The sequence below is a fragment of the Ixodes scapularis genome, unplaced genomic scaffold (genome assembly GCF_016920785.2).
Source record: "Ixodes scapularis isolate PalLabHiFi unplaced genomic scaffold, ASM1692078v2 PGA_scaffold5__190_contigs__length_132052651, whole genome shotgun sequence".
NCBI lineage: Eukaryota > Metazoa > Arthropoda > Arachnida > Ixodida > Ixodidae > Ixodes > Ixodes scapularis.
In genome coordinates this window covers 50,489,532-50,767,732 of record NW_024609880.1, presented here as the reverse complement: position 1 = coordinate 50,767,732, position 278,201 = coordinate 50,489,532, and the positions used below count along the sequence as shown (strand labels likewise).

The window sequence follows — 278,201 nt, the reverse complement described above, 5'->3', positions numbered from 1 at the left end:
GGAGGAATACGTGGTTAGTTGAGAAATTGCGCTATTTGTTGTCCCCACACCTCGGTGTTTACCCAACACAAGGCCTGTGGACATCCCATGGGCCTTGTAGGCATGTTGGCGACTTCACGTAAAAATACTAACAATACACGAAGTGACGTTTATTGTTAGTGCGAGATCTCTCCCAAAACCAGTCTTCAGAGAACGTGAGCTTGACCCACTTCGGCTCTTGTGCTGAGCTGGGCATACGCACCGTGCATGCTGCACTCTACAGGCCGGCCGGAGTGGTAACAAAAGAGCCCCTGCTTCCCCTCGGGCGACCGGAGAACACGAACTCCAGCCGAACGTTGACGCGGCGTCCGGTTAAGTCGGCCCGGTCTATAAACCGACACGCTGTTTACAAACAAGCCCGCGCTTGCCCACACCAGGTGTGGGCACTGCGCATGCGCAGAAACCGAATTCGACTGAACTGAAGCTTTTGCGCACGCGCAGTACCATCGACAGCGCCACCGCAGCTGCGTGACGTCAGGGACGCGTGTTGGTCTATACTAAAGCTCCCTAATAGGGAGTTTCAGTAGACCGTGTTCTCCCCCTCCGCTAACCCTCGGCTACGAAGAAACCGCCACTGCGCCTGCGTGGCCTTGACTGTAGAGTTCCGGGTAGAGGAGGGGGAAACATGGTCTACTTAAACTCACTATTGTTATTTGTTGTCCCCATCTGTGTACTTCTAAAATTAGCCACTTGGGGCGCCACTTCGCGGGATGAGCTTAACCTGCTTTTCTTGACCATTGAATGGAGTCATTTACCCCTGTCTCACTTACATCCTCTGTTGACTGTGCTCTTCTCGTGGAAGCGTTGCAAACCATGTAATTCCCATTGTTCAACTGTTCTGTGTTTTCCATTGCTATCATGTTTGTTTTCGCACCACTCATCTCTGTAATGCCTCTAGCCCCGAGGGAAAAATAAATAAATACATTCACAATTTCTTCGCCCTGTATCACATGGCATATCATACCAATACCAAATGCTGCTCGTTAAAAAAAAATCCTTCAAATACAATTTTATTTTGATTGCAGTTAACAAAAACCAAGCGAATCCTCTTTTTTTTTTCCTAAAATATGTTTTGAGTTGAAAGTCGAGCGACTTCCTGTTCCTGTTCATTACTTCAAGCGAAAAAAGGATTACATTAGAGCTTCCGAGAAATTACGAACAGAGAGCCTCGCTAAAACGGGAGTGGCGGCGTGCATGTCGCAAAACCTCGCGCTAATGACTTTTCGCCCCGCACTATTTTTACCCCGACGATGGCATTGAGAAAGGCCGACCCTGTTCAGCAGCAGCAAGGAGTTATTCCGAGCGCTAGGTGGGGGCGGTGGTTCGGGAGCGGGGTATTAATTGTGCCTCCGCCGGGCATCAACCCATGCCGTTCAATCGACGACTGACGGAAGCTCTGATAACACTACGCAAACACCGTCGACGACATCGCAGCGTAATCTGCGGAACCCGGTTTTGGCCTTTAGTTTTGGCGGCCCGTTTTGGGACCGGAAGTTCGTTAGGCGGTAACATTCCCCGGCAAGCTTGAAGGGTCACACGAACTCAAAATAAGTTCCTTTTGTTTCCTGTGATTTTTGTTTTAATGATTCTCTATTATGCAAATATTCGTGTTTGTTTGTTTTATCCATATAAAAGCTTGTTACGACTACGTCGCGCGCGGTATGTAGATTACTGATTATGTGTGCTTTTTAAAAGTATGTCAAAAAATCTCTAGATCGTCGTTTTTTTAATGTTTAGATTTTTTTTTTTTTTTTTTTTTTTTTTTTTTTTTTTTAATATACACTTTGGGGAAAATAACACAGCTTTACGTCCGGGGACCGGTGCTCAAAGAGGAACCCAATGCCGGTCCCAGCGCGCGGCCGACGGCCGCTAGCAGCGAGGGCGGTCGCTGCGCCGGTTTCGCCAACGCCATGCCAACGACGATGATCCCGGTATCCAACAGCGCTTATCGGGAAGCAGGGGTCCCCAACAAGACACTGCGGCCAAGCGAGCCGTGGGCACACAGACTGAGAGCCAAAGGAGAATCGGGAGCGGAGTCATCTCCGCTCGGAGGAGGGAAGGCCCGACTGTCCCGCGTGATCTCGCCGTCTCGCTGGTTCCCGAAAACGGGAGACGCGCGGAGGAGTGCGAGAGGGAAGGCCAACATGGTGGCGTCAACCATTTCGTCGTTTACCCTGAGACTGGGGTTTTTTTTTGAAGAGCAGAAGTAACAGAAAAAACAGAGAGGTCGCAAACTCAGTTTGAGACCTGTCTGTTTTTTCTGTTACTTCTGCCGGGACGTCCGCGGCTTACGCCTTCTCGGGGCAGGAAAACCAGTGGCCACCACAACACTCAAACTAAGATAAAAAGAAAAAGTGCAAGGAAGTGGTTTTATTGACATTGTATCGACAGGTGAAGTCCAGTAACGTCAATAGAACCCCCCTTTCCCCCCCATCGTCAACACCTCTCCAAGTCCATGCATGGACATTTCCTATGCATACGTGGACATGGACATTATGTGGATATTCCCGTTAAATAGGACTACACATTTTTTGAAAAGCCAGAGACGGCGGACGAAAATGAGGGCAAACACAGAAAGTTAAGACGTTTTGTGTTTGTCGCCTTTCTCCGTCCGTCGTCTCCAGTTTTTCCAAATATGTGTAACATAAACCAACTCGCCTGTCTAATCACTCTTTTTTTTTAAATATGACTACTCACCAAGTTTCTCAGTTGCTTTGTATTATGCGTATAACGTTTAATGAGTTTGTATTCCTTGTTATGTCAAGTCGGTGTATTTCTTTTTCTTATTGTGGTTCTGAAGTTTTTTTGTTTGTTTTTTAAGTCTATTTCGCTCAACTAAAAATAGTCACTTCATAGTTATATAGGGGAGTTCCGGGTATATTTTTATAGTCACTGGTTTGCCTCAAAGTTGGTTCAAATCATTAATATACACATCTGAACTCGTAACCCAAATTGCAAGTCACAATAAGTGTTTTTCGCGAAAGTATTGGATCTTCAGATTTGGTATGAGCCACTAGGCAATCGCGTTATTGAAAAAAAAAAAAAAAAACGATTACAATCACAATCACGCTTGGTTAAAAAGTATTCAATTAGATTACTTGAGAGGAAAAAGGAATTGGCCTTTCGTACTGTCCATTATTGAATTATAATCGCCGAATGACAAGCTATATTATAGTGCACTGATCTTCTCAAACATATCGGTGCACGGTCAATGAAACTGGTCGGAAAAAAAAATACACGCGAACCGTATCACGTTGCACACAAGTAATTCGGGCGTTTCTCAAGAAGCTCGGAGATTTCGGTTCTTAGCACAACATTTAAACTCAATGGACTTCTGAGCGGCATCCACAACAGATAAGAGATGTATATAAACTGTCCAAAACTACCTTATATTCAGAGTATGTTAGAACCATGCTTGGCAACAAACGTTGACAATGTGTTTAGGCCTCGATTTATATTACAAAATGTGCGACGTGCGACGGATGGGAAGAACTTTAATTCCTCCTGTCAGGTGTGCACTCCGAAGAGTTGTGGGATAGCAAATATCACTGCGGCGGTGCTGCTTGGCGCATAGGTGCTTTGCGGTCTCGTCGAACTCACTGTGCTGCACACTCGTGGCCCCTCTGCGGCGTTGGGCGGGGTCTGTGGGGCCATCTCTCCATGACGGTCTCTCCTTGGTCGTTTTTCTTGAAATTTCCATTTAATCCAAATATACAATTCATTTATTTTTAATTGACCTTAAATCGGTAGTGCCTATACAGGCAATACCGTTCCAGGACCTTATATTTTTCATTTTTTTAACTTCCTCATCATAACTCATAGCTCATGTCAGGTGTGCTAAATAATCGATGCTACACGATTTCGCGGTGGATGCACATTTGAAGATATTCCAAATTGTTCTGATTTATCGTACAGAAACAACTTCCCAAGCTTAACGAGAAAACGGCGAGTGTGCAGGCGAGCTGGTGGATATGTTGATCATGTTGAAAATTACCCGAGACTGTGGTAAAAGATGGGACACGTCGTGGAAGAAAAAGGACACACAGGAAGAAGGACGTCTCAAAGTTTTACGAAGCTCTTTTACCACAGTCTTAGGTAATTGTCAACATTCCCAAGCTTCTTGCTGGTTGGGCTTTTCCTACACAGATTACCAATAATAAAGCCCACACTTGAAAGATGACGCCGAGAACACCTGTATTGAACCAATGATGTGATGCGTCTAGTGCGTACGTTGGAAAGAGACATCGGCAGACGAACCATAACGTCCAACGTCTCAGTTCACCCGCAGGATGGTGCCGCGCCGAACAAAGTCACTTAGGTCGTATATCAGTAGGTGACAGTAAATGGACGACCAGGTCTACAATATTATAAAGTGCGAAAAAAAATCATTTATTGCTAAAATAGTGGTTATTACTTTTAGGGGGGAAAAAAAAAGACAAAAAGCTCGCGATTTTGTTTGACCGTGCACCGAAACGCCCTACACCGAAACACCGATTACCAAAAAAGGTGCACTGAGAAGGGGATCCGGACATTTCGGTGTAGGACGAAACGTCCTACCCCGAAATGTCCGGATCTCCTTCTAAATCCAGCACTTTTGGTAATCCATCCCTCTGTTGGAAGCTTGGTTCGGCACGAAACTCTGGGACACAAAAGGCGTCTCTAGAAAGGGGAGGGCAAACATTTATTTGTACGAGCTTGAGGGCAAAAAATAAACCGCAATGACAAAAAAAAAAGCAAAAAAAAAAAAAAAAAAAGCGATGGAGCAAACCGGATTTAGCTACGTCGCTTCAAGGCACGTTCGCACTCGCTGGTTTCACGTCCACCCAATTTTCCACAGAAAATCACTCAAAACTTGAATTCAGACAATTTTTTTTTTTATTCTTGTGGAATGCCGGAAGGTAACTATCACAGCTTAGCTGCCTCATTATCTGGTATTGAATATCTCGGGGGGCACCAGAATGTAGAAATGCTTTCAACCGGAATAATATTTTTATTTATTTATTTATTTACTCCTTTTTTTTTTTTTTTTTTCAGCGGGGAGGAGAAACAGTTTGAAGGGTGAATAAAGACGTAAATGCAGCATGAACCATCAACCTTTGTACTGAAACCTCTGGGGAGAAGTCAGGCTTCACAGTGCCAGCTTTAAACCCAACGGACCACTTACAAAGAGACTGACCTCCTTTCGTACGGGTCGGTAACAGTCGTTTCATTTTTTGTTATTTTCAGGATTCAGATGCTGATAACGTGGGCACATCGCAGCTAGTTCCAACTGTGGTGGCATAGCCTGTGGTGGCCAACTAGTCGTAAACTCGGAAACCGAAGAGTAGTGGGGGGCGGGGGGGGGGGATTAGGAAAGGTTTCAAGTACTTTTACTACTTCTAATGAGTACCGTAAAAGTTTGGGCTCTACTGGCAACGTTCAAAACGTGACGTCAAATAAAGTATGGGAGCCATGGAGGTAGGCAGCTTCTGGAGACGACATGATGCCACCAGAGGTGAAGCCGGAAGTGTGGCCCCCGAGGGTGACCAAAACAGCTGTGGTTTTGGTCATCGTTCAGGGCGTGTCCATCCACACTTCCTGGTTTTTCCTCTGATGGCGTCATGCCACCTCCAGAAGCTTCTTACCTCCATGATGGGAAAAGTCCAGCTTGTTCTAAACGAATTGCAAGACGTTTTATGGTGGGAAATGAACGCCGAGGAAGCTCAGTGCAACCACTCATCTCAATTGTAGTAGGCTGGATCGCGGATCGGGAGCCCATCAGTGGCACCACTGGGGGTCATTGTTTGACACGAGGCAGTACACGCAAGTCTATGGGAGATACACACAAAAGTTGGAATATTGAAGCTTGAAGCACGCGGTGCTCGAAGGAGAGTATTTTATGATGTGCTGCGATCATTATGGGTGGCAGAGAAAAGCTCACCGGAGAAAAGCTCACTGCAAAACCGGCAGATGCGGAGAAAAGCTCACCGGCCTTTGAGCGGATGCGAAGAAAAGCTCACCAATTTGTTTTTAATTTTTTCTTAGCTTAGCGGATTGTAATCAGTAATTAGTAATCACCCATTCTGTATATTAATGGCGCCGCATGCATAAAAGCAGAACAACGAACACCCGTAAAAAAGACAACAATTTATTGGCAGCTTGACAGTGCGCCGTCAATAGCTCTGCCAGATAAAGACGTTTGTTTTTTGCGAGCTAATATGAATAGCGTTGTGTGAACCGTTTCAGCTCCGAAGACTGCGTGGTGCCTGATAGATAAGTAGATGATTGTTGATGTAATCAGTCTCGGCTATGCTCTTTTCTTTCTGTTACTTTTCACTAATAAAACTTTAGTTGCGAGAACATCTTCGTCCTGCCGTGGTTGTTGTCTACTCCGTCTTCGTCGTTCGAGCAGTTTTCATAATTTCTAACGTTTACCAGCTCCCCCAATTCGCTACCTTACTTACAGAAGACTAGTTTTTATATAGGTCACGAGTAACATCGGTAACAATGTGCAGCTCTGAAGCTCATTGGTGGCTCACCGTAGAAGGGCACTATCACACAAAGGCAACGCATGGAAACACCAGCACGAACGGCTAGAAAATGTACATGTCCGTGGAAGAAAGAAACCTCGATGTCCTGACAATTCTATCCTGATTTCAAAGGTGAATCAAACCTCCAAACAGATTTTCGGGCACCGCGTTGTTGCGCATGCACTTTCGGATTTTTAGCATTTACTTATTTTATTTATTTCATATACTGCCAACCCTTGCGGGTTATAGCAGGAGTGGATACAGTAATACATAACACAGAATACGGCTTACACAAGAAATTGCAGTTTACCTTTGTAGGTTTTAGGCAGATGCTTATTAAGTTTTCGAACTTTTTCCTATTCTTCAAGTTCATAAAGTTTTCAGTTAGGCTTTCGTTGGAGTTGCCCGCAATTAATAATTTGGGAGCAATATACCCAATAAGAATTTTTAACAAATATTACAAAAATTCTTTTTTACGAAGCTGACGATTTCTAATGATAATAAATTGATATATGTCGCACATGATCCAACAGCCTCCATATGAAAAGCAGAAGAAAAATATCGGTGAGGCTTTTCCCCGCATACACTCGATGGCCGGTAACCGGACAAAAGCTCATCGGACAAAAGCTCACCCGTTTTTTCACTGACCCGGACAAAAGCTCACCTCATTTTTTTTTTTTTTTTTTTTTTTGCTACTCCGGGTGAAACACGGGCTGGGATAAAGTACGGACGCGATGGACATTCCGCCATTTTTATGAGAACTGGCATCTCATCCCATGCAAAGGTGTCGACAGAGAAGTCATTACAGGCAGAGAAGCAACGATTTGGGACCAACATTTAGGTCACTGAAACTGAATGGAGCTGATAGGATCAAGCTTGCTTGACTCAAGGTATGTCGGAGCACCCGCGTGCCACGCCCAAGAAACTTCGTGAACCGAAATTTTTGAACCCGAAGTGTGACCGAAGAAACTAAGTCACCCTTTCTTGACCTCGCTTTTTCATTGCGCTTCTGCCACGCTAAACGCGCACATAAAGATTAGGCACAATGTCTCTTCATTACGAATCCATGGGTTTTCTTTAATTGAATATATCGTTGTATTTTAGTGTTGTACGCATGCACCTAAGTTGTCCGTACACGTGTTAAGACTAACATGAAATTTTCTCTTGGTGAGCTTTTGTCCTGGTCTGTGAAAAAATGGGTGAGCTTTTGTCCGGTGAGCTTTTGTCCGGGATTCCGATGGCCGGTGAGCTTTTCTCCGCATCCGCCGGTTTTGCGGTGAGCTTTTCTCCGGGATTCGATCATTATATCGGGTGTTTTGGAGATGAAATCCGTAATTGTTAAACGTTCGAACGCCGATAAAAAATGTGTTGGGCCATGACCGATTGTGCCAGCGTCGCTTGCTTCAGTTGCTAAATAAATGACCCATTCCACAAATAAACGACAGGCTCCGGTTTTAGTTCGCAACGGAAGCCCTCACTGCAGTTCAAAGCAAACGCTTACATCAGAAGTGCTCTACAAGCGCTTGAAACAATGCGAATGTCTCCAGTAAAGGCCTTCTAACTTAGCGTCTGCTAAGCTCTGATGACTTCGAGATCACGAAGGTCTCCACGTTGGCTTCGGCAACCCTTGTCTTATTAAACCGCATCACAATTTACGCCCAACAAAGTCGCAACCCTCGACCCTCAACCAAAAAATATTATATAAAAACAAGGGAGTTTCCTAACGCTTTTGATATTTGCACCTAGATATGAAGACACGATAAAAGTTTCATCGTCGTTGGAGCTTTCCCCGGCTGCCGGGGCCCGGTGGTGCCGCTCGACCCCCTGCAAGACAAGCATCGATCCGCGATCCAGCCTACTACAACAGCTATTTTGAATTTGGAGACAACAAATAGCATGCCAGGAAGAGTACAGCGTACGTATTCCGAAAACGCGCTCAAATTAAAATTAAAAAAAAAAAAAAAAAAAAAAACCTTCAAAAGCTTTTTTTTTTTTTTTGGCAGTGAAAATTATTATGCGATTCTGCTACGATGTGCTCAAGGACGTTGTAAGTATACTAACAGCGGGGCACACCAATAATTGTTTGCCTTATTAAAATAAAAAAAAATACAAAAGACTACTTCGTAAGAGGATCACCGTAAAACCAGCAGCCCCGAAAATACAGAAGAAAAAAAACACTCACTGGAGAAAAAAAAAAGCGTTTTTAGACCTTTCTTTATTTTATTTTTAGTAACCCTCCGCACGCGCCCCGAGGCTTGCCAAAGAGCACATAAACCTCGTGGACAACTTTCTGTGGCTATGCTGTCAAAGATTCAGGGGATTCAGCTCTCGCCGAAAATGCTAGCGCCATCCCGACCAGTGGAATGTCCACGCGCACGAACTGAAGCCATGTTCCCCGAACTCCAGGGACAGCTTAGAAACGCGTACCACAGGTCCGACTGGTTGCCTTCAAACCGCTAAGCACCCTGGCATACAACGCTTATCTCCCTCAATCTCTCGCACAAAGACTGTGTCAAGGACGGCCTCCCAACGACGAGTGTCAGTCGTGGACCGATAGCCCCTTACAACCACCCAGCCAGGCATCTATTTTTAACATGCTCCTTGCCCTAGGCAAGCCTCCACAGGTGCTGGACTCATATCGGGAGGCAGGGACGCAGGGACTGCTTCGTTCAATGCCCTCTCTCGGGGAGCTTTCAAGTACAAATGAGAACGGATGTCTGGTGGGTTATTGACTTAGCAGAAAGTGCTAAGATTATGACAGAGGTATTTCCTTTTGTCTGCATGAGGTGTGTCAGGCATTGGGCAAAGTTCAGGCCGGACACTACAGGGGAACACTTGCAACTTTCGACGATTAGATGATGCATCCAGGAGTACACATCAGCATGTACCAAAGGTAAAGAAAATAGTGGAATTAGTCTGCACTAGATTTAGGACATGCAATTTAATTGCTCTAGTTTACATGTTTGGCATACCTCAGCTAGCTACTCTGTTTTGTATGTGCAGTAAGCAACACACATACAGACTGTGTTTGTTTTGAAAGTAAAGAACCCATTGTGCAGCCATAAGGATAAGAAATGAAGAACAAAAGAAACGAAAAGTGAAGGTTATGCCTGCATCCATACAGCTTCCTAAAAGCGTAGTGTCCATACTTTTCCTGGCTTCGCCCCTCCTCTGTTCTTTGTATGGGTCATTTTAACCGAGTAGGTTGCGGTCTCTGCATGTTGGTGCGCTATCAGTCTCCTGTGAAACTACCTGTCAACGACATCGAATGTTCGAATATCCAGAGCTCACCGAGTCTCCAAAGAAAGTTTCCCCTGGATGTGACCTTCACAAAGGGTCGTCGGTACTTGGAGCATCATAAGATTGAAGGGCAGGTGCCCCTTTTTTTTCATAAAAGGGGACAGCAGAAAGTGCCAAGATCCCTGGGGAGCCATCAGCACTGACAAGGAACGGAACACAAGGTTGTTTTTCTGGCAATAAAGCTCTTTTTTAATAAATTTCAAGAAAACAGCACAAGTTTACCGCGGGTCATGTACACTAGAAACAACTCGCATAACAAAAACGTTTCATTTTTAGCAAAAAAAAAATCTGGAAAAACATTTTCGCGCTGTTATCATACATGCACATTCCATAAGAAAAAAAAAAATATTAACACGCGAAAAACCCGTGTTAGACTAAATTTGTTGGTTCTTAGTTTGTTGTTTACAGATCAGCCATCTCCGACAGCATTACGTATTTACACTATGTACAGCCTCCTCTGTCTACTTCTTTCACGATGTGCTTAAAACTCCATTTGGGATACCCTCAACTGATAGAAAAGAAGAGACGGTAGTACGATACACCCGTGGTGAGTATTTTCCGCGACACTGTTGTACAGCAACATGGAATGTTTGCGACTTTCCTTTAACGAAAAACCGGACATTTCAACTTCCTCCCCGCAAGCCACCTCAATACTAGGAGGAAAAAAACAAAAACACATACCACGCTATTACCGGAGAGACCGACCGGTAGCTCTAAATGCAAAAGTTACCGCTGAAGCTGAAGTTATGGGCCAACAATGGCGGACGACGCTCCTCCTCTTCTCTTACATAGACCGTTAGCTAACTGTTACGCCCGCCGGATTCGCAAAATGAGCAACGTAGCAATGGGGGAGATCTCCCCCCGAGGAACGAGATTAAAGAAAAAAGAAACAATTTGCTAAACTTGAGAGAGCAGAGAAAAAGCAATAAAATAAACGGCGGCAGGCGAAGCGAAATAACTTAGACACCACTGGCCCACATACGGGACCTTACGCAGCCATTTTAGCGGAGCAAGCCAGCCAGGTTCACCCGGAAAACGAAAACTTCCCGCTAGAAAGAAAATACGAAACTGCCGAAGTCTGGTGCGCCGCCGTAATCTTATATTCCCTCATAAAAAAACAACAAAAAAAAAACACCTCAGTTTTGGAGCGATCGGCGAAGCAGAGAATGAACAGGTAGAAGACCGAAAAAAATTACGCAGAATCACAACAACATAACCAACAGCTACGGCGTTTTGTTTGATTTTTTTCTTTGACTATAGTGATAGTTACAACCAAATGGGGGATGCGGCAAAAAACTTGTCTAAAAACAGTCCCTAGAAAATTGCGGGATATGATTTTGCAGCGCCTACAATAGCTCTCGCGATCACTGGCGGTAAGCAAATTTTTCGTTTCTCAATGATGACTCGCAGTTCTTACGGAGGGGAGGGGGGTCAGGTCGGTCACAGGCTGCATAGTTTTCTAGCAGGCGACAAAATCCGTTGCGGAGGAGAGCGAACAGCTGGTTTGCAGAGTCGATGACGAAAACAAACCATCCGCTGCCGTGTCAAAAACGCACCTCCTCTCGCGAAGACTTGCAAAGCAAAGAGGGAGGGTAGATGACCGACTGATGGAGCGGTGGCGGAAGCAGAGATGTCTAGCGTTGGAAATCCACGTCTCACGTATCGTAGTAGTAGAGAAAAAAGTCACACAGGGAGGAGAGTCCGGCAAGGCGACGAGGGGCGTTCGCTAGACAGCACTGGAAAAGTCCGGCGAGCGTCTGGGAGCGCTCTCAGAGCGACGACGCGTCCACTTCCTCCTGGTACCTGCACGCCAGGTAGTCGGCGGAGTCGGCTAGCTGGTGGAGGATGGCGTGGAGGCCCTGCAAATGGTGCCGAAAGGCTGCGGCCAGGTGTAGGCTGTGTTCGAGGCTGTCGGCTCCCCGATCTGTCACTACGCTGTCCACGTCGGAGTCAGTGTCCGACGTCGAACCCGTCGATCCCAGCGAGTCGTCCGACGGTTGCCGCGTGTGCTTGGGCGGCGGCCTCATGAGCGCTCCCGTGAGCGGGATCGCGGCCGACGTCGCCGCCGTGCTCGGTCCCCAGAGCAGTTCGTTCTTCACGTCGTTGAGCATGTTGTAGAAGGAGTAGAGGTCCGTGTGGGTGAGGTTGGCCGGGGGCGCCCGGCCCGCCTTGTCCGTCAGATCCATGTCGCGAAGTCGGGACGGCACCAGCACCGTGGCGTCCATGTTGTTCACGGACTTGACGAAGCGGTCCATGGCACTCAGGATGCTCTGCTGGGAGCATGTAAACGAGTCCTCGTTCCTGCTCGCACGGCGGCTGCTGCTGCCGCTCGTGCTCCGGTGGTTTACGTCTAGCCGATACATCTGTGGGCCGTCCAGCGCCGATACCGGACCGCTGACCGTAGGCACTCGCTTCAACTGACCCGTGCCGACGTCGAGGGACTGGGTGCCTGACTGACCTGCGTACGACTGTCGGCGCGACTTTTGACTCCCTCCAATGGCGGAAAGTCGCCGGGGGCTCAGGCTATTTGCACTCTCCATTCGACGAAGGGGGAATTCGTGGTCTCTCCCAAGAGGCGGGTCGGCCGATCTACGCTGCGTACGCCTCGATTGACCACTTTTTTTATGTCCCCACGCCAGCTCCGGCCGGAACAGGCACCGCGCCGCAGACGCAGACGGACCGGTACCACTCGCGCCGCCGGGGGGGTGGGCAGGCGCCGCGGAGGGGAGGCCTCTGACGTCGCCCGGCGACGCGTGGAGCCCCCGCGGGTCGTTCGGCAGTCGGGTCTCGTACGGGAAGCCGGCGCTTACGTGAGAGCCGATGACGACAGCGGGAATCACAGCTCACTCCAACGGCGGCCCTAGAGGAGCCGCGGCGCCTGCCTCCCCTCGTTCTCCCGGAGTGGGACAGGTCCAGTTCCGGCGAGATGTCGGGCCACTATCAGGTGATGGTTGCGGCTTCCCATTGGCTGGCGCGCTCGCCTCAGCGCGAGGCCCGCCCCGTCACGTGACTTCAAGTGTACACGTGCAAGCCGGCGCGCTCTGTGCGTGGATCGTGCGTTCGCGGTTTCCGATGGCACCCCTCTCTTTTGTCTTTTGTTTTTCCATCGTTTATTAGCTCAATTACGGTTTATTCCGAGGGAAAATTTCTTTGTGCTTTTGCCAGCATCTAAAATGGAAGGGAGGTTGAGATAAGCTGATCCGTTCTACGTTTGAGAAGACGTTGGAATTCGGAAAGAAGCGATGTGACGCGCGTCTTTTGACGTCTGCGCTTGCCTGCTTTCATACCTGCACTGTAGTTGTTTGACACACTCAGTCTCCCCCGAATTGCGTCCTGAGGTTGTCAAATGCATCGTTAATGTTGTTCCTATTTTTTTTTTTTTTTGTATTTGTTTTATTGACAGTATGTTTACGCACGCTAGAAGTTTGATGTACTGCAGACAGCACGAAAACCAAGTCAGTCAGAATACATTAATTAACAGGAATGTTTCACCAGTCATCCGACCAGGTGGGGGTAGGATATGGGTGAAGGGGTGGGTTTAAGAGTGTTAAAAGTGCTCTGACCTGCTCTCTCGGCTAAGAACGGGTCCAACCAAGCACCAAGCAGCGAAAGGGCTGAAATGGCGAGACCGTAGAGCCATCTGGTAGCTCTTTCGCGCAATAACTGAGACGCATCGCTCAGTGTTGTGGTCTGGCCATGAGTCCCGGCTACTTCGCGCTGTCGCTTTCTCACGAGTAATAAATAATGCATTACAAAAAAAGAAAAAAACTACATTTTTTTATAACAAAATATTTTTGCTGGTTGAAAATTTGAATTTATTTTCAAACAGTAATATGGACAGTTCTAAAACTTTCTGTTGATAAAATTGGACATCCGAAGGAATTCCCTGAAAGACTCTTTGCAGCCTTTGCAGCTTTCGCTGTACCGGCTGCAACCTTACGTCCGAGCGCGGACGATGTTATAAGCCGAAGGGCCAATCAAACAGCGCCAAAAGCGCTACGTCATGGCGTGCTCTTTGCGCTTGATAGGACTAGCCGGCGGAGGAGCACACACAGAGAGACGGCTAATACCAGCTAGTCCTATCAAATGAAAAGAGCACGCCATGACGTTGTGCCTCTTTCGCCGTTTGATTAGCCTAGAGCCACTAGATTAGCCCTTCGGCTCATAACATCGGCCGCGCTCAGACCTAAGCTTGAAGCCTAGTCATAAAAAGTTTGAACGATTTTGTGCCCAGCGTGACCGCAGATCTGTCTGGCGATTGGTGCGCGTGACATGTCACGTGCGAGATGGATGGTTGATTGTAGGAGGATTCCTTGCAGGCTTGGGCGCGCTCCGTCCGGTAGGTTTTATCAGATCGAAGGCTAGGCTGTGGTGTATTCTAGTACACCATAGCTAGACGAAGGCTAGCTACGATCACGTGATGTGGTGAGAGTAAGGAGGAAAATGCGAAAGAGGCGAGGCGTCAAGGGAGCATGGCTTGTGGAGGCTACGCGGCTGACGTCATGCCCTCTCTTACCCTTCCATTCTCCTTGACCGGCTGTACCTCACAAAGACAAAGCCTGTTAACGGTTTCCAACAATTAGCCAACCTGATAATGGTTTCTAACAACTAGCCAACCTGATAACGGTTTTTAACAGAATTCGGCGGAATTCTTCTTGATCTAGCAGCACTAATCTATCGGGACTGTCCAGCATCGAGGGCTCGTGTCCCGCGTCCCGCAAGTAATAACAAAATTTTCAATACATCCCGCATTTCACACTGCTGTAAAATTCACTACGCCCTGCTGAACAACGGGGCACAGGGAAGTGCGGAGGTCGCTGGCAATCGTGTGAATCGCGATGCTACAGCATTTTCTATCCAAGCATTGCGGGAAGCTGCCACCGTTCTCGCAGGAGAACTGACGCGCATGCGCCGTTGTGCCTCTCTTCCCTTGGTGGCAATATATTGCCAGAGAAAATTCCTCGCCAAAAGTTGAAAATGAATTATTGCAATTATTTTAAAATTGTGCTGTGTCAATGCAAAAAAATTGCTCTACTTTTTTTTTTTTTTTTTTTTTTTTTTTTTAGTGAAGGCAAGGCAAAAAGACTGCAACTCACAACTCTCAAAAACAACATCATAAGGTTCAAAATTTCTGTTGGAGCATGTTGGTAAAAATAAGAATCGACAGGAAACAAGAAGTTGAAAAAGATTTACTGTTTCTTCTTTCCTTTTGATCCATTGAGTTTTGCTGCAGTCGATTTGACGTTTTCAACTTAGACACATTTATGAACATATGTGGCATTAAAACTAAAAATATATCACTGGGAGTGAAAAGTATTTGAGGTTAACTGCCGCGATACAATTTGCAGCTGTACAATATGCTTTGAGACAAGACAGGATGAGAGTCACATTTTATGGCGCCTGTTAATAAATTTCTTAGAATAGTTTTTTTTTTTTTTTTTTTCATGATGCTTCTTTTTAATCTTAGACTGAGGCACAAGGAGGACAAAATGTTTCCTGCTTCTACCCAGTTTCGGGTTAAAAAGCATCATGGTAAACTTCCACGAGCTCGACTGCGCTCTAAGTTCATTTTTGCAGTTGCCACAGTCGAAATATAATACCGATCTTCTCTTACGACCCACTCCCCCCCCCCCCCCCCCCCACACACACACACACACACACACTCAACGTGTCCCGCATTTCGCTAGCAGGAAGGTGGCTACCCTAGTGGCGTAACCAGGAAGGTAGGTGGTTATGGGGCTTTAGCCCCCCTTCATCGAAATTCAGCCGACCTTATAATGCACATGCATTTTAGACCCCCCCCCCCCCCCGATAAAAATTCCTGGCTACGCCATGACCTAGTTTACTAGTGTTTTCAGACTGATGAGAACTTTCAGCGAAATCCCTATCATTCTGGCAACGCTGGTCTACACTCCATCCATCCAGCTTGCCTTAACTCCATTGCTTAGCTCAGTCAACCGATTACGTGTGAGCCGAAGCTCTTCCTATGGTGGGTCATTACTGTGTTTCTTTGGCCCGCATAAATTTGTTATGTTCATGGCCCCATAGGACACATATTCATCGTTCTTTTTTTTTTTTTCCTTCTTTCTTTTTCCCCAGAGTCACTAAATGGGCTACACTTTAGGGTAATGGCACTTCAGCGATCTTGCTGCTTGAAGTAATGGTTGCCAGTTGTCTGAAGGTTTATCTGAACTGGCCGGCCAATAGGCTTCTTGCACCTGACGTCACTTCCCGTTAGACTCGAAATCGCAACTAACACTGTCGTCTGCTATCAGTGCCTTGGCGCCATGTCGGAGGCATTCGGTGTCTTATTCAGGCAGCAGCAGTGCCGTAGAGTCATAGAGCCGTCTTTGTTCAACCACATTTCAGAATATTTTCTTGTCCGAGCCAATCGCAAAGAGCTTCCTTACCTGACACGAAGTGGAGACCACAAAGCCTTAGTTGGGGTACACGAAGTTTTTATGTAGAGATCATAGAGTTAATATAATAATCTAGAGTGAAAGGTCCTATGCACTTAGCCGCTTCGGAACGGTAGGGCACGGATATCGCCGGTTTCAGTTGGCGGTCCCGATGCGCCCATATCACCGGCGACGCCTTAAAATGCACAAAAAAAAAAAAAGCAGAAACACGTCACTTTTATCACTTAGAAGGTCTGTACCTTGTTATTTCCTCTCTTACTTTGCAAAAAAAAAAAAAAAAAAACACCAGAATCGCGCATTCATAAAGTCATAGAGTTATTATAATGTACGCTAGAGGTTCAACTGGCGCTAGTGTCTATGCGACTTCCGGGAGGCAAATTGAAGCAGACAGCAACCAGTCTACTTTTGCAGTGCTCCTGTGCATTCCTACGGGAAAACGCGCGTGAAATTTGCCTCTTCGCCGGAAAATAACACGAATGGCTTTTATTATTTCGGTTGTACCGGATATTATGTACACTTATTAATATTGTAAAAGTGTAATTGCTTTAATTACAGCATTTTTCTTTACCACTGAACAATGTTAAGCTTCGCTATATTTCAGGCCCAAACATATATGTTCCATGGCAGGTATGTAAAAACGAGCGACGATTCTAAGCAAACTAACGATCGAAAAGAATGTAGAGTGTGTTCAAGGTTCGCTAGCATTGCGGTGGCGCTTATATATGCAGAATAGACACTGCCCTTATATATTGCTAATATGCCCGTCCTGTCACTCTATGAATGACTCCGTCGTGCATCCTTACGACGGTTAAAAAACATTCAAATGTAAGAAATAAAGTACGTGGACTACGAAAGGTGTGCCTTTCTATTATTTCCTATGTCCGGCAGTTCTTATCGGGCCTCTGTTCTCTGACCTCTCCCTATTTGCAAAGATTTGGAGCGTGCGGTTGATGATTTGAACCCAGAACAAGCATCTTTGCACATATTCATGAGCAGAAAGAATAAATCAGTACTTATTTATTTCAAATCGGACTATATTATGTGGCTTTCAATTTATTTTGGTCGCCTGCATGCACAAGGAGTTACTTATCCAATGTTACTGCGTAGTTCTTGCCGTCTCTTGGTTTTCCACATGTCCTTCGTTCGTTTGACACGTATATCCCCATGGTGGAAAGCACCGATGCCGTGTTCGCGCTAACAGTGTCCGACAGTGCACATAAATACACGTACGAAGCCGTTTTAGCACCGTTTTTAATCCCATGAATTTGAAAGACAAAACGCCGTAACTGACCAATTATTTCGTCGGCCTGACTGAGAAATGTTCCAAGCTACCTAGTACGTACAAATTATTCGTGATATTTGCTCTTATATTCGAGCGCGGAGAGAAAATGTACTCGCTTTTTCCCATAGAAATGCATTACCGGAAGTCAATTTCCGACTGGTTGCTGTCTGCTTCAATTTGCAGCAGCACACTAGCGCCACTTGAACCTCTAGCGTACATTATAATAACTCTATGCATAAAGTTGACAAGCGCTCGAGCAACTTCAACTTGTCCCGGCAAAACGAACAGGCATAACCCTTCGTGTGCTTTCTTTTTCTGTTCTTTTGTCACTTTCTTTCTCGTCCTTTCTTTCGGGTCAGTTCCTGCACGAGACCACGATGCAACGCTTCTACCGGTTCGTAACCCGCCGGAATCCATGTTGGAGGCCTTCGTCACTGTTATGCCATGTTTTCTGTGCGTTGGCGCCGTGTTCGCACTGTACTTTGTCTGCTACTCGAGGTTTGAAATGGTCAGTTGCGCCGTGATTACTTGTTCCAGACATAATGGCTCCGACGTATACGACGGCTCAATCTCGACCAGGCGGGTAAAGACAGGAGCAGAACGCGGCAACTTCTGGGAGCTAACATCTCCGGTCCCAAAAGAAAGAAAAGCGACGAAAGAGCAGAGAAAGAAAGCAGACGGAGGGTTAGGCCTGTTCGTTTTGCCGCGATGCATGTTGAAGCTGCTGGAGCGCTTGTCCACTTTATGTAATTCTGTCAATGCACGATTCCGGTGTTTTTCTGCAAATAGAAAAGAACAAGGTACATACCTTACAAGTGATCTTTTGCTGCTTTTTTGTGCATATTAAGGCGTCAACAGCGATATACGGGCTCACCGGGAACGCTAACTGGGGTCGCCGATATCCGCGTCGCCACGTCGACCTTTCGCTCTAGAGTGTTGTGTTAACTCTATGACCTCGACAGAAAAGCTGCATACCTCATGTAAGTGTTTATGGACTGCACTCCGTGTCAGGTGAGGAACCTCTTTGCGATTGACTAAAACAAGAAAATATTCTGAAATGTGGTTATAAAAAGACGGCTCTATGAGGCACCAAATGCCTTATTGAGGCATTTGGTGCCTCAATAAGGCATTAAATGCCTCTAACATGGCGCCAAGGCACTAATAGCAGACGACAACTTTGGTGTCGTTTTCAAGTTTAACCGGAAGTGACGTCAGGCGCAAAGCGTACGTCGCTCATCTACTGGCTCATGGAAAATTTTATTTTTTTCATTGTGAATCTGTCATGAACGCGAATCTTCCAATTATTTGGTGCCTTCTCCTTACAAAATCTTGTGCGATTACTCTATGATTTAATCATCCCGTTGGCACCTAGCTCACTGACAGTATATATACTTGCGTCAAAAAATACTCGAGTGGTCTAGCGCACACCAGCTCGGAGCACGTGGAGCGAAAGCTCGCGCTGCAGAACCCAGGGATCCTGGGTTCGAGCCCCACCCCTGCCCGTTTCGATCTGGATGAGCATCGTACCGGCGTGCGGTCGTGTATCACTACTGCGTGATGCACGTTAAAGACCCCAGGCTAGCGGTTGTGCCGCACTGGCTAAATTGCTCATCTACAGCTGGGAGACTCGTCGCCCCTGCGAGGCGGATTAAGTTCTAGGCTGTATAAACACACACACAACCCAATTTTCAAAAAATACTGAACTCACCACTGCATGCCAGGATCAACCACACTGCACATGTCAATGAATATTGCGCAGTCATCGTTCTTAACCCTGTCCTACGTGATTTTATAATAAGGCAGTGGACAATATTTTATTGTGCTTTTCTAGCACTAAACCTGGCCGGAATTTATTTAATTAATTAATACAAGACGTGTTGCAGCCCTTAAAACACGCAAGAAATCAATTGGGCCAACTTATATGTTGTGAAAAAAACAGTAAGCGTGCAGGCGAGCTGGTGCAGGTTATCCATGATGAATTATACCCGAGACTGTGATAAGAAAAGGAAAACATCAAATAATTAAAAACAAAAAAACAACGTCGCATCAACTTTTTTTTTTAATTCTTTTTCCCTACACTTTTAGGAATAATTTGTCATGGTTATATGCTGTCTTCTAAAAAATTATATACTGTATATATTTTAACGTTAAAAATAGAAAATAAGTTTCTTTGGAAGAGCATTAACATTCTTTCCGAAGTATAAGTCATATAAGTCCTAAAGTTTTACAGTCATCCTTTATACGAAACATAAACAGAATTTACGCAGGCGGAACAAAGACATGGTCATTGGTGGTTCTAGTAAGAGGAATATAACGTGCCAAACAGAAAATAGAAGAAAATCACGGAAGTGAAGCTGAGCATTTCGCGGAAAATACAAATTCCTTGAAGTTCATTTTAACATGTAGAGTAATGTTCGCACGTACCTATGAACCGATTTTTAAAAACAGCGCGAATAACATACGGACAAGAAGGAGAGAACACACAGGACAAGGCGCTCTTTTTCTTGTCCATGTGTTATTCGCGCTGTTTTTCAAAATGGATTCATACCAACTCGCCCAACTTTCCATTCTTGTACCTATGAACCATTTTAAAGAGGCGAAAGAAAACTAGACATTGAGATTAAGGCTAATATAACAAAACAGAGTTAAGCAGTTAAGCTTCGGAATCTCGGATACCCGAAATGGCGAATGTTCGTGGAACTTTAAATAGAAAGTATGAAAAAGCAAACTAGGTAAGAAGGATTCCTCCGACACTCATCTCGAAAGCCTGCGGATACGCGCAAGCGATTAGTTATCAAACTCTTTATCATGAGCTCTTGACATCATACTTTCTTATTTGAATCGTCTACTGTCTGGCTCGCGTCTGCATTCGAGCCGCGTGCAGGGCGACTCAAACGCACAAAGAAGAATAACAAGGGGAAAAAAAGGAAGAAAGAAAAGATAAAAAGCAGATGCGAAACGAAACCAAAAAGCACAAATATGGCGCCCGGCTGCTCAAACGCTTTTTATTGGCCAGCAGAGTCGTCTGCTGACGCCGCTGGCCAATCACGCGCAAGCATGCAGGTCGCGCGGTGGCTCGTGCGATGATCGTCTTGGCAGGAGCCCCGCGCGTCGCAGCTGTTGCATGGGTACTGCGGCTGCTCTCGCTCTAAATTTTATTTTTGCGCCGACGCGTCCGTTCGTTCAGGAAGGGTTTGTGCACTATTATGTTTTAGAGTTACTTAGTTTTGTTTATACGTGCATAAAATATGAGACTCGGTGACTTGTTAGTGGTTATGTGGGAATTTTATGAAGGAACTTTCGGCATGGCAGGTGCACTTCGCGACACTGAAACATGAAACAGCACTAGCTGTTTCACGTTTTACTTCGAAAAGGTATGGGTGAGCACCAATATTTACCGTTTTGTTAGTGTCCACTGCCCAAATGAACATTTTCTACCTCACAAAAGCCTTTCAGTACAAAGGTTTATGGTTAATATAGCACTTGCGTTTTTCGTCACCGTTCAAACTTGTAGCCTTTCCTGCGGTACATCAAAAGGTGAAACTGAGTATAGCCTGTTTTTCCTTGTTATATCAGTATCGCGTGGTTTCTTTCGCAGCTATTAGGCGTGCAGCCCAAGAGGTAGCGTTGCTGAACGTCTTGTCAGTACTGGAAAAGGGGGGGAGTTCATATTAATCAAATGATCTATATCAAAACACGCGAATAATGAAAGTAGCACAGACTCGAGAGAGAGAGAGAGAGAGAATGACCTTTATTTGTACCCAGGAAACCCTGGTCCAGGTCTCCTAGGGGTGGGGGGATGTGGTCAGGACCTCGTACTCCTGAAGCACTTGTGCCGAGACAGTCTTGGCATGAGCCGCGAGGGCTGGAAGAGACTCGAGAGGCACTAGTCCAAAGGAGCTTCAGTTGGTAAGCAAGCTTTCTTCGTCAGCGCTTCGACGTCTCGCGCACCTCGAGCGAGCGCGTGCTGAAGCACGGCGAAGGCATAGCCTATGGGCGAAAGGAGCGCGCGCTGGAGACCGGGCACTCGAAAGACCCTTCTTTTTTAAGGTGCAACGCTGTCAAAGCTACTGGCGCGAGCGTGGGGATTGATCGCGTTGATCATTTGCACGCGTTCTCGCGCAAACAAAACCAAGCCACGCGCTCGCGCCAGCAGCTTTGACAGCGTCGCACTCTATTGGCGACGTGAGCTATCGAAAGCGTTGCTGTGGTCGGCCCACCACAATTGGACGAATGCTGACTATGACGTCAGCAGAGAATGTCTCATCGACGGAAATAAGAGGAATGTTAGAACTTCAGTTTTGACGGTTTTGGCTGTGTTGCTTTGAGAGCACTATAATTTCAGGCTTCCACCATGCCCCTTACAAACACCATCGAACTTGTTGTTCATCAGGTAATGATGTCACGAAAGGTAACCAAACGAGGGCGCCACCGAAACATCTCGCCGGAAACATAGTAGTTTTGATGACAACCCTTTAGACAAAAAAAAAAAAAAAAAAAAAACAGAGAAAAAAGAACACCGTCGATTGCTTGTTTGGGTTTACATTGTCACCGCAGTGAATTCATTGCTGCTTCGCAGTTAGGAGTTTACAAACGTTCACCGGCAAAATACGAAAATAACGAAAAGGTCGAGTGAAAACAATGAGGTATGAGTGCCTTAGAACGATAAACTGGCAGCTGAGAATGACCCCCAATGGGCCGCCACCATGCTGCACATTTTTGACCACTAGATACCAGGGGGTAAAGGTGGGTGAGGAGGAGTGGCAAATCCCGTGCGCCGACACCCGGGGTCCCGAGTGAAAGATCGCGAAAGAGAGCGACAGAACACGAGAGAAAGAAAGTAACGTTGCCAGCTGAAGGACGACAGTCGCAATGGTAAACGCGAAGCTTGAAAACTCTCAGCAATATAAACAGTGATAATTTAACGTTGTAAACTAAATTATGAGCTATTCTAACGCTTATAAAAAGCAATTAAGTCATTACGCTGCATTAACTTCCCTTCTGTCGAAATCTCGGAAATCTGGTGGTTGCGCAGTTTCGTATTCCTCAACCGCGCCCACCCGCGCCCCACCGGCGAAGCCGGGTATATGGTTTAGTTTAGCGTTAACGCGAGGCCGTACATCTGCGCGCTATGCAAAAAGAAAGCTTCGAAAGGAACGCGAATATCTTTCCACCGGTAAGTTCGTGAATTGTTGAAGTTCACGAAACTGCTCTGATGATGTAACCGTGTTTGGGACCCTGAGGGTCTGCCTGCATGCTCCGCCGCTTGCAACAGCCAGAATGTATGGGAAAATGGCGGACATTTTCCTCTAGAGTTAGTATTAGGGGTGTCGCGAACTTTTGTCGAACCAGATTTTTTGGTCGAACTTCCGGGGTTCGACTGAGTCGAACCGGTTCGACGAACCTTCGAACTTTTCACCAGATTCGACCGGTTCGACTTTATGGACAGTGTGGCCAGACCTTAATACAAGCATGTCTAGGTTTGGAGAATTTTTTTTTTATGCAAGGGGTTATTTTATTTTTTGAACAGCTGCAATTAAAAGAAACTCATTCTAATCACTGAATAAGTTAATAACTTAATGTTTAGTACTGTATTGACTAAAATAGACAATCAGCGCTGCACTTAATTCATCTTTTAGCCATTACCATCCAATCCGAAGCCAACTGGCCAGCCTGTCGCGCATGCGCACACGAGTCGAACCTCAATACAAGGTTCGTCGAACGTTCCACTAAAAGTTCGAAAAAGTCGAACCTGGTCGAACTCGAACCGCGGCCGGTTCGCGACACCCCTAGTTAGTATGTATGATCTCTATGCTAGATACACGACCTTATAGTTTTACGTCTAGATTTCAACAAAGTACCGCGCACAAATAATTGCTTATTGATCTTTAATAACAGTACCGACGAGATAAGTGATTTTCGTTTGTTTTAAGTCCAAAATGTGTTTTGACGACAAAAATAGGGCAGCTTCGCAATGCCTCCGCTAGATGCCGTCGGCCGCGGTGCTGTATTTGGGGGTTTTATCGTAGCTAGACACTAATATCCAAAACTAACAGCATTGAAAAAAAAAAAAAAAAGTTTATCATGTGTTTTACAGCGATCGCAGTAGAAATCTCGGCTCAGTTTTGCGTAGAAGACTAAGGATTTGGTACGGTCACGTGTCTATAGGGTCAAAATTGTACAACATGGCGGCAGCCAAGTGGCGGGTCACTTTTTCCTGGTGAACGGAATGCCAGTTTATCGGCCTAAGCTCCTCTACCCCGTTGATTGAAAGGTATAAGGGAGATGAGGATAGCGCCCGCGATATATGAACGGGGTACTCGCAGCACTATCAGAAGCGCCATATCTTTCACGTTGCGCTTGGGCGATTCTGGCCTCCTTACCGCAAGTGGTATTAAATTATTAATGGTTGGAGAGAAAAAAGAAAAAATTCTATATTTTACTTGTATACACGACGAGAGAAAAAGTGCTTGCAAGCGCCTCCTAGAGGTATAAAACTAATTAAAATGGTTATCGAATATTTCCAACTGAGCTATGTTCTGCTCTGGCTGCACCGAGTTAAAGCACTGGATATAATACACTGAGGGCCGGTTGCACCAACGTCGCTTAGCGCAAAGCGGAGCTTAGCCGGGAACTTAAGCTAAGTTTCGGTTTCGTTCGGTTACACCAAACTCGCTTATCGCTAAACCTAGCACTAAACTACGCTTAACTTAAGCGCTCAACATTGGGCGCTTTGCTTCTGGTTGTTTCTTAATCCTGGATTAAAAACATGGCGGCTGGTTTGTCACGGTCGACGCGGTGGACGAAATTGGTTGTGCAAAGTGTTTTAGGCTACATCAGCGTGAAAGTCTCGACAAAATGACTTTCGATTGTGACAAGGATGCAAAATATTGTCGTGTGAAGTGTTTATCGACCCCTGTTTTCAAGTTGGCTCTCCACTTTCAGGGCGTGTTAGCCCTAACCGAGAAACGTACGGAGCTGTGGGGCTCACGTCTGTATTCCCGTTGGTTCTTCTGCCAACGAGCTTATTCGTATGTACTTACTTATTTTTGCATAGCTGTAACGTATTGTTATTTACCACCTTGTTTATTTACACTTGCAGCGCGTATCCTTCAATCTGATCAGCGCGTTGAATAGTGGCAGTACATGATCTCGGCGATCAGCTGATTGTCGACACCTCTGCCGTTTGCATTAGATTGCGGCGCTTTTAAGTAATAAAACAGCGAAAATTCAATTTCTTTCGTTTTCTGAGTTTTGAGACGATCTTCAGTGAATTTCCCTTATCTCGCGAGTAGAATCTTGGCTTCAGAAAGCTGTATCGTTCCATAACTAACTTTTTTGGTGATCGCATTTTTTTTTTATATACTTTGCTTTATATCTTTCATTCGTTTCCCGAGAACGAGATACTGTTGTTTCCGAGTTGTGCTCTGTGATGGTGTTTTCCCTTTACTTTTGTCGTTTGTTGTCATTGTGACGATGGTTGAGACTATATACCGGAACACGTTTTCAATAAAATTCAGTTGAAAGTTGCGCCTTGTTGTGTCCTCCGTAACTTTTTTGGTGATCGCGATTTTTTAGGAATATTTTGCTTTATATCTTTCATTCGTGATACGACAAATCGTAACGACTACTATGTTAGATTCGTTCATTGCTGTATCGGGGCAGGCTGGGGCAGGTGATGCGAAGAGACGACCGTTCTTATCGGCACGATGTGATGTACTAGTGGGAGTCCGTTTGAGGCTGCAGCGGATGTTCAACGACGGTACAGTGCAGTTCTGTCACCTTGCTGATAGCAACGAGTACCATCGATGCAAGGACTCTTGACCCGACCTCTCGACGACTTCTATTCGAAGATTTCCGGGCATTTTCGCAGCTGCCGTGGCGAGTTCGTCACTGTTTTGAACTTCATCGGTCTCAGGCTTGACTTAGTTTTAGTAGTCATCTTACCTGCCTACTTATATCCATGATGTTTTGTCTTCAGCGATGTAGCGAGTAGAGTGTCCTTCTCGCGTTCGGTGAGATTTGGGGCCCCCGATAGCTCCTTCGCCTCAAAATGTGAGCACGAAAACTACTACCACTGTCAAAATATCCTGTTATCAACCGATATTAAACACACAATCAAAGATGTAAAGAGCATTCGTGTTTATTTGAAGCTTTGACTTCTGTTATTGAAAGTTAAACGAAAAAATGATTGAATTTGGAGGCCTTTAATTTGTTACTCACCGAAGAAATACAGCGAAAAGCAGACGCCGACGACAACTACTACGGCAGTTTTTTTTTTTTTTTGTTTACATCACGTGATTCCTCTCCGCCAATCGTATTCGTCGCTCTGAGCGTTCCCTAGTTTGCTCTGTTTGTCCCTAGATTCCCTACGCAAATCCAGCGTTTAGCTAGGGGCGCGTCTGTAAAGCCGGCTTAACGTTGGTGCAACCGGAATTTAAACCCGTGCTTACCTAAGCTCGGTTTAGGGCGCTAAGCCGGCTTAGAAAAGCGCCGCTCTGGGCTAAGGTAAGCGGCGTTGGTGCAACCGGCCCTGAGTCACTAAAAGATAAGGTACCAAAGTTTTTCGGATGAAGAACGTCCGATGAATTCTGACGTCAGCTAAGCATGTATTCTAAGTTCAACAAGCCCGCGTTTGCCCACACCTGGTGCGCGCTCTGCGCGTGCGCAGAAATCAGATTCGCGTGCGGCGAAGCATCTGCTGCGCATGGGCAGTACAGACAGCAGCGCCACCACAATGTCACGGCGGCACAGACTTGAGTTGGTCCATACACAGTTGGAACACTGCACCACCTCGCTTGTTCTTGTCCACTGCGAAAGCATTGAAAGCACAAAAGAACTTTGCCTATTATATGGCAGTAATAATGTGATACCTTAACTGCATATAACAATGACGGAAATTAGTTTAATTGGCAACAAAATGAATAGGGTTAATCTCAGGGCCAACTGTGGTACGTTTTTCAACGGGACAGGGAAAGTAAATTCCCCGCGCGCCCTGCGCAGATCTATTTTTGACGAGGGTAGAAAGTTGGGCGAGTTGGCGATTCATAATAATTAAAAAGCGATGCCGATGAGTGATGCAGGAATTTTTTGGTCATTTTATGTTTTTTTAGAGATTTTTACGATGTGTATTTTATATCTTCCTAACTTGTTTTCTTGTTGCCGGTAATATATACCGAGCTCCAGCGGAAATAAAGTTCAGTTGTAAGTAGCGCTGTGTCTGTGTCCCCTTCTGTGTCCGTTGTCCTGTTGCGCTTTTTAATTATTACTACTTTTGACGCCTGTTTCGCACGTTCATAGAGTGCGAATTTCTAGAGGCGAAGTGGAGCTGTGGAAGTGGAGGATATTTAAAGCTCATCGTCCGAGAGATGTAGTTATCACCAATGAAGTATTCATACTGATGAGAGGACTTTTTGTTAGTGATGCGCATGTACAAGGACTTTTCTTGGTTAAATCTCCCAACGATCGCACCAGTTAGAAACTGCATTAAGACTTTCGTTCAGAACAACTTGGAGTAGAGTTAATATCCTTGAACAATAGACAGTCGTCCGCAAATAAACGAATACTCACGCTTTTATCTATACAAAAAGTGAGGTCATTAATAAAAATTGAAAAAAGAAGAGGGCCAAGGACACTCCCTTGCGGAACACCCGAAATTACAGGAAGAGGATCAAAATGGTGACCGACTACATCGACGAATTGTTTTCGCATTTGAAGATAAGCTGAAATCCATTGAACAACTGTGCTGGGAAGGCCAATCTCATTTAGTTTGTATATAAGACCGGAATGAGGAACTCTGTCGAAGGCTTTGCTAAAATCAAGAAAGATGACGTCGACTTGACCAGGCCTATCTACTATAGAAGCAAAAGAATGAATAGTTGAAATGAGCTGAGTAGCAGTAGAAAGTCCCTTTCGGAACCCATGCTGAAAAGGCGAGATTATTTCATGTTTATCGAGGAAATCATTGATGTAATTAGAAATTATATGTTCTAGTAGTTTACACGAAGAGCTGGTGAGTGAAATTGGGCGATAATTCGTTAACATTGTACGGTCTCCTTTTTTAAAAACGGGTACAACCCGAGCAATTCGCCAATCTGAGAGAACAACGCCACATGAAAATGACATCTGGAAGATAACAACAAGGAATCTAGAAATCCACTCAGCGTAACGACGAAGAAATGCATTTGGTATATCATCAGGACCATTTGACGATTTAGGCTTGAGGTTAAGTAGCATAGAAAAGATACCTTCAAACGTGATGAACTCTGAGCTTATTTCAGTTTCTTCGTTAAAGGAGGAATGTCTAGTGTAAGACTTCGAGAACACTGACTGAAAGAAAAGATTAAACTCCGTAGCTATTTGTTGTTTGTCGTGAACCAACATTTCCCCAATTTTGACATAATCGACAGTTTTTTGTTGATTTGAGCTGAGATGTCGCCAGAACTTCGCTGGATCTGTCTTAAGGAATCGTGTGAGTGTATTGGAATGATAGAACTGTTTACTTGTGCGAATTTTAGCTGCTAGTGCTTGCCTTAGGCAGGGGAGGGAGGAACTGTGAACTCGACTTCTACGGTTTCTTTTTACTTTCTGTACGATGAATTATTTCGCGTGTCATCCAGCGGTTCTTGCGGCGCACATATTTACTTTTATTAAAAATAAAGTTTCGAAGACAAAAATGACAGATAGATTTTAATTTCTTCCACAAATAATTACCGTCGTTCCCAGAAAATGTATCTAAGGATAACTCAGGGTAATCTAGAACAGATTCGTCATTTGCCCTAGAAAAGTCTTTAATAGTTTTGCGCTTCTGGGCCACAAAATCATCCGAGCTGCCCATGAGGCAGGAGAAAGAAACAAGCTTACGGTCGGACAAACCATCCTCCACTGATACCTGTACCTCAGACAGAGACCTACTATAAAGGACAAGATCTAAAATGGACGATGAATCGCCCTGGACGCGTGTGGGTACATTAACTGCTTGAGAAAGGTCACAGGCAAACGCAATGTCGAAAATGGTTTGGTCAGAGGGTGAGGAGGATGGTAAATTATGCCAATCAACGTTAGGTAAATTAAAATCACCAACCAATAGCATGCAGCTCTTGGAATACTTGAGTATATAATCATAAAGCCTAGCCAGGTATTCATTGCTTGATGAGGGTGAGCGATATACAGCGATCAAGATGAATGACTCCTTCCCGTAAGGAACACGAAGACACAGGCTTTCATGATCAGTCATTTGATCTAGCACTACAGCAGATAGGCTGCTTTTTAAAATGACGGCTACACCGCCACCACGGGAGGGTCTATCTCTTCGGTATATACTGTATATGAACCAGAAACTATATCACGGTCATCGATTTCATCGCTTAGCCACGTCTCAGTTAATACTGTCACGTGAGGGTCGTGACAAAGCATTACACTTTCAAGCTCCGCAGTTTTGTTTATTATGCTTCTGGCATTAATGTTTAGAAGGCGCAAGTACAGTGGTGGAGAGTGCCGGTGATGTCACGTGCTCTCAGGTTGGTGGTGCGTAGATGAAATTTTAACCCGTGCGTTTTTGTTGTCATCCCATATAAACGTGTCGTCATCAATGCATGTGTTGCTTCATACAACCCGTGTATGAAGCAAAACATGCTTCGAAAATGCCTGAGGCCTGTCCACACATAATTCTGCAATCATGTCTGAAAAGCGAACACTTCTGACTTTATGTATGCTTTTTCTTTTTTTTTAAAGCTGAGTTGAAAAAAAAAAAAAAGACGAAAAAAGGCATAATTTATTGCATGTACATTTCATCCGCAGACGGCTCCACGATACTGCCGTGACGGTGTCAGTGCTTGGATGTGCGTTTCAACACCTTGTCGGCCGGACCAATTATGACGTGAGAATCGTCTCGACTTTGCGCAATTCGTTTGATTTATTTCCTACTAAATGAGTATTCCAAAAACAGAGCTTGCGAAAAAAAAAAAAAAAAAAATTCGGAGGACAAGTTGTTTTTTTCCCGAATGGCGCAAATCTGAAACAAACGTCAGACCACACTGACGTATATACGTGGTTAGCCGATGGTAATTCTTAAAAAAAAAAGGACGGTCGTTTTCGAGCGAACCCTCGAGGCAGGCGTTCCACGCGAACCAACACAATGAAATGACGTCACGGCTCACCACCAAAGCGACGACGTCACGCCGCTATGCGGAGGTGCGCGCGGATATCGAGAAAGACCTCGGCGAGGCGCGGTGCCCCGCGGTAAACGGTCCGTGTAATCGCTGTTTTCATTCAAAGGCGCTTTTGTCCCTTCCTTCGTTCGTAAGCGTTGGCCCCTAAGCTGACGGCATACGGTGGAAGCCACCTGCACGTCGGACCAGTCATACGCCTATACTTGGTCACGTGCCCGTACCCGCGCGCAGAGAGCGAGGTGACATGTGACGACAGGGAAGCGGTTCATCGGTCCGGCGAGAGCTTGGCTCCCAACGCACTGTCAGCTTAGGGATGAACGGAATGTAGTTTCGTGCGAATTCCCCCGCTGGGACTGCTCCAAGGTGTTTAAAAGGTATTTCTCCGAAATGAGGAGAAAAAACAGCGAAAAAACCCCCTTGGATCCTTGCTTGATTGTTGACGTCTGCATATATATTATGCTACAGTTAGAGGACAACGACAGCGACCCATTGTCAGAGGGGTGTTTGGGATTTTCTATTGTTCTTCTTCCGCGTATTGTCGAGCTGTGCGATGGCTGCAATATGGTGCCCGCATCATCAAAGGCGTAAATATGTATAGGTTTAGAACGCACGAGACCTCTTGCCCCTGATGGTTACGATTTGTAAGGGCAGCTAGTACCTTTGAAGGTCTCTCTTAATTTTTTTTCGGGGGGAAGGGGGGGGGGGGGGGGGGAGGGGTAGTGCACCGAAAGACGATCAACGTCGGGACCGAGTCCAATTGTTGAGTTTGCCCCATTCGAGTGCGATGACGTTAATTGACAAGTGGAAGTAGAGGAGGCAATTCACAGGCTTTGAATAATCTAAGTGGCGTTGCATTGGTTTCCCCGCCCTAGCTACGCCCCTGCCTTCTATCACTATCTAAACCCAGAAAAGCATTTAGGGTAAACGGATAAAATAAATATATAAATAATCTACTGCGAATACAGCATATATATATATATATATATATATATATATATATATATATATATATATATATATATATATATTGAACCGCTCGAGAAGTAAAAAAAATTCCAATAGATATACACCCAGCGCAATTGGTCGGGATAAATCCAGCGACGCAATAAATCTCATTGAAGCGTCGGCAACGAACGTGTTTTCCGTGATGCTTCTTCCGGCAAATGCGATCGCATATACCCGGGAGGGCATTCGTTATTGGAACACATTCAAGGGCACCGACGGGAAACTTGTTGGGCCAACACAATTTCCCGGCTCTGAAAGTTGGAACAGGAAAGCACAGCAAAAAATTTACATATATTATACTCGAATTCGCCTCAAAAACCGTAGAGAGGGAAAAAAAAAAAAAAATCCGTCTGTCTGCGGAACATTACTAACTTCCCCTTCGTGCGTCGAGTTAATATGTAAGTAGGTTTATTTTAGGTTAGTTTTATATTCTTTTATCAAGGCGTGCACGTTTCAATCGCCAAGAGCATTGTTTCTTTCTTTAACAACCGAATCTTGTTAAAACTACTTCGCGTAGCGCATGAATAATGCGCAAAAAGACCCATTAGATATGTGTCCCTTGTTTCGAATCGAACTGTAACAAAACTGGGAACTGTGTGCGCAAAACGGTCATTATCGGTGCCGAGTTACGGTCCGAGCGCGGTTAAAAGCCGCCCTCTAGCGGATTTTCATCGAAGGGCTCGAAGTGATATAGATCACGTCGTGCTCCGAGATACGAAGGTAGGGGACCCGGCAATAAAACCTAGTCGGTGCCAGCGTGCTGGAGGCACCCCGCGTGCGACGTATACGGTAGCATATTATTTCAAGCCTGTACACACACACAAAAAATAATAATAATACTTTTGAAACACTAAAAAGAGTATATACAAAGACGTGCTCTAAAGCTCACCTATAATGAATAAAAAAAAATAAAAACAGATTTTATATGAGTGCAGACCCCGCGCGACGCGGCTAGCGCAGACACGACATGTCGGCGCTCCCTCACATCTTACTTTGTGCAGGCAGGACTCTGGTGTGAAGCCGCGGTCAGATAAAAGACACGGACTTTCTCCGCAGACATGATGACATCATTATCCGCCGACACGTCCGACGCCTGTCCGAAGCATGCTTGCTTCATACATAGAAACCGGCACTATGTTTATAAACGAGTCAGCGTTTGCCCACAACAGGTGTGGACACTGCACGTGCTCAGAAACCGTGAATGGAGCTTCTGCGCATGCGCAGTAGCGACAGCAGCGCCACCGCAGCGGCGTGACATCAACTTCTTGACGCAGGAGTTGCGGGGGCGTCAGAACGACGCCCAGTTCTGATTGGCTTCGATTGGAAGGATATTCGGTAGACCTCACTACTAGATGCTTTAGCGTTCCACTGCAAGAAGCAGACAAACTCGCGCTCCGGATTGGTCCCTCCAACGAGCACTTCCCACTCCAGTATTAATTTTAATAATGGCCTTTAAAAAAAAAATGGCGGTAACGGTGTTGCGTTTTGTAACTCAAATGGCAACTTCCTTTCCAGCCTACATCACAATCCATTGGACAATTGTGCATTTCACCTCTAATCCGTACCTCCAATGCAAGTGGACCATGGGGTAGGCAGGATTTCTTTTTTTTGGGGGGGGGGGGGGCGGGGGGGGGGGGGGCAAACTAACAGCCTTTTTTGGGCGTGTGCGCTCAAGGGGAAAAGGGGGGAGGGGGGGGGGGGGGGGGTCCCACAATGAAATGCGAAAGAGCTAAATATAGCTTGCAAAATACACATGACAAAACTAATCCCTGGAGAAGGGGATTAATCCCTTCTCCAGGGTTTATTTTCGTCATTCTTGTCCAGCTCGCTTGCACCTTTGCATTTAATTGCATTATAAAGAGTACAAATATTTTTTATGAAACAATTATTTTAAAAAGTACAATGCATCAGCAATTGCAAGGTAAAAAAAAATTCATTTCTATAAATACGTGCATGCACAGTAAAAAAAAAAAAAAAAGAAAAAAAAAAGAGAAATTTGTTTATGTCGCGGCAAAACAACAAAACAGCCCACTTAGTTTATAATTCTCTCAGAGATAAAAAAAAATACAAAGATCTTATAGACAAGTATTGGCATCATAAATGTACCGTACACAATAAAATAGTAAGACAGTGCACGGAAGTCACACGCACTGTTTTGCGTGTGACTTGCAAGTCACAGCAATGAACAATACCTTCTTGTTTCCATATTTAACAATATTTGACGTTTATACAATTTTTAAAAGCTACCCCAAGTTGGCCTCTGCTCAAATTTACAACTCTATTTTTCTGCACAAAATTGTCTTCGCTCGTAATATTAATTCGAAGCATTTCCCGGGTTGTGGTCCGTGGAAGACATCTGAAAGCTGCTTTAGCTGTGTTGGAAAGCTAGCACGGCGGGGCTACCGCCGGAGGGCTAGTTGCCATTGTAACTTTCCGTATTTCCTCGACGCGGGTTCCCTTAGCTTGCCATGCTCGCTCTGTCTCATTTCAGAACTGGAGTACATTTAGCCCGCTGGTTCTTATCTTTATATTGGTTGTTATATATTTGATAAACTCAAGCTCAGCTTTGCATGAATACTCCCACAGTTAAAGACGAGTTTGACATACCCGTGAGAGTCGAGTTGAGGGCAAAGCCAATGTCCAGCTGACTTTTTAAAGCCGGAGGATGATCAGGAGTGACGGAGACAGCAGGTGCATCGATAGATTCCGGGTCATGACACGGCTCTGAGGTCACATGCTTCTTCGTTGCACAAGATAGATTGTCATTATCACTGTCAGCTTTCCGCTTAAAAAAAACTTCTGATGTCCATTTTCACTCCTGACCCATATCAGTCCACGGTTATATAAAAAAAAGTGGGATTGGGTGCTGAATGTGGCCCTTTCAAGCAACTAAGCCAGAAAGAGAGAGCTAGCAACAGCAAAGTGTGCCCACAGCTATTCGAGTGTCACGCGTGTGAACACGGTGGTGTCAACGAGGACGGTCCGACACTCCTCTCCCGCGTGAGTTATGACCCGGGGGAGTATCGTTGTTGACACGGTGCGAACAGAGTTTCGCAAAACTGCATTGTCCAAAAGAGGACGCCTATAGCCCCGATTTTGACCACTCTCTTCTCCTTTCCCATGACCGCAACATGCTACGGGCAAAGGAGAAGAAAAACCCAAAGGAACATATACAAAACAGAGCACTGGCGTAGACAGGGGGTTGGTTTGGGGAGTCGAAACCTCCCCAAAACGCCAAAACTGCCCCCCCCCCCCCCCCCCTCTTCCCTCCAGGGCTCACTCGCTCCAGTCTTTACGAAGACGGAGCGAAGGGAAAGCGCGGACTATCTCCAACTCGTAGCTACGCCGATTTGTTCTGTTGGGCTCTTTGGAAGAATTGCAACGTTAGGTGGCTTTACAGTGGCCAGTCTGGTCACGTTTATTATGAAACGAAACAACTCAACAGATGAGTGAAAATCCCAAAATTAAACCCCCTACTTTTGTCCCCGGTCTCCGAAAATCGAATTGAAGCCGATCCTCCAGAATCCTCAAGGGGATCCTTTTGTAGGCTCGTAGGGGCCTCCTTTCCCCTCAGGGACCGACCAATCCCTTCAAATTTCATCACTCCCAGGTAGTACACTGGTCTCCAATGGTTGGCGAGCTGTCAGCCTCGCGCTCCAACCGCCAAATCCAAATTCTTTCTAGAGTCAATCCCTGCATTTTTTTGCAGACTAGCTGGCGCCAACAGCTAAATTATTACATCGGGTAAAAAGCGACAATTTGATACTATGCGGCGAAACCCTCTATATACAGGCACACTCGGTTACAAGCCACAAGCAGCGATGCGCCCGCACATGCTCTCCCCAAAGCGCCGACACCAACATAAAAAGTAAAAAAAAAAAAAGAAAAAAAAGAAAACAATGCTGACGTGATCTTGGAAAGATAAACTTTTCTAACAAAAAAGATACCTTAAATAATAAGCAGGATTTCTACATACTTAACAATCCCGCTCTGTGTAGAAAACGCTCTGTTTTTGGGGCATTCTACTGACTTTCACCCGCATGCCTGTGATTCCTCACAACACAGGACTGCGGTGTTCTCGGAAGAAAGTGATCCTCCTCATGTTTTTTTTTTTTTTTTTTTTTTGCCAGCTAGGCGCGGCTGATTGCAGCTGACCGAGGGTAGACCTTATTCTTTTTGTGTTTATTGCTGAAGGATCCAAAGGAAAGAAAAGTGCGTGGATTTTATTTTTAGGATAGCTTTCGGTTACTCCGTTTGCTAGAAAGCTATTTCGCGACGTCATTCGATCCCCCGTACCCGAGAGCCGTCGTGACCGAGAGAGCTGGGGTAGGAAGGGGGGCGGGGGGGGGGGGGGGGGGGGGGGGGAGTGCCTCTTTTGCGCCCCCCTGCCGACGCCCATGAAGTGGAGCACTGAAGACCTTCAATAATACATCAGACCCATTGCATTGGACTCGCTTATTCTTGCTTCTTTTTTTATTTGTATCGTTGTTTATGATAATCGAGGTGCAAACTGAGCAATAACATCTTCATTTTAACCCATGAGTCGGGATTGTTAGTTTTTTTTTTTTTTTTTTTCTTACGCGTTTATCATTTGCTTGACGTTATGAAAGCAATGACGAATGAGCTGTGTTCATGCATGAAGCGCCTGGCCGCTTTACATGACGCCAATCAGAAGACGGCGTTCCAGGAATATCGAAATTGCTACGGTTATAATGGGTCAATTCCCCACTGCCGACATGTTTCCCCGCCGGTCGCTTCCTTCCTCCATCCACTACAGAAGAAAAAGCCCAAGGTTGGTTCAAGGCCGAGCACTGGAAGACAAGAATGGTTTCCTCGAGTGATAAACGTGCGCATTAACCGCGACCCGATTCAGGCACGGCATGACGAAATTCGATTAAAGCTCCCCAGACAATCAGCTTTAGCTTCCTTGTTGTTGTTATGACCAAATCGGCGCAAAAAAAAAAAAAAAAAAGCTTTTTTATGGATTATACAGAGCAAGCCTCCCATTTTCCTACAAACACGTGTAAGGCATCGACATTTGGGGGGAGAAGGGGGGGGGGGAGGTGGTGAGGCTAATTATTGTAGCCATGTGCAACTAGCCCAATCGTCAACAATAAATTCAAAACAACAACAACATGATGATAATAATAATAATAATAATAAAGTTTATTGCTCCTCTTTGATACTAGTCGGAATGAATGCAGGTTCGTCAAAGCCATCAAGGGCTTGTGGAACAGAACCTAAGTTGAAGTGACATGGAGTAAAGTATTAAGAGCAGAAACGTTAAGCATCACAGTAGCATCAAGAAAAGTATTAGAAAAAAAAAAAAAAAAGCTGGAGCATCGCATTTTCATAATAATAATAATAATAATAATAATAATAATAATAATAATAATAATAATAATAATAATAATAATGTTTGCACTTGAAAATATTTCGTACAGACGCTTAGGCCTAAGGTATTTGTGGCCGAGTGTCTTAGCGCACCGCAGCTCGGAGCACGTGGAGCGAAAGCCCGCCCTGCAGAACCCAGGGATTCTGGGTTCAATCCCCACCCCTGCCCGTTTCCATCTATCGTAACTGCGCGCGGTCGTGTATCGCTACTATTCACTATTGCGGGACTCAGGTTAACAGGCTAGCGTTGGTGCTGTCTAAATTTCTCATCTACAGCGGAGACGCCAGCTAGAACTTTTCCAGCGCGTAACTAGGGTACAGTTCAGTAACTGCTAATCGTAGTTGAGCGGAACTGAATTTTAAGAGGCCTAGCGGGCGTCTTTAATTGCAGTTAAGTTCGACCTCAGTTTGTGTAAATGTACATGCGGTCAATTTTTCTTGGCGATGACGATGAAGCCCCAGCCATGGGTACCCGTGATTAGGCCTTGAATGACTCGATCCTTCCCTAACAAACTTGTACGAAATAACAGTTTTGCTTGAATAGGACAATAGAGAGTTTTAGTATATCGTTCCCATGACTCCGATAGCGATACCCGATACTGCGCCACCGCCTCCCTTGCGCATGCATGGTATCGTTATCGGGGCTATCGGAGGTATCGGAACGATCTACTAAAACTCTCTAGTATTAAGTACCGAAAAAGCTACGTACTTTTGTTTTACAAACGTATCTCGCAACAAAACCTTTATTTAAAGACCCAAGAAAAAGGTTCAACCACTCGATTCGGCGCTCCTAAACCAAAACCAAAACAATGTGAAAAGCCAAAGTTTTAGCGAAAAAAAAGTGAAATACAAAACAAGAAAAAGAAAAATAATTCTAGGTTGTATGACGCTCAGAATGGATCTATCACTACGAATATCATAGCTCGATAAAGTTGCAGTTGATAAAGGCTGGATAAAGGTACCAAGCAGTAGACAAGTCAGTTAATACAAAGTCAGTCGTGTTGCGGCCGAGCCTAGCCAAGTCACAAATTAATTTACGACTGTTTGCGCCACAGTGGTTTGCGCAGTTTGCGCTAATTTGCGTGCTTTTACTGCCGCACTCGGCTCTTTGATAATGGGAATAAGATAAACGGTCAATTACTTACTCTGTATCTCAGAAAACGACGAAGATAGTACACTTTTGGTATTGTCAGCCATTTGTTCTCTCCGCCCTGGTATTCACGAGGGAGGCTCGTGAACGTTGTCTACTGCGTGCTAAATGCATGTTCGGAAGACACCAAAGACAGAAGAAGCATTTAATATTTAATTAATATTCGTGCGGACGGTGCGGGACCATCGAAATGGCCTTAAACAGGTAAGACATCGCTCAATAGCCATGAAAAATGTAAGCGTGGAGTGCGCCGATGGAGAGCTTCTATCTGACACGCCCATATGAGTAGCGTCGGTGTTGTGGTTTCTAACTTCGTGCTTTGTCGATATAGGGCACTCGCCGTCCTGCTGCAGCGTACAGGCTACAAAAACAGCTTTGGCACAGGGCTACGAAGGAACATCATCACTTGCCATGAAGTCGTTCGTCCAAAAACAACCGGCGAAGGTGAGCTTGGCATCCCGAATAAGGCGAGGAAATACAAAGGGCCCGATCGGCACGAGCGTAGGGTATTAATAACCTTTACGTCTCGCCCAGCACGTTGTTGAGTGGGGAAACGGAGCAAATTTCAGAAGGCCGAAGGGACCGGGGAGGTTGGTTAAACTCAACTCGCATATTCCAATTCAACCTAAAAAAAGTGACCTAAAAAAAAATTTTTTTTTTGCCATATTCGTATTTTTTGGCACAAGTATTTTGTATAGCAATATATTCCTTCAGTCAAAACGGAGAAAGTTATGGGGGTCAGCATCTTTCTAGATTTAGCCAACCCTCCTTAATTGAGCATTAATTGCTCTGACATTGCTGCTTGTAGTCAAGGTGTGAATGCTTTATGACCATGACAACTATGACTCCATGCAAAAACCAAAGCCTTAGCTACTTTATAATAATAGCTTATAGGCTATCTGTTCATGCTTTCGAGTAATTAACTTTTTAATTAGTAAATTTGTAGACATGGTTTCAATTAGAAATTTTCTGAGCATAATCAAAAACTACTGTGGTCGCCGACAGAGTGAGAACGGCAGGAAGTTGTCTTTCCAACGTCCGGCATGCGCTCCATGCCTTTCATCATGCGCTCCATGCTTTCCATCATGCTTTGGCTGTGCGTGCATGCTGGAGGTGAACGAGCCACCGAAGTGTTGTCAAAGGTGGGAAGCTTGCATTGCTGGGGGTAGGACAACTGAAGTCCTTCCTGCCGTTTTCATCTTTTCAGTGACTATGCGGCGAGCAGGTCGTCTGCTTTTTGCGCAGGGGTTCCAGTGACGTCAGAACGGCACCGAGTTCAGATTGACTTTGATTGTAGGATAGTGGGTAGACCTCAAGCAAGCTGCCTTGAGGTTTACCCACTATCGTTCAATCAGATCCAATCAGAGCTCGGCGTTTTGTTGTCACCACTACCCCCCCCCCAAGAGAAGCAGACGAACCTGTGCTCCGCATTAGTGCCGTTTACCAAAAATTCGTCTCTGAATCAGTGGTTCCGCTCCCCTGCGGCCTAAGCGCGCAACTACCGTGCGTCGCCTTGCATTCTTTGCACGATTGAAATGAAAACCAAGGACCAAAACTTATTCTGACAATGTCATTCGAACAGTGTGTCATTTCAAACCGCCGGCTCGCGCCATACTTTTCTCTCTCCTACGAGGAAGGCGATGCGTGGCTGCGCGCTTGTTCATGGGGGACAGGACCGCTGACATGGAGATGAGCTCCGATTGTAAACTGAAACTCAGAAATGCGTCCAAATTTAGTGGTTTTTTTTTTTTCCTCTGAATTTCATAAATGTGGTGCGTGCCTTACATTTCTTTAAGGTGCCACTGATTTCGCAGTTTTTGACGATACCGGCAAAGTTTCTAATCACAACCATGCCTTTAAATTTACAAATTAAAAAGCTGATTACTCGAAAGTAGTTGTAACCCTAATTATACTGAACTTTATTTATTTTGTTAAATAATAGACCCGTTGGCAGAGACCACTATGACATAAACCTTTTTCCTGTGTGATGTATACTTTTCGCGGGAGCGATTTGACCAGCATTCTAAAACACTCTGTAAAGCAACAAAGACAAAAGCAACAAAGACATGTGACGATGAGGAGTGTTTTTTGTTTTCTCCTCTCCATTCAGTTCTCGATGCCCTTAAAAGCCACGTTGGATACACTGGTGACCACCCCGCATTTGCGTGAGTACACCTCCAACGGAGCTTTTTAACTATTTCACGAGCTGCATCGCTTTGCGCAGAATGATTCGAGGTTAAGATGCTGAAAACGATAACCGCTTGTTCTGTTTCAGCAAGAAGTTACCCAGGCACGTAAACATTACATTTTTGCTCCTACTAGTGTGGCACGTAAGGATGGAGTAGATGCGAAGTCTGATACACGCTAGAAGTGCTCACCCGAGTGAGGAAGGGTGTGGAACAGAGCCTTTCAGGCTCTATGGAAACTGTTTCTAATCTAAATCTACAGTGAGAGCTGGGTGGATCTAACCTATTTTAATTGAGCCACAAAGTTGAGTTCTACATGCTCTGACACTGTAATTTAACGCAAAGGTGCAGCTGGGTGGTGCATTTGTTTTTACAGCATAGCTGTTATGCGTCCGCAGATGTTGAGAGAAAAGTCCCCATTGGTCGTGGCAAGTATAAATAAAAATAAAAAGAGGGGGCAACCAGCGTGAGTCAGCCTTCCTTGCCATTATTAGATAGTGAGGTCCTGATCCCTTGTTATCATCTCTAGGCATCGTCCTCGAGGTCGTCCTAGAAGTCATCCTTGAGGTCGTCCGAGAGGTCGTTCTCTAGGCGTCGTCCTCGAGGTCTCCTTAGAAGTCATTCTTGAGGTCGTCTTAGAAGTCCTTGAGGTCGTCTGAGAGGTCGTCGTCTAGACATTGTTTTCGAGGTCGTCCTAGAAGTCTACCTAGACGTCGTCCTCTAGGTCGTCCGAGTAGTTGTCCTTGAGGTCGTCCTAGAAGGTGTCCTTGAGATTGTCCTTGAGGTTGTCCTCAAGGTCGTCCTAGATGTCCTCTAGGCATCGCCCTAGACGTCGTAAAAATAACAGCTTCGCTGGTCCTCCATCTTCACGTGAAGTGGAAGGGCTCTACAATTTTATGTTGAACTGACTTATTTTGATTGCTTGTTCATTGCAGCCAGTAACTATATCTGTAGTTATAACACCTACCATAATATACCGAGCAAGAAGTCACTTTCTTGCTCAGTAAAACACAGAGAGAGAAAGTCAGAGATAATGTTGAAAACCTGGTGGTGGGCACTTGCCAAGTCAGAGAGCAAAAATCTGGAAGGGGTGCAAGTTAGGGCGGGCTTTGCTGCTTGGCACCAGTGCTTATGTGCCAAGCTTCATTGCTTTGCCTCGGCATGCTTGGAGAAGCGGCTGACACGAAGGAGCATCTTGGTTAGCAAGGCGTGCGCCTGGGATGGGTTCTTGATATGTCCTTTGCTTTTTTTACCCATAATGTATCACGTGGGCAATTATTGTGATGTTGGAAACATGCTTGATAATTTGCAATAAAATCACGCAAGTTTGGTCAAGCGCTATCGTTGGGCAAAAGGTAGCATGTTGGATGATTGACATTTCTAGCTTAAACTAGTTATCAATAGTGGTAGGTACTTCTTCATATAAAACAGAAAATTTTGCGACCTAGTTAGGTTCTGTGCCGCCCCACGATGGGTGGACTACAGCTAGAGCTATGTGCCGCCAGGTCCAATCGCAAGTTAGTTAGCAGCCACAAGGAACGTTGCTCCAAATTTTGTTTCAGAGTGTGCGCCTCGGTGCACTGATATGCACGTTCGAGCTATGTGCTGTGTGGTCTCTAGTTGGCCCGATATTGGTCAGGGCGGCCCATGGCCTTGGCTGTAGTTTGTCATATGGTGTGACTAAGTATAGTATCATCCAAAATATTTAGGAACAAGTTTCTGCCCAGCTATACACTCCACGGTCCACCTTACGATGAACCGCAGAGGACGCTACGAGCCATTGAAGCCAATCCAATGCCCCGCAAGTGTCACGCCACCTTTGGGGGTGCACAGCGACGCTCGGAGCTCATAGTTATGCGATGCGATCAAGTTCTGGATTGGTTGGGATGGCTCGTAGCATTTGCCGCAGTCCATTGTAAGGTGAAACGGAGTGTAGAAAACCCACAACTTACGGGCGCATAATGACGCCTCGTCTTTGCCTGTGCTCAGGTCGGGTTCACTGCCCAAGCTTCCGACGTCACAAGACGAGCTACCGCCAAGGTCAATGCGAGACAGCTACGACGAGTGCATCATCCCGTTGGCCACGTCGCTTCAGGTACAGAAGAGCCACATCTCGGCGAGTGGCATTGTTCGCTTTGGCCGCATCCTCGAAGACATGGACGTGTTTGCAGGTACTCCTTCTAATTCTTTTGGGTAATGCATGTTGGCTGTTATCCTCTTTTCGGCAGGAACTGATTTGTTTCTGTAGGAGCCACAATACTGTTCTTACAGTCTCTTTACTGCCCCCAATGTTCCGTGGTAATCGTGACTGTTTAGATGGTTTTGTGTTGCCTGAGAGCCTAGTTTATTATGCTAGTGTGCCACAGCATTGTACTATGATTCGCAGGAAGTGGAGAAAAGACCATGTTGTTTTGTAAAACTGGTATTTTGGCCAAAGGAATGGAAACAAAGTTTGGTATAACAGCAATACGGGTTTTCGGTCATTTGAAGCCAATAGAAATAATGGAAACAGCGCGCAAACGACAAGGACGGGAGGAAAAGGAGTACACAGGACCGTCCTCCCGTCCTTGTCGTTTGCGCGCTGTTTCCATTATTTCTAAGCATGAACCAACTCGCCCACATCGCTACTCTGAAGCTAATAGCCAGTGGTTAGCCAGTGGTCAGCCAGTGGCTAATCACTGTCTGGCTACAAGTAGGTAATCATTCAGTAAGCTCTACATTATGATCTGCCATGTCCTACACAGTCATAGGCGTGCGCAGCAGGGAGGGGGCCAAGCATGTTATGGCCCCCCGTGATGACTCTGGAGAGCACAAATTCAGTAGAATTCTAGTTTTGTTGGGCAACACAAAAAAAAAATTGAGCCTTACTGAATATGCACTCCACCGGAGTCATTAAGGGGGTCCATGGCATGTTTGGGCCCCCCCCCCTCTGCACGCCATGCAAATTAGTGGAGTGCTCCAGAAATGGCACAGTGCTGCCCGCAGGTTGTTTTTCTGTGTGGCACTTAAAGATGTCGGTACACGCTTCTGTTAGGTCATTTTTGGCCGTCTATTTCTGTTGCTTTCTTTTTTTTTGTACTCACCACACTGACTTACTACTGCTTACTTCAGGCTTGCAGTTTGGGGCAAGCAATAGTGGTGTTATATTTTACATGCAACAAGAAATGTAATGTGTGGTCGCAGCCAGTGGCCAGCGCACACCGTTTCACGTTGCCAGGGTCGGTGCTCGTTTCCGCTCCCTATCTTCCTCTGTCTAGTCTCTTCCGCAGTCTTTTGGAAGCGTCCAGCATTTATAAACCTGTCTCCTACACGCCCATTGCAGTCTGGCTCTGCTACCGGCACCTGCAGTACCCGGGCATGAGCTTCGGGGTGCCCATGCCCGTGAATGTGGTGACGGCCCTGGTGGACAACATCCACAGTGAGAGCATCGAGTTCCCCACCCACTTTGACATCAAGCTGCGGGGACACATCTCCTGGGTGGGCAGGACCTCCCTCGAGTCCACCATGGAGGTGCTTCTGGTGAGCGGCGCTCCATACTCTCCCTGTTTCCCCACCCCCCATTTTTTTTTTTTTTAAATGGCCACAAATAGGCTTGGCAGAGTTATGCTTCACTTGTGCTTATTTGGAAAAAGACATTTTACAGGTATGGATTTATTATGAGCATTTTGACTGGGCAGGGAGTGGAGGAGGAGTTGTATAGGTGGTTAATACTGTGAAGACTGGTTAGGAGCTGCACACACACCGTCGTCGGGGCCCGACGTTGAGGAGAGACAGTACCCAGCACTAGTTCCGGCACATATAACTTTATCTAAACTTGGCTTGAGTTCGCGACACAGACAACTGCTACGACGTTCTCCGTCCGAAGGCTTGCGATGGCTAACCGCCCCTTTTTGCTGTTTTCTCCTCTTTGTCCTCTTTTCTTCCCCTGGCCGCAAGGCGAGGATTCTTTTTAATCTGGCGCGAACGCCACGGTGGGACACACACACACTTACGTGCCTGCACGCACAGCACCGAATGAGTCGGTAATACACTCCGTCACAATACCTCTGCATTAGGATTTTTATGCACTGTGTAATGCACTTTTGTAGGTTTGTCATAACGTATGCTAGGCCCTTCGTTCCCTTAACCAATATGTTCGCTTTGTGTTACACAGCGTGAGTAGGTGTCAGCATTATAGACTGAAAGGTATTTTAAATTGTACTGCATCGTGTTGTTAGGTGCAATATGTAGTAAAACAAGGATGCAGAATTAGACACGATCAGTGGTGGTGCTTTGTACTACCTTTTCTTTTAATGCGTTATCTTTATTTATTTATTTTTATACCCTCAGGGCCCAGGGGGCGTCACAGAGGGTGTGGGTACAAGGTGTAATTAAATACATAAAAATGTAAAATAACAAAAACAAAAAATTAACAAAGTGCAGGATTAGAAAAGTGTTTGGTTATGGCTGTCTTGAAGGATGAGGCATCTTCAGTGGAGGGGATGAAAGGGGGAAGGGGGTTTCAGCCAGTTGATCAAAGTGTAATTGCCCTGAAACGCGAGCTCAAGTGGCAGCCTCTACAGAATTGTCGTCAATGCTTCCACCTCATACCCCTCCACAGCATATTATCAGTGTGGAATCGACAAAAAAAAAATATTTACTTCCACCTCACTTCATCGCTCAGGGATTGGATCATAGGAAAAAATGAGGCCTTTCACATGCAAAACAGGCATTTACAAATAGTCATTTTTCCCTTGCACTATACTCAACTGGAAAAAGCTACCTAAAGAGATAGTCTCAACAAATGTAAACTCTCAATTTTTTCATGCATTGTCAGATTCTTAATGCTTATTCTTTCTATGCACTTCCACTTTGTCTGTATACGTTTACGAATGTATATAGCTTTATGCTGGTTTGGGTTTTAGTTTTTTTCTCTATTTGCATGTAATTTGCTGCAGGTAAGGCATCTTTTTGAGTTATGATTGTCTAAACCGCTAAGTGTTTTTTTGGCATCAAGTTCTTTGTATTTGCCCCTCCCCCACTACAGTCTAAGCTCGTTATAACAGACCTTGATTTTGACCAAGATTTTGGTCTGTTGTAAGAGGGGTATGTTGTATGCAGATATGAAGTTAAGTCAATAGATTGTAGAGGAAAACCAACTTAACTTCACAAATCGGTATGTTATGTCCAAATGTCTGTTGTAACCAGGTCTGTTGTAATGAGCGTAGACTGTATAACGCCCTCACGGGTGCTTTAAGGTTATTGAAATAAATAAATAAATATTCGGTTATAGGGGAAAATTTTATGAAAAAGAGAAAAGTTTAAAACTTTTTTTTTAAATTGCAAGTCAGGAAGCCCAAGATTATAGTAGATTTCTTTAATAAAATGCTAGCAAGACGGAAATAGTAAAAAGGATGTTAGGTTCTGTGGTGTTCTGCGATGTGAGGATAACACTGACATTGTTTGCGCACTCACAATGTCACAGTTGGCTCCAGACGAGACTCCAAAGATGCTGACGGCAAAGTTTGTCATGGTTGCAAAGAAGGCCTCGTCAAAAGAGTAAGAGCTTCAACGACGTTATGACATAGCTTGGCAGTAAAGCCGAGCATGGTACTAATCACACTTGGGCTTTTATTGTTTGCAACAGGGCAGCAGTTGTCAACAAACTGGTGCCCAGCAATGCCGAGGAAGAGGCCATTTTTCAGAGGGGGGAAGGTAGGTTTGTTATTGCTGTTACAAACACATGTTACAAGCGTCGGAAACAAAGTGCTATTTTGTCGGCGAGTTGGGCTAGTTGGTTGCTCATTCTTAAAGTTAGACGCCGAAAACAATGAGGACGCAAGAGGATATGCAGTCGAACGAGGACACCTTGTCCAGTCTGCATCTCTTCTTGTGTCCTCATCGCTATTTTGTGTCTGTCTTTTCTCTCTTTGCATCCCGGTTTTTCTACATGTTCAAGCTCGTGACACCTGAGCGAAGATGGCAAAGGTCGGGGCGGAGTGTTGCAGCATTCTCTTTGAAATCAAGCTGAGAAGCTTGAGTCTTATATTTTGTTTCTGGATACAAGTAGCGTGACATTGCATAATGGTTTGTGTAAGTTTCTCATGTGAGCCAAAACTGCATAGCTGAAGTTCTTTGTTGTTATGACACACTGGTGGTACAAGGGCCATTCAGAGGCGATAACCGAGTTTTAAGCGCGAAACACATGTACGACGAAACCGTCCGATCCGACGTCCAACCGCGCAATACGACGGTCGGAGGCGAGGGTTTTCAACGCTCTCCGATCAACACCTCCTAGAAGACAAGGCCGTAGTGCTCTTCTCGTGACGTCGCAAAGGAAGGCCATCGGGGGCGCGCGTCGAAGCGAATGCAACGCGCGTAGATAGACCGTCGTAACGCGTTTTAGTCACATACGCGTGTCATATTAGCTAAAATGAAAGCTGCAGATAGCAACGGGTCTAGAAAACATTTTATTACTCGAGCAAAATATTACACCGCTAAATAATCGGTACGAAATGGCACGAGGTATGCGTACAAGACGTCTATCGAAAAATGTGATTGTTTTAAGTCGAAAACATTGAGTCATGCAATTATTGTTGTAGGAATGCATATTTTATACAGAAATACTTTGACAAAATGGCGAGACACGCAGTGATTTTGAAACAGCAAAACAGAACAGTTAAAAATCAGGTAGACATAGTCAACGCGGACAAGGCAAGACAAGCGTTTCTCACGATCATGTGAGCGACGTTATCGCGTGCAGTCACTGAATTCTTGCATCATACCCCGGCCACATGGCAAAATTAATGTAATTTCGATCGAATGACGTTATAGGGTCGACAAATCCGCTTGCGGCGCTCGTATAATCACTCAAGACCGCGAGCTGATTAAATCCTATATCACTGAATGAAAATATATTAACGTTTCCCTGTGGCAGGGGTACTAAACTTACTACTTAGTTTACTAATTTACTTCTCCCTATGGGCTCGAGCTGCCTTAGAACAAAACATAACTTATTTTGTATATAATAATACTATCACCTTAATACAGTTAAGATTCTAGTATAAATGCGGAAAAGGCAATAAAATAACTTTAGTATAAATAAACACAGAACCACAAACAACTCACTTTCAATAATCACACAAACTTGATTTTCATCTTCCAGTGAAAACTAGATTAGCGCGCATATTTACAAATGTCGACGCAACTGCATACGAATAATGACAAGGAACAAAATTGCAATTTATCATGCGATTAAAAAAAAAAAACGATTGCAGCATCTTACTTGCGTCCTACATGAACAAGAAAGCCCGTAAATAAGTTGTTTCTCACCTGTCGATCGTATCCATACGTCCCACAATATCCGTGACGAACACATTTGAACACGAACTCCAAGAAGCCTCTCTTTGTCGAGAGGGAGGTCTATCGATTAGTCGACCAGAGCCTTCGTTGGCTAGTTGTCACACGTCACTCAAACCGTAGCAGGACTTGTTTCACGAATGCACGTAAATGCCATAGTATCAAGCGAACACAAAAAAAAAACTACCCGAGACTACGGTGATGACAGAAATACGACGGGAAACAAGTCTCAAAAGTACCACACACGAGAGCAGCGGCGACGAAAGGCTTAACGTTGTCGACCCATCTCTTGCTGGTGTGCGCTCCCTGCGACAACGACTGGATTTCTTTTCGGTTTGCTTCCCTTCTGAGATGTCTCAGCGTTCCTTTTCAGACAGTCAGCAGCTCCAACACAACATAAATTTACCAGAATCGGAGCCATGTGGCATCAGCAGCATCGCAGCCGGTCCTTTCGAAAAGTGTGGGGTGCTGCGGAACTGCACGTAGTCCCGCGGTTACGGGAATACTCATAAATATAATTTTGGTACTCTCAACCTTGGTAGCGCGTTATATAATACGTTTATATTATATATATAATAAATTGTACAAGACTGCGCCTTTAAAACGGATATTAATGTCGGATAAACGCGCATGAACGAACACCACTGCGCCGCTTGTCAAGGGACATTGTTTTCACGTCGATAGCGTATTCTCACGTAGTTGCGCCATGGACTTCCTTCCTCCGCCATTGTGACGTTACCTCTCAGAGCGCTCTGGCCTTCTTCTCTAGGAGGTGTTGCTCCGATGCTACGAAAACCCTCTCCCCCCCAAGGTCATTCCGGCAGTCCGCATGTCGGATCGGAAGGTTTCGTCGTACATCTGTTTCGCGCTTTAGTGCAGCTTTACCTTCACACCGTTATCATCACTGTCATGCCGAAATTGAGCCAGAAAATTAACACAAAGAAGGCGTCTCGTCTAACCATTTTCTTCTTTTATGATTTCTTTCCCAGCGGCAGTAACATAATAGCTGGCTTGTACATTTTCTTTTGCACTATGTGCCTGGCCCAGTTTTGCCATAGCAGTAATGATAACACTACGTTAAGACCCTTTAATGATCCACTCGCAAGGTACTCCCAGTTTTTGTTTTGTGATCTTCGCTTTTCTTCTCTTATGCCCGGTGGGAGAGAAGTCGCAGAATCAGTGTTATTAATTGTGCCAGCTCGGGTTCCGGTTTCAAGAAGACTCGTCTTTGAATCATAGTTGCAGCAGTAAAAAAACTGATAGTAGATTATGAAAGGCAATCCAAAATTAAGTGTCTACTACAGCTAATGTTCAACTTTAAGAAACATACACAGTGGTATAGAGTTACCCCCTTAAAAAACACTCTAAAGAAAGTTTTTTTTACCAGTCTGCGAAAATGACAAAAATTGCAAAAGAAAATTTCTAAAAAAAAATGTTTTTTTTTGTAAATTATTTACAGCACTAGACTTGTTTTAGTTTAGAGCTTCCAAGTGCACATGCCGAAAATGGGTACAAAACGTCACCTCCCCGTCACCAGATGTACACGCCAAGGGCAGCGTTCTCATCCTCTTCTCCCCGTAGTGAAATCATGTGCGAGAGAGAAAAGTGGGAAGGAGGAGCGCTGGAAAGGTGAAGAGAGGTATCCAATGAAAACGCTGCCCTTGGCATGTGCATGTGGTGACATTATGTATGCATTTTCGGCACGCACGTTTGGAAGCCTTAAATTAAAACAAGTCTAGGGCTGTAAATAATCTAAAAAAAAAAGTTTTTGTGGAAAATTTATTTTATGGTACTTGTAATTTTTTCAAGTTGTTAAAATAATTTTTTTTTCATGCTTGTTGGTTGCTAAAACTCGTCACCTGAAACTGGTATGTGTCCTGCTTGACTCAAAGCGAGCGTCCAGAGGAGGAAGGCGTTTCAAGAGCAGAGCATTCTCAAGGTGCCCCCAAACAGGGAAGAGAGGATGCTGCTCCACAAGCTCTTCCAGGAGAACTTTGACCCAGAGTAAGTGCTTGCAACTTGCCCCCCTTGGTGACATTCGAGTATTTCTAAGTCAGGAGGTCAAGCGTCTTGCCCGTGGAACCACAGTAGGAAGAGGTGGGATTCGACATGCCTGAGGAGCACATTATGCATTACGAACACCGAGAGTGTAGATGTTAAGGTTTTCTGTCCAACCAAGACATTTGATTTTCAAAGAGCTCAGTGCAAAAGAATGAAGGTGATGCTGGGTAGGTGACTACTGCAATGCAACACTATGTTTCCTGGTGTTTTAACGAAAGACAGTAAACTCTATCCCAGAAAATAAAGTTGGGTGAACTGTACCTATGAATCAGTTTCTGAAAAGGCCTTTAAATTAGGGTTTTTATGGTTATTATAACAACATTACAGAGCATAATGCTGGTACCCTAGTCACACAAAGGTTGGAACCCCCAAAACTTTCCCCCCGGCCATGATCCTTTTAGGAAGCTTATGTGCTACAGAACAAAATGAAACAAGAAAACGTGGAGTAGCCAGCACTCCACACAGTGCCAAAATCTCTGAAAAGAGCTCAGATTTATTAAGGAAGGCCGAATAACTTTGCAATCTCATGTGCACCCTCATGCTTTTGTATCTAGTCAACAATAACATTTTTTAAGCTCTGACAATTTGTGTCTCACCGAAAACCAAGCTTGCTTGTGCAAAGGCATCACTTCTGGAATTTGATAGAAACATATGCTTTGAAGGTTGAGCACGTTAGCTCGTTGTCATTGTGGTTACTTCTCACCGGTAAAGGTGCAGTCCTGTTATCGCCACGAAGTTTCATTTGGTTTGTCCGATTATACATAGCGAGTGCATTGGATGCAGGACTTACATCCTGAAGTCCGACGAGTGTCCTCATGGCGCCATCTGGATGCATGACGCCAAGCTGACCAACGTCATCATCTGCCAACCAGAGGTGTGGTTCATAGGGGGTTGGAACCTAATGTTTGCAATTTCTTTCAGTTTTCTTGGGTTAGTTTCTGAATGCAGTTCAAAGGCTATGTATGGCTGGGAGGTCCACCCTGAGCTCTTGCATTCCTGAAATCTCTTGCGGCATGGAAATGTCCTGTTCGAAGTTCGACGGGACGTTATCATCTGGGATATATTAATTTAAAAGGTTTAAGAAGCAAGAACAAAACAAGGACCAAGAAGACGCGAAGACAACAGGACAGGCGCTAACTCTCAACCCTACTTGGGTAAATTACTTTCAAAATGTAATTTAATTACAATTACTTTGCTTCAAAAGTATAACTAAAATTACAATTACTACTACATAAAAAGTAATTAATTACAGTTACAAATTGCCTTTAAAAAGTAATACATCTATTTTACAATTGCTTATTTCTGAGAGTGACCCGACTTGGGCCATGTAACTTTAAACAAGTTGTTTGGAATGCAATGCATTTGTTCATTCCTTGCCCCAACGTTTGAGGAAACCTAAGCATTGCTGTATAAATGTCCCGTATTGTACTTACTTCTGTGAATTTTGTTAAATTAATGGTAGAACTTGACAGTTTGGGGTAATGAAGTCATGCGTTTTTATATCTTCAATAAATAATAATAAATTAGCTCATACACTCGAGGACGGCAAATCGCTAAAGTAAAATTGGGTTGACACACTTTTGTTAGCCAGGCAAATAAAAATGAGACAATTAGTCATATCTGAATATCTTAATAGTGTTAATATATAACTACAATCCACATGTGCTAAAACGACCACATTCACATACAAACGTTTCATGTTATCGTAAATGATTTACATTGAGTTGAAATTAGAATGGCTCGGAAATATATAAGAACCCAATCGGGGCACCTGAATCATTGGGGACAATATTCACAAGTGTCAGGTCAGTCTCCAAAATGCTTATGCAAATAATATCCAAAGTAAAAACAACAGGAAATGAACTTGAAAATAATACAATATGTAAAGAAACAAATATGCAACAGTACTGGAAAAGGGAAATAAGGAAGTGTAAAAAAAAAAAAATAACTTCATAAACAATTCAAATCCCCAACCTCGGCTGAAAGCTGAAGCTCAATTTTGTTTCTTTCAATATTTTGGCATGTTTACGCTATTGTTTTTTGTTCGCACTGCAGACGGTGCCACACGGCACCGTTAAGGTAGGCTCCAAAAAGGGTTGTTTCTGAGCCCGCAGTGTAAGCAACGAAACAACAAACAATGTGACACTATTTTCGTTGGCCGTCCGTGTGAGTGCGTGTCTATGTGTGCAACTGTCACCGAATGCTAGGCCGCTTGTGCGAGCGCTGAGGCTTTCAGAGAGGTTCCCTTGGCAGCGCAGTCTTGCAAAAGTAATTGCAATTGTGCCTGAAATCTTTCAGTTACTGATGCTAGGAAGCAATTAAATTACAATTTCTTTTAGCCAAAAGTAATTAATTACAATTAAAAAGAAAGTAATTAAACTACAGTAATTAAATTATTGTAATTGAACTACTACCCAAGTATGCTCTCAACAAATTTTATTAGAGGTCATCATCACATCATCACATACACACTAATCTGCCTGTCCCAATTGCCACTCCTACAAACGGCCATCTAGCAAAAGCAAATTGTTGTGTGTATGTTTATACAGCCGGAAGTTAGTCTGCCTCAGTGGGCATCTGGTGTCTCAGGTGTAGATGAGCAATTTAGCCACTGCGGTACAACCGCTAGCCTGGGGTCTTTAACGTGCACCACGCAGTAGTGATACACGACCGCACGCCGGTACGATGCTCATCCAGATCGAAACGGGCAGGGGTGGGGCTCGAACCCAGGATTCCTGGGTTCTGCAGCGCGAGCTTTCGCCCCACGCGCGTCGAGCTGGGTGTGCGCTTTAGCCCACTCGGCCACCGATCCCCCATCCATCCAGAAACGTTGCTTCTTTTTTAAGTAAATAGAGAGATATAGATATAAAACAAATAAATGACCTCTCTCTCCAACAGATGTGCAACCAGACAAAGGAAAATAAAAGACAAGTATGCGTAAGTCCGTACTGGCACAAAGTATCGCATAATATTAAAAAAGATGGCCGGTACATATGATGTTAACATTGTTTTCTCGACCCCTTGAAAACTTTAAAACAAGGCAGAAAAATGTGCTTTGTTCTAAGAAACGCGCTGTGCAGTATACTAAATGTGTCACGAATGTCGTATACGAGATACCACTTAGCTGCGGAAAAGTTTACATAAGGCAAACTGGGCACTGCTTTAATGGTAGAGCAAGAGAACGTAATCTTTTTGTGTGCAACAATGCGGAAAGGGGGGGGGGGGGGGGGGCATTTTGTTGACCACTGTAGGCAATGTGGTTGTAAGCCTGGGTTGGAATCAATGAAGTTAAAAAAAAAAAAAGGAAAAGGTAAAATTAAGAGACAGATTATTGAGGCGTTCTTTATGAAAAAGACTGGTGACAACTGTGTCAGTGCACCATCTCTTTATTTACTTCAAAAAGAAGTGACGTTTCTGGATGGCTATTTGTAGGGGTGGTGATTGATTGTGTTGCAAGTTAAGCAGAGGAGCGTGTGTAAATAAGTGATGACGACTTCTAATGAAAGCAGTTGACAGTTAGCATCTGTCCGGTTGTCTTAGTGTCTTCTTTTCCCTCATTTTGTTCATGCTTTTCAAACCTCTTAATTAATGTGGACCAACTAGCCAAAACCCAAGCTTTAATGGGATATATGTTATCAGTCTCGCAATGACATCCATTGTTCAGAAGTGTTGCTAAGGAAACCTAATATATCACTGAGGAATTCTAGTGTGCCTAGGTGAGACAGAATATTGTGGAAGAATTCTGCCCTTAGTCTCTAATACTACTGTCATTTAGAAATTTAAAATACATTTAGGCAAATGACACCCGAGCATGTCGGCTCCCAATTTTAGCTCCGAGCATTCTGTGAAACTGGGGGATGGGTGCTGCTTAGGTCAACAATATGTAAAGGTACGTCCATGTATTTTCTCAATGTTACAAAATGGAGGGGTGGGCACATATAGTGGAATGGGCGGTTGCTGGCTATTTTACGGTAGCATTCCTGCGTGGCTGGAGGTATCGACTTCCTAGTTCTTAGAAATCTAGTCTTGAAGGTAACAGACTGCAGTCTCTTTCTGGACTAGCTAGTGGAGCTGCCATGGACAGCTGTTTTTCACTCTCCATCTGTGTGGGAAACGAGCAGTTACTAGTTATTGTATTCTAGTTAAATTTTTATTTTAATCATTACAATGGTTCCAGGTCAGTGAAGGGCAAATCGGCATAGGATCGGGTGGGGGTGGCTCTGTTGACCATAGTTCCCTTTCAGCTTTATTTGTCAAAATACCATCGTTCATTTCAGTTTCATTTCCCAAGCACTAATCATGGACAAGGACATGCTTATACTATACTCCTACAGTATTTAGTTTACAGGTTTTTTTTAGCTTTGCTTGTGTTCAGCTTTTTGAGGGATTGCTTTTGTTTCCTTTTGGCAATGCTACATTCAGTGTTGTTCTCAGATTCTGTGACCATTAACTGGAGGTGGGATTGAATGTGAAGCCGCTTTACATACACCTTCGAGATTGGAACAGATGTGAGTGCATTGTGGACCGGTGCTTTTACACTTGGCAGTTTGAGAACCTGTACAACAAGGTGTTTGGAGGGTTTCTGATGCGGAGTGCTTATGAGCTGGCCTGGAGTACTGCCTACCTGTTGAGGTGAGTGGGATGGGGAGACCACTGAATGAGTGACGCTGCAAAACACTGAACAAGTGCTCTCACTTTTTTGTTGTTGTTGTAAATTCCTCAACTAATTACGGGAGTACTATACGATCGGAAAAAAAATGGCTTCCCGATTCTATGCGAGTGCATGCTTGGTGTTTTCTGCCCTATTAGTTTTACGTGGTTGATGGGAAGATATGGAAAATTCAATTTCGGAAAAAAAGATGCCAAAAAAAAAAAAAAAAAAAAAGAAATAAGCATTTTATAATTACAAAAACTGAGAACGCTTGGAAGGGGACAGACACAACCTGTGTGTTTGGTTAATAATGAGCTAGCTTCTTTTTTCTTTTTTATCATTACAGATGGCAATACAATTTTGTGTTCCTGCTGAAATTATTACTAGCAACACCATAGTCGATACAAGATAAATCACGTTTGCAGTGGTAATTTATTTCGATGAATTTTCTCTTTTATTGACTGGTGGGTGAGACATGGTTATGTTATCAGCTATATTTACAATGTGCTTCAGCAGAAACCAGTGAAGTGAAAAATTAAGTGTATTTCCAAAAATTCAAACAGACCACCAATTTTGCATGCTCACTCGCTTTCACAATTAAAGTCTTCAAACAGACCACCAGTTTTGCATGCTCACTCTCTTTCACAGTTAAAGTCAAATTTTAATTTAAATCAGAAAAAAAAAAAAAATGGCACTTACTGTTTTGTTTTTTTGAACTTACACTTTCTGCTAGTTTGCCTTGCTGAGCAATTACTTTGAGAACATAGTAGCACTTTTGGACATGGATGAGAAGGGAGAACAGGACAACACAATGCACTAAGTATAACTGTTTATTAATAAACAGTTGAAGTTAGTGCATTGTGTTGTCCTCTTCTCCCCCCTCATCTGTATCCAAAAGCACTACCATTTCTCAAAGTTTCAGCCCCAAGTGGCCCAACCAGCAGCATTAAGCAATTACCGTTCAGCTTGATTCAAAACTCTTTAGTTCAATATTTTTGGCAGCAACCATCCAAAGGCAAATTATAGCGGACACAAAATGCTCGTAGCACGTAGATTCCAATATTTAGGCAGGCACAGTAGAACGTGCCCTGCCTTTGGCATGCCAGGCGACGTCGCCGTTTTCTTTGCGCAGCGGAAGACGTCCCAGACCCTATCACACCGACGACATCTGGTTCAGGAAGCCCGTTGAAGTAGGATCCTTGCTGCACTACGAGGCACAGGTGAACGTTCCTAACATGCAATGTCGTGCAGGCAGTCGACTAAAGACCTACTATAGTCCCACGGCGGGGAGGCCCTTCGGTTGTCCCGCCCCCGGCGCAAACTTTCTACCTTCGACCATGCTTTGACGCCTCACGAACTTCGAGCATGCACACACAGCCACAGCACGGCAACGGGCCCGTGCTATAGGCTGGGCATTCAAAGAAAGCCGACTCTGCTCACTCCATGGGACCAGCTAATGCTGTCGTATTTAAAGATTCCCTGCCTGGAACCCACAATTGTCTACTGTAACCCACAATTGTCTAAACAAGTGCTGCCACTCGCCAAAATTGCGGTTCGAGTGTATTTTTTTTCCTTATCTGCACTGTTTGAAAGGAGAGGAAAGGATGCTTCTTTGTAGGAACTTGGATGCCGAATATAACCGACAATGGCGGCTAAAGCGGCGTTTGACGAGCCCTATTAACGTCACCACAGCTCAATGGAGCCAACAGGACCTAGCTTCTTTGCCCGGGGTTCGATACTGCATGCCTTGTACCAAATACTTTCGGACTGGTTATTCTGAACATGGCGGATTAGAATGGTGCCCACTTGCAACCTATCATGAAGTTGATAGAAGGGAACTTGGAAGTTCTTGATCCGAGAAACCCGTTTTTCCCCTCGACTTTCCTCAATCGGAAGCTTACAAGCATAATGTGCATATTAGGAAAAATATAGCGAGTTGAAGTTTATATTTGGGTAGTGGTTATAATATTTTCTGATTTTACAGTTTCCTGCCTCAGTGACAGGCATGGCTGGAGCTGGACGATAATGAAAAGCTCACAAAGTAACATGCACATGGTTAATACAAATATTTCATAGTACCAGCTTCATTGTTAGCATAAAATATGATGGGACTGCCTGCAGCGACCATCTCTTCTCTCCGTCTTCTTCCCAGGTTGTGTACACGAGGGAGAACTTCATGCAGCTGAACGTCAATGCGACGGTGATCAACCCAAACACTGGCAGGAAGGAAATCACCAATGTGTTCCACTTCACCTTCCAGCTCGATGGCGAGGGTCCTGCGCCCAGAGTGACTCCAAAATCTTACCCGGGTGAGGTTTTCACTGCAGTCCTGGCCATGGCATATTTGTTTTAGGGTCAAACAACCATAGTTTGTTAAAAGGATTACCGAACCCTAAAGAAGTGCCTCCATAGGACACTTGTGTCACAAAATGAATGTCCCCTGAAAATGATAAAAAAAATCAGCATGTTAATTTATTTAGACAGTCGAAGGAACATTTCAGACATTTCTGAACAACTCTGATTTCGTTGTTCAGGCTTAGGCAGTATAGTCCAGGTTTGGACACTGAACTTGCAGACTTGGTGTAGTCCAGGCCTGACTCGTTGAAAAGAAAACGACAATAATTTACGTTGAGCCATTCTTGTTTACATGGCATGAGCGATCATAAACATGTGCGTATATGTAGCGAATTTCATGCCACACCAGGGTTTGCATAGCTTCAAAAGGTGCAATTTCCGACGTGTACAAGCATGTTAAAAAGCCACATAGGCACTTCTGTTGCACGAACATGTGCTGTACGCGTGGATTGTTAGATCAACCGATGGCACTGTAGGTGCTTCATATTTCAAGATGAAACTTGAAATGAGGCTTATACGTAGTTATGTATAACACGTTTCAATCTCGTGTTTCAGAGAGCTTGCTTTACATCGAAGGGCGACGGTATCTTGAAATGGCCATGGCCATCCCGGAAAAGATTGATCCCAGCACCATCCCCGATTCCAGGCCAACATAACCACTCAGAACACCACTGTCTCTGAGGGAATCTCAAGTATAAGTGTTGTGACCATTTACAGAGAGGTTGAAGATGTGATAACACACTCTAACCAAAGCACTGCTCTGCTGACAAAGCTTGTAATTCTGAAGATCAAAGCTGTACACAAGTCTGCCTCAAAAGTCGTATTGAGGCTGACATACTATTTGTAACTATAGTATTGCACACTGCACCAATCATTATTTATGACCTGGTTGTACCAGGCAAACAGCTCGACAACTCTCGGATGCCAGAAACACACCTTCGGAAAGTTAGGATCTCAACTCTGTTTAACCCTTATTTCTTTTATAGTCTGGTGGCATTGCTTACTTTACACCAGTTAACTTGCACCCTAACCTTGTATAAGGTTACAAAAAACAAGTGAAGAAATCGAGTTATGTCGTTATGAATAATTTACAAGTTTCCGTAGTGAAGCGGACAATATGTTGTGTTAAACGTCTGCCTCTCTGTTCTGCTGCGACAATTCGGCTGCAAGTAGGGTATATACTTTTCGGTGTTTATTTATGACAAAAATCGGCGGCTGTTGTGGTGTAATCAGTGTTTATTCACCAATACCGATGGTTTTCGGTGCATTCTATCATGCACACACTAAAAACTGTGATTATCGGGGGAAAAAGAGTTGCGAATGTAAACTACCTCTGAAGAAGAAAGTGACCAAATTTTATTTATATCTTTTAGAAAATCTCTTTCACGCTTGATTATTGTAGTATATGAATGCATACATTCCTGGGCTCGTGTCTGCCACTTACACTCGCTCCCTCCTGTTAACGACGTGCAATTTCAAGAACGCCCGCTCAACATTTGCGCTGGACACGGGAAGCCCCAAAACGTCCAACGAGGTTTGGGACGGTACTGCAGGCAGCTAAGAGTGGCCTCTCCGGCCACTGATAGTGATCTAGCTCAGCGGCCCAGGAGGCCCACTGATTTTGGAGAACAGTGGAACAAAGCTACTGTCCTCCAAGACCCTGTAGGTCACAAAAGAAAGACAGTCAAAGTGCATGATTCCGGGTAAGATAATGTTTGACAGAAGTTTGCTTTCTATTAAAAAACACGTTGCTAGAAAAAAAAAGAAAAAAAAAATTAGAAACCAGTGTTTTTTTTTTAACAATTTTTATCTCTGTCACCACAAATGTTTATTGATGTTTGGTTAAAACTGGAAAGTATGCAGGACTTTTTGGTGAAAAAAACCAGCGCTTGCTCAAAAATATGAAAAAAAAAAAAAACTTTTTCAGTTTTAGCAGATTTTGTATATCCAACACCGGCGGATGTTTATCGGTTAAAACCGGAAAGTATACAGCCTAGGAAATTTCTTGAGTTTGCAAGTAGTGAATGTTTATATGAAGTACAGAGACTTTAAAGTATTTGTGAAAAATATGCATGTACGGATCTGTGTTGTTGGGTGCTCTTTATACACTCCCAGGAACAAGGGTTTGCATCTGCTCATTACCGACACTGAGGTGTGCCGATTTGCATATAGAAGGTTGTTTACGAGGTAAATAATCATCTGCAGAAAGCATCAACTGGTTTCTTCGTATGCAAGTAAGATGGGCTTTACTGCAAGCTGTTCTGAGATGAAATGCGCTTGCACCTCTTCCCTCTTATTTCAAACATGGTATATGCGAGCCCTTTTGTTAGAACATTACTGAAAATAATGCAAGCAAAATGTGCTTGGCATGGGGCATAGCACTCTTTTGTGTCTGGAGGGAGAGTTTGTCAACTGTTTGCCAGGTGAAATCAGGCCACACCAAACATGTTTTGCTACATTGCTGTTTTATAATATATGCTGTTATTGTTGGTTTGGGTGTCTTTCCTCTTCTTACACAGACAAAGCACACTATTCAGTTCACAGGGGTGGGGGAAGAAAAAAATCTTTACTACATTAATTTATGTACATCACAAAGCTATTTACACAAACCAAATGTTTGAAAAACAAGGCACAGATAAAGAAAAAAAAAAAAAAAACATTCAAGAGGAGCAGACGACCAACTAGGTTCCCAAATGGCGCACCCCTCTTCGCGACGCAAGACAGTTCCGCGCAAGCCCACCGAAACTCCCGCAGAGAATGTCTCCCCTCCACTGCAAGTTGCGAAACTAGGGCGGGAAACAGAAAAAAGGGGGAAAGCATTGGGAAAGGGAATGCGAGGGCGGTGGTAGTAGCAGCAGTAATTCCAGGTGTCTGTACAATGGGTGGAGGCTATTACGGCGAAGAAATGTACACGCGGCAACTTCTCTCGCACCTCAAGTTCGGTTTTGAAACCAGATGTTCCGAACCTCTGCATTTGAAACTTCTTCCGTATTCACATAAGGGAGGTGTGCACTCGTCGGCAGCAGCGAGAAACCTCGTTGGGAAAAGGTACCCTCCTCGTCAGCACTGAACCAAAAATGGTGGAGGGGGAGGCTCACTCCACCACATTCCCTGGTCACTTCGACATCAAGTGACTCCAGACAAACCTCCAGAGGAAGGAAAACAAAAAGCGAAGCTCTAACGTGTCATCTTTTTTTCCCCCCCTTTGGCAGTGTTCCACCAATCAGGAAGAGCCAGTTCCTGCTAAATAAAAAATAAATATGTGAACTTCCCCACGCAATGGAGTGTGCGTTAGCAAAACAAGGAGTATGGGCTAGGGCGGGCGCAGAGTATAACGAAAACTCGCACACATGCACACAAAACCCGTCCAACGCATACATATATAAAAAAAATACACTCATTCCGTGTTTCTTTTAATCATTCTTGCAGGCGCCTCTAAAAAGAAAAAAAAAGCAGGAGAAAAAAAGAATGCAGTGCGTTGGGACGTCCATTCGTGGCCGCGGTCGTTCCTCTCTTCCGAGAGAAATAAGAAAAGGAAAAAAAAACTGGCGTCTGCGGAAGGGGGGAGGAACCGACGATCCCCAAAGGGTGTGCGCTTATGTCAGTCTCTTCCGCGTGGCCGCCCGTGGAATTTGTCGGGGCACGGCGGAGGTGTCCTCTGGCGTGGCACGCGGGGGGCAAGGGGAGACCGACCCCAAACCTAAACAGCACGGGAGTGAGCACAGGCAGTTCCAGTCCGTCGAGAGAAAGGAGGGGAAGAAAAAAAATGAAACGGAGAAAACGTCTTTGGTCCAGTCGTGCCAAGGCAAGAAAGGATGCCTTCCCCGGCGCACTTTGTGACAGACGGGAGCAGCTTTGTCGCAAGCTTCGTCGGGGACCTTTCACTGCACGCTGGTCTTCCTTGTCCGCCCTTGGTTTCGACGGCGGAGGGCAGCGTCGGAAACGCCCGGGCCGACCTCTCTCTTTCCGAGCCCGTTCAGGCCACGTAGGTGTACACCTTCCTGCAATGCAGACAAACATTGCCACACTTCCCCTCGCTCTATGACACGCTACTACGGCCCCTGAGCTATGAATTGTTAAATCCATTTACAAACCACGCAGCGCATTGTTTTGACGTGCCCCATTGATGATTGGTTTCCAAACGGCTTGTACCATATTTTCCGGGCTACAGTCCATATAAAAGTTGAAATTTCACCCGATGCAAACTATTTACAAGTGCGAACTATATAGTAAAATTCGAATTATGGCTTGCATCGAACCCTTTCCGAACTTCCTTAAAAATGAATGCAATTTTTACTTTATACCTAGTAATATCAAATGCGATCGTACCCCCAATGGATATAGCAACAAGACAATGAGCATAGACAGCTTCGTTGGCGAAGATGACAACCGGACTACGGCGGAGCTGACGGATATTGAAATGGCCGCCAACGTTGCCCGCGAGCGGCCTGTTGTGAGCTAAGAGCCTGGTCCTGCGGCCATCGAAGACATTGCACCACGCCCCGCCTTGGGCATGCCCTACCCTGTGCGTCTCGCGTCTGGCCCTGTAGGCTGTAGTTCCGCCTGCCCCGTACTGCACGTACCATTCCTTCCTGCTCGCACTGCCGTCGGCTCCAGTCACGAAAGCTGTTTTGACTGATTTTCGCACTATTTGAAGCGTTTTGTTTAGCATTTATGCCTCGAGTTTTGGTAGCCGGCAATTCGATAGGCGAAGCCGTGGCTGCCGTTGCTGTGCTATGCTCCTATTGCAGTACAATAGAAGGAAGTGGACTTGCACTTGTGGATTGTCTCGACACCGTGGAGCAGGCCGTGACAAAACATGCTAGTATTAACTCTAAAAAGCAGACTACGTTGGCGGAGTACTTTTCAGCGCAATAAATCGACATAGTGGTCTCAAGTAAGTGTCCTAATCAATTAAGAAAGCATGCAGCGATGAATTGCAAGTAAGCTCGTTACTGTGCCAATCATGTGGCGCTTAACTCTGTTTCTCACCTTATTTTATACATAGAATTTTGGCTATATCAAACTGTTTTGCGATCTCCGCGCAGTTCGATATAAGCGGTATTGACTTACAAGAACGTTTTTTTCCCAAGATCCTTCATTCTAACAAGACTTGAAGGATTTTATGAATAACGGACTATATTAATGTTTATTTATGTATGATACAAGCTTTGCGAGCTAACACAGCAGGCATTTGTCATGGTCTGCTGTGTATGATACTTTTTACGTTCAGACTATCTAAACAGACATAGTCTTGACCCCAAATTTGCCCTCGCAGACTATGCATCTGGTGCGAACTATAGTCCAGAAAATATGGTCACTGGACTTGGCGGTTCTTTGCTTCAGAACCGGCAGGGGGGCTACTCCTGTGCCCGTCTTAATTTCTTGAAATCCAGGGAAGGAAAAAAAAAAAAAAGGTAAGAGGGCTGGTTTTTAAGCCTTGCAGCATTAGTGCCCGACTGACTCTGATACACCAAACAGACACACAGACTCCGCTCCCAGAGAGATCCCGGGGGGGGGGAAGGGGGGGGGGGGGTCACTTGCCTGTCTTCGGGAGTCCTGGCTAAGTACTCCCGCTCTATAAGGCCCTCAATCCTTTTCTTGATCACCACGGGGCTCGGGTAGAACCTCGACTTGAGCTGCTCGGTCACCTAAAGCGAACAAACGGGTGCCGTGAGATGCCGACGGATCCACCGGAAGCCGGGTCGAAGCTGCGACGCTCCAGATTAACCCACCTCCGCCACCAGAACGTTGTGCTGCATCCTCTTGCGTGCCTTCATTATCCTCACAATGGCCGCTTCGATCGTGGAGACGTAGCTGAGGAAATTCTTTCCCGCAATCGATGGCCTCGAATGATTAACGGTGCTCCTGAACATGCATCCACCGGACTGCTAGACATTTGTTCCCGTAGACAGGCAATGCAAAAGCACTTTGACCCTTCGTGTGCGTGCAAACAAATATGCAGACAAGGTGAGTTAATACAATGCAAGGATATTCGTGCTTCCTGTCCTCGTCAACCTTGCTTCTCGTCTCGTTCCTCTCGGGTTCAGATTCTCCCTTGGCTGCAACTGTACGACAAAAAAAAAAAAAAAAAAAATCCAGTGGATTAGGAATTTTAATTTGCATGCACCAACAAAGATCACCAAAGTAAAACAAATAAAAAATATCCACTCACCTGACTGAATTTTGACTCTGTACAATTTCGAGGTGAAGGAGTCGTTCACGGTAAACGTGTGACTCGGTTCTGAAAGCAAGACAAAGAAGGATGGGAGACGAGGGAGTTTTTAAGGGGCACCACAATCGCTAAAGCCAAACCACACGAGCAAATGCAAAAAATTGTACGTAAAAGGAGAAATCGCCTCTTCCACATAGAAGTTTAACGATGCAAATAAAGCTAGAAAAATGCCCAATCAAGCCCTGTGGTTTGAAACTTGCAAATTTGAGAAGAATAAGCTCTGCCAAACAGTACCCGATTTACTAGACCATTTGTAATGTGTGCACTAAGATTTGGAGAACACTAGATGCAATGCTCAACGTCTGTGTTCCAGACACTATCCCTTCCTCGTCCTTCACTAAGCTTCTTCCACCGGTTCACACAGATGGACCTCTGTGGCAGGGGTAGCTTTAATAAACAGTTCCCTACTAGTGAGCACTGCACTCCCAACCTACCTCGGCTACATATAGTCTAAGCTCGTTATAACAGACCTTGATTTTGACCAAGATTTCGGTCTGTTGTAAAAGGAGCATTTTGTATGCAGATATGAAGTTGAGTCAATGGTGCATAGATGAAAACCAACCAAACTTCACAAATCGGTATGTTATATCCAAATGTCTCTTGTAACCAGGTCTGTTATAATGAGCTTAGACTGTAGTACAAGTTTTAGTAAATAATATGTCCGTGCAATGTACAGTGATGTAGCATGTGAGTTGGCTTGCGGACTACGCAGCACGTCGAGATGTCCTTTCATAGGGCATGGAGCAGAAATTATTGTGGTATGTCGCACTAAAACTTTTCCATAGGGCTCCAAATAAAGTTCTTCGGTAAATGTGTTCAACCTCGGACCGTAACTCCCATAAGAGAATTTCCTCTTTTGCAAGTCCTCTCTCTCTCTCTTCTTCGGTTAATGTGGAGCTGGGAAAAATCAAGCCGAGTACAACCTGCACTGCTGCTTTTATGAATTTAAACAAGGCAGTCCCATCTGGTGAGAAGCACATGAAATGAAACCAAAACACGCCGAAACGCCGACGACTCCAACACTTGCAACACTACATGACTGAGAGGTAACCACATTATTCTCCCCTCCCTGTTCCACCAACAAGCAAACACACACCTAAAATCTATTGCCTCCACCCCTTTTTCCCAAAATCTGCAAGTCCACCGAAGAATATCTTTACACAAGTAGAGAAGCTTGTGCTTATCCGTACGCTCACTGAAAAGTGGCGCAGCCTGGCGTCCCGAGTGTGAAACGGGGGCAAGGGCTTTGGAAAGTATTCCACCGTGGTTGCAAATGTCGTGACCTCTCTCCACGGCCAAGAGAGAAAAAGGGCTCACCAATGTCCTTAGTCTTGGGGCTCTTGATGAGGATGCGCTGTGTGGGCTTGCCCATGGCGAGGGACTGCAGCGCTCGCACCAGGTCCTTCTCCGGGATGTCCGTCTCGGAGGCCACCTCCTCGTACATCAGCCGGTCGCGGTTGTTGAACAGCATCAGCACGCACATCTGATACGTCGAGACCTGGGGGAGAGCAACGAATTTTCCAGGATGCCACGTCGTCACTCGTCCAAAGGCTACCGGTTCATTGAACGAGCGGCCGACACAATGCAACGACTCTTGGTGATACGTCAGACATCATTCTGAGGCTCTCCGAGAAATACCCTGTATGTAACGCATTGCATACAAAAATATGCGTCGGGTCTTTTGCTACGTTCAGATACTTGGTGCAGTACCAGGTGCGCCACTTATCTGAAGCTGGCACATTTTGTTAGCAAATTCTCGGCACATATTGGACACTAACACTGCCTCTGTGTTCAACGTGCACCAGAGACAAATTTAAGATGGGAGCGTGTAACATCCGTTTGCGATGTCAGATCCTCCCAGTCAAATGCCCCCACAAGCCTGGCCTATAAATCTGTCCCTGGCTTGGAGTTGGGTCCAATTATGCACCTCACACAGAAAGCGATGCCAAAACATGGCGACCACCAACGTTGTTGGATAGGATTTTGTAAAGGGTCTATTGCAAGTCATCTGATCCTTTATGCAATGCATATTGGATTAGATACGTCGGTGACGTAGCCAGTGATGGAAGTGCCATTTAACCTTTTGGAGCAGGCCTTGTAGCAGGCAAAATGTTGTTTTGGAGCAGGTAGTGGCCCTTTTGGAGCAGGGTCCGGCATATGTTGGCATATTACTTGAAAATGAAATAATGCTGCACTGCTATATAAAGCCCATCTCTATTGTTCGAACACAGCGCCTGTCGCCTTTTTAAGACAGGATATATAAAATCCAACAAAGTAAACATGCAAAAAATCATTTTTTAAAATAAAGTTTATCCACTCGTCAGATAAAAAAATACAATTAAATATGTCACACTGAGTTCTAATGGTACAGGATACCAAGTTTTATCAGCCTGCACTTCTTTTAAGGTATCTGCAGCAGCATATAACGACCCTCACTGTTGTGGAATGTTTTAGTTCAGATTAGAGTTGTCTTTCGGGCAGCAGCTTCAAATGTTGCGGTATCTGATATTCGCTTCAAAATTCCGATTCATTTTCGATGTGCTGGCGAAGTCACGATTGGATCACGGCGAGCTAACCCGTTGAGTGCGCTCCTTGGCATGCACCGACGCGCTGCAGAGAAGCGACACCCGCGGAGCAGACACTGCAGTCGCGCGAGTCGCACAGTGCTTTGTGCTCCGAAAAGGACGGTGAGGCTTTACCAGCACTACACCCAGAGTTTCGTGCAACTCAACTATACTTCGTTTCAGCTTCGGTGCGAGCGCAGCCAAAGCTACAAGCGCGCGCATGGAGCTTGTAACGGTACCCACACTGCACGAGCCCACGCGCGAGTCAGGAATGCACAGAGCATTGGGCTCGCGCTAGCTTTGACTTCGCTGATAGCTAGCGCACCAGAACAGGGCGGGCCAACATTGAAAACATCCAGAAACTCGGCCTTTTTTATTTTTTTTTAAATAGGCTGCTCAGTGGGATGGTTCTTCGCTTAGCCTCTGTGGCTTAATTTGGTCTCAGATGTTGCTAACGTTGTTCCTTTCAATGATGATGATGATGCGCTTTCGCAGTTTCGGTTTGCGTAACAGTTGCGGCGCGGAAAATACCGCGGTACCGCCACGCGCTCTGATAAGACTTCAATTCTAATTTTTCATTGCTACATCTCATCTCGGCGCAAGCATGGCGCAATTTTTCGGTAAAATGACAATTTGGCACTACATGTAGCAGGATTTAGTCCTTGGCGCAATTTGGCGCAATTGGCGCAGCACTTCCATCACGGCGTAGCAAGAAATAGGTGTGCTCCTTTCATTTGTCACTGTGCTCTTATTGTATTCTGCTCCACGCCCTAGACAAAAAATGTGTCAGATTAATGCAGAGCAAGATTTGCCAAACATCAATATACAAACATTGTCGCAACAACATGCACGCTAATCTGCGGACATAACCGCAGTAAATATGGCAAGCAGACCTTGCCCAGCCAGCGTGAAGAAGAAAACGTGACATGCTTGACCATGGCAGCTCTCTATCCTCCACCGTTACCTTTTCTGGGTACCTGACGGATGTGCAAAACCGTGTTTGTCTCACCTGTGTGCTGCGTTTCCTCTACGATATGTCGAGTGTATGATGCATTACCTGTATTACACGTCACTGGTATAATGTATCCCTCCTATGATCTGCGACTTGTACGATGCATCAACTGTACAATGTGTTGCCAGTACAATGCGTTGCCTGTACAATGTGAAGCCCGTACGATGTGCCGCCTGCATGATGTGCCACCCGCAGATTAGTGGCCTGCATTATGCATCAACTCTACAGTGCGCCACCTCCATGAGCCCCCTGTACGACACGTCCCCCGCACGGTGCGTCACCTGTATGATGTGCTTGCGTGGTGCTGGGGGCGCGCGTGGCGACAGCAGGGCAGTGCTGGAGGACGAGGCCTCGCTGCTGCTCTCCTCCTTCCGGGGCCCGTAGAACACCGCATTCAGGTCCGCCCACCCGAGCTGGGGCTGCAGGGTCAGCTGCCGACCACTGTGCTTCGCCAGGTAGAACCTGGAGGGCACGCCCGGTCTCTTAGTGCCAGCACGTCAAAACCTACCGAGACTGACGTTGCATCAACACACTCTACGCTATGTTCACGCCCAAGCTGACAAGACAGCGGAAGCTATGTGTGTGTCCGACCAGCTGCATGTCTATCTTGCGTCACGTGATCGTGCTCCTGCCCATTCCCATGTGCGGAGGAAGTGTGGGGTGGGGTAATGAAAAAGAGGAGGCCAACCGGTCCAGCAGGCACGTAGCTCCCACAGGATGTCTACCAACCTGGAAAACCTGGAATAGTCGGGGAATTTCAAAGCATCCTGGAAAGTTAAAATTGTGAGGGAATCTAAAAAAAAAAAAGATTGAGGTACACCTCAGCATTTCTTATGAGTTGTGAATTGAAAGCATGCAAGCCGCTCGTCCGCTCCCTTTTTCATCTCCTGCGTCCTTCTCGTTGCCAGTCAGTGCGTGTGCTCCCCTGGGCACGGTGACCTTGGATGCTCCGTGTTAAAGGCACACTGATGGACACACAGCGCCATGGGTTGAGCGGTTGTGGAAACTGACGAGCGCGGTGGCCAATGGGAGCACCGTCGAAGCACGCCAGCCAATAGGACCGAAGGAAACTAGGGGCCATTTACGCGCTTCAAACTGATGACGTCAGCTCGTTCCATGAGACCAGTCAATGCTTTCGCATTAAAAAGGTTAAGTCGGGGACGGTGCAGTGAGAAGTAGGTGGGCGTGGCATGAGCTAGGGCAGATGGCCTTCGCACCGAGTGACAGTTGCCCAAGGCATCACTGTGTGGCATGAGCCACCACTCGATTCAACAGATGAAACGGGAACAGCCTGAACAGTTGCCGCAACCCCATCCACTTCTTTTGTAACGGTCGGGGAACTTAACTGAAATATTTGAGGAAAACTCGAGAAGGTTAGGGAATATGAGAGGAGCCATTTGGTAGACTTCCTATGCCAGCCTAGAACTAGAAAGTTAGGCTTACAGTATCGGCACTCTATTTCCAAATATTCTTGTGGGTGCCACTCGGTGGCTACATTCAAGCACGAGTCTTGAGTGTTGTGGTGTTCAAAAAGGGGCCCCCCGACCGTTTTTTCAATTATTCCAGCTGCCAACATGGACGCCACTGCCGCTCCCAGAACAGGGAGCTGTGAAGCTCGGGAGGCTCGGGCTAGAGGGGTCACCATTTTGGTGTTTAGTGCAGAGCAAGTGCAAATGGCAATAGTTGCGATTCGAAAATGCAGATTCCTGAACTTCAGAAACACTATCAAAAAGATTGGTCTTGCTCGGTCGCAGACCATTTCAACATTTCCGGAGAAAGGAAAACTGTTTCCTGCAATTTTAGAAGATTCAGACAACTGGCAGCAATGATTTTATGAAGGCACAGAAAAAAAAATTGCATAAAAACTCGATCTTGAAAAAAATGCCATGTTATCCACCAACATCTATAGAATATTCCCAAAAAGTTTCATTAGCTTACACTGCAGTTATTTTTTTACAAATTATTTTCGGTCCACCGACACTAAAGAAACGGTAGTGGTTCAAGCACTTTTTGAACCTATTTTTCTCGGTTCCACATTTTGGCATAAATTTCACTTTAATAAAACCATTGGTTGCTAACAGGACGGAGAGGAAGCCTCATTCATCGTTTTTCCGATCTGGAATTTAATGGGCAGTGCAACTGTGGCATTGTATTTTTACTTTGTGGATGTCTTTTATAAAAGATATTAAGATTTTGTTAACGACATAAACGGCAAACAAATTACTTTTTTGAAAAGTTTTCACAGTTGCATTCTTCAGGCATTCTGCTGCATATGTGGTGAAAAAAAATGTTGGGTACTATTTTAGTTTTCTAACGATAGGTTTCCTAAACCATGTCAGTGTGTTCCTGATAAAAACATGACAAATTTATTTCACAATTTATGTACACAGATAAAACTTTGCACTGCATTTGTCTCGCAACTGCCAGTGTATACTGTAAATTTTATTCATATTAAGCCAGCGGTTCAAAAGTTGATCATTTTGGGTAGTGCCCTCCCTTAAAGACGGTTAGAGTGTCGTTACACTGAAGCTTAGCTTACTTGGAGGTTCTAGGCGCACCAAATGCATAGAGCGGCCTCCGAACTCAATGCCACTGCACAGTCGCATGGGCTAAGAAGTCACGTTGCGACCACCGGGCCGAGTTCCGACTCCCCAGTCTCTAAGCGGCCCGGGAAAGGCTGTGTTAGCTGATCAGACGACCGAGTGACGGCTAAATTGCGGGCAACCGATCGACGATTTACAAGTACGGTGGCACCGTTTGTTTGTTTCGTCTCTCAACGCTTCATAGCCAAACACAGGACATAATTGGTAAAAGGGAAATGCACACGCGCACTACTTTAAACGACGACCGACCATCCTGCATAAACGGCTCTTGAAGCCCATCATAGGTCTAGTTGCAATACCGCGTCGTAAGGTCGGACCTAGGCTCATTCCGGAAACAATAGACACTAAAAAGGCCCCAACTGGCAAGGAATGCAGCTGGCATCGCGCCCATACGCGGGGCATCGAGGCTCTCCTACCTGCGGAAAGCTTCGAAGGCGTTGCGGGGAGCCATGGGAATGTTGCTCTTGGGGGTCGAGGCCTGGGTCGGCCAGAACCCCGTTGTGAGCACCCGCACGTTCAGGTCCACTCCGTACAGGTTCGTCTGCGGGGAAGAGGCAAGAAATTTACCGTAACTGCAACGGAACTATTGCCATGGTGAGCCCAAGCAAGTGAATACAGGCAGAGCATTGTCGGTACAGAGCCCCTTTGATAAAGTACAGGTTTTCATAAGCTCATCAATAAACAAAAAAACATATCTGCAGAAGTGTGGGACATGACCTGTTGCTACTACCACCGCATTACTTAGAGACTACAAGGGTTCTGCGAGAGTTGAAAGATACATAAAAGCTTTCTCGGTCCCCGGTGCGAGTTCAGCTCGTAACACTCTTATAAAAAATAATACAAATAAGTAAATAGAAGTGAAATGCAAGAGCAGACTAGGCAAGCATATGCGAAGCTTTGGGAAATAAAATGAGCCCTCACGCTGCACATGAGCACGTGGGTCTTGAACTCGTCCATCATGGTGTTGGAGACAGACATGTCCTTGAACATGCCTTCCAATTTTGACGTGAACTGGCACCCACATTCCGTCTGCAGAGAGAAAAAAGAAGCACAAAGAAACGAGACTGTTATTCATATAGTTCGTAGATAGAGAAGTCATTCAGTTGCGAGATTTACTAAGGTAGCGGCAAGGCTGCTTTATCCAACTAATGTGTCATAACGGCTTCAATGACAAAGGAAGTTTATCCAATACAATGCATTGTGGAGGTTCTTTGGCTGGGTAGCTAGTACAGCAAGCATTGGAATGCACCACACTACTTGTCATGGCCTCATGGAAGGTGTGGTGAAATGCACAACATTTATTCATTTATTTAGATACTAAATAATTTCTGAGCCATACAATAGGAGTGGTATAAAAATAAAAAAGCTCCTTGAACATAGAAACAAACAGATGAGGTCATATACCTACACTAAATGTATTGTGATTAATACTATTGCACAATATATATGCAATGAAATGTCAAAAGTTCAAACACAGCGTGACATTACGCAAAGCCAGACAGACTACTGCAGATCATGGACATGAATTCATACCTTCATCGAGTGCTTCTTCTAAACAGCGGCAGGGAAACGGGCAATGTTAAAAGTACTTGTTTACTGCTTTCACAGTAATGCAGACTAAATCGATGATGAAAAAAACAAAAAAACATGGCGTTGAGAACTAAATCTATTCAAGAAAGCATTTCGGCTCCATGAGCTTCTCAATGATAAAAGCACATTCTCAAAATCCAAATAGGTTCAACCAGAAAGCAAAATGTGAAAACTGCACGATAGCAAAATCACAACACATGCAAATTTCTGTAAAATCAGCTAACTTTTTTTTTTGGAAGCACGCACTCACCTTGAGCTTGGAGATCATGTTCTTCTCCGAGTCGTCAGAGACACTCTTGTTGAGCAGCAGGCGCTTGGCCAGGTGCTGCTTGTAGTAGCGCTCAAAGAGGTCCTTTTCCTGGAGGTAGCGGAAGAGCACCATCGTCTTGTCCAGGACCTGCTCAATCTCTTGCTCCGTCATGCCCTTGACCCCCTTCTTGAGCTTGTCGTCCACAAAGAGGGACAGGTATTCGGGCGACTTGCGGTTCAGATTGAGGAAGTACTCAAAGTCCCCGGCGATCATCTGCTTGAACTGGCGCTCCCCGTTGAACGAGTGGTACAGGAAGTGGTCGAAGCGGTCCTTCAGGTCCAGCAGGTTCTGGACGAAGCTCAGGGCGTCCCCCTTGCCGCCATCCTCCTCTGTAACAAGGGCCTTGCCTTGCTCCCGCAGGTAGCTGCTCACACACTCCACCACCGTCTTGAGGCCCTCCTGGACCCGGTTGAACAGCCGGAACATGCGGGCCAGGTCCTCTGTCTTCTGGTTTTTCAGCATGTGCACCACGCCGGAGTTCTCCATCTGCGGCGAGAGAGCGTACCACTGCACCGGTCACCACCCTATCGAAAAGCATCTGTATGATTTGTCTAAGAAACATATTGTAACTTACACAAATTGTGCGAGGTGTATGTGAGTTCTTATACGACTCTATATGAACTCGTACGTTTCCTAGACATATTCGTATAATTTGTTCACTAGACCAGCGCACCTCCACGATGGTCTTCATGTGGTTGGTGATGAGCTCCTTCTCCACCACCTGTACGATCAGCTCCTCAGTGAACTCGTCCAGGTAGTGCTTGGCTCGCTCCGCCTCCTCGTTGATGCGCTGCTCCACCTTCTTGATGTACACGCACGCGCTGTTTTCTGTCAGGAACTTCTGGCTCTCCATCTGAAATGTCCCGCAATGCGATACGTCACATTTGAATGCAGAAGCCAGCTCAGATTTTGTGTCGCCTGAACTCTGGCTTCGGACAAACGCGGAAGGAAGGAGAGTTAAACGCCTGCCAAACGCCTGCGCCGTTGGCCAACCGTGTACATTTGTGTGCGTTGTGTGTTGCCACGCTACGAGTCGCTTTACCCAAAACTCCGTCACCTCTCTACATGCATCCTCACTGTTGTCGCAAGAAAGAAAGGGTAGGAGAGGACGAGGCGATGCTGTAAAAAAATGTGGCTACGCGTATCAGGAAGGCAGACGTCGAACGTAAACGTCGGCTGCGTTTCTCGTAAAATGCAATACTGCATATAATGGTTCAGTCAATAAAGAGAAATACAGTTGGAAATTCTTTACGTTGCTCCTTCTCGAGAGTGGGGAAACCCTGCATTTCAATGAGCGCCCTCACCGAGCATATGATGTTCCTTCTTCCTGACTTGAAAGGGAGACAGATTAAATAGGCCCGTCCGATTAGCCTGAACTGGCTAAACTAGTTCAGCAGTGCTGGTACTGGCGCATTCGATTCAACCAGAAGTTGCACAAGCACTGCACTGGCCCATTCGATTCATCCCAGTTCTGAATGAGTTCAGACCGAGTTCCTTAAGATCTTGCACCGGCTCCGGAGCCTGTTCAGCAGACGTTGAGAGCAGATGACACTCCTCGTCTGTCTCTGCTCGTGATGCCATTTTTTGCAGCTCATGTGCAAATGTCTCCAATGTTTAACAATAACGTCGAGACGGAGGTTACATTTTCCCTCATTTATGAAAATAACGTACCCGTGGTGGATGCGGAATTGAGATCCTAACCGAAGGTAGGAATCTGCTCCATTATGATATTCTAAAAGCGTTTTACGCTCCTGCTCACGCAGGTTTGGCTCCCTCCACTAACGAGCCTGGGAAAAACGCCGAGAATCGGCATTGGCTTGGTAGATCCACGCGGATCTTTTTTGAGAATCAGTATAAACACTTTAACTTGACGCCAAGGTGACGGTTGATAGCTGGTTTGGCCAAAATGCTCTCGTTGGGCCTTCGTCTTCGAAGTGACCGCTACCGATCGCACGCTGCCGCCAGTAACTCCCGACGCGAAATCATCCTGATGCCACGAACCTATTGTCGAAATGTGAAACTTGAGTGACTAGGAATGAATCTACTATTGCTAAATGAATGTGAAAGACACAAACGCCTATGGGAACGATGGGAAGCAGACGGCTGTTAGAAATGCAGACAGAAATGCATTTCAAGCAGAAAATGTTTTTAGTACACTCGAATAAAGAAACAGTCAAAGAAAAGGTTTCGTTTCTATATTTAAAAAATACTACCGTAATATACCAGGGGTTGCCCACCCCATTTTTACTGAAAACTACCGTAAAATACCGGGCAAGCGCCCACTCAAAATTTAGAGATAATCGCGAAAAAATGGGGAATGGGCGCTGGTCTGGTCATCAATTTTACATATTCTCTTAGATCTTAGAAATTTGGATATGGGTGCTTAATATGGAATGGGCGGATGCACGGTATTCTACGGTAGGTTAATCTAGACATGGGCGCTTGTCCGGTCAAATCAGGCAGTTAACATATAATTTGCAAAATTCTCAAGTTTGGGAAATGTTAATAGTGGGCGCTTAACTAAGTGGGCGCTTCTGCAATATTTTACGGTAAGGAAATCGGAACGGTATCATCAAACCGGGCACAACTAAATGTAGCATACGACGTGGCATGGAGAAAAAAAAGAGCCAACAGATGCAGATGACGCCCTGCGCTTGCACTCCAAAAGCCGATCACAGCGCCAGTCCTAACGCGGCGGCTAATCTGGTTATGCGCCACCGCTGCACGGCTCCTGCACTCCTTTGAACTCGGACAGAACTATAGTCCGTTGCAGCTTAAGAAGGTAGGGTGAGGGCAAGAAAGACCTGGGGAGGAGGGAACAGACGGAACGCTGGAGAGGGGAAGGGGAAACCTCCTCTCTCCAGCGTTCTGTCTGCTTCCTTCTCCCCGGCATTCCTTTCCCTCGTCCTACCTTCTCTAGTTGCAACGGATTATAATTCAGAACTTTCTGACCGAATCGAACAGACTTAACAAGTACAACAAAATTTATGAATGCAGGAACTTAAACCGAGCGTATGTCCCAAAAGCATCTGCATCTCTAAAAGGTTATCCTGAATTCTCTATCCTTGAAGGCCATCCAAAAAAAATTGTGCAGCAATTCAGAGGCTAGCTTCTGGTACTCGATGATGCGCTTAGATATGTTCGTGATTCACAAAGCATGCCTGCCTTTGAACATCTGTTTAAAAAAAAAAAACAAGCCAAATCAAGGGCCTTTTTGTGACTGAGTTTACTCAATGAAAGATTTGTGGCTTGAGTTACTTCTTTCTTTTAATTTGAAGCTCACCTAATTTGAAGTGCTTCGCTGCTTCGAGCTACTGAGAGTAAACTAATAATAAATTGATTAATGGCGGATTCCGTTCATGATGTTTCGTCAAACGAAACCTGGCAGTCGCAGTTGCGACAGTGATCTTTTCAAGAAAGCGTTAGCTAACCTCTCTGTTAACTTGAATTTTTGTTATTTGTTTTTTCTAGATTACTTGCTAATCCTTGTTTCCCCACTCCCCCTCTGTAATGCTAGCACACGCCTTGAGTATCTCCAGGATTACAGTCAGCACAGGCAATTTCAGATGCAAAGAAATAGATTTTCCTCCGATAGTACGCACCCAATGCTTAGTCCGCACATAAAAATTTTCAACATAGCACACCTCGACAAATACCCGTTTGATTAGCTCTCAACAACCTCGTATCAGAAACAGATCATCATTAACATACTCTGTCACCCACAAAATTTGTCACGTCTAGTGATAACAAAGTAGAAAAACAATTCTCGCATAATCCGCACCTGTAGTATAGTCCACACCACATAAAATTTCAACTTTTACACATATATAGTCTCTGGATAACAGTTCGGAAAAATACAGCAAATAAATCAAATCTCGCCGCCCCGACGAGTGTCCCGCGGGCTCACCATGTAGAACTCCGCCGACTGTGCCAGGAAGGGACGCTCAAAGTCCTCCTCATAAACTGCCCTGGTGTCGATGCCAAGGTGTACCAGCATCTGGCAGGCGTTCTTGATCGCTAGCCTGGTGGGTAGACGGACAGAAAGTGGCGCTTAAGACACGGAGTAGATGATGCCGATCAAGGCACGGCAGAACCTGCTTAAAGTGGAACTCCGACGGACCGAGCCAAACAAGTCCACTGACCAGATGACCATTTCGAGGACATGGAACACCAAACACATTGCGCTGAGTTTCTACTGTGCTGTAAGGGCTGGTTCACACATTTGCATTTGGGTGTGATAGGCTATGCTGCAACCATTTGTGACAGGTTAAGATGAGGAAAAACACTGGCACCATATCGGGTAACCCTGGAACCCTTACAATCTGCATATAGCTACACCTGAGGTCTTTGGCACTAGTATTTGTGAGATTAAATCAATGCACTATCTATAACAAGCGGTCGCCTATAACTAGGAGTGCATGCTTTCAAAGTTTATTTTTCACGAATTCGGAGGGTGTCCTTTCGAAGTTTACTTTCCGCTCAAAAGTCGGGGTTTATCGGAGTTTGTTTCTGTTAAGTTCCCAGTCCCCTGAAATTCAAAGTTCAATTTTAGTACGGACATAAACACCCTAAATTCGTCGGAACTTACCCGTACCGCATAATATCTCTGCAGCTGCATTTGGCACTTGACACTTTGCCATTGGCAATAATAACTATTTCACGACAAATGCTGCGAAGTATTGCCTCAGTAATAGTCAATACGAGAAAAAATGAGTCCATTATGCGAGTACCTAAATATGGTAAACACTCCTTTACATAAAAACTTTCAGCCTTTCCACGCTGGTGCAGAAGGAAGACCAGTGAAGCTGTACTATGATGGGACGACCTCAAGCACGATTTCTTGGACGACCTCAAGAACGACGCCTAGAGGACAACGTCTAGGACGAACTCAAGAACGACTTCTAGGACAGCCTGGAAGACGACATCTACGATGACGCCTAGAGAAATGCAGCCTTCCCACTCTGATGAAAACCAGAGTGGAAAGGCTGGAAAGGTTTCCGCCATCTATGAGCGAGGCTGGCAAGCCGGTTGTCTCATTGCCGCCGTTGCTCATAGATGGCGGTAGCTGTCCGGAGTTTTGAGTCAGCATTTATTTGCGGGGGACATGATCCTCGGGAAACTAGCCCTTAACAGCTTCACCGTAAAAATAAAAAAAAATGTTGTGAAAACATAAACAGGCACACACAAAATGCATTCGAAGTTTATAAATTGCTGCACTGCGGGCCCTGACCAAATGTAAACGGTGGAGAGCGTGGCTTTCGATACATGCTACGCCACCTGCACCACAACAGCAAAGAAACAAGGGGCGATTCGAGTATAGAAAGGAGGTGCTCACCTGTCGACCACTTCCCCACGCCGCTCGCTCATCACCATGCCCAGCAGGGTGTCCCGCAGGTGGTCCCGGATGCAGCCGTAGCGCACCACTTGGTCCCGGAAGATGATGAGCCCCAGGTTGTACACATTGTCCACATTGTTCTGCTGCACGTACACACGGTCCTGCACGGGGTGCAGACGTTTCGCACGACCGTCTCCCTTTCTCTCGGCTTCGACGTGGCAGACGCTGGCCAATCGGAAAGCTCGGCTGGTTCGATTCTTCGGTTCAATCTGGTGTAATTAGATACTACAGAAACATCCAGCGACTTTGGGCAGGGCCTTACAAGATCGTTTTGTGCCACTATGCTCCGTTTACCCTTTAGCTGAGACTGCAGCCCATGCCAAAAGCACGAGAGCTCGAGGTTGCTGACGCTGCTTTGAAGCGTTCTTCCGCAGAATGAGCACTCAAACTAAAAATGCACGTCTCAAAGCCAGGAGCGCGGGCTAGCTTGCGCTTGTAGCTTCAGGTCCTGCCTCAGCCTAAGGGTGAACAGTGTATACTCAGTTTTGGCTTATATTGGACTGCAATGGACGCTACAAACGACCAAAGCCAATCCATAGCCTGGAACGTGTCATGCGACATTGAACGTTGCTCTGCTGAACTAGAAGGGCACGTGACACCCTCCAACTATGAATTTGCTCCGGTGGCTTGTAGCATCAGTCGCGGTTCAACGAAGCATAGTAGTAAATATTTGAAGACTGCAAAAATGGGAATGCAAGAGGTTTTTAAGATGGTGTCCCAGCAGCTAACCCCCAAAGCACTCTCTATTAAAACATTTCGAGTCACGCAACAATTAAAGGGACCATGAAATGATTTTAAAATTGAATTTCATCCACCGCACGTCGTAAAAGGTTTGAAAAGAAACACAAAAACACAAAAATAGGGAGCCAAAAAAAATTATTTGCTATAGAACTTTTAAAAGAAAACTGGACTCTTTTGCGCCTTCTTTCCTTCGAAAGCTCGCTGCCTTTTCACTACGATGCGTCCGCGGAAACGGAGCACGTCAGCCGAATCCACGTCGCCTATGGGGTAAGAGCCTATCTCACCAGCACCGCGATCGTAAACAATAAATAGCCGGCGAATGTTTCCTAAAAGTTTTGTTAAATAATATTCAGATCCACATTTTGTAGCATAATTAGAGATGTGTGGCGAAAATTGCCCAATTTGATAATGCTGAGAGTCAAGCGCCATCTATCGTGCGGTAAACAAAGCAACTACTGCGCGTGCGCAGTAGGGCAGGGCAGACTTCAGTTACTTGGGTCGCGACGACCGACGAACAGTTATTTCCTTCGATTTCCTTCCTCTCAAAACTCTGACTGACTGAACGTTTATTTTTCTATGAGTTCTTCTCGCGCGTGCCGACTTCAAGCAGCAAGAAAAAAAGTACTGAAAACAGACCACGACGAACAAGAACGCTGGATCCACAAACACCCGTGAAAAGCGACAACCGCCACGAATTCACCGACTCCGACGAAGCGAGCTGCTCAGAATATAGGCCTAGCAGGCACTCCGACTTGGCGCAGCGTTGCTTCGTCGCAAGACCGTTTGCCTACGACCGGCTGGCGTGCTGAATGGAATATGCCCGCCCTTGTGGACAATTCCCGTATTATAGTTCGATCGCTGACCTCAATTTTAGATTAAGAGGTGAGGTCAATCTCTTCCCCTTGTTTTCCGAGGCAGTGTTGACGAACACTCGTCGAAAAGGGACTCTCGTCAATTCTATCTTCTTGTTTGGTGTGATATAGAGCTGAGATAAACGCCGTATGGATTACCTTCGTAACACGGTATGTACACTTTGTTATTGGTATGCCATTTTTATTCAGACAGGCTGCACGTCACTGTCCAGCTATAACAGTTCGTGGGAGGTATACGTGCAATGCCGGTCCAACCTTTCTTTGCCAAGTGTCGCGTCAGTATCGAGTTGCAATCGTAAAAGATTGGTCCCGAAGCGCTTACCAACAGCGCGAATACAGCACTTCCATCAAACGCGCGCGTCCGCTCCGAGTGTGAACAGGTATTTACGTGGCTTTTGCTGACACTCGTAGTTCAAATGCATCTTTTTTAACGTCGGCTCGCTTCTGCATCTCAGAGGCCACGAAAAACGCCGCGGCAATTTGTTTCCATCTACGTCGCTTTGCAAACGACTGACACGGGCCGCCTTTTACCAACAATGACAGTTGGGTTGACTTCTGGAGTCTTCACCGGAAGACTCGCTGCACTTCCCAACAGGCATACCGGCGTATGGGACTAGTCCCATGCTGTCCCTGTAGCGCAACGTATCTCATTGAATTTCGCTCAGCTGCGATGCGGCGATGAGAGGCGTCGATTCAGAAAATACGTCGGTGACATCAGCGCAGTAAAACCTACCGACGCACCCCAACTCGTCGCCGCTAACGCTCCCATTCTCCTACTGCCGAGAAAACTTCCGGTTCCGGAAACAGCGTACGTCACGGCTTGTTTTGCGGTCAGTTGGAGAAAAAGAAAAAGTCTATATTTCATTAATTTTTTGTGTAGAAGTTAATAAACCGAGACGAAAACGGATGCCTGTTCGGCATTCAGTGAACATTGACGGTTTAATGTAAAAGTTATCTGGAAAAAGTAAAAAGGTCATTTCATGGTTCCTTTAAATGCCACATGTCCCAGTTCCTCTATAGACATTTCTTCCTACAGCAGAAGCTCTCTACGGTAAAGACTGCTATAGAGAAGACGTGAATTTACTGAAGAATGCATGTAATACTGGTGCAATCAATATAATATTTTTTTCTAGAAAACTGACCTTACAATAAATTTTACTGTATCACAAAGAGAAGACAGTAATCCAGTTTTTGTTTTCAGCATTTTTTTAAGCGGTGTCTGATACTTTCCATAAAATAAGAATTCAATAATCTGACACATTTACGTAAATAACGATTCACAAAAACCATCACTATGTTTAAGCCCAGCATTGGGTAAACTCTGAGTGGCTTTCGTAGCACAAACATTGGTTTAGTTCCCAAATCTTGTGTTGTAGTAGCTTTTTATTTTGAGGAATTTCCCAATTAAACAGAACTCACTCGTGTGACCCTTTAAGAGAACTTGCTATATTCGGCTCTGCAACATTGGCGATCTCTATTTCCCAGAAGAAAAAGTCAAACTTTCTGTTGTTGTCCTAAGACGACGACAGTTATGTGGCAGTATGCGCTCACCATGTACATGAGGATGTCCCGAATCATCACCATGCTTGTCTGGTGGTCGTTCCACGCCTGATTTAGTGTCTGCAGAAAGTTGTTGTGCAGGGAGGCTAGGACATCTGCCCGAACCTGAGAAAGAACAGACACGCGAAACAAGGTTACCAGACCGTTCCCATCTCTAAGCTTAAATTTAGAAACTCGTAAGCATTGAAACAAAGCAAACAGGAATTATTGACATTGTTAGTTATTAACACGAGGAATGTATAATTATCCACCAAGATTCTGGTTGTCAAGGAAAAGCTTTGATTGAAAACATTTTGTTTGTCACAAGGCTGCAAGGGTTTCACCAACCAGCAACTTGGCGCTATACAAGAGAGAACCTAGAAAGTGTATGTGGAAAAGAGGACAAACCATGCTCGGTGTCAACTATTTTGCACTACATTTCTGCAGTGCTCCATCGTTGTCAAAACTACTTGCATCAGCGCTTACAAATGCAAGAGGATGTCACGTGCACATACTCTCGCAGCAATGCGGGGCTACAGCCATAAGAAGGCTGGCTGGCCTTGACAACATAGCACAAAATAGACTTTTCTAAAATAAAATGTGACACTAAATATATGGGGCGTTTTTGGAAATACGGGTAAAATCACTCCTGCGAAAACTACCCATCGCACCGAAAAAAGGTTGATGCTGTAGTGGCCTGTGCCAAAGGGCCCATTAAGGTAAATTATTAGCATTCAGTATAATTGGGTAAATAATTTCTTTTCAGTAATTACATTTTTAATTATTAATTTTAAAGATACTATGGTTTTAATCAGAAACTTGATGCGAATCATCGAAAACCACTAAATCCACAACTTTAGAAAGCTACAAGGCAAGTGCAGCACTTTAAGGCGTTCCATAAAAATGCTCCATTTTGGACGTGTTTCTAGATTTCGGTCTCTTATCGGAGCGTATATCTGCTCCAGCAATCCAGCTAACCCTACTAAAATGTGCACCTATACGCGCCGCCACGCATCGAGCATAGATGAGGCTAGATAAGAAAGCCTCCAGACTGCCGCACGAGGTTTGCCTTTTATATGTTGGTGCCAGCGTGAAGACACCTTTACGTGCAATGCATGGCCACTATGCAACGGGCATAGTGTGGCGGCGGTCACCTCGAAACCATCCCAGGCACCAGAGGTCGCCGTCGCACGAGGAAGGGCCTTGGTTCTGCACTTCCTCAGAGCCCTTTATACTGAAAGAGTTTGGCCATCATTTGAAGATACCGACGGTCCACCAACCACAGCTGGAAATAAGGCAACCAGGCGGTGGCACCTTGTTTCCACCATTTTGTGTGATTGAATTTCGAACCCGCTTTGGATTAGGCACGCAAGGTATGCGGTGACCCACCATTGTAATAAAAGTGTTTATCGCTAATGTAAGTGTTTTTGGCGCTGCACATGCAATCAGAAGCTCAAACTTACTTTTCTGCTACGATCTCTTAAAATTATATGAGCTTAAACTTATTCCTCTTTCGTGAAAAGTGAACGTTCAATACTTTGAATATTAAGTCTCAAAAATTACCACCGCAAAAATTTAGTGCCGTGACGGGCGCCATCTAGGAGAGGCGCTACAAACCTCTGCGCTCTCTCGCCATATTAATTTTTGTTTGAGAAAGCCTGATTTTGTTTAAAACCAAAAGAGATAAAGCTTATTTGTAAGTTATGTTTTTGGAGATCAATACAGGATGGCCAGTGCTTGAATATAGTGACCAATTGCACGCATAACAAAGAGTCACAGTACAAGAAATTGTGTTTATAAAACAACTACTAACCGCACACTTGAACTAGTGCACGTAAGTTGGGTAGCCAAAAGCAGAATCCTCCATTTTGTGTGATTGTAAAGTTTGCTTATTCTAGCGGGCGCCAGACTTCGCCCAGTGGCCAAACTCTCCCATTATACAGGGCTCTGCTCTTCCCTGAACTCGTGCAAAACATTACGAGGCACTTGAGGAAGGAACGTTTTTCCCCTTGTTGAATGCATGAACTACTTTTACAGGTCCAGCTATAAGAAACGATCGTACAAATTAAAGTCCCTTTTCCTCTTTTAAAAACCTGCTCTTAAAAAAAAACAATGTGTGACGCATTTACACAGTTACAGCTGTGTTGCTTATTTAACGATATGACGATGATGATCGATTGACACTGCGCCAATCGTGCGTCATACGGCGATCCAACACTGAAATGGTGTTGCGTTGACTTAGCATCGATACACTGATGAATAAATGATTTTAAGGTCATGATGTGTTTTCGCACCAAATTTAGCGGGGAAACTAAATTGGTGCATAGGTCACGTGAAGTAAATTTTTCAGCTAAATTTAGCGGGGAACCAGAACTTGTCTTTGGACCCTGTAACACCAGGTCACGTGGCATCAATTTTACCGCCAAGTTTTTATGGGGAAACTGAATTGGCGGGTCGGTCCCACGACGTCAACTTTTCCACTAAAGCGGATAAACTGAATTGGTGCATACGTCACGTGACAACAATTTTTCCGGTGAATTTAGCGGGGAACCTGAATTTGTCTGTAGGTCCCGTGACGCGAGGTCACGTAAGCTCACGCTCATGCTGTCTAAAAACCAGGGAACAGGCCACTAACAGCTGTTGCTGTAAAAAGAAAAGCAAAACATATTGAAACACTCAGCAAATGCCTGGCCGACTTCGGTATACCAGTGTAACCCTGTTGTATACTCCCCTTTACTTTACGATGGACTGCAGAGGACGCTACGAATGGCTTGTAGCGTCCGCTGCAGTCCATTGCAAGATGAAACAGAGTGTAGAGCGTTGCAGGTATCCGCAGCAGTGCTCCAGGCCGTGGGAACGACCTACCGTCAGCCGAAACCGTCAGATGTTGCCGCATACCCCCCGCTCACCCTATCAGCTGTCTTCCAGTGAAGAGCAAAAAGAATGGAGAGCAGGGAACCCACCTTGCTCACTAGATGCTCTGTCACCACTTCCCTCAGTCCCGTGTAGAGTCTCTCCCCGTGCTTGTGGAGCACCATGGTGTAGGCATTCCGGTACAGCTCCTCAAAGCTCAGTCCGCTGTTGTTTTTCTTCTGGATCTCTTGGATGGCATTACGCAGCAGGCCCCAGATGTTCTGAACATACTTCTCGTCCATCGACATCTGGGGGAGGGGGACGAGCCAGAAAAAAACGACAAGTTACGACAAGCCGGACCGGTTCAACTAGAACACTCTACACCAGTTAAAACTACACTGCCGAACATTAGAAAAAAAAGAAAGAAAAGAAATTCTGTGAGTATGAAATGGTGAGTTGGGCCACCTGGTTCATGAAGACTCCTTCAGATATTTGCATAGGGATCGGTTTTGAGCGCGTTAACGCACTGCAGCTCGGGGTATGTCGAGTGAAGGGTCGTACTACAGACCCCAGGGACCTTCGGTTTGATCCCACCCCTGTCCGTTTCGATTCGGATGAGCACATAGTAGCGGCGTACTGTAGATGCACGTTACATACCCCGGGCTAGGAGCCGTTTCTTTGACTGGCAAAAGTTCCCGTCTATGGCGGGGACTCCAGGCGCCTGTTGGAGCCGATTGACTTTCCGCTGTCTAAACATACACGCAACACAATTTTTTAGATATTTGCATTTCGAGTGTGAGTGACTGCCTTACGGGCGCTTACGATATTTGCAACTCCCGCCGGCCACTTGCCCTATCACAGACGAACGAAGAACCAGAGGAGCGGGGACAGCGGCGGAGACAATGGCAGGGACTCTTGGCCTTTCTGCTGCTGTTCTGGTCGGCGTGTTCGAGCATCATGCAGTTTTCATTGAAAAAGCGAGCGCATTAAATAGGGTTTGTTGTGGTCCACTTAGCAATAGTGTTTCACAAAGGGACCGGGATGTCTCATTTCATCAGACGGTTTTAAGGGATTGCATACGATGCGGACTTCAAGTTCTGCAGTCGCAATCACAATCTTTGCTCAATGTGATGGCAAAAGATTCCTCTAGTAGTGCAAAGTTCTTGTGTACGATCTACGAAAAGTCATTCTTTCCAGAGGGTTTATGGGAGAACTGCTCTCTCAACGGTGCATCGAGTGATAGATATCGGGAATCGGTTCACATTTTATGCACTGAAAGGCCGTGACAAGGTACATGACAGTTTGTTCCGCACACTTCCAAAAGACAGCCTATGCATACCTGCAGTCAACTAGTTACAAAGGCACATAAAGAAATGCTCGTAGCATTTTGAAGCCCGCCTGTGTGCCGATCGTGAGTTGTTAGAATGGACAGTTTCGGCGAGACAGGTTGCGATGATGCGAATAATACAGTATACGGATGGTAGTACACAGCATATCTGAATATTTATCTTGGCAAAGCAATAAATATAACCCCAAAAACTGCCAATGGCATTATTACGCATTTCTTCAATAGCATAACCACAGGCTACTGTAGCACGCCAACGCTCCTGGCGCGTGCTCTGAAAACCATACTTCAAAGGTGCAGCACGTAGGTCGCGATGCTTCACCTGCGGTTATGCTATGCTAAATCTATTTATTAGTAACCAAGGTGCACGTTGATCACGTGTTGCATTGCACTAAAACTGCGACAGTGTGTACTCATCCGTGGACCTCTGACGACAGAGAGAAGTCAATACTGTGAATGATGCTCTACCGGAGCTTGACGTTCCCCCCACGTGGCTCACGTTTTAGAGCACTGGTGACCAGGCACAGTGCAAACACTGCAATATTTTCAGAAAACACAAAAATATTTTCCCGCATACAATGATGTGACCGACGCCCAAAACACGCTTGCCCTCGAGCAAGCCTCACAAGTTGTAAACCGTTTCCGCAACCTAAAAAAAAACTTGCTTTGCTAACGCACGTAAACATCTCCCGTCATCTGTGATATGCTCCTGCCTTGATTTGTGGCCAAATAAATTAATTTAAGCACACGGTCCAGTGTCAGCGAACAGGCGCATGGAAAGTCTACCCTACCCCTACACCTACCCCTACCCCTACCCCTATCCCTATCCCTATCCCTACCCCTACCCCTACCCCTACCCCTACCCTTCCCCTCCCCCCCCCCCCCCCCCCCTCCTGTCTCTTCCGCCACCTTGGAACTACTTTCCCACCATCTATAGGGTGCTGGAGTTGCGAATAGCTTACGATGAGATAACACAAGGGTACAATTTCGAAATCTGTTATGCAATGTCCTTTCATGACGGGTTTGGAATAATTGTGACGACGTTATGAGCGACCATTTCTCGTAGACGGTGCTTGGATTTGAGCTTGGAAATATTTCAAAACCTTCGGTCTGGTTCAGAAAGTACACAGACCGGAAGTAGGACACTGCTAACTGATAGATGGTATCGGCATGTTTTCCGTTGTAAGGAGCCCAAAGCGGTTGTAATGCAATCGTTACCTCAAACATAAATGTGTGAACCAGCCTCTAGTTGGAAGCAATTCCCACAAAATATCATGCTGACAGAGAGGACATGACATTGCATAGTGCCAAAGATGTTTAGGGATACCTTCAGTTCTAGAAAATGATTTTGGTAACTTAGTGCCTTCTGGTGGCTTTCCTAAGGCCAATGTCACAAATAAACCATAAAAGAAAAGAACTGAAAAAGGTTTCAGTCAAGTTAAAATGTGTTTTTTTTTGTAAACAAGATGTTAGATAATTACACTTTTTTCAAAAACTGTAGAAGGGACCCCTTGGTAATAAAGGGTTAGTCACCGATCAGGTTGGCATCATTATATATAAAAGGAAAAAAAATTAAAGAGAAAAAAAAAAAGAAACATGATTGTGGTATGTACATAATCAAAATGTAAAACCAACTGAAAAGAGAGAGAAGAAAAGGCAGAAAGTCAAGGAAAAAAGAAATGGCAGTTAGGCTGTGTGGTAGGGAGTTCTTGTGCAGGTATGGCTTGTTTAAAGATATAGAATTATAACTTGGCAGTTAGGCTGCGTGGTAGAGAGTTCCACATTTTAGTAGCAATGTAAATGATGGTGAATGCGCCATAATTAGTTTGTATGTATGGTACAGACAGTGACGCTTGGGAATGTGAACGTAGAGGATACGTGACATCTTCATGAGTAAAACTAACTAAAGAGAATGTTATCCGATTGGTGATGAACTTAAAGGGGCACTGACACCCCAAAGGTCGTATTCTTTTTTATTGTCTAAAACGATGCAAGTTGTGGTCATAAACACGCAAAAAAAACCGCATCGCAAAAAAAAATTTTCTTCCGCGCGCGCGCGCCTCTTTATTTTTGGCGTTTATATTTCCCGCGCTCACCTCCTTGCTTCTTTTGATCGGTGACGTCAAAAATCAGGAAATTTAGAAGCTTTGTAGGCGACCTTTCTATAACATTTAATAACGGCAATCGTAAAACATGTTTTTTAACGCAATTGCGAACGCACTACGGCCTTTCTTTTTGAAATACCGAAAATAAGATTTCGGTGTGATGTCGCTTCCTGGATTTGTATGCTCCCTCGGAAAACTTGGCGGCGCTCGAGCAGAGGATTATCGGCGAGTCGGGGACGAAACCGGTTTTCTTCCCGCGCCGGCACCCTTCTATCCCTTCTATCCCGCCTGCTCGCCTCCTCCTCGCTTCGGGCCGCGGTAGCAACGGCGCTTAGCTTCACAGCGTGGAGCGGAGGTCCGAAAGAAAGTCAAGTCGCAGGAGACCGCAAAATTAGACTCACTGCACTGGCGCGGATCGCGCGAGAACTTCAAATTCGGCATTTGGAAATTGTTTTTTTAATTCAGAAATACTGAATTCCCAAGTTTCAAATTTTGAGGGTAATGTCCAGGCATCGTTTTCAATCGTTTCGGATAGTAAAATAAAATATGATTTTGATGTGTCAGTGCCCCTTTAAATGTTAATAATGCTATACAATAATCGAGGCATTTATGAACTGTTAAAATGTTGAGGAAGCAGTATGCAAATTGAGCACTTTCGCGCCTATTAACAAATAACACTGCTCATAGTGTTGTGTTGTAGTGCCCCGTAGTGCAAGGGTGAACACAATTCTCGTTGCTAAAACTACAAAAAAAAAAAAAAGTTGCGGTTTGGCCACAACGGTGTGGACAAACTTCGGCTCTTCACTGGTCCAAGTGCAGCTCTTCCAGCACCCTGAAGAGCGAACCCCTCCCCTCCCCTCCTGCCCTTGCCTTCCCTGCAAGATCAAAATAGTTATAGAATGCGCGTTTTCAGAGGCTATGCCTCGTGCCACTACACTCCTGTAAGGTGCGCCTCTTAACATTAAAGGCAGTGAACCGAAAACTGTGTGCAACCCCGTTGGACAAACAGCTAAAGGAGCTATTCAGGACTACGACAACATCATTCCAGCCGAACTTCGATGTGCTTGTTTCCCAAATCGGGATGCACAATATATGAATGCAACAACAATGAAGAATTGGTTTTTGAGTCTGAAGGGAATTCGGAGTGGCCACCAACTAATATTTAAGAAAAAATCAAGAACAAAATCTTGCCTCATCTCTTGTTATTGCGGCTCGTCACTTAGAGTTGCTCTTTTTTATGGCTCTTTGCATACATTTGTCAGGGCCAACCCTGAACTAAGACAGAAAATTTCAACATTATTTCCGTTTAATCGGCACATTTACACAGTGGTTTCCTATGGGCCGATAGCAGGCATTGTTGCTCTACCATCCTCCTTTGCTGCACCCACAACATCAACTTACATGGACAAGGTAGGTGAAGAAGATTTCAATTCAAGTGCAATTTGGGAGAGATACTAACCCCTTATTCTCAAAGTAATCATTCAAAAGTTGTCAGAGGTTCCAGCCATAAAAGGGTGGGGTCTTGTCGGTACGAGAGCAGCAGCTGAACTAAAAGGTCAGCTGACCTTTTAGTTCAGCTGACCTTTTAGTTTAGGGAGTGCGTTCCTCTTTATAGCTTAAAGGGGCCCTGCAATCATATTTAAGCGTCTACCTTTTTTGCGGTTTCCACGTCTCTTGGGGTTTGGGCAAGCCAGCGGGCACGGAGAGAGTAACTAAATATCAGTACGTCATATTTTAACCGCACAACGCGGAAACCTCCTCCACCTACGGGGGCGACCCGCGGTGCCGAAAGCGTGCATTATGTGACGTCTTAGATCCCGGGCTTACTAGTGGTTAGAGCCGCTGAAAGCTGCTTTTTCGTCGAAATACAAAATATGAGCAGCGCAAACCGTTTCCATTATTTATAAAAGTAGTTTTTGTTCACTATTTTCGATCAGAAAAGAAACAAATGCAGTTTAGAAAGTACAGAAACAAGAAATGACCTGTCGACATACTCGCCACCAAGCGGTAAAAAAGGCGGCGAGGTCCCGGGTTCGATACCCGGACCAGGCGGATTTTTTCGGTCGCTCACCAGTCACCTAGCTGTGTTTGGAGATTTATGTTTGTCCTTTGTCCCTCTTGTTCCCCTTCTCCAGGGATTACTTTCGGCATACTAGAAAGGGATAGTGGGATCAGGCACCAATGAACGGCGAGCGCGGAAAGGTCCCGGATCTATGCGACGGCGCTGTGATCGTACGGACTGGAGGATTTGACCGGTTCCGAGCATTCCCAAAACCTTTGGCGAGCAGCTTTGGCTGGCGGTTTGGCCTTTTGGCGTTATGGCAGCGCGAAGGGGCTCCTATTCTGATCTGATCTTTACCCTGTGTTTGCTGTCGTTTGTGGCCAATAAAGTGTCATGCCGAATTAGTGTTTAATCGCGCAGCAAATGCAATGCGAGCCACCCTGGCTGCCCGCTTTATACAGCCTAGCCAGAATATGCTTTAGTAACGCCCTCTTGAGCCGTCGACACGGAGAGCGGCAGCCGTGACCGCTCGCTGAGCTCACTACCCCTTCTCTAGTTCACGGCCACTCAAGCAACCAAGGATGTCATGAAGGAGGATATTTTTTGCTTGTTTTTGTAATTTTAATTTGCCTATAACTTTTAAAATACAGTGAAATTCGAGAGAATTCGAAAAGAAAAGTTTCGTTAAGTTACTACGTTCAGTGCACTCAGGTTTGGTGCAAATTAAAAACCAGTAAAAAAGTCCTTGCAGGGCCCCTTTAATTTAGAGAGTCTACATTTTTGAAACTAAAAAGTGGATTGTACTCACTTGTACAAACGAACGAAGTGAGAGCTACATACACAATTCTTGAAAGAAAATTTACATGTTCAAATGGCAGGTTCATCAAACTACTAGTTTGAGCAACCATACTGTCACCGCTAAGAGTTTTGCAATTCAAGTTGTTTCCTGGGCCCGTTTGCTCGAAGCCGGTTCACTTTAACCACGATAAAAAGTTAATTGGATATACATCCGAGGGGGAATTTTAGGTCATTTGACTGGTAGAGTAAGAAGGATGGCGGGGAAACATGGCGGTGCCCCTGTGAGAGAGCGTCGCTCGCTTTGGAACTAATATGTTGTAGTAGCTGCAATAACGGGTGCGTTAGTCAGCAATTAATGGTTTTGGAGGCTTTCGCTTTGCCTTACCTCACTTAAATCGCAAAGCGCGAGCAATGACCTCGCTGCACTTTTTTTAGATAGTCTTTCGATTGTGGCCATTCCTCAGCCTAAATGAATGCGGTGATTGTAGGCATGGCAACGTCTTTGGAATATTTGAGTGGATTGCCTCAACTCAATTGGCCAAATATTGATAGCACGCAGAAGCAGACAGCGTCCCAATAGACCTTATGCTAAATCTCCCAAGCAACGAGGTGCATGCTACGAGTATAGTTACATGCGCTGCACATGCTGGCATCTGTAGAAGTAGCTGTTCAAAAGCAAAAGACTAAAACAAATTTTATCTTGCACGTGTGTTCACCAAAGCCTTATGTTCATTTGATTTGAATCTTTTATACGGGGAAGGATAGTGCGTGCAAAGCATAGAATTACTCTTTCAGCCTTCCCCTCGATGCTTAGATAATTTAGTAATAGGTATATTTTCACTGAAATCAAATTTTTTTTACCTTATTAAAAATAAATGGGATGCTGTCGCAAAATATTGATTGGGTAGCCTTCTGACACCATTTATAAATCGCCAGGCAAAAAATTAATTTTTTTTTTTTGGGGGGGGGGGGGGGGGGGGGGGAAGGGGGGGGTGTTAGTGTCCCTTTAAGTATTGGATCCTAATTTATTTCTGAAATGTCAAGCTTAAATTTATATTTTTTTAACAACAAATGTTTTATTATTTTTACGTTTTTTATATGGCTTTCTGTTTCAACACAGGAATATTGAAAGGTGATCATTTATAGCATAGCATCCCGGCTTTAATTGGATGAGGCAGCATGTTCATAATAAAAAGGTAGATCATTGTTTCACTACGCATGTGATTCTAGTAGGAGATTTAATATCACTGACACATCCATTTGTTTCAATTAAAATATTCATTGCACATTTGGACATCTTTCAGCATATAAATATTAAAACCACCACCCAAGATTGAGTCATAATGATTCTCATTAACGTGTAAATACCGCTCACAAAACAAACAAAAAAAGTCTTCAGTATGGTCATCTTGAAGTCGGTAAAGCACACTTATGACAGTGTTATCTGTTTTTACAGAAAGCACTTCATAGTCCTGGGTGATACCACAGAAGTCTTCTCCAAGTTCACATTTTACTGATTTATTAAGAATAAAACACACAAATCCCCCACAACGAGACAGACACGCAGTTTAAACAGTAACTGGAGAAGCAGCCATGCCCAGAGAATGCCCTTCATATATGCACAAGCAGCCAATAAAATTTCACTTCCCTGAACATTTTTGTTTCATAGAGATTACTTAGAGATCACAAAACAATCATGTGACTTTCCCTATGATGAACACATTAGCTTTTCTTCCCATATATTCTATTGTTCTTTTTTTTTTAATTGAGCCCCTTGAACATTTTCTTAGAGATCACAAAACAATCATGTGGCATTCCTTATGATGTACACACATCAGCTTTTTGTCCCATATATTCCATTGTTCTTTTTTTTTTTAATTGAGCAGGATTTATTTTTTTAGTTTTCAAGTGTTTTTTTAGAGAAAGACTATAGAACTACTTCTGCCGGCAGTTTTCATAACCATCCTACATCTAGACTGGTAATGCACGGAGACGAAGATATGCCCATGCTCTTCAAGAACTGTACTAAAAAGTACAGGTCCTCGTAGAGTATCAGTAATGTTTGCCCGTATGTGATTTATTTATTTATTTATTGTGTCTACCAACAACCATATGGTACAGCATGGTGATGAATTAAGATTACAGTCCACTCTTGGGCTTGAAATTGAACGGCCGAAATGATAGCTTTTGATCAATTTGTTCGACGTGCCAATGTGCTCGCGAAAAACTACACAACATGTGTACTCCAATTCACACATAGTGTACAATGCCGTCACAGGTACCGGAGAGAGTGAGTGGCTATTAGCGTCCGACTTGTGTGACAATGCGTGCAAATGACGAAATACTGGTAGATCAAGCCACACACTTGCGACCGCAGTTTTTACAGGAACGAAAAAATGTCCCAACATTTCATGCAATCTGAAACCACAATTTTTAACACGAGAAGTTACAAAGTTGCAACTGTTGCAGACTTCGTTCAATGATAGGCAAGAAGTCATGTCAATCAGCACAGATAGCTCAACTAAACCCAAAAATGGTTCTGATTTAGGTAGTGACTAGCAAGATAAACCAGATGCTTTTCGGCAAACCTCAGAAAATGATGCATGCATTCATTTTTTTTTAGAATACATAAAGCATTGTTGTGCCACAAAGTCTTTGAGACACATAAAACTCTTCCAGAGTAATCAAGTTGTGAACACTTGTTTACATGTTTACCTAATTAGAGAAATGAGGTGAAAATACCCAGTAGAGTGATATGTGCCTTACTCGGGTAACGTACGAAGTGTTGTCGTAAAGTGGCTAATTAATGGTTGAAATGTATACAACTGTTACCGAATAATTAAGTACTGAACACTTGTTTACACCTGCCCATGTAGACATTCTCGGAATATTCCAAACGTCCTCGATCTTTTTCGAAGCGTTGAAGTCGGACGCTCGACTATTACAAATGCACAGCAATCCCAGACACATTCAGGCAAGGCACAAATAACGCTTCGCGAAAGTGCATACATGGACATGATTTACTGACGTCCGACATCATTTATTCACTTCACGGATCTTTAAACATCTTGGACACCAATACGATGGTAATACCAAATTCATGAGGTCCTTTTTTTTTTCTCTCGTTTACTCACAAGATTGAGGCGAAGTGAAACTATAAAACAAAAATGGCAAACAACGAAATAATGCACAGCGTCTCGAGCATCCCTTTCGAAGACAGGCGACGTCAAATGCAGTAGTTGGGGCGGTTACTACCCATTTCAAGTGTAGCAGTGTTACGTGGTGTACACATTAACTACCGTCTATTATCAAATGTTTCTGGCACTGTATCCCCTCCCGACAGACACATTCCATCTTTAGACGAGTCCCCTCAAAACTGCAGGACCTTTGTGGAATTTCAAAAGTACCTCAGCGAACCAAACGTTCGCTAGTTCGTAGCGGCGTCGATCAAAAGCGAGGATTGCGTGCCCATCGAAAACGCCCGGATTAAAGAGCCCGCAGTTTTCTTCTGCAAATCCCAGTTAGGCCTAGGTTCCGACGGGACGAAAGCAGAGATTGGTACTCACGGGAAACGCTCGGATACGCATTTTGGTGTCCTTCTTCGCGGGTTTCATGCTTGTCGTGCGTTCAGGACACGGCGTGAACTCAGATGAGCGCACACATTCACGGAGAAAGCCCTAGGCGACCTTTCGAATGTAATTCCTTGCCACCGACATCAGTAAACAACTGTTCTGGCAGGCCTAGCCAGGCTAGCACTCGCGCATTGTAGTAGCCCCTATGCTAAATATCCCCCACTGCCGTGACCGACTTTGAACTTGCTTTGCTAGTGTTGCGCTTTACAAAGGATTTGCAGCGATGACATAAACAACAACAACAAAAAAAGAGAAACCAGCCAAAATTTAGCTGCTAAGGTATTGACTATTTCGGTAGTTCTGAAATTTCGGAGTTTGCAAAAGTTCCGCAAAAAAAGCGTCCCTGATACGTGAAGTGAAACTGATTTCCCTACTTCATGGGACTTCAATTTGTTCTAAACAAAGAAATAATTATACCGCATAAAGTTTTCTGAAAAGTCGCGTAGACTTACGCAAAATCGAAATAAATCTGACTGCAGGCTTTCTACTCAAGTTACCATTTCAAGCTTTCAGATAAGCCGCACCAGATGTCGATAAAGTATTAACAATAACTAAAGCAGATAAATAAATTCACAATAAATAAATTATTACAAGTCAATAAATATAAATGACAAACATGTTGTGTATTTTCGTTTTTCGCTTAAAAAATTGTTACGCTGAATTTGGCCGTACGGAGTTAGTTGCACAAAACTTTGGGCGGCGGCTGCTGCTGCGTTGATGCGGTTGATGCTAGAGCACTATAGTTGATGCGATGTTTTGCTTGCGTGGCCGATCGGATAGTATTACTGGTATTACTCATTGTTCAAACAGTTGAACATTTTCGCATAATGTCATAACGCACACTATGCGAACACACGTCTGCGTTCTGATAAAGCGCACATCGAAGCCTCTGTATTCCGCGCGAAACTTACTTGCAGTCAAGCTCGCCACCTGGCCGCACGTGCCGAAGATGGCCAAAAGCAAGTTCGAGTACGTCCGGCAGTTCGAACAAGACGACAGGTGCCTCCCGAACTGCTGGCTCGTCGTCCGCGTCGACGGCAAAGCCTTCCACCGCTTCTCCGACGCGCATAACTTCGAGAAACCCAACGACAAGCGCGCGCTCGACCTGATGTCGCGCTGTGCCGAGCGCGTGATGGACGAGTTCAAAGACATCTGCCTCTCGTACGGCCAGAGCGACGAGTACAGCTTCGTGTTCCGAAAAGACTCGCTCGTGTACAACCGACGAGCGAGCAAACTGATGACTAGCGTGTCTAGCTTGTTCACCTCCGCGTACGTCTTCCACTGGCCCGAATACTTCCCGGACTCGATGCGCTACCCGCCGTCCTTCGACGGCCGTGTCGTGCTGTACCCCAGCGACAAGAACCTCGTGGACTACTTGAGCTGGCGGCAGGCGGACTGCCACATCAACAACCTCTACAACACGGTGTTCTGGTCCCTGGTTCAGAGCGGCGGGCTCTCGCCCAAGCAGGCCGAGGAGAGGCTTCGAGGGACGCTGTCTTCCGACAAGAACGAGATACTGTTCCAGGAGTTCGGAATCAACTACAACAACCTGTCGCCGCTCTATCGGAAGGGCACGGTCATCGTTCGGGAGCCAGTGCCCGACGAGACAGCACCGGCCGAAGGCGGCAAGAAGCCCGGGAAGCAGAAGTGCACAAAGTTGACCTCTATGCATGTGGACATGATCCAGAAAGACTTCTGGTATAAGTATCCGTTCCTGCTCGACGATGTATCCTAACGGCAACACGCGACAATATTTTTAACAAGACTCGTTGTATGGCTAGTTCGTGCATATGACGCCGAGGACATTTATAAACATGAAGGAGACATGCTTGTCAGTGTCCTCTCCTCCATATTTGTATTTGTTTGCAGTTACAAAGTTCCTGAGCACAATATTTTTAATCAGGCTACGGTCCTGCACTCCTATCTTGTATATGGCACAACACTGATAAAGCGAACAGGCGATTGCCGGTTTTGGATTTGCATCTTAAAATCGATAGACTGTTACAAAAACCACTAATGCGGTGAAAAGCACCGATTTAGGGCAGTAAACTAAGTGGTAAAATTTGATGTTCGCCAACACCCCTTCAAAGTATGATGCGCAAAAGCGCCAATGTCGGTGTTGCGTAGTGCACAGTACTTGCCAAACTCGTGCAGAGCATGCAAACTCAGTCTTATCTAACGGCAGCACTCCTGGCGGCAGCCGAAAAACTGCTCTACAATGTAGCTATCAATGGAACAGCCTGAACGAGGGAAGCTGCTTGCTGAAGGTCGAAATCACGCCTGCACCATAGACGCTGCAGCGATTTTGCTAAACGGGCACTCTACACTTCTCGCCAACCCCCTTATGCAAAGGTGGATATGTGACTACTTGAATTGTCAGTGGTTGGATGGCTCAAGCAGCGGGCATTTCCAGTTTCTAGTGAATGGTCGAGGCATTTAATAACTGATTACTTCGGCATTCACTTATGCCCCACAGTGTGAGGCGGTGGCAAAAATGCGTTGCTTAGAAGGAAAAATTGCTGCGTTGTCCGCCAAGCAGCCACAACTTCCACCTTGAGCAAGCGACCTCCCCTGCTCAGGTTGTTCCATCAGGTGCTAAGTTGTGGAGCAGTTCTTCGGCTGCTGCAAGAATGGAGCTCCAGTAAGATCACAGTCCGCATGTTCCATATAACTTTTGGTGAGCACTGTACACCTGGGATTTGAATAAAAGGGACACACACTTCTTCATGAAGAACAGCACCAATAAGATTTATTCCACACTGGAAATGTGCTACATTATAGACCTCTGACAACTTCATTAAACAAAATATAAGATGCATTGTAGAATACCGAGCGCTGGAATGAAGTGCATAGCTCAAAGCTTTTTTTGTTACATTCAGGTGTAACTGCTCAAGAGAACTAACGAGCATTAACCTAGTTTAAAGAGACGCGCAACACGAACAGGAGGCAAGGTGCTTAACAATCACCCACGACCATAAATACGTTTGTAACCATTCCGAGTATGCTGCACCATAGCAGGAAGCTGTTAATGGCTTAAAACTATGCAATGAATTCCTAGTTAGTATCACAGAACTGCGGCATGCCCTGCCTTGTGCCCAAGCGAGGCTTGGACAAAAATACGATTTCTACTATATGATTCTCTCCAACCAGTGACGCCCATGGAATATACCTCTTGCAACGATTACAAAACAACATAGTGGTACCCCCCTTCTACGAGGCAACAGTGTAAGAGGGTGGTGGCTTGTCTCCGAGGTACAGCTGGAGCTCGTTCCACGCTTTTGCTACCTGCAGAGAGAATGAACAAACAGCTTAGACATACACAATTTAACATAAATTTCCTCGGCTGTCCCTGCCCCCCGGCAAAGCGTTTTTACAGTTTAAGCGCTTTTTTAGCAGGTCTCAACTGTGCACTGACACGCAATCATGAGCCCAACACTCTCCATTATGCACATTATAGTTTACCTGGCCAGTAGGCTCTTTACTACTTAATTGTATCAATGCCGAGACCAGAAAAGGGGTTCCTCAATGTCAAAACACTTGAGAAACTGGGGACGCACCATACCTAGGTGCAAGGGGTAGTGGCAGCGCGGGAACTGCAGGACAGATCATTTATCTGAGCTCCCAGCCGCCAACACAGAGTGTAGCCCCTACACCTCAGGCTGCCAAAAAGTGTCGCTGCACTGTCGGCAACGGCAATATGTCCACTATTTTGAAATGTAAGTCAGTGAGACCGACGCTACTCAACGGCGGAAGCGTAATGAAAAGTCTGGAGCCAGGGAGAGAATGATGGGCAGTGTGCACAAAATCATTCAGCCCATGGAAATGCATGACAAAACAAGTTTCATAAGCAACTGGTGCATGTTTGGACAATTTCCCCATAGCTTGTGAACAGAGCCAAAGCATCTACTTTCCTGCAGAGCATACAGACAGCCAATCATTGTGGTTAATGGAATGAGCTAAGTGGATGAAGAAGCAAATGCGCCTGTTTTCAGGCAAAAAAATTGTTAGCCCAAAGCACGATGAATTTAGCACGAACAAGCGATCACCGGTCATCCCAGTTTAATGCAAAAGCATTAACTGTAGCCGGCATTGTCTGTAGCAGCGAAACGGCACCTTATTTCCCATTGGCTGCGACGCGTCATCAATGCTAAGGAGCCAGCCGAACTCCTGGTAGCGCAGCGGGAGGGGGGAATGCGAGCATGCATTGGCCTGACATTAAGCCTATCACTACACTTTGAGGTCTAACGTCCTGTAAGCGCAGCCGTTTGACGTGAGAGGGGGACGCAGGGATGCGTAGGCCTGAGTTTAGGCCTAACGTTACACTTTGAGGTCTAACGTCGTCAACCGGCACCCGCAGCTAGGGCGGCGATGATGATGATGAGGGGACACGTGATTTCAGGACGCACCGCGCCGAGTTTTGCATTCCCGCCGCTGCCTCACCAAGCGGCGCAGCAGTCACCAGCAAGCCACGGCAATCTGCGCGGCACAGCAGTCACCAGCAAGCCATGGCAGGGAGCTTGGCTTCGGGCCAAGCTCCCTGCCGGCGCTGCGGCCACTTCTGCGGCTCGGTGCTGAGAATGCTTTTGCATTTACAACTCGTAAGAAGTGCTTAGGTGTCCTGAATTTCTTTTTTCTCTTACAACTGAATGATTGCCGTCAAAATTACCTGCGTGATGAAATATGCTAATCCGAGCCACCATCTCTGGCAATAAACATCAATGCCCCGTTGAAGCAAAATGCAAAAAAGTGCCAATGCCTCGTTTGTGCCAACTAAAGCTAACGCTCCAGTGTCTGGTACAATTCATATTTTTGAGAAGAAATGCTTCCTGAGCCTTGTCATTCGCGCTGCCCGTTCTCTGCATTTTAAGGATCGGCGATCCACTTGCTCCTCAAGAAAGTTGACGGGTAAGCCTCGTGTAGGCAGCACACCTGTTATTGAGGTAAATGTCCATAGCCCCAACATAAGATGTACACAGTCACGCCAACAGAGATGCAATACAGACGGAGGTAGTGCGATCACGATCACAGTTAGCTGCTCCAAAAACAAGACGAGCCCTTTTTTACTTCGGGCTTTTAATGAGCAGCCCACCGCATTACGGAATTGTGGGAATTTTCGAAGCTGTGAAAGGGAGGTTTTGCCACTCCTCCAAGTTCCTCACCCAGTGTATGTGTTGTAAAATACCGAGCATCCACCCATGCCACAATAAGCGCACACCCCTCAATTTTGTAACTTTTGGAAGATACACGAAGGACACATCTTTACGCACAGCTGACCCAAGGAGGGCCCATTCCCCAGTTTTACAAGATTATCTCCAAATTTTGCACTGGCACTCGCTGCACATTTTACAGTAGATCGGGAAAAAAAGAAAAAGCTATAGGGGGCATTAAGGCAATTTAATTTTGGAGTATGGTAAGGATAGCTACGTTCAGACGCCTTGGTCGGCTAGTGTAGAAAAGGCATACAGCTCACACGGTTCCTCGTGTAACATTACACGAACGTGGAGGTGCACGGGTGTTGCGCAAGCGATCTACCGGAGCTGGCGCACCCGTGCAGACGCGGCAGACGACCCATACTTCACTGCAGTGATGTGATTGGCCTAAGCCATTTTGGACCACCTTTCGGAGCAGCCAAAATAGTGTTTCGGAGCAGAAAAAGTGGCCTTTGGAGCAGCCAGAACAGTGTTTCGGAGCAGCAAAAGTGGCTCTTGGAGCAGATATTCTTAGAAAAATAAAACAAATTGGTTTTATGTGCTGGACATACGAAAGACACTTTGTGTTGTGTTGTCATGTTACATAATGCTTTCTAAGAAAAAGGGGGTGTACACGGGTACTCCTCTTGTCCCATATGTAATTCCCCAAAACTACATTTTGTCGTTCTGTCCACTGACGTCGAGCTGGCGATACCAACTTTTACGAGCGGCTTGATAGTCGACCGATACAACTTATTGAAATAGCTAATGTGCTCATTAAAGGCTATATTAAGACAATCAAGGTTTTTTCGGCCCAGCTGCAAAACCTCAGTAAATTTTTTTTTTTTTAGTCTTTGATACGCACATTAGCTATTTAGTACGTTATATCCAACAGCTATCAAGCTGCTCGTAAAAGTTGGTATTGCCAGCTCGACGTCAGTGGACAGAACGACAAAATGTTTTGGGGAGTTACATATGGGACAAGGGGAGTACCCGTGTACACCTCCTTTTTTTTACAGTGGTGACGGAACTAGCAGCTTATGTTTTTACTGCTGAGACATCCTAAAAGTATACAGTGCTGTGGGCGTTGCCGAACAATTATGAAAAAAAACGCTTTCGTTTTACTGGTTGCCGACGTGACAAATTTTCGTCTAAAGTAAACAAACGAAGAAAAAAAAAATGGATTGAAAGCATTCCGGCTGGTGCCTCTGTCGTGCAATCATGTTTGCGTGCACGTGAGGGCAACTTCGGCAGGCTTGCAGTTGCACGTGCTTCGGCGCGCGAGCGGACACAACGGCTGTTCGATTTAAACCGTCGCCAACTGGTTCCCAAAATTGTATGCAAAATGTAGTAACTGTCCAGCAAACGACAAAAAACAGACCAGCGGCGTGTGCTTGCCAGGCTGGCAGGCGAGGTACAAGCTTAACACAAACAAAAAAATAACCTGAGCGCATCGATGCAAGACATCGAGAGCGAAAAGTTCTTGGAGCGCTTTGTGCAACGACTGAACTCGATACAAACAAGTGCGCTGCGAGTGTTCAGCGTGCAGACATTACCTTCTTTGCTTTAGCTCACTTCTCTTCATCAACTTTCTTTCACGCTAGATTTTTCACGCACCGGGGTCCCTCTCAAAGAAAGTCCGCTGAGAGAAACCTAGATAATCAATACTTTGACATAGCAATCTTTGAGTTAAAGAGGGATTTTTGTAGTAGTGTATGAATTAAACAAGAGCAGGGATGTTGATGGACATGTAGTGCAGGTATATATGCTTTAGTTTAGAAAGCGCCAGATCTGCAGCGACGTGGGGACGGCAACACCCGACGTTGCGCGACCAGGGTGACTGGCAGGCAGGGACCAAATACAGTTTTGTCATGGCCGTTGCTTTCAGGAGCGAAGGCTTCAGCTCACAAAGTAACTCCTGCAGCACAAAAACATGGTTTCGTTTCACAGCACGACGGCATGGCTGGTGCCATGAATGCTAGCATCGGAGCGTCCGCACACGCCCGTGTCTATCGTTACAAAAATTTAAAAAATTGCGCTAGACGAGATCCACGAGCGCGTGAAACTTGAGAAGGCGGGAAGAACCATGCAAGACCGGATGAATGATTGAAGCTGGGTACTCTGTGTCGGGCGGCCACTTGCGCCACCTAGCTCACGCATGCTCAATTACGGTACTCAATTTAGTTTCGGCTTTGAAAGGCGGCCTGAATTGGTCCTTTGGCGCAGGCTTGGCGCAGATTACCCATATTGTGGCAAAATGTAGCAGGATGTAACAGGGTTAGCCCCTTGGCGCAGTTTGGCACAATTGGCGCACCAATCACATCACTGCACTGTCGGGTGTGCCAGCGACGAGGAAGAGAGGAAGACCCCACCTGCTGCTCTGTGACGTCGTACTCCCAGAGGGAGCTGAAGACGACGTTGGCCATGGCCACTTGTTCTTTGTTGGGTTTCTGGGACCGGATACGTCGAAGCGACTGCTCCTCGTTCAGGCCGTCCCGAGCCATGAGCCGTTTTATTGCCTGCATCGAAACGGGCACGAATTGTCGTACCACAAACAACAAAAAGAAGGGGTGCCAAGGACGACTCGGCCACACTTATGGCCGCTTCAGACATTTGCGTTTCGAGCGTGATCGAGTCTTTTTAGTTCTTCATTTGTTTTCTTCGATATATTGCTAACTCTCAGTCGGGAGCAGAGGCAGCTGTGAGCGATACACGGGATGTGGGACACACAGAAAACACCTTGGAATATAAAATTACAGAGATGTGTATAATGGAAATGCAAAAACAGGGATATCGTAATCGGGGATTTCCCTAGACCCCGCCTAGGGGGGGTTGAGACCCCCCCCCCCTTAGTTTTCCTAAACACCTGCCCTTAAATCCAAAAAAAAAAAAAAAAAAAAAATTTTTTTTTTTTTTCAGATTGAGTAGAAAACACCACTTCTCAGGTGTATATATAGAGAAAGGGAAACATACATTACGGGTATGAGCATTTGGTTAATAGACGTCTGTAATTTAGCTAGTGGACTAAATAAGAAACAGTTTTATATTTTATCTAGCCTCGCCTCGCATTGCCTCCCCTCTCCTCTCTCTCTCTCTCTCTCTTTCTCTCTCTCTCTCTCTCTCTCTCTCTCTCTCTCTCTCTCTCTCTCTCTCTCTCTCCCCCCCCCCCCCCCACGCCATTGGGACACCCCCCCCCTTGATTAGAATCCTAGGGAAACCCCTGATAGTAATACAAATTTAGCACAGTGCAACGAAGAACACATACTTACGCTCGGTGCACTCTGCTTGCTTTTACCCAATCCGCAAATATTATTACACTTTTTACGCACTCGACTGTACTCGCACGCAAATGTGCCAACCAGCCTTTGGGACGCGGATGGGCAGAAATCAAATTTAATGTCACGCGTTGTAAAAAAAAAATATTAGTTGCAAAGTCTGGAAGATGGTTTAATGTCTATGTGGCGAGAGCTAACTGGAGTTTGATGCCCCGCTGCTCACCCCAAAACTGCCACTCTCGACAATGAGTGTGCTGACCAGGCTGTGAAAATGATAGTTGCAAAATGTTTGGCCATTGAAGGGTTGTCCGAACAAGACACTTCAGGAATGCACGAAGCGACACTTCTACGCCACAGTGCGATGATCCGCCTCCTTCCGTACTTTTGTTGTTTTGTTTTTTGGCCGGAAGAAAAGGGGGGGGGGGGGAGCTTTTTTTCAGCCAAGGTATGCTCGTGTTCTTCATGAAGGCCTAGAGCACACGCATCACGTGGGTCTGAAGAGTCGCTCGCATGCTCTGTTGACTGTCAGTCAATCGCTCGAGGCCTCCGCTGCTCTTCGAGACCCAAAAACGAGAAGGGGAAGGACACGAGGGTGCAGCAGAATGGATGGACAGGCACCGACGTCAAGGAAAAGCGGAGGAGGTGAGGATGAGAGCCGCAACTTTTGACCGGTGCATGTTAAAACGGAAGACGGACGGCCGAACTTCAACTTTTGCTTCGTGTGGTAGAGAAGTGTGGCTTCACGCGCTCTGAAGTATCCTCTTTGGATGCCCCTTGAGGCACCCCGCCCCAGGAATTGCTAGGGCACATCGTCGACATCTGTTCATCCCCCGGTCAAGCACAATTTTTTTCCTTGCTATAAGCAATATGTAACTTTCCGTACCACTGGACAAAGTGGTGATTTTTGAGAGATGAACGAAACATCTTTTATTTTCGAAACTAGCCAGCATATGGTGAATTATAATTAAAATTCATTGCTTTCAATTTATTTTTTTTTTTTTTAGTTTGGTGGTTTTTGTTTTTGGGGGTTCATTTTTTCCTAAAAATTCTGTGTTTTTCGTGTAAACTGGTTAAGTTATAACCAATTTATACAAAAACATCATATCATTAGAAAAAAATACTTCCCCCCCCCCCCCCAAAAAAAAATACCCCCAATACAAAAAAAGAAGAAAAAAAAATTTAACACACGGAACCCCAATTATGATATATCAAAATGTAGCCGATAAGCTGATTTTTTAAAGAAAAAGGAATGTCTGCACTGATGTCTGAGAAAAGTTTGTCAAATATAAATGCTGATTGGAATTCATGCATAAATAAGAACAAAAAGTCAAAACATTTTTTGCTCAACCCTAAATATAGACGCTTTCAACGCGCGCCAGATCGAGCCGCCATAGCCGACCTTCTCTTGTCTTACCGAGATGCCTAGCCACTGAAGCGGGCGTTGTCGAGCCTCCACAAAGGCCTTGGCTGGGGAGGAGGACGCAGTAGAATCTAAAATGGCAATAACCTGCCCTGCTGTGGTAATGATGAAGTGAAGCGAACGGAATAATCGGGGACAAAAACTGAAGGTCGGTTATGGCGGCGCCCATGCCCAGCTGCCTGAAAGAGTCTATACAATGTGTGCCCCATTTGCACCATTACCACTTCTGTCAGTTAGAAAACTCTAGCTAATGCCCCCCCCCCCCTTTTTTTTGTCTGTTGGCAAGTGTGCTTTTGTGGTGTCATTGCATACCGAGACGGTGTTGGATGCGGACACGCACGAGTCCTCTAGAACACTTTTGTTTTTGCAAAAGACCTGAGGTTGTCTCAGCACTGCCTTAACTTCTCATCTGCTGGAGTTTCTAAGGCTTGCATCACACGTAAAATATGTACCCTAGCTCAGAACAGCCTAGAAAGCTAGAAAGATGCTCTTTAACGTGCACCTGTTGATATTCTGCACCTTGGAGATGAAACGTTGCTGTTGGAGCTCGAATCAAACAATCCAACATCATCCACAGTCCTCGCTGCTGCTGTCTTAAAAAAACAAAAAAAACAAGCAGCAAGACCAGTTAAGTCATGCGATTAAGGCTATTTTTGCAGCGGTCCCCAATGTCATCAAGATGACAAGAGCCACTGCCGCAGGAGATTTATTTCTCATGGGTCACCAGCTCGGGAGAAAGTGCAAAACGAAATCGAAATCAAAGCTGTAGTTCCTCAACTGTTCATGAGATGGCGCAACGTAGTATTGCGCGCCAAATTAAAGTTTTGGCGGCTCGAGGAATCTGTTGATTACGAGCGATCGATCGCCAATGGCCGTGGAAAAGAGCGAAAGGGATTTGACCCCTGTATAACATACTCTAAGGTCGTGCAGCTTCAGGTGGTATTCTTGTGGGGAATACGTCCAAGCCTCAGAGCCCGACATGCCCCAGGACTGAAAGACCCTCTTACTGTTCTAATTCTGTCCGCGGCTATTGCTGCAATAAAGTTGGGCTTCCCAATGCAAACAATCTGCAATTCTGTGCGGAATGTATATTTCATTCAGTCATTAATTTACTCTGCATCAAGGGCCTGCTAAGGGCATTACATGAGGGGAAAAAGGGAAGGACCATTTATAGTATGCGAGAAATAAATACGCCGAAACAAATACATTCGGAACAGTTCAGCAAATTATTGGCAACCCGCTGAAAGGTTTGCATGAAATCTGGCATAACTTCGAAAATTTCTGGGCACACATACAATCAAGTCCAAAACCTGCCTAGAGCACGCTTAGCCCGTGCTCCAGTCGTGCTCAAGTGTGCAGCGTGGCTCGAGACAAATTTGACCGCCAGGGGAGATGCCGCTGACTCACTTCTTTCTCTGGAATGATGCTCAGCCAGACTTGGTGGCACTTGTGATCCCAGCCAGCTTCCAAAAGTAGGGCAGCCTCCAGAACCACAACCTTGACACCTAGGATAAAAAAAAGAAAAAAAGAAAGAAAAATACTTGGGCTGCACAGAGACAGACACCTCTAGCGATAGCCTGTTTGTAGCGGCTAATCTTTCAGAAGCAGATAAGGCATGCTACTCCGGTGTCGATAGATATCCACAATTGACGAGACAACCTTACCCCTGTTCGAATCGGTGTCTCAACAAGCAGTTCAGCCAAGCTCTAAGCGTACCTTAATGAAACATTTTATTTCCTTTGTGCCCTGCCCCATGCATATAAAAAAGGGTACCAAGAAAATTTACCTTTGCCTAAAAAATCTCCTATATGTTGCAAAAAAACTGCATTTATTTATATACACCAACTCATGTTTACAAACAAACCGGAGCGCCCGGAGCGCCCCTAGCGGACACCAATGGCGCCGCGCATGCGCGCTGGGGGTGTGGGCAAGAAGCTCGCCGTCGCCCATAAACAAACCATTGAAATGCAATGTTGTCGGCGTCGGTGTAAGCCCCACGCCCTTTTTGGCGTTGAAATTGTTGATTCTACGTCCTCCTAACGATGTCTGACTACTTGAGCGGCGTCAGCGAAATTACCAAGGCTCGCTACACCGCAAAACTTCGCGTGAATCATCTGACACGCGGCGATTCATACCGCATGGACGCCACAGAATGTAAGCTAAAACCTGATTCACATGATGAGATTTCGCTTGCAATTTTCAGTAGCGACGTCGCTCGGACTGTAAAAGCGTGAACCGTAGCTGAGATGTCGACGTCAATACTGAAAATCGCAAGCAGAATCTAACCAAGTGAATCAGGCATAACAAATCGTTGATGGCCACTGGTAACAATGATCAACATCTCCTTGTATCTACTGTTTACGTCCAGCCTGCTTACCAACCTTCAAACTTAAGTCTTTTGAGGCCTGCACTTACTTCTTATCGCAAGTACCGGGCCCATGTTTGATCTACGGGCCGGTGTACTCTGAAAGAGCAGACGACAAGCAGAAACGTTTGAAAGAGCAGACGACAGTTCGAACAATCAGGCAGCCGTTTGAACTTGAAGACGCACTGAACGTAGTCCGCTGGTGGTGCGTGCAACTTGACGATTTTCCAGCGCTCATTTTGGAACAAAACAAATAAATCTGATGGCCAAAAGTATCCGTAAATTCAACCCAAAATGCTTCCCGCCCAAGCAATCGTGGTCCGACGGCGTCTGGTTTTCCCTTTTCACGGCACATATCCACGTTCTCGGACGAACCGAGCGCATGAAAACTGACCTTCAAATCTTTCTCTACACTTTTGGTACAGCCCCAGTCGCAGCATTTTGACGAAAAGGCAGGTTTTTGTCTGGTTCCTTTCAAAACATCGCAGGAATACACGCCTCACATGGGCACTTCGGCCCACAGCCCCGGACCGGAAGTGCGTACGATGCCCCACCACCGCGGCGTGACGTAACAAAGATGAGTTCGTGTATATTTACTGAATATACCCTTAGGGCTTGAAGGCATTACAGTGGGGGAGAGCAGGTACAAAAAATGGGTAGTAAAAGAGCAACAAATGAACAATATATATCAATAAACAAACAACCAAACGGGTGATAAATCATTGCAAAAATAATCATAGTGAAACAATTTCAGAACAGGTTACAGAAAACTCCATGAACAGGCCTCGCATGTCAGACATTGCTCTTGTGAAAACCGAAACCAACCGACATGAAGTGAACATTACCAGCATACCTGCCATGTTTAAAGAAACCAAATCCGAGGGATTTTTACTGGGGAGGGGGGCATGTAGCTGTTTTTTTCTTTTCAAAAACAAAGATTGACAATTTACATGCAGACAACTTCATTACACTTGTATTGCACTTCTCATGCTAGTGAGGTACAGCTGGGCCTCGCTATATCATTGCTGCAGTCTGCCGTGACGGCAAAAACTAATTGCTTAAGTGCGGGGAGGGGGGGGGGTGGGGTTTTCCTGTCAACCGTACAACCTTACGAAATGGTCGAAATTCGGAAGTCTCCTGGATAATACGGGAGACTTACCAGCTATGCATTTGCATTTCTCTACTGCCACGTCCCTCATTTCGAAGTGGGTAAACCACTACCTTTAAGACAATGCCATTACAGTTCAGATAGCTGCCGTAAGATACCGGGAAAGCGCCCACTCAAAATTTAGAGATAATCGCGAGAAAAATGGGGGATGGGCGCTTGTCCGGTCATTAATTTTACATATCAATCTACTGTGCATATTTTCTCAGATCTTACAAATTTGGAAATGGGCACTTAGTGTGGAATGGGCGGGTGCGCGGTATTCTACAATAAATAAATCAACAGAATTTCCCATCGAGGCAAACACTCGTAATTTTTCTTCGCAGGAGAACCTGCTTTGGACGAGAGGGATGGAGGGTGCTGCGAAGGCAACGCCAAGGCTTTGCTATCGTTCAGAACAGTGGCCACAAAATAAAGAAAAAGGAACGTCGAAATCAGCTTACCATTTCGCGAATGTTCCTCCAGCTTTTGCTCGACCAAGAGCTCCACCTCTGGCCACACAATGCTGTTCAGCAGCAGCCTCTTTGCCTGCATGTAATAAAAAAACGGGGTTGATGAAACAGTTTAAATTACTAGAGAGAAGCTGCATTTCATCAAAATACCAAGCTGAGAACCATTTTTGATGATGTTTCACATTGGACCACCAGATGTGTTGCGTGCAGGGTTGCCGTGGCACGAGGAGACATCACGGTGTCACACAAGTCATGTCACAATGTCACGTTCCACCATGGCTTCACGTGGCGTCGCAGCGACGCCTACAAAAGCTCTTTCCTGCCATTTTCTTTTCGCCAGTGAATCAACGACCATTAAATGAAGCTCGTGTTGTACGTTTCTGTGGTTCATATGTTATACTAAAATATGCGGACGTTCCATGGGATCCGCATTACCAGTCACTTATTCACCAACTGGAAGGTGCTCAGAAAAAGACACTTCGATTTATTTATAATGCAAATGGCAAGGAAATGTCCATGACATCCTTGTGTGCATGTGGCGTAGCCAGGGGAGGGGCTTATGTCACCTTCCCCGAAATCCAGCCGAACCTATATGCCTTCATAAAAAACGCACCTAGGCCACCGCCATGTTGATGATGATGCAGTTGGTGCAACTCTCGCACCCCCTATAAGCTAGAAAGCTAGCTCAAAAAAGGTTCTCTCATCCCTAGCGCAGAGTATTTCTTGGAAAGCTGTATAATACACATATGCAGTTTGACTTCCCTCCCCTCCCCTCCCCTCCCCTCCCCTCCCCTCCCCTCTCCCCCCCCCCCCCCCCCCCCCCCCCCCGCCCCACGCCCTACCACAGACACAGATAAAGTCGTAGACATTCCTGGCTATGCCACTGCTTGTATGCCTCATCTATATACAGAAACATGATAAACTTATTCACGAGTTTTGCTGCGGATAAGACACTTTCTAATAATGTAAACAATTTAATTTTTGCGAAGACCTGATTTCGCAAATTTCGATACTTGTATAATATCCCAGAAAATACGTCCCAGAAATATGTTTCCCTGTGGTTATAAATGCATAGCATATATCCTACACCGATTCGCAAAACTTCCGTGCCCACGAAATATTCCTAAAAACCACACTTGGCCGAATTCGCGAAATATTGAGGCAGCATAAATGGTGTCGTTTACAGTATACATTAATGTTTTCCTAGGCATCCGAGCTCGGAATGGTTTGCCTCATAGTGTAACAACCCATGATTTGTTTGCTACAAGCACTTTAGATACCAATATTTTAATTTCAAGTGACTAACCGTGATGTCAACTGATATTCCTTAAAAAAAAAAGAATGCCTGCATTTTGTACTGTGTATTTGAGCAAAATTGTATGTTCCTCTGCACCTTGGCCAACAAAACTTGGTTGGCAGGATGCTTCAAATAAAAAGATGTAGCCAAAAGTGCTGTGTAGATAGTGGTTAAAGGGGTATTCACACGAGGGAGAAATCCCGAGAATTTCTCCCCGGCGTGCGTGCATCACGAGACGAAAACGCGAGACTTTTGCACATCGCAAAGCCTGACGTTTTCGTCGCAGGATGCGCGTGCCGTGGAAAAATCTCCGGGATTTCTCCCTCGTGAGAATACCACTTTAAGAGCAATAGCATTTCACACCACCTTGTACAACGTAAATGTTTTCACATTAAACTGCCTAGGCACTGCTGTGGAAATTCTGGGAATATTTTTCATTATCCATAAAGTCCTCCATCACACTGAAAACCAACTCACATAATATTTAACTGTGTACATGCTTGCCACAGACGGGCGTCCCTCAACCAACCAACAACTTTTGCTGTAGCATTAAAACAATTAAAATGTTTTGCTCAATGTATATAAACAGAATAGGACCAATATAGATAACAGAAAGAATAAAACAGAAAGGAGGAAACACAGACGAGTACATGAACTTGTCTGTGTTTTGTTCTCTCTATGTTTTATTCCTTTCTGTTTACTAATATACTTTACCAACACGCACGCTCGTTAGGAATATAATAAGACCCTCGACAATTGTATTTGGCATTCAGAAGCAGTGATACCTCAATAATAAGCATCCATAATGTAAATTATCCATAAAGATGAGACAAAAATGCATGCCTTAACCCAGTTCCTTTCTGAAAACGTTGTCGGTACAGCGGGGTACCCAAGTTAACGGGGTCCGTACTAACGAGACAAACTGTAATATCTCGAGATACGGACCAAATAAAAGCGAAAGCAAATCGGGTGAAAGTGAGGAGCTGGCCAACTTTCGATGTCTGAAAGAAAAATTAGAAAAAGGCTACTTTTGTATTTTGTGGCTTGCCAAACTTGTTTTCACACTGAAGGGCGACTGAGCATAGACAACTGTCCTCTCCCAGTCGGCAATGTTTGCATATCTCCCGCCAGCTAAGGTTGCCGTTGGCAAGGGTGTACTGCAATTACTCAAAATAAACTATATCTTTTGCCGTCTTTGAAAAAAATATTAAATCACAACAAAAATAGGGTGGGTTATCTTCTGCGACATTATGATAACTTTATATCTTATCAGATTCGTTAGGCCCCATTACCATCTGTATGCATAACTGAAGTACCTAGGTATGTTACAGGCACATGGATACAGTACTGTTTATCGGCCATTTTCGACAGCGCAGATGCAGTAGTGTTTAACGACCATTCCCTCCCTCCCCTCCCCTCCCCTCCCCTCCCCTCCCCTCCCCTCCCTTCCCTTCCCTTCCCTTCCCTTCCCTTCCCTCCCCCCTCCCCCTCCCTCCCTCCCTCCCTCCCTCCCTCCCCTCCCCTCCCCCTCCCCCTCCCCCTCCCCCTCCCCCTCCCCCTCCCCCCCCCCCCCCCCCGACATATCGCCCATCCTCTAGTTATTATAACTAAACATCCATAAACTAAATATTAAGAAACATCACCTACTTCCAATTCTCACGACGTCCCGGGAATCACATAAACCGCTTGACCTGCTGCATCAGTACGCGTGACAAGCGAGTCTATAGCGAGTTCTCACGTGTTTATCGCGCCATAGATCTCGAGTCTGCCTCAACCACGATCCGCTACGAACCCGTGACACGTGAGTTTGTAGCGGATTCTCGCGTGTTTACAGCACCGTGGAACGCGAATCCGCCGTGTCCGCGATACGCTGTATCAGTTCCCGTGTCGCGCGGTCGATAGCGCAGATGCAATAGTATTTAATGACCATTTTCGATAAACTTTTGCTGTCTCATTCGCAAAGGTCGTCCTCCCAATAGTTTACACCGTTAAGGCCTGTTCAAAACAGGTGGGCCTTCACACAGGGTCTTATGGCACATTTAATAAATGAACAAATACATAAAACGAGAGAATCTAATGGCGACCCTCGTGGTTTCAAGCGGACGACTCCGAAGACGCACCTCGTCGCCGAAGACGTACGCAGCGAGCTGCTTCCGGTTGATGCTGCCATCCGTGCTGAGCACCCCGGCGCCGAAGGCCTCCACAATCCTGGCGTGGGCGCGGGTGCCCGGACGGTACGTCTCGTGGCCCAACTTGTCGCTGTTGATGACGGCGGCCCCCAAGCGCTCCAGAGCGTCACCGATGTGGCTCTTGCCCGAGCAGATGCCCCCCGTGAGGCCGATGGTGTACGGCCGGCTCGCCAGGTGCGGCTTCGGCTGCGCATGCAAGGTACGAGATTCACGAAAGAATCGTGCGGTAGCGGCGGATCAGCCGCTGGCGTTACTGATGCCCCAATCTCTCAGTTAACGACCATAGAACGTCAAGACGTCCCGAGGAGGGATGTGGTCTGAAACCACAGATGCAACTTAGCGTGCAATGCTGCAGGAAGTCAGAAACCAGATGCAGCTAGATTAGCGTGCTAAAAATATCGTAATGTGAAATTCTGCAAGTAAAAAATCACAGACGCTACGGCGAATGAAAGGTCTCAGGGGAGTTCCTCCCACTTCTTCAGACACATGTCTCGCTAACATAAAATAAATAAAAACAAAATTATTAAATTTACATAAAAAGGTTAAGTGATTTATCCGATTTTTAAAAGAAATCAATCTCGTTACTTTTTAATTTCACACACAAAAAAAGTGTTTTATTAAGAAGTCTATGCCAGTCACAAGTTGAAACCAGAAAAAGTTTACCTTTTCTCGTCTAAAGACCCAAGTTTAATTTTTCTTTTCTACATGGAATAAAAAGTAATACTACCACACTAATGCCATCAGAGTGAATGCTTCATTAAATGACATATTGCAAATGCTTAGTGCAAACAACTCCATTATCGGGTATATCTGTGGCCCTCAGCAGTCTGCATAGTCTGAATGGCACCCGGTCCCCCAGAAAGATAAAGGGAAGCCTCACCTCAGGTGGACTGATAACACTGCCCAAGAGCCTCCGCCTGAGCGAAGAAGAGCTAACTTTGAAATCCTCGTGCCTGTTCCGACAGACGTCCTCAGCTAGGCCCACGGAGCGAATCACCATTGGCGGCATGCCCTGCAAAGCATTTCAAATTAAAATTCTAAAGAGACACCAAACAATTTGAAGTCCATGCGGAGCGCAAGGGGTGCGATGATGCCAGAACGCCGAGCTCTTGTTGGCTGATGGAAAAAAATAGTGGGTAGACTGAATAACAGGCTGAAGTTGAGCTAGTTGGAACATGATGCAAAAGCAAACGGTTAGCTAGAACGAAGGGACAGTCAGCAATGTGTATGTCTCTGTTTGTCCCTGTCTGTGTTTTGTCCCTTCGTTCTAGCTGACCGTTTCCTTTTGCAGTGGTATAGGCCTCGCACGGCATCTAGCATTGACGTCTACCCACTATTCTTTCAATCAAAGCCAATGAAAGCTCGGCGTCGTTCTGACATCACCGGAACTCCCGTGCAAGAAGCAGACGACTTGCTATCCGCATAGCCATCAATTGCTGCAAGAGACAAGTTTTCTTTGTCCCGAGCAGTAAAAAAGCTGCAAGAAAGAAAGGTGTCCCTCTTGCACACCCCTGCCAACGCCCATGACTGGTGTGAAGGACTGTGAAGAGGGAGAGGTGCAACGGCGATCGTGCCTAGGTGTTTTGTGTTTTTTTAGCTTTTTGGAGGGCTAGATTGAGGTTTTTCCGCTGTGATCGAACAATACATGGGGTTAAGCCACCACAATCCAGTCCAGTTGTGAAAACGGCAGCAGAGTCCAGCATATGGCATGCAAGAGAGAAACTACAAGAGCATGCCTGTAGCCCAGGTTCCGCAATGAAGCACATGGTACTCTCACAATGTGAGCACAGACAGTGAAATGTTGTTTCAAAGCTTTGAATTATGTTCTGAATGGAAGACACGCAAGTTAGATATTTTATGACAGTTTATTTATGTGTTTGATAATACTGCTAATTCCAAGAAAAGATTATATCATAGTAAGGAAAGATAACTCTTTCCTTACCATGCTCAAAGGCCAGGGGTCGGCAACCCGGGGCTTTATGTGGGCCCTGGTACGACACAAGAAAAGTCCTTCCTCATGCAGACTCAAGTACCACATGGCAGTTTTGACCTCAAATGGGGAAAGACAGAAACAAGAAGCACTTAGAGAACATCTTCACTTCCTTTCTACCTTTTCTTAGCCCGTCCGCCCCTGCCCCCTCCCCAACCCAACCCAACCCTGCATAATTTTTTACGACCCCTGCTACAGGACATTTATCACATATATGCTGATTTCTGTGCACTGCCAAAATTAGAATTTGGCAAGTTGGAACATGTTTTGCACCATCTTGTGGATAGCTGAAGAACCATAATTTTGTTTTCAATACAGCTTTGTGTTTTCTGAGAAGATGGTGAGCTGTCACAAGCTATAAATAATATAGAAGTTATAGACAATTCCATGGTTCGCTTAATGCAGATAAGCAGTGTCGAGAGAAATGCTCTGTCTATAAGAATAAAGTCCAAAGCTTTTGACATAACAACCGGCAATGGCATGTTTCTGGGCACTTTCTACAGAAATTTAGACTACACCACTTCCATTTTAGGCTTATGTTTGACTTCATTCTATACATACGTTTTCATCAAAAAGTATGCCGGTCGTGTCATCGTTAGTACAGTCTTTGCTGTGTGTCATACATGGCACACCGCAGGCAAATTTAACATAATTAACATAGAAATTAACATAATTTCTATACTATGCTTTCACAACTATTGAGAAATTTTCCTTCTGCTGGAAAATAACTAAAAGTGAAATAGGCACAAAAAAATGTTTTTGCAAAAATTATTCGGAAAAATTGTTTCCCAGGCTATACCTAAATGTTCAAAACATTATGAAGCAAACATGATTTCAGTAACAATCGTGGACTTGCTATGGCACCAATTATTATGGGGTACTTCAGATACATTACTAGGAAGAAACATCTGCTGCTTGGATATAATTGCTCGCGTATGGCCTCAATTTTGACATATGAAGCACTAAATTACACACTTCAGGTGCTGGAGCGCATAACAATTTCAAGGGAAATAAAAAAAGGCTCCACCGCTTACAATTGCTTACAATGAGGAAAGATAAATGAACCCGTCGATTAGCGCGGAAGATGTTTCGCAGAACTATTTTTTCTGAAAACGAGTTAGAACCTAGCTGGACTACTAACATGGAGCAAAAACACTAAATATCGCAATCAACTACACTCCTCACACCCTTCACATCAATCATACCAACAACGTTCGCAGATAAAAAAAAAACAAAAAAAAAACACTTCTTTTGTTACATGTACACACCAAAAATAATTACCATTCACAGCTGGTAAAAGTCAACTTATCACTTCCCCTTTTTTCCTTTTTTTTTTTCTCCATCTTACGGTCCTATTTATGAACGCATGCCAGCTGTATCAAACATCAGCAGCGGCTGACGGCGGGCACCGCAACTAACAGTTGGGTGCTGCACAAATCTGAAAAGTGTCACTGTGGGATGGGATCCTGCAAAAACGCGTTGAAAAGACCTTTACGGAGAGACTTGCAAAAATAAAACTGCACTCGCATCAGAAATTTTATAGAGGTATGTAGGAACGATAATGGAAAGCCGTCTTGCCGGCCAATCACCCAGAAATATGTTTAATTCTTACAGCGTGCTACCCGATAGGGTCCCTTTCTGCCGAAATCCCGCGGTGCTCGTAAGCAAACAAGAGAGGGACAGCGCTGTCACACTCTCAGCGGCGTTCGTACGCGAAAAACCCGCATGATCGCGGGGAGACAGTTTCTCCCCATTGACATTGCCCGCCGCACAACCTATGCAACACCACCTCCTAGAAGCTGAGGCCGTAGCGCTCAGAGTGTTGACATTATAATGGTCAGGGAAGAGAGGCCACGTCGAGAAAAGGCACCGCACTCGGCTTCTCTTTAGCCTGGCCGCGTCGTCTGCTCACTCAGGTCACGTGGTTTGTTCACGCGCATTTACCCGTTATTAATATACGTTTTAAATGCGCAGTCTTGTATAATTTACGATTATGATATATACAGGGCCGTTGAGATAAATCCGGACTTTTTCCAAATTTCGTTTCTCAACACTACAGTGACGATAAACGGCTGTATTGCGCATCTGCGGCCCCGTGATTCGACAGCAGACAATCGTGCATCTGATAAACAATTCATGATTTGCTCAAAAATGAGCAAGGAATGCGACCTGAGGGCGGCAATATTTGAACTGCCTTGCGCCGGAAAGTCGCATAAGCAAATCGTTGCATGGTATGTCTAGAAGAAGACACAAGTCTACACCATTGTCAAGAAGTTCAGAAAATCTGTCAGCAAGGAAGACGTTATGGCAGACCGAGCAAAGCACAAAAAACGGTTGATATTCATTTTATCTTCCCCTCTGTGTGTTTTCCTGAATATGGTGAATTTTTCGGATTTATCTCAACATACAATGTGCTACCAAGGTTATCCCATCACCGCAAGATCACAGTGCAGTCTTGGAGCTCCCCGCGCTTTGCGAATGAACCGGCTCCTTGAGCGATATTTGCTCGCCTCATAAGGGCTCCGATTCTGGTAAATTTACGCTTTGTGTGAACAGCTCATTGTCTGAAAAAGAACGCCGAGACATTTCAGAAAAGAAAGGAAACGAAAAAAAATTAAAGCCGTTAACAATTCCCCGTTACGCCGGATTAGAGTGCAGCTCTTGAGGAGGAGGACGGAAGGGTACTGAGGGGAGGGTATACCTCTCCTCCCTCCTCCTTTCCCCATTCTTCAATCTCCTCCGGTGGGGGGGGGGGGGGGGGGGAGGTCAATGTGCCCCCCCCTGAGGTCACGGGGGGGGGGGGGGGCTCGCGTGCGACATTTCCCACAATGCACCGCGCGGTTACGTTGCCGCCGCTCTAGCCGGAAACGAGCGCCTAAGAGCTGCGCTCTAAAAAGAGAAATTCAGTCATCGCAGGAAGGTGCACACACTCCCAGGCTTCTGCCGGTGTTCTTGTGTGTGCTTCTTTTGTGTTCCTTGATACTACGGCATTTACGTGGATTTGCGGTCCTGCTACGGTGTGAGTGACACGTGTGGCCGGCCGATTATCGATAGACCCCTCTCCCTGGACAGGGAGCGAGTTCTTGGAGTTTGTGTTAACATTTTTTCGTGACGGAAAATGCGGGACGTTTGGATTCGATCGACAGATGAGAAATAACTTATTTATGAGCTTTGTTGGTCATGTGGAACGCGAGTAGAGAGCTGCAGTGGGTTGCTCCAATCTCGTGATAGAGTGGAATCTCGTTCTTCGTCGTTACCCGTGTGCAATTGCGCCGACATTTGTAAATATGCGTGGTATAACATTCAAGTTTTTACTTGAAGGTGAATAACAATGTTATGCGCTATTACTAAAAGTGTGTTGTTTAAGCTTCTCTGTTTGTACATACCCTCCCCGTGCGACTAAAGCACTAATCAGAGGGAAGCGCTCGTGCCCAGAACGTGATAGGGGAGGTTCCATTTCTTTGCTGTGCTATGTTAAAAAACACAGGGCTGTGGGGACAACAAGCTCGATAAAGCGCCCCCTATAGTTCGATCTCCTGCCCAATATCATGTTACCGCCAAGGGTGTAGGCTGATCTGTTTGCAGAGTTGCTCCGTTTGGTTCCTTTACGTCGCATAGACGGAGATGCTACACGCCAGCTGATGAAACAGGCACCGCAAAGCATGTTAATGGGTGGCGCCTTTCGTTCGCTCCGGCCCATGGGCATTTTTCGGTCGGTTGTACAAGAATGTATTAGGCATTTTTCCTTGAAAACTACCGTCCACCTCCGTGTTGTCAATTTTATCTTTTCCTGACCACCCCGTAGCATTTTTACGCTTTTTAATAATAATGAAATTGCAAAGAATGGGTATGTGCATGTCCCATTTATGGCAACCGCGTTAGCGTCAATTTGCCATATTTCTCGCTTTATAACTTCAAAGCCAAACAAATATTGCGTTATGTTTTTGCAGACTCTGTTAGTCCATGCTATAAGCATTAATTTCGGATAGTTAAAAAAATATTAAAGAAGGAATTTTTTTTTATTTTAATGATTTTCAAAATAAGGCATATTTAGTTAAATGCCCCTGTGTGAACAATTCTTGTCAATTTCTCCCGCTAACCAGGACAGCAATATTTCATGCAAAGATGAACTATATACAGGGCAACACACTGACAAACTTTGAAGACATTAGCTTTTATAGATAAGGAGGAAAAACAATCATTAAATCATTAATTCAGAGCGTTATTGCACAATGGGCCGAGTTTGCGATTTTGTTTCTCGAAATAACGACCCTAATATTCGATGATTAATACTTTTTGTAAATCCTTCCTATGCCTAATCTGTCAACAAATATTTTTAGACCTGTAGCTAGAACAGTTTATTGGGGGAAGCCGCCCGAAATTCCAACCATTGCGCAATACGCAAAACACGCACGTGACTGAGAAAATGTTTACACATATTTTTTTTTTTTTTCGCAGACATTTTTTTTTTTTTTTTAGAACAAGGATTGTTTTTTTTTATTCTTCTGGGCATGAAGCCAGCAAAATATTTGTTTTTTCATCAAAATTAATAACGGTCATCGGACATGGTTGTTCGATCTTACCTGAAAACGTCCTATTATAATAACATTATTGAATAAAAATAGTTTGTTAAGGCAGCTTAGGCCCACAGAGAGAAGTGGATTAGTTGATTGTAAATAGCAAGTTTAGTACCCCTGCCATACAGAAAAGGCAATATCTTTTTATTAAAAGATATTATACGATTGAATCAGCTCGCGATCTCGAACGAGTATACAAGCATCACAAGCTGATTGGCCGACCCCATTAATGTCATTCGATGGAAATTACATTATTTTGCCATGTGGCCGGGGTATAATGCAAGAATTCAGTGACTGCATGCGTTAACATCACTTACATAAATGTAAGTGGGACTCGTCCAGCCGTGTCCGCATTGACTATGTGTACCTGATTATTACTGTGATCCCTTTCGCCATGTTCAATCACTGCGTGTCCTGCCATTTTGTCGCAGTAAACATGCGCAAAATATGCATTCCTACAGCGAAAATTGTGTGACTGGACGTTTTTTCGTACCGATTATTTAGCGGCGTAATATTTTGCCCGTGTAATGAAATGTTTTCTAGCCAAGTTGCTATATGCAGCTTTCATTTTCGCTAATAAGACAAGCTTATGCGACTAAAAGCGGGCTGTTAGGACGGACAACCCACGCGCGTTGCCTTCGGTGCGGCGCTTCGACGCGCGCCCCCACGACCTTCCTTTGGGCCGTCACGAGAAGTGCGCTACAGCCTTAGCTTCTAGGAGGCGTTGTATGCAACATGCTATTAAATAAACATTGACACACCCCCCAAAAAAAGCTTTTTTTTTGCCACACGATTTATTATGGTGTCAGACGACTATCCAATCACTATTTTGCTACAGCGTCACATATTTTTAGTAAAGTAAAAAAACGCCACTGCGCGAAACCGAAACTGGATTGGGGAGGAAGAAGTATAGAGGAGGAGAGAGTTGGCGCGAAAGTCACGTGGCTGTGCAATTTTTTTTTTTCAATCAACATATTTGCAGCTTTTTAGAAGCCACAAAAAAAAAAAAGGTATAATGTTTTTTTTTCTATTTTTAATATTGTGTGTGCCTTCCATCAACCACGACTTTGATTATATTTGGTGGTTATGCCTAAACCATAGAAAACGGCACGTGACGACGGAGAATAGAGTGAGCGCGACTCAAACAGGCCAGTCTCGATCGCCGGTTTTCGGGCGGAAAGGAAACGAATTTGCAGAATTGTTTCTGGGGTAGTTGGGCACTCATACGCCATGTACAAGTCAAAAACCTTGGCAAGTATAAGTACCCTGTCAGTGTCCTAGGGACCTTACCTGCTACTGCTCCCTCTCTCCCCCCTCGCCGCCGTCGCTAGTGGGTTCTGGAAGATTCTCGCCTACCATGGCGCTCGCTCACTTCACTTCACCTCCCCAAACATGACCAGAACCCGCGAGATTCGCACTCCGTCCGAGTAGCGGGAGAGGCAAGCGAGTGGTACGAAAACAGCAAAGGGCACAGGACCCACGACTATGACGCACGAGAGGCAACGCGCCCGCCTCCAGCTCCCCCGTCCCGCATATCCAGCGCGAACTTCCTACTTTCGCCAACGCTTCGACGTCTGCACCTCGAGCACGCACGCGCATGCAATCATAGGAGACCGGGCGTTCGAAAGACACGCATCGCCGTTCTTGCTCCGACAGTGACCATGAAAGCAAACCTCCCGAACAACTGCCGCTGTCAATCGCAACACACTTTGTGGTCATTTGCAAATTTTTAAATATTCTTAGCGTCAACGGCCATGCAGCACGCGAAAGTTGTGCAAGCTGCGAAAACACTGCCCAGGCACCTGCCAAAGCTGGCGAAAAAGGCGGGAAAACACAGCCCTCAAGTCGACCTCCGGAGCGACACGTGGCGCAAGTCGGAACAGAAAACAAAAACACGCCGAGAGGCCGTCGCGGCTATTTCTGGAGGCGATTCCGGTTCCAACCGCTCTCGGGTGTGCGCTCTACTTGCAAAACAAATATTACAAACGCAGAGATAAACTGACACGGTGCGGTGAAAGAGTTTACTGGGCGCCAAGTGCTGTCGTTCCGCACGTCACAAATGGCGACGTTAGGCAGAGACTATGATAACTATGACCTTAACCGTGACTGAGCCGACCTGGCGCAACTACTGAAAACAAACTCGGATTGTCAGCGCGGGACTCTGCACACTGCGCGACACTCTTAGCGCGAACCATAGAGATCATATACTAAATCTAGAGGAAAAGGTCCGCCATTTTCCCATACATTCTGGCTGCCGCAAGCGGCGGACCATGCAGGCAGACCTTCTGGGTCCCAAACACGGTTACATCATCAGAGCAGTTTCGTGAACTTCAACAATCCACGAACTTACCGGTGGAAAGATACTCGCGTTCTTTTCGAAGGTTTCTTTTTGCATAGCGCGCAGATGTACGGCCTCGCGTTAACGCTAAACTAAACCATATACCCGGCTTCGCTGGTGGGGCGCGGCTGGGCGCGGTTGAGGAATACGAAACTGCGCAACCACCAGATTTCCGAGATTTCGACAGAAGAGAAGTTAATGCAGCGTAATGACTTTATTGCTTTTTATAAGCGTTAGAATAGCTCAGAATTTAGTTTACAACGTTAAATTATCACTGTTTATATTGCTGAGAGTTTTCACTCTTCGTGTTTACCATGGCAACGTTGCTTTCTTTCTCTCGTGTTCTGTCGCTCTCTTTTGCGATCGTTCACTCGGGACCCAGGATGTCGGCGCACGGGATTTGCCACTCCTCCTCACCCACCTTTACCCCCCTGGCGCGAACGCGAACATCGGCGCGCTTTTTGTTAATCGCTTTGTATCACACTATCTACAGCGTGTAAACTAACGCTTTAGAAACACTTTAGACGGCGCGCAATCTAACGGTTTCTCAATGTATCGCGCTGCAATTTACTAGAGGTGCAAAGACGTAGTAAAAATTAATCGAAAAAAAAAAATTTGCTCCGTTAAAAAAAAAAAAAAAATAGAATAAAAAAAAGGGGGGGGGGACAATTTGGCGGGAAAAGTTTAATACCATATTTAGCGGGTAAATCCCTTCATGCAACGCGCGCAGCCACGTGTGACGTCACATGTGACACACGTGGCTACGCGCGTTGAATTATGGGATTTCTTGGTCCCGCCGACGGTTGACGCCGGATTTTCTGCGGCACGATCTCGCTAACGCGTTAAAACACCGAATCAGGGGGTACAAGGTGACATGGGATGGCCGTCATTTGAGGGCAGGGAAGGTAGTAGTAAGATAGAATTTGAAGAGAGACTAAGGGACATGGAGGAGGAACGATGCGCACGGAAAGTTTTGGGCTATTTGTACATAAAGGGCATCGACACAAAGTGGAGGAAGCGAACAAGGAAATTCGAGTCGAAAGTATTGGGCAATAATGGTGCAGATCAAGAGGGAAGCGGGGATGCATCCTAAATCAACTCTGGAGACTTACAGAAAATGTAAGATGGATATTGCTAAGGAAAGCATCTATGTCAAATCCAGGGGAAGTTCGTTGTTGTTTGAGGCCAGGACGAAAAAATCGACGCGGAGATCACCAAGCACAGGTTATCGGACTGGCGGCATAAGTCGAGGGAAGAACGAAATTTCGTGGAGATGAAGAAGACTTGTGCTTCAGCGATATGAGATTCTTTTAATACGATCGGATATTAGTTCATTTAAACTAGAAGCTTTGGCCAGGGGGCGCAAGCCGCCGCCCGATTTTCCCACCTCTCTCTACTTTAGCAGAGCGAACGCCGTAGAGGACGCCTCTTCTTCAACGTTCGACCTGCTAAGGTGGAAAGAGGGGGGAGGAACTTCCACTTTACTCTTAACCTGTAGCTCCGGCCGATTTAGGTTCTTTTGAGGGATCGCACGCATCATAAACACATAAACCCAATCGACTGGCGCTCCCTTCGCTAGATGGATGGATGGATGAACAGGTGGGCTGGATGGATGAATGGATGAGGCTGAACCCTTTGAATGGGGCAGCGGCTTGTGCCACCTAGCCAAAGTTTTTTTTTTGTACATTTATTTAACATAGAGTTATATGTCTAGAGATTTATTCTTACAAGCTACATACAATATGTACTACGGAGACGCTTCTATATGCAACCGGGTGCCTACACCTTCCGCCCTACGGGTCGACCTATGCCAGTAGTCAGATGTTTTCTTGGCTATCTCCACTTCCCCATGTCTATTTTCCCCTCACTATCCCTAAATCCCAGTACGCTTGTTAAATTAGTCGCCCTCAACTATTACAGAGTGAAGCCCCTTACAGTAAAGTGCTCAGCCGTCTCCTCTCCCTCTCCACAAGCTCACACACACCGTATCTATACTTGGCGACAACTTTTCTTGGCAATGCAGTGGAAGGTACAGGGCCGCGTCCCCTCTCCCATTTTGAGTGTACGCAGGCTCTCCTCCTCCCCCATTTCCGGTGAGAGGAGGAGAGCCCGCGCACACTCAAAATGGGAGAGGAGACGCGGGCCTGTACCTTCCACTGCATTGCCAAGAAAAGTTGTCGCGGAGTATAGTGAACCGTTTCGTGCGCGAAAATATATACAACGGCTCTTGAGCCTTCACCAGAAAGGACAAGACTATTATCGTAAATATGCATACTCCGCACATCGCCGTAACCGGCGAGGTGCGGCGTCCATTTGCAATCCATGGCCCCATCGCCATGGCGTCCATTTGCAATCCATGGCCCCATCGCGTTCGCGCACGTGCGCATATGTTTGCCGAATTTTCGCCGAATTTCAAGTTCGGCAGATTCGGTCCGTCACTACTCCGCACCAATTCATTTCCCCGCTAAATTTAGCGGGAAAAATGACGCCACATGACTTGGTGTCACGCAACGATACCAGATTACCTCTGGCCTCCCGAGCCTCCCGTCGTTTGAAGCGCCATCTAGATTTTCGTTACAAAACAGCTTGTTCCATAGACTACGGTGGAACGCCATCTAGACGCTGCGCTTCGAAACGTATTACGTATTCCATAGAATACGCTGCAGTTTCCATAGCAGCCGTCCGGAGCGTCGAATGACGGGAGGCTTACGGGAGGCACGGCTCTGCGGGAGGCGAGACGCGGTGAGTGAGGGGGAGAGAAAGGGGGGGGGGGGGGGGAGGGCACTGGTGGTGAAAGCAGCGTCTATGAGCAGTTCCGTAACTGAGGTAACCTAATACCGTTGGTGTCACGTCACCTATGAACAAATTCAGTTTCTTCGCTAGATTCAGCGGGAAAATTGATGTCACAAGACCAGAACAGCAATTCAATTCCCGGCTATATTAAGCGGGAAAATTGACATCAAGTGACCTCAACAGCAATTCAATTCCCCGCTAAATTTAGCGGGGAACTGAATTGCTGCTAAGGACACGTGGCATCAATTTTTCAGCTAAATTTAGCGGGGAAACTCTGGGACGAGGGGAGGGTACGCAGGAGGAGGGGGGTACGGAGGAGGAGGAGGGGAAGGTACGAAGGAGGAAGAAGAAAGGAGGAGTAGGAGGTAGATGGATGGATGAGGGGAGGAGGAGGAGGGGCATAGCCTCCCCTCCGTGCTCTACCCTCCTCAAGAGCTGCTCTCTAATTTCGCGTTACAGTGATTTGTAAACGTCTTTCATTTTACACGAAGCTGTTTATGGCTAGGGTTCCGCGGATGTCTCGTGTGCCCCCTCCCCCTCTCCTTTATTTCACGCCCACAATTTTACACATGCAGAAATCAAGAGGGGGGTCAGGACATCCGGACCCCCCCCCCTCTAGATCCGCCCCTGCGTGTGCGTGAACAAAAACTCTACGCTCGCACTGCCGCACGACTTCCCCGTATAAAACACATTCGAAGTAAATAACCAAAATAAAGCGTTGACGAACATGCGAGCAAGGTGCCATTTGTTTTAGGCTTTTGCTCTAAAACAGCTACTGCTGCAGACTCCGACACGTGCGGCGCGTGGAACACCAATCCCTGCCTTTTCCTCGATGCTTGGGTAATTCAGCAACTCGCCTCGAGATTCGGTCGGCACGGCTCATGTGGTAAAAAGCAGAACTATACGCTTTGTTTTACACTTACATGGAGCAAAACGAATGCTACGCACGCGATGCCGAAGCCATGGGAGGCTGTAATGCAGAGCTCGCGCACTGGAATCAACTGCTAAGAGCTCGTGCTCTGTACCCTTGCCCGTGTTCTTTGTCGTTTGTGTGGATGCTCTGTCTCCACCCGCATGGTGGACAGAAGGAGTCCCCAAGTGCCTCACAGAGAACCATGAATAAACAAGAGCACGCCTCCCCTAATCTCAATCTGGGTCTCGAGGCCAATAGGTCGATTTCACTTTTCTTGTCGTAATGGGGAAGCCGGGTTTGCACCATGGCGACCACAAGGCCATCGTCACCACCATCACGACCAAATGATCCACCCACCAGGACAAATAACGACCCACCGATCAAGACAACAATAAATGTGCGTGCGTATCCCTTTTTAGGACGAATAGCGCGTGTGTGTATACGATGCGAACATCGCAGTGTCTAGAGTGCCGTTCGACGGCACTCGACGCCTGCATTCCAGTGCCGTCCTATAGCGAGCAAATGCCGTCCTGTAGTGAAGAATGTCTCGCTTTTGGCACTTCGTGGCCGAAATTAGTATGCCCACTTTCGCTGTACTTTTCTTTCTTTTAAATTTGCTAATATGTGCATACTCAGACTCCGTAAAACTTTCTTCGTAACAAAGAATATCTGAAAACCAAAGAATGGCATCCCCGACTCGTTCCAATAGCGTAATGGTTAGCATGCCTGGCTAGCACTTTATGGTTTTCAAATATTTAGGTTCAATACGCGTGCCTTAGAAGCCTATTTTTATTTTCATTTTGTAGAGGCTGCTGCTGCCCCCGGAGTACGAGATATTTAAACCACACCGCTCACATAGTTCCTATTCACAAAGGTGGTTCTAGGAAAGATGTCGAAAACTACAGGCACATTTCATTAAACTACACCTCATGCAAGATCACAGAACATATTTTATACACTGAAATAATAAATCATATAACAAAAAAAAAAAAAACACAAAGAAACTATTATTTAAAGAACAGCACGGTTTCCGTAAGGGCTCATCTTGCACCACGCAACGTGTCGAATTTTATCATAACTCGTCATCTGATGTAAATGAGGGAGGCCAAACAGATTGTATATTCCTAGATTTTCGCAAGGCTTTCATACCGTTTCGCATTCCGTTCTGCTCAATAAACTTAAGATGTTAAATATAGACTTGAAGGTACTAAGATGGATAGAAAATTATTTGCTAGAGCGTCGTCGGTGTGTATTAGTGAATGGTAAAAGTTCACTAATACGGAGGGCTCCTGTGGGCCATTAACAGGGCTCCTGTGGGACATCGGGGGTCCCACAGGGCTCTGTTTCAGGACCGCTTTTATTCTTAATATATATCAATGATATTTCCTCGGGTATTTCATCTTGTGTTCGGTCGTTTGCCGATGATTGCGTGGTGTAGAGAAAAATTAGTAACGAAGATGATGCCACCCAGTTACAAATAGATTTAGAATGCATTACTATGTGGTGCTCTACATGGAAAATGACTTTAAATCCCACAGTGTGTACATTTATGTTTTACTAAAAAGAAGAAAAATTAAAACCCAGTACTATATAAATAACAATATAGTAAACAAGGGCTTTACATATAAATACGTAGGGGTCACGCTATCAACTGACTGTTCGTGGAATTTTCATGTGGGTGACGGGATTGTAAAGGTTGGCAGGGCACAAAAAAGCACCTAAAAAAATTTTTTTTAACGCTGTGGTTGGGACACGCGTTTCAAACAATTAATTTTCAGCGAAAAAAAAAAATTGCTTAGAGCAATATCGACGGCGCGAACGTGATTCGTCGGTAGTCACCTCCTTTCGACTTGTTTTCCCTCTCGGAATTTAGGGTACGTGGAGGAGAGATGGATCGGCTTCGCCTTCACGCTGAGGTGGAGAGAGCGAATGACCGAGATGGTCATTCCGGAATGACCCGTGACGTCACGGACTTTGCGCGCACAATTTCAAATAAATCTGTCGCCGTCAATATTGCTCTAAGAACATTTTTCCCGCAAAATTTATTTTTTGATATTGTTTAAAAAAACTTTTTTTTGTTATTAGCAACTTTTTAATAAACAAACTTTAAAAAAAACAAAAAAAACAAACATAATAGAGCTGTTATGTTTGTTCTGGGACGGTACGGGCGGAGAGACAGCTGTGCTCTAATGAAGACTGAACTGAATTGGGAACCTCTCTCAGCCCGCCGTACAAAAATGCGTTTAAAGTTTGTGTTTTTGATATTTAAACATGAAACTGGAATTAACAGTAAAACTTATTTAAAAGGACCAGATTATATTTCTAAACGGAACGATCATGCTTTCAAAATTAGCGAGTACCACGCCAGCCCGAACATGTATGTGCAGTAAAAATGAAGATTTTTTTTTTTTTTTTAGTACTGTAATTTTTCTGCTGTAACATCCTCGGGCACTGCGGGGTAATCTCTGAATAAAAAATAAATAAAGATCGCGCACCTGCATCACGCTGGCATAAACATAAGAAAGCATGTTATTCACTTCTATAGCGTTTGTCTCGTTTGCGCTTTATGTTGAAACAAATTGTCGGCGAGCGGCTGATGGAACACATGTCAGAATAACCGTGACTTGCGCTTAACACTTTCGGACGGAACTTGAAGGCGCAAGGAGTGCCGTCGTACGGCACCCCAGACACGGCGCACGAAAATAGTGATTATGCCTTTATCGATACCATATTTTCGATTTATGTGGAAAAAGTATACGCTCGTTTCCGAAAACAGCAAGAAACGATCGTTCGCACGTTCCAATTTTCGCTTGATTGACCCTGTAAGTGTGACGTCACCGCTCCAAACAAACCGTTGCTAGGGGCGTTGTTAGGGACGAGTACGTGGGTTGGATTCCGTCCCGAAAGAACGATCGGTCAAAAATCGGGCGTAGGATTTAAACGTCCAAAAATAACAGATAAAGGAAGCCTAGCTTTCACACTTCCAACGACAAAAGTTTGCCGAGAATCGGATGTTTCTGAAATATTTGCGACGGCAAATTCCGGTCCTCGAGATGCCTGTTGCAGACGACGAACACATGACGAACGCACACGGAATGACTGAAGTATGCCGTCTGCAACTGTTAGAATCGTTTGCACGATGATACGATTATGATTTTGTATTTCTTTGGAACATGGCGGGTCTAAGAGAACTAACAAGCTTTATAAAAAAAAAACGAAATGTATTTGCGTGCGATATGAGATAGTGTCTGACGAAAATCACCACACACATGGAGATCTGCTAAAAATATAGCGAAAAAAGGGTCTGCTTCGAACATGATATCGAAGCAACGTCGGGCCCATATTCTGATTGTGCAGTTAACGTGCGTTGTAATGAAAGAGCAATTATTCTGACTCTATACATGAGCGGTTCGAGACCCCAAACTTTGTTTTTCATACTCGCAATATGAGTGTGTGGTTCGTACCTGCATTGTAATCATCAAACTGAGAAAAAATCTTACTGATTCTTCAGAATTAAGGCAAACCCCAAGCGTGCATGACTGAGGAGGAACGCTTCTTCGAGCCTCTAAAAGATAAGGAGGCCAAAACCACATTGCCTAGTCAGTCCCGCAAGTGGGCTCATTTTCTTGAATGACGAATGGCTTGCACCTTGGCTTGCACCTTTGCATTTAATTGCATCATAATCATTTTCTTCTTCTGCGCTTGAGAAAGGAAGCAGCGGTGACGTCAGAACGCCGAGCCCTGATTGGCTGATCGCGACCCCCTATCTGAGCGTCGTCTGCTCGCAACCCCCTCCGCAAGGAGCAGACGAACTTGTTCTCCGCATAGCTCACTAACGAACATTCTAGGTCGAATTAGGGTGCCTACATGTTTCCGCCGCTCCGCTGTAACATGTAGGCACCCTAGGTCGAATGCTCGAGATGCGGAGTGTAGTAGGCAAGGAGCCGAGCGCGGCTTTGTTGACTCACATACAGCTGTCACGACGACGTATCGTCGCTAGCTGCTGCCGCCGTCGAAGCTCATCCTTCTTTTTTTTTTTTTTTTGCATTTGTTTTTACAATTTCGCGGATTAAATCATTTTCTGTTTTACGCGTTCGATCCGTTTCCATCTGCGACAATAGGGAATCGTAGCAGACCGTTTTTCTCCTCCGCCACGGTATCGGTGAAGAAAACACCGCAGTTGCGCATGCGCGCCGCCAGCCTTGTCTGCATAGTTCAAGGTCTCGTGGCGGATTACGGAGCGCTATCCGGGTGCTTCTAACGGACAGTTTGTTTGATCACGCAGATGAGCACTGAAGCAACTGTGCTGTCAGAAATGCTTGAAACGTATGCTGGCCTGCACTTCGACCTTGATACACGTCACGTCGCCGTAGTCGTCGTACGTGATTCGGCTTTACATTACACAGTTTTAGTGGACTGTACGCTATAGTTTTACGTACGCAAGGAAATTGCGGGTCGTGAGCGCGCATGCGCAGAACGCAATAGAAGACCTAGCGTATTGCGTACGCACGCAACGCTGGGGATCTTGCGTTGCGGGCTAGCGGGACGCTCTCGAGAGATCTCGGGAGATCTCGGGCCCAACGAGAGCGCCAGTTTCAAGATGGCGGTTACCTCGACTCAACGTTACTAAAACACTCAGTTGGGAAACTCGCCGTCGAAACCTGGGCCGCTGGCGTCCACCGAGACCGAGCTAAATGCGACAACAGCGCCACTCTTTTTCGTTTGTCTGTACTATGGTCACCTCGAGCTTTTTGAAAGCCTGTTTTTTGCGTAAAAACAAACGGAAAAGACTCTTTTTGTATGAAATTTATTGGAGTTTAGTACCAAATGATGGGCGCGTGATGTTTTTATCATCTTTAGTTCGCAAGGTTTTGCGGAACAATTAGTATTGTTTTCATACAACCATGCCTCAGCGGGCCTTTCAGGTAGCGCGTCCCGACCTAGGTGCATTTTAACTTCAGTAGTTCAACGCGGCGCGTCCGCCGGGGAGACGGGAGTGGCACCTCTTAAAGCCAAAATAGAAGTCACGTGCAGTTCCTCGAGTGGCCGCTGCGGGAGAAATGGTGGCGTTGTGTTCGTCATTAGCTCGGTGCTCGGAGACAGATTGGCGCCACTTTTTCAAAGCTGTCTCTATGGGAGTTTCCCAACTGAGTGTTTTAGTAACGTTGCCTCGACTGGCGCAGCAAGGGCGACAGGGTATTCGCGAAGTACAGTGTTACGTGAAATTGTGTGGTGTTCAGCTCGGCAATTCCGGGACCTACTGCGGTCGAATCAGATCGGCGGGCAGCTGAAGGAGTGCAGAGTGAAACTGTTCACCGCCCGCAATGTGCATCAACGCTGCGATCTGCTCAACGCTAAGCCTATTCGCACAGTTCATCGCCGACGGACGAGCTTCAAGAAATCGCCGAAGTGGTCGCTATGCGCTGGACATCAGTAGGTCATGGATCATTTCATTCGGCGATAGCATTGATGAAAGGTGCCGTTTCCACGGGACCTTTGACAGACACTCCGTGATCTAATTTGGCTACGCGCACTCGTACTCGTAGCCTCTGTACCCTGGAGAAAAGCTCGCTTGACGAGGCAGCTGCAGCTTGGTTTAATTTGAAATAAAATGATTGGACAGGTTATCATTTTCAATCTTTTTTTATTTTTTAGAGCGCAGCTCTTAAGCGCGAAACACATGTACGACGAAACCGTCCGAACCGACGTCCGATCGCGCAATACGACGGTCGGAGGCGAGGGTTTTCAACGCTCTCCGATGCTACGAACACCCTCTCCCCCCAAGGTCATTCCGGCAGTCCGCACGTCGGATCGGAAGGTTTTCGTCGTACGTGTGTTTCGCGCTTTAGGCGCTCCTTTCCGGCATGAGCGGCGTCGGCGTCGCCGTAACAGTGCGGTGCATGATGAGTAAATTTCCCCGCTAAATTTAGTGGAAAATTTTCCCCGCTTAATCTAGCGGAAAAATTCTCCACTAAATTTAGCGGAAAAATTTCCCCGCCACATTTAGCGGAAAATTTTACCCGCCAACTTTAGCGGAAAAAATTTCCCGCTAAATCTAGCGAAAAATTCCCCGCTAGATCTAGCGGAAAAACAGTTCCGCTAAATTTAGCGGAAAAATTTTCCCTAAATGGGAGGCAAGCAGGAGAAGAGGAGAGTCATAGCTGCCCCCTAATCCGGCGTTACAGGTAGTTGTAAACGGATTTCATTTATTATTTATTTATTTATTATTATTATTATTTTTTTTTTTTTTGCGAGGAGCATGGTGGCTTTATGAGCACGCGGAATTCTACGGCTCGGACAAATTTAGCCAAGATCATGCTAGGTGTCTTGTTTTGTCGATCGTCACCTCCTCATTCAACGCGGTCGTGTTCTCCCTCAGAAAGAACCACCGAACCCGCGAAGCCATTCTGTCGTCTACTAGCAAGGCAAAACCGGTCGTGAAACTTCGTTACCATCGCTCCATGGTACCGGGACGATAGAAAAGAGCCTTCATGATTAGATACTGAGAGGACACAATGCTTACAAAAAGTGTTTTTACTTTTTTTATCAGACAATTTCTAACCTCACGTGGAGCATGCATCTCTCCATAACAACGGCCTTAGCAACGGTTTATTCGGTGCGGAGTGCCGTGTCGCGACGTCATCACTTTCGAGGTCCATTTTCGGTTGGTTATAAGGACATAACATCGTATCGTTACCGGGTAGCGGTACCGAAGTTATCGAACCGATCCATAAAACTCTCTACGTCTTCTACCTAACCGAAAATCGGTTGGTTGGAAATTCAAAGACGGGGTGAACGTTGAACCCGATTTTATGTAATTTCCCATTGCACAACGATGCGCCTCCTCCAGCAAAAGTGCCATTACCTCAGTCACGCGTTGTTGTATACCTCCTGCAACGCGGGGCAGCTATCGTTTTCACCCGCATGTTTTACGCATTGTTCATACGCCGCGCGAGGTTGTTAGAGTAAGAAGCGATTCTTATGGCGTTTGAAGTGTGTACGTGTTGATAAGATAACATTTATCTAATCTACAATGCACCTACACATATCTTAATTCTCTACATAAAGTAATGCTCCGCGAGAAGCAGGAATTTTTTTACTACGGTTCTTGAGGGTTTCTCGCTCGTTTTGAAAACGAAAGCAAGTCAGCAAGCAGGCTGAGGAGGCCTATTGCCAATGGAGGCTAGCCAATCGCCGAAATCTACGGCGCAGAAAGTGGGCTCCGTCTGCAGTTGGAGGAAATCCCAAGAGAGGTACTACATTTAAACCAGCCTTACGAGCTTAGAACTTTCTGAGGAAATTCTCTGTCAACGTTTCCCAGAAACAATTGACAAAGGACATACTTTTCTCGCCGGAAAACAACGTTGTGCAAACAACCAGACCTAAAGACATACCAATAAAAGAGGCAGGAAAAAAAAAAAAAGTAAGATTCTTACTCGTTTTGCCCGTTCCTCGTTGACTTTCCTTCCTCCTTTCATTGTCTCCTCGCTGACGTAGAGGCACTCGAGCTTTCGGTCCACGATGGTAGGTCCGTAAGGGTCATAGATGGGCACCACGTCATAGTGGACTGTGGGGTCTACTTCTTGGAGGAATTCTAATAGGGCTTGAATGCGCACATTCAGCGGCTCTATCAACTCCCATAATAACTTGCCTGCAAAAAAATAAAATAAAAACAAGAACAATTGGACATAACCGAAAGCATAAATACAAGGACGGTCAAAATGACACATCTTCTGCTGCAATATGTGTAGTGTTGCCAGTCCTTGTGTTCTTACCTAACTGTAACCATTGTGCACACCTTTGCAATACTTAAAAATACTTAAGCGCTGATCAGCTAATAACACACATTGTAGCAACGTTTTGAAGCTCGTTATATTATTAGAGAACATATTAGAGAATATTAGAGAACGGAAAAAACATGGAGGCAAGAGAAACAGTGGTAAGCATCTCCTAGTGTTTGTGTGTCCCCATTGTGGTGTTTTTCAATGCCTACACGTTGTCATACCAAATACGATTTTCTTGGACTGTCAAAGATAATCCAGTTAATAATTTTATCGATAATTTCCCATAAAAAAAAAAATACGGGCACGAAGACATCAACATACTTCACGTGTGATGATAATAATCCCTGAAGAAGGGTTTGTTCCCCTTCTCCAGGGATTAGTATTGTCATCCTTGTCCAGCTCGCTTGCACCTTTGCAATAAATGCAGGCCTTTCACCCTTGTTGGTGTTAGACTGGTGACAGCTGGGAAAACCCTTTTTGCTCTACTGACGTCTAACCCTGGTTAGCTCAGTTGGTAGAGCGCTCCACTGGAAATGAAGAGGTCCCTGGTTTGATACCAGGATCAGGTCGATTTTTTCGGTCACTCACCAGTCACCTAGCTGTGTTTGGAGATTTGTGTTTGCCCTTTGCCCCCCTTGTTCCCCTTCTCTGGGGATTATTATCGTCATTCTTGTCCAGCTCGCTTGCACCTTTGCAATAATTGCATATAAGTAACACTTTACATCATAATGAAGTATAATTGATGACATTTCGGTTAGGTTTTACGACTTTTACGGCCGATACTGCAGAAAATAAACCTCTGCAGAGGGAGGGGACACTTGCAGAACTTGCCTTTCAGCATGTCTCCATCAGTAACTCCAACGACCAACTTGCCCGACGCGTGTAGCACGGCTTCCGAGAGCAACACTTTGTGACCCAGGTGTAGTCGATCGAACGTTCCCCCCAGACAAACACTTTCGTAGATTTGAAACGAGGCAGCGTCTGTCGAGATGCCGTTACTGCCATGGCTGAAGCCGTTCATAAAGCCAGCTGTCGCTTCTTCGCCCTTGTCCGGAAGGAGGTTCAGCTTGCCCCCCAGATGCTGGAAGTTGGAGCACGTCTTGTCGAACTGATGGCCCACGTACTGCTCCAAGTCGGACGAGGCATGGCTGCCGTCCGTAAGCACCACATCGAAGGCTGACTTGAGGTGGGTTTCCTTCAGGGCCGCGTCTTTGAAGCAACCCTGGAGAACGCGCACGTCCAAGTGAGCGCACAGACCGGCCGCCTTGAAGTAGATGTCCGGGATGAGCTTGCGGAGTTGGGACAGCTCGTGCGGCGTGAACACGGGCTGTTGAATGGGCCAGAGCTGGTGCCTGTTGGGCTCCAGCTTGATGTATAGTGTCTTATTGACGATGCTCTTGGCGGCCTTGAGGTAGGCACCCACGTTGGAGGTCAAGAGTCGCGGGGATGAAGTCAGGATGAGGAGCCCCGTTTGAAACATGCTGCTGGTTTTCGTGGGTGCTTCTTGACCTGGATTAGGCAGATATGAGAAGAGCAAACACGATCAGCACGATTTTTGAATACACGTGAAAGGCCGCGAAACCAGCCACTCCTTGTACATTTCGTCTCATCGTGAAAGGGGTGGACTTGATGGTAACCTACATGAAAGGGGTATATGCCGCCGATGGACGATAGCAGCAGCTTCAATTTTCTGGCTCCCCGAGCGAAGGGCTAAATACAGGGCTTCCGGGAACCCGCTCGGCTTTAAAAATGCATGACACGAAGCCGACGTCGTTCCGACGGAGCGAACGGCTTGTGCTGGCGCAATGAGCGAATATTACGCAACCAAACCGCTAGACCGCTCGCGAAAGTTCATCGGACGAGAAAGAACGAGAACCGCGCCGCACTTACGATCGTTCCTGTTTGTTCGTTTCTTTTTTCTCCTAGCTGCGTCGTAGTTCTCGGACGTGGCGGATGCTTTGGTCCAGTTTCAGCGGCACGTCCCCACGAGGAAACATAGACGACGGCAGTCCCCGATTCAAATCAGAGAGACGACGACAGCAACACAGCAGCGGCGGCATGGTGGCATCATTTTCGAAACGAAAGGAGAGAGTTACGCTCTTCTCTCTTTTCTCGTGGGAGGAGGATGGAAAACACCCACGTGTTCCTCGGGGTTCCGCCGACGGAAACGCCCTCTCGTTTCGCAGCGCCGAAGTTGCCGTCCGTCGTCGTCGGTCGGGTTGCTCGCACGAAGTGTTTGGTTGATGAGGGGACGCCGCTGACGCCGCTGTGATGCCTTTATTTCTGTGCTTGGGTTCTTGTTAGCACTTTTTTGATGTGGCGGGTGAGATGGTCAACAGACAAATCTTTGATGAGGTAAGCAGCACCTGTCGCGCCTGCCGGTCCGCGGACATCGGCTCTCCGGACAGATGTCTCGTATTAGGCTTAAACGCTGAAATTCACAGGCACGTGGCTCTTTTTCGAGCCTTCCTGGCACTTTGATGGGTGCGGACGGTCGTTTTTCGAACGCTCCCGACGTTCAAGTTCAGCCTGTAACATTTGTCGTGACTTTGGGCGTCCGAATCGTGCTGGTGTCGGGTAATGATCGACGATTGCTCTGCTGCTGTTCTCGGGCCAGCTCTGGATCGTCGACATGCTCTTGGATAACAGAGATATATCTGCGCTTGTGCTTCTTGAAGATTCTCCGTTTTTCTTGCCTTTTATATAGTAGCTTGATGATAAGAACGAATGACGTGCCAATTTACTGGCATCCAAGCCAGTCGAGAATGTTGCAATCAACAGCAAGCACCGCGAGCATTGCCCTGCGAAACAGCAGCTTCGTTCGCTATCTTAAATCCTCTAGGGTCTGTTGTCACGGGCTATCATTCGGGAGACTGTAGGCCCATAAATGCGCTTGGACTCGTCGATGCGTGCTCTAGTCACATTCGGGGGTTATCTCGCTATTTGAATGTATTTCTGGACTAATTTACTGTCTTGGTCCCAAAATTGTCATTGCGCAGGTAGAGCTTGTTCCAGTGTGTTGACGCGGCGGCAACGGTAGTTAAACATTAAAAAAAGATATATGTATATAAAAAAATACTAGGGACACAGGAAGGAACGCATCCGATGGTTGAAAACTACCGTTAGAATCGAAGCTCGCATTGGAGCGCGCCCAGCTGCGGCCTGCCCAAGGTTTTGGCCTGAACACCCTCATGCAGAGATTGGGAAAAAAAAAAGAGAAAAATAAAAGAAAAACCGGCCGTAAGACGTTTGGAGTGACGAAACATTACAGTTCACCGCTGAATTGGTACAATTAGGTCTATAGGTTTGTGTATGGCACGAATAACCTGTTTTCCGCTGCCAGCCGCATGTTAAAAGATGAAAAAAAAAAAAAAAAATCGAAATCTTGTTTTTAGTTTTAGTTTGTTTCCTCCTGAATATGCTGATAAAACTGGCAGTATGCCCCCACTTTTATTTTCCTAGTATTTCTCATTTCTGTGTTTTTTTTTTCCCAATTCTGCTCGAGTGCATTGAGTTCAATGGGACTGTTGGGGTTAGTTGACGGTTTTGTTTTGTTACAACGATTCCACCAGCTTGCCTGCGCACTGACTAATTTTGTTTCATTGTCATAGCACGTTTCCTGTCGCAGTTCAAAAAGCTTATGATTTTTTTCTTCTAGCCTGCAGCCTACTATATATGTTCACGGGTTGGAGTCGTTTTTCAGCATAATTTAAAGCGTTACTAGTAATCCATGTTCACGGATTTTGGAAACAACGGGCTTGTTACATTTGCCTGCACCGGTGCGGAAAAGTGTAGCGCGATGTAGAAAAGTGCAGGGTAATGTATTTCCGGTTGTGTTTTCAAATAGGCTGCACTTATATATCGAATACAGGGATGCGCACCGAGTGCAGCTGATTGATGGTAGTGGCTATGGTAATGTTAGATCGAACGAGCACAATGGCGCTTCGGAACGGCAGTTGTGGTTCCGAATATTAAATTTGCAAGATCAACGCTTGCCTCGTTCTCGCTCTTAACGAAGGCAAATGTTGAACCATAATTCCACTAATTGCTGATGCGTGGACAGTTAATTATGTGCATATCTAATAACCAACCGTAACGCTCAAGACACTTTCACCATTGAAATATGTTAATGGAAAGTTAAGGGTTGACGTAACTAGAGTGAGAAAGCATACCTGACAAGTAGCCTGAATTCTTTAAGCTTTACACACTTATACCTCGTTTTATGATATTACATATTTGGCAAAATCTGGAAGGTTTTCCTGATATGAAAGGTGACAACCGTGTAATTTGTACAGAATGCCTATTCACTGCATTCCTTGTTGATCATAACTTGAGCGTTCGTCATCATGCTGGATTGCTCGCTTTTTCATAAAATCTTTATGAAGAGTGATAAAGCAAACCGTCATGAATATTTGCTATAAACAAAATCTTTATGTTGTGCCGTGAGAGTTTTACAATTTTGGGTTCCATAGGTTGGGAGTTTTATCATTTTTAAGAAGACCCATTTCTCCAAAAGCACCATCTGTTATCTTTTCCTCTATGTGACAAGGGATGAAAACATCAAACAAATGGGCAGGATAATAGAGAATGTTGCCCCCTTCATTTCTGGGAAAAATATTACAACTACTCAATCGCAGAGAAAGAATGCGCTTGCTCAATTTTTGCATAGTTTTAGCAGTATTGTCATAAAAATGCTTCACAACAATGTTTTGTACGTTAGGTAGAGGTTAACTGTTGTCATTAAAAGCGCTCGCCAGGTGGTGCAAGCCACTGTTCGATCTAAAAAGCTTGGCTGTGTGCGTGATTTAAGCTATCCTGGACTCCTAGTGACTTTCACTCGTAAGGGCTGTAGCAATGCCATCTAGACACAAGGCTTTTGCACTGTACCCTTTCCATAGCACTAAAAGTAACACAGTGTCTGGGTACGGCCTGGGTATTGGCTGTGCCAACAAGGTTGCATGACAATGGCAGCAAGGGAAAGGGGAGCAGATGAGCAGCCATGATGCACGTTATCGGACCCCTAAGGCAGGTTTACAGAGGGCGAGAACACAAGCCAGATAGAGTGAGAACGCACTAGAAGGGACACTGGCGCCATCTATCCAGGTTGACCAGACATCCTGTTTTGGCCGGGCAGTCCTGTTTAAGAGGGTAGTTCCTGCCGTTCCATCATTTTGTTTTACAGAAGCAAGATATCCCGTTTTTGTGGGGACTTGCTCGAGAAATCGGTACCGAGTAATTGGAAGAAAACAGAGAATTCTTACTCGTTACATTTTTTATAAACACAAACATGCTGTAAGAATGTTAGCCTCCCTTAGAGTACAGTTTAGAGCTGTTTCTGTGCTTCCATCTGCTGATGTGTTTTGTCCTAACAGATGGGCATGCTTTGGTATTCTAAAGTAGGTAAGAAAAATGTTAGTGCGTGCAGTTTACTCAAAGCCATGGGTGGTGGAAAGAAGAGAAGTGGAAAGAGAGAAGTAGAGAGAAAGAGGAGAGCCACTTTTGTGCGAATATTGAGTGACGGAATAATGTCCGGAGGGGTAAAAAGCGACATGGGTCTATGCAAAAGAGAGTTTGGGTAAGAGGGAGGCATCTCCTTGCCCTCCTCCAATTGCTTGGGTTATGCTCTCACACTTCTATATTTAGTAGCCCTCCGTGTAACTAGTAAGATAGAGTACAGGGTTCCGTGTTCTCAGATAAATTCAATGAAATCTGAAAAACTCGCCACTTCAAAGTTATGATTTAAAAAAAATATAAAGAAAGAAAAAAAAGAGGCAGTAAGTTTGGTTAGAGCACAGGGTCAGCGGTCCTGTGGGGAGGCCATTTCGTTTCAAATTTGGGACTGTTGACTAAAGCAAGTTTGCCGTATATTTCGTCAAGGTTCATTTAGGACAAAGAATCATTGCACTTGTGGGTCACAACAAAAGCCTCTGTCCTGGTTTTCATTTTGGACCATATGCTATGTATGCTTCTTAAGAAGCCACTGAAAAGAAAGAAAAAAGTTTCTTTTAAGCAGTCTGGTTGGGGGACGCGTGTCAAAAAATAAAATTTATGCAAAAAAAAAAAATTTTTCTTTAGAGCAATATTGAAGGTGCGAGACGCGATTTAGTTGGCAGTCACCTCCTTTCCACTTGTTTTCTCTCCCGGCATGGCGGGCGCGTAGAGGAGAGGTGGATTGGTTTGGCCATCACATAAAAGTGGGGAGTGTGTGACCATCTTGTTGAAGTGGAAAGAGTATGACCATTCCGTGAGGTCATAGACTTTGCACGCAGAATTTAAAATAAATCTCACGCCATCAATGTTGCTCTGAGGATTTTTTTTTTTTCATGTGAAATTAATTTCTTGAGCTTTGTGTCCCAACCAGACTGTATAGAAAAACATTCTATTTTCCTTTCAGTGGCCCTTTAAAAAAAAGGGTTTGTGTTTTTATAAAAAAAGATATGAACCCATACATTTCGTAGGGTGCAGGGCAATGAAGCTTCGACGCTTCCCAGTGACTAGGTCCAGGGGTGAATTTAGGGTATGTTTGTGTTTGGAGATTATTTACTCTAATTAAAAATTTGAGACTATAGAAACATGGCAAAATTAAACTCCTGCTTTCATAAAATCGGGAATGTAGCAAGAAAAAAAAAAGAAAGACTCCAATAAGCCACAAATTTTTGGCAAAAAATAAACTCGCAAAAACATCCTTCGAATTTTATGAAAAAGAAACTCTGAGAATGTGGAACCCTACTTATGACATTGTTGCAATTATTTCAAGTGCATGGTGAAAGAACATTGCAGAAAACATACACAGATCGGAGGTGTTTCGGGGCTATGCGGGGGGAAAGTTTGTCTGCTTCTTGCACAGGGGTTGCAATAATGTCAGAATGCCGAGCTCTTATTGGATGACCGAAAAAAAAAATAGTGGGTAGACCTCAAGGCACCTAGCCATTGAGGTCTATCCACTATCCTTTCAATCAAAGCCAATCGGAGCTTGGCATCTTCCTGTTGTCGCCGCAACTTCTGCGCGGGAAGCAGACGACTTTCTCTCTGCATTGATTGCCCGGGCGTCTTCTTTCGTTGTAAACAGTCACAAGCGGTTGAAACATTGTCAATCACCCTCGAGCAGAAATGTGTTAGCCAGCTTTCAGCATATATCCAATAGGCTAAGCAAAACCAGATGACAAGGAGACCATTTTGAGGACATGAGAGACCGAAGACATTCCACAGTGAGGTTCCACCTAACCAGGAAGCTACACCTATGAGAGTTCCATTCCACAGCTAAGTTCCACTGGCCTTCACTGTGATGCCACGACAGTGAGCTGGCCTTGTCAATATCTGCAGTCGGTGGCAGACTAAGAATTTGGTAGAAGCTCTACCTACAGCATGTGTGTGTGACAAAAGGTTATGAAAAGCAGAAAGCTTGTGCTGGAGGTGGAGCATCTACCGAATTCTTAACATGACGTCATTGTTACTGAAACAACTCATTTGGGAAGCCCCCATGGGAATCTCCTTCAAAGAACTGGCTCTTGCCCATGCTCCGGCCCCCAAGTTGACAAGATCGTAGCGCCACCCTTTTTTGCTCGGCACACACTGCAGAAGCCATACACACGGGCTGAAAAGAACAAGAAACAAAAAAAAAATCTTGCCTGTGTCCGCAAAGTGAACTTTTGCCGACCCCCTTGTCTCTGAGTCGAATGTTCTGGCAACATCCAGCGAGTCTAGTCCAGACCACGAGGCCAGTGGTAACCTGGCTGAGCCGTGCTCTCTTCTCTTCCGAATCCCGGCGAGACAGCCTCACCTGGTGCAAGCAGTGTTCAAGGGCGACGTGGACGAGGTCGAGGAGCTGCTGTCGAATGGATCGCCCGAGGAGGTCAACTACCAGGACGCAGAGCGGCGCAGCGTGCTCCACGCGGCCGCCTTCTGCGGCTTCCACCAGGTGGCGGCGCTACTCATCTCCCGGGGGGCGAGGGTCAACGCCAAGGACAACAAGTGGGTCACTCCGCTGCACCGGGCCTGCTCCGTCGGCTACGAGGTGAGTCTCGAATATTAATGCTGAATAGCAGCCGACACAAGAGACTTTGTCTAGCTGAAGAGGAAGAGGTGAAATAAAGGCGAGCGTGTGCAGAATGAACTCGTGAGTTGGAGTAAACGGTCTTTTGTTGGAAGTCATTCGTTCTGTCTTTCGGTATCGGGCTAGAGCGGTGCTTCAAAGCGCAACAGAGTTTTCCAGCGGGATGCGCGGTTCCTTGTTCCGTGCACGTCTACGTTGCACTCGACAGGTGCGGCGATGATTGCGCTTGAGTTATGGGCCCGGCCTGCGGCAGATGGATTGCGTCTCTTCATTTGTGTCACACAAGTACACGTTTCTGCAGCGCGTTCGGGGAAAACCGAGTCTGTTTACCCAGGAAACTGATTACTGGGTTAATCAGGGGTAACGGATCGGAGGGATGCTGGCTTCCCGCAAAAATGATGAACGTTTTTGCACGGACCACTGAAATTTCTCACTCTGCAGAGTCTCGTATTTGCCGAGAAAAACGAGCAGAGGTGAACCTAGCTCGTAAAACTGGAATGGGCACTATGCTGTTGCAATGCACGGGAGTCGCGATGAGCGGCTCCCCACGACAATGCGCTCAAAGTTCTTTCTGCTCTTTAAGAAAAGCATTGATTTTTGAAGGATGGAAGAAGTATTTCTTATCTTAGAAACAAATGGGCATATGACTAATAAGATGCATCAAAATTTAGCCAGTAAGCTGTTCTTTAGAAAGAAACATAAGGTAAGATAATGTGTTGAAATAGTTTTGCAAATTTAATTGTTGAACAAAAAGAGAACAAAAACTGGAAAGTTTGGAGTCTATATGAAAGCATAGTATGAATTTAAAAATTCTAAGTATGCAATGGGCCCCATACCAATGTCATTATACCTGTAAGTAAAAGGAGTCTTACTGATGCTGTCTTTTAATAATTCACCAGCCAGCTAGATAATGTGGTGCCCGTGCCATTCCAAAAAGGCATGCAGTGGTGCACGTCCTGTAGAGCACATTTATTTTCTGCTCGACCTTGGCTTTGTCATAACACTGCCTGTAGTTTCTCCCCTTCTGCAGTTTTTATGACCTGCGGTGCATGTAAAACATGTGCCCCAGCTCAGCCGGGGATGCTAGAATAGCGCTAGCCGACGAGTACCTATCAACATTCCGGGAGTTAAAATTGGATCATCCGACATCATCTATAGTCTTCACTGCTGCTGCCATTCGAAATACAAGCAGCAAAGTTGATCAGATTGCGCGATTGACGCCTCTACACGAGCAAGATGCCATATTTGATAAGTACCATCGCCATGCGCAGATTTGATTTTTGGGATGGTTCTCCACCTTGCGAGAAAGCACAAAACTATGTTTAAAACCGAAAATGTTGTTCTTCGGCTATCTACAACATGGCGCAGTGTGTTCCGGCACGCCAAATACAAATTTTGTCACCGCACGGAAGCCGTTGATCATGTGTGACAGATGGCATATGGGCATGGTAAGAAAGAGTTACATTGATGTGTGTTAGGTGTTTCAGTGGTCATCAGGAACTATGCTTCGTGGATTCCTTAAATTTGAATATGTGCCTCAGATGCCCTCCAGCTTCTAAAATAGTTTGTGCATTATGTTGTTGCTGCATACGACCGTAAAGAAGAGGGTGAGGGCAGCCCTGAACACTCTGTTTGTATGCAGAGGTTTTCGTGCAGAGAAAAGTTTGATATTGAACTGCAAATATTGTTTTCTGCGTAGTTAAGTCCTCGTAGATTCTGTTCCAGTAAGGATCTCAATAAGCGTTGATATGTTGTCAGTGTCCCTTTAAACATGCATGGCAGAGAGCCCCAAGGTACGCTATGATGGTCTGTTAGCTCCGTGTTCTGCTAGATAATATATTCATTTTAAATACTGTCAACCCTCACGGTTTACTGCAGGAACGATAGCTTGTCTGGTGATTATTTGCGAATGCACGGAAAGTTGGGGACATTCTATTGATGTTCAAAAGGTTTTGTTTAAAGTTGCATATATACTGAGCTAAAAAGACTTGTAATGAAATGGCACTGAAGCAAATATGGAAGTGTCTGAAAACTAAGCTTTTTGTCAGTTAGGTTTGTCTTTGATGCCTCAGAACTTAGATATTTTGGGACCCTTCTCAGATACAAGTTTGGCTCTGTTGTTTTGGAGTTACCGGTGAGATTTTTTTTTTTCTCTTCGCTGCAGGATGACGGTATTCACCAGTTGAGACCAGAGACTGTTGATGTAAAGGTGAGAGCAGTTTGATCTATTACTTTTTTGTATTAGACCAAAGGGTCTGACCGAGCATTTTTGCTGTAATTATTATAAAACTTTCTTGTGCTAGTGATCCAGCCATGTCATATTATACTAGAACAAGAAACTTTTTCTGTCAAGCACCTTTATCCAGAATGTGGGTAGGTTTAAAGGGTGTACTTTCTGAAACTTTAATTTCTTGGCAAGAGACAGATTGTTTTTGTTATATCTAATAATAATAATAATAATAATAATAATAATAATCTTTATTAGTGACTGCGAGCTACCATGAAGTATGTGTCAAAATAACAGATTGCTATGTAAAATTGACTGAAATTTTGGTGAATGGATACAGCAAGCCTATCTTTTAAGTTTATATTTTTTTACTCAAATCATTCTGCTAGAATGATCAAATAACTGTTTGCTCTGTGTCAAAAATGAAGAATGAAAACCAATTTATTTTCTGTGGCAAGATGATAACCAATGCAATAAATTCTTTAGAAGGCTTTAAGTACATAGCAATGAAGTATCATTATTATGGCAGTGTAACTGTTACCACATTTTTAGGCATATATTTGGAAATGGCCACTGTTCAGTCTGCCTTTATTGACTTATGCTGCCATAAAAAGTAATACATTTTTGGTTTTATATGTTTGATATTTTAGTGTGACAGTTGTACCAGTAAAACACGAGAGTTCTCTCTACCTCAGTCTAGGCCTAGATATCTGTGGTCCGTCTTACATTCTCGAGCATTCTTTTCACGCCTACTCTGGTTTGCAGTGTAACTAGAGCGTACTTAGCTTTATCGCTGTCTGGCTTTCTGGGAAATGTAGTAGAACATGTCCAAATTTGTTCTACATTAGCCATTTCCAGAGGTTAATTTCCTTCCTCAGGGCAGCCTGATTTTTTATTTATTTATTTATTTATACTGTCAGCTTATTACAGGGCTTTTTGAAGTGTAAAGGTGTAGAGGCAAAACAAAAAGGTCCAGTCATGTATACACAATTTTCATAAGGCCTGAACGAAATAGGGTAATTACTTGCATTTTAGGGGAAACAACTCAAACTCTAGAACAATTTATTTGTTTATTTTATTTATCCACAGTACACAAAGGCCCAATTAAGGGCATTACGTGAGGGGCGGTGGAGTACATTCGGTGATTCAGTGTAGGCATCAATCAGAACAAAATAATAAAAATAGTCAATAAAAAAACTTAAAAAAACATAAAAAAATTTTTTATCTACGAAAACATGTATATAAAAGAAAATGAATATGCAAGTGGAGTTATAATGCTAGCATGCACGACAACAACCTAAGAAGTTATGATTCAAAATAAATAATTACAAACAATTATAATGAAAATAAAAAAAAAAAATAATATGCACTTTGACACAGAAATGAGAGTAAAAAGGGCATCAGAACAACAAAACGGCAAAATTCAGGATGCAGTGGGTGGGGGATCATGATGGGAAAAAATGATTGGAAAGGGCATCGCAAAACATTTTTTTATCAAATACCTTGACAATGGCTATGGGAAAACCGTTCCAGTTCTTGATTGCATTAGGAAGTGGTGAGTTATTAAATGCGGCTGTGGAACCAAAGATGTGTTTGAAGCTTTTTGCTATTATTTTGACGATCAGATATTCTATTCGGCAGTTCTAAAAGTAATGTGCCTGATTGACCGGAATTAAAATGCAGCCAATGAAGGAGACAAAGTAGTGAGATTAGGCGGTGAATTTCGCCGCCTATCTCGCTTGATTCGTAGCTCAACGATGTGATTGACAAAAGCAAACACAAAAAACTTGCTTGGAAAGGCAAGCAATAATTCGCATGATAGTATGTAACATGGCATAAAAGCAGAAAAAGTTGTAAAGCTAGAACTTCTATCTATTGGAGGTACAGGTTAGCCTAAAGAAAAGCACACCAGTTATTGACACCTCTTCCTCTTTTTATGGCATGTCTCTCTCTCTTTGCAGAAAACAGTCGAGGTGCTCCTACGGCACGAGGCAGACGTGAATGCCCGGGACAAGTTCTGGCAGACTCCACTGCATGTAGCGGCGGCCAACAATGCCGTCTCATGCGCCGAGCTCATAATTCCGCTCCAGAACAACGTGAACATCTCCGACCGGGCCGGCAGGACCAGCCTGCACCACGCCGCCTGCAATGGGCACACCTCGGTGAGTTGCAGGGGGTAAAGACGGGGGCAGAGCGTGGCAAATTATAAACGCCGGTACCAGTTGTCTCGAGAGAGAAAGATCAGTTTAATATAGGATGACACTTGATCCGTGTCGTTGCGTCCCGAAAGACAAACAAAAAGGAGCGACGGAACGAGAAAGAGGGCGACTGAAACGAGAGAAAAAAAGGAAGCAGATGATAAGTTAGGCGTGTTTGCTTTGGTGCAATGAGTTGAAGCTGTTTGAGTGCGTGTCAACTTCAATTCATTTTATACAATGGGCGACGGCGGTGTTTTAGTGCAAAATAAAACTAGGAGAAACTACCTTGGTAGTGATATTTGCTACTTTGTGTATAATAAAGCATCGCCAGCAATATGGACCCACCGGGACTGTTGGTGTCCGCGTCTATGCCCCGCCATTCCGAAGCAGCTGAAAGGCATTAGAAAATGGTGAACCTTTTTCTATAGATTATTATATTAACTCTATGGTGAGTGGGGTGTCCTTGATGATGCAGTGAAAAACTGACCATTCCAATCACTGCTCGTAACAGAAACAATCTTGTATTTAAAAAAAATATAAATATGCCAAGGTGCCAACATAGAATGCAACAACCGCCACCCTTGCCCTTTTTATTTTGTAGAAAGGCAATACTGTGGGAGGGACTGGAACTGGTTTTTTGCAGGGAGAAGTTAAGCCGTGCATATGCCTGCCCCAGAACTGTCCGTTGAGGGAGCAATAGTACCCATTGTACAGTCATCGCTTGCAAGACTGATATGATACTTTTTGTTAGTCCCTTTAGGATGTGCTAGAACGGGGTTAGCTCTCACCGAGGTAAACTGCTGGGATTAGATTCCAACAATAGACCGACCTCACCAAGCGTTCGGCGCATGCATGACGCCGCCGTAAGTTCAGTTCACAGGAGGCAAACAGCAGTGCACGAGAGGGCTCATGCTGTCTCCTACCGCACCCGCACAGAGCTCCAGCGAGGTTCTAGCATGCGCGGAAAGACTAAAGTTCCCTCAATGCATTGCGGCAGCTGTGGCGTAGTCACATTGGCTGGTGACATCGGTCTATTGGAGTAGTGAGCCATCCAGTAGTATAGACCTTTTCCACAAGGGTGCCGCCATCTTGAATTGTCGTCACTTCCAGTATGGGCGAAAACATTGTTTTCCCGTCGCCACGCCAATAGAAGACATTTAGGATATGAGCTTGTCACACATTCTCGTTTTGGTTCCCCTCTATTTTTTTGCTAGTTACAGGTTGAAACGTTTTATTATTTTGTCGTCGCCCATACTGGAAGTGACGACAATTCAAGGTGGCGGCGCCCCTGTGGAAAGTGTCTATATCTTAGACTATTAGTGTGTGCTAGCTCCTGGTGACTTTGTACTAGTGTGTGCAAATAAAATAGCTCGGAACTTTCCTGTAGCCAGGAGTGATATCCGCCTCTTTCATTCATTCTTCCCAGTTGAGCACATGCACCGACAGTCTCATAGATGCCGCTCTCTCTTTCGTCTCTACCTTACATGCTTCCCAAGATAATGCTTTAATGCACTTTTTTTTTCTTTGGTTCCCACTGCTCTTTGCTAGATGGTGGAGCTGCTTCTGCAGAACAAAGCTACATGCAACTTTTTTGACAAGCGGGATCGGAGGGCCATCCACTGGGCGGCCTACATGGGTCACACAGAGGTCATTGCCCTCCTGGTCAGCCATGGGGCAGAGGTCAACGTCCGTGACAAGGATGTGAGTTTCATTTGAGAGGGTCTTTTGTCCCCCTCTTTCTGTTTCTGAAGTAGGTCCTCATGCACTTCTTGATGTTTTTCCAAATTAACATGAATGTTACAAATCTATAGTCCGTTGCAACCTAAGAACGAAGGGCGAGGGTAAGACGGGCCGGGGAGGAGGAAGCGGATGGAACGCTGGGGAAGAGAGGGGGAAACCTCCTTCTCTCTTTAGCGTTCCGTCTGCTTCCTCCTCCCCGGCATGTCGTACCCTCGCCCTTCGTTCTTAGGTTGCAACAGACTATAGTTGTAGTGAGAGGATAGCATGCTATACACTGTTTCACCGTATAAGTGCAAGCAAAGCAGAAGGTACAGGAGCGAGCCCCATGCTTTGAGCTCGCCAAGCCAGGCAAGCGTGCTTTTGTCAAAGAGAGTGGCATTCAAAGCTACATCCGCGGCCTTATAGCTTTGGCTACTCTCACACTTACAATGGCATAAAGATTAGGCAGAATTGCGGTGGCATTCTCACTTAACCTCTTTTACAGCAAAACTGCATGAGTCACAGGTCGGATTTCTGGAATATTTTTGTGTCGTCGTCTTCAGGAAAAAAATACCTCCAGCGATTGAAGCGAAAAGTGCATATTACGTATACAACGTACAGCACAATATTTGTTTCAATAAAGAACAAGCACGAAACAAGCATCCGAACCATATAATTGATGATTAGGTGCTCCTGATTACAATGTGAAGCAAATAACACTCACCGTATATGTTTCCCGGTAAATATTACTGTTGCGCAAGCTGCCGTGGTGACAGCAGCTTGCGACGTGGGGAGTGACATCACTAGCCTTTCATATTAAAAAGTTTTGGTAATGTGCATTTACTTTCATCAATCATTCGGTATAGACCCCTTTGCTGTTCACAAACATGAACTGCCGCTTCCATCTTAAGGGAGGAGGTGGGGAATAAATATGAACTTTCTTATTTCTAGAGATATCTGAACGAAATTTACAGGGTGTATTTATAGCACAGACATAAGAGTAACTGCAAAGTTTCATGGAGCTGTGCATATTATTTCTCAAGTTACAAATATTTATCAAAATTGTCCATATGCATTTCTTATCCCAGGTCTGGAGAATTTGAAAAAGGTAGTAGCGACGTAAAATTTGTTATGATGACCCCTGGATAGGTTCCCCAGGGCATAACAGAGCCCTTTTTTTAAATTTCTTTGTTGAAAGATTTTAACGCAACTTTGAATTTTGTGTAATCAATGAAACCCACATTCATCAAATTTAATTTTTTTATTATAAATTTTTAGCATAGTTTTCTAGAAAAAGGGCTCTGTTATGCCCTCACAAAGTTATTAGAGAACAGAATAAAAAAGACAGCACAAAAATCCATTCATCAGTTCCTGAGATATCGCTGGGACGAGCAGCCACGGCAGTGAAAAAATCCATTCTGAGAAAACAGCACTTGAAAGTTGCACACAGATTTTCAGCTTTAGAATGACCCTGCAGAATAGTCAGAAGTGTTCTTGCGCACTTTCTTCTTGTTCCGCCTTTCCAACTTGTCTTGATGTCGTTTGCTGGCCTTGTGCAGACGTAGGGCATCTTTCTCGGCAGCTCGTTGGAGGGCTAGATGGGCCGGCTGAAGTCCCACTGCAACCGATATTTCTGCAGTTGCCTTGTAGCAGCCGGCATTGAACCTCAACACCGCTTCATGCAGTGCAGTTTCGACAGCGATCAGCGATGCATGCTGTTCCTTAGGCATCAAAGACCACAGGACAGAGTGGAAAGACTCAGATGCATTCTGAGTCTTTGCTCCCAAGCAGCGTTGAAGCAGAGAAACCTGCGACAGGCGTTGGTAGACGGGCAGCATAGCTGCAGCGACGTAGGCTGGGAGTTTGTGCTTGTGCTGGGGCTGTGGCTCACCTTTTGCCTCGGCAACTCTATGACGGCACCACGACTGAGCTCCCTCCGGACAGAGTTCATGGTGAGGCTCCTGGTCAGTCGACGTGACATGATGGTAGGTGGCCATAACAGCACGCTGCATCGCTGCCACGTCCTTGGAGTTGTTTCGGAGGGCCCAGCCATAGTAGTCGGTAAGCTTGTCGATAAGGGCCTTCGTCAACCTGCCCTTGCCGCTCAACGGCTTGTCGCTCTTCTGGACAAGGTTGCGCAGTGCCGTTCCCATTCTCTTCTGAACATGGTTCAAACACTCTTCCTTCACGATGGGGACTAGCCCGTAGACGTTCTCTTCTGTAAGGGCAGAGAAGGTCCTGCTGTCCCCGTCGGAGACAAGTGCTGTATACCGCAGGTCGTGCTTGGAGACAGAGCGCTTGAAGAGGGTCAGGGCCGCCTCGACCTCCATCCTCCCAGATTTGGCGTCCGTGTTTTTCTGGCAGACATGATGCATGTGCCAGCTGTCGTACCCTTGATCTCCAGGCTTGGGTCCTGTTTGGCACCCAAGGCACAGGTTGGATAAAACCACGGCGTCCAAGATGAGGCCTGTGTGGTATTCTATGACTGACCCGACTCCGATGTGAGACGTGTGCCCTCTCTTGTGCCATGTGCAGTCATACACCACGGTGACATCCTTGCAGAACCCCGGGTCCATCTTCTTACAGGCTATCTTCACCGCGACAGCTGACTCGGCATAAAACTTTTCCACGCACAGGGCCTCTGGCTCTCTGAAGGTCTTCTTCAGGTGCTCTTGGAACGTTTTGTGGTGGAGACCTCTGTGGGAGACGTTCATAGCTGCCCAAAAGTAATTGAGAGCTGTCTGCCCCTTTCCTATCTGCTTGATTGCCATGATGGAGCGGATGTTGACTTCGAAGGCCCTCGAGTCTTGCTGGCGTGGCGAAGTCCAGGAACTTGCAATAATGCCGTAATGGGGGCATACAACCTCGAGTTTTGCTGCCAGTCCGAGTTTGGTGCCTTCTTGGACAGTCAATCCAGTCCCCGAGCAATGCTTGCACACTGTGCAGCAGAGCAGGTTGCTCAAAACGTCGATCTGAACAAGGCAGAACTTCTCACCTTGGCTTGTAGCAGAGGCAGGCGTGGGATCGGGCAGCATGGCTTCAAACTTCCTCTGGGTTGCTGGCAGAGCTCCAAGTTCGGCTTGAACGGTATCACGATGTCTAGCTTCTGCTTCGATCTCCTCGCGTGTCAGGAAATGTATCCGCAGATGGGTGCTGGAAGACGCGCTCCCACTTGTCGCGGCAGGCGGAAGACGGGCACTGGGACCCGCGATCTCGGGAGGAACCACAACGGTCGGCATGCTCGGTACTCCAGGCGTGAGCGGGGCGATGCATTCTTCCTCGACGACAGCCGATGGCACAGAAAATCCATCACTTGAAGTGTTGACGCGATCATCATTGACGGCACGCCGTGCAGAAACTTCCAACTTCGCCATCCGCACTAACTTCATGGACCGCTTCCGCGCGCCAAACGCGCGCACCGTCTTGTACTTCGAACCCCGCATCGTGTGCGACCACGAAACAGACGGGCACGCTACACGAAACTACTCAAAGAAAGTTCAGAAAACGATCGTAAAGATGGCGAAAAACGAAGCGGAGCTGACAAAGCAAGAGTGCGTGCAAGCAGACCACTACCAAAAGCAGACGACGCGAGCGGCAACAGCAGGAGAAACGGAAGATGAGGAGAGCGCTCCGCGCGCGGAGAAATCGCGTCCCAGCCAATAGCAGTCGCGCGCTCCCCCGCACGCTCCTCCAGCGCGCGCTCTGTCCAATCGCGTTCTTGCGATTGCGACCTTGAAGAACGGCGACCACGCCGTAACCACGCGGCCGACGCCATTTTGGGAGCTGGCAAAAAAAGAGAAAGAATTCACGTTCAAAACAAGACTAAGATGGCGGCTGTCGGCCGAACGCGTTGGAAATGTCGAGCGCGCGAAGTTGGGGTTGATTTTGACGTTTGACCGTCGCTTGGATGCTACTCAGGCCTCGTAAATAATTGTTTTTAAATATTTCCCCGTTGTATTTGGTGCTGATAATTACAGAGAAGGTAGTTTATGAGATATACAACCGAAAAATAAGGTTTTCTAAAAATCGACTTTTTCGCGATTTTTCGGTTTTCAAAGCCCGCGTCCTCCCTTAAGCGACTTCCAATCCCACCGTCTTTGCAAGCCTGTTGAGCTTGCTTATGTCACCAGTGCTAGAAAGCATGATTGCTACACGGAAAACAGAGTGGCAGATTTAACAAGGACCCTCTGCTGTACAATATTGCATCTTGGAGGAGGCAAGTTGGTTTACAATAATTCTCTAAACATTTGAACAGATCCAGCACTCCTTCATTCTTTTTGGGTTCACCTGGAGAATTGGTGGTTAGATGTTTCATCTACACCTCAAGCAGCGGTGTTAAAGTGGCCTTTGTTCATCCTTTTTATAAACCGGAAGTTCTCTAGGACGTAAAAGACGAGCACCACCTGGTGGTGTTTGCCATAAAAAGGGTCTATTGGGGAGGAGGAGGGACCGTGACACCCCAAGCGGTTAACTTTAGAACTATACGGATGGGGACGACAGATACAATGACTCAGCGTTCAGCCGAAATAACCGAACGCGGCGTCAGCGTTCGGCTTGAGTTCGTGTTCTCTGGTGAGGGGGAGGAGGGGCTCTTTTGTTTCCACTCTGGCCTGCATGAACAATGCAGCATGCACGGTCCCAGCTCAGCACAAAAGCCAAAGTGGGTCAAGCTCGAATTCTCTGAGGATCGATCCGGCACTTAACGTCGCTTTGTCGGTTGTTAGTATTTTTTTTACATTAAACTGTGCCCCGTGCTCTATTGTAGAAGATGACACGGACATGCCTATAATGCCTGTGGGCATGTGCACTGGCCTTGTGTTGAGTAAACATAGAGTGTGGGGAAAACAAACAAGTCAGAGCGCCCCCTATAGTTCGATCTCCTGCCCAATAGTGCAGTGAGCAGTCGTTGCAGGTGATACCACAGCTTCGCTGTCCAGCCAACTTCACAGCATAGATTGAAGCCCAAACTTTTTTTTTGTTTTCCTCGTCCTCTTTATTATTGTGTAGTAGCAGTCCAATCAGTCGGTGTATGACTTCAAATGCAGTGAATCATGCAACAGCCCATGTACTGTCTTACTTCTTTTTATATATAACAAATAAAAATCACAGTTTTTAAACAACGTTGCCGAGGGGAAAAGGGCTATTTGTCGAAAGACAGTTCGTAATAAGGCAACTTATTGCAGGGCTGTTCGTCACATTGGGCAATTTGTCATGGGACGATTCGTCACTGGGACCACTCGTCAAAAAATTGGAGAGAATGTTTGAAGATCTTGTTGCCCGCATATAGTTTTTTAGTATTCGGTCGCTTTTGTTATTCAGCTTCTGCGTAGTGCCCCCTTTAGAAAGTTTAGTCTTGTTTCTTTTTAGGTTGGTAAATATTTTTATGTGCGACACGGAAATAATCTAACTTGTCCACTTGCGCGACACGGACAGACGGTGCATGCACGACACAGACACGGACTGTACATGCTGGACACAGCGACAGACCGTGCATGCGGGACGGAAATGTTTCACGTAACACCCCACAATTGCCCAGCAATTTGCCATCCATATTTTTCCATTAGTGACTGAGAGAAGTGCCAAGATTCTGGTAGACAAGACATAATTAGTCAGTGTATATTAGAAATCACTAAAACTGATTTCTTGTGTCGAGAAAAAAAAAAATTAAATTAAGGGGGTCGCTGGTAATTGTACTCACTTGGAAGACCTATGCTCAGTAAACATATAAAATGCTACAAATATAAGGAATATCTATTAAGAGTTTGACGACTTGCCCTATGTGACGAATAGCCCTGCTACCTTTTGTTGTGTGACAAATAGTCATTTAACGAATGGTTTTACAGCCATTGCCAATACTCCGGTGAACATTGACGAAGAGAATATAATAGTGCCATCTTGCTTCTTGAACTGAGAAGCTTTACCATGTGGAAGCACACAAAAGTTTATATGCCGAGAAACTGAGGGAGAGGAGGAGACGAGAGCGTGTGGGGACGTCAGAACGCCGCCGAGCTCTGTATGGGACAGTTAGTTGTTAGACCTAAAGCTGGGAGCCATTGTCTCAACTGCACCTGTCAAATGCGTTCGAATGCGAGAGCCAAATGGCGGACGCAGGTGTTTCGCGTTTTAACGCGTTTAACGAGTGCAGTGGAGACAAAGGTTTAGGTCCACCCACTTATCATTCCAACCAGAGCTCGGCACATCCCCGCATGCTCTCCTCTCCTTCAGTTCCTTGGCGCATGGATGGCGCCATTACCAACTTAGCATTGGAGGGAGAGTGGTAAATACACACTGTTGGTAGTCCCTCTTACAACGACCCCAAAAACTGAACTCTGATTCGCGATCCAAGTGTTGGCTCGTGGGAAGTAACTTGCCTGGAAGCGGCTTGGAAACAAACACGTTCTCGCTTGTTTCGCCCACAGCTGTACACCCCGTTGCATGCTGCGGCGGCCAACGGGCGTCTGAGCGCCCTGCGGCAGCTGCTGAGCCTCGGGGCAGAGGTGGACGCTCCCAACGCGTCTGGCAACACTCCGCTGCACGTGGCCTGCCTCAACGGCAAGGAGGACATCGCCGACGAACTTCTCGTCGCCGGTGCCCACAGCTCTGCGCTCAACTGCCGCGGGCAGGTGAGTTCATGGTCGCCCGCTCCTCTCTGTTTGCCGGGAGGGTGCAGTTCCCCAGGCGCTTCCTCGGAAGTGGTCCTTTGATTTTCACCCGGCGGCATCGCGGAAGTGTCATGCCGTCGTCTGTTGCGATTTCAGCGGTGGCACGGCGGGGCAGAGGCGGCACAGGAGATATACACCAATTAAAAGTCAGTTTTGGTTACATAGCAAATATTGGGTCAATGAAATAGATCTGGGCAACGTTTCGGCTGTTATGTCGTATCTGGGCAGATAGCCCCCCCCCCTGCCCAAGCCTGACCCATATATTTGCCCCTGCTTTTGACGCGTGGGCAGTGGGGAACGCTTCGCACGCGAGTCAGAGACGCATTCCAAACGCCGTAGCAACTGCGAAGCCCTCTTTTACCGGACTGCGGGGCTGTCGGTAGTAAACCAGGGGCTGTTGACTTGTTCGTACAGAAAGTGGTAGCCAAAGGTCGCAGTGCGCGCCGATCGAGCTTTCACAGCAAAAAGGCGTCGTCATTGTCTTGGGAGTTTAGTCGTTGCGACCCATAGTCTTTGTTCCCAACTTTGTGTTTCACGAGTCTAACGACCCGGGAAGGTCTTGCCAGTAGACGTCCTTGACTGAAGCTTAAGTTTGATCAGTATGCAGCAAGAAACTTCAAGTATCTTGGCCTTGTTGCACTTCGTTTGAAAGGTTTTGTTTCCAGATTTTTTAACAATATTGTGCGAATGTCGTTCAATTGGTAGATCAACGCCTTATCGCGCTGTGAAAGAGTAGGTCGGCGAGACTATGTGCGTGTGGTAGAAGGCACATGCCAAGCATCGGTGACTCGCTGTTTCACACTGCGATAAAGCGCTGATCTTCCGGCCGGTCAGCATTTGTGCGATATTGTGAAGAAATCTGGAGGTTGTACATCGGGGTTTGGTAACTTTTTGGCTCAATTCCTAAAATTTTGCGAGGATCATTGTCAGCTTATATGCTTTCATGAGTTGTGTTTGAGGAAAATTGTTTTATAGAGTTATATATGAACTGGGAATAAATGTTTTTTTTTTAATGATTATCAAACATATGACTCTTTTGATAATCGCCGGGAATTTAATTCACAAATTATCGAGAGTGCACGGACGTTTTTGAAATTGGTGAAACTTAGATACTGGGTCACGTCAAGGTTGTTGATACGATTAGGTTACCGTAAAATTCCGAGACATGCCCCACCCCCGAAGGATAGCCCACCCCTATTTTTGACTTGGTTTGCTATATCTTTTTGAACACAGAAAGATAGCCCACCTCTAGTAATATTAGTGCCGGGATCAGTGATGGCCTCGACGTAAGTGCGGCTAGTTAGCTATGGTGGGATATACGTGAACATTGCTGACTCGGAAGTACTGATATCTTTGCTTCGTTGCCGGAAGGCACACGACCTTAAAATAGCAATTTTTTAAACTTTTCTTGATTGTACATTGAAAGTTAGCCCACTCCATATTTTCACCCGATTGGCTCTTGATGTTAGGTGGGCTATCTCTCGGGATTTTACGGTATTTGAATCGGCGCCATACACTGGCCTCGGCAAACTTTTTTTCCATCTTCTACTGCCGTGAGCAGCACAAAATACCAAAACAGGTCAATTACGTGGAATTGATCCAAAGACGTTTTTCCCTTCGCGACCCGTTTTGTTCACGTCGCTTGGTCGTCCTGCAATCCCTGTGGCGTCTCATTCTCCCCGCAGACGCCGCTGCACTACGCGGCGGTCTCGACCCACGGGGCAGGCTGCCTGGAGGTGCTGATCCGCAAGGGTGCAGGAGTGAACCAGCAGAGCGACGACGGCCGCAGCCCGCTGCACATGACGGCCATCCACGGCCGCTTCACCCGCGCCCAGACCCTGCTCGAGCACGGGGCCCGGGTGGACGCCACGGACCACGCGGGATGCACCGCCCTGCATGTGGCAGCGCGCCACGGCCACGACCTGCTCGTCGGCTCTCTCCTCCTGGTGGGAGCCTCCTGCGACCTGTGAGTGCTCGCCCGAAGTTTGTCTCCGACCAGTCTGGTTACCGCAGTCTTAAAAGTGGTTTGAAAAATCTGCCAAACAAATTGTCTCTTTACTCTTACATCTGTGAGTTGCGTAGATTTTTTTCCAGTGTCGATGACCGTGAACCGCACACCGACTCGGTGTGTGTCCTTTCTTGTCTCGACGCAGCCACAGCTCCTCGGGCATGACTCCTCTGCACATGGCCGCCCTGGGCGGCTTCACGGAGTGCTGTCGCAAACTGATTCAGTCGGGTGCCAAGCTCACCTCGAGGGACAACAAGGGACGCACGGCCGTGCACTACGCCGCCTTTGGAGGGTGAGCGAGCAACTCTGTTTCCTCTCTGTTTTCGTGTGCGTGGCATAGAGGACAGTCACGTTTGAGGAACATCTCTTAGAAGTCGTGTTTGTGAAGCAGATTTGTTTAGCGCTGAACGTGTTGAATGGCTGGCTTCTAGCCATTTCTTGGAACACACTCCTGTAACGGGAAGTGCGTCGCACAAGTGCTACATCGGTGTTAGGCTGGAATTTGTGTCCTTGCTGATTGCACACGAGTCCCAGCTAAATGCTGACTCGACACCTGTGTCTGATGTGTGCTGAACTCTAGTAGGCGACGTAGAAGACCAGCCTTGCGACCTTATCTGCGAGGTGTTGAAGGGGTGCAAACTTCGCATTACACTCCCACTCGACTGCTAGCTCCAACTGAATTTTGTTGCAGAAATGCTGCGCACAACAATGTTTGTGTAGTTGCTGAACAAAACTGTACGAAGTTCCTCTGTGCAACATTACCGTGATGCAGCACGCAACACATTCTTTGCTACCACTAGATTTGCCACAATACTGGGGTAAACCTTACCTAGGGAGACTCCATGATGTCGTAGTACGGTTCTTGCAGGATTGCACAGTTCTTTAGGTTATGTTGCTTGCATGGTTTTAAAAGACAGCTGGAATATTCTTGGCCCTTGTCTCGCAGTAACCCGGAGACGCTGGAGCTGCTCATCGACAGTGGTGCGGACTACACAAGCTGCGACAGCTATGGAAGGTATTGGTCTTCCCCCACCCCAAAGGAAAGAGATCAGCAAAATGTGGTTATATTTGGCCAGATCGTTCAAAAATAGAATTACCAAATGTAGAAGCATGTCACAACACTGAAAACAAATCTCTCTAAAAAACAAAACAAAAAATCGATAAAAAGATTTTTTTTGTTGCATGTTCTATCTAGGGGCTTTAACCTCTTGCCTACTCATTTTTTCCCTCGAGGAACATACAGAAATTTTTTATTTTAAACGGGCAATGTGCCTTAAAATAAGAAAAAAAAGTATTTCGACTTCCAGGTGTCGTATCTTGCTCTAAATCAGGACTACTGGTCCGAGTCCCACTAATGTGCACACGCTGCAATTGATGGAATGCTTGCAGGATTCATAGTTTTCATCACTGCTGTCAATGCTTATCAAGCTATCGTCAGATTCCTAAAAATAGGAAGGGCCGAAGGATTTTTTGGTCACATTTGCCTGAGCAATAATCCCATTCAAAAAGAAGGTTTTGTATCTCTTTGTCGGCTAAAGTAGACCTTCGCGCCAAAGCCATGTTGTTTTAGTGCAAACACTCTCAAGCGACTACTTTTTCTTTTCTTGGCAAAATGGAGCATTCTCTCTCTGTCAAACAGCAAAACAAACGAGCAAATTGCCCAAGGTAAATAAAGCAACAGAGGTGGTTTTTCCATCGAGTGACACTTGTTATTACAGTTAAACCTGGATATAACGAAATTGATAAAAGTTCACAATAATTCGTTATATGGAGGATTTCGTTACATGCAGTTTTCGCGGAAAAACTCGTAAAGGACACGTGCAAAGAAAGCAAAAATTAAAAATCCATGTGGGCAAACTCACCACGTCGTTTATTTAGTGGAAAAGAAGTCTGTAAGCTTGCCTTGTGTCTTTCGCGCGAGCGATGGCAGCATGCAGCGCTCAAAGGACACCAAGGCGTTTAGAGCGCTGTTGTCGTCCTGGGAGCCGGCGGCCCGGCGTAATACATCAATGGCATCCAAGACCTCCCTCGTGGTAGGCACCAAAGGCTGCTTGCCTTTGGTGGCAATTGGACATGAACATATATGCATTTGAGGTATAGTCGCCGACCGATTATTCGGGCTTCGCAGGGACCGAAAAAACGTCCGAAGGACAGAGCAGTCCGAAAGATCAGCAGATTAAAAAAATTGCCTTTATTACTTCCAAGTGGGCTTAAAAAAGCCGTAAACAGTGCCTTGTTTCAGTTTACGCCTCCGTTTCCGTTCGGCAACTTTCTGTTAGCTTGAGAATCGCTGCCTTCTTTTCTAGCGTTATGATCGAGTACTTTCTGCGCTTCTTAATGACACATTGCGGCGGCAGAAAAACAGATCGAGCTATGATGTCCAAGCAAACGTTGTGCAAACGAGATAAGAGGCGCAAAACCACGAACGCAAAATGGCGACTGGCGACGCAAAGAAACTGGAAAAGCAGAATGATAATAATGATGATGATGATGATGTGCAGCTAAATTGAAAAAAAGGGCTAGCATAGCGTCACCTAGCGGTGGGACTCAGGAGTACTCAAGTAGGCGCCAGTAGTGGTGCCAAACCAAGCCAATCCATTTGCAGTCAACATAGAATTCAAAATGGCCGCTCCCACTGATCGCTCGCGACGAGTTTGACCAAATAATCAAACTTTCGGACTTCAAGCCTTCCGAAACATTGGCCGTGAATATACACTATTTCTATGGGGTAAGTCACAGTTCAGCCTTTGGGTCCGAAATATCGAACAAATCGGAATTATTGGAGTCCGAAAAAAAAAATGGAGATTGCGGCGGAGTGAGTTCGTTAAATCAAGGTTATCCAGTGCGAGCGCTTCGTTACATGGAGTTCACAAATACAAGCGCTTCTATGAAGATTGCGTCGGGGGATTGCAAAAGTTCGTTCAATAGAGGATTTCGTTGTATACAGGTCCGTTACATCCAGGTTTAACTGTAGTAGGCAAGGGGTTAAAGGGCAGGTTTTCTCAATTCCGAAAATTTCGGCATTGTGAGTGATTTCACATTAAAAAGCACTAATAAAAGGTCTTGCACATTAAAAAGTACTAATAAAAGGTCTTGCACATTAAAAAGTACTAATAAAAGGCACTGCATTATTTGCTTCGCAGAAGAATGGGACACATTCTGTGAAATCTTGCTTTAAACATGAGCAGAAACCAAAACTTCGGCCTCATTAGACAACATTGGCCTCGGGCCGCCAAAAACTTGGCTACCATGTGGTAAGAGTGGTCACGTGACCCTCTACGCGACGATGGACGGCATTGGGGCGGGCCACCGTGTAGCGCCCATAGGAGACAGTGCTGATGTCACCTGTTGCGCTTGCCCGGAGTAATAAAAATAAACAAAAAGTAGCAACGTTGATGTTTAGCTTAACGTTGGCTTGCCAACGGTATAGTCTCGACTGCGTCGTTGATTGTGCCTCAATTCGCCTGCTAGGGTCGGCCGATTTTGGCAACTTGGGGCCTTTCAAAGTTTGTCGAACAGCTTAAGAAACATTTAGACAAAACTAGGTTGTAATATTAGACGTGCGGTCTTAGGTAATACTAAAAAGAAGTGCATTGTTTTTAAAAAAATTGAGGCAGTGTTGCTTTTTAAACAAGTGTTTTTTTTAGTTTTTTTATGCTTTTACGGTAGAGCAGTGCGTAGCATGGCAGCGAGGCGCACACGTCTCCAAGGCCGAGCGTCCTGTGGTTTGTGCGCAGGCTGCCCCTGCACTACAGCGTGGGTGGCCCCCAGCAGGGCTGCCTGTCGCGTCTGCTCTACCTGGGAGGCGCGGAGGTGGACCGGGCGGACTCCGAGGGCCTGACGGCGCTGCAGCTGGCAGCCTCCTCCCAGGACCCCGAGGGGCGGTCCCTGGCAGCCCTGCTCTCCCAGGGGGCCACCCCGTGCCTCAGGGACCACAGGGGCTTCGGGCCACTGCACTGCCTGGCCGCGGCGGGGCACCCCATGTCCCTGGGGGCGGTGAGTTTCCGGCCTGCCGAGACTCGCAAGAAGCAGTTCAACGCTTTTAAGGGGGAAAAAAATTTGCAGCTCATATCTTTTTGTACGGTTCATCTTGGCACGAGCAAGAGGAAATGCGCCACTTTGCCCCGAAATAGGTGATTCCGCTGCATAATTGCTAAGGAAAAGACGCATTATTTGCCAATCTGCAGCCGCGTGTGGCAGTTATGGGAGCTGCGGCGTTCTGTCGTTTGGAGCACGCGGAAGTCGACGAAACCAGTCCACCTCCGTCGCTACGCACTTCTTTGGCCCAATGGCAAACCGTCTGCTGTCTCAATCGCTTGCCACCACCTTTGGCGACGCTAATCCTCGAAAAGTCTACGATTGCGAGGGGAGCGCTTGAGGTCCCAAAGACAAATCCCAATGGGAGCCCAGTGACGTCGCTTGAAAGATGGCGTGGGAGTTGGGTGTACACTGACCTTCGATTTGTCGCGTTTTTAGCGCAGAATGAGCTTTATCGCCTGATTTTCATGGAGTCTTCTAGCGTGCAACTGTAATGGCCGGCTGCAACCGAAAACGGACATCAAAAAGCGTTACGCTCATGGGAACAGTACAAAAAAACGGTTCCCTGGCATGATTTGAACTCGTTACCTCAAGATTGCGAGCCGAATTCTTTGCCAACTGAGCTATCCACTCAAAAGCGAACTCATTGGTGCGGTGCGTGAAGGCACGGTTGCGTGCTTCGCGGCCTCTACCGTCATGCTGCTCCATCTCGTGGCGTGTGTCAGAAATGAGGGCGAATCTTCGGTAGCCGGTGCCGTTTCAGTTCCCTTCTCTTCTTCCCTGGAAGGCCTATCACGCATTCTGTCCTTGCCAGTCTTTGTCACCATAATCGAGCTTGTATAATTTTTTTAAGTAAAAACTGGTGCACACGAGGAAAAATGTTCTTCTGTCCTTCGTCCTATAGGTCGGACAGACTAATTCCCACTTTTAATTGGCTAAATTCCGAAAATTGTTTCACTCTCCCTTAGGTTAAAAAAAAAAGGGCTAAGAGCAAGTGCAAAACGAGCACCTTTCCATTGACTAAAAACTCAATTTCACAACACATTCTTCGCTCTTGATTGGATTGTTTGTCAGTAACGCACATCAAAACACAAGAAACATTGTGACCTCTTGCTTTTGGCCCAACTTGATGGGCTTCGTTGGACTTAACATTGGTTGCTCTTGGGCTTATGATATACAAGAATTTTTAAAGCTTGCTCCTTGGCCAAGACTGTGCAGAGAGAACTACTAAAGCCAGCACACGAGCCGAGTGCCATCTCTATGCGCTCGTGCACCTTGGCTTTGGCAGTGCGTCCTTTCACACGGTTTGGGCTAAAATGCTTTTTTAGCGAGCCTTCCCAGCCTGATGGGCCATTTGAAATTCATTATTAGACCAACATTATTACAACAATGTTATTAGATCAGTGTCATTAGATCAATGTTTATAGACTAGCATTATTAGACTAACTGAGTTATGGAACATTGCTCTGGAGGGGGGAATTTCCTTTGCACGGGGTGCACGAGAGGATGGGCACTCCCCATCAGTAGCAATCGTCATTATCTGCCGCATTTTTTCATACTTTTGCTGGCAAGAAACAGATTTAGGAATATTTTAAACTCCTGTTTGTTGTAATATATTAATAATGGATGTCTGGTGCATTGCAGGTATGAAGCACGTTTCGAATGCTCACCTTTTGCGACAAGAACAGCTTGCAGCCCATGCTGCAAGCTGTTCTTGTCACTCTAGTTTCACTCTAGTTTCAGGAGAAAAAACAAAACAAAACACAACTCTGCTTTTACTCAATCTTTTACGTGCTGCAGCGCTAATCTATGCTCTTTGTAGGGAAAGCTTGCTCTAGTCGCCCACAAGGTGAGAACGGTAGGACATCTCTTTCGAACATTTGGCCTTCTGCATGCAGTCTTTGCCTCTTGCCGTGTTTTGGCTTCAGTGTGCGCTGAAAGCACGAGGCAACCTAATCATTGTCAAAGACTGGGGCTGGACGACTGAAGCTCCTCCCTGCCATTCTCACCCTTTCAGTGGGCGGACGAAAATATCCTAATCTCCCGGCAGCGCTACCGATGCAAGTATTCAGACGTGATTTTAGTGACTTTGGGCGCCTTTTGTTCTACAGCTGCTGTGGGAAGTTAATGATGTTAATAATCTGAAAGTGTTATTATTTTATTTATTAAAATAAAGATGGTGTCAACAAAGCTTTGTTATGTCTGTATGGAAGAGGATCTACTCCCTATAGACTGTAACTTTATTGTGAATCTCTTCTGGCTTTTTCGACCCAGGTATTATCTGTGATGAGAGCCGAAGAGGTTAGGAGAGCGAAGTCAAGCTGCGGCGTGACGCCCCTTCATCTGGCGGTGAGTGGCTTCTACTCTGCCTCTCTCTCTCTCTCTCTCGAGAGAGAGAGAGACAGAGAGAGAGAGAGAGAGCCGTATGTTCCAGGTGCACGTCTTTTAATGCAAGATGTATCCTAAAGCTGGGTTTCATGGGAAAAGCAACTGACACGCCGGTTACGGTCATATTAGCATTATATATATTGCTACTAGAACATTTGAGCTAGTGGCAATAAGTTTGTTAAATACTAGATCATATGCGATAAACTCGGGAGATGCGATAGTGTGTCGCAAGTGAGCTGGGCACATGTTGCATGCGTGTGACATCGTGGGACATTGTATGTTACGTGACAGATGCCACATAGCTCTGATCTCGCGCGACATCACGCGACTTGACGTGAAGTTCGGGCGTCGTGTCATTTTGGTCACCCAACAGACCATTTGCAGCACGATCTGCATCTTGGAGTTTATCGCATGTGATCGAGGCATGCTTATATTTTTTACCCCTTCGGTTGCCACAGTATTGTAGTGCTACTTACCATGACTGTATTAAAGTGTTTTGCTCGCCGTACAAGATGGTGCGAGCGAGGTTGGTCAGGTTTTCCCGCTTTGCTCTGCCAGGCCTTGGGCGGTCACTGGAGCTGCCTGGAGGCCCTCCTGTCCAAGGGCTGCCTGGAGGTGGACGCCACGGAAGAGCACGGCTGGAGCCCCCTGGCCCTGAGTGCCCTGAGGGGTCACTCGCAGTGCCTGCGCCTGCTGCTGCAGCACGGGGCCCGCACGCTGGCCCGGAACCCCCGCACGGGGTCCACCGCCCTCCATGTTGCAGGTGAGGGCACCTGCCTCGAGTGGGGACACATAAGTGGGTGGGGTTTGTTCCGGGATACAACACGCTGCTATATGACATGCCGGAGTACGATTCCAGGATGTGACATCTCGCAATAGAACATTCCAGATTGACATCTTGGGAGAAGACGATCCGGGATAAGATATTCGGGTATACGACATGCAGGAATACAACGTAGCAGAATACGACGTACCGAAATGTGTCGTCCCTAAATATAGCATGCCAGAATATGACACAACGGAATGCGACGTCACGAAATACAACATCCAGAGATAAAAAATCTAAAGATAATGACATCGTGAAATACAACATTCCGAAAAATGATATTTCGAAATATGCCATTCCAAAATATGACATTTCGAAATATGCCATTCCGAAATATGACATTCTAAAACATGACATGACGAACTATGACAGTGGTTCTCAAATGGGGGTTCATGAAGAAATTTTAGGGGTCCGCGAAGCCGTGCCTCATCAGTCAAGCCCGGCAAGAAAAGTTATCTTTTTTCAGATTGAGAAGAAACGTTCCAACTTTCGGGTGAGTGTTTTTGTGTGTATGTAAATGAGAGATGTCTGCTTTATACTAGATCTTAGTTGTGTCCATTTATTAAATCATTATGCTAATTAACCTATAACTTTTCCTTCCCCTTACCACGAACAGGGTCCTCCACCATCTCTGTCGATCCACAGGGGGTTCGCGAAACATCATTGGTTGAGAACCACTGGACTATGACATGAGGGAATACAATATGCTGGAATAGGAAATTATGGGTGTGCGAATACCGAATAGTAGTTTTCGAACCGAATACCGAATCGAATCAAGAAAAAAAAGCCGAATATTGAATCAAATAGTGATTTTATTTGTAGGAATTTTTCAAAGTGTGCTGCGAATGAGATTATTATATGTGCAGAGTATGCACCTGTTGCAGAATATGCATCTTGTGCAGAAAGCTAAAATGTAAAAAAATTCTGGTGAAAAAAAAAAAAATAAAGCAGTTGCTGTTGGATGTTGGGCACTAAAGATCCAATTTTATGGCACAAATATAATCTATCTTCCCTAAACATCACAAAAAAACCAGAGTTACAGCCACGCATGCCTTTTTTAAGCCCAACCTAACACCGCGATTTTTTTTTTTATAAATGTTTGCATATCTCAGAAAAGGGGCTTTTTGCAATATTTGGTTTTCATTTTAAGGAAGAAAAAGGGCACCCGGGATTTTATTTCACGTAAATAAACAGATAGGTGTTAAATCTTAGTAAACAGGCTTAAACAATATAATCTGAACTAAGAAAAAAAAAAAAACGTGGTTAGGTGGCGCAAGACACCGTCCAACTGCCGCTATGCATCCATTTTTCCGTCTATCTATCCTGTTTTAGAGAGCCTTGATATAAAAGAGGGAGCAAGCGAAATTGAAACCACGCAGATGGCTCCAGTGCAGATTGGTCATAAGTGTGCATGTGTTGTGTTGTCGCGAGGAAAAAGGCGAGCAAACAGAAGGGCGACGACGCCTGCTTTCCCTGCCCTGTCTGCCCGCTCCCGATCGACGCTTTCGTTTTTTCGACACCTTCTCGCAGTTCGTAATTCAAACGCGGCTATCGAACGGTTGGAAACCCTCTCAAATCTAGGCACACTATTTTCCCGTTCCGTTTCGTTCCGAATCAGAATTTGCGGCTTGAGGTTCCAAAAGAACGACGACGATAACTCGGCTGGTTTTATCGGCGTGTTTAACGTGGTTTTCTTTCTGTGATCGTGCAGTCGCCAATTTCTGTTGTAAGTGCGGCCAAGTGTGTTTTACATCGGTGCTTCAATTTGAAACGAGGGGCTTTATTCTGGAAGCGGAGCAAACGGGATGTTTCGGTTGTGATGATCGTGAGTAAATCTGCGTGCTATAAAGTTCGTGGCGTTCGTTACTTTTTTTTTTTCTAACCTGTGCGTTAGATTTTTGTGGAATGGTAGAACCAAGAGCTGTTTTTCGCATGGTTTGTCTAACATCACGGCGCTTACATCGGGGGGAAAAACATTTTTTTTTTGCCAGCTTCGCTCCGACCGCGCGTCTTTGGCTGAATATATCGAATATTCGAGTGACCGAATACTAGGAATTCGATTCGCGAATCGAATTATTCGGGAACTTTCTATTCGATTCGAATTCGTATATTCGAGTATTCGCATACCCCTATAGGAAATATCAGAATATGACATCCCAGAACATGACATCCTGGAACCCGACGTATCTGAATAACATCTTGGGGTATGAGATCCCGGACATAACATCCCGGAACTCTACAACCCAGAATACAATATTTTGGGATACATACAACATTCCGGAATACGACATATCGGTGGCATATTGGAATACAACATAACGGAATAGAACGTCCTGGGAGAGATAAAATGTCCCAAGATACACACAACCTTCAGAACTATGATTTCTTTGAAGGCAGCTATCCGGAATATATCTCCTCAGATTGTCGTGCTGGGAATTCGGATCTTGGGTGCCTGAAATTCCAGGAAGTGTGGGAACCACGGTATTCAACAATTTTCAAAGTTTCCTAAAGCCTATGTGTTCTGTGATACTGACAAAAAGAAAAAAGTTTTTGCTATGCTTTAAGACTTCATAGAAACATGCATGTGAAGGCATGTAATTTTAAAGAATACCAGTGGAGGACAATTTCTTAAACAACTGGTGCACCTTTCAGAGTTAAAAGATGTTGTGCTTGTTGCTTTTTCTCTGTAGTAGTCGGGTTAAGTTAAAAAAAAAATTGTTGTCGTTTGTCCTTCATTTCCAGCGGCCCTCGGCCAGAAAGAGTGCCTTGAGATCCTCATCAGCAGTGCCAACGAAACCAGTGCAGTCGATGTGGCGGACAACTCTAGCAAGTAAGGACCAGTTTGGCCTCCTGTTGGAGCAAAAGCTATCATGAAGCAGAGTGCAATGCAAGGGGGTGCACCTCAAATGAAAATTTTGGGAGTGCACGTGCAAAACCAGCGAAGGGCATCGTTGGTTTTGCACAAGCAGTTATTTGGTTAAAGGCAATTTTTATCCTGTCTTTCGATTTGGAAAGGCTGCAAAGGACTACCATAATACCCTGAGTTATTGCCCAGCTTACCTTTTTGGCAAATATTGATTTCCAAAAAAAAAAAAACACCAAATGATCGTCCAGCCCTACAAATACCCCAACGCGGACTGCGCAATCCGCGAACATTCATCCTACTTGAATGATGTGGCCGCGGACCTTACGATTGGAGGATGTCCGTGACAAAGTAAAACGAAGGGGGGAAAGACATTTCACTTCATTTACGGATTCCCTCCCCGATTTCTGCGATCCCGAAGTTGGGGTACATTAGTGCGAAAGGAAAACAACGGATATAACAGGTAGAAACTTTGTTTTGCTTACAAAAAAGTTTGTTGAGTCACAAAAAATTTCTGAAACATAACGTGCTGTAACCCATTCAGGGATCGCGAGGTCATTGAAATAAGGTCACCATGAACCAGCTCCTTTTCCCGGAATGTCGCGACCGCGGCTGGTATCCGCGACTCCAACTAACTATAGGTGGCGCCACTCATTTTCCAAGATGGCGGGTTAGTGAGGGTCAGAGATGCGTGCCGCTGTTGAGCCCGTCTAGTGTGCTGGCTTCACTGAGCGACATAAATTATTTCTGGTAATACAAGGAAGCTAATGTTTTATGAGCGCAGGTTACCCCTTTAACCTGAAAACAAGAACGGTGTTTAGCGTATTATTTACGGAAGGATGCGCGTTTTAATTCTGGAGCGAAACCGAAACTTACCTCTATTTTGGATTTAATTTCTCGATATAGGCCTTAATTTCGAATTATTTCACGACTCAAGATATGTCTCACATCGTAATTATTTACTTAGAAAAGTTGTTCGCGGAAACTTTATTTTGTGACATACTGTTCGATCCAGGGTGATATTCGTAGTTGCTGAAAAAATCAGTGCTGATATCTGTGCGTTCTCGCAGCCTTTCTCTCGCTCAGATAATTGTCATGGGAAATAATGACAATTATTCCAGCACAAGAATAAGAAAATAATTCTAATTTTTATAATATGTCCACGAAACGTATAAACTAATAAACGCTGCTCTCACTGCAACAACCCAAAGACGGAATCCGAAACAGACAGCTGAGGTGTGTGTATGTTTTTATAGCACCGCGTGACGTGTAGGACTTCATATTACATCGATTGTTTGACTGTTTGTCTATCTTGATAACTATGTCAGAGTTTTTCATATGCTAAAAAGAAAACAGAATTATACCTTTCTGGAAAGACTATTATTGTTAAAGAGCGTATTCTCGTGATCTTGGCGTTAATTGGAGGCATACTTTGCCGCGATTTGTATTCATAATAATAATATTAAAATTCACATATTTGAATAAGTAATTCTTCAAGTTCTAATATAATTTGTTGCTTATGATCTAATTTTAAACGTGCGAAGGAATATGACAAAAAAAACTGTGCTAATTATCATCACTGGTTTCAGTTGCTGCATTTTAATTACCAATAAAAAAAATAGTCTAAAATCAATGAAAACATTTTAGCGAATGTGAGAAATCCATGTAAAATTACATTAATTGTGAATAAAGTATATTGTGCTCAAAGTCGCGACTTTTGACAACAGGCGAAACGCCCAAAGTCGCCGCCAATAACCTTCCAAACCAAATGCACAAAAGTAAAGAAACAAAAGAAAAAAAGAAAAAAGCTTTTTTTTTAATTATTCGTTTTTTCATAACATTTATTTACTTTTGTATTTGCTCGCCGTTGTTTTGCCAATCTCAACCTTTCCACTTCGAAGGAACGCCTACCTGCTTGCACGTCTGGTCACTGCAGCACGTTTCGTTGGCGTTGGAAGCCGGTGAAACAGTTGTGAGTTTTAATATTGCGTATACGAGCGAACTCAAGCCCTGTGTGTTTGCGTTAGCTTTACGTGTTCCACACTGCGCGTGCGCGGAGCCCGAAATTGCGGTCTTGGATGGCGCATGGCGATGGGGCGCACGCACAACGTGTCGCACGCAACTCTAACGCAACCACACACCGCTTGCGTTTGCTTCTATACGCAATACTAAAACTCTCCAGTAAGGTACAATCCCATACCGGCTGCAGCACTACGTTGGTACAGTGAAGAGTCTTGTTTACATTCGGAAACGACATTTCGCGAGCCATGATCGCGAGCAGTTCCGCCATGCCCGCTGAGCAGGAGAGTCGGGGGACCCTCACTAGAGCGCTTCCCGTTTCCGCCGCGGGAGGGAGGGCGTCGAGCTGGAGACGCGAATAGTTGTGCAATGTTTAAGAGAAAGCCAACAGGTAAATAAATATTTGCTGGAATACCACATGCAGACTTTTGTAGAGCGTCCCATTTTGGGCTCCATGTTCGTGGTGCCATCTATGCCATGCAGCAACGCCTCCTCACCCTGCATCGATAGCATGCAGTGCACGGATGCATGCTTGTGTGCACCAAGCAAGAAAGTTACGCAAGAGCCTGCTCCTTGCAATTCACGAGGCGCCCGTCACCAAAATTTTTGCCAACGCGATCGCCGGCTTTCCTGCTTCCCCAGCATTGCTCTTCATTGCTTCTTCCGTCCGCTCGCTCGTGGCGCCTAGCTGGTTTATCTATTTTTTTGTTTACTTTATTTTATTAACGAAGAGAACATAGCGGTGTAAGAAACTTGCTTTCACGGAAGAAACGTTTGTGCTGTATGCCAATCGGCGGTGTTCATTGTGCATGTGCAAGCAATGAACTTTGTAATGCTAAAACATTCTTTCATAAGCATTTCTTGCATAAAACAATGAAACTAATTTGTGTTTTGTGTTTAATGCATATCTTGTGCAGCTGCTTCAGATTTGATGGCAAATGGGTGTTTTTTTGTTTTTTTTTAGCTTTTTCTTAGCATTTTATGCTTACCCACAGAGACATGGCCCATCCCACTTTTTTTTCATGAATTTCATGCGGCAAGGGGTGGGCAATGACTCGGAATATCACGGTATGGGATATCTGATGAACCTTTCGTCAGCTCACCCAAGCATCATGAGGATAAATAGCGCAAAACAACAAGGAAGGAAGGACGGATGAGCGGTTACTGACAATTGACATTTTAATACACTCTATAGAGAAGGAGAAGAAAGAATTTCCAGATGCTATCGCTTAAAAGAAAGATTGAAAAGAACACCCTCATAGGTGCTTGTTATACCTATTAAAAATAAAATACAGTCAAACCCAGATATATTGAATTCAAAGGGGATCATAAAATAGTTCAATATATCAATAATTTGATATACAAAAATATGTTAAATTAAGGTCGGGACAAACGGGAGCCTACCAAGTAGAGCATCCAAGAGCCGCTAAATACAGTAGAGCGTAGTTGGTGGAGATCGCAAACACCGCCCCGCTTACACACGCACCTGGCCTGGACTTCCGCACAGCATAAACAACAAAACACAAAAATAATAATAAAAAAAATTATTAAATTCAGGCAGCATAAAAAGAAAGGCAAGAAAAGAAAAAAAACTGGCAAAGCAAAAACGGCAGAACAAAAAGTTAAGCAAACATAAGGCGTTCAAAGTGATATTGCACAAACGTTGTTGTCGACATGTGGACACTCGACTTGCCTAAGACTTTTTTTTGCTCATTTTATTTTGGGGCTAGGGAGTCGCACAGCATAAACAGAGTTCGGGGGAAGGGTGCAGGCTACTGTTACGACATTGGGCACTCCCTGCTCTCCCTACGCGTGTGTATGTGCCCTTCCCCTTGCTTTTGCCCTCCTCCACTTTTTTTTTGAGGTTCATTGTTCATCTTTTTCCACAACTGATCTTTCGCTGCATGTCTTACGGCGTGTATGCTGGCTTGGCGGTCTGCCTGCCCCGCAACGCCAATGATGTGCTTCATGTGCTTGCCACCGGCGCAATCGGTTCGCGAGAAAAGCAACGGGCGGCCGGGCTTCCTTTGCTATATTGAGTGTCCCTGCCATCGAAGTTCGATACAAAAAGACAACGCTCCGATACTATTACATGCGATTTCCAAGGGGATGTGTGGACTGTTTTATATAAACAATAATTCAAAATACCCGAGTGTGATATAACCGGGCTCGACTGTCCACAATACCTTTTGAAAATAAATTATACCTATTATAACATATTACACCTATTAAAAATGCTTTGCATAAAATCTATAGAGTGTATTAAAACGTCAGTTGTTAGCTAGTGCTCATCCCGTCTCTTTCGTCCCTCCTTCCTTGTTGTTTTGCGCTCTATATCCCCATGATGGACAACCAACTAGCCCGCCAGATCGTGCTGCACACACGCACTTGATGTGTCTAAAACATTCAGGGTAAATAATTAAAGGGGCTATGTAACAATTTCAGTGCTCTGCTTAAATAATTTGGGAGTTGGTGTACCGACCTTTCTGAGGTAAAGAACAAAAAAAGGCTTTTGCCTGCATGTCCTAGTTTTTATTTTTAAAATTGACAAAGATTGAGGCTTTCGACACCTCTCAACTCCTTCAGCACCTTTCAAGTCACGTGCGCTGTGACGTGAATGGGGGACGCGTGGGGTTCCGGTCAAGCTCTCTCTTTGGAGCCATCGGTAAGCAGCGAGAAGTCGCCCGCTTGCGACCACGTGACCACGTGCTTGTACAGTGATCAACATGGCAAAAGGAGGAAAGTGCCAACGCGCTCAATTGGGTCCGGCCATCCCCGTCCCCATCTGGCTTCTGGCAGTTGGTCGCGGTTACAGATAGAGCCGACGGCTTTGTGAACCTAGTACGGATGTGCCACTAAAACTCCGTATAATAAAAGTTTTGTCGATCATACCAGGTTTGTGACGCATTCACATTTATGTTGGAACGACAAGATTTATAGAAAAATTACCTTTTATTGAGCAGGTAGTTGCACAACTTGCTATCTTTTTACAAGTCCTTTATTGACGTCATGCCGCGTGGTTTTCATGGCCGTCGCTCGCAGCTGCAGGTCTGGAAGTGTTCCAACTTTTGCTTCGTGATTATGCGGCGGAATCGCAACATCTCAAAAGAAGTGTTTTCTGTCCTTTGTGACAAGATAAACAGTGTCAAAAGTAGAAGATGCAAATTCTTTCAACATTAAAATCGTTGCACAGCTCCTTTAAATGTTGACAAACATACATGCAAAGTGCCATTTATTTTAAGTTTTTGCTTCAGAACAGTTAGTGCTTTAGATGCCAACCTGTGCAGCACACGTAACCCTGCTCGCGACAGGCTTCTTGCTGCTTTGGTAATTCAGCGAAATGTCTATTGTTTAATGATTTTTTGATTATGGGAGAAGTTTTGTGGAACGGCTGGCTGGTTCCGTTCTACGTCACCAATGAGAAACTGGAGTCACTCTGGAGTTACTCTTTACAGGACACCCCTGATGCTTGCCGTGCTGAAGGGCCACGTCAACTGTGTGGAGCTGTTGCTGAAGAGCGGTGCTTCGGTGGACCTCGCGGATGAGTCCAAACGGACAGCGCTGTTCTGCGCGGTAAGTCTTGGTTCCTCTCGTGAGACCCTGTCTCATTGGGGCCTTTGGTGCTCCAGCATTTGAGGCTGCCATTATACTTGGAAGTGCTGGCTGGTGTGCGTAAGACACCAAGAAGCTTGGCACACGCAAAGTGTGTGCCTCGGGTTTTAAAGGCCCTGTCACACTGAGGTAACAGTTGGACAACCCTATCCGGCAACACGAGGATATCATGTTGCCAACGATCCTGTCATATCACGGCAACAACAACACTTGGGCAACATGTTGCTGCTGTTCGGCAACCGTGTTGGCCGATTTGTTGTGCGACCACCCTGTCGCTCCGCACTGACGGCGGGGACAACTCGGGGAACACTGCCATCTTGATTGTTTACATTAGTTTGTGTGCGGCTCGGCGTTGCTGGAAATGTGACTACAAAGTGCTCATGCATTCGGAGGGCCGGAAATTACCATGGGATGACATCTACCTGTGACTGTGATTAGAAAGCTTGACATGGGGTGTATTTTCCATACTTTCTTTTATTAAAATGTTCTTCATTCGCTGACAAAGATGATAGCCCTAACCGAGGAAAGAGAGATCGCTGATATACGTTAGGAATTTATGCTACCATATGAGGTGTTCATGTCTGGTTCTTTCGTTCATGCAATTCATATTTCTACTGTAAAATTGATTTAGCACCAGCAGCAACCCAAAGCATCTTTTGTAACGTGGTGTTGAGCTGAACTGACAGTGCTTATAAACTGCGACACCGACACAATCACCTTTTATAACAGTCGGTGGAATAAGTATTTTTCATTGCTGTCTATTTGTCTACCGCCTGCTGTGCGATCGCTTCATTCCCCAAAATGTCCGGGGTATTTTTGAAGCAAATCAGGTGTCTGGTAGCGGCTGTTTCCAAGTACCAGGCATCAACAATCATAATCTGAGTAATTGTTTTAATGCTTCGATTTTTTTAATTTTTGCATTCCTGGATTATTTTTATTATACTTGAGCAGTGTGTGAGCAGGCATGCCATTTTATTTCACTACAGTTGAACCTCGATTTAACGAAGTCACCGGGACCCGCTAATTATTTCGTTAAATTGGGAACTTTGTAAAATCGAGAAATGGAGACCTTGCATATAGGCTGCGTGGGGAATCCGAATTTGTTCGTTAAATTAGGACATTCGTAAAATCTGGTTTCGTTACATCGAGGTTCAACTGTAGCAGTAATGTGATCTGGTCTCGCAGCAGTGGACTTCTTCCAAAACCGACGCGCCCCAATGCGGCGAAATACCACGCAATGCACGCTGGGAACTAGTTGGCCACTTAGTTTCGGTTTCGAGTGAGCAGGTTCATCTCATGTTATCACACCGCGACCGAACGCGCTGATTGCGTTTTCGATTATCTGACTTTTTACGAATGCACAATACACTCATTCTCGAGCGATAGAAAACGAAGACCGGGGCCTTTTCCTTGGTTCCCTAAACACCGGATATTGTGCGTGCGTATGCAAACGTAGTAAGACGTGGCTTAGTCACCTCACCCCACGAGTGCATCTTTGAGCTCAATGTCAGTAATCCCGTCTAGTACTAGTGAACTACAACTGAAATTTGGTCACCTTGAGCCCTACACGTATTTTGCTTGCCAAACGTCCGCCTCTTGTTACTTCTTTGGGCGAAAAGCAAGCCGCATCTCACAGAATTATCACAGTTGAGCCCAGCGTTGGCGCATGAACTTTTAAGGAAACGCAATAAATTCGACCTCACTGCTGCACAAAAGTTACTATGATGTCTTCCTCGTGTCATCACATACCTCACATTCAAATTTTGTGCTGATAAAATATTAAGTTTTCGCAAACACTGAGATCGGCTTGCTACGACGGAGGCCCTAACAAGCGTCCCCTACTCCTCGGTAAGCCTTTTTGGGCGAGGTTTCCCTGTCGCCCTGTTCTGGGCCTGAACGGTGTGTCTGAAATTATCTCGGCATACTCAGTCAGGAAGAAAGCAAACTCATAACAAATATTATAGCCATTAGCAACCGTCAAATGCGCTTTGAATAATTTCGTTCGTTTGGCGCACCGCATAAAAGTTCATGCTAGTCCGGCGCACTTCCGGCGAACGGTGCGACATTCTACAGACAAGTGCTCGACTTTTGCTTTCTTAAAACGGTTTGCATGTGCGAATGTGTCTATATGATTGCAGGACAACTTATGCGCATACGCGATGTTGAATATTAGTGGAATGCTTCCAAGCGGGTGGAAACTTCACTTCGTGCAGTGCTGCGGGGCAGTACAGGTAAGAGATCAGAAGTGTGTTCAAATGGAGCTTTTCAATGGCGCCTCCGAGTTTTACCTCGCGTACTCAGGCGTATTAAGAAAAACAGTAATCGCAAAAAGTTATATTTCGTCTATGGAAGCACGAAACAAACTTCCTGATCAACATTACTAATGTAAAGGCTCGAGCTAGATGTATGCATACTTATTGGTTGCTACAGCTTGCTGATTCGCAGGCAAGCAAGATCCCCGAGCTTCGCAGCGCCGAAATTTCCAGCATTGGCTCGTCCACATACCTCGAAACGTTAACAGAAAGGCTCAAGTACAAAAATACAACAAGCATCCATTAAGACATGCTATACGTCTCGGGCTTCTGCTAAAGCTTCGAGGTCTGTTCATTTACGTTAGTTTAGGGACCACAAATTACGCTCTCTAGACCAGAAAGCATCAGATAACGGCCGTTAATAATGCACGCTCTGTGTGTGACCTCTAGTCGACATGTTGATCGAAACCGAAACCAGACCACTCTCCTCCCTGGCCAACTAGTTCCCAGAGTGCAACGCGCGCCGTGTTGCATGCCGGGCTTTATGGAAGTAGTCTGTTCTAATTTCAACACCAGTCTGAACGTTCACGACCATAGCTGTGACCATTTCGACAATCGCTTTCCGTAATTGTGCAGTGAAAGCATTCATCAAATTATTTTAGTTGCACGCCAGCCTTAATTATTGTTAAATAACGTTTTCCAAGTCTCTATTTGAGTAAGACGTCGTTGATAGGAAACTAGCTCTGCCATCAAAGCTTTGTGTGTTGTGTTGCTAGCCCGAACTTCGCTCAGCCAGCGATCAGAGCAACACGTTGTCCAACACAAGTTGCTGCTGTTTTTGTTGCCAAAAGCTGTCATACTGTGGCAACATTTTCGTTGTCGTCCATGTTGTGCTGCTGTTGCCGTGATGTGACAGGTTTGTCGGACAACACGGGGAGCGAGCAACAAGTTGCGCGACTGTTAGACAATGTGTTGGGTTGCTGTTGCCATCGTGTCGCCTCAGTGTGACAGGGCCTTAAAGGGGAGGTGCAACGATTATAAGATTAAAAGAATTTGCATCTCGTCATTTTTACGTTGTCTATCGTGTCCCGGAGGGTAGAGAAAACATCTCCTTCATTAAAAGTGTCGCAATTCCGCTGCATAATCGCAAAGCAAAAGTTCATCTTTTTCCCCCACCTGAAGCCGCAAGTGGCACCCGAAGGAACTGTGGCGAAAAGATAACGTGACCTCGCTTGGTTCTAGGCTACAGCGTAACGCCCGCTTATGTCAGGAGAGAGAGGGAGAGTAAGCGTCCTCCAGGAGAACGCATGGGAAGCTACACGGCACTCCGAATGACGTCACTAGGAGGGGGACCAGGTGTGACCCTGAGGACTGGGAGTGAGTTGAGGGGTGGTAATATTTATCTTTTTTTTTTTACACAATGACTAGGACACACAAGTGAAATCTGTTTTCTGTTCTTTACAGAAAACTAAGGGTCAGAGTGCACCTTTCACGAATGTTTGACCGAAGTCCGGAAACCGAAATTTGGATTTCAGAAAACAATGCAGGAGCGGTAGGCGGGACTCTAAAATCCCTACAACACCACTCGCAAGGCAATACCTCGAATGTACGGCCGTATTTTTGGAAAAAAAGGTTGAGATTGAACGAGACCAAGGCGCATGACATCAACATATGTCGTTTCATCCAGCCTCTTTCCATTGCCCTCAAGGCAGCAAGGCGGAGAAGACGCGAGGCCGTTTCCTCTCTCTCTCGACTCTTCTTGGAGAAACATGACGTCAACATAATTGCCAAATACGCCTCTTTTCTTTAGAAAAATATGGTCATCCATTTGAGGTATTGCTGTAGAGTGATGTTTTGGTGTTTGTAGCATCCCATTGCACGCTTCTGCCGCCGTTTTTTGTGGAATCCGGATTTCAGCTCAGCATCCCTCTAAGGCGATAGCTTTGTGTGGGACGCCTCCACAAACCTTGGTTGCTCGTGCTGGTGTTGGTCGCACCGTAGCAAGGCCATGAGAGAAGGTGTCAGCGACTGAGCGGAGCTGTTGGTTTGACGTTGTAGCCCCTGCCAAGAGTGCGGAACATAATGGCCGACGTCACAGTGTCACGTGACATGATTGTGTCATGTGAATTCGGTGTCGCACACCGTCGTGGTATTATTACTGCTAAATTTAGCAGGAAAATGTCTGGCTAAGTTACGGTAGAATGCGCTGTTGATTAAAAACCCATCAAGTGCGTCACACCTTCGTTGCAGTTGATAGAATGCCTAAACCAGACAATTTTTTTACCAAGATACATTCTGACTGGGAGTTGCAGCTTGCTTGGTATTTTAGAGGTGGATGGCACTGTGCTTGATATCCAGTGTTGGGATGTACTTAACCATAAAATCCCAAGCAAGCCCTCTCTCAAAACTTGGAGATAATCATATAAAACTGGGGGATGGGTGCTTAGGTCAACAATATGTAAAGATATGTGCTTCGTGTATTTTGTGAATGTTACAAACTTGATAGATGGGAGCTTATTGTGGAATGGGAGGATGCTCGGTATACTATGGTAGGTTTAGAAAACTTGCACTTTAATGTACATTTTCCGAGTATATACTTGAACTTTACTCAAAAGTAATATATCTTCTGGTACTTTCCGAGGAAAGTACAACTCCCGATTCTAAAGTAGACACCCGAAATCCGGTCTTGCTAAATTCGTGTCATAAATAGATGCTTTGTCAACGAATAAGTGCCCTGTAAGTTGATTGTGCTGAATAGTTTGTTAGTGAGGGTAAAACAATTAGTACTCTGTGGCCACTTGACTCTATCCAATATTCGCCACCATTTCCAAAAATAACTGACGCACCCCCGATTACCTCCCAGGCAATGCATGCCAGTTAAAGAAAATGCTGTGGCAGTTTAGGGGAATGCAAAAGCATCACGAAAGATGGTGTTAAAAGGTACTTGTACTTTACATTGAAAGTACATTGTATTTATAGTAATTTACTTAAAGTACATTGTGCCCAGTGTACTTGGCACTTGAAGTTCATAGCCTCTCATTTACTTCGAGTTTACTCCAAATACTTTGTAGATATACTTAACCCAACACTGCTGATATGCCCTGCCACATGCTGTTGAACCCCGTGGCACGCTGCAGGATCCATACGTAGACGCACAGGCACCAAGTGTGCTCAACGTGCTGCAGGGGCCGCATGTGTGAATGGCTGCAATACCCCAAGTATTTTTTGACACAAAATCACGTAGTGTATAAGGGGTGACTAATGGTGTCATCATTACTGTTTCCTCTTATTGTGCCGTTATAGTAGTCTGGGTACGCTCGCCGATGCAGCTGAGGAAGTGCTGGAGCAGTTGGGAAATTGAGAGGTCGTTTTTCTTCAGGCGTTCAGCGGGAACGAGCGCTGCGCACACTTGCTGCTGAAAGCGGGGGCCGACATCCTGGCGCGAGACGTGTTGGGAAAGACCCCACTGCACATTGCCGCGGCGGTTGGGAATGCGGTTGTCCTGGCGTCTCTGCTGAAGCAGTGCAGCGACGGCGACGGCTGCGACGCCCTCTTTGATGCCCAAGGCTTCACACCCCTCCACTGGGCTTGCCAGGGCGGTGAGTGCAGCTCCCAGCGATGCGATTGCTCTACCAAACTGCGCCAAGATGCTTACCCTGCTACGTCCTCTGCTACATTTTTCCACACTGTGAGGAGTTTGTGCCAGCATTGTGCCAAAACCTATTTTCGCTTTACAGTAAACTCGCTATAATTCACTTGGATGTTTTGTACTTCTGGTTATTTCAAACAAATTTCCAAATTTCGATTGTCTCGTTACGTTTTTATCTCCTTAAGTGCCATATGTTTTTTTAATAAAAAAGCAACCTTAAAATGCCATATATTTTGTATTAAAAAGTTTTAGTCCTCTAGTATAACAGATAAAATTTCAAAAGTTTTATGCAAAAATCAGTGGTGGCGAAAAAAAAAAGCGCCAACTAAAACGAGTGTTGCCATCTATGATCAGCGCCACAAACTACTCGGATGAGCTTAGCTCGTCAGTGGTATTGAGGGCTACCGTAAAAGCCACTGGACGAGCTGAGCTCGTCCTTGGCATTTTTAGCCAGAAGGCGGCCGACAAGCTCAGCTCATCCAAGGAACTTAAAGGGTTAATGTATTCATAAGCCGCTTAGTTTGAACGGCGTTTTCGTGTAATTCATACTTTTGGTTCCCATGGCTCCCGTTGAGTGCACTTCTTTCTGAGCACCAGTGCACTGCACAGAAGCAACACCCGCAGAGCTTGCTTCTACAAGTGTTGCTTCTCCACAGTACACCTGTGCTCGGTGAGAAGCCCACTCAACAGGGCTCAAACAGGGCAGAAATGAGCTATGAAAACGGGCAGCATGCAAAAATTCTATGGGAACTTGCGCAGAGGCTGTGATGTGGCGGCATGGCATAGGTCCACGTCACAGCGTTCGCACGATTTGCTTTGAAAACTTCGGCACGGTGCCCGTTTTCATTGCTCAGGTGTTACCTGCTTAATAGTTCACATTAGACAACTTCTTGGTCTGATGAACAAACTGAACTTTGTTTTGAGTTGTCATGTGATGTCTAAACAGTCCACAATAAACAAAATTTTTGAGGGATAAATAAACATGTCATACATTTCAGAAATGTTTCATGTGCGGCACACCCGTTTATGACCAGTAGGCCTATGTAGAGGAAATCATCAAACAGAGTAAACTCTCAATTGAGCGAACTTCAAGGGACCCAAGGAAATAGTTCACTTAACTGAAAGTTCACTAAACTGAATATATTCACTAGAATACGGAACAGCATAGGGCACAGCATAGGGCGAGTCAAAAGTGTCAAGTGCAGTTTACGAAGTCATGTGCATCGATATATACAAAGTGCATAACAGTTACGTTGCTACCTTTCTCACTTTGAAAAAAAATGTATAGTAATTTTTATTTGCACCGGCACTCCTGAAGCGCATGAAGTAACAAAGCTGTCCAGAGAGTCTGTTTTTTTTGCACTTCCTCTGTCACAGCTTGTTGCTCTGACGAAGCCATACCGCAACGTCATCGTCCACTGGCTTGAAATATCCCGTGCAGAGTCGTTTCCTGTTTGGATTGAACGCAGTTTCTCCTTCAAGCTTCGACTTTTGCTTCACTACCGTTGACAACGTCGACGGTGGAATCCCATAGTCCTTTGCAACGTCCACTTGCCTTTAACCGTTGTCCAGACGCTAAAGGATTTTGCGCTTGTCTGATAGAGACAACCGCTTTAGTTTTGTCGTACTCATTACGAAAGTGGGCCCACAAACTGCTGTCCTGCCATTGTTACCCAAAACAAAGATGGCCGAACAGAACCGATGACAAAGAAAGAACAGACGCACCACGTGGATGACAGAAAAAAGTGACACACCACGCCAGCACTGCAGAGCACAAAACTTTGTTGAACTGATTGCAAGAGTAATCTTGGGTCCGCTAATCAAGTTTGTTGAACTGAAATATTTGCTACTCCGAAATTCGGTAATTCGTTTAACTGAAACATTTTTGCATAGAATGCATAGAAAAACTGCCAGGGATCTTTTTAAAGTTCGTTATTCTAAAATATTTGTTAAACCCGACGTTCGCTTAAAGGGTAACTACTAAGAAAACAGTTTTTTTTAAGCAGCCTAATTGGGTCAAGCATGTCAAAAAACAATTTTTCCGTGAGAAAAAAAAAATTTTACAGCAATATTTATTGCGTGAGACCGATTTTAGTTTGCGGCTATTTCGTCCGTTTTGAATCGCGCACCACGAAGTTGGTATTCCGCGACGTTGAATACCATTCGGCTGCTGTACTTCTCATTGGCTAAGAGTTTGATTGACAGCTTAGATCTTGGTTGTTAAACCTGTTATATGTTGCAATTTTCTTTTGAAAGGCATATTTTTACGTTTAAAGAATAACCCATGTGATGAGAGTTGTTAATCTTTACAAAATGTTTACAAGACGGGCACTTCCGTTTGAATTCATACCATACAAGGATGTTAGAAGTACTAGGAGGGGGCACGTTGCAATATTGGTGAAGCCTAGTCATAAAAAGTTTAAACGATTTTGTGCCCAGCGTGACCACAGATCTTTCTGGCGATTGGTGCGCGTGACATGTCACGTGTGAGATGGATGGTTGATATTAGAAGGACTCCTTGCAGGCTTGCGCGCGCTCCGTCCAGTAGGTTTTATCAGATCAAAGGCTATACTGTGGTGTATTCTAGTACCCCATAGCAAGACGAAGGCTAGCTACGGTCACGTGATGTGGTCACGTTGGCATGGTAAGTGAGGAGAGTAAGGCCGTAATGCACCAAACAGAACGAGATCGCCGATACCAACGCAGCGCTGTCGTGAACCTTGGCTTGTGGTTGCGCACTCGTGGATTCTGCGACTCCCTTTGCTTTCAAAGCACGCACGACGATTACGAATGATACTTTCCATCTTCCGGGAACATCACAGGGTCACGTCTTCGCTACATGTGCTCGCAAACCGCGTCAAACCAAAACAATACCGCTGCCGTGCGTTGTTGCCAGATCTTACCGGAAGTCGTGACGCTGCGTCGTTCAACTCCGCAACGCAAGGAGAGTGAGGGGCGGGGCGTACTCCTCTTCCGCGGGGGTCGAAAGAGCGGGAGTTTCAAATATGGAGAGGTTCTGACTCCGACTAAATTACATCCTGTGGCATAAATATTGATAAAAAAATATTTTTTTTTCGCGGAACATTTGTTTTGTGACATGCTTGTCCCAATTAGGCTGTTTAAAAAAATACTTTTTTTTCTTTGCAGTTACCCTTTAAGTGAGAGTTTACTGTATCTGCTTTGTATTTGTAGCCATTCATATGGCAAATCACAATTTTATCTTGCATTATAATTAGATGAATTTGTGATCATTCAAACAAAATTTGTGGCTTCCTGGAGTTGGAAATAATGAGAGTCTACTGTACTACAGTCGTTGACCGATTTTTCGGACTCGGAAAGGACCCCGAAATCGTCCGAATAATCATGCGGCCCGAAAAATCAATTTTAGCCAAAATATCAAACTTTGGCTGACTTTCCACTTGCCTGATGTCAATTTTAAGTTTTCATGCAACTTCCGCTTTATATTGTTCACTTTTCACCTGTTTGTTGATCTGCTTGATCACAGTGCTGGGCTGTGTCGGCGTCTTTTTTGGCACAAACAGCGAAGTTGAAGTTGGCACCATTCGGCACAATTTGGAGACAATGTTTAGTCCACCAAGCTCGCTTTAATAGTAAGTCTATCGGCAAAAAACCTTCACGCTCAAAGACCACAAAAACGGCAGACGGCCGCTCTTCTCGCGGTCGCACTCGAAAAACACGGACCATGAGAAGAACTGGAAGAACCGTAAGAATCGGCAGACGACGGCCATGTTGGCCATAGCGGAACCGGAAAACCCGAGTATGGCCTCAACCCAGCTTGTTTATTGCGTAAGACGTGGTATCGAGGCTACAGGGCAAAATCAAAGCAACCAAAATGGCAATGACTGAGCTCGCGGCGCTATTGCGGCGGCTGTTTTGTGGCTGTAAACTGAAAAAGTCACGCAAATTAGGTCTGAAATATCGAGCAATAAGCTTTATGGCGTCTGAAATTTCGGTCAATGTTATACATTAACTCTATGGTGTGAGTGACGGTTCGGCGAAAACTTGCGAATAATCGGCGTCCGAGAAATTGGTTGGCGACTGTAATACAGTGAATACAGAAAATTAAAACTAAATTAGATAAAGCAACTAATGAATAATGTAAGCACGTTTTATTAAATTCTTCTAGTTTTTTTTTTTTTTTTCTTTTTAAAGAAATTACATATTGTTTGCATGTCGATTTTTCTTATGAAGTTTTGCTTGCAAAATGTCATAGATCTTCATAATGAAATAATGAAGACTGTATTTTATCTAAATTAAGAACTGCAGTTTTATTACAATTTTTAGAACTTAAAGAAAACATCATTTTGGGTACTCAAAACTATTGTATTCTAGCATTATTTCAGTGGACTATGCTACTTAATTTAAGTTTGATTTCACACCGAAAGTAATCATGCATAGCAGGTAGTACTGCCCTTCAATCAGCATCTTGTTACTGTGCCTTGTGCTTCTATGTGCGATGAAACTGCTAGCTAGGGAATCTAGCCTGCCGTGTTCTTGATGCCATGAAGAGCTAAGGTTGAAGCCTGGGCGAGTTGGTGTGACATACTTAAAAGGTTAAAACAGCGCAAAAGACAACGGACAGGGTAAAGAAGGATACAGACAGCGCTCTGTGTCCTAAACACATACATCTTAATGCGTTAGAACTTCTGATTGGGCGAGTTGGTTGTTCATGTTTGCCAACGTTGCAGTGCACTTGTGTGCCTGAAAGCTTGAGTGAGTTTTTTTAGTGCGCTGCAACGTCAACAAACATCTTAACATGATATTCACATGGTACGAATGAAAATGCAATGTGTACTTATGCTCAAAAAGTACTTTTTGCTGCTCTACAATGGAATTTTGGATCCCCCAATATTGTGCTCCAAAATAACTCGAACCAGTCGCATCACTGAGCTCCTCATTTTAATTTTTGCTTAGAACCGCAGTTTTCTTCATGTGTGCGCGAGCCGGACAACAGCCTTTATTGAACCTGCTAGTATTTCTGTTGTTAAAGTTTACTTGAAAGTGATTGTTTATATACTGTAAACACTTTAATTTTTTAGCAGGCTCAATATTTTGCAAGTTTTGCGAGGTGTCGGTTTCACATTTTTCGAGCACGAGATTTTGCAGTTGGGAGTGGCATGCTAAGTATTTGTTGCCATGTGATGATGTGTTCACCCGATCAGTTTTTCAATATATTTTGCAAATCGCAAAATTTGGGAAAATTAAGTTGTTTTCTGTACATACTTTGTTCTGTTTTTGTAACTATTCTAGACATGTTATGGCTGTTCGTATATTTTGTTAATTAATATTATAAAAAAAGAAAAGCAGTGAGTTGTGGGCTGGCTGGTGGCGGCCATCCACCATAGTTTTGGTCCAAAGTGAGCACTAATATGAACGCAATATCAGCTTTGTGCTGGTCTTTCTTGTTTGTTTCTTCTCTCTCGGGGTAGCCATGTCTTCTCAGTAGTTTCATTGATGGCCACGCGTGCACGATCATACAGAGTGTAGCACGAGAAAGAAGTTACGTTATGCAGTTTTATCATTTGTGCTTGTTGCTGTCGGTTTGTTGACTGAAATGAATGAAAATCGTTAGAGACACCTCTAAAGCTCGCTCATGTTTCTGATTGCAGGCCACGACTCTTGTGTGAACCGCCTCCTCAAACATTCTCGAACAAACAAGTTTTATGGGAACTCCTTCAGCCCCCTCCATTGTGCAGCGTAAGTGTTTAGCTTTCTTCCACTGGGAGCTTCTCAGCATTGTGCCCGTTCTAGTAATGTGCGTCTATACTTGCCCGTGGCAATGACTCTCTCCCCACTTCCCCCGAAAGTGAGCTTGCTGTCTTCCGTAGTGATGCCCAGTAGATGATTTCTAAATTCTCAGTGACTACGACTTTATTAAAAAAATAATGTCCAATTGATTCTTGCACTTAAAAAGAAACCTTGCGAGAGTAAACTGCCCACAATGCTAATAAACTGGTTATTTAATTTTACAGCAGTTTGGTGGAATAGTTTGATAATTTTATTCGCTAGAATTTCCGAAAGAAAATAGCTATTGTAGTTTCATTGCTTGAGAAACACTTTATTGTTCGCAAGAATGCTATGTTCTCTGATCACCTGGGCTATCTATAAAGTGGGCATTGCTGTGCATACCCACTTGTTTTGCAAATATTGTGCACTTTTTAAGAATAGGATATCATAAAGGGTGTTTGAAATATATATATATAGTTTTTTTTTTTTTTTTATTCAACTATGAATATTGAGTTGTATGTCTAAGCAGACTTTTGTGTGGTGCTTTCCCATAGCTTGCCAAAAGTTGCTTTCTAACAGTCCCATATTTTTGACTGGAGCTTGGCAAGCTCGTCTAAAACATGCTGCAGTAATTGTCCGTCGTTCTAACGCTCTCTGCTTTTCCGTGTGTGTTTTTGCATGGCACCGTGCTCCGACTGCACCGCAGAATGCACTTTTTGGTAGTGGTGGCACCATTGTCGACTAGCCGTTTCACCGCTGCTTGTACGCTGTGTAGCCGCGAATTTGTGGTAACTTCATACAAACAGAACCCGCATGTTTGCGTTACCACGTGTCATGTGGAGTTCCAATCATTGCCATTTGGGAAAAGAAAACGTCGAAGGGAACGGCAAGGCTTGGATAATGTCTAGACCTGAGAATGCCATCTCGGCTGTACTTTTATATCCCAAGAGATGCTCCACCCCCAAAAGATAACCCGCCCCCTGTTTTCAATACAATTTGCCATTTAAAAAAAAACGCCCAAGAATAGGTTGTTTTTAGTAATTGCTGACCTTTGCAGAAATGGTGTTACTTCGCCGCGACGGGAAATAAGCGAACATTGCTGACTGGGAAGGACGGCCGTCTTTGGTTCGTTACCCCGTCCCTGCAATCACAAGTTTCATAGCTCACAAAATCTAAAGCTAAACATTTTTTTTTACTTCTATTTCATTTGTTTTTGATTTTAGGTGGGCCATTTCTCAGGACATTACGGTAGTCACTGATAGAATGGGAACGGCAGGGGTGCGTCTTGAATGTTCGGCCTCCAGTTGCACACCACGCCCTTCGCCGCGCGTGCGCGTGTGCTGGACGGGCACGGGAGGGCGGCGTCGTCAAAGGCAGGAAGCTTGCACTTCAGGTGAAATGACTGAAGCTTCTCCCTGCCGCTCTTGCCTCGTCAGTTATGAGACGTTTTGGCGGCTCCACCGCACGGTTCCACCCCGTGGCATCACGACAAGGACTATCATTGGCCAGTGACAATTTCGATGGTGCGTGTAAAAAGCGCGACAGGAGCTCGAAGTCGTCGCATCCTTGAACCAACACCGTCAAAGTTGACAGTTCCGTATTCCTCTCGTCTCCATTAACGAAAGTAGAATTCACCATACTCAAGACGTCGTAGCGAGCTTTCGTGCGATCGCGGAAGGCCGACCTTGGCGACTCAGTTGGTCGAGGCTGCCGCCGGTGGGGACATAGCCCAGTGCAAGCCCTCGTCTTGAAGTCATACGTTATCAATACCTCCGCATTTGCTGGTCTCCTCTAAATAGCAGTGGCGGACTCCTGACATACCGTGTGGGAAAGTGGAAGGGAAGGTTTTCTTCCATCGAGGATTGCTTTTTTCTTGCTTTCTGTCGAGCAAACTTGGTCATTGAAGTTTAGATATTTTACTTGTGGGGATGAGTTCTGCTTCTGGGAGAGCTTGAGGGCAGCGTAGCATTGCTTTTGTGCCGGGCACCGTGCACTGCTGATGGGTCAGCAAAATGGGAATCATGTATGCTGGGCAATTTGCCGATCAGCCTTAGGTGGGATAGCGTGGCTTGCCGCATGTTTGTACACGCAAAGGGCAAAGTCGCGTGGCGTAATTTCAACGGTCGGTTTTAGTCAGTGCGGCGCATAGCTTCCGATCCACAGCATAGCGTGTGCACAAAGGTGATCATACAGGGTTGTTGGTGATAGTGGGCAAGGTACGTTTGCCACTCCTTTTCAATAAAACTTGTTCCACCGTGATTTCAACATTGATACCTAACTGCCGTATTATTGGTGTTATGAGCTGGGGGCTCAGAATAAGTAGGAGTCCAGGGAGTTGATTTCATTGGTCTTTGTCGATAGTTTTTTTTTTTTGGTATCCAGGGCCTACGCTTACGATTGTCAATGAGGGAAAGGGAGTGATTAGCTGCGAGGGGGCTTGAATAGGGACGAGATTTCACACTTCCATTGTCTTTTGCCTCAATTTTTGTTTTTCAAAATAGTTGGCATATTGTTACAAATTAAATAAAGTTTAGAGAGTAAATTATGCTAACCATTGCCTTGATTAAATTTTGGATTCAAGCTTTTTAGTGCTGGATTCTGAGTTTGAAGTGAATTTTCAAAGCGAATGGTGGCTTTAGCAGAATACTTTCTGATAGAATATTGATTATACTAGATTCTCCAATCCTTTCACTACCGTGCACCATACTTAAATGAAAATTCATATTAACTCTTGAAGGTTGTTCCAAACCTTCCACTTGTCCACTTTCGATCTCAGCAAATTTTAATACAGCTACCGCAAGGTCCCGAATCTGGGTGAAGGCTTTAAAGTGACCGCATAAGTCGACTTGGTAACGTATTGCACTTCGATTTACCACAGAGGTGCCTAATGGTTGCGGAAGCTTCACATCAAAATTTCAAAAAACAAATATGCCTAAATAAAAAAGTAAAAAAAAAAAAAAAAAAGCTAAATCGTTTTCCTATTTACGTTGCCCATCCGCTAATCGTACACTCTCCAACTGGCGCAAAAACCGACAGATGGTGGCCCCGGCAACTTATGATGGCTCAGCAGCCGCCCGGTAGCTCCAAAACCAGACAATGTGTTGCCCAAATTAATCCCCAAACCATTAGTTTTATTTGTTTTGTGTCAATTTAATGTGTTTTATTGGGAACGAAAAAGAAATTGTGCACTGACCATTATAGCACGGAAAACGCGCACATCGTTCATGATCCGAAAACGTTGTCTGGTTTTGGCGTGACTGGGCGGCTGCCTTTAGAGTGTCTGCATTAAGTTTCCAACAGCTCGATCGGTGTCATCTAGTTTATGGGCTGCATTTGCAGCACGACCCGTGGGGAGGTGCCGAAAGCGTCCATTGTCTGCAAACGTCTCCACCTTTCCGCCTGCTCTCCTCCTCGCCATGCGAAAATGCAGCACATGCGACCGATCTCTCCGCAGGAGGCGTCCGCCATTAAATTGCAAATGCTCTCCATGGCTGGAGATAGACCTTTTCTTCAATCTAGGGGCTCTAGCTGCCGTAAGCTACCGTTGCCACCTTCTGTTGCTCCAGTCGGGGGGTGTACAGTTAGCAGATGGGCACCTATAGGTAGAGAAAACAAGTTATTGTGTTTTTACTCGGGTAAGTTTGTTCTTTTAAATTTCGATGTGGTACTTACACCGCCTTCAGGCACCCCTGTGGTAAGTCGTTGCGCGATACGTTACCCAGAGCCCTATATACTGGGAGAGTTTGGCCGATGGGCAGAGCCTGTCGCCCGCTAGAACAAGCTGGCTTTACGATAACACAGAATGGAGGATTTTGCTTTTGGCCGTTTTACTCCGCGTGCACTAGTCCAAATGCGCGGCTGGTAGTTGTTTTATTGGCACAATCTCTTGTACTCTGACATTTTGTTATGCCTGCAAATTGGTTACTACAATTCAAGCACTGGCCATCCTTTATTGATCTCCAAAAGCAGAACTTAGAAATAAGCTTTATTTATTTTGGTTTTGAACAAAATTATGCTTTCTCAGAGTTTGCAGTGCCTCTCCTAGATGGCGCCCGTCGCAGCACTGGATTTTCGCTGTGGTTATTTTTGAGACTTAATATTCATAGTATTCAAAATCCTCTTTTCACAAAAGAGGAATAAGTTTAAGGTCATATAATTTTAAGAGATTGTAGCAGATAAGCAAGTTTGAGCAGCTAATTACATATGCAGCGTCAAAAACACTTACATTAACGAGAAACACTCTCATTACAATAGCGGGTCACCGCATACCTGGCGTGCCTAATCCAGAGTAGGATCGAATTTCGATAACGAAATATGGGCGGAGGCGTGGTGCCACCTCCTGGTTGCCTGACTTCCAGCTGTGGTTGCTGGATTGTTGGCATCTTCAAAAAGAGTGCCAAACTCTCCTAGTATTGGCAACTCCAGCGAAACCGACGCCGCGTGGCGGCAACGCCGAGAAGCTTGGGAGAGGAGGTCGTTTCGACTCTGTCGTCTGCTATCGCTGCTTGGTTCTCGTAGGCAGCATAGAAACAAACATTGTTTCCAGTAATTTTTTTTATGCTCCCGCTTTGTCATTCCTACGCGCTGACTAAAAAAAGGTTTCTGCCGTCGAAAAATCACTTTGCTTTCATATGTAAGACCAATTTTATGCTGCAGTGCAAGAAATTTAACCCGCTTTCATCCGCCATCTTTCCTGACCAGCGCGTCCCCTATAGTTTGCTGGAGTCGCGAATAAAAGACTGACGTTACCAAACGATTTATGCAGTCACTTCGAAGGCTTCACCCAGATCTGGGACCCCGTGGTACATTTAGCAACTGAGGCGGGCAAACGACAGATTTGTCGCAGCTATCCTAATTGAGGGAATTTATAAATCTTCTTGCGGCACGCAAATATTCTTTCTTCAGCTTCAAATTTGACAAAAGAAAGAGCTAGCAGGAATGATGAATGTGAGTTGTCAAGACATCGCTCCTAACACATACTCTTGCATAATCACGACGGGTAGTAGCAGTTTTTATCATCGTGTGTGAGGGGCCGTGGTGCCAGTGTGCAGGTCTGTGAGGATCGATAGAATGTATAATAAGTTACGTTGCTATGTTTAAGCTATCACCGAGCGTGTTGCTAGACTGATGCAGTTACGAAAACAGCCGCATATTTTGCAAAAGAAGCAAACAATCTATGTAACGCAAGATAAGCAACATGGAAGTTTTTGTAAGGTTATCACATCTGCAAATGGCAGATTTGTTTCCACTGGCTTCTAACAGGTCCCGTTACTCCTTTGAAGTGCTCCTCTAGTCATGGATAACTTTGCTGGTGTCGTTAGTGTTGTTTAATAAAGATTGAGGCAGCTGGCTTCAACGAAAACTGATTATTAGGACTGATTTGTTTGCTCAAGCTAGAGGTATCTATTTTTCCGACTTCTCCTTTCTGGGGCCCAACCACAACCCCTTGTGGCCACTATTCGCCATCAAAATATTCAACAGTTTTAACACGAGATAGGTTTGCTAGTCGTGACAGCCAGTTGTGATTCTAGTCAAGTAATAACTATAAAGTAGACAAGGGATAGATAACCTGTCCGTTGCCTTGTTAGCGCCACTTGCATCGCTGTGCTTGCATTGTATGCTATGCCATGCGGCTGGTCGCAGTTTTGCTGCGAGTCTGGGGGGGTGGATGCTGCTGCTTGGGCAGGGGGTTTTGCTGCTACTGCAGGTGTTGCATGTTCCTGTGTTTGACGCACTGCCCTCTTGTTGTTTTTTCCCCCTCTCGCCTGCGTGCTCTCCTTTCTAACCCCTGCGTGATTTGATCTGGCCTGACATGGCACAGTTGCAATCCGTAAGTATGACTGCGTTCCCTGTTTCGGTGTACTATTTGTCTCTTCTTTTGTGTGTTTGCCTCATTTATGTTTTTTTTTTGTTTTTTTTTTACGTAAGACTTTCCTTTTAAATGAATGTGGACTGTGTTTGTTGCCCTTTTCTGTAGTTCTCCTTTCTGTTAGACTGTTTCTGTGCAACAAGTTAAGTTGTCTGGCAGGCATGCAGCACAGGCCTCTGAAAAACAGTTCAAGTGTTGCTGACATTAGTTAAAGGGTGCAAACTAGACGAGGACAAAAAAGGCACACATACGTTAAGAACTTGCGCTAGCTTCCACCTGCGTTTATTGCAATGCCAACCTAAACAATACAGTAGGCTCGTGATAATTCAAACTGAAATTTTATACTTACGGTTAATTTAAACAAATTTCAAAACCATGTCGTATTACACCTGAGACTGCGGTGGAAGAAATCGGAAGAACTTTCAGTAGAAGGAACAGACACAGAGAACGTCAGGCGACAACATGTGGAAGACTACCAGACCTCAACAATCAGTCCAATCTGACTATACCGCACGTGGTGAATCCATGCGAGGTGTCCATTTCTAGAAAGACGGAACAAACACTGGGGAATGGCCTAAAGTTTTGCATGAACGTAAAACCTTCAAGGGTAGATGTGTTTTCCGCAATTCAGACTATTTCGAAAGTGACGGGCCATGATGAAAGAGCCACGTTCGTGGATTGTGCTGTTGATAGAATGGACAATTGAGACGTTCTCTGTGTCTGTTCCTTCTACTGAAAGTTCTTCTGATTTCTTCCACCGCAGTCTCAGGTGTAATACGACATGATTAGCTACCACCAGCTCGCCTGCACTCTCACCGTCTTTTCACTAAAATTTCAAAAGTTTGGTTGTATCGCTATGTTTCTTATATGTTCATAAGCCACTTAATTCAAAGGGTGTTTCCCTGTAATTCATACTTTTGTTCTCGTGGCCCCGTTCAGTGCGCTCCTTTCCAAGTACCGGTGTGCTGCAGAGAAGCAACACCCGTGGAACTTGTCTCTGCGTGTGTTGCTTCTCCGCAGTGCACCGATGCTTGATGGGAAGCGCACTCAACGAGTATAAAGCGGGGCACACATGAACAAAGAAAAATGGGTGCCACGGGGAAGTTTCCATAGCAACTTCCGGGGATGCTGTGGCGTGGCGGCATGGCATAGGACCACGTCACAACGTCTGCACAAGTCGCTATGAAAACCTGCACGCGGTGCCTGTTTTCATTGCTCGTGTGTCCCCTCCTAATAGTTCACATAAGACAACTCCTTGGCCGTATTAACAAACTTAGTTTTGTTTTGAGTCGTTAAAAGCTGTCTAAGCAGTACATGATAAACAACGTTTTTGAGAGATAAATAAGCTTGTGGCCACACGTTTCACAAATTTTCATGTGTGGCATACCTGCTTGTGATTTTGATTATGATCTTCTGCTTAGAGAAAATCGCCAAATATCTGCTTCGTATGTGTAGCCATTTATATGGCTAATCATAATTTTATCTTACATTTTATTTAGGTGAATTTTTGATAATTCAAACTTCCGATAATTCAAAGAAAATTTGTGGCTTCCTGGAGCTCGAATTAATGAGGGTCTACTATGCCAGTGCCTGTGTGAGCACACACCTATTCATGCATGCAAATAAAATAAATATACAATAAACAAAACAAGAATAGACTGCTCGGCAATGAGATTAGATGAAGCCATCAAGAGACAATATTTCCTTGTCGGTAGGACATGCGGAATGTGTGCTGACATACCTGCTTTTCTCCAACCTTCTTGACACAAAGTGCCTCTATGATTTCTCGATTTTGAAAATTGTCATATTTACATCCGCCAACATCTAGGGAGTATTCCTAGAAAGTTTCATCTGTTTAGTCTGCATAGTTATCTTTTATAAATTATTTTCAGTCCACCGATGTTAAAGAAAAGCTAGAGGCTCGAGCACTGTGAACGCGCTTTTCTCCATTCCATTTTTTTGGCATAGATTTCACTTAATAAATCTATCGTTTCAGTATGGAGCTATCGAGAGACTCAATTTACGCAGCTTGTATACCAAAATTTTATGAAACCGGTTACTATGAACTTAGATTTTGCATATTAATTTTCCTTTATGATGAAAAATTGTAATTTGCAAAACTTCATAAATGTGAGGGAAGAAGTTTTTTTTAAAATTATTTTTCTTTTAGTTGTAAAATATATATTTTGTGAAATTTCTTTTCATAGTAACTGGCAACAGGTATTCCAGTATGCATTCCACCAGAAAAATGTGGGGTTATGAACACAATTTTTCAATGATAGATTAGTTGAACAGACCCCATGCCAAGCTATGCTTTATTTCGTTCTGGGGTATAGCACCGTACCTCATAAAATTGGTTCACGGGGCTGAAACTTCACATGCCCTCTTTCTATACGGCTACTACTCCACTTTCAGATTTCATGCTGATTGAGTGAGCAGTTTAAAAGTTGACATTCCCAGGTAGTGTTCTCTCTTAATTAAGAACTTCAGTCCTTGTCGTATTAGTGCCTTTTAGAGCGCAGCTCTTAGGGGCCCATTTCCGGCTTGTGCGGCGTCACCGTTGTGGTCACCGTCGGCGTAACCGCGAGGTCTTGGGACCCCTCCCCCCCGAGGTCACATAACCCCCAGGTCACATACCCCCCTCCCCCAAGATCATGCAAGCCCCCCCCCCCGACGTCATGTGATCCCCCGAGGTCATACAACCCCCCAGGTCACGTGGTCATGTGAGCCCTCCAGGTCATGTACCCCCCTCCGAGGTCACATGACCCCCCTCCCCCCCCCCCCCCCCCCCCCCCGAGGTCAGGTGACCCCCCCCCCCTTCCCTCGGGGGAGATTGAAGGATGAGGAGAGGAGGAAAATGGGGCATGCCCTCCCCTCAGTACCCTTCCCTCCTCCTCCTCAAAAGTGGCGCTCTAATTCGGTATTATAGGGAGTTGTAAACGTCTTTGACTTTTTTTCATTCTTGTCTACTTTGCTCTATTTAATTCATATTGAGCATGAACCAACTAGCCCCAACAGGAGTCATGATGCAAATGTTGTTGTGTTTTGCTCCGTTTTACCTTAAAGCCTGACTACACTCAAGGCTGTGAGCCAAGCGAACCGTTAGGGTGCTGTGAGGGGATATGTTTTGTTTTTCGTTTGTTTATGGGTGTGGTCAATTTACCTCTAGCAGCTCATTGGTTCGAGTGTTACATACCGTAATATCGCGATATTACATACCGTAATATTGCGAGTCATCGCCTGTCCCCGAGTCATCTCCCACCCCACTTTTTGGGCAAATATTGATTTCCAAAAAAAAAAAAAACAGAGTGATCGCCCACCCCTACAGGTACCCCAACGTGGACTCCGCGATCCGTGAACATTCATCTTACCCGAATGGCGCGACCACAGAGCTTGCGGTTAGAGAACATACGTAACAAAGTAAAACGAAGGAGGGAAAACACTTAACTTTGTTTACGGATTTCCTACCTGATTTCCACAACCCCGAAGTTGTACTACATGGTGTGGAAGGAAAACCACGGAGAGAACAGAATGAAGCTTTGGTTTGCTTACAAAAAAGTTCGTTCGAACAAAATACGAAGTTGGAAAGATAACACAAGCAGTAACCCATTCAAGGATCGCAAGGTGAGGGGACACCCCATATCGTGGAATGCAACCACGTAGTGTAAGGTCAACGTCCGTCTTCACCGAGATTAGGTGACCGGGAACTCGCTCGTTTTCACGGAACGTCGCAATCGCGGTTAGTAAGGTTGTGCAATGGTTTAAGAAAGAGCCAACGGGTAAATAAGGATTCGCTGGATCGCCGCACACAAATGTTTGTGAAGCGTCCCATTTCGAGCTCCTGGTTTGTCGTGCTTTCCACACCAAGCTGCAATGCTGCCTCAACCCACGCGTGTATGCACCTAGCAAGAAAGTTGCACAAGAGCCTGCTTGTTGCGATTGACAAGGCGCACGACTGGTCCGACGCAAAAGTATTTTCCAACGCGACCGCCGGCTTTCCCGCTTCCCCAGCATCGCTCTTCGTCAATTCTTTAGCTCGCTCGATTGCTCATTGCGACTGGTTGGTTTTTCTATTTTCTTGTTCGCTGTTTTATTCTTTTGATACTAACGAAGAGAACATAACAGTGTTAGCAGTGTGCTTTTACGGAAGAAATGTTTGCGTTGTGTGCCGATCGGCAGTGTTCATTGCGCGCACGCAAGCAGCAAACTTTGTGATAGTTAAGCATTCTTTCATGAGCATTTCTGGGATAAAACATTGAAACTAATTTGAGTTTTAGTTTAAATGTACCTCTTGTGCTGCCGCCCTAGATATGTACGAAAAAATCTGCGTTTTTGTTTTTTAAGTTTTTCTGATCTTTTTGTGCTTACCCACTGAAACATGTACCACCCATATTTATTTTTTTTTTTTTATGAATTTCAGGTGGCTGGAGGGTGTGCAATGACAGGATATTATGTTAGTTCTTCTTATGGGCTTTGATACACACAGTTACTGATGGCAATCTCAGTTACCACAGTAGACTCATTAATTCAAGCTCCTTGAAGCCACAAATTTTCTTTGAATTATCGGAAGTTTGAATTATCAGAAATTTATCTAAATATGATCCAAGATAAAATTATGATTTGCCATATGAATGGCTACACATACAAAGTAGATATTTGAAGATTTCCTCTACATAGGCCTGCTGATCATGAACAGGTATGCCACACGTGAAACATTTCTGAAATGTATGACATAAGTTTATTTATCCCTCAAAACATGTTGTTTATTGTGGACTGCTTAGACAGCACATGACAACACAAAACAAAATTAAGTTTGCTCATCAGGCCAAGAAGTTACACGCCAGCAATGATAATGGGCTCCGCGCAGGAGTTTTTATAGCGACTTGCACAGATGCTGTGGCTTGGACCTATGCCATGCCACCATGTCACAGCATCTGCACAAGTTGCCATGGAAATTTTCACATGGTTCCTGGTTTCATAGCTCATGTGTGCCCGCTTGAGCCCCGTTGTGTGCGCTTCTCACCGAGCACCAGTGCACTGCAGAGGCATCACCTGCGGAAGCAAGCTCTGCAAGTGTTGCCTCTACAGTGCACTGGTACTTGGAAAGAACGTACTCAACGGGCCCGCGAGAACAAATACTATATGAATTACATGAAAATGCGATTAGAATTAAGTGGCTTTATGAATACATTAAAAATGTAGTGGGACAACCAAAATTTTTTAAAATTTGTTTGAATTAACCAAAAGTATGAAATGTTCGAGTTTGAATTATTGCGAGCCTACTGTAATGTGAAGCTCCTGTACAAACAGATCTGTTTTTCTTAGTTGCTCCTCTTTGTTTTCTTTCTCTTTTTTTATGAGAAAATTCTCTCTTGCAAAAGTGTAACGTGTAGACTAGGCTCTGTTCTTTATTGACCTACCTTGTTCACAACTTGCGTTTCATTAGTTCCTTAATGCAGCATTTCAATTATTTAAATCTTTTACTAGAGACAGTCAAATCGAATCTTTAGGAAGATTTCTGCTTCGTGCTTCCCATTAACTCTTTTTATTATATTTTTTTTTTTCATTTCAGATTCCAAGGAAGCGAGTCTTGTATAGAATTGTTGCTCAACTATTACGGAAAACAAATTATAAGTCTGAAGGACAAGAGGCAGAGGTGAGTGGGAACAGAACAGCTCTGCGAGTTTGGTGTCCGGTACACACGCAAGAATGTTGCAGGTCTGTGTCTCAAAGCAAGCAGCATGTCTCTTAAGCCTAGTGTTCAGCCGGTCTTAAGAGGGGACATGGCCTCGGAATTCAAAATTTTCAGAAAAAAACGTTTTTTTCAAAAATGATATGTTTATGCTTATTAACTTCCAAAGAATGGTTTCAGAAACTTTCATTTAAAAACATGCAGGATTTATCTCAGAATAAATTATTTTCGACATGTCGGCAGCCCTCCAAGTCAGCAGGAAGCAAGTTTTTTGTGTTTTTTATTTAGCACTGCTTCATACTCGTTTAACCTAGCCAGAACATCTCACCCTCATTGGAAGTGCCATTTACTCTAGATCTAGCTCGTAGAAGCTTTCGAAGTTTACAAGTATCAAGGGCCAGGAGGACCCAATACATCCAAAAAGAAAAAATCCTGAAAATTTGGTATGAGCAATTTTATTGGTTGACACCTGAAACAGGGTTTATGGTTGGTCCCTCCCGGTGACGTCATATTTTGTCGTCGTCATTAACGCCCCTTTACAGTACCTTCCACTTCAGATCCTATTCCTGCTTTGCTGCTCTTTCTCAGTGTGATTTGCCTCTTAGTTCCTGTCAGCTTATCTGTCAGGGAATGCCTGCTACAAAAGTTAGCATGCCTACAAACAACACAAACTGGTAGCTATTGCCAGGGGAACAACAGATGCTCAAAGACGAAGGTGCTAACAATGCTCCAGGTGAATTTTGCCTACCTCGGACTCATAAAAAATAAAGAAACCTAAAGTTGAAACTTCAAATGCATTTTTCTCAGTTTCACTTTTTGGCAGGAAATGTGGTATGAGGAAATGTATCATTGGACATTTTGAAAGTGTAAAGATTTCATTCAGTGTTGTCCTTGACTCAAATTTCCTGAGGAACAAGTTAAGGTACTCATAATCTGAAAATGCTAAATTCTTCATGACAAAAACTGAATATTTTAAAACTCACAAATTTGTTAAAATCGTTCGCTCTTTTTGGGTGTTATTGTTTTTCTCTAGAATCGCATTTTTTACAGTTAATTTTTACCTTAACTTGCACTATGGGTATTCTACTTCACATTAAACTAAACATTTTGTGGATTTCAATTATTATTTTTCTTAAATACATTTCCTAATAAAGTAACTTTTTTCTGGAGCTTGCTAAGCATAGTATGCAGTAGAATTGGCCTATAAGGCTGAAACTTTAGATGTCATCAATCCTAATGGGGTTCAATTCACCCTGAAAGTTTGAATCACTTTGAGACAATGGTTCAAAAGTTGACCCTCCCAGGCCATGTCCCCCCTTAATTGCTGGACTTCTCGGCATCTTTTGGCTCATTTTCAAATTTAATCTTTTTTTTTAAAGTGGGAGTTTGATTGTGTGATTGTTTACCAATCTGCAGAGCATTTTGTGGACTTCTTTTTTTGTATGTGCCATCACATTGAAGACACACGATTGTTTTGAGGCACAAAATAAATAAAGCATTTTTATTGTTAGTAACATTGTAGGATAGAAATTTAAAATTGTATTGAACCAGTTCTGTCATTTCTAAAATGAAGGTAACTAGAATACTACCTTGGAGCAGTTTGTCCACTTGCCTGAACTTTACACTCTGGGCACATGCTCGGGCTGTCCATCTTGGCTGGAATGAATTTCGGAGATCTCTCCAACGTCGATTGACCCAGCAGTTCACTAAAAACTTCTTTCTTTTCCATCTTCAGGTCTGCCCTCCATGCGGCAGCATACGACGACAGCGTGTTGTGCCTACAGATGTTGCTGAAGGAAGGTGCGGATGCCAATGCGGCAGATTACAGGAGCCAGACACCCCTCATGATGGCGTCCAGGCGTGGGAGCTGCAAGACTATTGGTGAGGGCCCCTCTATCTTCTCAAGGCCAGGTTTTGTTGGACAGATCGGTATGCCCTCACATGCCAGCACTGGAGGCTTGCGCAGAAAATAGCTAAGAGAGTGACGCAGGAAGAACTAAAGGAGTGAGTTAACTTGTGCATTCTGCAGCAAGTTTGCTCCTGTACGCTTAGAAGTGGAGCCATGGGCATTAGCCATCATTACTAGTTAACCATTCATTGGCAAGCACCCTTGGAAATCACCCTCTTTCGGTCCCAGTGCTCGGTCACCAATTGATCGAAGCGAAGTGATAGGTGAATCTGACGGCTGCACTCTGTAAAGTTAGAGCAACATGCCCCAGCAGCATTCATCTGTGGCACTGCGAGAAGACACTGGTCGTAGATCTTGCAGTCCCAAAAGGGGGGGGGGGGGGGCAGGCAGTGTCTCATTTATCGGCTAAGGAAGCCGCCAGCTAAGATTATTAGCTTAGGATGTGCAATATGCTGTTCTGTCCTGGTGCACCACAGTATTTTTGTGCTTTGACTGGGCAGGAGATACAACAAAAAAAAAAAAAAAAAGATGAATACAAGTCTTAATTATCACTGATCTGGACTGTTTAATGTGCTGCTTAAACAGTACTGGTTATCAATGTGCAATTGGCTTCACTGCGTGCTGAGGTAAATTCATTGGTATTGTTTGGGGGTAGGCACGTTACTCAAAAAGAACTGCTTATCTGTTTTGCAGAGGCCTTACTGGAGCACAAGGTGGATTTCCTTGTGCAGGATCAAAATGGCAACACTGCTCTTCACCATGCTTGTTTAGAGGCAAGTATTTTATGAATCTGGTTTGATTACCACTTTTGGGCTTTAGCCTAATTGCATTGTCGTAGACTTCATAATAAATGTTTTAGTAAGTGTACTAAGAACTGAAAGTCCCCTTAGGGTCTGTCAGTGTAATTTTTGACAAAGTTTATAAAGTCGTCTTCCTGGCAGGGTTGATCTTGCTTTTGCTTTTTGATGAGGTAGTAAAGTCAAACTGTTGTCGCCTGTATTCTTTTTCAGAAACAAGAGGCTGCAGTAGCTACAATCCTGGAGAAGGCAGATTTCGTGAAGCTCATCAACATGATCAATGTTCATATGAAGACGTGAGTAGCATCGATTTTGTGCAAACGGGGAAAGTAAAGTATGGTAGCTGCGTGAAACGTCTTTCACCGACTTACTGTATACAAACCCTGTTGCTCAAGGGTCATTGCTCTACCAGCTTTATATGAGCACCATCCACGGACCTTAGTTGCTCTCGCTGTCACACCATGGGGAGAGCGTCAGTGACAGAGTGTTGATGACTCACGGTTTGACACTTTTTCGTGGCTTACACTTTCTTCTATGATTTGACGTTGTAGCATACACGACCAATGGTGTCCCTCTCCCCCCCCCCCCCCCCCCCCCCCTTTCCGTCTGATGCATAGGAACGGGAGTGTTAGTAGAATAATCTAGTAGGTGCAGAGGCATTTTACAGTCAGATTGCATTCAAGGCGGCATTTCAGAAAAAGGTGCAGAGGTGTATGGATAAAGGAAGAGAAGTCCTTTATACATTCACAATTCCTTCACCACATGTCACATTGCACATCATTCAACAAGTGCTGCCTGCTAAAAACCAATCAAGCTCTGTTGCACCTTCGTTGCATCTGACGGACTTCTGACGGATTTTTCACCCTCAGTGCACTCCATGTGGCTGCGAGCAATGGCCTGATTGACGCCACCCAAGCCCTCTTACTGAAGGGAGCTGATGTGCTGGCCCTGGACATGAACGGTAAACATGTGCAAGTTCAGTTGCAGGCTTTGTAGTTCCTGCTTCATGTCTCAGTAGACTTGAGAGTCCCGATTCTGCGCCTCGCATCATTGTCGCCGGGCAGTGTCTCCTAATTTTGAGTAGTGTCTAGGAGGGGGGTAGTAGATGACATAAATGCATAGCAGTAATGCGATTTTTAAGAGCCATATGAAGCGAGGTTATCTTAGCACATTATGGGCAGTCCGTAATCTCTCTGGCTTCTAACCAGCAGAAAGAAACATCTAGCAGCTATGGCAGTGTGAAATCAGTTTGGACTACACAGAGCTGGTCATCTAATGCCTATCTTGATAGTGTGGCATTGAGAAGCTTATTTTTCTAAATTGTTTTGTTGCAAATTTTTTTAAACTTTCATTATGCATTTGTTTGATGTAACAAAGTGTGACTGATGTTGGCACAAGTTCCCTGCGAAGAGCAAGTTTAAGCTCCCAAACAATAAAATTATGCTTCTCAAGTTACATTTTACAGTTTAGCAACGAGTTCAGTCAATAGGCAGTTTTAGAATAGCGCACGCTAAAGCTTTGCGTACTCGAAGAATAGCGTCTTTGCCACTGCGCATACGCCGAACGCTAGCTGCAGTTTGTTCTTTGCGGGCGCTATTTTTAAAAAATTGCGTTCGCATGCAAAGAGTCTTTGCGCTCCTCCAAGAAGGATTCGTGATGCGAAGGCTAAGGCCGAGACAAGCACAGTTAAAAAATGGCGGCTCCCAGGATCGCGGCTGCGGCCGCTTTGGCGTAGTCGTGGGCGTGACGTCAGTGGGGTCCTTGCGACTGCAATTGTTAACACAGGGCGACATTGCACTCGGTTTGGAAGACCCAGTAAGTTGAGAAACGATCGCCTCCTCTCTTGCCGAGGGGATGCAAGCTGACACGACCAATCGACCGCTCCTGTTGCATTCTCATATTTCAACAAATCTAAAAGGTTAACCTGGATAAAAAGAAACTTTTTTTTTTCCCATGTTGCAGCTTGTGTGTGAAATAAAAATTGTTACTGTATCTTGGTGACGTTCCAAGCGTGAGATGCTTGGGCTTTTTTTTTTTTTTTTTTCGCGTTGTGGTTGAGAAATGCTATTTAAAGTTGTTTTTGCATAGCTTGTCCTAACGAAATTGCAAAATTTAGCGCTAGCATTGCGCATGTTATTCTAAAACTCCCTATTCTCTTTTGTCAATTGTTTATTGTAGTTTCATCTTCAAACAACTTGCCGCAGTTTACACCAATAATCTTGCAAAATTAAATATTGAAAAGCACTCTTCCCTCACAAATCAGCATCCAATATCCAGCACCGTAGATCAATCATACAGTTAAATAAAACTATGCATTGCCAAATGTTCATTCTCCACCCATATGTAGTGCTACCAAACTAAAGCCCAAGTTTCATAACTAATTGTTATCTCATTCAAAAGTTACGGGTGTTTTTCTGAAATATTCGGTGGGATAAAGGTAGCCGATGGAGACCTCGAACATGGAGCTCAATAGTGCCAGCTAGCAAGGGCGAGCCCAATTTTCCCATTGAAATTTTCAGAAAATCACATACCTTTTGAATAGTTCAAAGCGACTAGTGATTTTGGACGAATATTTTCAAATTGAATACAGAATAGTTTCTCCAAGCCTTTTACTACTGTGGCACCTAGCTTAAAGAGCCTTTGAAAAGAAAAAAAAAAAAAGAAGTTTCTTTTAACAGTCTAGTTGAAACACGCATGTCAAAAAATTTATTTTATGCCAAAAAAAATTTAAAAACATGTTTAGAGCAATATGGTTGGCGCGAGACGTGATTCAGTCACTTTCTTCCCACTTGTTTTCTCTCAGTATTTCGAGCGCAAGGAGGAGAGGTGGATCGGCTTGGTTATCATGTTGAGGTGGAAAGAGTGCATGACCATTCTGTGACATCATGGACTTTGAGCGCAGAATTTAAAATAAATATTGCGCCGTCAATATTGCTCTGAACATTTTTTTTTCCTCATAAAATTATTTTTTTGTCATGCTTGTCCCAACCAGACTGTTTAGAAGAAACTTTTTTTTTTTCTTTTCAGGGGCCCTTTAAAGGAGAACCCAGATAACTCGTGAAGGCTCTTCTTAAGCTATCACTTGTGCATTTCTGAGCTAAGTTAATTTTAATCTATGTGTGGACTGTAACCTCAGAAAGTTCAATGCCTACATTGGGTTAGCAAGAAAGTGATACATTTGACATGAAATTAAACCTATAGAGATGCCCAGCTAAACCTAATCATCAAGGAGTTTTTGTAAATCTTCTTGCTATACACAAATATTCTTTCCTAAATCTAAAATATGAAAATAAAAAAAAAAGACTGATGAATGATGGATGCAGGTTGTTCGGATACCCCTGCCTAACATATATTCTCGCATTATAGCCACTTTTTAATTTTTGAAAAAATTACCTTAGTGTAGATATCAACATTCAGAAAGTTCCCATTTCTTTTTAAATACAACAGGCACGCACGTGCGCCGTCCTGCTTTGAAAGTGTTCTTTCCTCCTTGGCATGCGACCACAGTATTTGTACCATTCGAAGTGATGATCGTGGTGGGTTAGCCCCTTTGAGTGCGCTTCTCGCGAAGCACCGGTGCACTGCAGGAAAAGCAACACCTGCTGAAGCGAGCTCCACGGGCGTTGCTTCCGTGTAGTGCACCAATGCCTGGTAAGAAGCGCGCTCAATGGGGATAGCCCACTACGATCAACACTTAGAAAAATAAGAGTATTGCGGCTCATCTTGAAGCAAATATTCAATAGCGTATTATTCGAAACTACTATTTGAAAATCTGAATATTTGCACAACACTACTTTTGAATGAGATGACGGTTAGCTCTGAAACATTGGCATGTGGTTCTGACCGCTAGCACTACATTTGGGTGGAGGCCGAGCGTTTGGCAATGCGTCATCCATTTTCGCGGCGAAAATAGCCCTGTAATCTTTGGGGGAGGGGGACAGGGGGAGGGACACGCCATACATAGTGACATACGTCCGTTTTTCTTGGCTGGCTTTTTTTTGCAGGAATTCGGAGCTCACAAAACAAGGCTGGGAGCGATGGGCGGGACAGTGCAAAACCCAAAAACATCACTTGCACAGCGTATCTCTAGCGGGTGGCCGTATTTTTTGGAAAAGAAGTGCGCTATTGAACACTGCCGACGAGACATGTGACATCTTGATTCTCATTCCCTCACCTCTTCGCTTCGTCCCCTCAAGCTGGTGAACGAAGCGAAGAGGAGAGGAGCAAGGCAGCTTCCCCTCATTCTCAAATGTTCCAAGAGGATTGTGACGTCATAGTCCTCGCTTGATCGCGTTATTCTTATCCAAAAATACGGCCATCCGTTTGAGATGTATCGATGTATGAGTGATGTTTTGGAGTTCATAGCGTCCCGTTCAATGCTTCTGTGACCTTATTTTTTTTAAATCCAAATTTCGATTCAGTATTCCCCTAAAAAACTGATCCCCACCATCTAATGTTTGTCTCCTTGCATCTACTGCTTGCAGGGCACACCCCTGCCCTGTCTTGTGCCAGGAGCAATGAAGTAGCGGAGTGCCTTGCTCTCATCCTGGCTGTGATGCCGCCATCAAGTCCCTTCCGCATGGACGGCTTCTCACGTGAGTGCTCCCGTCTGCCCTGTCACATGGATGGATCATGAGTCGGATTCCTACTTGCACCTGTTTTCATAACATCCTTGAGCACAAGGGCTCTTCTCATTCTCCGGGATCCCTAGAATACCTTGACGAACGGTGGGGGGAGGCCTGTCCCTTTCTGCAGTCTTTGTTCTTGCGATCCAGCCATTTGAGAGCTTGAGCGTACGTTTCTTCTAATTCTTGTGTAAAATTGCCCTCTTCAGATAAACCCGCAGAGTCGTCGTTGAAAGTGACGGAGCACTCTTCGCTTTCAAATAGAGCTTCCCCTATTTCTTCATTGGCTAAACTGAACCTCCACGTTGAGGCCACGTAGCCTCTCCCCATGTTCGCAGGTGTCAATTTTATTTTTTTTTTTCCCGGGGTAGCGGAGTTTTTTCTCGGTAAAATGTTAAACAAACATCAAAAGAATCCGAAGGGGGCGGAGCAATAGTGGTAGTGCTGCCATCTGATGGAGAGCACCCAAACAAAGCTCTAAAACCGAAATGCTAGCCAGACTCTTGGATGGGCTTTCTCGTTCGTAATAAACTGCACGAGCGACAGTCACGATTAAAATCGAGGGGTTAACGAATTGACCAATACCAAAGATTCTTACGAATCACCCGACGCAACGGCACAATGCTGTCTTCAAATTGTTTTCGTTATTTTGTTTTTGACTTTTAGTTTTGTTTTATAAGGTACTCTTTTAATTTTGCTCAACGCCAGGTACGAGCGGCCTGTACCAGCAAGGGGGCGGCCGCCTCTCAGAGCTGCTTGGGGGCGACCAGTCGCAGCAGCTGAGGGCCTCCTCCCTGGATGGGCGGGAGTGCTCGGAGCCGTACCAGAGCTCCGACTCGGAGTACTACTGACGGTTGCTGCTGCCCGCGCTGATTCTGCTGGGAGGCTACGGTACTGGCAAGGAGTCTTCGGAGGCTCTGGCCTAGTGCCCACACCACGAGCAGCAGCTATCGCCCGGGCGGCAAACGTACGGACTGCGATGGATAATTTGGACAATTCAGCCCGACGACGACGACGCGGTTTTTGGGGAAGTTTTGCACACCCTTGCCAACGAGGGAAATGCGTGCATGCACTCGCGGCCCATTGCGCGGGAACGAGTTTGGCGCACGGGAAGGGGCTCGGTACGTGAGAACAAGTCTCGTTAGTTTTGACTGGGCGGCGCACGAATTTGTTCTTGGACGGTCGACGGCGAAAGGTCCAAGGACTCGTTCTTTCTTTGTTTTTGTTTTCTCGCCCAGGTAGAAAGAACTGGCCGCTCGCGGCCAAAGTTTCAAAGTGTCAAAAGCGACTTGTGGTGTCGACGTCGCCATGTTCGTACAACTTCGTGATACCAAAAAAAAAAAAAAAATGAAATGTTTGTTCTTTAGGACATTCTCAGACACATTGCACTTTTTTTTTTTTTTCTTCCTCATCATTTGTTTTTTTGTTTGCTGGCTCTGGTGGGTGTAACTTCCTGGGGGTTTTTCCATTGATTTTCTCAGGTTAAGACGCATTGACGCCGGCTCGGCATGTCGTCGAGCAGGTGTTATAGGCTCGCGCCTTGCGTGGAGGCGGTTCTTTCTCCTGGGAAGTGCAGCTGTTTCAACTTGACGTACCGGCCCCGGCACCCTTTCATATGCAACACCGGTTCGGTCGTTTCGGTTTGCTCTCCTCTAACACGACGCCGTTGTCGCGTAAGACGATGCAGGGTTTCTTCAGGCTCAAATCGTTGTTCCGTTTCTCGGCGCGCTTGGAAGGCGTCGGGACGAAGGCCCATCTCAAAGTGGAAACAACTTCAGTTGTGTTTCTCGGGGAGGGGGGGGGGGGGGGGGGGGGGGTCGAAAGATGTGCACGTGTCTTAGGGTCCTGCCGGGAGAGGAGTGAGGAGAGGTACAGCGGCTAGAAAAGTCCGTTTTGCACCCAATCTTCTAAGCTGGATTGTCTTACCTAGTCTCGGTCGATGTATCTCTTCCACAGCGAAGGAATGAAAGGCGAAACCGGCTCTTTCTCGGCCTTTTAGTGGCTCTCGCGGCCGACTGAGGCAAAACCCCTCCTTTCTCACACTCCGGTTGCCAGCGGAAGCGACTTGGCGGCAAAGTGCGCGACGCCGGGTTTGTTCCGCGAGCAGCAACTACCGTACGTGTCGGCAACGACAGGTTTACGCAGCGTGCGAGGGGCCTTCCCCATGGGGCCGGGATACCCCCACACTACAATAGTATTAACAGTCTAGTTTTGCGTACCAAAGCCTCATACTATATGCTGACGAGTTGCACCAGGATACCTACTATATATGCCAGATATTGCCTGTTGCAACGACAGCCATATTTTTTTCCCTGCCCCTCTTTCCCCGTTTTTTGTTAATATCGCTTCCTGTGATATGCGTGGTCTGTTGTCGATAGTTTCCTATTGGTTTAGACAGTCTTCTTTTATTTTCGTCTTTTTTTTTTTTCTCTAAGTTGCGCATAATTTAGACTCCGGGGAAAGGGAGAAAGAGGGCAAAAACGGAAACGCCCAGTCGGCACGACGAGATTCTGGGGTGTTTTTTTTCATAGCGCTCCCCAATTGTAGGTGTTGGTGAACAAGGGTCTGCTTAAAGTAACGTGCTCTCATGCCTTACTACCATTCTGAATTCTCGGAGGATCAAAAACTCAATACGATTTTACACCGCATCGCTTTTCGCGCTAGAGTTTGATCTACCGACATGCTCGGCGATTTGCACGTAAAGAGTGGTACCGCTTATGTTGTGCTTATCCGAACAGTATTAAGCCGCTTTAATTTTCTTTTGTGTTTGACCTTCATTGTTTTCAAGGCAGTTGTTTGTGCTTTGCCAGCTGGCCGAAAGTTTAATTGACAGGGCTTTGTAATTAACACGTATTGCTGCTTGTATGGGCTTGGCATGATTCGATTCGTTTGGGGCTATTTGAGGCATTTCACTATGTTGTGCTGAGACGCCAGACACGATTTAGACGCACACTAACTTCCCGCCATTTTATTTGTGGCATTTATTTCTGTCTGAACGTGGCCTGGTTGGTGAACGATGCCTTTAACATTCAAGGTTGAATATGTTTTTATTGGTTTGGTGCATTAACAAAGGCTTAACCTCTTTTTTATTTATTTTTGTTTGTGCAAGAAACTTCTGTTTGAACATGAGTTTCGCTCGAGGCCCAGCAAAGTTTCGCAGAACAGTTCCAAACGTGAAAAACAAATCAAACTTTCCTTTCTTTATACTTAAAATCAGTTCCACATTTGCAGTTGTATGTGTATGTTAGCTTCACTTCCCCATTATATCTATATATATATATGATGTGTATTATAGCATCGGGCAGTGTTGTCTGGTCCTGTTTCTGATAGCTTCGGCAGACTGCACGAACTCTTGGGTCTTCTCTCGTGTCTGGCTCTGTCAAAGTGCAAATACCACCCTTGCCCATTCCATGGTACAGAACTACGCGTGTTTGTAGTCTCTGTCCAAGCCAACGTTTTCTCGTTTTTGTCCAGAACATATCTAGCGACTTTGGTGTACTCATTCTCGGGTGGAGGTCAGTCTTGTGCAACAATCCAGCAGAGTGGCTGTCATTGTGGACATAAAAACACTAGTCTCAGATCCACAGGTGAAGCCGCTTTGCGAAGCTACTTTGCTGGTGGAGCGTACTGAAAAGTCTGGACCGTGCAGCTTCGTGTAGTACAAGCATACATATCTCTCAATTCATGAAGTGCCACGCAGGTAGTAACCATGTGAATGGCACTCACATTTCATCTTTTTTTCCCCGGGCCACATCTTTCAGTTTTTTTTTTCCTCAGGCATCCTTCCAGACGGCCATTTCAGACTAACATTGACATAATTACCGTTATTGATGGTTGCAAGCTGCGGGGAGATGCATGCACTGGGTTTTGCGGAAGAGGGGAGCAACTTGCGTTTTGAATTAAATTGACAGCGTTGCTTCGGGGAAAATGTTGAACTGCTACGGGGGCTTCTAGTTTGGCAAGTTACCCTTATGTCTGTGCAATGTGCATTCGGTGGAAGGGGGGGGACAACGACGAAAGCAAGGTAAAAATCCAACGTGTGCATAGTCTTAAGTGTTGCATGTAACGCGCGTGTGGAAACCGAGAAGGTTGGGATCTCGACCAACACCATGAGGCAACAGTTCCCTCCCCCGTAGCCTCGTGCCTTAACTAACACGACGCAGCATCCTCGTCTCCTTGTCGAAAGAATTCTATCCACACACAAGGCCCGCACGCTCTCCCTTCTCACTCTTTTTTTTTTCTTTCTGTTGCTCGTTTAGCGGTGTTTTGGAGTTCTCTACCCAAGTCCTGCAGAAGCATGTTCAACATGTTTTGAATCCTCGCGCCTTTTTTTTGTTGCCTTATTGATCATCGGCGACCCTTGTTTTCCTCTCCAGCTAGTTCGGCTCGCGTTGCCCTTGCGTCGTTTCTTTTGCTTTGGAACGGTCCGAAAAGGTGGTGCTTGATTTCTGGGGGTAAATCGGGAAACGAACACTGCAAGCAATTACTGTCGGCATATTTCTTGTGTTTGTTTCCGGATGGCTTCCCGAGAACTGACAAAGTTCCCGTTTACGAGGGCAGGGTTAAGAACCTTTGTTCTGAGAATGCTCTTGCTGCACCCTAGGCTCTCAACGTTGTTTCGGCGAGCACTTCTGCTGCGTCGTGCGGCTTGGTTCCAAAGTATAGTGCCATATGACCCGGTCAATGCGTGGCGGGCACAGAGATGCAGCGATGCGAGCACGCATTCCTTCCCCGGCTGTGATTGGGCACTCCGTGAAAGGCCTCCATTGCTCAAGGCATAATGCAAGCTGGTTGCGCTTTTGGTGCTTTGTCGACAATATGCACAATTGCTCAGAAAAAGAATCTAATGGTATGCACTGTTTTCTCCTTTCTTTTTTTTTTTTGCGTTTTTTTTTTTTTAGTATAATGGGGTCTGTTATTGATCTTTTTTCGAATTCTTTGGTCAGTGTTGGTGGTGGCTGAAAATCTGTTGCTGTTCTGTTTTGAATTTGTATTTAGTTTAGTTGGAAGCCTTTGTTTTCCCTCTTCTCCTCGTTGCCTTTCTTTTTCATTAGTGTAATACTCACGGTATATGCCTTAGACGAAAGAGAGACTATTTCGGCAATGCCGCGCGTCGGCTTGGAGAGCTCGGTGATTCTCAATGGTGGCCTTAGCCAGGGCTTAGCACATATATACTGGATTGGCTGGACAATTTGCGACTTTTGAGAGGTTATTTTGACGAGGCTCTTTTGTACAAAGGGAAGACTGGAAAGTCTTCGGGCACAATACTTAACTTTTCTTTCCCTCTTGCTAAGTTGGTCAGCGCTGCATTGCGTGTACCAGGAGCCTCCGGCCAATGCTCGAAAGACCCAACTGTAAAAAAGCGAGGCCAGGGGCAGTTTAAACGAAACGAGGTGTTAGATTTTATGGTTCTTTGCAGCGTATCATCGTAAGTTTTGGGGCTCTCGCCTGTGGTGGATCTGTAGGTGTTGTGTATTGCACTGAGATTATACATTTGCAGTGATCAAATATGCATTTTTTGGCGGGAGGTTGGTTTAGGGTCAACAAGGAGTGTGTGCTGCGATCAAGGAGTGCCATGCCAGTTTGTGTTGTACTTACTGTGCACCAGCGGTTTTCAAACTTTTTTTTTTTTTTCAGTGAATTACTCTTTGCAGAAGCTTTCGACGTCTCAAACGCCTATAGCCCCGAGTAGGTTTCGTGTGTCATACTTGGATCTCTGAGTTAAATCATACAGGAAATACTTTGTTGGACAGCTTTACGTGCAGTCAGGAAAACTGTCTTCGGGAAGCGATCGAACCCGTTGTCATTTAGTCTGATTAACAGACTCTCCTCTCAAGTATAAATCATGCATTCTGGAAAATCTCAGATTGATTGCCATTAGAAAACGCAATTAAGAGTACACCTCGTTGAATGCCCGACACCACTGGGATAGGGGCACTACAATTTGAGAACCGCTGCTGTATAGCGACACTTTCCATTGCTGTACGGAACAACCCACGAATTCTTGTTCTGGCAAAGTCTACGAGCCCTCGTTGTGCAAGTACAGCGGTCGAAGCTTTGAATTGTATGGAGCATACTTGGTCCGGTCGGAACAAGGGCGATGCTTGCAATGGCCCTTGAGGCCATTGCCACGAGAATGTGTGTGTTTGTAGAACGTCTTGTGGCCTCCCTTTGCACAGGAAGTAACGGTGGAGGGCAGTGCTTGGTCGCCTCCGCAGTTCTTGCTGAATTGGCATGGATGTACCTACCCCATGCCAATTCCGGAAAACAATAAAAAAATAGGGTGGTAGCATTTGCATTGCCTTCGCTGTTGCAATGGTAAAGGGGAACCGGAGACATCGCATTGCACACGCATACTTATTCTTCGGACACTGCTTCTAAAAAAGGCAGCTAGTCATTGCACTTGTTCCCACCGGTAACTGCTGGCCCATTATCATTCAGATTTTTGATGAGTGCACGACTGCTGAAATCATAAATTTTTATGCGTTTGTGTGTGATGCATTCAAAGTGCTCAATATTTATGTGTACCAAAAAAAAAAAATTTAGGCTTATTGATTGTGCAGAAGGTTAGAGTGGCGGGTACCTGACAGGCATTTTATCTTCACTTTTTTTGGTGGCTACGAATGTACAAGACAATCTAGTTACTTCACTGCGCATTGGAATGGTATCGGCCAAATTTACTTCTGAATTGGTATCCTGTTTAAAGTGCATTAGTTTGCAGAGTTGATGTTATCAATCTACATGCCGACCCTTCTGCTCTTGTTGGAGTAGGCATGGTACCTCTAGCGTTGGCAACGAGAAGGTTCTAAAAGTGTTGTCACAGGGTAGGTTCTGACATCGATACTGAAACGAAGCAGAGCCTGACATTCCGCGTCCATGAATTGTTCACTTTATCTAAACATGCTCTTGCTGGGGGAAACCATGTGCTAAAGGACCCCGCACTCAAACCGGGCAAAGTGCTTCAAAGTGGGGGGGGATCTGCGAATGATGGTAGCATCATTTATGTCCAGCAGCGTGCCTTGAAGCATCACCACGGTTAGATTGCCTAAGGCATCATTGCTCGATTTTGGACGAACTAATACCGTCAACAATATTTTACTCTGCGACTTCCCTGTAAAAGCTTGTTTCTGCTTCTCTTGCTCCTAAAGTTCGGTTACGGTTATCCCATGGTTCTGTCCGCCGTCGTCCAGACTTGGTTCAGCCCGTTGCTTCCCTTTTTCATCTAGTCTGAGCATCGCCCATTGAGAAAATTTGCTCATCAGCTTTTCTCGGCGTCAAACATACCAAACATGGTGTCAAGCACAACTGCCTGTGTGTGTTGGTGTTTTTTTTTTTTTTTTTGTCGTTTGTTTTTTGCACACACTTGATCACCGGTATCGAAATGTTCCGTGGCACTCGTTGCATCTATATACATATGTACTAGTCTATGAAGTGCGTATATTGAATTCCCAAATGTATACTGGCCGTGCGTCGTTTGAACTCCACTACTGCACCCGTCTGTTGTACAGTGGCCTGCCATTTTAGCGCCCGGGTCTGGAAGGGCGTCCCGGTTTTTTTTTTCCGTTTTGGTAACCGCTAGTGAAAACGCTGCTTCTGCAAAGTGTCTGTACGTAGGTGCCTATACACCCCTCTCCCGCTCTCGACTACTCACCTTTTTAATGACACCGGCCTGATCTGAAAACGACATCGCATAGCGTAGCACTCGGGACGTACCTAGTGCCTTTGGGGCACGCATTGACAAGCCATCCGTTTGCGACGGGCACAAGGGTCGATGCCGGCCAGAGGGCCTTAGCCGTTCCGTGTCGCTCAGAGTCTGCTGGTGCCAGTCTCGGTGCGGTGGATAACCCTTTTTGCAATAACGGCATGGTGGGGTGCCAAAAAGAAGAAAAAAAGAAAAGAAAGAAGCAGGGGGAAGAGGTAAACAGACGTTGTTCACCGTTTACGTTGTGATAAACTGTCTGGTCTTGCAATGGATTGTGATCGAAGCACGCTTGGCCTAGTTTTTCTCAAGGCGTGTGGGGCTCTCTCGGACAAACGCTGTTTCGTGTGCATTTGGATGACTGCGGCAAGGGAAGTTTGTCAGGGTCTTTGATCCGACGGAATTCCTCCACGTGCATTTTTATTTTTCTTGGTATAGATGAGCTTGCACGAAGGGGGGCACAATAAAGAGTTGGATTTTTTTGGGGTGAAGCTGATTTCCAACAGTGAATTTGGGTTAAACTGAATTTTCTTCCCGAATTCAGGAATCTGGTATGGGCAGTGTCTAGAGTTTGAGGCTGTATTTGTATGTGTAGGGAAGGTGAAAAATGCTAAAAATAGCTCTGCCATAGTGCAGACGACTGTAGTAGAACAGAAGCTGGTAATATTATTTTGTTCATCATACAAACAAACTTTTTGTAGTAAGCATTTCTGTTGCCACCAGTTTTTTGTAAGTAAAAAATCAAAATGGATTGTTATAAACTCTAATTCCCCCCCCCCCCCCCCCCCCCAAAAAAAAAAAGGAAAAAAAATGAACCCCTGTTCTTTCCATTTAAGGAACATATAGAACCCCAAAAACGTCCAACCCTTCACATATCGTAACATTCATGGTACATATTTAATTGTTTTTATTATCATTCTTTAATATAGCTCATTTAAATTTTAAGTCTTGATAGAAAAAGAAAAAGATATCAGTGTGCATTTAGAGCACTCACATGGATTCGTGTGCACACCAAGCACCTGTTGACTGAGAGAGTCCCATCTGTTCCTCCAAGTGCCATGCCTGGGCATGCCTCGTGCACTGTTGAGTTTAAAAAGTCTTTCTAATGGTGGCAAGGCAGCCCAGCTAATGCTGTGTGCAATCAATGGGCCTTGCAGCTCAGCGAGTCTGCTACAAGTAATTTTTTTTTCCTCCAGGGCTTTGCATCTTTCTTGCTTACCTCCCAGCGTGTTTTGTAACCCGTAGTGTGCTCAAAGAAAATGAGCATCGTAATATTGTTGCACATAAGTGTTGAGGAAGTGCACCCTTTTCTTTTTTTCTTGTTTGGCCTTTGCTATATTTTGATGTTGCAATATCAAATAGTGTCACCTTGAACCACATTTTTTTTTTTTTTTTTCGAGTTGCGCTTTGTAGTGATTTTAAAGTTGGCTGCTTTTGTTTCTTTTTTTTATTCCACACAAATTTGCATGATTGTTTCCTTGTGTGTCTGTAATGCGTGTGTATAATGTACAACACGGTGTTGTTTCCAGTAACGGTGTCTTTGGGTGCAGCGTCGAAGCAAAGTGCCCCCCAAGAAAGTGCCATTTTTAAAAGAACGCCGCCACGCAAAGATACTTTTTTTTTTTGCTGAAGGCAGATCTTTTTCCCTCGCGTTGGGATGGCATCGGACTGTGGCGTTTCGGTCAGTGCTCTCAGCAAAATGCAGGGTTGATGCCCGCGGCTGTAAGCTTTTCAGTCACAAGTTTGGTAGCAGCGTGACGTTGGCGTAATATCCGAGTAAGCGAAGTCAATTTTACAGCTAACCCTCGAGGGGAACGATTTCAGCCAACAGCAGCATCCCGAAGTTTAGTCAAACGTATCACCAGAGCGGAACCGGGAGATTTCATTGCCGTTTCCTCGCACAGCTGGTCTCGAGTCGTTGCCTTTTTGTTGTACCTTCCTTTTCGAGTGTGTAATAATACTATTTAAAATTGATATGTGATTCATTTATGAAGAGTTTTGCTCATGACTTGTAAACATGACATAGTAGTTTTGTTTTGCTCTATCAAAGATGTTTTTTCCCCCTTGGTGAATGTTATGGTTGTAATTGCCGTCGAGAGCATCTCACTTTCGTCAAAGTTCATGGGGGTAGTGTGTGTGCGTGCGTGGGCGGTCGCTCACGTGACACGGCAACATTTTGTGCGTGGGTTTCGTGAAGTAACATTCAAAGTTTGTGCAAAGGGATCTTTTTTTTGTGTGATCAACCGAGGGATACGGTGCTGTGGTGAGACTTGCAGTGGGAGTATAATTGTAGCTTTCGGCACCTAGCATGTTTCAGGTACATTCCTTGATTGTGACATATTTTGACATGATTAGAAAGCTTGCACTATTTTTTGTTTTGTAGTGTTTGCTCCCAGCCATCTTAGCAGGGGTCCAAAGGTCTCAGTGTGCTTTGCTTTAGGGATACCCATCTGTAAAAAAGAAGGATGAGAATTTGGGACTTTTGATTTGAGTAGTGCTCGTGCTGTTCGTGCAGGGTTATTCTAGTGACCTTTTAACAAACTGTGATAAAGTGCGAAACATTGTTTTACTAGACCTAACCAAATATATCTGAAGATGTCTAAATTTACCTACTCCGGTTATGCAGCATTTCAGAGTAGCCTATTGTACCTTCAAACACATCTGCATTTACGAATAAAAACAAGAAATGCAATTAGTTGTCATCCCTTGTCCTTTGTGTACTTGATTCCTAAAACAATTTATGCCATCAGAATGAACTATTACTTGTTTTTTTCAAACAAGAGCCAATATTTTCTCAACTTGCTAACTCGCACAGTTGGTCATAGTCAAAAGTGTGTCTGTGAACCAGGTCAATTTTCATGGAGCATTTTCAGCATGGTTAAATCAAAGTCGTCGAGTAAAACAATCATTGCAACTCTAAGCGAGGACTTTTTTTCTTTTTTTTTTTCTTCAGAATATGGTGAGGGTTTTTACAGCATTGATTTTTATGAAGTGATATAGCATTTTCGTATTTCTTTCTTAGGCCGTTAATCAATAAATGACTGCACATACATGCTCATTTATTCCATTTTGCATTCTGGCACTGACAATATGGATATCTGACGAGGCATTTCGGTATTCTTTGGTAAAATTCAAGCGTCAAGGAAAATGGTTGGTGCTTGTTTCCTGCCATTTATAAAAGCCGAAAGAAAACATTGAAAAATACTCCCAGAAATTGTTCCAAATAAATGTGAAAAAAAAAAAATGATTTGCATAAATTCAGCATCCAATCTTCTCTCTTTTCATAAACTTATATTTTTTCTCTTCTGAGAGGAAGGCTTACAGAGTAATGCTATGGGCTATGTATCAGAAAGGAGGACATCTCACTCTATACCCCACTGTGTCTGTCCCAGAAGGAAGCAGAGATAGGTACTGTATTTTTTTTTCGATTAGCGGGTTCGGTCAAAGTACTGCACTGAAGGCCTCGTGCGAAAAGGACGTGAAAGAAAAAAAAAAAAAAAAAAGGTTTCAATTATTTTGAACTTTAGAATGAACAGCCGCATTTGGATGTTTCTTTTCGACTGCAACTGGTAACTTTTAAAAATTAGCGAGAAAAATAAAACATCATGGTTCCGCCCGGGATCGAACCGGGGACCTTTCGCGTGTAAAGCGAACGTGATAACCACTACACTACGAAACCAGCTGATTTTGGCTGAATATAACCAAGTATTCAACTTAATTCAACACTAAAGACGTTTATGGTACGAGTGAGTTGTACGCTTTGTTGTATAAATTTACCAATCATGTGCACGACAGCAAAGCTAAAGGCACAAATCTTTAATATACATTTGCTGTCCTGATATTTATTTCCAGCGGATTTCAAGAAATTGAACGTTGAACCAACGCCTTCGTGAACTCGTGAACGACGAGCGTTTCGCCGCAGTAAGGTTGCAACGCCTATTGGCTGAGAGAAAAAGCAAAAACAAGCAAAACAACACAAACAGGAAGTGACGAAAATTTTTGTTTTGTTTGTTTTTGCTTCTTCCAATTTTACTTTTTGTTTTTACTTTTCGTTTCTCCAAGTGTTTGTTGGGCGCTTTTCGGAGCGGTCGCGTTGGTTCCATATCAGCGGTTCCAGCGGTAACTTACAAAGGGTAAAAGCTGAGCTAGTTGGTTCTGAGACATCTTGGGTAAAACCAGCTGAACAAAGGAAGGAAAGTGACAAGGAGAAAAGGAGAAACCAGCGGTCGGTTCGCCAATCTTTTCTCCTTGTCACTTTCCTTCCTTTGTTCAGCTGGTTTTACCCAAGATGTTCCAGCGGTCTTTCTTGTATCATACATTGTCGTGTTATGTGCCGCGGTATTGCCGAGTGGAGTTGGTCGTGATATTCAATGCTTGAGAACGGGCGTCGGCAGTGAAGTCCACAGCGCATTCAGCGCATTCATGCAAGCCAGCAACAGGCCCCGTCTCGCCACATGGAGGCCCGTGGGACGCTTGTTCGGAAAGTAAAAGGTGAGTGGAATTTACCTACTGGTGGCGTTCGATCGTCGATTCGACACCGCTGTGGTGGAATTTGATAGCGCTTGGCTACCTCACGTAGCGTCGGGGACAAAGAAGAAGATAATAGAGATAATCAACGGGAGTGGCATGTGGCTCCCAAGTGCCGCCTGCGCCGCATTTGCATGTTGGGAATGTCAGCTTTTGACGAGCTCGTGCAGTCACAAAAGCGTTCTGTCGAAAGACGGGATTTACAAACAGATCAGGCTTCGCGAATGGCCCTCACGGCGCGTCGAATTTGTGGCGGGTACGTATGTTGCTGTTCGTCCTGGTAGGCCTGCGATGGTGTTTTCTGCACAAATACTGTATTCTGCCTCGTGGTACATTCACACCTGCCGCAGAACTGCTAAGCGATTGTTAAAGTGACAACAAATAAGTGCCTCTCTGTTCTACTTCTCCTTTGGTATTCAACTGGTTGTATTTTCTACTACATTTTGTTCAGAAAGCCACTGCGAGACAGGCATTATTGATGTATACTATCCAAAATAATGCTTGAGCATGAGATGAGGTAACAGAAATACTTAAATATGTGCCTGCTTTTTGTGTTTTTGCACGACAAGGTAACAGAAATACTTCTTTATGTGCCTGCTTTTTATGTTTTTGCAATTCACCGGCTAGACCACTCTTCTCATGGTTATTGTTTTGTTGGGTGCAAAATTTTCCACCCCAGGTGTCCGATGCTTGCGGCTGATGGCTTCTACCTACGTGCATCAAACAGCGGGCCTGCACCTTCGCCGAGACAGCAGTAATACAGTTCTGGGTAACTGCAGCGACTGGGTCACCGATGCCGTTCCACTTCCTGCGTTGCACTCCGCATGGGTCAAAGGGCCAGCGCATGCCTTTTATGCGTTGTCGCCAGCCATAGTGAGTATGGCTTGGAGTCACGTCATGCGAGTGAACTGCTTGTCACCTGAGTGATGTCAGTTGGGGGGGGGGGGGGGGCGCCGCCGCCGTTGGTGCAGTTATGACCGGTGGTCTGCGATCATAGATCACCAAGCACCATTGCACTGTTCCTGGATGAACTAGCCGCTCTTGAGGAAGAACAGGGTGCTTTGGGAAGAGCTATGGTGTCCGCTTTTTCACTAGCTCCAGCTGTCGCCACAGACATTTTGTCGAAAGGAGCAACATCTATGAATGAGTAGACGGCGCTGAATGGCCGCAAGGGGCCTCGCTTCTGACCGAGGGGGTCAAAATAGTCCCGTTTTAACAGAGGTACCTCTTGGGGTATTGTACAACACAGGAAATAAAGGGCCCGAAAGTTTTCTACCTCGACAAGGTGTGGGTTATGGCAGGACCAATGCGGCTTTGTTCCGTGGACACCTTCATGTGTGGTGGCACAAGGCAGTGATTGCTTAACCTTGCTTAAAGGGGTTATGACACGCCAAAAATAAAATATTACATAACTATACTGCTAGGACCCATTGTATGTTCCTATAATCCTGCTAAATGTGTTTTGAAAAAGGCGCAATCATTTCGTGGATAAATCGATTTATATGCGGGCCCCTCAGATCCGGGCGGACCTGGAGGCTGATGACGTAGCCAGCCTCCAGCGTGGTGTCTACTTGCACGCACTCACAGACTTGGCTCTCTTGGCGTATCGAGCCTCAGCTTCCTCGTTTACCTTCCACGTTTCCAGCATCCGGTCTGTGACGATTACGTCTACGGCATCGATCGCCTTGTCGAAGTGTTCAACATTGATCGAAGCAGCGATGAGAGTGATTGCTATCAAGAGATGTTGGAAGCTGTTCATTTTGAATGCGACCCGCTGGCGACGAGCTCCAGCGACAACGAGTTCGCCGTGGTCACAGTCGTCCGGGAATGTCTCGCAGGCGCATGCAGGGTGGAAGGTCAACCGGCCGGGGGGCGAGAGCGAGAATAGCTTTCAGTTTACCGAGCTGTTTGAGCGTCGTACCGCGACGAGAAGAGCTTGGGCGATCATGGGGGTGCCTAGAATGAGAGAGTGTTCATGGTCAGGTGGTTTATGGACACCATGGTGTGACTAAGTTGAGCAGTGTTGCCTGGTCGCCAGATGAAAATTATAAAAATTCGTAAATTGAATATTGCAATTATCAGAGCTCTAAAAATTGCGTAACTTGGTGTATATACTAAGTAGCCTATGAGCATTCCATTTCAAGAATTGTCTATCCGTTTAATTTTCGTGTCATAACCCCTTTAAAGATCAACGACTGGACTGGTCATGGGTGGCGTGCCTGAGAGTGGGACAGTAGACGGCTGTTATATACCAACTTTAGACTTCATTCACCCCTTAACTGACAGGGCACTGGAGGCTACATGCTCGGTGAACCAGCCGATTGTCAGTCTTGCATCACTTATCATGCCCCTTTCTCATACAGATGTGCAGGTCGGACATGAGGCAATAAAAGCTTGGCCCACCAACCACATGGCTCCTACCGCCCTGTCAACGTAGAGGTGAGTTGGTGGGGTCTGCTGAGTGCTTCTGGCGTAGCAGCTCGGCAGTGGTGAGTTACTAGAGCGCAAAATGCAATACCGCACTTTACTCTGAATGCTGCGAGCCATTGGAGCCAATCCAGTGCCGAAGGTGTGTCACGTGGCCTGTCCGTTGGGCGCAACGGCACGTTGAGCACAGTGTCATCTGGCAGCGTCAAAGTGTCAGAGAGCTTTCTGGACAAGCGGCGATAATCAAGAATGAAACGTGCCCTACAGCTAGCTAGCTTCGAGAGTGTTACACATCGCAGTGTCAAACAAAACGGCAATATCAGTCAACAAGACCGAGTACCGCTTTACGACGAGAGTGAGCCCGCCTCGCACCCATCCAAAACAGCGTGAAACTGGCAAAAAATATTCTAACCCTAAAATTAACTTGGGCTGTTCGTACAGAAGGAGCACGCTTCAGAGAAAGAGTCGTGTGGGCATCCTTGTGTTCCGCAAGCCGTGCCTAGCCTTCAAATTTCTTGCGTTTGCTCTGATCAAGCTTTTGTGCACAGTTTTTTCCAGTGTATCGTTTAACAAAAAGTTACAGCTGTTTTGTACTGAGCAGGTTACAGGAACTAATGCCATCTGTAAATATCTCTTACAGCCGTGCTGTTTGAAGTCATCACAGATATAAACTACACGTTGCAGCAACTCTCAATCTCATTCCTGCCCGTCATGTCGAACAGCGTAGCGCTAATTTCAGTTTGAGGTCTGCACTCTTACTACAATGCAGATGGTGACAGCATCAGGCTGCACTCGGTAAGTTAGTTTGAGACCGGTTTTTTGTGCGGCACTCCGCGAGTGCGGTGCACTCTATGAGATGACTCGCATAATGCCAGTGCATTTGAAACGAGCTTGCTATAAGGCCCGCTACTCACGGGATAAGTTACTCATATAGTTTTTGGGCAGCTGATGAGTTATTCCCCCCTCCACAGCAACACGCATTGCTGGTTTTGGGTACGACTTGAAACCGATGAGCAGCTCCGACAACTCTAAGGTGTTTGAAGCGGCAGGAGCAGTTCAGGGACACAATATTTCCACGTGACCTCCCTTGCAGTAGTGGTGATGGTGCGTTTAGTATCAACTCCCTCAGCTCCGAACGGAGTAACTCGACTTGGAGTTCTCGGTGCATTTTAGAACACCTTCAAAAAAATCCCAAAGAAAGCTGCTTTTTTTTTTTTGTGGATGTCATGTCTGTTGGATTTTTCACTAGCCACTGTTGTTAAACTTCCAGAACTCTTATGTGCCGAGAAATTGAGAGAGAGGAGGGGATGAGAGTGCAGGAATGTCAAAACGCAGAGCTCCGATTGGAGCGATTAGTGGGTAGACCTAAAGCTTTGTCTGTACTGCACATGCAGAACGTCGGTGTCCAGCGTTTCGCATTCACATTCGAATGCGTTTGACGAGTGCAGTGGAGGTAAAGGCAGCCTTTGTTTCTGCTGCACTCGTTGAACACGTTCGACTGCAGAACGCGGGCGTCCAGTGTTTGGCTCTTGCATTGAAACGTCCTCGACAAGTGCAGTGGAGACAAAGGCACCTAGCCTTAGGTGTACCCACCAATCCCTCTAACCAGAGCTCGGGTGTCCTGACGTCCTTGCGTGCTCTCTTCCACTCTTCTCCCTCATTTTCTTGGCACATGCATCATGGGCAGATTTTAAGGATGGGGGACTAAAGCCCCCAAGGTTAACTTTTTTCAGTGAAAAATCTACTTATGCCAGCTTTTGTTAGGAAGAAATGATTAGTGGCTTCCATCCATACTCGAGAACCGAACTAAACGCAATAGACTACTTCCATAAATTCCTGCATGCAACACGGCGCGCGTTGCACTCTGGGAACTAGTTAGCCAGGGAGGAGAGTGGCATGGTTTCGGTTTCGATTGACACGTCGACAAGAGATACACAGAGCGTGGACCATAAACGGCCGTTATCTCATATTTTTTGGTATCGAGAGCGTCATTTGTGGTCTCTAAACTAACCTAAATGGCCAGACCTCGAATCTTTAGCGCGAGCCCGAGAAGTATAGCTTGTCTTAACGCATGCTTGTTGTATTTCTGTACTTGAGCCTTTTTGTTAGCGGTTCGAGGTATGTGGACGAGCCAGTGCTGGGAATCTCGACGCTGCGAAGCTCAGGGATCTTGCTTGTGTACGAATCAACAAGCTGTAGCAACCAATAAGTATGCATACATCGAGCTCGCGCCTTTACATTAGTGTTGCTGATCAAAAGGTTTTTTTTTTTTTTTTTTTTTGTGCATCCATAGACGAAATATTACTTTTTGCAATTACTGTTTTTCTTAATACGCCTGAGTATGCGAAGTAAAACTCTGACGTGCCATTGAAAAGCTCCATTCGAACACACTTCTCATCTCTTATCTGTACTGCCCCGCAGCACTGCACAAAGTGAAGTCCCCACCCGCTTGCCTTCCACTAATATTCAACATCACATATGCGCATAAAGTTATCCTGCAATAATATAGGTACATTCGCACATACAAAAAAAGAAAGCAGAAGTCGAGCACTTGTGTGAACAATGTCGCACCGTTCGCTGGAAGTGCACTAGACAGGCATGAATTCTGCGGTGTGTTGAACGAACGAAATTATTCAAAGCGCATTTGACGGTTGCTAATGGTCATAATATTTGTTATGTGTTTGCTTTCTTTCTGACTGAGTATGCCGAGATAATTTCAGACACACCATTGAGGCACAGATCTTGGGCATCAGTAAAAGCTCGTCTGAAAAGGCTGAGGAGGAGTTGGGGACGCTTGTTAGGGCCTCCGTCGTAGCTAGCCGATCTTAGCATTTGCGAAAACTTAATCTTCTATCAGCATAAAATTTGAGTGTGAGATATGTGATGACATGAGGAAGACATCACAGTAACTTTTGTGCAGTAGTGAGGTTGAATTTATTGTTTCCTTAAAAGTTAATGCGCCAATGCTGGGCTTAACTTTGATACTCCTGTGAGGATGTGGCTTGCTTTTCGCCCAATGAAGTAACAAGAAGCATTCGTTTGGCAAACAAAATACGTGTAGGGCTCAAGGTGACCAAATTTCAGTTGTAGTTCACTGGTACTGGACGGGATTACTGACACTGAGCTCAAAGATGCACTCGTGGGGTGAGGTGACTAAGCCACGTCTTACTACGTGGCTAGTCAACCAAGGAAAGTGCCCCGGTCTTCGTTTTGTATCGCTCGAGAATGAGTGTATTGTACATTCGTAAAAAAAGTCAGATAATCGAAAACATGAGCAGCGTATTCGGTCACGGCGTGATAGCATGAGATGAAGCTGCTCAGTAGAAACCGAAACTAAGTGGCCAACAAGTTCCCAGAGGGCACTGCGTGGTATTTCGCCGCGATGGGGCGCGTCGGTTTGGAAGAAGTCTATTGCAACGCCGCCATTTCTCCCACATCAGCCACTAAGGAAACTACACGGCTACACTTAGTGGTTCCGTCGAGTCGCAGAAGAGTCAGTGGCGCTGACTCTTCTGTGTAGGCTCCCTACGGAAGCCAGAATTGCGTGTTCATCCCCGTAGCGCCGTCTTTCCTGCACGGTATAAGGAGCCGGCGAATGGCAGCACGGTGCGCTCAAAAGTAGGGGAACGTATGCCAGGGTGCGTGCAATGTGTACTTTCGTGCACGGCATTTGAGTCTGCTCCTCACATGGTCGCATCTCGGTGAGTAGCGGTGCGGCGGTACGTGGAAAACAGCCATGCAACTATGGCTCCTGTAAAGAGCCTATACAGGAACTCTACGTGGCGCCATCTCGCAGGGCCATTTTGCAGTAGCTAAATAAAACAACTTGCATGTTTTAATTCGTCGCAGAAGGGTGGCGCTGTTATTGTATTTAGTTTGGTCTTGGTGGACGCCAGCGGTCCTGGTCCAAGAGTGAGTTTTCCAACTGAGCGTTTTCCTTGCATGTTCGGGTCAGATATTGGTTCCTGTTGACCTGATGGACTCCTTTGTTCTCTGCATTCATCATAGGTTACCGTCGTGAATCATGGACCAAGACTGCACTCTTAGGCCCACTCCTTTTTGGTGGATCGGGTCTTGCCATCTTCCCCTTTCGTGGCTTCCTGTCGTAATTAAATAAATTCTCATATTTTTTTCTGACGGTGGTGCGTACCTCTTGCCACACTTGGCAAAAATAGTGTGGTGAATCCATGCCACGGATTACTGTGAAACATGCGAGAAGGTAATTATTGAGAAGATTAAGCTCCGAAAAGTTCGATGGAAAGACAATAGATATACCCCGTTTAATATTTCTGACTACTTTAAGCATGCTATCTCCGGAGTATTTCAGCCTATAATTGCATCTCCTTTTGACCATTCACACGCTCACGGAAAGGCAATCGGCATGGGCTTTCAAATCTGCGTTCTGCAGATTTGAAACATTACCAAGTGTATTTCGGCACAACTAAATGTTCAAACTTAAGGCCATTTTGTTGCCATAATTATAAGTTTCTGCTAAGGTGAATATGTGTTCCTTACATTAATTAAAACGAAAAAAAAAAAAAAAAACTGATTACATTTGTCCTCGGAGTTTTTACAGAAGACCCATCGCTATCACCATCACTATTTTGATTTTTCCAAGATGGCCGTTTTGCTTCGTGAACGTTCCGTGACTTCGGCGATTTACGCGACTTACGAACAGCCCTGCCTAACTGGTACGTTAATTTTGGTGGCTATTTATCGTGTAATATCATGGGTATCTTGTGTTTGTACAGAAAGTAGTATTTCAGGCTAAGATTGTTCTTTGTACAGCGTTAGCTCGGTGGGTCATTTCCTCTGAACTGCTTGCCTTTTGTCCACGTTTCTTTCCCTCCGAAACCCATCACACTTTCTGGTTAATTTTCCTGTTTTCAATACCTGCTATTTTGCTAGCAAATATCCACAAACGTAGGTACCATGCAGCTCTACCTGCACTGTTCTTTTTATGTAGCGCAATTGCAAGAACCGCTTTTGTTTTGAAATTATTTAACTTGCGGCGTTCTATAATATCGTTAGGCAGCCCAGTTATGTTCGCAAAGAACACTTGGCTAAGCGGTGGCGGATAGCACTTATGTTGATGAAATGTTTTGCTTCCGCATATCTGGAAAGCATCGGGCAGCTGTCAACTATCTAGTGAAGAGCCGAAGCAAGACGGTAATGTTGGTGGTACGAAACTGAATAGTACTTTTTGTTAAATATTTATTTATTTGCTTGTCTGCTCGGCAGTGCCGCCTGTACCTGGACAATACCTTGGAAGATAATGCAAATACGGAGACAAAGCTGTACAGTGATTATACTCTGCATCTGCACTCTGAATAACGTGATGTCTCGGTAACCACGCACGCTTTGTTAGAGAGATTCGTTTCGCTACCTGCTAGGCATCACTGAGGTGCTTTAGCTGTGTGCTTTTATTTTAAGCTAATAGAATGTACTGCACCTAAAACAAGCAGTTGTGGGGGAGCGCCGTTTAGTGACACCATTCGATCGTCGTCGGAAAGACTTAGCTAAAGGCTACCGCACGATTCAGTGAAGCTTGTTGACCTATGCTTTGAGCAGCCGCTCTTCTTTGTTAGGCCGTAAACCAGGCAGAACGTAAAATTATTATTGTGAAAACAGCAGTGTTGTGACAAGCACGAAAACTTGTCTATAATACTCTGAACATGCTGGCCGCCCAAGCGACCGACTTGCTGACTGACCGGCTCGGCTTTGTCATTGGCAAAGGCGGAACAAGCAAATGCTAGAGCATGCAGCCAAGTTCGGTGAATTCCGTATTTCTAAAAGGTTGTTTGTCGCCATTTTCTCTTAAAGGGCAACTCCGGCCAAAACTCAAAATGAAATAAATTACTGGTATCGCTGTAGCGACACAAAATACGACCCCAGCCAAAATATTCCGTCCGCGGGACGCCGCATTCTCAACTAATGCCGATAATAAAAATGCGACCCGCCGCGAGCCGCTGCTCCTTAGCGAGCGGGTTGCCGATCGCTAAAGCAACATTGGGCCGTGACGTCAGTATCGTTCTTTTTTTTTTCTCCGGTCCAGGCGTTGCGCGGAGTGCACTTCTCTGAGCCGCTACCACCGCTACTTCGGCTTGTGATTGGCGTGTTTAGCCGTTGCTTTTATCTGTAGCCCGTGTAGCTTCGGTATACCCTTTTGTTTATTTGCTTGCGAGGACTCCAAGACTCGTTTTAGCAAGCATCGGTGCGCCCAAGACTGCCCAGCTGTTCCTCGAAAGATGCCGAGTGCAACTTGTAGCGCTGTGGGATGCTCAAACAACCCGCTGCGCAGCACAAAGGTGCTTTTTCACACGTTTCCAACGGACCGGAAATTGGAGAAGGTGTGGGTGAACGCTGTTCAGCAAGTGGACTTTGGACTTCAACTTTTATGCGCCCGAGGAAAAAAAAAAAAGAATGAAAAAACAGACGCATACAGCCCAGCACACGTGTCCGGGCGCCGCGGCCCACGCCGGAGAGCCTCAAAGCTTTGTGTCTCAGACTGACCCGCCGCGCGAAAGCGAGAGGGCCCCCAGTACTGTACGTCACTAGCAGCGCGGCATAGATTAACGCAGCTCCATCCACGGAGCCCTGATGACAATTTAGGCCTAGCGACGAGTACGGAAGACCGCACACACGGCGATAGCCGCCGAGTACGGCACCGAACGAGTTCACTTGTTTTGCAGTCGCTAGCTTTTGGGTATACAAGCGACGGGTACGGCATAGCGCACACACGGCGGCGGCCGCCGAGTACGGCACCGTACGAGCTCACGGGTTTTCCAGGCGCTAGCTTCTGGGTATACGCACTAACTCTTGCTACATATGCTAGATAACTACCACGTACACAGAATTAAAACAAAATCAGCTTCCTATCTTTAGACGGCTAGCGCAACTGAGGTAGGTGCCGCTCGGCCTGCGTACTCGTTGAACGAGAACGATCCCAACGTCACATTCACATAGCGGCTGATTTCCAGTGTTGTCCGGGCCTCGAGCAGCTAGTTTCGGTTTTGTTGGCCGCGCCCCAAACAAAACTATGGGGCGTCGATATCTTTTAAACTACACACAATAACGAGAAAAAAATTACACCTTGCAATTCAGGGACGCTGACTGCATTAAAAACAGTCATAATCCCAAACTCGAAAGTATGGACCGGAGTTGCCCTTTAACTGGGTGTCTTCTTGAAAGGATTCAAGAAAAGGAGGGTTTCAAAACCGGTGCTTGGGAAAACAGATGCCTCCGCTCAAGCGGTACATAGCAATGTTCTCGGATCTATCGGTTGACAAGCTCCACGGAAGAGCAGCGTTAAAAAAAATGAGACGTTTACAATTCTCTGTAATGTGAAAGTAGAATGCAGCACTTGACGAGGAGGGGAGGGTTTACCTCTCCCTTCCCTCCAATTTAGTGGGTTAAGTTTCCCCGCTAAATTTGGCGGGGAAATTGACGTCAGGTGACCCAACACATATTTAGTGGGGGAAAATGACGTCGGATGACTAACACCCATGAACAAATTCAGTTTCTCCGCTAGACTTAGCGGGAAAATTGGCGTCACGTGACTTCAACACCAATTCAATTTCCCGCTAAATTTAGCGAGGTAGTTACATAGACAGCGACACCGCTAAATGCGGAAACAGGTGCCTAAGAGCTATAAGAACCACAATAAAATCACTTTTCACTGCAGGTAATGTGCATCGAACATTCCACCGGATCTGTCCAATCTGTCCATAGGGTGGGCTGATAGTGTGGCAGGCGCCACTGAGCGGACGCACTGCAAAAAGGCGTCAGGTGTTTTCAGAAGCTTGTCAACTGACCTAGATGTGAGAATGTTTGTACATGTATTGCTACCATTGCCCAGCAAGACCGAATATTGTTGGAGATCTGTGTTTCCTGAAAAATGTTTTTACAATGTTTGCACTTTGGTCAATGCAAGCACATCTTTTTTTTCACTAATATTGACTAACAACATTGTAGCAATCAATCCAGTTGACACCGAAATGTTATAAGCAATAAAGAAATTAAAACCAGGCTGTTCTGCGAGTGCAGATTTTTATATCTTGTTTTATTGTTAAGGGCGGCACCGATTTGTTTGTCCCTTTATTCAAGCATGCATTTCATCTCCGAGAAATCATGATCTTCCATTGTGCTGGAAGAGGTCTCATAGTACAAGTATAGGACACTGGTTACATGTATAGGGTAGACAGTCATTGCCTCATTTCCTTACTGTATGCTCGTTTGAAAGTGTCTAGATAGTTATACACAGACATGGGTCTTTTTACTCCAGTTAAAAAGCAGCACTATTCAATGCAATGTTTTTTTGAAGGTTGCTCAGGAAAAACTATTTTATGTAAATTTGAATACACAGCACCATTTGTTTTTGACGGAAGCAAGTTCATATAATTTATTTTGATTTATAACATGCTTTTGATAAGATCAACCACAAATTGGTTTCGTAAAAACCTTTATTGCATGGTGTAGCATTGCCACTTTTAAAAGTCTCTCACGAGGTGAGGACGCTGAGAGAAACCTCAGTTCCCTGCCTCCAGCATGAGCTTCTTACCTTCGGCAATGCATAGAGGCTGGACATTTGTAAGACATTTCCAGCCATTCGCATTCTGTTGATGACGATATCTAACATACCGCCCGAATCGTGTCTGGGTGTTCAGTAGACCATCACATGTTCTTGTACCAACTTGGAGTGTGCCTCGAGGACCAAATGTAAGACGAGAATGGCAGGGAGGAGCTTCCTACATTTGGCAATGCTTTGGCATCTTGCAAGCCTCAACAATCCACGCAGAGCGAAAGCATGAGAAAAGGCGACAAGTGCTCGCTGGAGGTTGGGCATTAAGAGATGCCCTGCATTTCTCATATTGTCAGCGACTATTAGTACCGAGATGTTCTAGTGATATCCTTTTTCGTTTGCGACATCACGGGCAGTTTGATACTTCAGCCCCATGTTCCAGGTAAGAAAAAGAAAAGCCTTTCATGCGAGGCTTGTCAAAATATTAGGTGCCAGAAAATATCTGCCATCTACTTTCAGTCTTTATTAAGAATCCTATGTTCTGCGACCGAATTGAAAAGCACTGCAAAAGAGCCCACATACTCACCTGATCTCACCACACCAGTCTCCCCCTGCACAATAAGTTCTGTCTGCTATGGTCACCTAATGTCAATAGATGCACATTCAAATGCAGCAACTGAAGCTAGCTACAGCCACACTGTCTTCCAAATGCAGTCTGTTACTAATGCAACAGTAGATTGGGCTACAAGCCAGGCTTCCAAACAGGCTGCAGGTCATCCCTCGCTTTGGCGAGGGGGTGACCATGTGGTCAGCTGCTGCAGTTACCCAAAAGTTGAAAACTATCTGCTATAAGACAGTGGCATATAACGAAGCCTTAGCATATAGTTTGAGCATTGAGGAATGATAATTTTCAGCACATTGGTGGTGCAAATTCTCTATTTTGAAGTAGAGTGCAGCACAATAGGGCAAGCACTTTGGTACAGTGATTGCATCAGAGTGATGGTGAACCCCCGTCGCATCCGAGCTAGCAGAGCAGACCCCTGCCAATGGTTTCATGCCATCCTTTTTATTTAGTTCTGAAATTCTAGATCTTTTCGCCCTCCGTTGCATAGGTGCTGCCATCTTGGAATCACATGACACAGCCACCATAAAGTGGCTTGCAATTGTCGCTCCTCTCTCCCCTCCGCTCCTAGGCAAAGGCATATTGTTTTTTGTTTTTGCTGCATTTTATAGCAGTTGTTCTGCTTTGTGAAGTGTCTCACACTTATTTTTACTACCTAACTGCATGCCATCATTATGTGCACAACTTACGCACCTTATTTTATAACAGGTTACGACTATTTGCTCTATCGGCATACCAGTGATCCGAAGAGAGAGCAGGGAAAAAAAGCAGACGATATGCTATGTTTTTTTTTTCTTTTTGCTTTGCGGCAATGCGATAGAGTTATTCAAAGGCTTGCCGACTTTAGGCATAATTTAATTCAATGCCAGCTGTTAGTGTTGTCTGCACAAAAAGAAAGCTTAAAAGAAGAAAAGAATTCTATGGCAAGTTATAAAGTTAACTACTTTGTATTTCTGAAAGGACAATATATAATTCTCATTTTGATCGAACCAGTCTCATGTAGCTCTAAGTGGTGGATACATGCTCTAGGATCGCATCAGGCAGCAAACTATACTGTGCCTCAGTGAAACTTGGCAAAAGGCGAAAACTTTTTCTCAGTTAAGTCCTGCCAGGCAAAGTACCGGCATCCAGCTATGGTCACCACACCACCACCAGCTGGTAGGGCACACTAGTTTCTAGCTCCACACTGTGATAAAAGAGAGTGAAATTAGATGTGTTCTATCTAAAGCACTGCGCAGGCCTACCGTAAACCTTGGTCAAGGTTGAGCTGCTCTACCAAGAGCGACGTGCTATCTGTTCTACTTTCACACATTCTGGCAGACAGATTGGACATATGTGATTCAATATGCCTCCCAGCCTTCTAATTGAGTGCAGCCTATGTAAGAAACTCGTTTTCAAAAAATGCTGCCACAACAGGGCAGTCGAGCAGCCCGCTAAAGCTGCAATCTTGTTCAAACAAGTGTAACAGTGGTCTTTGTATGCTGACTAAGCGCACTTTGTTGTCAAGACGAGCAGAACGGGTTGCCAGGAGGCCCGGGACTGGCCTTGAAAAGTAAACCCACTCAGTGCTCTAATGTGCACCACCATGGGACCAAACACAAGCGAGGCTCGGCAGCTCTGCTGGCATCGAGTCTGTGGCAATGGACTTAAGCTTGTCCAGGGCCGGTGCTCAGTCTATACGCCTCACAGGTGAGCTCACTTTCGTCTTCTGCGCATGAGAAAGGAAGTAGCGGTGACATCAGAACGCCGAGCCCCGACTGGCTGATCGCGACCCCCTATCTGAGCGTCGTCTGCTCCTTTGCAATGTCGTCTGCGTCTGTCTTACCTTTTCTGCGACTTTCGGAGTGAACTCGACTTCGCCTATAAGAGAGGGCAGGCGAAATAACTCGAGCGGTACCTTGTTTTTGTCTAACAACTAGCGGACGCGCATCAAGGAGGGAAGTCAAAGGACTCACTGGCGAGGTGTCCCGAGGCGCCGAGGTTTGTTTGCTAAGAACCGAGAGGGTAAGCGTATCAGTGTTCGCAAGTTCCCTCCTTTCGTGTGCGGCGAGTCCCCTCACTCTTTAACAGCGTCGGTGGGTTGGCGCAGTTAACGTCGTCTGCTTTACATCTGCTAGTCCAAGCGATGGCTGCTTTACCTTTCCTGCATCTGTCGGAGATTCGCCGCTTTTTTACCGGCGAGTCACCGTTGCCCCGGGAAACAAGGAGATAAGAGGAAGAAATTGACCTCTTAATCTAAAATTGAGGTCAGCGATCAAAGTATAATACGGGAAGGGTTCACAAAAGTCGCGCGGGCATATTCCATTCAGCACGCCAGCCGGTCGTGGGCAGATGGTCGCCGAGTCGCGGAGTGCCTACTAGGCCTAACTGCCCAGCTCGTTTGGTCGCGTTCGGTGGAATCGTGGCCGTTGGAGCTTTTCCCGGATGTTTGTGGATCCAGCGTTCTTGTTCGTCGTGGTCTGTTTCAAGTACTTTTTACTTTTTTCTTGCGGCTTGAAGTCGGGAGGCGTCAAAGCGCACATAGAAAAATAATCGTCTGTGGGTCTTCGCGACCGCGACGCTGTTGGCCATGCTGATTTGATCGTAAGAAGTGCGTAAGACAGCTTCGGAGCTGCCGTAGGATTTCGTCGTAACCTGCGCAAAACTTACGAAAATTTTGTTTCGTGAACACGAATTTGTTCTTAAGTTTTGTCTTACGCACATTTTTGGCGTAAGATCGTTATGTGAATCTGGCCTCTGCACTTCCGAAAGTCGCAGGAAAGGTAAGACAGACGCAGACGACGCTCAGATAGGGGGTCGCGATCAGCCAATCGGGGCTCAGCGTTCCGACGTCACCGCTACCCCCTGCGCAAGAAGCAGACGAACTTGCCCTCGGCATACAGTACATATCCAGGAAGAGGAGATCGTAATTGAACTTGGCAGCTTACAGAATAGGTTTGTTTCTATTCCCTTATTTTACCCTCGGAGCCAGGGGCTTTACACAGTGCAATTGTAAATGCAACCGTAGGAAACAAACATGTTAAACAATGGTGTGAGCAAGGTATACAATAGTGGTTAAAATGCAAGACCAAAATATATGAAACTTAAAGGACACATCGTAGGAAATTGCATACTGCCGCCGATACGCCAGATCCCATGTGGTCCGTCAAACAACCAGAGTCCAGCCTGGTTCTTTCAAGGGAGCGGGTACTCCGCTCCCTTTTATTTGTTCCTAAAACACAACGCTCAAAAACACTCAATCTAAACTGCAAAGACACGCGACATTGCACCGATATTCGCACGTAAAGCCAAAGCTAAACATTAGGAGGGCCCCCAGGCCTCGTCTCCCATGATTACCCGAGATCCGGTCGCACACACTTGCCTGTTCTCGGCACCGCCCAGTGCCCAGAGGCCCCTCCCCCCGGTCCCCCGTCAATATATCGATGGGCGAGGAGATTTCTTCTCGCCCGCCCTGGGGCACCGGTGATGCGCTCTAAAGGCACTCTAAAAATCACTTTTATCTGTTTACTCTGCTCACCTTCTGTGATGCGCCACGCCATCACATTCTACTCCGTTTCACCTTGTGTTTTACCGCAGCCGACGATACGAGCCACCGCAGCCAATCCAACTCTCTGTCGCTGCCAGATGACACTGTGCTTCACGTGCCGTAGCACCCAACGGACAGGCCACGTGACACACCTTCGGCACTGGATTGGCTCCGATGGCTCGCAGCATTCAGAGTAAAGTGCGGTATTGCATTTTGTGCTTTAGTAACTCGCCACTGCCGAGCTGCTATGCCAGGAGCACTCAGCAGACGCCACCAACTCTGCCGCCCCTACGCTCCGTTCACCCCTACGTTGACAGGGCGGTAGGAGCCATGTGGTTGGTGGGCCAAGCTTTTATTGCCTCATGTCCGACCTGCACATCTGTATGAGAAAGGGGCATGATAAGTGATGCAAGACTGACGATCGGCTGGTTCACCGAGCATGTAGCCTCCAGTGCCCTGTCAGTTAAGGGGTGAATGAAGTCTAAAGTTGGTATATAACAGCCGTCTACTGTCCCACTTTCAGGCACGCCACCCATGACCAGTCCAGTCGTTGATCTTTAAAGGGGTCCTGCAATGACTTTTTGACTGGTTTTTAATTTGCACTGAACCTGAGCGTACTGAACGTAGTAACTTAATCCAACTTTTCTTTTCTCAAATTTCGCTTTATTTTAAAAGTTATAGGCAAATTAGAATTACAAGAACAAGCAAAAAATAACCTCCTTCATGACGTCGTAGGTCCTGGCTTGAGTGGCCTTGAACTAGAGGAGGAGTAGTGAGCTCATCGAGCGCACACGGCTGCCGCACTCCGTGTCGACGGCTCGAGAGGGTGCCACTAAAGCACAAATTGGATACGCTGTATGAAGCGGGCGGCCAGGGCAGCTCGCATTGCTTTTGCTGCGCGACTAATCACTAATTCGGCATAACACTTCATCGGCCACAAACGACAGCGAACACGGGGTAAAGATCAGTTCAGAACGGGAGCCACTTCGCGCTGATGCAGCGCCAAATGGCCAAATCGCCAGCAGGGCCCGCGCCGAAGGCCTTCGGAACGTCCTGAACCGGTCGGATTCTTGAGCCGGTATACGACCACAGCGCCGCCGCGTACATCCGGGACCTTTCTACTCTCCTCGTTTGTCGTAGCCTCATCCCACTAGCCTTTTCTAGTATGCGCCGTTTTTTTTCGCCGCTTGGTGGCGGGTATATCGACGGGTCATTTCTCGTTTCCGTACTTTCTAAACTGCATTTGTTTCTTTTCTGATCTAAAATAGTGAACAAAAACTACTTTCATACATAATTGAAACGGTTCGCGACACTTTTATTTTGTATCTCGACTAAAAAAAAAGCTCTTAGCGGCTTTGACCAGTGGCAAGCCCAGGACCAAAGACGTCACTTTTTGCGAGCTTTCGGTACCGCGGGTCGCCCTCGTCGTTGGAGGAGGTTTCCGCGTCGTCCGGTTAAAATATGACGCACTGATATTTAGTTACTCTCTCCGTGCCCGCTGGCTTGCCCGAACCCCAAGAGACGTGGAAACCGCAAAAAAGGTAGATGGTTAAATATGATTGCAGGGCCCCTTTAAGCAAGGTTAAGCAATGACTGCCTCGTGCCACCACACATGAAGGTGTCCACGGAACAAAGCCACATTTGAGTCTACTCGCACTTTTGAGAAAATTGGTTCTGGCATAACCTACACCTTGTCGGGGCAGAAAACTTTCGGGCCCTTTATTTCCTGTGTTGTACAATACCCCAAGAGGTCCTCTGTTGAAACGGGACTATCTTGACCCCCTTGGTTAGAGGCGAGGCCCCTTGCCACCATTCAGCGCAGTCTACTCATTCATAGATGTTGCTCCTTTCGACAAAATGCCTGTGGCGACAGCTGGAGCTAGTGAAAAAGCGGACACCATAGCTCTTCCAAAAGCACCCTGTTCTTCCTCAAGAGCGGCTAGTTCACCCAGGAACAGTGCAATGGTGCTTGGTGGTCTGTGATCGCAAAGCACCGGTCATAGCCCCACCAACGGCGGCGGCGGCGCCAACCCCCCCCCCCCCCCCCCCAACCTAGAGTTCCTGTATGGCTACCTACGGTAGCAGAGGTGCGCATTCAGCCTCGGCGCGTGGCCGTAGCACCGGCTTTCCCGCACGAGCTGGATGCTTTGCTCCTCACGTGACTAAATTTGGCGAATAGCGGCGCCGCGCGCGGATGGAAAACAAGAGAGGACGAAAAGGAGGCGGAAAGCAGGGAAACATACGCTGGGGCAAGAGAAACGTCGGCGGAGCGACCGTAAAGGTGGCTTTCTTGCACGCCACCGGATGCTTTGCTCCTCACGTGATGGATCTCGGCGAATAGCGGCGTGGCGGCATGGGGAAAACAAATGTGCAACTCTGGCTCCCGTAGGGAGCCTATACAGGAACTCTACCCCCACCCACTGACGTCACTCAGGTGACAAGCATTTCACTCGCATGACGTGACTTCAAGCCATACTCACTATGGCTGGTGACAACGCATAAAAGGCATGCGCTGGCCCTTTGACCCACGCAAAGTGCAGTGCAGGAAGTGGAACGGCATCGGTGACCCAGTCACTGCAGTTACCCAGAACTGTTTTACTGCTGTCTCGGCGAAGGTGCAGGCCCGCTGTTTGATGCACGTAGGTAGAAGTCATCAGCCGCAAGCATCGGACACCTGGGGTGGAAAATTTTGCACCCAACAAAACAATAACAATGAGAAGAGTGGTCTAGCCGGTGAATTGCAAAAACATAAAAAGCAGGCACATAAAGAAGTATTTCTGTTACCTCGTCTCATGCTCAAGCATTGTTTTGGATAGTATACATCAATAATGCCTGTCTCGCAGTGGCTTTCTGAACAAAATGTAGTAGAAAATAAAACCAGTTGAATACCAAAGGAGAAGTAGAGCAGAGAGGCACTTATTTGTTGTCACTTTAACATGCACACTATGGAAGAGCACAACTCTTCGCCATTAACCTGTAGCAGAATCGCTTAGCAGTTCTGCGGCAGGTGTGAATGTACCACGAGGCAGAATACAGTATTTGTGCAGAAAACACCATTGCAGGCCTACCAGGACGAACAGCAACATATTTACCCGCCACAAATTCAACGCGCCGTGAGGGCCATTCGCGAAGCCTGATCTGTTTGTAAATCCCGTCTTTCGACAGAACGCTTTTGTGACTGCACGAGCTCGTCAAAAGCTGACATTCCCAACATGCAAATGCGGCGCAGGCGGCACTTGGGAGCCACATGCCACTCCCGTTGATTATCTCTATTATCTTCTTCTTTGTCCCCGACGCTACGTGAGGTAGCCAAGCGCTATCAAATTCCACCACAGCGGTGCCGAATCGACGATCGAACGCCACCAGTAGGTAAATTCCACTCACCTTTTACTTTCCGAACAAGCGTCCCACGGGGCTCCATGTGGCGAGACGGGGCCTGTTGCTGGCTTGCATGAATGCGCTGTGGACTTCACTGCCGACGCTCGTTCCCAAGCATTGAATATCACGACCAACTCCACTCGGCAATACCGCGGCACATAACACGACAATGCATAATATACAAGAAAGACCGCTGGAACCACTCATATGGAACCAACGCGACCGCTCCGAAAAGCGCCCAACAGACACTTGGAGAAACGAAAAGTAAAAACAAAAAGTAAAATTGGAAGAAGCAAAAACAAACAAAACAAAACTTTTCGTCACTTCCGGTTTGTGTTGTTTTGCTTGTTTTTGCTGTTTTCTCTCAGCCAATAGGCGTTGCAACCTTACTGCGGCGAAACGCTCGTCTTGAACGATCCGTCGCCATCTGGCTGGCGCTGCTCAAAGCAGAGTTGTAGTGCTTGACACTAATAAGTAGTTTCTTTTTTATGAATTTTATTTTTTCAAGGTCATTGTTTAATCACAATTTTTTAACATAAAGCAGAAGGGAGAAGTTTGCGTTTGATTCAAATACCGTGTGACGTCATCGGTGAAGTGCAGACCGGCATTTTGAAAGACGTGTATGGTTCTGCGAGCGTCCGTTTTTCAAAGACTGTCCCGGTAATACCAAAGCACCGAGAATGGCCACAGATGGCTTACAGAAATCTAGGTTGCAGCACTTCAAAAACAAAGGCAAAGATCAAGATGTAAGTGCGATGCGCCGTTCCTGGCACGAGTTCTGTTCCTAGAGAGCTTAAGCCTAACTGTCGTGTTTGGTCGACGATGAGCTACGCGCGGAGCGGGCTTATGAGGTCCGCAGACAGTGTGTATTCGCCGACGAAAGTTACAACCTTCCTCATACCACAGCGATTGCGACCCTGGTTTAGGCGGCTTCGCTCGTCGCGCACGCATCGTTTGCTCGTTGATTCTAGGCCTATTCGATGTTGAACGGCTTCGCTCAAACTCGACTTTGCTCCTCAAGACTCGGCCAGCATGCTCTTGGGATTCACAGAGCAGCTGTCTTGAACATCAGCGCTATGTTTGTTTCTCTAACCGCACCTTGTCAACGTATTACGGGATGCTGGCACGTCTTGATGCAAGTTGGTAGCGCAAAGCAACCGGTAGCATGGCCTTCGATAGCGCAGATATTTTTTTGTTTGTTTTGTTATGTCTTCGACGCGTTTAACGCACCGAGTACTCTTTTGAAGTATGGTGCACATTTTTTTGTACCATGATAACATTTTAAGCCAGTATCGGTGGTCACATTCGTACGCACGGCAACGACAGAGCTCTCTTCTGTCGACCGGTGTTTGCTCTTTAACACACTCCTTGAACCCCGTGACAATGGGTGCATGCCCTCAGCCGTGCGAAGGAATTTTTTTTTTTTTTTTTATGCATAGCTTTCAAGTGTCACCATTGCTGGGTACTGACGGTTATTTCTGCTTACTGGTTTCTTCGAACTATAACCTGTGCGGCGTGAAACTAACACGGCCGACCGAACGCTGGAGGCGCATAAAATACTGGCCGGCCGAGAATGACGCCAAGCTCTGTATAAGTGAGGCTTGTTACTTGAAGGGAAGAAAGAGTGAACTCTCTTTGGTCGCTTCTTGTGAGCACAGGAATGTGTTCTAAATCGAAATAAGGAGGTCAACGCCATCAAACGATGTAGCTTGAATGAATTCTTTTTTTCCCAGTTATTTACATAGTAACTTAGCGTGTTGATTGGAAGGCCGTTTACTTAACGCCGAGGACCTTTTTCACCCCAGTGCCGTATATAGAGAGAGTCTAGCCATTCATTGGGAAGTATAGGAGGCAAACAAGGAGGCACCATTGGCCGAAAGCAAGCTGGGCATGTTCCAGGGCATCTTAACAAATTTGGATGGGGCCAACCAGAAGCTGGAAATAATACCCTGGCGGTGGTTGCGAGAAACAATATTAATAAGTGCATTGGAGTAACTCCCGGTGACTGAAAAAATGGTACACGTGATGTTTAAATCACGGTCATCCAAAATATTGGTGGAAGAACGCGACTACTGGAATGATAGACATAATTCGTACACCAGGCGCCGAAGGCTGGGCGTACAGCCAAAGGCCGTGCGCTGTTTGAAAACACCGTATGAAGGCCTTACGCTGTTCGTACGCCGTTTCGTACGCTTCGTACGCTGTTTGAAAACAGTGTACGAAGGCCGTATGCTGTTTGAGTGGCACGCTCGTTTCTTGCATTTTTTTGCTTGATCATAATCGAAACATCACGTGCACCATATTTTCAACCATAAAGAGTTGCTGCATTTAACCCTTACGCTCTTACTAAAACTGTTTCTCGTAACTACCAGTAGTTGTCTCTTTTCGACTTCTGATTGGCCAAGAAAGTCTGCCAAGCCCTCTATTTGCTTCTGGTGCACGCCCTGACTCTGCCTGCTCCTCCCATTGACCGAACTCTCGATACACAGCTCTGTTTCATCCCACTGTGCTCTTGGCGTTGTGCTAAGCTGATCCCCTACATGCGTTTGACTTTTTCGGGGACCCAGCTTGCGATGTCATTGAAAGGCTACTACCATCCCAAGAAACATTTTTTAAATGTCTAAATAGGACATCTGTATCGAAAGATAAAGCCATCCCATTAAAAAAATATTCAATGTTTACGTTGTGAGACAAATTTTTTTGTTAGGAGCGACTCCGAAACTAATGTCTCCTAACTGAAAATGTCTCGCAACGTAAATAATGTGCTTTTTTTTGTGTGTGTGTGTGTGGGTGGGGGGGGGGGGGGGGCATTAAACTTTGTTTTGTGACATGCATGAGTGAACAAGGCACTTAAAAATTATTTTGGGAGTCGAGTGATCTGTAGAAAGAGCTCCAATGAGAAACCTTGTTCAGGGTGATTTATTCTGGAAGTGAACATTGTAAAGTTCCTGGAGTGCTTGTTTTGTCATGTTTTCTTTATAAGAGTGGGACTCATTTTGGACCAGATTCGGAAACTGACAGAATTGGATAATAACCTGCGTTCATTGGCTGTTGGGATCGTGCACATAAAGTTCACTTTGCTCGCCTTCGATTAAAAAAATGGAGTATTTTCGGGCAATAAAGCGTAGGCGGAAGTCATTATAGGAGCAGAATATTCATAACAATGATGTGCTTTGCTAGCGTCAGGCTGCCACAAACTACAAGCAAGCATTTTTAAAAAGTTTAAGCAGAAGTTGTTTGGGACACGTGCCGAACCAGGAACATTTTTTGTAGAAGTTTGTAGACTGCTGTGTTGCTAGAAAACCATTTACGCGAAGGCCGCTTCACACGGTTGCGACAACCTTGAAACCCCTTGAAATCTTTTTACGACGAGTGGCGCCATCTATCGGGCAGCCGTGGAACACTTGCAGTTTCCGTTTATTTCCCATTTTTTCTGCTCATCATTTTTTTTTTCTTGGCTCGAAAAACTGGACAATGTTACATACGACCATTTCTTGTATGTGTGCATTTGATCTCACAAATATTGCAAAACTTTCGCTCCAGTGAAATGCAGTTCCAGGGTCGCCTCATAGATGGAGTCAGTGTGCCAGGGTATTCCCTCGTTGTCCGAGATTACAAGAACTTGATCCCGATCAAATGCAAGTTTGTGGACAGGCCTTTACAGTCGTGACTCATGAGTAGTCAGTGTATTGATTCTTCAAGTTAGCTTGTCACTGAACTGGGTGGTGTGTTTGCATGGCCCCGAATTGATTGTGCAAGAACCAATTTGGGGGGGGGGGGGGGGGTAACTTGGCAGCAATTGACTACAATAATTCACCTTGTCTAGAGGTACATTAGACGTACTACCAGATCTCTCTTTTTTTTTTTATTACAGTTATGTCTGTGTGTGTGCAGTAGCCTTTCTTGGGGGCAAGACACTGTTGGTGCAAGCCAACAACCAGCAGATTTTTTTTAGAAGCTAAAGATCGTCAAAATTTCAAGTGGAGTCGAAAGTGGTCACTTGGGAAACTAACCTAAGCGGTAAAACTTAGCATCTGTCTGTAGCCCTTCAAAATAAAATCTGAAAGTGCCGATGTGTTTGCTCTAACAGTGCCATGCAGTGTACATCAAACACAGCCGGTCAATTCACTTATGAGCACATTGAATGGTCGCGCATAATCAATGATTTGTTTGTTTAACCCTCGAGTTTTGTGCAACTTCCATGTGATGAAGGTTTCTAGCCTATTTACGGGGGGGGGGGGGAGAGGAGGAGGAGAGGGGGGAGGGGGAGTGAGAAAGAGAGGGAGGGAGGGAGCAAGTAAAATGTTTTTTATTGAAAAAAAAAATGAAAGCCGTTTACAACTCCCTGTAACGCCGAATTAGAGCGCAGCTCTTGAAGAGGAGGAGGAGGAGGGAAGGATACTGAGGGGAGGGTATTAGGGATGCCGCAAACTTTTTTCGAATCGAAGTTTCGATGATTGAATCAAGCGGTTCGAAAGGTTCGAAAGATTTAGAATTTTCAAACTTTCCATATCGAGAAATTCGATGGAAGTCGAATTTTCGAACTTGTTAAACTAAGAAGTTTGACGCTTTTCGAAATTTCGAACTTATTACGCTGCAAAATTCGATGCTTGTCGAACTTTCGAACTTGATAGACTAAAAAATTCGAAGCTTTTCGAACTTCCTACGCTAAGCAATTCAATAATTTTCGAACCTATTAATCTAAAGAATTAAAAAATTTTCGAACTTCCGATTCCTGAAAAGTAAAAAGTTAAATGAACTTCGAATTTTTAGAAGGAAAGTTCGAAGTTCGTCGAACTTCGAAAGACGGCAAGCGGTTTCATACATTCGTAATTTTTTTTTTTTTTTTCGCATTTTTACATGTGGTGTTGCATTCTTTGCGAAAGACAATGCCGTTTATTTCAATCATCTGGCATGCTTGGTTTTAAAGAAATAGATTCCCGAAGGAGCGAGTAAGGACGACGGGTTTTTGACAATTGTCGTTTGTGCCATATTTGAAGCGCGAAGATATTTATGGTAGAGATGTTAAACTTTTTTAAGAACGATCTATGTATAGACTAGGTAAGTGTCGTTTTTTAAGATACGATTATTGTTCAGGACAAGTTTCGAAGAAATATCTAAATATGTATCCACGGGCAATTATGCCCTAAACTTGGAAATTGTTTCGTCGAAATTGTTTGAGGTATCGCATTTAAATTAACACCACAGACAGTACATATCAGTACTATCTGCAGAATACAAATTAATGTATATATTCTTTTCACGTTGAGGAATAAATTAACTCAGGGAAAAAGATTTCTAATATTGTTCAAATTCGGCACGTCATAAAAAAAAATCTTTTTTTTTTTTTTTTTTTCATTTCCCTTTTTTGGGACGTGTTTCTTTTAGCCTGTACACATTTTGGTAGGAGAAATTTGTTTCATAGTTTTTTTTTCTCCAGCTTTTTATCTTTTGCATTTATTATGTTTATTTATTTATTATTTACTACCAATGGCACAGTTATTTAGGTCGAAAAAACAGCTTTGAATTTCCGAACCACTAAGCATGTGACGAGTAGTGCCTTCTGACGAGTTTCTAACAATGACCATCTACGCGACCTTTTGTGCAGTGAAGAGCGACAGCATATGCATAAATAATTTCAAATTAAAATAAGCTCGACCATGCCCTCTTTCCCCGTATTGTTTTCCTGCTAAATTTGGCGTAAACATTTTTTGCTAAATTTGGCGGGAAATCTTTCTGCTAAATTTAGCGGGACGTTTCCCATAATGACGTCACGTGTTACGACACATAAATTTTTGTCAAGTTACGTCACACGTTAATGTAGGGGGAAAATGTACCGCTAAATATAGTGGGGAGATGTTGCCACTGCATTTGGCAAGGAATATTTCCCGCTAAATTGAGCAGAAAATTTTCCCCCCTGACTTTCGCATGGAAATATTTGCTAAATTTAGCAGGTAATTCAGTGAAAATTTTTAGCTAAATGGGAGTGGAGCAGGAGAGGAAGATGGGAAAGGAAGGATACCCTCCCCTCCGTACCCTATCTCCTCCTCCTCAAGAGCTGCACTCTAATTCGGCATTACAAAGAGTTGGAAATGTCTTTGATTTTTTATGTATCAAAGTTGTGTTTGACTTGAAAATATCACTTAGAATGAAAGCTTAAAGGCTGCCGTTACATTGATAGGAGTTGCCCAAAAGAAAAGGCAGTTTTAGAATAGCCCACGCTAAAGCTTTGCGTACACAGGGAATACTCTTGTTGCCACTGCGCACGCACCAAATGCTAACCACGTTTTGCACTTTGTGTGCGCTATATTAGCATACACTATTTTTCGTAAATTGCTGTGTGTGAACGCAAAGAGTCCTTGCGCTCCTTTAAAAAGGATTCGTGATGAGATGTTGGCTAAAGCCAAGACGAGCACAGTCTTGTTCCCTTAGTGTTTTTTGCCCGATTTCCCAAAGGACATCCTGGTGATATCCCACACTGCCTGGTGATAGTTACAAAAATTGCCTTAGAAGAGTGAAGGGAGTAATACTTTGGTTTTAGTTCCTAGGCTAGGTGGCGCGAGCTACCGCCCGATACAAAGGGCACAGCCATTAGCATCCATCCGTCCTTGTAGCCCGGTTTGCTTCGAAGCTCGAACGGGACGTCTGTGCTCGTTGCGCAGGAGATGCGGAGGCGGCGCAACGAGGTCACGGTGGAGCTGCGGAAGAACAAGCGGGATGAGTCGCTGCTCAAGCGGCGCAACGTGCCCCAGGTGGACTCTACGGACGAGGAGGAGGCCGACCGCTCCCACACTGACCTGCAGACCATCGTGCTCAACGCCAGCAGCAACGACCCCAACCTGCAGCTGAGCGCCGTACAGTCGGCCAGGTGAGCGGTGCAACACGCTCGCCGGCGAGACGGGCGGACGGGCGTCGAGAAGCCCGTCAGTGCTCCGAGCAGTTTGGCGTAGATCTGTGGTGGTTTGATAAAAACAGAAAGAATAAACATAGGGACAGACAGAACAGAACCTTTCTTTTAAAAAGAAGCTGAAAAGGTTCTTTAAAAAAAACGTTGAAGGTAAATTTTAGAGTATTCTTATCCCACGAATCTGAACGTCGTGTTCTCCTTGAAGATAGGGCTGAAAAACCTCCGACCAGTTGTTGCGTCACGAAGGGGTCTTTCGGCCGCTAAGCGCGTGTCGCTCGTGCGGGCAGCGCGTGCAGTCACAAGCTTGCGAAGTATATTCCTCCACACCGACACCGATTGTGACGTCTTGTTCTGACCTTTTTGAACGTAGCCAGAGCGTGCGTGCATAGCTTTGATAGGTGCTGAAGATGCGGGAGAGCGGAGATTCCAAAAACTCCTTTGGTGACGTCGTGCTTCGGGAAGGTTCAGTGGTACTTTAAATATGATTTTTTGCAGCCTCCATGCACCAAATTGAAAAATAATCTCAATATTTGTGATCCTGGAGGCCAAAGGAAGACGACTTAAGTGTTTAACTTAAATACAGAACCGCTTCAGTTTCCCTTTAAGGCCCAACAAGCGGTCAGAAACAAGGCAATCGTTTCCAATGCCTCCTGGATAACAACGCCATAGTGCAGAATTTTAAACATCTACTAAAGAAGGCGAATGCGGTGCGCAGATTGGAGACAAGTTCTGCGTCTGCGTTGGCCTGGGAATCGGGATCTCGCCAAATTAACCCGAATCTCAGCCTAACACTCAAACGTAAAGAGCCCACGTTTGAGCATTGTGACGAATCGAAGATCACGAAAAAGGGGACATGGACGAAACTTCACCCGTGTCTTTTAGCTAGCCCTCACCTTTGTCATCTCTTCAAAGCCCATACATCCTTTCGTCACGCATGGCTGCAATTGCATTTTTACCTGGGAAGGGGGGGGAATTGACGGTGACGACTGACGTTTTTGGCAGAGAGATGAACTGAGTGCAGGAGCAGTACATACCCTTAATCGAAAATTTTTTAAATTGCTGGTCCAGCTTTTTACTGGTATACTTCAGCACTATAGTTACAGATGGTCTCACAATGTTATCTAGTGCATGCTAGTTGCGTGGCAAGGCTCCACTGCTCCATCTTGGCTCCCTCCCCCTCCGCCAGGAGGCTACTGTCGAGCGACCGTAACCCGCCCATCGACGACCTCATCCACTCGGGGATCCTGCCCATCCTGGTGCAAGCCCTGCGTCGGCACGACAAGTAAGTGACCGCACCCCGGCCCACGCGCCCGGTGGCGTGCAGGTTCCCGACGGTTGGCTTGGTGTCTGATCTGTGTGTGTCCATGTGTGCAGCCCCTCCCTGCAGTTTGAAGCGGCATGGGCACTCACAAACATTGCGTCCGGCACATCGCAACAGACGCAGGCAGTCGTAAAAGCAGGTTTGTGTCGTTTTCTTCTCTATTTTTTTTTGGGGGGGGGGGGGGGGGGGGGGATGCGTTTAGCGCATGTTAGTTGTCTTTCCTCTGGCTTTGGATATGCTTATGCCGTGTTGTCGTCGCACTGAAAAAGCATTTACTGTGTTCTGAACCTGTCACTGACGGTAGTTGTTCGATTTTTCGTAAAGGGATCCTGCTGGAGTCTTTGAGCTGTTTCTAATGAGGAGTAAAAATTCCAACTTTTTTGGGGGTGTTGCTCATTTTAATTATTTTATCATTAGTATCACTAGATTAAATTGTGTAGCGGTAATTTTTTGTTTCCTTTTGCTGCCAGCTGCTGCCGAGACTTTTGCATTAAGGCCGGTTCATGCCTGCATCTCGGTGCTGAGATAACGCAGTCGGTGCTTCAGCGCCGAGTTGGCACTTTATTGTGTACGTGTACAAGAAAAGACTAAAGTCAGGTGCATTTGGATGTCTCGTCAGTATGGACAGCTCCATCTCCGACAAAGTGCATTCGTAATGTGTATTTTCTATAATAAGGAGATAAGATTTGCCCGGTTTGTCCCCGAAAATATTCTCTGTATAGCGGGGTGTCTATATTATTGGGGTCTGTATTAATGAGATGCAAAATAATTCGACGTCAAATGCTCGTGTCTCCAGATGCGGTACCTCTGTTCCTGGACCTCTTGAGGTCGCCACACCAAAATGTCTGCGAACAGGCGGTGTGGGCCCTGGGAAACATCATCGGTACGTTCCCGCAGATGGCTTTGCTTGCAAGCCGCCGAAGCGGTCTCTCCGGCGGCACCCTCACAATGAAGTCGTCTCTGCCCAGGGGACGGCCCCCAGCTGCGAGACTATGTGATCCAGCTGGGCGTGGTGGAGCCTCTGCTGTCCTTCATCAAGCCCTGCATGCCCCTGACCTTCCTGCGCAACGTGACTTGGGTCATCGTGAACCTGTGCCGCAACAAGGACCCGCCCCCTCCTCTGGACACCATCAAGGAGATCCTGCCCTCCCTCTGCCTCCTCATCCACCACACCGACAACAATGTGAGGCTGCCCTCCGCTTCTCTGTGTTTGAGAGAGAGTGTGCGAGTGAGAGAAAGTTTGAGTGAGTGAGTGAGTTTGAATGAGAGAGAGTGAGGGGAGTGAGCAGTTGAGAGAGGGTTTGAGTGAGTCCATGTAAGAGAGCGTGAGTGAGGGGGAATGCCCTCTTGGTTTAATGTGGCTTGCGGTGGGGAGATTTTGTCGGGGGCAATAGCAAAGTAGTTGCTAGTCGGGCTAGTTGGTTCACCTCAAAAGCAGCAGAGTCCTTCAATACACTGCTGGTCACGAAACTTCGGCCGAAGTTTGACACCGGGTTAAAGTCTGTTGCCGGAGGTGCCACTTTTCCAGAGGAGTCATTTTCGTTCGGCCACCCCACCGTCGTCTTGCGGCCCTGAATTTGCGATTTCAAGCACAGACTTTTCTCTATTGATCTCTAACAACAGATTTTAGAAGTCAGCGTTTTTCATTTGTTTGTCAAGCAAAACAATGTTCTACTGGCAAAAAAAAACAAAACAACAGGGACACTTATGACTGCTTATGTGTAGGAATGCGAAAACATTCCTACATGCAGCGCGTTTGTACCAGCAGCGCGCCACGTCTTCTTATCACACACGGCGCTGCGGCAGTGACATCACGCTCCTCCACTGCACAGGTGCAGCGAACCTTGCAGGCTTTACGACGGCTTCCGTGACGAAGCATTGCATTGCTGCGCTTTTCCTTGTGTTTTATTTCTGAAGTGCGTCCGCCTTGACCTTGGGCGCACCCGCCGGCTTCCGTGACGAGACATCTCCGTTGCTGTGCGTTTCTTTGCGTTTTATTTCCGAGGCGTGTCTGCTTTGAACTTGAGCGGCCGTGCCGGCTTGCGTGACAAGGCATCTGATAGGATGCGTCGCAGCCAATTTAGGTGCCGTTTTTCGTCGTTTTTGATGCCGTCGGCTCCGCTCCGTGGGACAGTTGATGCTTCTGCATTAAAAGGGCCAGGCTGCTGAGTTTACGGGTTCTCAGGAACTACTTGATGGCACTACTCGCATCGTTGCATTTTGATTGTGATAGCGGTATATTGAGAATTAATTTTTGGGCAAGAAGGAATGAAGATCAATATTTTGGAAAAAGTTGCAGAAAAGAAAGTTCAATCAGTTTACTGGGTGTGCAGGGCTGAAGGCATCTACATTAACAAGAAACGCCGTCGGTGCGATCACGTGTCACCGCAATCTGTTGGTGGCTCCTTCAGGGTGGGTTTATTACAATCTCACTTTCTGGTTGCCAAGCTTCCAGCAGTACTGGCCAAGTTGGCTGCTCTTACCCGTCTCGTCTGTGCAGCGCCACACAAGGTCGCGTGCCAAGCTCAGTGATGTAATTGCTGCGCCATATGCGCCAAACTGCACCAAAGTGGTTACCCTGCTACATCCTGCAACATTTTACCAAAATGAGAGGAATTTGCGTTAACGTTACGCCAGTACTTCATTTCACTTAAATAATACTGAAAATATAATAGCTCAGGCCTTGCTGCCTGGCCGGACCGTTGCGATATGGTTATGAAAGTTTTCAGAACTTTTGATTATCGTCCTCAAAGAACATAATATTCAAATGCATTTCGTCTGAAAGACTGACAGTTCTCGGAAGTTTCGCAGTATTTCTAATTTTCGTCGTCTGTTCTGCTTCAGGGTTAGCTAGTCTCATTGAGTGCGCTCGTCACCGCACACTGGTGTACTGCAGAGAAACGAAACCCGCAGAGTAGGCATTGCGATTTTGCATGTCTTAGTTCTCCGCAGTGCACCACTGTGCTAAGGGGAAAGCACTCTACAGAGCGAGACTCGAAGCAATTCCTGAATACAACTTCGGCTCGTATACATGATAGTCTGCATTATCCTGGCGGTACTGGTTTCCAATTTGAGATTTAGCAAGGATACTTTGGTATTGCAGGAACATTTATGTGCACTCTTTTGTATGTTTATTTATTTATGCCACCTCATTTGTTTAGCTATCACTTTTATATAGATGTGAGTAAATTAGAACTAAATTGGCAGGAGCAGTGGATAATGGGTTTGGCGTTTTTTTTTAAGTTTCTTTTACATGCCGTTTATGTTATGAAGTTCTACACATAAAATGTTGTTGACGTTCATGATCAAATGACAAGTGCTTTGTTTTTTATCTGAATTATAAATTGCAGTTTTATTACCAACCTCTAGAACTTGAAGGAAATGTTAATTTATGTGCTAAATTTTATTGTATATTTCAGTGGGATTCAGTACCTAAAATAACCATTACTGCAGTTTGTGCTGTCCTTGAGCTATCAGCTTTTTGTAACCCTGTCTGGTGCTTCTCCACATCACTAAACGCTAGTTTTGTGTTTGAGGGGACTCACTCCCACTTTGCATTTGATGCTAACAAAAGGTTGCACATAAATGAGAAGGCAATGCAGACATTGCCTTTTAGTTGGACAGGCAGACACATTAATCTTAACATGATGTTTGCATTGGTATGAATAAAAATGATACTACAAAAGTTATTTTGTTGCTCCACAATTGAACTGCTCCAAGAGCTGGTGCAAAATGACTCTGACCAATGGCATTACTGCAAGCTCTCCCATAGCGTTACGGAGGAGCTTCGTGACCATCAGCGTATTGAAGGACTACGGGGCTAGCTTTACGTCAAAACCCTCCACAGACCTTGCTTGGCTGTGTCTAGAGCACCACACCACACTACTTACCCTTGTGTCCGCGAATTGCGACACAGTCGCAAGACACGTAATGCCAGGATGCTTTGCATAGGTTTGTGTACCGTAATTTAACCTTATCTAGTCAACCACTTGCTTTGTGTGTTGCCCAAACTTTTGTTTTTGAGGCAGTGTTTTCTGTTGGGTGCTCGAGTTCAGAAAAGACTGTGTGTTTAAGTGGGCTTATATTCCCCAACCTTTTCACCCATGTCACGAGCCCAGAATCAGTTCCCTCTGTGAGGAACAGTGCACAGTAGGTTCCTGCTATGTTTTTAATCTATTCATAAGCCGTTTAATTAGAACGGCGTTTTTGTGGAATACCTACCTTTTGTTTTTGCGGCCCCGTTGAGTGCGCTTCTTTCCGGGCGCGGGTGCACTGCAGAGATGCAACACCCGCGGAGCTTGCTTCTGTGGGTGTTGCTTCTTCGCACTGCACTGGTGCTCGGCGAGAAGCTCACTCAACGGGGCTCGGGCAGGGCACGCTTGAGCTATGAAAACGGGCACCACGCGGAAATTTCCATAGCAACTTGCACAAACACCGTGACGGGGCGGCATGGCATAGGCCCACGTCACAGCGTCCGCGCAAATTGCTACAAAAACTGCCGCGTGGTGCCCGTTTTCATCACTCACGTGTCCCCTGCTTAACGGGACATTAGACAACCTCTTGGCCTGATGAACAAACTTCAGTTCGTTTTGAGTTGTCATGTGCTGTCCAAACAGTCCATTATAAACAACATTTTTGAGGGATAAATAAACTTACGTCATACATTTCACGTATGTTTCATGTGGGGCATGCCTGCTTATGATCAGTAGACCTGTGCAGAGGAAATCATAAAATACCTCCTTTGTATGTGCAGCCATTCATGTGGCAAATCATAATTTTATCTTGCATCATATCTAGATGAATTTTTGATAGCTCAGACAAAATTTGTGGCTTCCTGGAGTTCGAATCAATGAGAGTCTACTGTGTTCTCCTTCGTTCGATGCTTGTCGACTGCCAATGATACAGCCATTCGGCTGTTTCCCCGACAACCGACGTCGCGTATCTTGCAGAGTTGATTCATGCATTTTTTTTTTTGCAGATCCTGGTGGACACGGTGTGGGCGCTGTCGTACCTCACGGACGGTGGCAACGACCAGATCCAGTGGGTCATTGACTCCGGGGTGGTCCCACACCTTGTGCCCCTGCTCAGTCACAAGGAGGTCAAGGTGCAGGTAAGGCTCGCACCGCTTTTTCTTCTCTCTCCTTCTTCACCCCGACTCGATGGTTTGGACGCCATAAAGGCAGGCCCGTACCGGCCTGCAGGTGCCCGTAATGGCGGTTAGAAATTTCTGCCAGGGGCATCACAATCTGACTAGGGCTTATTATCGCAGTTTAGATGCTCTATATTTATAATGATTGATGGATCCTCTAAATTCTTTCTGGATTTAAAGGATCCCCGATCATTGTATCTTTAAAAACGTTCAGCCTTTCCACTCTCGTGAAGAAGGAAGACCAGCGGAGCTGTACTCAATACAATGTGTGCTTCTTCTTCGTCGTCGTCTGTTTTTCGCGCTGTTTCCTACGGTGAATTCCCACCAACGATTCCAACTATCCATTCTTTTATTATAGCTGGAAAGGTTGCCGCCATCTACGAGCGATGGCGAAAACCGTACTGGTTGTGTGCTTGTCGCCGTCGCTTATAGATGGCAGTAGCTGTCCGGGTAGGTTTGTGTCGACATACAGGGACACAATCCTTAACAGCTCTGCTGTAAAAATCGGGCAGTCCTGTACCCATTTGCTTTTATACACATCTTGGACTTTACCAAAGTTAAGAACATCACCAGCAGCACCACATCTGTTATTTCAGTAATTATAGTGAAGTGAATACTCCCAGCATATAAAGCATGTATGACTAAGTCTTTACAAAGTTAGTGCAAAAAAAGAACTGTTGCATTCTGAAGAGGCACGCAATTTAAAAGTATAACTCGAATTGAAGAAAAAAGAAATGAAAATAAATTGTTATACCCTATTAAAATTTGAATAAAATAAAATGAACATAGGCAAGCTTCTAGTGGAAATCGTTTTGTCAAATTTTCTCTATCACAGAGTCATTTTTTTAAGATTGTGCATTTAAACTGACAAGTCATTTGATCGACAACTAATGGTTCAATGACAGCCATTTTAGACATTGCACGGGTGTAGATGCTATGTAATTAAAATATACAATTAAAAGATGTGGGATTTCTTTATATCTGATCTTTGAGTGAAGAAAGTAGTTTTGAGGTGCAGTTATAATTACTGTCACTAAAACGCAACAAACCGTAGGGTCACAGCCAGTGTTTTGGGACATTATATGATCTTGCTGACCATAAGCCATCTAGAATAAATTTACACTCGTAGTATTGAGCATAAACGTTTCATAATACACCTTTTATTGCAAGAAAAAAAGAAAAAAATTCCCAATGGTTCTTTTGGTAGGCGAAATAGGGAAACATCCAGCTTACTAGATAACAGAAAGTATAAAACAGAGAAAGGACGTACTTTCTGTTATCTAGTACATCTTACCAACACGCTCATTAGGAATCTAATATCCAGCTTAGGTCAGTTTTTTTTCTTTCTCAATCACAGCACTACGTCGCAGCTATTGCACCGTAAGAAAGGCTAGACTTGTTTGAATGTTGGATCCTCGGGACCCGATTTATTGAGCAGATACAGGAGTGTTCCTTAGTATCGGACATCATAAAAAGGACTGTTCATTCTTTCAACTTTGAAGCGCGACAGGTGACTCGGACGACACAAGAAAGAAATTTGGGTATGGGGGAAAAAAGAAAGGCGGATTATCGGATTATCTTTGGCGCCAAGTCCTGCCAGTGGAATCCGGAGGGAGAACAAAACAGGCACTTACGAAGAAAAGTGAAACATAATGCAAAATACGACATAATTTATTATGAAAGCATCTGATGAGGGGTTCGAACACACCACCGTGTTCGCCGTCACGTTTTTGCCCCGTTTTAGTACAATCTCTACTTCTCCGGTTTTTTTTCTCTCGGATCTGAATGAAAACTTATACCTTTTTCAGTCGCATTAGTTGTGTCGCCGCTGAGAGAACATTAACGTCCGAAAGCAAGCAGTTGCGCCGTACCGCTATGGCACGCGTGTTGTAAACAAAACCGGTATCCTCACATTCTGGTTTTTGCATGAGATTCGTGTGCTGCTCAGTGGCGCCCCCTTAGTATAGTTCTCATCGTGAATAAGTCTCACTGTTGTAAAGGCTGCGCCCACCTGTAAACATAGTTTTTGAAAAACAAAAGTTTGTTTATAAGTTGCTTTTTTGCGTAAGTTGCACATACCATATTTTCTGCGACTTACACCCTTGTGTAAGTCGCCCATCCGTACATTGAGTCGTGCTTGTGGGAAAGTTGGTATGCAAGTTGCACCTTTGTATGAGTTGCAGATTTTAGCACGGGTCACGCGATGAGTCTTTTAGTTTACGCGAATTGGTATCACAAAATTGGAGTTTCACACAATCAGCTAGATTGCACATACCGGTTGACACGCGACTTTGACGTTTCGACTTGCGAGAAACGCCCATAGCGAGGTGCTGTCTGGCGGGGGCAGTTGAGAGCTAGACACTCGTGAACCAATCCTTGGACTACTAGGCCTAGCCTAGGCCAAGTCCTGGACATGACGCGAGCATCGAAGCGCAGGCAGAAAGATAAATTTTTACATACTTTTTTCGGTACCTCTAAAAAATTGGCTGAGCACAATCCTTCCTTTTACATCTAGCAACACAGCTGGAGCATGGCACAAAAGAAACTGCTCATCAAGCGGAAACTAAAAAAGATGTGAGAAAGTATTCTGCAATGCGTGTATACCAGCCCACTTACCTTTCAGTGTTAGTGGACTGAAGAAAAAGAATACGGAACCAGGGCTGAATTAGGCGCAATGTCAATAACATGCTGTAAAAGCTTTATTTTCACTGTCTTGCCTATCCACATTGAGCCGCTTCGGGGAAACCATAAAATTTCTCGGTTTAGAGTCGGTTATGAAAAGTGTGGAAGAGTGCGGCGACAGCAGTGCCCCCTGGAGGGTGCAACACCGCCTATGGCTACACAGTTACGGTGCTCTACGAAAGATGGCGCGCGGCGCATAAAAAAGTGGCGTCGCACCATGAATTAAAAAGAAAGGCGTATAAGTTGCATCGTTGTATAAGACACACCAAGAAAAATATTTGAAGAAAACTGCGACTTATACACCGGGAAATTGTAGCTCCGTAGGGCAGCTAAGTATGGCATGTGGAGTTCCTGCAATCACAGACTTGTACTCTCACTAGTTGCTTGCAACACTACCAAAGGTACAGGGGCAAGAACATGACCCATGCAGCTGGAGAAGAGGGGAAAGGGGAACTCCCCTCATACCCCAACCCGCTTGGTGCACCCCCTCCCTGTTGGTTTTCACCCCTTCGGAGATTCGCCCGTCACTCAAAATTCATACAAAAGCAGCTTTTCTCACTCTTCTACCTGTGGCCTCCACTGCATTGTGCAACTAGCGAGAAAGAGTATACGCCACCACGCTTCGAACTATCTTCGGACCGCTGGAAGAGTAAGCCACCGGCAGGTGTTCTGCCATTTTTCTTTTGTCGTAGATGTCAGTGTGGCCTACGTCTTGCACAGCTAACCCCTTTTAACTGGGGACCTCCATGACCAAAAAATATTGGCAAACTGGGACGTTTTCCCTGCCCCCATTTTGCCAATATCTCTTGGTACCACATGTATCTCGTCAAACTTTTTTTGTGCTGCCATCTATGCATCGGTTTCTAAAGAAAAATTATTTCTGATGTTTGGGGATAGACAGTGCTTCCTCCTGCGCAATGAAAAGGGAGCGTTTAAAGACATGCTCCCCAAGACCAGCTGAAGAACGACGCATCAATAGGCGCGCCTCCCAAGCTGCAGTCAAAATTGCCATGCGTCTCAAGGGGTTGAGGTCCATACTTATAAAACAGCTGCATATAAGTCGCTGTACAACATAAAACATACCAACAGAAAGATTTAAAAAAAAAGTGAATTGTATAGTGGAAATTACAGTTTATGTAATTTTAATTTGCCTCTAAAATTGATTGGGAGCAAATAATTACTCTGCAAACTTTTTTTTTTTTAACATTGTTGGTTATTTATATTTCTTGTTTAGTGCACCTGAGAAATGTTTGCGCTTGTGGGGGGGCTTGTTTCTCTAAGATTTGGAGCGTGCAGGGATGACAAGAGACCCGTGCACTTGGGTTTGCTTTTCAGACGGCAGCGTTGAGGGCGGTGGGCAACATTGTGACAGGCACAGACGAGCAGACGCAAGTGGTCCTAAACTGCGACGCCCTCACTCACTTCCCCGCGCTGCTCACACACCCCAAGGAGAAGATCAACAAGGTGAGCGGGAACTGCAGGTAGTGGAACTCACACTTATCCTTTTGGTTTGCCCTTTTCCATTGGGATGTGCGAGTGCCAACATGTTCACTGGATTTTGAATTTGACCAAGTTAGGATCAAATTACAAATTTCGGATGAGAGAAGAAATGTTACAGTTCTTCATTTTACGTCAAGAAAAGTGTGTTTTAGGGACGAAAATTGAGGAACACTATTTGTTACATGAAAAATATATTATGCAATGTTAAAAAAAAAAAAAAGGATTGGGTGTTACATTGAGAACAGGCCTACATAGAAAAAGGTGACCAATATATTAAGTGATCCTGCTTTCCTGTTATTCCTTCAGTATTTACACAAACCTACATACAGAAGGATGTAAATGATTCTGCTTTTCCATTATCCACTCAATTGTTTTTTGCGATACTTGAGGCGATTTCGGTTCTTGGGGGATCTTTTGCTTCTTTAGAGTCTTCACACACTCATCTCGCAGGCTGGTTTTAACCTAGGGGCTTGTGCTTTGATCCCGGCGTGCTGGGGAATGACGAAAAAGACTCCTGGGGATTTCCTTCCCTACTTAGAGCGCATCGTTGCTCACGGCTTCGTGCGGGAGGTCTGCCCGCAATGGCAGAGGCGGAGGTGCATCTGAGGATCGTCCCCGTTCCTTTTTTCATGGAAACGCTTGAACTAGGGCAACGTGGGGACGTCTTCCCGTGATCAGAGAACCGTTTTGATTGCCTGCCCTCGTTGCCGGAGGCATCGCTTGCGCTCAGGTTGGGATCTGCCAGGAGTCCGGGAATGGTGGCTCCCCTCTGTCTGGGTTAGAGCATCCCACTCCTGTCTGTATCTGACCCTTGCCGGCATTGAGCATGGCTCGGTGAGGCAATTTGCAATTGTAAAATGTTCTCTTGTTTTTGTTTTTTTTTGCTTTTTTACGGGAATGGTGCTTAGGAGACAAGAGGACGTATGGAATGTGTTTGAGCACAGGGATCTTCTATTGGAGTGCTGGCATTTGGGTCGACTACTTTTTTTTATTTATTGTCACAATATGCGGTAGGAAAAACACAATCTCTTTTAGCTTTTTTTTTTCTCAGTATGTTTTGTTTTGTTCATCTTCAAACTAGACACTTAATGTATGATTTGGAGGGAAGGCAGTCTTTAGTAGAACTGAATAATCAGTTTCTAAAAAACCTGGCAGTTCTTTCTTTTGCCAGATTCAACCTTCACTGAAAGGAACGGCCATCTTGAATGGGGATGTACACTAAAGCAATTTTATCTTTTTTTTTTTTTTTTTTCTTTTTTTGTTGAGCCTTATTGTGTGTGGTAAAGCTTTGAGACGAAAACATGGTCGACTTTGTGGCTGTCATTGCTGAAAGTGCCGGCTTGCTCTTTCTAACTTCAGGAGGCAGTCTGGTTCTTGTCCAACATCACGGCAGGGAACCACCAGCAAGTCCAGGCGGTCATTGATGCAGCACTCATTCCAATGATCATCCACCACCTCAGCAAGGTAAGGGTCTCACCCTTGGGCAGTTTCCATTCTTGAAGGGAGCTCCAATAGTAATGCCGACGATTCAGGCTGCGAATGGAGATGTGAGAGGCCATAATTAAGAAGTTTGATCTTCGTTCAAGAGGAAAATTCTGCAAGTGCGGGGAGGATTTTAGCAAGCCCTCAACATGCGTTAAATTGATGTCGTATCGTACTGGAAGACAACCAAGGTCGGTGTATTCTTTTGAAATTCGTTGTTTCCATGCATGCGTGGTTTCTTTAGAGTGTGCAGAGCATTGTCTACCTTGGTTTCGAAGGCGCCATAGCTGAGATTCGTTAGAAAGGAATCGTGGAAAATTTCAGCCGACTTGTTGTTTGTGCTTCGACCCACGAGAGAACTGGCTGCTAACTGACACTCACTGTGATGTGATTGCTGCGCCAGTTGCTCCAAACTGTGCCAAGGGGCTAACCCTGCTACGTCCTGCTACGTTTTGCCAAAATATGGGTAATCTGCGCCAAGCCTGCGCCAAAAACCCAATTTCAATCGCCTTTCAAAACCTAAACTAAACTGAGTAATTGAGCACGAGTGTGCCATGTGGCGCAAGCGGCCGCCTGACACAAAGTACCCCAGCATCAATTGTCCCTCCGGTTTTGCATAGTTATCTCGCGTCTTGCGCTCTCGTCGTCTCACGTCTTTTATTTTGTTTTTAATGATAGTGTGTGCGGACGCTCCGACGCTAGCGTGCCAGTTACCAGCCACGCCGTCATGCTGTGAAACAAAACCACGTTTTTGCACGGCAGGAGTTACTTTGTGAGCTGAAGCACTCGCTTCTGAAAGCAATAGCCGCGGGAAAACTATATTTGGTCCCTGCCTTCCAGTCACCGTGGTCGCGTGATGTCGGGTGTTGCCATCCCCATGTCGCTGCAGATATGTCGCTTTCTAAAATGAAACTAAGTACCGCCGCATGTTCATGAACATTCCTATTCTTGTTTAAATCATACGTTACTACGAAAATCCCTCTTTAACTTAAAGACTGCTGTGTCGAAGTATTGATTACCTAGGTTTCTCTCGGTGGGCTTCCTTTCGAGAGGGACCCCGGTACGGGAAAAATCTGCCGCGAAAGAAAGTTGATGAAGAGAAGTGAGCTAGCAAAGAAGGCAATGGCTGCACGCTGAACTCTCACAGGGTGTTTCTTTGTCTCGAGTTCAGTGGTTGCACAAAGCGCTCCAAGAACTTTTTGACCCTGGCTCGCGTGGTCTTGTACCAATAACTCAGGTTCTTTTTTTTTATGTTTAGTTTGTATTTCGTTTGCCGGCCTGGCGAGCACGTGCGCTAAAGTTTTTTTTTTTTATGTTTGACAGCTACATTTTTATGCAGTTTTGGGGATCAGTTTTTTTTTTGTTTTGATCAAGCAACCCATTGTCTCCGCTCGCACGACGAAGCACGCGAAAGTGCAAGCCTGCCGAAGTTGCCCTCACATGCATACGAACATGATGGCGCGACAGAGGCACCAGCCGGGACACTTGCAATCCATTGTTTTACTTTTCCTTACTTTTGAGGGAAATCTGGCACGTTGGGAACCAATAAACCGGTGGCAAGCGGTTTTTCGGAATTGCTCGGCAATGCCTACATCACTGTACACTTGTGGGATGTCTCATCAGCAAAAACACAAGCAGCGAGTTCCGTCACAACACGCCACATCAAAACACAACACAACACAAAGTGCCCTTCGGTTGTACAGCACTTAAAACAAATATTTTTATTTTCTAAGGATATCTGCTCCAAAAGCCACTTTTACTGCTGCAAACTTACTGGCTTAACTGCTCGAAAAACACTTTTGCTGCTCCAAAAACACTGTTTTGGTTGCTGCAAAGGCCACATTTGCTGCTCCAAAACACCGTTTTGGCTGCTCCAAAAGGTGCTCCAAAATGGCTTAGGCCAATCACATCACTGCACCCATTATTGCTAGGATCACAGTATTCTAGAATCGCAGGACGCAGCATGTCTATACCACAGTATACTGGTGTCATAGTCTGTAAGTCAATTTTCTAGGACCACAGTATGGTGGGATTTGAGTATGATGCAGTCATAGTACTCTAGGATTGGAATATGCTGAGACTACAGTATGCTAAAATTGCAGTATGCAAGGATTGCAGGACCGCAGGAATGGATTCGTTTCATTAGATATGTCGACAGATTTTCCCTGACAGTTGGTAAAACAACGGCGAATGTAAGAGTGGGAGTGTGACGGGTTTCTGCCGAGTCTGCGCATGTTCCTTGGGAATGCGAGTGCCTCTCCCCTTTGCGTGTGCCTGCAGGGCGAGTTCCAGACGCAGAAGGAGGCTGCCTGGGCCATCTCGAACCTGACCATCAGTGGCACCAAGGCCCAGGTGTCGTACCTGGTGGAGCAGGGCGTGGTGGCCCCCCTTTGCAACCTCCTCACGGTCAGGGACCCCCAGGTGGTACAGGTGGTGCTGGACGGCCTCAACAACATCCTCAAGATTGCCGGCACACAGTTCTACTCCATCGCCAGCAGCATCGAGGAGTGCGGGGGTGAGCACACGCGCGCACCCCGCCGGCTTGCGCGTGTTTGCTCATTTCCTTGCCTTGAGTGTGCATACTATTGTGTCCAATATAAGCTGAAATGGTCTTTCATGCTTTAAGTATAGTAATCCCTCATTATAACAAAATCACTTTTTTCGAATTTGTCGCTTTTATTGAAGTTCAATGTGGTCCAGTCCGAAACGCACGCATTTTAGACTTGACTATTCTAAGTGTATCGGCGGCCGCATGCGCTTATTACGAAGGCAGAGGTGCCGAAAGAATGCAATCCTAGACGAAGGCGCACGGAGACCCTTGCGTTCCCTCCCTCTCCCTTCTTCACCGAGGAAAATGGCAAACTGGGAAAATAGCAAACGAGAAAACTGAGCAAACGGGCGATGGAGGGCAGAGCGCGGAGCATCGCTTCCGATGCCGACGCACCAATGCGTCCAGGGAGCCGCGGGAGCAGCGCCCATGTTCCGCTTGCGTCGTACACGTTTGTCGTACGGGAGAGTGGGGGTGTTTACCGAAAGTCGCTAAGATCTGTGAGGTTCAGAAAAGTGGCCATCCCAAGTCTGAAATAGTCAAAGAATTTGACATTCCGGCATTGGCTGTACGAAACTATCCACCATATTGCAAAACAAGCAAGGCATACTGGACGAATTAAAAAATTTCTCATGCAGAAAGAAGTGGTTCCGCGACCCGAAAAAAGATTGCCAACTGCTTTGCGCACGTCGGATTTTCTCTTGCGAGGATGCTCGCCGAGCCGGCGATTCCTAGAGCTGCAATAATCTCTACAGGCGTGTGTGCAAATGTGTTGGTGAAGCCTCCGAGGATAGCTTTGATTCGTTCGTGCTTGTTGATGTGGACGTTTCCGTTGTTGCTCCTGCCACGGATGCTGCGATCGTAGACCTTGCGTGCGGCCAGGGTGAACACAAAGCGACGTCTGAGAGGTACCTTGGGAAACACCGACGACTGCGGAGATGGGAAACATCCTAGGGCTGTTTCGAAACAAAGTGGAGTGTGGCGGCAGTGACAGTGTTCTTGCGATGCCTGGAGCAGTTTGAGGAGAACTGAACTCCACTTAATTATTTTTTAACTCGGTAAAGCTACCACGAGTTGTCCATAACCAAGGTTTGTTTGATTAAATATATGATTGGAGTGTTTTGCAGTGTTGTTATTTTGGCTGTCTCGCTTTTATCGAAGTACCGCTTATATAGAATTTTTTTGCCATCCCATTGACTTTTAAAATGAGGGATTACAGTCTAGCCCGTTTATAACTAAGTCGGCGGGAATTGAAAATCACTTCGCTATATCCACTATTTCGTTATATCCAAACTAAAGAGAAAAAAAAAAAAATTGTTCACCTGGGGGAACGTGTTTATTCCTTCTGCAAGAAGCCATCTAGGGTCCCCTGCACGCTGTTCGCGAGCGAGCGTTTAACGATCGCGGCCTCAAACTTGTCAAACTGCAGATCAAAGCTCGGATCGGAACCCCCGAAGTACATTAGAATCACGTCGACCGCAGCAACGGCTGCTCCCGAGGTCACTGGCTGCGAAATGCGACCGTCATCACAATCGTCGTCGGAGGCAGTGTCATCGGCACTTTCGGTTAGACACTCTTGGCAAGGTCCTCGGTGGACACGTCCTCCGTAGCGACGATGTCGTCGTCGGCAAAGGCAAAGTCCATGTGATCCACGCCGGGAGGCACGAGGTCGACCTTGCTTGCCGTTTCCCAGAGCCGCCCCAAGCATGTCGCTGCTGCGCCACCATCAGCGGCTACTGCTCCGTTTTCGGCAGGACTCTCGTCAGCACCGCTGCTCTTCGAAAAGCCACCTTTCTGGAAGCAGTGGAGGATGGTCTGTGGCTTAATGTCCCTCCAGACTCTGCTCGCAAAGAATATGGCCTTCTCAGACGGGACCTTCAGGCTGGCTGGGTCAACGGCGGTGCGGATGTCAATCAGCAGGCGCTCGATCACTCGGCGCCGGTAGAGGACTTTGAAGTTCGCAATGACCCCTTGGTCCATCGGCTGTAGCTTCGCGGTCGTGTTCGGGGGCAGGAACAGCACCTCGACAGCACTCAGATGAGCATTCACGTGATGAGCGCTGCAGTTGTCCAACAGAAGCAGCACCTTGCGCTTCTTTTTGTCCATCGCCTTGTCGAAGTCGGTGATCCACTTTGTGAAGATGTCTCGCGTCATCCAGGCCTTCTTGTTATCGCGGTACGCTACCGGCATGGACAGCACCTTAGCGAAGCCCCGTGGCTTCTTCGCCTTTCCTATGATCAGCAGATCGCGCTTGTCCGAGCCGTCCACGTTCGAACAAACGAGCACCGTAATGCGGTTCTTGCTATTCTTGCCTCCCACACACTTGTTAGTCTTGGCCACCAGTGTTTTCGCTGCTAGCAGCTGAAAAAACAATCGGGTTTCATCGGCGTTATAGATATCCTTGTTGGCGTACGTTGCAAGGATGCGGTCCAGGTTCTTTTCCATCCACTTCTGGAGTGACGGATCGTCAACGGACGCGGCCTCACCGACAATGTTCTTGCACGTTATGTCGTGCCTGTCTTCGAACCGCTGCAGCAATCCAGTTCCTGGCTGGAAGTCGTCGTGGTGAAGAACGAAGCCCAAATCCCTTGCTTTTTGTAGCATGAGTGGTCCACTCAGCGGGATGTTCTTCGCACGGATATCCACGAACCACTTGAAAAGCGCCGCTTCTACGTCGGAGTAGGTGGCACCTCGGATTCGTTTTCGGTCACCGCCACCAACGTCGCCATCCAGAACGGCGTCGATCTTGCCGGCGTTCTTGATAATCGTCGACAAAGTAGACTGCGCGATATCATACTTTCGCGCGATATCGCTCTTCTTGACGTTCCTACAGACTTCATCCAAAATGGCGCGCTTCAGCTTCAGGGACAGCACTTTCCTTTTTCCCGTCGACGTCCCGGGGCTCGCGGAACTCGACATGGTCGACAAAGCGGTGATTCGGAAGAATCAAGGGGCAGTCCGAGTCTTTTCCGTGTAATTCTAACACTAATGTAAGTCCGTTGTCCAAAAGTTGTCGGGGGGAAGTCGGAATGGCAGAAGCAGCGAAGCGGTCAGTATGATACAAAAAGCAGAGAACGAAGAAAAATGATAACTGTGATAACGACGAGCGCCTCGGCGCACCCTTGCCCGTGTCGCGGTGTGTTCAAAACTCCAAGCGATGCGACTCTGGAGCTGGCATTGCACGACGCCTGCACCTTGCGCGAGAGTTACGGGTGTCTCTCTCGAGTACACGAACGACGCTACTGTGCGTTAGCTACCCCAGCCGACTCCGAGTTAAACTGGCGGCTCCAGCGACTGTACCCGTCACGTGACAGCAAAGGGAGAGAGAGAGAGAGACGACGATTGGCCGCATGAGAGTGATGTCGTCAGAAATTTTTTTTTTCTTTCTTGTTTGTTTTGAAAAGTTTCAAGGACACGGCGGCGCATGAGGTGGTGCGGTGAAGCAATCTTATAGGAGCTACACGATAGAGAGAGCAGACGACGCTGCGGAGGCTGCCGGCAGCCGAATTTTGAGTAGTTTTTTACTCAAAATTTGCAAAAAAAAGGTCAAAAAGTATTGTGATTGCTAAGTATTTTATCTGCTCGGCACGAAATTTGTCTTCGTTATATCGGCTGAGGCTGTTTTATTTACTTCGTTATAACTGAACCCAAATTGCATTAAAAATGCAGAAATGGGAATGGGAAATCTATATCCCTTCGTTATAACCGCTATTTCGCTATAAATGGGTTCGTTATAACCGGGCTAGACTGTACTGTAAAAGGCAAAGATGTGCCGCTGTTGAGCAGTGCCGCACAGTGCGCAAGTTTGACGTGTGCTAAAACAGTAGCTGAAAAGATCCAGCCCGCTCGGACAGAACGGTGTTGCCACGTAATCCTGAACTTCGTGAAAGAAGGAAGAAATGAGAAGAATTGTGTTTTTTGGTGATTGGTGCTCTTATTCAGGAGAGGTCTCTGCCATTTATCAAAGACGGCCTTCGAACAAGGGAGCATGGGGGTTTGTTTCACATCTGGTTTGAGCGTGTTGTCCCAAGCAATGTTCCATACAGCTTTGGTGATTTCATGTGTTGTATGGGGTGAGGTGGTCTTTGTTTATTTTGTGGATCCTTCCAGTCTTGGTGTTGACTATTGTTATGCCTTTGTCATTGTATAGTGCCTCATGATGAAGCAAAGGTATACTACTATATACTCCATTTACTCTTAAGCTGAGACCACAGTGGGAGCTACGTGCCCACCGGACCAATCAGCCGCCTCCCTCTTGCCACCCGACCCGGCTCTCCGTGCGAGGGCATGGTCGGTGGCGTGATAACATGGGGAAAGAGAGGCGTATCACTGGTCCAACGGGGAAGTAGCTTCCACTGCAGTCTCAGCTTAGGGGTGAATGGGATATAGGTAAAACAACTAAACACAAAACCTCTTGAGGTGTGGGGTGGTCAGTCTGAATGTCTGCAGCATTACTGAACTTAATCCTCTGTTTCACCTTGTCAAAAAGCATTGAGATGTTTTACTGAGCAGTACTCGGTGCTTCCTTTCAGGCCTGGACAAGATTGAGTCCCTGCAAAACCACGAAAACGAAGAAATCTACAAGCTGGCGTACGAGATCATCGACCAGTATTTCTCGGACGACGTGAGTGAGGCTCTCATACTCTGCATATTTGTCGACGGCCTCGGCCTTGAACTTCAGTGTAAAATATATACATGTCTGGACATTGCTTGCATCACGGCTGCTAGATAAAGTCCTCTCCTAGTCTCGGTTGCCACCAGATGGCACTTCGATTAGCGGCCTGTGGTAGCCTAAAGAATTTCACACTTCTGCTACACATGTTGCTTAGACTCAACTTCGTCATTGATTCTAATTTCGTGCCTCAATGACGGCAAGAAGAGTTTTATGAACACGTTGAAGTAGAGAGATATCTGGCACGGCGTTCGCGCGAGCGTCCGTCGCATGCTCAAAGCAGACGTCCCGAGCGGAAAGTGGCGTTCGACACGCTCCGTGTTCCCACCCAAAAAGTGTCTTACGCTGTGCCCCGAACCAAGCTCTTTTTTTTTTTCCCCGAAGGTGGACGAAGACCCCTCGCTGATGCCCCAGACGTCCGACCAGGGCTACCAGTTCGACCCCAACGCTTCGATCCCGACCGATGGGTTCAAGTTCTGATCGGCCCCCGACGGCAGATCGCCCCCCCACGGCAGCCGCAGGTCACCGCGCAAGCGGAACGCGGCGACGGAAGCGACGGCGCACGGCAGCACCCCGGGCGGATCCTAGAAGCGACGGGGGCACCCATGGGACGGCTCGGAACGGCGGAGAAGAAAGAGGAGAGACGTACGATCCTGGGAGCAGGGGAATGCGGAAGCGAGCTCCGCAATGCGGGCCGGAGATGAAGCAACGGACACCAGTGTGGCAAAGGTGGCGGGAGAAACAACAAGTCGGAGGAGACTATAGTGTTTGTGGGGAAGGCCGTTGCAGTCCCCCCCCCCCTCCCCACACCACCGAGTTCCAGGAACCGGGTCGTTCGCTCCCCACCATGCCTCTGCTGCCCCTTTCCCCGGTCGTGGTCAGTAATCTCCCCCCCCCCCTCTTCCAGATTTTCCCCGGCTGGCTCTTTGAGAAAGTAGTCTCTCTCTCTATGTGCAGTCCCCCTCTTCCTCATTTTTTTTTTTTTTTTAATTTTTGTTTTACTCGGCAGTGCCGCTCGTTGAGAGAGACACCGGTGCGCTCGGCGGCGTTAGTGTTTTTATATTGTTTTTTTTTATGCGTTTGTATCGAGTGTGTGGGTGAGAAGTGAAGGTTTGGCAGGTTACATGCGTCGCCGCATCACCCTTGCCCTAGGGGAAACGGGACGCCGAACCGACAAAGGTCTCCAAGGAAACGAACCCCGAGGTGTTTTGTGGAGAAGAGTCAGACACGTCGACGCGTTTCCGGTAGGATTCCACTAAGCGCTTTATTTGCGTGTTGTTTTTGTTTGTGTACGTGGGCGTTTCAGTTTTTTGCTCGTGCGCATTGCCGTTCGGTGTTTCTACGTTTCCGGCTTCCCGATGGGAGGAGAGAGAAGCTTGTCTACCCCTTCGTATTGCAAACAAATCTTTGCAAGAGAAAAAAAGAAGACAAAAATCGCCAACTTCACGAAATGGGTGAAAACTCGCCGATCAAAACTATGAACCACGGAGGACGAAGGTTGCATTTTTCTGCGGCGAGGTGGACGGGGCGGTGGCGGTGCAGCAAAGAAGCAAAGAAAGGGAATAATCAGTCGTTCATCTAGGTGCCTTAAGTTCCACGCAGCTCCGCCGGCGCGTCCCAAAAAACTAAAAGGAGGAGGAGAAAAAAAAAGTGGCCAATGCAGACGTCAAGTGCGGCATCAAAAATCGGCACACAAGTACCGAACCCAACGAGAAAGCAAAGTGCCAAGTCACAAACGTGGGAATTCGAGGAAGAAAGCAAGAGGACGGTCTACCCCTTGCCCAGCCCCTCTTCTAGTTTTCTAAAATGTTTCAAGCCTAGCTAGAAACCCTTTTTTTTTTTTGTGCGTTCCTTTTGGGTGCGACAAAAGCATCTGGGTTTTGCACGCAGCATCCAAAACGACTTCCGACCGAGAGGCGTTTCCTCCCCGTGTAAATATGATCAGCAGCACATGTTCCGGTACCTGCGGGAGCGAGTCTTCCTTGGATTGTTTTTTAACGTTTAGCGCGGACTAAATCGTTGCCTCGCTTGTTGTGTCGTCGATTGCACACAAAGTTGTTTTGGGCTCCGGCTCGCTTCGCGTGTCCTCGAGAAATGTTAGGTGTTTATATGCTGTACACAAAGTAACAAATTGTAAAGCTACGTGAAGACACATCTCGGTTGTGTCACGATTGGGCAGAAGCTTGGCCAAACATTCTGTTCGGGCGGAGTTGGCAGGTGTTCTCAAGCTGCCCTTGCAGCGACGTTCCGTTTTGAATCTGCGGAAAACCCAGAGGCTTCTATAGTGCGGGGTCCCACGGCATCCTGAATTACACCGGTCGCGGCTGTTCGGGTGTTTCTGAGGGACGTGGGAGACGCAGAGCTAGCTAGAAGCGCAATCTGGCTTAGATTCCTTCTGAACGGTTCTCAGCTGGTGCTCCAAGCTTTCTATACCTTATGCAATATTAAAGTATTCCGGGGCTTCACTTCAACAAGAGCATTGACCTTACCTCCTGTGTGTCCAGTGTTGAGTGCTCTTTTAACCTGTCTTAGGTAGGTTGGTTCAGCTGACTAATTGCCTTCAAAGAAGTTTTTTTTTCTTTTTTTGTTAGACTTCGTTTTATAAATGCAATTAGGACATTGGGTTAGTTCTGTTGCATACAACAAAATGGGACGTGTAACGGCGAAAATTGTCGCTCGTCAAAGTATAAACTGTCTCGTTGAACCCTTCTCCTGGATTCCACCCGTGATGCATGTCCATTATTTTTACGTGGTCTGCTCTTTCAAAACTGGCAGCCTGCCTTGCAGACTTGTGGGGGTTTAGGCTAGTACTTGCTCAAGCAACTTGCTCTGCTTTTTGGCAGTGAACAATTGCGGTAGTCTCGGAACGGTGGGGAGACTAGGAAAGTTCGGCAACCGAGCTGCGCGATTACTATTGAAGCCTTCCAAGCGTCCATCCTAAAAATCGAATAAGCGCACCGCCTTGTGATATCAATGCTGTCCAGACAAAGAAAAAAAAAAAAAAGGTGTCTCTCTCGCCTTGAAGGACAGTCTTTTTGGGGGACTCTTAGAGCAGTGGCTACCGTCGTAGCGGGGCTACACTTTGGACGTTTTCTCCTGTAGCATTCCTCCTCTGCAGCTAAGTTTAGCAACCTCGCAGGACGGCCACACATGCTTTGTGTGCGTGTGTGAATGTGCACATGTGGAACTAGTACGAACTTTCCCGAGATTTCACGGTGACCCGTGCGCTCTCCTCCACCTGCGTTTTTGTCGTTGTCCGAATTGGCCGCTCACCGAAGCGTCGCACGTAGATTGATGATGCCACAGGTGTTAGCTTCTAGCCTTAAATTATTATTTTTTTGCTGCAGGAGGATTATGTATTTTTTTAAAAAGGGTGGGACTGGAGGCTTTCTCTCTCGTTCTTTTGTTTTAAAACTGGTCTGCCCTATACCTCTGAGTGTGCAGTGCATAATTTTCCAGTTTGGTGTCGCGATGCTCCCGTCGCGACTGTCTCCTCGGCGGTCGGTCTTTGTAGGGAAAACAAATGTGTCCCAGAGGGGGACCATTGTACATACACTGGAAAGCAAATACGACTTGTAAATTTATTCCGAAAAGGGATAGAAATTTGTTTTCCTTGCAAAGATGTCTCGTGCCTAGTGAGGGCCACCTTTAGGTTTACAAAGAGTAAGTGAAATTGTAAATTTTTTTTTTTATACTGTATAGTATGTGCTATTTAAATTGGGCACACAATCTAAAGGGTTTATTGGGAACACCCCTTGTAAACCGAGGTGCCATGGCAAATAAAAGTTTGGTAATCCACTCATTGGCTGGCTTATAGTTCGTGGTAACTTCGAATGTACACTACAAAACAACATAATGTTTGTTGTTTTGCATTTGATTTGTGCTTGTCTGATTACCTAATTTCATGCCTATAGTCGGCGTCCTAATGAGCCATGCAGGGCATTGCCTATTGTGTTCATGTTTTGTGATTCATTATCGGTTGGTTCTGCAATTTTGTTGGCCGCAGAGTAACAAAGATGTTTGATACTCGACATCCTGAATTTCATAAGCTTTTATTGACTAAGGCAGGTGCATATTCTGCTAAACTAATAGTTTTGATTGCAGCCACCCACGATAAAAAGATCTAATAAAAAAACGGCGCTCACTTGTTTATGTTGTAGCACACTACAGCTGATTGATTGCTCTAGACAATGCCTCCCTTCAGGGTGTGACTGCATGCTGTGCCAAAGTGCTCATCCTGCCATCTTCTGATACATTTTATAAAAATCGGCAGCTTTTTGCCACAGTCTGAAGTGACAGTGAGCAGGGGCAAATGCAGGTATTTCTTGGGGGGGGGGGGGGGTCAGGGGTCAGGTTTTGGTCAGCGTATCATATGTTTAAGACCCCCCTTTCCCATTTCCACGCCCTAAATTTTAAAACATGTTGAATTCAAGAGGGGGGTCAGGACATCCGGACCCCCCCTCTGAGTCCGCCCTTACAGTGATATAGTCTGTGACAGGTTAAGAGGAAAGTGGAAGCTCCTCCCACCTCTTTCCACTTTAGCAGAGCGTACGCTGGAGAGGAGGTCGCCTCAACTCCAGCTTTCGGTCTGCTAAAAAGGAAGTTCTACCCACCCAGTGGCATAGGCAGGGGGAGGTTTGGGGGGTCATTTACCCCCCCCCCCCCCCCCCCCCAAATTACGAGTTTTTTTTTGTAACGGAAGGCAAATATTCAATGACTAGCGAATTGTTCCAGCCAGCCGGGGGGTTGGGGATGGCCATGTCCGTACCCGTGAATTCTATAGTATATTGACGACTACTCGCAAAGATGGGACAAAGCCCCCCCCCCCCCCCTTGAAATTAATTCCTGACTACGCCACTGCACCTTTTCTCACTTTAGTGAAGCGAAAGCTGGAGAGGAGGTCACCTCTCCAGTGTTTGCTCTGCTAAATTGGAAAGAGGTTGGAAGAGCTTCCACTTTACTCTTAACTTGTCATCATTCCCTTTCACCTTAAGCTGAGACTGCAGCCAAAGCTACAAGCTCGAGCTAGCCCGCGCTCCTGACTTTGAGACGCACATTTCTAGCATGAGTGCTTGTTCTGCAGAAAAATGGTTCAAAGCTATAGCAGTTGCATGTAATAACACACTTGAGCATATCCACTTTGATGTATGTGGGAAAGGGAGCAAACTGCAAACGTGAGTCTACGTCCCCGCCTAAGACTGACGACCGATAAGCTACAGTGTATTAGAATAGGCTATATTTAACTATTGCTGTAATAGTGTAATATCTTGTTTCAACCCAAGGCAGGCACTGCTTGGTGTGGGCCAAGCAGTGCCTGCCTTGGTAGACGAACTTTGGTAGAAAAAAAAAAAAATAAGTCAACTAGTTTGCCTCAAGGGAGGTTTTGTCTCTCAGCTGTAGATGAGCAATTTAGCCAGTGCAGTACAACTGCTAGCCTTGGGTCTTTAACGTACATCACGCAGTAATGATACTTGACCGTATGCTGGTGTGATGCTCATCCAGATCAAAACGGGCATTGGCATGGGTGGGGATTGAACCCAGGGGTTTTACAGCGCGAGCTTTCGCTCCATGTGCTCCAAGCTGGTGTGTGCTAGCCCACTCTACCCCCGATCCCCCTAGGTGCAGGCACCGCCGGACGCGCATTTTTCCTACTGTTGCCAACACCGTATTGGCGAAGATACGGTCACGTGCGCCGAGCTGGATCCAGCCTTCATGCTGGAAAGCGACCTTGCAGGCGCCGAGTTTCGAGCGGAGCATGTTTCCTACCGAACACGAAGTCGTCTATTAGACGTCTTGGCAAGACGAGCAAGAGGTCTTGTATATGTCTTGGCAAGACCTGATAACCTTAGACGTCTTGAATCATCTTGTAGCCGTGCTGTAGACTTCATAACGCTCCCTCTTTTTTGAGGTACAAGACGTCTTGCAAGGCGTCTCCAAGACATCTCAGAGACAGCTACAAGACGAGAGTCGTTTCTTTGAGATTTCTTAGACGTTTACGTCAAGATATCTTGAGATGTAAAGATGTCTATAGACGTATTGCGTAGCCCAAGACGCCTCTAGCTTAGTCGAGCCTTTTCAAGCTGGCCACGAGACGTCTTTCGCTCAGTGGGTTTCTCGCAATGCGTTTGCGATATATACATTCTACTCTAAAATCGAACGAACTGAAAGGTTCCTTGACCGCTGAACATTATATGTAATGTAACCACTGGGTACAGTATAATCGCTTTGTTTTAAAACATGAGTGATGTTTATTTCCTAAGTGGGAAGCAGACAACACTAAGGACGATCGCATTGCTTGCGTCTGCGGCGCTGGCGGAGCGATACGCGACCGGCACATCCGAATACCTCGAACCACACAGCAACGCGAAGCCGACGAAAACGCCCTCCCTCCTCCGACGAAAACGCACGAAAACGCCCTTCCGACGAAAACGCCCTCCCTTCGTAAAGCGTGTTTCACATGCAGCGGTTTTGGCCCTAGAGCGGCGCGATTTCTGCCGTCGCGGCGCTCTGGCCAGCCCCAGCGGTTGAGCGGCACGAGCTCCGCGACGGCAGAAATCGCGCCGCTCTAGGGCCAAAATCACTGCATGTGAAACACGCTTTACGAAGGGAGGGCGTTTTCGTCGGAAAACAGGAGACCAATGACGGGACGAAAGCACACACGCGGCATGTCCGCATGCCGCAGCATGCCGTCTCGCAGACGCCTCCGGATCTACTGCAGAAGCGACGGTCGATTCCCTCAGTGCGCCCTTGGATTCAACATAACCGCCCTGGGCGCATCGTTGCAATCGTTGCAATGCTCTGCTCCGCAAGCAGAGCATGTAGAGTTTCTCTACAATCTGCCATCTCGGTCGAGGGGTGCACTACTGTGGTTGCATGTGATCACGTGATTTGATGACGTGTGGAAGGGCAAAGTTCAAGAACAAACATTCTCTTGTCTCTGCCATTTTGTTTATTGTTGCATGCGCCTGTGAAAGCAGGTGAGTGGCGTTCACCTGCCCTTGTCTGGCTGTGCTTGGCTTTCCCGTGTCTGGGGAAAAGGGCATCTTGGTTGAGCCGAGCCCAGGGATGGTTGGACCAGGTGAGGCAGCACACCTCTGCGGCCCCCGGCTCTCGTAGACGGAGTCCAGTATGTTGGGCTTTTTGGACTCTCACGCTCTCACGGCGACTAGGGAAAAGGAAGTGACATCAACAGCGCAGCAAACGCAGATTGGATGTTGATTGGTGAGAGACGCTGATGACGAATATCCGCAGAAATGACAGAGAAAAAGTGAGCTTTGTTTTCTTCTGCGGAAATTTGTGATCAGCAACTCTCTTTACAATCAACATCCAATCTGCGTTTGCTGCGGTGTTGACGTCACTTCCTTCTCCCTAGTCGCCGTGGGAGATTTCCTCAGTTGTGGACCCCTCGCGGAAGGGGGTACCCCCCCCCTCATTCACTTCAATCCGCCTGCCGTCGTTCGAAGTGCCATCTAGATTTTCGTTTCATAACTGTGCGTTCCAAAGAGCAGAGCCATCTAGACGCTGTGCTTCGAAACGCACGTTTCGAAGCACTGCTCAAACATAACCACTCGGTGCGCTACGGCCCTCTATTCTAGGAGGTGTTGCTTCAGTCCCTCACTCACCCTCATCCTCACCCTCATCCTCACAGTCACACTCACCATCAGCCCTTCACTCACCCTCACTAAACCTCACGCACTCACCACCCTTACAACCCGTAAGCACTCATAGCCCTCACGCCACTCGCCACCCTCAGCCCCTCACTTGCTCATTGCCCTCACGCACTCATACCCCTCACGCACTCATGGCCCGCCTCACGCCACTCACCGCCCTCACAGCCCTCAAACACTCATACCCCTCGCTCCCCTTACGCATTCATGGCTCTCAAGCCACTAAGGCCCGCTTCAGACAGAAACTTGACGTGGCAACACCAGCAACACGGGCCGCCCGCGTTCACACGCATGAAATTTTATTTTTCTTACACTATTTAGACACACAATTACGCACTATAAACACGTTTTTATGCATTTAAATCTCGTTAAGAATACTAATGCATCTTTCTGAAAAAGTTGATTTCCAAAAACGATCAATTTCAAACCAGAACCAAGTCTTCTGTTGTCGTCACTAGAGCACTATATAGCTCCTACGGAGCAGAGTAACGCAATCCTTTGAACCCCGTGTTTTGCCGACAACATGGCCGACAGAGCGGCTCGGCGCGAGTCACGTGGTACTCAGGGTTCCAAGAGGCGGCCCGCCCTATGGGAGAATACATGGAGATCGACACAACACGGCTGATTAAAAAATGAACGGCGAGTTCACACTTTTCAAAACTAGTCTGTCGTGAAGTTAGTAAAGCACTAAACACTTTATCAAAGTTTTAACAATATCGGATGAGTGTGCAAATTTTGAGAAGGCAATTTCCAAGGCAATAGCGTTTGAAGCAGACGATTTTTGCTCGCAGCGGAGATGGGCTTTTCGGGTTGGCCGGAGCGGGTCACGTGAATGTTGTGACGTCGCCGTGTCGTCTGCTGCATGATGCCGCTCAGGCAATTTTTAAAAAAAAGTCAGGTCCTTGCGGGGCACAAAACATAGCGCAAATTATTCTAAAATGTCCCATTATTATGTCAAAAACGATTGCGATTCCGTACATTCCCACAATACTGAAGAAACAACGATTTTCTCACGTTCTCCATGCATTTCTGACCGCAGTTGGAACCTCCGGGCGTTCGCCGCTAGTCGCCGAGAGGCGGCGTTCTAGATTGCGCTACTCTGCTCCGAAGGAGCTATATAGTGCTCTAGTCGTCACCACCGGCACGAGGTATCACGTGAAAATACCGCGTCCCTGATTGGATGCAGCCGCTTCAAACGTCTTTAAATTGCTCCGAGTTGCTCGCTTGTTTCGAGCCGGATACGATCGCAGAAAAGCCAGGGAGCAACCCGCCAGCAACACCAAAATTGCTGAGAAAGTTGCTCCGTCTGAAGGGGGCCTCACGCATCTCACCGCCCTCACGCACTCACGCCCCTCTCGCACTCATGGCCCTCACGCCACACTCGCCCTCACGCCCCTCACGCATCATGGGCCCCTCACGCACTCGCAGCCCTCACGCTCCTCACTCACGCTCACACTCATGAATTTTCCTGGTTCAGAAACTGTGCCTCACCTCACCTGTGAATATGAGGGTGAGTGAGGTCCCCGGTTCTGCTCAGCGGGCACGGCGGAACTGCTTGCGCTCATGGCTTTCGAAATGTAATTTTGCGAGCCATGATCGCGAGCAGTCTTCGGCCTGGGTTCTTTTCAAGTTTGAGTTGCAACTTTTCTAGGCTGTGTTTGGGTTTGACTCCCTAGGTTTGGCTTGTCCCAACAGGGATCTGAGGATTTTCCATTAGTGGTGCAAAACTATCGATAGTAGTATCGATAGTCACCAGAAGTCTGACTATCGATAGTAAAAAAAAAACTATCGATAGTACTATCATAGTCGACTATCGAAAAACTATCGATAGTACTATCGTACTATCGATAGTCGACTATCGTAAACCTATCGATAGTACTGTCGACGGTTTACTATCGATAGTTTTGCGACACTAGTAGTTCGCTCCCTCTTCTCGCTTTATTTTTTTCAAATGGGACACCAACTAGCCCAAGCACTCACTATCCCAACTTTGGTTTAGCTTTCAGTGATGACGAAGACGAGAGTTTGGGCGAAGAGAGGAGGCGAGCTGCGTTGTGGCAACTGTGTTGGCTCTAGCGGTCCAAAATTATCGATAGTACTATCGATAGATCGCCAGAAATCTGACTACCGATAGTAATAAAACTATCGATAATAGGGAGTTTTAGGAAACCGGTTTCGCACATACGATACGGTGGGCCCTCCAGTATGCACTGCGCATGCGCTACGTCAGAAGACTCGCAAGTGCGCACTTCGTACCGGAAGGCCCATCGTACCGTATGAGATGTGCAAAAACGTTTCCCTAAAACCCCTTAATCGATAGTCGACGATCGAAAAACTATCGATAGTACTATCGATAGTCGACAATCGATAGTTCTGCGACACTATCGATAGTTTTGGAAAAACTCGATAGTATCGATAGTCGATTTACCGATAGTTTTGCTTAGGGGTGTCGCGAACCGGCCGCGGTTCGAGTTCGACCAGGTTCGACTTTTTCGAACTTTTAGTGGAAAGTTCGTCGACCTTGTATTGAGGTTCGACTCGTGTGCGCATGCGCGACAGGCTGGCCAGTTGGCTTCGCATTGGATGGTAATGGCTAAGAGATGAATTAAGTGCAGCGCTGATCGGCTATTTCAGTCAATACAGTACTAAAATTTAAGTTATTAACTTCTTCAGTGAATAGAATTAGTTTCTTTTAATTGCAGCTGTTCACAAAATAAAATAACCCTTTGCATAAAAAAACAAATTCTCCAAACCTAGACATGCCTGTATCAAGGTCGGGCCACACTGTCCACAAAGTCGAACCGATCGAATCTGGTGAAAAGTTCGAAGATCGAACCCCGAAAGTTCGACCAAAAAATCTGGTTCCACAAAAGTTCGCAACACCCCTAGTTTTGCTTCACTATTTTCCATACCCTGGGAGTGCGTAGGAGTCCGTTGATGTCGTTGCACGTCTGTAGCCAGTGCTCGTTGGCAATCTTGTGCCTCCTCTGTAATCATGGTAATTCGCCTCTTGAGGTTTTTCTTGGTCTTGTTTTAGAGCGCAGCTCTTAGGCGCCCGTTTCTGGGTTGAGTGGCGTCGACATCGCCGTCGGCTTCAGCGTAACCGCGCGCGTTGCATTATGGGAACATTTTTCGCTAAATTTAGCGGGGAAATTTTTGCTAAATTTTATGGGAAAATTTTCCCCCTAAGTTTAGTGGGTGAAATTTTGCTCAAATTTCTCGCTAAATGGGAGCAAAGGAGGGGGAGGAGGGGCATACCCTGTCCCTACCGTCTGCACCCTCCCGTCCTCTTGCTCAAGAGCTTAGCTCTGATTTCGCATTACAGAAAATTGTAAACGTCTCATTTGTTTCTTCCCTTTGACCATTTTCCTTCTCATGTCCCATAGTTCGAGAAGGTGGCGGTCTTTGTGTTGTGCTTCGGTTTTGGCAACATTCTTTGTGTGCTTCCTAAATGCAGTTTTAACTTCTTTTTTTTTTCATTTCAAATGGAAGTGTTTTGCGAGGCTTTTTTGTCTTCTAAGTTTTTTTCTGAAATTTTCCCATTTGGTTATACCCGTTCGTGGTCTTAACTCGTTTCTCATTTCGTTGTCTTTTGCTTGTGATATGTGCTATTAGATGTAGTGATCGCTGCCCAGATTCTCTACTCTGTTTTCCCACGTTGTTTGGCTGGGGCTAATGTGCCACGTGAGGTCTGGATTTCTGTCTTTTTCTACGCTATTTCCGGTACGGGTCGGAGTGCTGATGTCATTTAGGAGGGGTAGGTTGTTGCCCGGTGACCGTTTCTAACCTCCTGCCGGTGGGGAGTGTTTCTAGGGTAGCCCCAGCCGGTATGGTGGCTGTTAAAATCGTCTCCTATAATTAGATCACTTCCCTTGTGCTTGTCTTTAAAGTCCTTGATCCAGTTTGTCTTGTTGCAGCGATGCCCAGGGGTACAGTAGGTGTTGATCACCACCAATCTGGTGTCCACCCCATTGGGTTGGCATTCTATGCAGAGCCCAAGTTCCACCGTTTCCTTTGCAGGGGGCTTTGGTGACGCAGAACGCCGAGCTCTGATTGAAGGATAGTGGGTAGACCTCAAAGCAGCGTGCTTTAAGGTCTATCTACTATCCTTCAATCAGAGCTCGACGTTCTGGCGTCATTACAACCCCCTGCAAACGAAGCAGACAAACTTGCGCTCCGCACTGCTACCATACTTTGTTTATCCATATTGTATGGATCTGTTTCTAGTTGTATCGCGGGATACTGTTTACAACATATGTTATTGTCATAGTGGGGATTTGAGTTGTATCTATGTTATTATTTTTACGTAACCGTTTTTCCTGGCGCGTAATGCTAGGTTAAGTGGATTTTTGATATCCCGAGACGTTAAAGTCCTTGTTCGTTTCCTGTAAAAATATTATGTCTGGTTTGCGTGCCGTGCCGTCTGTTGAATACAGAGTGTAATGAGCCTTTTTTTTTTTAATCCCCTGCAATTCCACTGCCGTATTATTGTGTCTGCTTCCCTTTGCCCTGCTTATTCGTGTTGAAATGCGGGGTTGTCTTGGCATTCAAGTGCTATTAGTTTGTCGTCGGGGTCGGCTAGTTCTGTGGTTCTGCTCCCTTTCCGGTTGAGTAGTATGTTTAGTTTAATGCCTACGCCTTTTATGTGCGCCTGTAGTGCCATCATTTGGTTCTGCAACTTTTCTGTTTGCTTCATTAGTTGTATTATAATTGCACTGGCCTGTGAGTTGAGGTCCGGAATGTCTTGAATATCTTGGGAGCTGGGGATTGTAATTGGGAAAAACAGAGTGAAAGTTAATGATATGACACTCGTTATCGTCCGTGTCCATATTTGTGTCCTGGGGGCTGTAACTCGGAGGCCCTGAGCCATTGTTTTGACTTAATTTTCTACCTTCTGGTAGCGTCTAGCCTGTGTTAGTGCTTCTTTGCATGTTTGTGGCATTTGTGCCGTGCGTGTTGGTGTCTCATGGGGAGCTGGGACGGACGTGCAACGGCTTCCTCCCTCTTCTGGCTCGACCCAGGCTGAGGCTTCTTGCACGTCGCCCAGACTTGGCTGGTGTATTCTTCCCTTCCTGGGTTTTGTCGGTGAGCTTCACTTGCTGCGACCACGGTGCCGGATGCTCAATCCTTTCTTTTCCACGGTCGGGCTGACTTGGTAAGTGAGGGTACTCTTGGTCTCCGAGCAGATGTAACCGATTTGATACAGTTGTGCGGTAGCTTTGGTCGCCGCTCGGTGCGGTTTGGTGTGGTGGTCTGTTTTTTTTTTTGTTTTTTTTTTTGCTGTGTGAGGTCTTGTTGCCTTATCATGTCCATGCGATGACTGAGGTCCATGTCTGCTTTCGGTTTGGCCAGGCACTGAGTGTCCGTAGGGGAATGTTCTTCTCCGAAATTTTGGCAATAGGAGTGCATTGATGATCCTCCGTGAGGTCGGAGCTCAGTGCGAATTCTCGGCTGCACTGTTTGCAAGCGACGCTGCAGTTATTTTGGGGGCAAACCTTTGCCTTGTGTTCGATTCTCTGGCAGCAGCGGCAAAGTATGCTTTTTGGCCAGTAGGGATAGATTCTCGTGGCAACTACGCGTAGGTCGTGACAACACGACCTATATACGCGCGCACGAAAACGCGTTGGTTTGGATCGCGCTTTCTGCTCACCGATTTTTGGCAGTACCTGTCTCGCGGAGCGGTTCCAACCCCCCCGAAGTTGCCCCATGAACCCATGGAATTTGGGGGAGTGGCGGAGGTCGACAGGAGGATACGGGAAATCCGAAGCAGAAAGCGGATGGAAGCTTAGGTGTTTTCATTCAGTGTCCACCGTATGACGCCGGCAGATTTTCGTGTAATAAAGCAAGAACAGACTAGACAACGACCGTTCAAGTGGCGGTTTGGTACCTCTTTGTGTTCATTGGTGCCTTACCAGCAATCTGAGCTCCACCGATGGCAATCGCTGTGCGTGCCCCGCCGCTCCCAGGCGGCCGAAAGATATATCTCCATTAGTGACAAAGACGACGAGTGTTGCTTTCGCAGCTGGACCAGCTGGACAGCGACAGTAGTGATCGGAGAGCTCAATCGGCTCGTCAAATTCGAGTTCGGGCAAGTCCGAGCAGCGGCCATTTTGAACGAAAGCTCGTCTTCGGTAGGTTAAAGTCAGTGGATCCTAGGAAAGTATCGTCAGTGCCCATTGCCTTCCCTGCATGCCTGCTAACCTGACACAAACATAGACTGAAATACTGACGACCAAATCCCGCGAGGCGATTGGCTGATCGGTTCCAGTTTTCATGGCAATCGCCATTTTGGTCCGTTGAAATCTTCGAAAGGGTCATTCTGAACCAGTCACACCGGGATCGTCATGGATCATCATCGTACGAAAGCGTTCTTCACCAATATAAGCGTCTTTCGCACTGTGCATGCAATCCACGAATCAATCATGCTTATCTACACAGATCTCTTACGGTGGTATTGTTGTTCTTGCGTATTTCAAGGCGGTAACATTTTTTTTTCTCTTTGCCACCGAGCATCGACGCCGCATGTGCTTGCGGTGCGAACATCTGCGCTTGTTTCGCCGGTGTGTGAATAACATAATCTTGATATTCAAGAAAATTCTTAATGAAGTTAAGCGTCATCAGCAAATTTAAATCGGCTCCCCGAGAATGGAGAGGTCAAGGAGAGACTGTTCATTCCATGGACCGAAATGGCGACCATACGGGGAGTTTGGTGCAACTTTCCCAGGATCCAGTGACATTACGGTGGGTCTCTCCAAAAATGCGAGTCTACCTTCCGCTCGTCGATTTGGAGAGTCCCACGGAGCGGATTTTCGCCTCCCTCGCGGATTTTGGAAACCGCTCCGGATCTACCAGTGGAATTCACCATTAGCTACTTCAAGAGTTGCTCCAAAATGAGTCCGATAATAGGCGATTACAAGCAGGTCATCTGGCCGCCGCCATTTCTCTGCGCGTGCGGGCCACGTGCAGAGACACGTTCACGCGCACGCTTCGTGTGCTAATACCCATGGCCCATGGGGCACCTGTCGGGGCACTAAGCTTACACAACGATGGTGTATATGAGCAGTTTAATGTAGTCTGTGTAGGTGAGCTCTTGGCATTTGATAGCTGCACTTTGAGTGGTGGCACGTAGACATTTCCATACCCTTTAAATGCCATGGAGCAGTATACCTTCCAGTGATAACTTAATCGGAGCAGATGCACCTGGTTGGAATCGGTCCTCTTGACGTAGACGAAGTAGTCTTGAGCATTGACGTGACGATGAGTCTGGTGCAAAGGCCTCGCGATCCACGCAGGCAGTGGACTGACTTTATATATAAGAATCTTTGGGGAACATGTGTAGCTCAATAATATTGCAGCCACACTCGCTGCAGCTTCTTGCGGCAAATTTTCCGCGATTGTTCTTGTGCTTATTAAGATTATTTGTGCATCCGACGACGACGCAGTGATAGCTAGACAACCATGGATTTTCGGAAATAGTAACACGGTAAAAAAAGCACTCGGAACTAACTTACGCACGACGTCCGTTTCTAAGTCTTTTTGCCCATATATCTATCGCGGTTGCATACCCTGTATCAGCGGGCAATGTAAAAATGACTGGGTCGAGGGCATACGTTAGTTTTAGGTAGTTGTAGAAAGGGCATGGCGTCAGCCGCGTAGCCTCCACAAGCCATGCTCCCTTGACGCCTCGCCTTTTTCTCGTATTCCTCCTAACCCTCCTCACGCCAGCTGCACTTCGTTATGTACCCTCAACTATAAAGTAAATGCTATCTGTTTTGTACAGACCGTTACTATCCTGAAAACTATAGTACTCAACATGGAACGTCTGCGCTGTAACGATTGCCTGTTAAGCGTGTTTTGGGTAATGTACAGTGCGCCTCAAACTTAACGCCGCCACGGCATTGGGCGCCTCTGACAGTCTCTGCGGCGGCTGATTGAACAATCTGTAGAATGTTTGGGTTTCCGATTTCTATCCCATCCTGAGAAAGGATCCCGAACGTTTTGGTGACAAATTTAACAGTAAGTAGCCGACACGAACTCAATGTTTGGGAACCCAGTGGCGGCGTTGAGGGGGCACTGTACCTTGCATCTGCGTGCAGCAGCGATGAGTTTTTTTTTGATCTCGTGGCCATTAATTACTACAGTAGCCAAACCAAGAACAAATTATATACACACATGACTGCGTTACTATGTCGACCCAACAGGTTGGACCAATACCTATGCACTTTCACAGCGATGATTTTCGCGCCCGCCGGCAAATTTGATAGCTGCGCTCTCATCGCTCTCATGTAATATCACGCTACATTACGTCTGGCTCATTTCTTTTTGTTGCGGCCGCTATGCAGGTCGTCCACTGGGACGTTTTAAATTGAACCAGCTCAACTTGACTCGAGGATGGTAGATGTTTTATTGACTATTGGAAGTGCACGGAGGTCACCATGGCTGCACACAGCGTGGCACACACTCGTGTGTGCCACGCTGAGTGATGTGAGGGAGGGGGGGGGGGGGGGGGGTCGACGCCTCGTCAGGCACTTAGTTGTCTTTTGCGACGGCCTCCTAGACAACTGTCTGATGTATGTTGTGTGGATAAAAAAAAATCATTGAACACTTCGATGGGGTCCAGCCACCGCCGCGACCAACGGCCGAAATCCATCGTTTCCGCAGTTCGGCGACCGTCGGAAATCTGAGAGAACTCTTGATCGATCCCCGTTATCGTAAAACTATATGTGTGTAATACGCCAAGCGTTTACCGGTAAAAGGTAACCCCCACTGAAGAAAAGCCAGTCAAATTACGGCAGCCGACCACACTGCAAGCGCCCATCCCGTAGCCGGAAAAAATTAGCGTCCCGGCGACGCCAGGCTTTCGTTTTCTCCGTTGCGATTGCGGCGATTGCCCTGATCGTCTCGTGTACCAGCAGCGGTGTGTCGCCTGGGCCCGTTTGCTCGAAGCGCTAACCGCGGCTAAAGTTAGCCGCAGTACCTAGGAGAGGGATTTTGAGATCATGTGACTGGCTCGGTAGGGATGCGAGGAAACATGGCGGTGCCCCAGTGAGTGAGCGCCGGTCGCTTTGGAAGTAATATGTCGTTGTAGCTACAATATCGGGCGCGTTAGTCAGCAACGAATAATGCAGGAGGCTTTCGCTTTGTCTTACCTCACTTAAACCGCAAAGCATGGGCAATGACATCGCCGCATTTTTTAGATAGTGTTTCGATTCTGGGCATTCCTAAGCCTAAATGAACGCGATAATTGTCGGCATGGCAACGTCTTTGGAGTGCGGATTGTTGATAGCACACAAAAGTAGACAGCGTCCCCAGACGTTTTTCTAAATTATCCAAGCATCGCGAGGAGGACGCTGGAAGTGTAATTCTACGGTCCACGTGCGCTGGCCTTCCTCTTATAAAAGATTTGAAGTAAAAAATCATAATAAGGCTTTGACGACCGCGCGTGCGAGGCAAAATTTGTTTTATACTTTTTGCTTTAGAACGGTTACTACTGCAGACGCCAGCACGTGCGACGCGTGCAACTACAGTCGTAGCATGCACCTCGGTGCTTGGATAATTTAGAAAAAAGGTCTGTAGAGACGCCGTCTGCTTTTGTGTGCTATCAACAATGGACCTTTTCCATATACCGACGGCACCAGGCGGTGGCTGCGCGAACTAAAAAATCGAGGAAGTGACCTGCGCTACCAATCAATAATGGGAGCTACGTTACCAGTTGCTTCGCTCTCTGAGCAGCGTCGCGTGCCCAATGCAACGAGGTAGGCCTAGCGCGACTTTAAAGAAGGAAATCCGTAGCGTCCACCCAAACGTCGTGTTTTTCTTTCCGTCCACTTTCTTTTTTTGTGTAACGCAATTATATATATGCTGCAATTACGTATTCTACTCGTCGATTTACAGCCTCATTTTGAATTTCCTCGATTTTTTCGTGCCGACTTCCACCGCTTGGCATCGGGCGCTCGCGCGTGCGCAGAACGCTTCTCGGAAAAGGTCCATCCGCTTTCAAAGACGTTGCTATGCCGACAATTATCGCGTTCATTTAGGCTTAGGAGTGCCCAGAATCGAAACGCTATCTAAAAAATGCGGCGATCTCATTACCCATGCTTTGCGGTTTAAGTGAGGTAAGGCAAAGCGAAAGCCTCCTGCACCATTCGTTGCTGACTAACGCGCCCGATATTGCAACCACAACGACATATTAGTTCCAAAGCGAGCGGCGCTCACTCACTGGGGCACCGCCATGTTTCCCCGCATCCCTACCGAGCTAGTCACGTGATCTCAAAATCCGTCCCCTAGGTACTGCGGCTACCTTTAGCCGCGGTTAGTGCTTCGAGCAAACGGGCTGATCGTGGTTCGCCTCAACCTCTTGCTTGCTTGCTTCACGCCTAGCGTTCGATCTAATAAAACCTACCGGACGAAGCGCGCGCAAGCCTGCAAGAAATCATTTTACAATCAACAATCCATCTCGCACGTGACATGTCACGCGCACGAATTGCCAGAGGTCTACGGTCACGTTGGGCACAGCATCGTTTAAACCTTTTATGACTGGGCTTCACACATATTGCAACGAGCCCCTTCCTAGTACACTGCACTCCTAGTATTTATAACCTCCTTGCTATACAGTCACTGACTAAAAAAAGAGACACGCCATCGCGCCAGTTTCTCTGACAGCGTTGTACCATGATTGCAGTTGTACACTCTGTACGAAACGGTGTACCGCTGACTTGAAGAGAGACCAAAGAGAGTGAAACGGAGGCATCGGCATTGTCTGTACAGTTCTGTGTTTATGTGGTCGTTAAGGATGATCACTGAAATGCAAATGAGATTGGAGAGCGATTCTCTATACACGGCTTGCACTGACGTCATAGCTGCCATTCTGGTGGCCTTGCTGCTGAGCTCCAGCATACATTCCGCACAATTGAATGTGTTTTTCTTCGCAAGAACAAGTACGAATGACCACCATCATGGTGCGATGACGTCACGTGGAAGACATGTAGACCTTAAGGTGTAGAAGATGTGTGTTGAGATTCGTTTTCTAGGCTTGAAATCCGGCGTTGGTGTTCGCTTCGCCCTGAATAGTGTCACGGCGCTGGTCGAGGATCATGATGTGGGGACTGCTCCTTCGGCGGCCCTTAAAGAAATCTGTAAAATAATAATAACAATAATAAACAATTAGACATTTGTTTTTAGACAGGGTATGGTTAGTGCCACTAAATAAGCTACGCTTCAGAGTAACGACACTTGGCCATATTGTGGCTTAAAATCATGGTTGCCAGTTATCTGAAGCTTTATCTGAAATCACAGGAAATGCTTTTCCGCCCTCCACAAATGTTTAAACCGTTCGCGACAGAGCAAAGCAATATTACATTACCTTCCTAACACCGAATTTAATGCTGAGGAAGTCGCACTTTTGAATCATGACGATCGGCTGTTGCGTCTGTTCTGCATACGAGCCAAAATGGCGGCGCCCACAACAATGTCGGGGAACGGAGTGCCGATACTCTAAGCGCAGCTTATTTAGTGGCTCTAGGTATGGTCAGTCTGTCTACCTTTGAGGTTTTACAACACCGGTTCACTCTGTAGAATTTCGCCAGTGCGGTATTCACCTGGTAGCCTGGGGTTTATAACATGCATCGCGTACAGGACTGCACGCCGGTACGATGTTCATCAGACCGAAAGAGGCAGGGATGGGGATTGCTAATACCATCTAGAGGACAAGATCTGCGCCTTGTTTCCGGCAGTTGCCGTTACGAAATACCCACGCGTGGTCGCGCTGCGCCGGCACGCTCCCCGGCCCTCCCTACCGCCCGCCCATGGTTTCGTTCTCGTGTGCTACCCGCGCCTCTATTCGCCTCGAGACCTAGATTCAATTTAGGGGAAGCGGGCTCCTGTTTCTCCATTATTATCTATGAGGCACGTGGTGATTCCTTCTGTCCACAATGCGAGTAGAAATAAAGAATCCATACTAATGGCACTGAGCACGGGCATGGGTAGAGAACACGAGCTCTTAAGGTCCGTTCACACTATCTTGCAACCGAGTACGACCGAGACAGACCAGACCATTTTTAAGCCTTTTAAGCCACAAGCGCAAGGCACGTGCCACGAAAGGGTGCTCCGCCACCATTCGCTTTAAAGCGGTATTCACACGAGGGAGAAATCCCGGGGATTTCTCCACGGCACGCACATCCCGTGACGAAAACGTCAGGCTTTGCGATGTGCAAAAGCCTCGCGTTTTCGTCTCGTGATCCGCGCGTGCCGGGGAGAAATCTCCGGGATTTCTCTCTCGTGTGAACCAGCTCCGCTGCAGCGCATCCGGTCCTAAGAGGTCGCAAGAGGCTTAAAAATCGGTCTGGTCTCTCTCGGTCGTACTCGGTTGCAAGAGTGTGAACGGACCTGCGAGCGCTGCATTAGCGCCTCCGATGGCTTCGACCTTGCATCCGTAGCATTCGTTTTTTCTCCTAAAACAAAGCGTAACTGTTCTGCTTTTACCACATGAGTGTGCCGATCGAATCTCGAGGCGAATGCAGAACAGCTCGCGCAAGTTCCTTGCTTCTTCCACAACAGGCGCGGGGATGGGCGCTCCCGGTCTAAAATACAACTTTAAAACCCCTCGCCCCCCCCCCCCCCCCCCCCCAAAAAAAAAAAAAAAAAGAAAAAAAAAGGAAGAAATAGCACGTCGCTGTGTCGTTTTTCTGACACATGCAACACCTCGCACAATTGCTCCACCAAAGCACACGTCTTGCACACGTCTCCTACATCAATTCAAATCTGAAAGCAAAGAACCCCTTGCAAACATTTAACAGCACACTGGCTGAAGGCACATCTCCTTCAACATGCCTTTCCACATCGCAGCAGCTATACCGCCATTAACCGCAGCGCACTTTTTGTGGTCGTTTGTAATTTCTTTAACTAAAATTTGACGGCACGGCTAGACTATTTTAGGGCCGGGGGTCATTTCCCCAAATACATTGTGGTCCCAAAAATTAAGGTATATTTATGTTTTAATACTATCTGGGTATGTTTACACAGCCTTGCAGCTAGTCTGCCTTCAATGAGCGACTTGTCTCTCAGCTGTAGATGAGCAATTTAGCGAGTGCAGTATAACCGCTAGCCTGGGGTCTTTAAAGTGATACTGAACCCAAATTTAGATTTCACAAAATAAGGCCGCAGAAGGGTTGAACGGGGCGCTACGAACTCCAAAAGATCACTCACACATGTATCGATATCTCAAACGGATGGGCATACTTTTGGAAAAGAAGGGCGCGATCAAGCGAGGGCTATGACGTCATGAACCTCCTGGAACAGCTGAGAATGAGGGGAAGCGGCCTCGCTTCTCTCCTCCTCGAGCTCAATGTGGACGTAGCGAGGAGGAGAAAGAATGAAAATCGTGACGGTGACTTGTCTCGTCGGCCTTAGAGTCGGCCTCGTTGGCCGTGTTCAGTCACGCGCTTGTTTTTTTTCTCGAAAATACGGCGATCTGTTAGAGATATTGCTGTCTGAGTGATGTTTTAGGGTTTGGCAGCCCATCCGCCCAGCCTTGTTTTGTGAGCTCGAAATTACGGTTCTGTATCCCTTTAACGTGCACCACGCAGTAGTAATACACGACCGCACACCGGTACTGCGGGCAGGGGTCTGGATTGAACCTGGGATCTTGGGTTCTGCAGGGCAAGATTTTGTTAATTAACTAGATAATTAGCCCATTTCGCCTCTTTTTCTAGTTACCACCATGATCACCCTTGGCCCCCGGGGCTAAGATAACTCTTACGCAAGTTCCCTTTCCTTTGAATTTAAAACCAACTACAAAAAAAGCCAGATCAATTACTTAATTAGTTTTGTACAAATTACAATTTTTTTTTACAAAAAAAAAAGGCATTTTTGGTAAAATATTTGGATGTCTTTGATGCTAGGAACAAATGACTTACTTGTGTCCGGCTTTTTGACGAGCTCTTCAAAATACGAGAGTACGCAAAGGGTGAAGTAAACCTGGGGGAAAACAAATAGGAGCATTTTTAAAGGTTGTGAGGCTGCAATTTGTGTACTTTCAGTAAATATCATGTAGAATTATTCCTTGAAAATCATAACCTATAATACACGCGTTAGTTCCTTTTTTTTTTTTTTTTTTTTTTTTTGCGTAAAAGCAATCGCAGAAGAAAGAAAAAAAAAAAATCAAGAAAAACAAACAGTGTTCACCCGCTCAACTCATAGCCAGAACAAGCGGCAACGTGATCAGGGGTCCTAAGCAGGGCTTTCGACGAGAGAGTCGGCAAGATTTCTGATTGCCCGAATTTAAATATCCTCACCGCGGGGATTGCGAGGTCTGATGACAAAATCCTTCATTGTTGACAACGCCGACAATTCGATTTCCACAACTTCGCCATCAACTTTGACGAAGGAGATAGTGAAAGAAAACGTCCGCTTTCATCCTTGAAATTGTGAGGGTACAAAGAAGCTCGTTGGTCGTTAATAGGACGTTATTATTAGCGCCGAGATGTTTCGGTAGCGCCCTCTTTTGGTTTCCCTCCGTGACGTCACGACTGGGATTTGCCTCGCCGTGACGTCACCAGTTGTTATCCTGGCTACTTCGCATCGGGTGCGACGACGAGTTTGATAGTGGGTTTAAAAATCACAGTAGAAGCTAGGAGCCATCGCAATCCGAAACTAACACAGTCAAAGTTGACCCTCTGACAGTGCTCATATGCCCATGGTTCGGCCAATCGTGTAAAGCTGACCGCAGCGACGCTTTTGGCCGCGTACATCGCTAATAGGGTGTTTTCAAATGACGTCAATCTGCCATTTTGTTGTTAGATGTATGTGTGATGGAAACTAATAAGCTTTTGTGCTCTACCAATTTGAGTGTGTGACGTGAATCTTCGGAGTTCTCGCCTCCTGCACGCACCAGACTGCTCATAACAAAATGATGGACGAAATGACGTCGGTGAAAACACCCTGTACTTGGGTCCCACTAGGGTCAGTAAACTTGTGTAGAGTGGGAAACAATTTTAGCCAACTTTGTTGCACGACCCCTTTAACAGTCTATCATTGTCGTTGTGGCTGAGATACAGCGACAGTGACAACTGGCGGAACGCGGATGATAAGATTATCATCGCGTTCCGGTTCCGCCACTACTAGCTTTGCGCCTGCTTTACAAGTGGTAACTTTGACGCGCCCTCAAGTTTCCCACGAGCTTCAAGTCGTTCTAAAAAAAAGTTGATTTAGTGGTTTTTGA

At 45.7% G+C, this 278,201-nt stretch overlaps 8 protein-coding genes, 1 long non-coding RNA gene and 1 other non-coding gene across 11 annotated transcripts in view; 5 read left to right on the top strand and 5 right to left on the bottom strand.

The window, feature by feature from the left end:
* Positions 1-10,010: 10,010 nt before the first annotated feature.
* LOC115313049 (mid1-interacting protein 1) lies at positions 10,011-13,459 on the bottom strand. The gene has a single exon (XM_029971948.3). The coding sequence runs from the start codon at positions 12,386-12,388 to the stop codon at positions 11,618-11,620; it is 771 nt and encodes a 256-aa protein (XP_029827808.1). The 5' UTR covers positions 12,389-13,459; the 3' UTR covers positions 10,011-11,617.
* Positions 13,460-37,101: 23,642 nt separating this feature from the next.
* Positions 37,102-58,350, top strand: LOC8025598 (acyl-coenzyme A thioesterase 9, mitochondrial). Its single transcript, XM_029971946.4, has 13 exons — positions 37,102-37,472; positions 37,600-37,712; positions 39,379-39,433; positions 41,444-41,625; positions 42,777-42,973; positions 44,919-44,992; positions 45,081-45,148; positions 48,685-48,796; positions 49,637-49,727; positions 53,400-53,485; positions 54,637-54,724; positions 55,657-55,813; positions 56,415-58,350. Exons 1-13 carry the CDS (start codon positions 37,459-37,461, stop codon positions 56,513-56,515), a joined length of 1,338 nt encoding a protein of 445 aa, XP_029827806.2. The 5' UTR covers positions 37,102-37,458; the 3' UTR covers positions 56,516-58,350.
* Positions 58,351-58,406: 56 nt separating this feature from the next.
* On the bottom strand, positions 58,407-91,966 carry LOC8025599 (cullin-3). Its single transcript, XM_029971945.4, has 16 exons — positions 91,390-91,966; positions 81,684-81,881; positions 78,733-78,846; positions 75,509-75,669; positions 74,081-74,195; positions 70,847-71,026; positions 70,114-70,659; positions 69,195-69,302; positions 68,690-68,814; positions 65,952-66,132; positions 63,412-63,592; positions 62,035-62,103; positions 61,855-61,927; positions 61,595-61,664; positions 61,404-61,510; positions 58,407-59,860 (listed from the first exon to the last, which is right to left on the bottom strand). Exons 1-16 carry the CDS (start codon positions 91,435-91,437, stop codon positions 59,836-59,838), a joined length of 2,301 nt encoding a protein of 766 aa, XP_029827805.1. The 5' UTR covers positions 91,438-91,966; the 3' UTR covers positions 58,407-59,835.
* Positions 91,967-92,139: 173 nt separating this feature from the next.
* On the top strand, positions 92,140-93,517 carry LOC8025600 (probable tRNA(His) guanylyltransferase). Its single transcript, XM_029971941.4, has one exon. It carries the CDS (start codon positions 92,300-92,302, stop codon positions 93,188-93,190), a length of 891 nt encoding a protein of 296 aa, XP_029827801.2. The 5' UTR covers positions 92,140-92,299; the 3' UTR covers positions 93,191-93,517.
* A 661-nt stretch (positions 93,518-94,178) lies between these two features.
* Positions 94,179-131,417, bottom strand: LOC8025601 (bifunctional coenzyme A synthase). Its single transcript, XM_042293808.1, has 9 exons — positions 131,093-131,417; positions 130,034-130,711; positions 128,855-129,069; positions 109,688-109,819; positions 108,739-108,993; positions 105,313-105,397; positions 102,747-102,844; positions 99,017-99,163; positions 94,179-94,740 (listed from the first exon to the last, which is right to left on the bottom strand). The coding sequence occupies exons 2-9, from the start codon at positions 130,680-130,682 to the stop codon at positions 94,666-94,668; spliced, it is 1,656 nt and encodes a 551-aa protein (XP_042149742.1). The 5' UTR covers positions 130,683-130,711; positions 131,093-131,417; the 3' UTR covers positions 94,179-94,665.
* LOC8025605 (serine/threonine-protein phosphatase 6 regulatory ankyrin repeat subunit A) lies at positions 131,399-208,747 on the top strand. The gene is made up of 23 exons (XM_029971935.4): positions 131,399-131,557; positions 136,977-137,216; positions 139,420-139,464; positions 141,444-141,644; positions 143,229-143,381; positions 149,819-150,022; positions 151,747-152,027; positions 152,215-152,361; positions 153,016-153,084; positions 155,807-156,065; positions 158,382-158,456; positions 159,054-159,258; positions 162,064-162,151; positions 167,659-167,776; positions 173,447-173,666; positions 179,347-179,434; positions 190,906-190,989; positions 192,761-192,906; positions 193,628-193,707; positions 193,945-194,027; positions 194,601-194,692; positions 198,216-198,326; positions 199,065-208,747. Exons 1-23 carry the CDS (start codon positions 131,531-131,533, stop codon positions 199,205-199,207), a joined length of 3,159 nt encoding a protein of 1,052 aa, XP_029827795.2. The 5' UTR covers positions 131,399-131,530; the 3' UTR covers positions 199,208-208,747.
* Positions 208,748-209,661: 914 nt separating this feature from the next.
* Trnav-uac lies at positions 209,662-209,734 on the bottom strand. Its single transcript has one exon. It is a non-coding gene; the product is annotated as a tRNA-Val (tRNA).
* A 611-nt stretch (positions 209,735-210,345) lies between these two features.
* On the top strand, positions 210,346-217,564 carry LOC121838002. The gene is made up of 4 exons (XR_006078388.1): positions 210,346-210,546; positions 211,262-211,455; positions 212,946-213,804; positions 217,018-217,564. It is a non-coding gene; the product is annotated as an uncharacterized LOC121838002 (long non-coding RNA).
* An 11,898-nt stretch (positions 217,565-229,462) lies between these two features.
* Positions 229,463-259,115, top strand: LOC8025606 (importin subunit alpha-3). 2 transcript variants are annotated; one of them, XM_040215874.3, is made up of 12 exons: positions 229,463-229,802; positions 235,719-235,924; positions 237,150-237,245; positions 237,338-237,423; positions 238,081-238,167; positions 238,253-238,467; positions 242,263-242,394; positions 246,451-246,579; positions 247,975-248,079; positions 250,378-250,612; positions 255,178-255,269; positions 255,702-259,115. In XM_040215874.3, the coding sequence occupies exons 1-12, from the start codon at positions 229,737-229,739 to the stop codon at positions 255,795-255,797; spliced, it is 1,545 nt and encodes a 514-aa protein (XP_040071808.1). In that variant the 5' UTR covers positions 229,463-229,736; the 3' UTR covers positions 255,798-259,115. The 2 variants fall into 2 exon arrangements, with proteins under 2 accessions (XP_040071808.1, XP_040071809.1); XM_040215875.3 differs by having other exon boundaries at positions 229,647-229,802; positions 237,153-237,245.
* Positions 259,116-273,739: 14,624 nt separating this feature from the next.
* The window catches only part of LOC115313044, an 8,991-nt gene continuing 4,529 nt past the window's right edge, over positions 273,740-278,201 (bottom strand). The window contains exons 4-5 of the mRNA XM_040215878.2: positions 276,898-276,958; positions 273,740-274,117 (exon numbers count right to left, since the gene is read on the bottom strand). Coding sequence (XP_040071812.1) covers positions 274,011-274,117; positions 276,898-276,958 — 168 coding nt within the window. The 3' untranslated portion in view covers positions 273,740-274,010. The remainder of the gene's footprint in view (positions 274,118-276,897; positions 276,959-278,201) is intronic.

Bases quoted from the DNA above. Each gene is read 5' to 3' on its own strand.
- LOC115313049 (XM_029971948.3), bottom strand. From the start codon at position 12,388: ATGGAGAGTGCAAATAGCCTGAGCCCCCGGCGACTTTCCGCCATTGGA.
- LOC8025598 (XM_029971946.4), top strand. The intron at 42,974-44,918 runs GTGAGCGGCGCT...ACAATGTCACAG, and splicing joins CCACCATGGAGGTGCTTCTG to TTGGCTCCAGACGAGACTCC. The intron at 49,728-53,399 runs GTGTGGTTCATA...TACACTTGGCAG, and splicing joins TCATCATCTGCCAACCAGAG to TTTGAGAACCTGTACAACAA.
- LOC8025599 (XM_029971945.4), bottom strand. From the start codon at position 91,437: ATGAAACCCGCGAAGAAGGACACCAAAATGCGTATCCGAGCGTTTCCC. The intron at 78,847-81,683 runs GTGGGTTCCCTG...GTTCTTTCTCAG, and splicing joins CAGAGCATCTAGTGAGCAAG to GTTCGGGCAGATGTCCTAGC. The intron at 59,861-61,403 runs GCAAGTGACCCC...TCTGCATTGCAG, and splicing joins GCCAGGACTCCCGAAGACAG to GAAGGTGTACACCTACGTGG.
- LOC8025600 (XM_029971941.4), top strand. From the start codon at position 92,300: ATGCGAACACACGTCTGCGTTCTGATAAAGCGCACATCGAAGCCTCTG.
- LOC8025601 (XM_042293808.1), bottom strand. From the start codon at position 130,682: ATGTTTCAAACGGGGCTCCTCATCCTGACTTCATCCCCGCGACTCTTG. The intron at 102,845-105,312 runs GTAAGCTGATTT...TTTTTATCCTAG, and splicing joins GGAGGAACATTCGCGAAATG to GTGTCAAGGTTGTGGTTCTG. The intron at 94,741-99,016 runs GTGGGGTCTTCC...TTCTCTCTGCAG, and splicing joins ACGACGTCACAGAGCAGCAG to GTAGCAAAAGCGTGGAACGA.
- LOC8025605 (XM_029971935.4), top strand. From the start codon at position 131,531: ATGGTCAACAGACAAATCTTTGATGAG. The intron at 143,382-149,818 runs GTGAGTTTCATT...TTTCGCCCACAG, and splicing joins TCAACGTCCGTGACAAGGAT to CTGTACACCCCGTTGCATGC. The intron at 152,362-153,015 runs GTGAGCGAGCAA...CTTGTCTCGCAG, and splicing joins CACTACGCCGCCTTTGGAGG to TAACCCGGAGACGCTGGAGC.
- LOC8025606 (XM_040215874.3), top strand. From the start codon at position 229,737: ATGGCCACAGATGGCTTACAGAAATCTAGGTTGCAGCACTTCAAAAAC. The intron at 238,168-238,252 runs GTACGTTCCCGC...GTCTCTGCCCAG, and splicing joins GGCCCTGGGAAACATCATCG to GGGACGGCCCCCAGCTGCGA. The intron at 248,080-250,377 runs GTAAGGGTCTCA...GTGTGCCTGCAG, and splicing joins TCATCCACCACCTCAGCAAG to GGCGAGTTCCAGACGCAGAA.